The sequence below is a fragment of the Chelon labrosus genome, assembly GCF_963514085.1.
Source record: "Chelon labrosus genome assembly, chromosome: 18".
Lineage (NCBI taxonomy): Eukaryota > Metazoa > Chordata > Actinopteri > Mugiliformes > Mugilidae > Chelon > Chelon labrosus.
In genome coordinates, this window is record NC_140351.1 from 20405493 (window position 1) to 20681720 (window position 276228).

General features: G+C 42.6%; 13 protein-coding genes across 15 annotated transcripts in view; 7 read left to right on the plus strand and 6 right to left on the minus strand.

The window, feature by feature from the left end:
• Positions 1-5768: 5768 nt before the first annotated feature.
• On the minus strand, positions 5769-21899 carry LOC311503899 (cysteine-rich secretory protein LCCL domain-containing 1-like; the record flags this gene model as incomplete). The annotated part of the gene is made up of 14 exons (XM_084566809.1): positions 5769-6716; positions 9907-10040; positions 10143-10218; positions 10299-10371; positions 10461-10504; positions 10643-10773; positions 12018-12084; positions 12179-12239; positions 12943-13137; positions 13223-13323; positions 13461-13576; positions 13679-13811; positions 15901-16019; positions 21636-21899. The coding sequence occupies 14 exons, from the start codon at positions 21897-21899 to the stop codon at positions 6665-6667; spliced, it is 1566 nt and encodes a 521-aa protein (XP_084422935.1). The 3' UTR covers positions 5769-6664.
• Positions 21900-31298: 9399 nt separating this feature from the next.
• pi15a (peptidase inhibitor 15a) lies at positions 31299-35998 on the minus strand (the record flags this gene model as incomplete). Its single annotated transcript, XM_084565914.1, has 5 exons — positions 31299-32321; positions 33353-33468; positions 33571-33703; positions 34838-34956; positions 35729-35998. 5 exons carry the CDS (start codon positions 35996-35998, stop codon positions 32186-32188), a joined length of 774 nt encoding a protein of 257 aa, XP_084422040.1. The 3' UTR covers positions 31299-32185.
• A 30518-nt stretch (positions 35999-66516) lies between these two features.
• gdap1 (ganglioside induced differentiation associated protein 1) lies at positions 66517-70448 on the minus strand. The gene is made up of 5 exons (XM_084566445.1): positions 70262-70448; positions 69643-69816; positions 69085-69179; positions 67884-67998; positions 66517-67713 (listed from the first exon to the last, which is right to left on the minus strand). Exons 1-5 carry the CDS (start codon positions 70365-70367, stop codon positions 67361-67363), a joined length of 843 nt encoding a protein of 280 aa, XP_084422571.1. The 5' UTR covers positions 70368-70448; the 3' UTR covers positions 66517-67360.
• A 2575-nt stretch (positions 70449-73023) lies between these two features.
• Positions 73024-103270, plus strand: jph1a (junctophilin 1a). The gene is made up of 7 exons (XM_084566016.1): positions 73024-73069; positions 73190-73689; positions 75984-76752; positions 92362-92480; positions 99416-100146; positions 100636-100732; positions 100886-103270. The coding sequence occupies exons 2-6, from the start codon at positions 73311-73313 to the stop codon at positions 100714-100716; spliced, it is 2079 nt and encodes a 692-aa protein (XP_084422142.1). The 5' UTR covers positions 73024-73069; positions 73190-73310; the 3' UTR covers positions 100717-100732; positions 100886-103270.
• Positions 103271-108180: 4910 nt separating this feature from the next.
• eloca (elongin C paralog a) lies at positions 108181-110388 on the plus strand. Its single transcript, XM_084565666.1, has 4 exons — positions 108181-108292; positions 108809-108836; positions 109027-109170; positions 109962-110388. The coding sequence occupies exons 2-4, from the start codon at positions 108833-108835 to the stop codon at positions 110150-110152; spliced, it is 339 nt and encodes a 112-aa protein (XP_084421792.1). The 5' UTR covers positions 108181-108292; positions 108809-108832; the 3' UTR covers positions 110153-110388.
• A 1526-nt stretch (positions 110389-111914) lies between these two features.
• On the plus strand, positions 111915-120717 carry ube2wb (ubiquitin conjugating enzyme E2 Wb). Its single transcript, XM_084566383.1, has 6 exons — positions 111915-111933; positions 112731-112822; positions 115718-115820; positions 118055-118210; positions 118298-118373; positions 118466-120717. Exons 1-6 carry the CDS (start codon positions 111919-111921, stop codon positions 118477-118479), a joined length of 456 nt encoding a protein of 151 aa, XP_084422509.1. The 5' UTR covers positions 111915-111918; the 3' UTR covers positions 118480-120717.
• A 1213-nt stretch (positions 120718-121930) lies between these two features.
• On the plus strand, positions 121931-213279 carry stau2 (staufen double-stranded RNA binding protein 2). 2 transcript variants are annotated; one of them, XM_084566477.1, is made up of 15 exons: positions 121931-122225; positions 123882-124089; positions 125145-125275; positions 125769-125928; positions 128002-128137; positions 144200-144359; positions 150351-150458; positions 159059-159271; positions 159656-159793; positions 163460-163588; positions 166558-166615; positions 174591-174946; positions 187065-187178; positions 210658-210728; positions 211771-213279. In XM_084566477.1, the coding sequence occupies exons 2-15, from the start codon at positions 123891-123893 to the stop codon at positions 211907-211909; spliced, it is 2112 nt and encodes a 703-aa protein (XP_084422603.1). In that variant the 5' UTR covers positions 121931-122225; positions 123882-123890; the 3' UTR covers positions 211910-213279. The 2 variants fall into 2 exon arrangements, with proteins under 2 accessions (XP_084422603.1, XP_084422604.1); XM_084566478.1 differs by having other exon boundaries at positions 121933-122225; positions 210658-210723.
• Positions 213280-218208: 4929 nt separating this feature from the next.
• rdh10a (retinol dehydrogenase 10a) lies at positions 218209-228931 on the minus strand. The gene is made up of 6 exons (XM_084566768.1): positions 228337-228931; positions 227794-228029; positions 221767-221865; positions 220550-220695; positions 219893-220024; positions 218209-219772 (listed from the first exon to the last, which is right to left on the minus strand). Exons 1-6 carry the CDS (start codon positions 228620-228622, stop codon positions 219649-219651), a joined length of 1023 nt encoding a protein of 340 aa, XP_084422894.1. The 5' UTR covers positions 228623-228931; the 3' UTR covers positions 218209-219648.
• A 1764-nt stretch (positions 228932-230695) lies between these two features.
• On the plus strand, positions 230696-234897 carry rpl7 (ribosomal protein L7). The gene is made up of 7 exons (XM_084566271.1): positions 230696-230740; positions 231252-231351; positions 231455-231621; positions 232149-232286; positions 233363-233472; positions 234301-234516; positions 234849-234897. Exons 1-6 carry the CDS (start codon positions 230727-230729, stop codon positions 234507-234509), a joined length of 738 nt encoding a protein of 245 aa, XP_084422397.1. The 5' UTR covers positions 230696-230726; the 3' UTR covers positions 234510-234516; positions 234849-234897.
• Positions 234898-235775: 878 nt separating this feature from the next.
• Positions 235776-240039, plus strand: cUnh8orf89 (chromosome Un C8orf89 homolog). 2 transcript variants are annotated; one of them, XR_014699578.1, is made up of 8 exons: positions 235776-236288; positions 236368-236413; positions 236645-236727; positions 237008-237146; positions 237600-237707; positions 237811-237866; positions 238512-239067; positions 239909-240039. XR_014699578.1 is itself a non-coding variant. In XM_084565915.1 (7 exons), exons 1-7 carry the CDS (start codon positions 236015-236017, stop codon positions 238649-238651), a joined length of 846 nt encoding a protein of 281 aa, XP_084422041.1. In that variant the 5' UTR covers positions 235776-236014; the 3' UTR covers positions 238652-239150. The 2 variants fall into 2 exon arrangements, 1 of the variants encoding a protein (XP_084422041.1); XM_084565915.1 differs by lacking the exon at positions 239909-240039 and having other exon boundaries at positions 238512-239150.
• Positions 240040-247603: 7564 nt separating this feature from the next.
• sbspon (somatomedin B and thrombospondin type 1 domain containing) lies at positions 247604-250313 on the plus strand (the record flags this gene model as incomplete). The annotated part of the gene is made up of 5 exons (XM_084566274.1): positions 247604-248043; positions 248894-249088; positions 249200-249278; positions 249788-249964; positions 250196-250313. The coding sequence occupies exons 1-5, from the start codon at positions 247821-247823 to the stop codon at positions 250311-250313; spliced, it is 792 nt and encodes a 263-aa protein (XP_084422400.1). The 5' UTR covers positions 247604-247820.
• Positions 250314-250367: 54 nt separating this feature from the next.
• On the minus strand, positions 250368-255553 carry terf1 (telomeric repeat binding factor (NIMA-interacting) 1). The gene is made up of 9 exons (XM_084566273.1): positions 255054-255553; positions 254412-254507; positions 253689-253816; positions 253470-253556; positions 253213-253362; positions 252474-252583; positions 251433-251527; positions 251206-251285; positions 250368-251121 (listed from the first exon to the last, which is right to left on the minus strand). The coding sequence occupies exons 1-9, from the start codon at positions 255235-255237 to the stop codon at positions 250960-250962; spliced, it is 1092 nt and encodes a 363-aa protein (XP_084422399.1). The 5' UTR covers positions 255238-255553; the 3' UTR covers positions 250368-250959.
• A 4118-nt stretch (positions 255554-259671) lies between these two features.
• Positions 259672-276228, minus strand: part of kcnb2b (potassium voltage-gated channel subfamily B member 2b) — a gene marked incomplete at its 3' end in the record, with an annotated part of 80286 nt that continues 63729 nt past the window's right edge. Inside the window, exon 2 of the mRNA XM_084566689.1 lies at positions 259672-261648. Coding sequence (XP_084422815.1) covers positions 259672-261648 — 1977 coding nt within the window. The remainder of the gene's footprint in view (positions 261649-276228) is intronic.

The following is a 276228-nucleotide window of genomic DNA, read 5'->3' on the forward strand; positions in this document are numbered from 1 at the left end:
ACTCTGCAGGTACACTAACGATCATTATGTTAATGGCAAGGGATGAACAAAAAACACACCGGGTGATCAAAGTGAAGTGAAGAAAGGGACGCGAGGATGAAGCAGAGGGGAGAATACGAAAATAGGAAGAAGAGAGGCAAGGGCATGGATGCATGAATAGAAAAAAGGAATGGCTCACTCTAGAGGAAAGAAAGGCTATACCTCCCGCTGGTTTGACCCAGTCTTTGTGTCCTAAATTGGGGTCCATCTTGTGTCGCGGTGAGCCTGATCCCCAGGCTGGATCTCTGGAGAATTTCTCTCGCCGTGGCTTTTCTCAAAGAAAACATCCGGGGGAGGATGAATCCACAGTTCATCACACTCAGCTCCCCACGGAAAGCAGAAGAGTCGAATAGGTGCTGCAGTCCACTCCCGCAAGAGTGATTAGATGTCAGTTTTGCCTTCTTCGCTTCTCTTTCTTCTTTTTTTTTTTTTTTTTAGTTGGACAGCTAATTTGGAGGCCAGAATCAGAATTCATCAGCTTTCTGTGTGAAGGAGTGGCCAGTCTCGGATCACTGATCAGGTCCTTCATGCGACCACCTCATTCATTTTAATTGTCTTCCACACTAAGAGGCTCCTGATGAATTACAGCACATCACGTTCCTGGACTATATATGTATATTAATATATATCTACATATATAGATAGATATATATTAGTTGTTAGTTGTTATTCTGATCAGCCTTGACTGTTTTTCATCCTTTAATTAAAAGTTATACTACAACAGCATCTCACTCTTTGTCACCTCTTTTAACTTCCATTTGGGATCTGTTAATCCAATCACTGTCTTCATTAGCCGTACCCTTCACGGTAAGGTCAAAGGTCATCTGCAAAGCACCACACCACACGTTATTTTTATTTTTTTCCCCGCTGCTGGAGGACACTCAAGCAGGACAGATGCTTGTGTCAGAGAGATTCAGGGCCTTCAGGTCGGATCGCCTTCGCCATCATCCTCGCCGCGCCGCCCCGGTCCACGAGCTTTGTAAACACTGAGTAATTATACATTCATCACCTCAAGCGGAGTCTTTTTAAATCATCACAACCTCCCTTACTAAAAAAAATAATAATAATAGTAATGAATGAGACAGGCAAGCGTGACTAATGTGTATGACCTGTAGAGGGCAATATTGTCTGCAGAGCGAGGAGTCCTTTGAAAGGGCTGTTTAGATGTCTTCATGTTTCTTGTGCATGATAATGAGCTCTCTCTACTTGTGCTATAATTTTATTAGGTGATGGGTAAACAACATAAGGTGCATTGCAGATTCAGTTTATATTGCTGCACAGTGACAAATCTGCACAAAAACTTATTTGCAAGCTGCTTTGTGGTTTATTGTTCTTTGCTCTTTATTATGATGCATCTTATTTGTGCTCCATCCATGTCCAAGTGCAGATTTATGTATTTCTTTGCAAAAGTTGTTTTGTCCTGCTCCACATAGCGACCATCGTAGTAGCCAAGGGGCAGATCTGGCTAAAGGTGCACCTTGAGCGGTGCAGGTTATTGACTTCCGTATTTAATCTGACAGATTTAATATAAAACAGGCGATCCCTGTGCTTTCCTCAATGGCCGCGGCTTGTGGGCCCTTCTTCGGGACTGGCAGAAGCACACGACTCCGCCGCTCGCTGTCCAGCTCGACACAAAGCCACTCTTTTACCTCCACGGCCCGCTTCACAACAGCTCGTGTGTGAGCATGGAAAAAGAGTGGAAATCAGACCTCCTCCATAAATACATGAAAGGTCAGCGATGACGTCCGGGGACAGCCGTGTCCAAGATTTTGTGGCCCATCGTCGCTGGCTGATTCGTTGCAGGTCTTTATATTCGCACTCTGTGCACCTTGACCATGATCCCAGTATAAATATGGGACTGCGCTACTGCTCATAAGTCTGTCTACTGTTCTCTGTGTTGCAGGCAGCTACTAATAGAACCGTTTTTGCTGACTTGTGCAAAAAACTTGAAAACAAACTTATTATAGGATTCCTTTTGATGTAGTTTAAGTGAATTTTTTTCAGGAGTTTTCTCAGTTTTCATGCTGCGCTCTTATTCCACTACCCCTAGGCCCTCTGGGTCTTGGCACACGATTCTCCCACTTCCTTTTTCTTATATTATGACTGACTGCAAAGTCGTGCGTTTGCCCATCTGCCATGGCCTTATTGTTTGGCCTTGACCCTCAACTGCAACACATGTACCCTTCCAGACTGGTTCTTGTTGCACTAGCAGGCTTCTTTTACTCTGTTCCAGCACATTTATTTTCCTTCCCTTTGCAGACAAGTGTTTGTTTTGCGCGGAGGTCGTCTGATTGTGCCTCGGATAGGCACGGTTCTTTGAGTCCACTTCCTCTATTATCCACGGCTTCGTGTGTGAGGATTGATGCCACATTCCTGGGCTGAAGTATTGATATTGTTGTTGTGATGAATGCAATTTCAACTGGACCACATCTGTAGGATAAACAGGATGCTCATTTAGCTGCTGACATGTAGCAACATCCCCTGGAAAAGTAAAAACCGCCACGCACCATTGATCCTCTGAAGCACAGCACAATCGCACATATAAAAATAGTCCACAAAATAAGACAATCCTCAAAGGGAGACACATTCAGAAGTATTTTATTATGGCCAGATTTGATGCAGACTATTTATTTGTAGGAGCAGATCTAACAGCAGTGCAGTCTGGGAGGCAGCCAGCCCCTCCTGGAGAGGCACTGTCAGAACAACTTTTCCTATTCCGCAGTGCTTGTTTTAGGAAGACTCCTACATGTGGCCCACATCTGTATGCGGAGTAGAAAACTCTCTGACGCTTATTCATACAGGAACAAATGTCAGTGTTGGTGTCTTATGTGTGCAAATTGTTGACAATACATCACCTGATGTGTCATTTTTTCCCCCCTTGGCAATGTAGCATTTAAAAATATAGCCGTGGCCTTGTCGTGACAGAAGTGAGAAGAATGTGCGTTAATCATCGTACAGCGACGTCAGCGCACAAGAGAGAGGAAACCCATGAGAGACAGCGCAGCAGCTAACGGGTAAACATGTAGATGTCTTGCATCATGCGTATAGAACACCTTCACCAGATGTTCTCGACTGGGTTTACTCACCTGAGCGTACATGGCCAATACAGTCTCACTGCGGCAAAAGCTCTGATTTCGTTACTGTCAAACAAAGGAAGCTTTTCTTGTGGAAAACCTCTTTTATTTGCGTTGGATTGGAAGACGGAGGGAGTGTTTGATCTGTTCAAGTGCCCTGCAATTAACCCGGTACCACACCATTGGCCCAGTCTGAGCTGTTGACATTGTGTAGCTGCTGAATTCATTCCTCAGCACCTTGCATGATGCTCTAGCTTGAAGACAACAACCAGCCGTCCATTTTCACCCAGCTGACGCACTGAAAGCATCAATTTGAATATCTGGTATCACAGAAGAATTTGCAAACATCAAGTTGAACGCGTGCCATACAATCTGCAATTTAAGTCAAGTAGTCGTGTGGGTTGGTCACACGAGAGCCGCTTCATAATGAATGGTTATTATAAATCAAGCGTCTACGATTTGTCAGAGGGTTGTTGTAAAAGCACGAAGGCTTAAAATAACTCAATAATTACATGAGTCACCTCGCCACTCAGGAAAAGCTTATTTTTTCTGCACTCCATCTTTTGCAAAAACTCACTCACAGCGTGGCCATGTGCATGTAATATTTTTGGACCGTGAGGGTAAAAAAGCCCACTCCCTGTCAAATACTATGTTTTGTTCATCTGCCAAAGAAAAGGTTTGACGAGAGGGAACACAGTCATTACCACTGGCAACCATAACTTTTCACCTGGGCTCTGACGGCTCCTCTGACTGCGCTGCCCGCTATCTGAGTCTCATCCAACTATAGTGGGGCGCACGCAAGAACACACTGAGTAAACAAACAGGCGGGTAAGTAAAAAATACAATTAAGCAAACATGTATACGCCGCGTACAAATGCGCGAGCACATTCGAGCTGTCTGCCTCCTCAGGTGTATACGCTCCCTTTGACACAGTCTGCCAGTCTGCTGCCATGCGGTGCCACATTTAGCTCTGCAAGAAGCGCCAGACTGCAGCAGAGCAGAGCACAGTGAGGAGGTTATTAATGGCCTTCCTTATTTTAAACGACAGTCTGAAAACACTGGTGGCACCATGCAGGCCCTGCTAGCTGCAAGCTTGTCTTTCATCCCATCTGTCTTCACGGCACTCAGTCTCCTTGGTCCTAATGGGCCCGTGGCTGTCGCTCTGTCACCGTGCTCCTAATGCATCCTCGTCTGTCTGGTGGGTCCAACGGACGGTCTCGGATGGAAAGCACCCGATAATCTATCACGATCAGCTATTGTGTTGCACCGCGTCTTTAATTATTTGAAGGCACACCACGCTGTGTCCCAACCCTCCTCCTGCAAAACTTTATTTTGCGAAACTTAAATCTTATGTCGTTTTCACAAAGTAGAAAAAGATGAGGGCGCGCTAATGTCACGCTCATAAAGGTGTCAGGAAAATCTAAATCTTCAGGTTATCTCCCTGCCCTTTCCACTGTCTCCAATTTTCTCCCGTCCACCCCTCGGTCTTCAGAGCCCCCGAACGCCGCCTATCACCGCACCCCGCTGTGAGTTTTGACACCTGTCTGATATATGCCTCTCTTTTCTCTCACAGGATCTGGCCCGCCTATCAATCTCTCCGCCCGCGGCCCATTCTCCCGCAGAGCTCCGCCACTCATAAGTGTTCAAGTTAAATCCAAACACTGAGCGTGCAAGAGAGAGCAAGCACAGATGGGAGTAAATGCAAGTAATATGGTAATAAGTGATTGTGCACTCTGCAATACAATATACACTCACTTGCCAGTTCATTAGGTACACTAGTTAAGGTTGATGCATTCTAATGTAGGGGCCTTGCAAAGTCTTACCTTTAAAAATAATGGAGAGCGATACAGCATGTATTGGATGTTTGAAACACATGTCTATTATTTTGACTGCCCCCTTTTAGAAGAGCTAGGCCAAATAACAGAAACACTTTTGGGTTTAATTCAAACCAGTTTTACAGCACCGCAAACTACATCCTAAATCCTCCAGAATGATCATCCAGTTGAATTACCACCTTTCTGACGCAGTCAAGGTCCTCTACACACACACATCTGCACATCCCGTACATCCCTCTGTGTGCGCTAACATTTGCCAATGCAGATAAGTACGTAATTACTATTCCCACAGCTTACAATTCATTTAACAAGACTGCATTAACCAGATTGCATTTACATTGTGTCACACAGGCCACTAGCTGTACATTCAGCCCATCTTGTAAAGTTCCGTGGCATTTGTCAGGGGAACAACAAAGAGGCAGGGGCAGCTTGAGTCACGACCCGCCGCAGCCCTGCGGACATCATAACGCTGTCGGACATGGATACGCTGCAGCCCATTATTGACCGGCCCTTTTGCTCCGTTGTTGCAAATGAGGAGTGACAACTTTGCTCCCCGGTGACGGGCACTAAGAGGAGAACACTCTCAGAAGGAAAATCCAATGCCAACATTACTCTGAAAGAGATTTTATTTTATTTTAATAGAATTAAAACAAATGTAGTGCCAGTGGATGCTAAGCAGATACTTAAAGGTCTTGCAAACATTCTGGATGAGTCACACTTTTGAATGTCACAAGCACATTTCTGATAAAAAATAAAAAAAAAACTGTGGTCATTCTGTTGTTTTATTGCAGAACAAACTTTCAACCTGAAGTGGGAACAACCGTGTAAAGCCAACAGAGACAGACAACAGTACAATTAACTGCGATGACTGCAGCTTGAAAGAGAGCTGGTAAAACTATCAAGAACCTACACATGGTATGAAAGGAAACTGCTGCATATTATCGTTTCTGCCAATCAAAGTCACGTGAGGAATATCTTGACGACATCCAGTAAAGCAAAACGTGTGCTGGAGCCACACTGGTGTTGTTTGGAGGGATGGGTGTACTTCCCGACCTGCAGGGAGTTTCAACTAAAGTAACTTATCTGGAGGAATACACACAAAACACACTGGATTGGCAATTACAGTTAAAGTAATAATAATAATATTACATAAAACATATAGCAGCATTCTTAACAGGTCTTACTGATATAAAGCAGAATCATATAAAAATAAATGCATAACACTTTTCCCCAAATCATTTAAAAAGTCCAAAACATGGCAAGATACTTCTCCAAAGCACCAATAAAAATGTGCCAGACGTAATACAATACAAAGGATATTCATTCTTAAGTGCCTTTAAAATGTTATATTGTAGGATTTCTATAATCAGTATTCATACACATATGTTTGTTTGATAAAGGCAAGACAATGGCACCAAATGTGACACTATTAACAAATATGTACAACAAAATACTCAATATTTACAGTTTATAAAAATTCCCGGTAAAGCTGAGAAAGTGAGAATTCCACGAGAGCGAGCACAGACAGGTTCTCGTTGTGTACGTGTCAAGTTTTTGTTGCCGGGTTTGCGCTGTCATAGTGACGACCTCTGGCCCCTGAAGTGTAGCAAAGCCAGAAACATTACGGTCGCCGAGTCTGACAACATGGCTTCATTACCGCCTATTCAACCGCCCAAGTGCGCTTCTTTGTGTGGTGACGCCGCCCTCCGGGGGCACTCAAATCACGGCGAACACCCGGAACGCCTTCCCTCCAGGAGGGTTTTGAAGGCTGCGGGGAAGAAGAGAGAAACAAGAGGGAAAGTCATGGGTGCGGCATGTGTCAGATGCAGAACATGTCCCGGCCTTTTTGCGGAAAGAGGCGCGGATGACAGACACGCACAAACAGATAGACTGTGAAAACGTCCACGTCGGTGTGTTGTTTGACACTCCGATGACAGACAGGACACAAACAGATAGTGGCTGAGGCTCCCTGAGAAAACAGATAAACCACCCATTTTTACACAAACGCGGCGGGCTTCGTGTGTTCCAACAAAGACGGACACGTAGCAAAGTTACAGGGGCCGGAAAAATGACAGGCAGATGTCGGGCAGCTCTCAGCAGAGTGACAAAGACAAATGAAGTGCAGACAGACAATGTGAGACGCAGGTCTTCGAATTAATGAGGCTGTGCATGTGACACAGGTCACATTAGTAACAGGCATTCTGCAGAAAACAACAAGCTGCAGTTGAATATCTCTAAAGAACTGGAGCAGACTACGCAGTATGTGGGTCACTTTTAACTTTGGAGAGAGGCTGGTATGGACCTGGGACTTTAATGCTCTTGGAAGGTGGTACAGCATGTATTCAGCACATTCTCGCTTTATTAGCATCAACAATGTCCCAACTGAGGAGAGATTATATTAAAAATAGCTCCTTCTTTGATACCAGAGACAGGCATCAAAGTTCTAATGGCTCAGTGATTAAATCCGCTTCTTCATAACAGCTCTGCAGAAAAAGGCGTTTTTACACTGAATGGAATTGAACTGGGTGAGTACTTTATTGCTGTAAGCTCCTTAACATTCCAACAGCCACCGTACAAACCACTGATGTCTCTTGTTTCCTACTCTGTGTGGGCACGTGGGTCCACACAGGGCAGTCTACTCTCAACCCTCCTCTTCAGAGTAGACGTACAAAGGAAAAAATATCTCCATGTATGTCGACGATGAAACGCTCTATTTGCAAACTGGCTATTCCCCAGCTGAGGTGATATATTTGTGAGTGGTGCTTGAGTACACTAGCCCTCCACTGGCTCATGTATGGCTTCAGATTGAGGAGGTTCTCCACTACTCCTGACCAACTTTCACAATATTTGAACAATTGAACAAGCTTCAGATCAGTTCAGTTATTTGAACGTGGTAAGGATCAGTTATATTTCAGATAATCACGTTTCTGAAAAGCAAATTAAATACACACAGGAATCCATTCATACTCTGTATTGCTTTTCCCTAGCCTTATTCAGCTCGTGCACATGCACCATATTGTTGGGCTCAGGATATGATTAGACTTTTCTCTGCTTTATATCCTAGCTGTTGTTTTTCCTCTATCTGAGCCTCTATATTAAGCTCATGTGCACACCCAGAAATATATAAAGATCCACTCTTCTCCTTCTCTACACTGACTGCCAAGCAATTAATTACTTTAAACTAGAAGCATACTAATCACCCTCCCATGAGCAGTGGATGAGAGACATAATGAACTGCCTTCATTTTGAAAAAAATGAGGTCCTCGAGGAGGGAAGAGCGGATAAATTTCGCTCTACCTGAGAGTCATTGATTTCTTACTCTTCCTCTCAGGTCCCAGCGAGTTAACCCCTGCAGTTTCCTCCCACCTTTAGAGACAGATTGCTGAAATCTCCTCTCAGTATATGATGTTTTATTTATTTATTTTTCTTTCCTTGTATTAAAATTTAATCATGTTGTGATCTATATACAGTATATATACACTGCCTGGCCCAAAAAAAAAGTCGCCACCAAAAAAAAAGGTCACCCACTCCAAAATTGTGTTGGACCGCCTTTAGCTTTGATCACACACACATACGCTGTGGCATTGTTTCGATAACAATGCCACAGGATTTATTTCCATCAAGTGTTGCATTCATTTTTCACCAATATCTTGTATTGATGATGGGAGAGTCTGACCACTGCGCAAAGCCTTCTCCAGCACATCCCAAAGATTCTCAGTGGGGTTAAGGTCTGGACTCTGTGGCCAATCCATGTGTGAAAATGATGTCTCATGCTCCCTGAAGCACTCTTTCACAATTTGAGCCCCATGAATCCTGGCATTGTCATCTTGGAATATGCCCGTGAACATCAGGGAAGAAAAAATCAATTGATAGAATAACCTGGTCATTCAGTATATTCAGATAGTCAGCTGACCTCATTCTTTAGGCACATAATGTTGCTGAACCTAGACCTGAGCAACTGCAGCAACCCCAGATCATAGCACTGCCCCCACAGGCTTGTACAGTAGGCACTCGGCATGATGGGAACATCACTTCATCTACCTCCCTTTTTACCCTGATGCCCCCATCACTCTGGAACAGGGTAAATCTGGACTCATCAGACCACATGACCTTCTTCCATTGCTCCAGAGTCCAATCTTTATGCTTCAATTGAAGCCTTTTTTCCTGGTTAGCCTCAGTGATTAGTGGTTTTCTTAAGGCTACACAGCTGTTCAGTCCCAATCCCTTGAGTTTCCTTCACATTGTACTCGTAGAAATGCTCTTACTTTCACTATTAAACATACACCTGTTGTGTTTCTTCAATTTGATTTCACCAAACGTTTAAGTGACCGCAGATCATGATCAATCAGGATTTTTTTCCGACCACATTTCTTCCTTGAAGACGATGGCTCCCCACTATCCTTCCAGTTTTTAATAATGCATTGGACAGTTCTTACCCCAAATTCAGTAGTTTCTGCAATCTCCTTAAATGTTTTCTCTGCTTGATGCATGACAATGATTTGACCCTTCTTAAACAGACTAACATCTTTTCCACAACCACGGGATGTGTCTTTAGACATGGTTGTTTAAGAAATGAGAATATCCAAAAAAGGTTCAAAAAAGGCAACTGGACTTGTAGATTTTTAGAGAAGACGTTTCACCACTCAAAAATCTACAAGTCCAGTTGCCTTTTTTGGATATACCATGACCTGGATGACTGAGAACCTTCACAGACAAGAAATGAGAAGCTACTCATTGCATCAGTTGGGGTTAAATAACTTGTTGCCAGCTGAAAGATAATCACCCATGCAGTAATTATCCAATAGGAGGCTCATACCTATTTGTTTAGTTGAATCCAGGTGGCGACTTTTTTTTTTGGCCAGACATTATATATATTTTTTTTCCAGGGGCTGTTGTTTCTGCCATCAATTTAAGGTGTGTACATTGCTGTCATAAGTGTGAGATTAGACATCCCATACCTCTCGGAGGAAACGCCATTTTGGTATGAGCCAATGTAGTTTTTCCTCTTGTCCACTGGCATCACATCGATGTAACCACCCACGTCGTTGCTGATTATGCCGGCGTGGACTGCTGCTCGACATACACTGGACTTCTACAGGATCATGCGCGAGGAGAAGTAATATGCCACAGATTAATTTTTCAAACACTGACCATTGTTAATTGTGAACATTCGGCTTTAAAACCAGTGACTTACGTCAGAGTATATCCTGGTACCGATTACTCTGGATATGTGAGGATTCTCTTCTAAACAGTTTCTTGGACAGTACAACCTAAAAACAGTTGAAATTTGACGTGAACTTATCAAAGAGACTGGTTTGTGAACAGACATTTAGTTCAGGTAAGTTCTTACCTTGGACAATGTCTTGCGGGCTTTTCATACGGACACAGTTGCGCAACTGTGGCGTCGCATGTGATGGCTTTAACTGTACGAAATAAAACACAGTGAGCGCTGACAAACATAACTGCATAGAGCAATTAAGATATCATTAAAAAGTCTCATTGTCAGACTGACCTGCCACTCTGGTGACCATAAAGGAATTCGCACTTTGATATTTTCTGCCAAGAGAAAATGCACACATGGCAACATCAGATATCATTATTTCCATTTACTTCCATTAAATCCTGCCAATATCACTATCAAACATCACCAGTAGAAATGCATGGCCATGTTTTTTTCTAATATTACTGTCTCACCCCAGTGACTGGACTCCGTTCTTGTTGGATTTGATGAAAAAATCCTTTCTGCCTTGTCTTGTTACATCCATCCATCCTCCATCATTATCTATGACACCAGCGTGTAGACCAGCCCTGCACACACTCGATTGCTGCAAAACGGGAGGCATTTTATTGACCATTTATTCGGTTGACACAGTAGTTAGGATATTAGTTTGACAGATGTCTTTTCTAAAGAACATTTGATTAAACTTGGTACATTAACGGCGGCTGGAGGAATGTAGTCAGACTGTGTTATTTGGGTAGTGTTCAGCATGAAAATAGCCTGAACCAAAATACATGTGGAGTTGGGAGGTGGATTGATATTGATCACTTTATTCCACGTCGTTTGTCATTGTGGACAACAACCAAGGCATCACTCCATTTTATGCTAATGCGAAATATGCTAATATGTGTTAAATGATATCTGTTTGTATGAAGCCAGTATCATACACACCACTTTAGATGCCATTGTTTTTTTTTTTTTTTTTTTTTTACATTTGTCTCTCCAGTAGATGGTGTCATGGAGTTGTTTGTGTGTCTTTGCAATTGGTCATTTGTTATTTCCTGTTTTATTTTGAAAGTTACTTCTGTGGGGTTTCATGTTTTACTATACTTCCTGTGCTTCCTGGGCTGAGTGGTTAACGAGACACAGGTGAGACTAATTAGTCTCACCTGTGTCTCGTTAACCACTCAGCCCTGCATGTTCAGCCACCTGTTGACTTTCCCATCACCTTGGTATAAAGCCTCTTGGATTTATCTGTTTTTCTCTTGTTGGATTACCTTATGTTGGATATATGGTTGGATTTACCCTGCTGGAACCCACGAGCACCTTTTGTTACCCCTGTCAGTAAGTTTTATCCAATTAAACTTTTCTGTTTTCTTTTTCTTCCCCCTTCCCTGTCTTTACTGCATTTAGGTCTTCTTTTAAAGAGAAGTTATTAGGGATGGCCCATGGTGACTGTCTCCTCAGACAAAAAATACTTGCCGCCTTCAAATTAAACTAATAAACTTCTTAGAAGTCGTAACACCCGCTGCAAGTCACAAGAACGCGGCTGCTAGGCAACCGTTGGCGTCTAAAGGCTAGTTTAGCTAGCTCATAACTGGGTGACATAATGTAGGAAACGCAAAGGCCTAATTTAAAGGTATAGCCATTGGGAATATCAGCATCTTTCTCTGACATATTCTAAAACTTACAACATAAAACTACAATTTCCAGGTTGTGACTACCATAAGGCGTTAATGACGTCACACTGCGCTTGAGAGACACTCTGACCACAACCCTGAGTCGTAGCTTTTGCCCCTTGTAATGTCAATGCACCATTAGCCCGAGTAGTTCATCAACATGTGTACTCACCATTTCATAGTATACTGTCCCAACTACTTTTCCAGTAGCATCTAGGCATCCAGCTGGACACTCGTATCTGTAGGATTAATGCAAAATTAACCATGTGAAAATAGACTGTTTATGTTTCAATGTGTTCTGTATGGTGTTTTTGACATTCATCTTCACTATACCTGTTACATGTCGTTCCTTTACACTGATCTCGAAGCTTCGTGTCGCAGGTCACTAGCTGAGCTGAAACACACACACACACACACCCACAGTCCCTTGAGTGCTCATGTAGGAAGCGGCACGTATGAACTAGCAGCTCCGATGCGCATGACTAGTTTTCTAAAAGCGTGAATTGAGTGAAGCCCAAAATTGTTGCGATGTCTCAAGAACCAAAGACAAGAATTCCTGCCACAAGGTTCAGGGTGGTCAGCAGCGCTAGAGGAAGCGTCTCGTCTTACACGCACAGGCCCCTCGCGCTGCAGAGAGGAAGCCATTTAAAAACCACAGCGAGCCCTCCTCACCCCTCAACACTCCTCAGGCAGCCAAAAACAAACACGCACACAGGGGATCATGCTAAAATAGACCACCCCTCCCTGCACAGAGTGACTTACAATATTAAGTACACTTTAGAATCTGTCAGGGTTAATCATGGCGATGACAGATAAAGGCCACAGAACATCAAGGCAATTTAAGATAAATTGCAAGAAAAATATTTCCGGTCAAGGTCTAACTTTTTTTTTTCTTGTTGTCCTTTCATTGCTTGCTCAACATTAAGCGAGCACCTCTTCTCAATTTCTCCTTTTTTGACCCAATTTTGAAAAGTTCTTTCCTGTGCATATTGTCCTGTTCTCCCACTCTGGGCCCCTCCCATCCTTAAAACCATATGCTACACCCCCCATTTTGAAAAGAAACTAGACCCAGAATAAACAGTTAAATGGCAGCTTACACATCTGCTGTGTGTTGACCACTTCATTCTTCTGCAGGTCCTCTGTGGGGGGCTTGGTAGGGGCCGGGGCGGGGAGACTGGCAGGCTCGGGCTTGGAGGCCCGGGACCGGGGCTTGGTAGTACGGGGGGCCTCTGGCTCTATGAAGTTGTTTTCTTCTGTTTCCTCTTGCGGCTGGTTGGAACTGTCATCTCCAACTAAAGTAACAAAAACATGGTATGATGAGCGGTTCCTTCCTCAGGCTTTTCTGCTCCTGATTTTCTCTGTGTGGCTCATGCATACCTTTGTAGCAGAGGTTGTCCTTGCATCCTCCTCCGTAGCTGGGGGGGCAGGCAGAGCATGGGGTCCCATGTTTGTAAGGTGCATGGCCCCACCAGTTTCCCCTGTTCGGATGGTATAACAAGGATTACTAAACTGTATACATACTGGTTCTACTTCAAATTCAGCTGTAAATGATAGTGAGTCCCATCAAGGCTATATTTAAGGTTACTCTTTGTTGATGCACAACATATGTACTTACTTTGGTGAGTAGTTGCAGACAAGATAGACAGCTTTGGCCCAGATCTGTCCCCACACATTCATGTTGTAACACATGTTGACGGCACAGCCAATGCGGCTGCTGGTAGCCCAGACCAGCTACAAAAGGATGAAAGAAGGCAATGAAATACGCAAATGACTGACACAAATATGCTTAAAATATCTCAATACTTCAAAAGCTACCATCCAGGGTCTAGCTACCTGTGTGTAATGTGTACAAACTGGGCCAGAGCATCTGAAGGGACAGTAGGGATTACACTCCTGAGGGTAAGGGAAGGAGTAGTCTTTCACTTCATCATACCAGGCCTGCACATGGAACGTGGGTGGGCGATACCTGGAGAGATCAGTAAGCAGACCTATGGTAATGTTCCAAATAACATTTTTTGTCTCGTCTCTGCTGGTGTGTGTGGGTTGGCATTAAGCTCTAACGTTTCAAGAGCCTCGCGAATAGTCTACATGATTTTGTGCATGCACGTAATATGTGACCCCAAGTATTTGTTATAACAGTGAATCACTTGTCTTCTTACTGAGTGTTCATTAAGATGTGACGTAATTTATTCTTTAAGCGTTATGTGTAAAAATTTAATTCAATTTTATTTACATAGCGTCAACAACAATACAAATTGTCTCAAGACGTTTTATAAAAACCGAAAACACGTCCTGAGACCCCCAGTTGGAGGGCAGCAAGGAAAAACTCCCTTTTAACAGGAAGAAACCTTGAGCAGAACCCAGTTCATATGGATCTGCCTAGGGCTGGCTGGGTAGAGTTAGAAAAAGAAAGGGAAGAGAGCAGCAGGAGGAATGACATAAACATACATCTGATTAAAGCGTACATGTAGAATATAATCGTGATATAAGCAAGAGTATATGACATAGCTGATGTATGCTACATAATAGACTGATAATGAATGTCAACCAGAGCATAGGGGCATGAAACTGTTAGTGACAATAGAAGTTCTATTACAGGGGAGTTAGCTCCTATAATGATTTAATATTCAGGTTGAAGAATGATGCATTCAAGTAGGAGTGGATAACTGCAGGCCATGAAGACTGGGCAGGTTGGTAGGACCAGGACCATAAAGCTCCACAGGTCAGAAATGCACAACTCTGGGCACACACTCACAAGAAGATGGGGGAGGAGGGGAGGAGGGGAGGAGAAAGGGAAAGGGAGATGGATCGAGGGACACACAGCTATTGAGACGCTATACACTAGTAGCACACAGTGCATTAGTAGGAGTGATCTACACTACACTCAGTCACACAAAGCTGCGATCTGTAATTAGCATCCATGGATAAAACGCCAATGGAACACATCAGTCAAGACTGCCTCAGCTGGAGATCAAGCGTTTGTGCTCCGTAACTAAGGATACTGATCTGGCACCAGGTGTTACTAGCTCATCTGATTAGAATCAAACAGACATCTTGACTGTGGACTGATATGATTGGATGTGGAACAAGAGTCTCTGATGTGAAGCAGTTTTCAGGAGCTCTATGGGGAACTGAGTGAACAAAAAACGTGTAAGAGTATGTACTGGTTGTGATTCCACTTGGGTCTATAAGGTACAGTACAATGCTTGTGAATGCTTGTTTAACAAACCTTCTGGACAAAACACCATGAGTGGATGTAATTCATTTTACAGAGATAAGTTGATCATGTCATAGACTGTATTTTTCCTACTCTCACGGCCCTATGGGACTGCTTCACGGAGTGGTTGGCATGGCGACTTGTAGTGATCATGATGTCACATCCTGTTTCTATAGCGTCAAATAACTAAAAGCAAACTTCTCAGAACAATGGACACTTGAATATGCATCAGTGTTATATTAACTACCTAAAATTACTGAAATCATCCTTAAAAAAAAAATTATCTGACGTGTGTTTTAGTTCGACACAAGTCCCATCCACTAACCTGAATGTGTTGGCTGATTGTGTGAGAAATGGCAGATGCAGATGGTGGGTTAGTATATTGTAATTTAGGGTAAGTTTTTAGGGTAATTTTATTATGTCTGAAGATGTTGATATTTCCAGTGGCCTTATCTATTCAATGTGCTTTTGCATTTCCTACATTACTTCATCTACTCCCGCCTCTGTGTCTTCAAGGCGCTGACAATTGCCTCACAGTGGTTTTCTCATGACCTGAACACCGAGCATTTCATTTTGTGTACACAACTTGCCATTTTGTTATTGCAAGCTTACACATTCCATTTATGTAGCTTGCAAACAAGCCAGCTATAGCAGGCTGGCATTGGTGCCAAATTAAAGCTCTGTATAATGATTACACTTTGTGCATTTTTACAAAGATTACTTAGTTGTTTAAAGTAAAACAAAAGACACTTGACTTCTTATGACCTAAATACTTTATCATGAAAACCTTAAACCTTACAGTGCATGCGTAGCCAGTTTGTATTGACCAATTGTTTACCTTCCCCAGTGAGCCCCCAGATTCTGCCCAATCTGTGGCAGCAGGCCGGCCGGACCATGCTCCCACAGACAGGTCTCTGCCCACTCCTCTGCTGTACGCTCCAACTCCGTGTCCCACACCTGGACAGAAGGTGAGATTGGAAAAATGTGTTAGTGGATTATTTTTGATACATAGTGGTAATAGAGCAATACAATGAAATGTATGTGTGCACTAGTACTTCTACCTATATGTTATCTGCAAAAACTAAAACACTATATGATGAATACCTATGTACGTAATGACTGCTTTGTCAATGTTGGGCCAGATATTGGTGTATATGTGTCCTATAGAGCACATCATATAAACACTATGTTGCTGTTGAGATTTTGACAGCTGACTTTTCCCGGATGGGCTTTCCTGTGAGGTTGGGTGTTATTCAAAAGTGCAAAAGCTGTTTTTCCTTAAGTAATACCTTCCATATGTCTCTGGTGAGATGACTGGTTGCACGCTTTTGTTTCACTTTACCTCTCTCTGAATTGCCCTCTCAGTCAAGTTTGCCTCTGGTTGGATACTAAAGGATCATATTCCCATTCTGGGGTTTTCTGAGAATGCAAAGAGTGTCCTTCCTCTCTGCTGACCTACATTCTACTCTAAAAAAAATGTTAGAATAACACCAGCTGTAGTTCCTCTGAAGGACACTGTACTGTATGTACCTTTAATTGCACACCTTTACTTTCACCTTCAGTGTGGCATGACTAATGTAACAGCTTTCTACTGGAAGTCAATTAGTTTGTATGTGTGTGTGTGTGTATATGTATACGAGCAAAGGTGTCAGAATTTTTTTGCACACACACCGAGACCTGGAATTCAGCTTACACTCAGTGAAATCTCATCCAATAACAGACACTAAAATACCCCCCACCCCCATCCCCACTTCCACCTTCTACTCTATCGTTTGTCACCCACTTCTAGTCCCACCAGAAACAACTGCTGTTCTCTGCATTACTCCCAAAACACACACACATACCAAACAACAGGATGTCTGGCAATACTGCAAATGATTTCTTAACTCTGAGCTGTTTCCAGAGCTGTTTCTGGCTGTTGAGTGGACATACTTGTTTTAATCTGCAACACCGATGTGAAATTGTCTGACAGTAAGATGTTAAGTTAATATTACATAACTGGTATACAAAACAAATAAAAATTCATCTCTACACCTGCAAAGAGGGAGCGTATTTGTGTTACGGCAACCTCATCTGCAGCTGATGCCTACCGGTGACTGACAGAGCCAGGGCTAAAACAGGTCTGAGAATTTGTTAACCTGAAACTCTATCTCTTCCCAGACTTGACTTCTGTTGGCAGTGAGCTGCAAATAAACGTCGGTATTTTTGCAGTTGTCATGTTTGTTTTGTATCCTCTTTTGCCACCATGATAGTGAACAAAGAAACTCTGAAGAGATTTAAGCATGGTCTATATCAGTAATGGATCAATGCTAAAGGAAGACAGGCTTACAAAATGTTCCCCTATGAATGCTTCTTGAAGCTGCACATGACAGTAAGCATGACATTCTCCAAACATGTCTTAAAAAATAATAAATATAAGCTGCACCTTCCAGCTGAGGAACTCATTCCACCTTCCTGAAAAGCTGCAGTGAAAGCAGGCTCACAAAGTGTCGACAGAGACACATATTTTGCAGCTGTTGAGTCTGTGCAGAGTACGGCCGGCTTGTCAAGCTGCTGTTCTTTGCACAGCTAGCCCAGCAGGGGAGGCCTTGTAACCACACGCCCCCTCGCCACCCTACCACCCCCTCCAACTACACCCGCTCCGACCGCACTTCTGCAAGGCCTGTAAAGAAAAACACCTCTTCTGCTAAAGTCTTTCAGCGCTGTGCACACTGCATTGTTTATTTCACTAAACACCTCATTTGCGGTTGTGTTTTTCTTTTCTTTTTTTTCCGGTCATCTGGTTGCATTCCAAAGGCACACAGGGCTACTTCCTTTGCAGTATGGGTTTCCTGCTCATAATCGATGGTGCATGCAGAGAAAAGGAAAAGTCTCTATGCCACTTGTAGGCTTTTATTCCCACATCACTATACTGTATGTAGCATATTAAATGTGCACATTGTTGTAGGATCACAAAATAGCATTTGCAAACTTGCAGAAGTTTGTTTGGTTAATTGGATATTAAATATTAGCTTGTCAGAATCATCAGCTACCCACTACTGATGCTAGATGGATGCATTCAGGAACTGAAGAAAGGATTCCAGACCGTGGTAGCCACGGGTGGTTTCAGAATCAAAAGCAATTATCAATATAATGTAACTACAGCAATGAAAACTTGTTTGTCAGGAGAGGAGAGGCTACTAAGAATGACTTTTGAACAAGGCTGCAACAGACGATTATTTTATTCAGTCTATCAGCCAATTAATCCAATTAATAAATTCTACAATAAAACTTTAAAACATTCATTTAAGTTTTGTTTTAAAACACAAAGGACTTAAAACTTTAACCTTTACTTAATGATAGTATTCATCACAAAAGTTAGGCTGTATGCAGCGTCTGTATGATGTATGTTGTCTGTTGATATGCTTGTGCATAACCTTTGTGCTCTTGTGGTAGGCTGTTTCATTATGTATTTATTTATTTACAAAGCATGCATCTTCCAGTGGGTTTGATTTCCAAACTTCTGCTGATCAGTTTCGTATCACGTCTCCTTTTCAGCAGGACTAACTGGAGATGAATGTAAACATTGAGACACATTATTGCAGCCCTGCTTTTGAGAGGCCTTAGAAAAGGCTGAGTCAGGGATGGTAGGAAAGCCTTTGACCTGACTGTTCTGACTAGGGAACTGGAAATTTCTTTTAGACAGGTGGCAAAGCTACAGTACAAGATGCTGTGCCAAAAGTGGTAAAGTCCTAATTTTCAAATGGGGGAACCAGAATGTGTTTGAAATAAGTAATGACAATCTGGATAACTAATAAGCATCGGGTGAGGGAGAGGGGGTCTCTGTGTCTAAGGGCATGAAGATGTCTGTTGTATCATAGATAACTGAGGAGTTGTTGATGTTTTTTTATGTCTGTGCAGTTTTATGATGATTTCTCTTAAGTATTTATGGAAGGTGCTGCTGCAAGGCATTCATGAGGCATTTAGAGGAAGAGCAGTGTTTACAATCTTGGCTTTAAATTAAGCAGGGTCAGTGAAGGCTTTTAACTTCCATAACGCTACTCCTAGTTGACTCACCAGTTTGCAGACAGGACAGTCGGTGCAGGTGTGCAGCTTTTTGACTTGGTGACATTTTTGTCCTTTATACCTTTACGGGAGGTTAATCTAGTGTGGACTGAAGCTACTTTCAGTGATTTGAATTTTTTTTTTATTCCTCCTCATCTCCAGCTGTTGCTATATAGAAGCCAGTGAATGTGTCTTTGGGACCTGTTTCAGACACTCTTGCACTGGAAATAGTCCATGTCCCAGCTGAGTTTGGAGTAATCTTGCAAGAGAAGCTGCAAAAAGTTGGCTGGATTAAAAAAATAATAATAAAAAAATGCTAGCTAGTCATGAATTTAATATTTTTAGCAGCTATAAACCAGTTTGTCCTCCCACTGAAGCAGTCAAAATACTGTTTCAGATGCTTGTCCATATTGCCATAATTAAACCTTATGGGTGAAGTTAATTGAATTCTAATTTATTAGCCTAGACTTTAATTATTGCCTGATGGGACTTCCCAGGTTGTGAATCACATCAGCCACATTATCCAGCTATAAATTAAAATGGTGGACGCTTGCAGCACAGCTTTGATTCATCGTGGACAGGCGCATATCAATAGAGCACAATCATCAATCACTAACACCACGGCCACATCAAACCCGAGGGCAGGCCAGCAAAGCCAAGTTAAACATCGAGGCAGGTGGGGCCCTTTTTCCCAAGATGCCATGTGTTTGTCTTATAAGGCTTCAAACGCTGACACCTCTCTGTTTATACCTGTGGGTCAACATTTCACTGAGAGACAGAACCGCTGTCCCCCCTACTGAAGCTGCACTGAAACTTTGCGGATCGCTACAGAGTGCGAAAGCTTATCCAGGGAATTTTTTGGGCCTCTGTGTTGGATAATGACAGAATGGGAACAGAGCCACAGGGATAAGAGGGGGGGAGAGAGAGAGAGAGAGAGAGAGAGAGAGGAAAGGACCAAAAACAGAAGCCTATGAAGGAGGAGGAAAGAAGGGGCTTTGAATTGATGTTATCTCTGAGTCTCTGTGATAACTGCCACAGAGGGTCACTGGGGTTATGGTTTAATACAATGGCAGACAATAACAGAGCTGATGGGCAAATGGTTATGTATGTGTGAAGGGATTTGTGTGTGCGACTCTGAATGTGTGGGTGTGTAGGGAGGGCAGGGAAGCATGTCTATGAAGTCTTCCAGTACAGTGAAGCTGTGAGGTTTCTGAAGGGTGACAGCAGTTCAACACAGACAGAGGGAAAATCTGAGAAATATGGAGCCCCTTTCAAAATAAAGTGGAGAGAAAAAAAAGTCTACTTTACATGTGACCTGCACAGTTATGCCCGAAAGACACTGCACACAGTTTTAGTCTCGCAAGTCATCCTCTTCTTACTTTGCCCCGTGTAAACATTTTCTCCTCATTTCCTGTAGCCACTCCTCTTCATCTTAACATCAATTATTTTGACACCTGTTTTGCTGTCTCTCCCTCCATCTGTCTCGCACCACCTCCTCTCCCCTTTCATAGTTTTACACCTATATTTCTACTTATCCTGCAAGCTTTCACTCTCCTCCTCTCACCTCACGTCCTCTTGTTGCATGCCTCTCCATATTTCACCCCTGGGTGCCCCTGCAGCTAAAAAAAAGAGCCAACTGTAACAGGAGACAGTAGAAAAGAGCTGTGCAGTGCTGGCTCAGCACTTCTCCACTAGTGTGTGCCTCAACCAGAAGGCTGCCAGGCTCAGCTTCACACACACACTTACATACAGTACAAACACATGGGGTCCTCAAGTCAAACCTCTCAATTATACAATTACACAGTCCAGCAATTGCCCCCAGCAGGAACTGTTTATTTGCCTTTTCCACAGAATAATACTGGCTTTTGTTCTGTAGCTCTTAACGTCGGGATGAAAGGATGATAAAATCTCATTACCCTCTGCACATTCTATTGATTCTTAACCTCTGAGGTACAGTTGGTGGCCATGTACTGCAGTGGTCAAGCTGTGCCTACACATGTAACATATTTGGAAAAGTTCCAGATCTGTGGATCTTGTAAAAGGTGTGGTATGCCTGTGCGTCTAGTGGGGGGTGGGACAGCTGGTAAAACAAGCCCTGGTGCCGTGCTCTGATTCTAATTGCACTGTGAAAATCGATCTGGCGCTGTACATACACGTGACGGCCAAAGGATAAAGTCAAACAAATCTCTTAGTTAAGAAAAAAAGATGTAGAAATGTGTTCATTGGCAAGTTGGAGGCATTCTTGTCTCCTGGAGAAACAACCAAAGTCACATGGGTACAAAGGTATGTGAGTGTGTGTGTGTGAGTCCATGTGTAAAGGCACTTAGATGCTGGCATGCTGTATGTGTGAGCCAAGTGGGACAAGTGCCAGGCGGTCTGGTGACTGGGTCACTTCACTAAGCTATATGGCCTACAAGACTCTTGAGGAGTTCAGAGTAGGGTCAGAATCTTTTAACACACATAATCTGCACAGGATTTAATCAAAGATGAACATATGACATCTCTGCATCCTCTGTCCACCTCACCTACCATGTACTCCATGTTGGAAGCTGGAGGGTAAACCTGGCCTCTGAGCTTGTTGTGAAGGTCAAGGATGAGCTGAGCGTCGCTGTCGGTTATGGCCCTCTTCCCCCTCTGCTTGGCCTCCCACCAGTCCCCATCCTCATCCAGATACTTGTCCAAAATCTGCTCCCAGCCGGTGGAGTTCAGAGGCATCACCATGGACGTGGTTGTCTGCAGCAGCAGGAGCAGGGACACACCTCTCAGCCAGTGTGGGGATGCATGCCTCATCATTGTGATCCTCACAAACACAAACCGGGATGGACGGGGTTGAAGAAGTTGTACCAGCAGCTGGTAAAGGACCTGAGAGGAAAGAGAAAGTCTGGATTACTGGAAAGATTAAAAAAAATAGTGTTTATCAAATTTGCTGAATAACACGAGTCAATATTGAACTTGGTGAGGATACTGCATTGGCTCAGGCACTGTTTGCCACAGGTAAACTAATGGAGTTCACTGAGGGTAAACTGGCAGCCTGGGAATGACTTGTTAGGATTAAAGAAGGATTAAAGAAATCTATACAAGTACTTCTTCCTTAAATCCAAGTAAATGGAAAAAACAGAGTAAAGCTCTGAAAGTAAGTAAAGCAACTAAAAAGAAATGATGCATTTCAAATAAGAGCAAGCAATACAGCTGCAATAAAAGTGGTTACGGGCACAAAATGATGCATAATGTAGATGCACAAAGCTGTAGGTAAACACGCACTTACGTTTAACTTGTTGGTATGCAAGCTGCAATGCTGACAGAGGCTGGTCCAAGGAGCCAATATCTAATGGAAAATGTGAAGAGTAATGCATATTGAAACAGAAATGGATTTGTGTGATTTAACGCAGACTTTGGAAATAATTTACCTTTAATGAATTGGAATGGAGCCCACTTCTAGAGATCCGGACAGAGATCTGGCTGAGAGAAAACTTCTGCAGCAAGGAGGAGAAGGTGTGGACGAAAGTGGGGAAAAAACTCTCCTTCAAAGTAAGTAGCAGAGCTCAGGTGGAGCGGTGATGACTGCCACTGGCTGCCATGTCACATAAATCAGACATGCGATGTGGCCGCTGCTCTCGGTTTTCATCGGGTCGAAAGAGAAGCTCGGTCTTTCCTCTTTCGGGATTTTTGCACCAAAGCCGCGAAAGCATCACTTATCCACATTTTATCCTCAACTTGGCTGCGCTTCGGGAGAGCCGCCCCTGACCACGCCTCTGCAAAGGTTGGAATCGACTCACTGCTCATGGCAGGACCTCAGCTCGTGTATACAGTATAGAAGCACAATCTCTAGTTTTGCTCCACTTACGTGCTTTGAAAATTAAACTTGAGGCTTTATGGCTCTCAAATGCAATGCACGTCTTCTGCTAAAATCTTTCTCTTAACATCCCCTCAGGGACTTTTATTGTTCCCTGTAATCAAAGTCATCCAGATGCGCATATTTATTAGTTATTCCACATTAAGTATGACTCTATAATCTAGTTTTAGCAAGACTAATTATAGACTCCTTATTTTACTATATTTCTATCATACAATTCGTCCTCTTGACACATAACATGCACCAACTTGTTGTGTGACAAAAATACATTAACTTAAACCAGATCTGCTTCCTCAGTGGGGCCTGCCAGCTAAAGTGGCCCCATTCTCTCAGTCTAACTGTTCACAGGTGACTCTGTGGGGGGATTAAAACACAAACCAACTCTCTGTTCATTCTAAGACCTGAACCTGTCGTCACCGTTTCCCCTCTCCTCCGCAACACAGAGCAAATTCCATAATGGAAACAGGCAGGTTTTGTCTTTTGTCATCTGGTCACTTTAACAGGTAGCGGTGGCACATGTGGAAACGGTAGCTAATCACCGGGCCTCGACGCACCCCCTACACAGACTTATTTTCCACCTGGGGAGACTCAGTCGTCTTGAGCTTTTTACCTGACAAACACAATAAACCAAACATTGGCCAAGCCGAACATGTGCCAGAGCTTGACTCTGATATTTGTCAGTAAATCTGCCTGTTTCCATGACTCCTTGATGTTTTGCTCTGTTTACATCAGATTTATAAATGACTACTTCTATACACAATGAACTTTGTATGATTTCTAATCTCTGTCATTTTATATTTAACATGGTTACTGGAAACTGGGCAGGATGTGGATTGATAAATTGTGTGTTGAGGATATTGCGTGCACTTAAAACTCAATACAGTGCACAGTTTAAGAACCTCCACTCTCTAGCATACCACATACTTATTATACTGTATTATTAGGGAGTTAGATTTACTATTGTAGTTAGTCATGGTAATTCTCTAATCTTCACTAACATACTGGAAGCCTAAAACACAAGTAACTGGACTAGTTGCAGATTTCTTATTGACATTTCATTATTTCAAGTAGAAGCCACTTGGGTGAGTTGTTAAACGTCTTCAAGAAACCTCAGACAAGTCCGGCTGCTTTTGTTTTAGCTTTATGACCTTTATAATCTTCCCATTCTTACTTTAAACTGTTGATTGTATTGAAAAACCTGAGCAAATTAGAGAGAAAGTTATACTTTTATAGAACAGCTACTGAAACAATCCAGACGTCTCGAAGGGTCAAAAGTAAAAAAAAAATTCCATGCATTGGTGTGTGTCAGATAAATAGCGCCGCAAAATGAAATGTTTCGAGTCAAAATATATATAAAGAAGCAATTAAGTAGTTCAGCTTTTACACACATGTATGTAAAGATTTGGTTTTCACCATTGCTCCTAGATTCTCGCCGGTAATCACTACAAGTCCTTATGTTTACGTGAACCGGATATAAAGCCCTGTCTTCCAGGGTACCTCTGCTTTGTGACCTATTTCTGTAAATGCGATCGAAGAGGACCCACCGCATTCTGAACTTCCATTAAACCCAGGGTTTACTGTCTGCTCCCTGGGTCAGTAGCAGGGGCCTCGGCCACAGCCCCAGCAGCAGTCCTCCCTCTGCGGTCAGACCCAGCAGGTCTCCCCCCTCCTCTTTCACCGCAGCTGAAATAGCAACACTCTCCCTCTGCTCACAACTCCCAGGAGAGAAGCAACGCCGAACACACTCCTTCATCTGCTATTGAATTAATGCTGCACTTCGATAAAGTGTGTGTGTGTCTGTTTGACAGAAAGCGAGAGAGAGAGAGAGGTGAGGCAGCAGAGGAGTGACAGGGTGGACGTATGAGTGTGTGTTGGCTTGGCACACATGCCTTCATAACATAAATACACGAGTCAATACATAAAACATGCAATTATTTTGAACACTCAAAGTAAGTTTTATGGGCTTGGCATATGGAGGGCGCTACATTATATTAAGGTTATTGCCGGAACACACAAAGCCTGACTGTGAGAGGATGCCTCTGACCTCGACTATGAAAATGAAATTGTGTGGATAAAGGAAATATTTACCAACTGCTCAAGGGTTTCTATGATTTACAGTGTGGTAATTTAGGTCAAGCCATCTGTAACAAACAAGACAGTCTCTGATGAATGTTTATCACAATGCCTGCCAGTAAATACACTATTTGTGCCAGCAGCAGAGCCATATAAATGATTTCATGCCCAGACTTCTCGTGTTAGAAGCCTTTCATTAGACTTCTATCATCCTTTTCTCCTTACATCTATTGTAACGTATTTCCTTTGCTGTGTCACCATCAGTCTTCCTCTATTTGTTTATGAGTAGCATTTGCACAGACACTTTCCCATTTTTGTGTCACTTCCCACTCCCTTGCTTGTTCTCTTCTCGCTCCACTTTGCTGCGTCCCCCTTTGCTAGCTCTATCTTGCCCGCACAGTCACTGTTAAGCCACGGGCCCAGATGCTCCGTCCTGTTCCTCCTCTATTCAGCATGTGGTCTTGTGAGAAACCCCGTGAACCCGGCAGAATGCGCCGACCATGCCAGGCCCCACATCCACACATCAGTAGCCTCTGGACACAACAGCAAACCACGCAAACACTCTCGAAGAACACTCTCTGTGTTATCTGGCACATTGCTCCCTAATGGTTCTGGTTGAGCTGAATTGAGGTCAGAGTGTTGGAACGGCGTCGGGGTGAGAATGGGAGTAAAGAGCATCACGGTCATTTGGCAGATGTTCTTCATCATTGCTTTTGTGACTTTATCAGCAGTTTTTTGCAGAAGGCTGCCTCAGATAGCCACTTCACACCAGACTGGACTTAATTTGTCTGCGTCTACCCCCTTGTGGTCAAGAGGTGCCAGTGCAACTGTGAGAAATTGACACACAATATATTACCATGTCTCTGCAGTGTTGTGATCAGGGATTTTTCTTGGATGTTTCTAACTGAAAGACAAGACTTAAAGCAGATAAGTAAATAACCAGACATCTGCAAACTGTGATCTGTAAAAGTTGGCGGATTAACTGCACTAAATGGAGGCATGTACTGCAGGTTTTCAGAAGTTAACCCTGACTGCAACATCCTAACATCATCATATGACACAGAGCACTTGGAACAAAGAAATCAGTCAGAAAACATCTGGCTGTTGTGGTGGTAAAATGGATGACAAACGTCAGCCTTGACCACTAGATGTCAGTGTTCTTTAACTTTCCGTCATCAGGATTAAAACGTAAACGTGCATCTCTCAGATCAGCTCAGAAATATAAATATTTAAATATTTCCTTGTGTCCTCCACTTTTTTTTTCTACCACAAAAGTAGCTCTGGGTAGACTGAGGCACTTATCACTATGTCAGTCTATTAGGGAGAGATCCTGAACAGACAAGGTTTTGGTGAAGTGATAATGTACAGGCACTGTTAACTCGGGGAATTGTGAGTATTGAAATACCCCCTTGTCTTATGTCAGATTTCATGAAGCTACCAATTAAATAATCCTAGCAGAAGCTCCTGTTACACTGTTCCATGGAGTGTTTTTGCTTCCCTAAGCTGAATGTTGCTTGTGGTTTAAACCAGTTGAAACAAAGAAACATCACAATGATGCCAAATGCATTCTGTCACCTCTCCTGGAGAGAGTTGTGTATTTTCTTGGATGTGATACAGAGGCTTAGCTTGCCACATTGGATGTTGAAACTAGACTTAAGAAACATGACAAATTGATGATAGAAAAGAATTGTTTTTATGAATTGACGCATAGTAAAGTAAAAAGTAAGTAAAAGAATGCACTTTGGTGACTTTGCACAAGATGTCCTATTAGCAGGAACTACTGCACCACATTCTGGGAGCAAAGAGGTCAGCAAATATCAGCATCAAAGTCTCACTGAGCTTGTTGAGAGTGAAGGGGGATGCCCATCTGATTAAGCAGCTTTCCCAGCGCTGTGCTTCTGAGAGGACATTGATTTTGGCCCGTGTCTTGGAGCTGCAGAATGTCGCTCGTCTGAAGTCCCCGCTAGGCCCCGCGAGGAGGCTAATGTGGCGCCGTCCAAGACAAAGACTACAGTAGGATATGGAAGGCAAACACTGAACATGTTCCACCTCTGCCTCGGCTTGTGTTCTTGGATGAAACCAGAAGGGTCAAGTGTAGTCAGACATACAGTAGATTGATTCTTACATCCACCGTGGCTCTGTCATGTGATTCATTTTATATGAGGTGAATGTAGACTATACAGTTTAATGACATAACACTAGCTTGTGTCCTTACTCAGAAAAGAAAATATCTATACTCAAGTATGCCAGATATGCTTTATTTATATTTTACTAGACCATGTTAGAAACTTACTTTGCCAAGGAAAAGTCACTAGACAAGAAAAGTGAGCATAACACAAGCCATCCAGCTCAAACTATGGTGAATGAATGCAGTGAATGGTGTCTTATTTCACTGTGGCAGATTGCAAGAAAAGTGCTTGCTTGCGAGTTTCTAGCATAGGAGTGCATGCAAATCCAGCCATGAAAACCTCTGAGAAATAAGACATTTCTCCGCATGTTATGGAAAGACCGTCCTAAACAAACAGGAATATAGACTGAAATAGACACCTGCAGACACCGCAAATGATTTGTGTAACCGAAAGACTTTATTTTTTACTCCTTGTTTGAAGTAAGGGCATCCAGCTTAAAAGAAGAAGAAGAAAAAAAAATGTGCCCTGCAGTTAACTCCATTGCCCCGAGAGATTTATGGCAGCAAATGGGTTTTAACACACACATGCCAACATTTGAAGAGATCCCAAAACATGCTTCAAGTAGCTGACATCAGTCTCTGGGAAATATATATTTCAACTGACAATGAACGCATGTCGGAGGTATGAATACGGTCATTTTGCTTTAAATATGTAGAGGGTGAAAATGTGTCCAAGTGGCAATTACCGTAATCATAACTATTAGTATGCAAGTCACATACTGCCATATGATGGATGCAGTTTTCCGAAACTATACGTGAATAACACAGTATTAACTTTGTCTTTTGCATAATTAAATATTGAGGTTCGTTCTTTATGTTGCAAACAAGCAGGTGAATAAACCCCAACTATTAAAGTCAACCTATCACTTTTCGAGGGAGAATTTTGAGCCTTAACTCATGGTCTTCATCAGCAAATGGCGTGTGCTTCGTTGTCATAGAACCGTAGTTGTAGAGCTGGAAATAATATTGAGCGCTTTCAGCACTTCTCGTCCATGTGTGATTCAATCAAAGCTACCACCTAGTACAGTAAGTGAAGCTACAGTAAGTGAACGCTGGTCCCAGGGTCAGGAACGAACTGTCAAGCTCAAGTTTAAAGTCAACATGGATGAAAAGTCCTACAAGTTCTCAGAGCAATGCAAAGTTTGAACATCTACAGTGTCATGACAACTGGCAGTGTACATCATACAGCCAAAAGGTCCACCCAATAAAAAAAAAAAAAATAAGCTGATGTTGCGATGTAGTTGTTTTGTCAAGATGTTGCTTATGTTTCTGGCCTTAGACCTCCATAAGGTAACTTGGTGAAAACTAGCTCTAGCTTTTTCTGTCCCGATAGCAGCTCGATGTCCTCAAGCTGCAGTGCTGCTATGCCAGTGAAGGATTTTTAGGAAGACTGAAGACAGAGCGAGGCTTGGTCAGGGCACAGGGTGCATTTCCGATCTTTGAGCTGTAAGGGGAGCAAAATAAACATAGTTGTTGTGCTTCCAAGGGGGAACTGAAGAACGAGAAAAAAAAATCAGTGTTTTAGAAAGAAGTCTCTCCCAGTATCCCCCTCGAGGCACAGAGAAGCCAAGTATTTAAGCATTCTGTGAAGTCAGGGAGGGCAGAGAGGTTATGGAGTACAGAGACGATAAAGCAGAGGGAGTCTTTCTGCAGCTGTGCAACATAACATCAAAAAATCTATGAACCATTAATGAGTCGAATGCACACAAAAGATTTATCCCTCCGTTTCTGTATTATACTCACTCTTTCTCAGCATTATTGGACTTGGATGGCTGCTTGCACGTTTGGAAACCGACTCCCTCAGCCTCACCACTCCCTGTTAATAATCTATCAACCTGCCACGGTTCCTGTGAAGCCTCCATCGTCTTTGTAAATAAATGTTTCACCACCTTCACACGTGAGCGAGAATCAACTGTCTTAGCAGGAACAGCTGATCTGGCAGGTCAGTTATTCACATGTGTTACTACGCCTAGTGGTGCACCTTCAGATGAGTTTACAGATGCGTCATCGTTGCCTCGGTAGATGTTGGCACTGGCTGTTACTATAAACCAGTCGATGTGGATTTATTGCTGCAGCAACTGGAGACTGAAAATCTGTTTCATGTCTCCATCGCTCTGATTGTGATTAAATTGCTTCTCTTGATCTTCAAGTGGTCTCTTCTGAAATGTTTTTCTTCTTGTTCAACAATGTGTTTGGTGAGGCATGAATTAAGATTAAATTAAGACAAACACGAACACTGACATGTGCATGCTGCAGAATTTGTGGACGTTTTTGTTTTATATGTAAATACTGACAAAGGTTAAAATAGCGGGTAAAATAGTCAGTGTCATGCACTGAGTGAAGTTGAAGCGTCTGTTTAAATGAGCGCTTAAAGTAGCTAGAGATTCAGCTGAAGTAGAGGCACAACAAGATGGTTACTGAAGGACAAATTCAGCTGAAAGTGGATGTCCTGTGAGAAGCTGACATGGTCAAACTGATGTGTATGTGGGGAAAGCCATTGATCTGTCATTTGAAGAGTAAAAGCAGATCAATTGTCGTTTGTAGAGTAAGAGGTGAAAAGTGTTCTTTACTTTAAGTGTAAGCCTTGAAATTTTATAAGATCAGTTGAAGCATCAGAGAAAATTGCACTTAATATATATGTTTATATGCAAAGCTGAGGAGCTACATGCTAGAGTGAACATGATAACGTCACCCTGTCCGATTTAGGACTGAATCAAAGTTGGAACTAAGTTTCTAAATGAAAGTATAATGCAGTAAGAAGAGGTTGAAGAGACGCTGAAAAGGTCCAAAGATGGTGAAAAGTTTTTCCATCCATTCCTTCAAGCAAGGAATTGAAAAACTGATTTAGAAAAGCTGATAAGAAGCACACCGGACATGCAGAAGAGCATTCCACTGAGTTTGAGCACACTAATAATGGAATTATGGTGTGATGTTTTTCATCTCCAATTTACACTCCGTCTGCAGGTGTTTTTCTGTTTGTATCCGGGAGCCATCAGTGGCTGCTTTCATCCTAACCCAAAACCATTTCCTTAACCTTTGCTTGGGCTCTTGATGGATAAGCCAGGTAAATGTCGACAGCAGACCGTCTAACTCATCACTGCGTCCTGCTCTGCATCCTGATGGTGTGCTTTTTAAGCGTCCACCAATCATCTCGATGGCTCTGGGTCTGGCATTTACACGAACAGAAGGATTTTTCCCATGCATGCTAATGTGTTCCTCGAAAACCGTGTGCTGGCGAGTTCCAGGGAATGTGCTGGTCTATCAGGGCTGTCTGGCTGCATACTAGATGAAGCTTTTTAACAATGCGCAGGAAGCGGTTTGAAGCCCTCACGCTATGCAAGCTTTAGCATGAAAACTTGAGGTATTATACTCCACCCTGCCAAAATTGATTCCAGTGCAGCATCTGTAAAGATGTTTACCCCAGCCCATTTTCTTCTAATGCACAAGTTTATCTAACAAAGAGAAAACGTTTTAAAGTTGCATATTGGCTTATTAATCTCATACTCATGGCAATAATTCAGACTGGGCAGTGGTAATATTATGTTGGAGCAAACACAAAAGCACTGCAGCATCCATTGAGCACATCAGTTCATTTACTGTATGTCTGTACCTCCTACCTATTTCCTACAAGGTTTTCAGTCATTTATACAAAAGAGATGTTCGATAATCTTAATTCTAATCAATATCTGACACCCCAGCCGGTTATGGCCGGAGGCAAGACTTAAGCAAACTAAAAACAAACTGTCAAAATAGACCATTTTATTACAAGTACAAAACACAACAGGAAAAACACAGTTCACCGCTTAAATAGCTTGTTGTGATTTAAATACAGTCAGTGCTGAAAATGTTCTTTTTCTACTTTCCTTCCTTCTTGAATATGTGGAGTACCTTTTCGTTACACTGCAATCCTTTTACAAAACAATAAAAAAAAGAAATGAATATCACTTAAATATTTTTTTTTCCAATATAAAAATGAATAACTTACAGTATATGTGTTTAAAGATAGTCAAGATATAATGATTTTCTACAAAAAAATATATAATCATTTCCTGGTATTTTAGAAATTTACAAACAATTAAGGTGACCTTGAGTGCCCGACTAAAACTACATCAATCATCATAATAACACATGAACAATGTCAGTATATTGGTATATAATTTACCAACACGACAAATATGATTACAGAACAGATATGTGGGTCAGGTCTATCTTATGTGCTCTGTCTAACATAAATGATATTAGATGAGATGTGAATGAAACCAGTGAAATGCCCCAAAGGATGAAGTGTCTGCAACGAAACACAAACTAATTAGTGCAGATTAAAACTGAAAATGACCAGTGTTATTGTTTCAACTAGCTTTTGACAAAAGAGGTGTTATCTGTGCTGACCCCAGGCGCTTGAATGAATGGAGGCCTTTTTTTTCAACATACTGACAGACACAACTGGTCCTTAAGGCAGCTGCAAAGCTAACACTGCCAGTGTAGGCTTCCCCCCTCTGAGGTCAAAGGCTTTGATCCTCATATCACAACATTCCTGTGGAGGCAGAGCACACAGCATGAAGGTGTGATGCCCATAGCACCAACGTGAGCAGATATGAGGAGGCTGTGATGGTTGTAATGTCCTTAATTACCACATTGTCAACGGTAAACCAGTATAGTAAAAACTGTTTGCAGCACCACATAAACTATGCATGGTTTAAGGACCCATTTTACATATAAATTATTTTAATCAGTTAAAATAACCATAGCAGTTCTGGTAACAATGAAACAAATTAATTTACAGATTATTTACAAGTCATCAACGGTAAATCGCCTGCTGCCTTCAAATGTATGTTTTTGTCTTTAAATAAGATCATATATACAAAAATAGTGTGGTCCACGACTGTTGTGCAAATCCTCACTGAATTAGAATAATGTCTCTGTGGTACTGTAGGTTGTCAGCTTATGTCGAGAGGAAACCTGTGTTTATTTGAACCAGTGCAGGTAGTTTGTCTTGAGAGCGGGGAAGCACATGTTGTTGCTGCACGAGCCCCCGTAGCTGGGAGGGCAGGCGGAGCAGGGCACGCCTACTTTGTAGGGGGCTTCTCCGATCCAGTTGCCCCTGAAAGACAGCAACGCTTAGTGTAAATGAGCATGGTGGTGACTGTTTCAAAAAGTAAAACTTGAACTCCAAACTGGACATCTTCTTGTTTAAAATGTAAAAGTTTTCCACACTTCTAAATAAGAAATCTGTCAAAAAGTATAGATTTGAAGTTCACTGTTGTGAACAATTAAGAAACCAGTCATTTAAAAGTTCATTTTTTGGAGCTTTCATTAAGATCTGATATGATTGAAGAAAAGAACCTGTACTAAATTGACCTTGTTTTGTAAAGGGGAAAAGAAAAAGTCACTCCAACCCATCCTTTTTATACATTATCAGTTGGCCATGTATAATTTAACACTTGATATTATGTACCCTTGTTTGTATCATATGCTGCATGTATACATGCAGCTCTATCCTCCACCCTTCTATTCTCAATCTCCCTCCTTTTTCTGATATGTCTCTCTACCTCAAGCAGATAGGCCCCCCCTTTTTTTCTTTGTCACTGTTGCTATTGACACTACTGAAAGAAATCGAATTGAACTGAGCTGAATTATTTTGATACCATTCAAATTCAATATATTATTACCAGCTGGCATTGTGCATCGAGCTGTGACAGTTTAAGGAAGGACTGTGTCGTACAGCTATGTGCCTCAAAGTGCCACATTTCCAGTTGAAATTAGAAAAATAGGTCATGAGTGTCCTGATCTTGTTACTCTTACAGACCAGTGGGATTAAAGAACGTAGGTCACAAGTCAGTCACAAGGACAGGCAAGCTTTGATTCTGAAAAGTATTTCATGCCTTTTTCTTCAGGTGCTTTGGCAATGCAGTACCGGTTCACAGGCTTGTATTGGGGTTAGCTGAATCTCCCAGCAACATGGGTGGCATTTCACAACTCGGCACAGAACAGAGTGGACTGTGTCGGGATTAAGTCTGTCGTCATCACATCGTCACCCGGTGAACGGGTTCGTTAGAATTAACAGGATTCCTTACAGTGTGAAATTAATATGGGATAACGCAAACCACACAGTTAACTGCCAAGTGTACTTACTTGGGTGAGTAGTTGCAAACTAAATACGTCGCCCTTTTCCACACTGAGCCCCAAACGTTCATATTGTGGCAGGTGTGTACAGCACAGCCAACTTTGTTGGACGTTGCCCACACCATCTGCGAAAAAAGAGAGATCAGCTGTTGGTTGGTGTTCCTGCTGCAGTGGTTCAACTGCATATTAGACTAACATGCAGAATAACATGAGAGTAACTGATCTACCTGTGTGTAATGGGTGCACATGGGTCCATAGCATCTGAGTGGGCATCGAGGGTTGCAGTCACGGGGGTATGGAAAGGAGTAATCTTTAACCTCATCGTACCAGGGTTTCACCAACTGAAGAATGGATCGGTAGCTGTGAACAAATATTACACAAAATATTATTCACAATCATCATTTTTACTCATACAAACTCACTCTGTCCACTGCTACATTTTCTGTATCTTTGTACAACAAAATAAAAACGATTAGCTCAGAAGGAAACAAAGTGTGACTGTGTTTCATACAGTCTTGAACTGTTTTAGTTTTGTCTAGGTTTGTTTATAGGTGCTTCAGTTTCCTTCACCACATCTCATACATGGTCCCATATTTTATTTGTTTTATTTCTTCTTAGCTTAAGTTTAGTTTTTGACATTCTTCTTTTATTATATCTCAGTGTGAGGTAATTTCTTGGACACATTTGTCTAAATTTAGTCACAGTGTCAGCTAACATGAATGGCTTTGTTTTTGGTGCCTGTGCCAATCTCTATGAGTAAAGTTCCCTGGCCAAATTTCAGGATGTCGTCATGGTAATTTCGAAGATTCTCTAGAGTCAGAGAGCTTGTTGTCAAACGACAATGATTTTAATACTTGGAGATGATCATATTCTTCAGGTCCAGATTTATTTAATTTTTGTAGCTCATCATGCTTTGGACTATGAAATCCTGACTTGAGTTTTAATCATTTTTGCTCCAGAAGACTCATCTGGCTGCAGCCCGCCAGGGATTAATGTTTACAGAAAATGTATGCTGTGTTTTCTGCTGCTGCTTTTTAAAATTCACCATCAAAAACAGGTTGTGTTGACCTTCTGTACAGAAATGAAAAAAGAAATGGACAGAATAGTATTATTACAGCCTGTAGAACTCCCTCTGTGTGTGCACAAGGAGCAGTGAGACTGAGCTATATTTACTAGAGTCTAATGTTGCTGTTCCTCAATAAAATCTAAAACAGCAGGAGCACATGAAGGTGTCCAATGTTTCCAAATGGAAAGTCAAGACCCTCTAAAGGGATAAGCCTTTGTCCTCATGGGTCATGGTTGAAAGCACAGCTTTCGTTTATTTGAAGGGTCACAGGAGCATTCCTCAAACAGTCACCGGGTCACAGTGCAGAAACTTTCAGGAGAAAGAAGAAGGGGGCTACGAGGCAACGACCATGACTGCTGAGGGATAGTCACCCCTGAGAGTGGCAGCACATGTTGATTGGGGGGAGAGAGAAGTCAAAGGTCACTCACCGTCCTGTTCTGACTGAGAGGTTTTGACCCAAGAACCTGAGGAGGTGAGGTGGCCCATGCTCCCACAGGCAGGCATGAGCCCAGTCCTCTGCGGTCTTTGCAAGTGTGTCGTCCCACACCTAAACACACAGAGATGAGATGGAAACCAGGAAACCATTACATAACTGATGGAAAAATATCAAGGCTATCTGCATTTAGCAGCGACATGTGAGATAAGAGTCTGCGTTTTCTGAGATCACAACACTATCACAGGTGGGCATCCATCAAATCAGTTATATAAAAGGGGAAAGGTAGTTCCAGGGTGTCCCGTAGCGGAACTGCTCAATGACCACACTATGTTTGTGATAAAAGAAGGTTGAATTAATTATATTCAAACATGTCAACAGTCAAGGATCATGACTGGAGCCCTTCCTACAGAAGAGCCCTTTTAGCCCTCTTTTTATTGTTACCACAATGACAGAGAAGAGATTTTATGCCAGTTTTAAGTGGAATTGTCATGTTTCAGAACAACATTTACCATATATATATTCAAAATCCAGTCTGTCTACGCAGCTTTGGGACCATTTTCAGCCATCATGTCTTCAAGTCAGCAACTGACCACCACTGTTTTCGCCATACTCCCATGCCAGCAGGCTACTGGTATCATACATGACCCCTCTTCCTCTGGAAGTGTCTACTTTGGTGGTCTGCAGCAGTTCAATCTGCTGAACAGCTGAAAATGCCATTTAATGCAAATTCCCCATTGCATTCATTGCCAAATTATTTATGTACCTATTCTATTGATGCAGACCAGTATAACAACACACTTATGGAATGAAATAGTTAAGGGAGGTGTGGCTGCAGTAAAACCATGCAATGATTTGGAAAGTTTGAATGAAAGCTTTCACTTACCATGTATTCCATATTGGAGGCTGGAGGAAACACTTTCCCTCTCACTTTGTTATGGTAATCAAGAATGGCAAGCATGTCGTTCTGGCTAATGTAACGCTTCCTCCTGGTTTTAGAAAGAGTTGTGCTGTCTGTTCCAGAGATGTGCGCAAGATTGGTGATATTGGCGGCTGGGAAGGACGCGGACGCAGCAGGAATACTCGTCTCCAGTGCACTTGCCCCGCATGATATGCACAAAAGTATTAAGTCTATGGCTAATAACTGAGGTTTCATGATTATTTTTTAGGAAACTGCCGACAGAATATCCCGCGTCCCGGATGATTCTGAAAATAGAGAAAGGAGATGAGGCTTAAAGTATTGTCGTGGCGCGCAGAAATGAGATCAATTACAGTTACACAGTCCAGAAACACCAGCGACATTCATTCACTCAAAGTCTGACCTTACCTTTTCTTGCTCAGCGGTTCCTTGTGCCTGCTTTGCCAAGGTGGTATCCCCCTCTAAAGCCCCTGCAACTGATCGGAGAGAGGAGGGCTGCAAGTGAGGCGTTTTTGCGCTTTGCAAACTTTGTGAGTGCTTCAGGAGAAGTCCGTTTTTGCGGGTTTATATATCGTAGTGGACAATGCAGGAAGTGCGCCTGCCTCAGAGGTAGACGCACAGCCCCTCCTTGTCACCTGAAACACAACATCATTTAGAAGCGCTGTGTTTGGTTACTCAAAACTCGTGCGCTGCAAATCGTGCCCAATTCAAAACATCATCTACGTTTGCGCAAGAAATGAAAACACATTTGATTCATAAAGTAGGTCATGTCTACCAGCAACAGGGTGGGGTTCTCGGTTCTTCACAGAAAACGGCTATGACACAAGTCTTACTCATGTATTAATAGTAATATTTTGTTATTTTATATGTTTTTAAAGTGGTCATTATGAAGCTGATTCACTCAATTTAAACTGGCACATCAGCTCCATACACAGGTGACAAGTTTGTATTTCCCACATGCTCCACTCGTCACAGATCACTGCATCAACACTAAACTGATGGCTGAAATCTCTGTGAGAGCTGAGTCCATGTGTCCTATCAGTCTTCTTTGTCGTATTCATTACACTATAAAGATTACACTTGTTCAGAGCGTGGCTCCAGCTGTGTGGTTTGCCAGATCAAATGCAGAGCCAAAAGAGGGGGGGAAAAAAATCCCTCTGCAGCTCATCATTTTCATTGGCAGCTGGTGAACAAATTAAAGCAACGTGACGCAGGAGCACTTTTTCTTCACTCTCCTTCTCTTTCTCTCCTCCTTTCCTGTTGCAGACAACTGGTGCTTTCCCAAATCTTCTTGGAAGTGATGGACTTTTCAGGTGCTGGAACTGGTGGAGGGGATATATCACTCAAGCATGGTGCACAGCAAAGATTTTCTCCTCCGTTTCACACCGTCCATACATTTCAGCTCCTAATCTCCACTGCTGCACTTCCTCAGTATACTGAAGGTTTCACTTGGATGGAAAGTTGTCAAAGCAAGAGGATAAATCATGACATATTAGTTGAATATTTCTAGGCCACTTCCTGGCTTGTATTTTGTTTTAAACTGGGGTTGAAATATCTTTTTTCCTGCTGTGACAGAAAAAAAAATTGTTTTAGAGGTAGGGTTTATGGAAGATGTGAAGTTGGCTCTATTAGTTTTTTTTTTTCAAAAATAGCATAAATGCATTCAATTTAAACTCAAACAGACCTCTTATTACATTTCAGTAAACTATATCAGAGAGTCAGCAACAAGTCTCAGTAGTGGTTCCTACTCTATGGACATGTACTTTTCTATCAGTTTTCTCAGAATTGTAGCTAATAAATAATGTTATTATACTAATTCACCACCTTTTGATGTATAAAGTAATTGTATTTCCTTTTTCCCTGTTATGGCTATGCACCATCACATCTGCTCAGTATTTTGACTCATCCTCCCATATGGTATCAATAATCAGGCCACTCTCCAGCCAGCTCGGCCCACCAGCCAAAGATTCAGATCGACACAGAGCTGCGATCGCCAGGTTTAGCCCCGTTATAGTCCATTTTATCAGATTATCTTTACATACACCTGTTTCACAGCACTTCACACTATGTTCAGATTTAATCAGCTTCTGATACAAGACTAAACAATGGAGTCAAAAGTTCAGGTTTACAATGGAAAAGCTGTGATGAGGACTTAATAGAATACTGTATTCTACAATAAGTCTCCCTCTTTCTCACTCTTTCCCACATGCACACAAACACACACTTCTTCACGTGCTGTCTCCTCAAGGCCCCAGATGATATTCCCTCAGTCTCAGAGTGCTGGTCCATGTTTGTGGAGTGAACCCATTGACTTCAAAAGAGGTCGAAGCACTATTATCATATTATCAGAGGAGTAATTAAGACATTATTTGGGGCACATGTTTCTCTGAAGGGGATTGGGTATGTTTTGAAAGGGCATTCTTTTTCAGACAGAGCATTTATTTACCTACAATATATTGTTCCAAGTTTCCCCCATGGTTTCCCCCCTCTCCAGAGGCCTCCTGAAACCTAGTGTTGATGCCAGTACAGCAGAGAGAAAGAGGTGCAGTTGTGAGGAAAAGGGAAAGCAAGAAAGAGGAATTGCCTACAGACCACAGAGCGACTTAACAAGTGTTTTATTGTGTTTTTAGATGGCCGAAGGATTTAAAACTCAAGTGCAGGTGCTGGGTAAACAGACTTTGCATGGTTTTAGTGGAGCAGAGCATAATGTACTGTGCAATTAATGCTCAAATCTTTAAACAAATAAGCTTAATAACTGAACTTTTTTTGTCTGGAGCACAGCGTACTGAACTGGACAATTCAATAAGTAACAAAATCTCCTATGGATGGCTTTCCTCTGCGCATGATTCCAGCAATCAAAGCACATGCTGCAGACTCCAGCTCAGCTGTGCACTCCACCCAAGGCTATTGTTACCGCGCTGGCAGAATCCACGGTGCATGGGAAAGTCACTAAGAGCTCTGCATCATGTGAATGGATGGATAGAAAATAGAACTAATGACTTGAAAGACCAAAACTTTTAGGAGAAGTAGTCGGCAGTGGATATAGTTTGAAAAACAGGTATGCCCTAATTGTTTGCATTAAATCTGTGACGTTCTGCATCTTATTTAAAGGATAACTTAAATAAATACACCTATTCACTTTCCCTCCAAGATAAGAATATTGATTCTGACCAACACACATACTGGTTGGTAAATATGAAGCTAGTTATTTTAAGATGCTTGGCTTCACTTAGCAAACTATAGGCAGAGACATGACTTTCCTATGGTTAAAAAAGTTTGCATTGAATAGTATTATTCACCTCCCTAAGTGGGTCAGAATCATTGTAAACACACATTTATCATTATTATTATCATTATTACTATTACTATATATTTAAGTATGGCCCATTTACACAGCTAACAAAACTGCCAGCTAGCTAGCAAGCAGCCCAGCTAACTCAGTTTGCTTAGCCAGGGTGTTTGTTAGCCAGCTAGCTAATGTTAACGCTCGTTACGTCTGATAACATGAATTTAGCATTAACATTAAGCCAGAATATGTTTTAACATTTCTAAATACAAATGGAATAAAATGTGCCTGTCATTTTGGCAGACATGGGCTAGCTCTTTCTGCCATTCCCTGTTTGTTATGCTAAGCTATAATAATAGTGGTACCATCGTTAATATTTACCAAACTGATTCTGATAAGTGTCTTGCCAATCTTAATATCTAACTTTTAGCAATAAATCAAATTGTATCTGATATTATTCCTTCAATCAGTTATAAATTGATTGAATTATACTGATTACATATTATTTTATTATTATATATTTTTCAACTAGTTGCCCAGGACAAACAAAAGGATATATTGACTTTTTGAAAGGCAATTGGAGCTGTGATGTCACGAGTTGTTTTTTTTTGGCAGAGGGGCAAAAAGAAATAGTGACATTTCAAGAGTGGTTTACATTGGTAAGAAGCCCAGTCTCTAACTTCAAGCTGTCCAGGCTGCTTTCTTCCACACGCAGCTGTTAAACATTGTATCACTGCAATATACGGTTACATAGCAAATACTGTATGTTTCACACAGTCTGCTACCTTTACAGCAGGGTTTGTTGACAGTGAAAAACCTGCGGGTGAGAAAACTTCAACCCCGTGTCCCCGTCAGAACTTTCAGGCGTGGATTATTACTCCTCCCTTGTCCAAAGAGTAACAAGCAAACTAATTGAGTCAATAAATATCAGGGTCTCCTGATCAAAGAGTGCCCTTGTGGAGTTTCAGTTTGATTCAAAATTAAATTCCTGCTCTGTTTAGACACGAAGGTACTAATATAACACAGATAAAGTGACTTTTCATGGATTCTAATTGGGAAAAAAGTGACAACGATACAAGTTGGTTATTGCCACAAAGCCACAGCCCTTTAACTGACTTTAACAAACATGACCACAGAGAATCTGATCCAGACTGCATGTTTGTCCCTCTTGTTGTCTAGGTACAAGTCTGGCTGTTGTTTGGCTGCTCAGCGGAATCTAAGGTGAATTTGTCCTCAACCTCGGTCACAGGAAGGAAACAGACCGTAAAGAAGCACAAGGCAAGTAAAAGAGTAAGCATCAAATGACAGCAAGAGCAAGTGAGATTCATATTCAGCAGCATTTGAAGAACAATTTGATGGTTAGTCAAAAGACGTAAGCGACAATAAGTAAATGGCAAGTTGCTGCACCATCAGCTTTATGCAAGGGCCTGTAAAGCTCTTCAGACGATCTTAACAAACATGTCGGCAGAACATACACAATTAAACACCAACCTTTCCCGTAACTCTGTTTAAAGTGTGGGAAAAACCTGAGGGATTACTTAACGGTGGGTGGGGGGGCCTTTTTCTCCAGGAATAAGTCACTCAGCTTCTGTATCTATTTTTGACATGTTACATTCCTTTGCCCCTAGATATTCTCACCCATCTATAAGACATTTACAGCCATCTTTGATGCCTAGGCCCTGTTAGACTGGACAGAGACGTGGCTGTGGTCACACACAGACATTTCTCAAGAGGTTCAGATGTCAGCTGAGAGAGAGACAGGCAAACATGAAAAATCCAGCAGGACCTAAAGTTAGAGCTAAGACCTTTTATGATGTATCTTTATGACAGCAGGCAACAAAAACTATCACCTGGGACTCAGGAGTGAGCTGCCAAACCAAAACAGCCTATACAGAGTACTCTGTATGGCTGCTATGGTTTATGTTAGGAGATTATGTATCATTACCTGACTGCAGTTATTATAGAAATGTGGCAGATGTGTTTTAGCTTTTACATTTCGACAACACAGGCTTCTTCTCGAATACTTGAAGGGAAACATTTGGCCGCTGGATGCAAAAATGCACAGCACTGAAATGTGTGGGGTAAACTTGAAGCAAGACGGCTACCAGCACCAATATTTAGTTTGTTTTCTCTGAATGAATCAGATGAGTAGAACGATGTTGCTTATTTGGCCAAGCTAGGTTCTAGCAATAAATACAAGGCTAGCTCTCTCTCCTGGTTGTAGCTTTTGATTTAGAACACCCATACAGGAGTATTTTCTCTACAAATGCAAAACGATTCCTTTAAATTGTCCTTTAGTTTGATCTAGTGCAGTGCAGGCAATGCTCACTGAAACTAATAATGAATTGATTGGAAGTACTGGATGCATCTGATAAAGGTAGTTTTTGTGATCACCTAGCAGCAAAAGGGAGAGTTTGATGCTCACTGGTTGGCTGGAGCAGGCTGTGGCTGGGAAGGCCTAGAGGCAGTCTAGACAGCAGATGAGCTATGAGCTGGGCCCTGGCTTGGACTCTCTTGGGCAGGGCAGGGCCTCTGGGACTCCTGTCCCCGACAGAAATAATATATCCTCTTGATACTTCTAAGGCAGACACATCCCGGCCTTTGTAAACCAGTGTTACATTTATGAGGTTCTGTTGGGAAAAAAAGTACAAGTAGATCATATCGTAGTTTTAATTACTGATCCATGTTCTAGTTGCAAAGTCTGGTTTTCCTATAATCATAATGTTGCTCAGAATTTATGATTTGACTAAAATGTTCAATAATAGTCCTGAAGAAATGCTTATTATTAAAAAAGTGGAGAAAAGGACCTCAGAACCTTTGTGGGTGGTTTAAGACTTGATCCTTGCCTATTTGGCACCTGGTAAGAGCTTTTGTGTGGCTGGGAAGCACCGGCGAGGCCCGCAGCTTGCAGAATTTGTGTCCAGAGTGCAGCGGTGACATCTGGTGAACTGTACCATTCATTGTTAAAGAATATGCAAATTGTTATATTGGATTATTTTTTATGTCAGATTTCCTTCCTTGATCCTATTAGAGTCCGTTCAAGTAGCTACCTGCCAGTAAAGCCGTGCAACAAAGTACAATAACGCAAGTGATACCATTGTTACACTCTTGGTTGCTCCTTTTATGATCTAAGTAGACAAATGGTTATGTAAACTTACAACTTACATTAGTTAGGTTTAAAAGAGGATTGCTGCGCTATATATTTCAGGGGACTGATTCAACAAGATTTTCCCAAAGCTTATACTTTATAGCGTTAAGTTTTATTCTGATCTTTTGTGCGTTTTTATTCTTTTTCCATCTCTGAGTTTTGGCCTTGAGGAGAAAAACAAAAGTACAAATCAAGCCAAAATGTCGAAGCGGACTTCAGATGACTGTATACGAAAGGAGTTACAACACTAGTAGTGCTCATACAGTCTCTCTGATTTGACTTGTGAGTAATGTGATATCATAAAAGAAATGTAAGATGTTCAGTATCAGACAGACTCCCTGCGTTTTTATCTCATTTGTGTTTGGGTCAGTGACGTTGAATGAATAATCATCGATCCATCATTAGCGCTCTCTAGCCAAGGCCATATTTTTGATGACATCAGTGTTTGTGTTGGACCTAGCTTATCAGTAATGCTCGAGCTCTCTCTTGCTCTGGGTTCCATGAAAATGATGGATTTTATGCTAAGATGAAGCAAAGTCTCTGTGGATTGCTGGGAGTCCCCTCTGTTGCCCCCTTGTTTTCGTCATCCCAGTCGTAAGCTGTGAGTTGTTCCTAGGTTTTTCTCAAGTTCCCCTGAGTGCAGTTCACACTGGTCAAAGTACTTTACTGAGTATTTCCCAAAAACTTAGCCAAGACCCACTCTTTTGAACGGGTTTGAAAAATACCCATGTAGATTGTTAGTGGTGACTCAAGACTGGACACTCTTGCACTTGATTTTTCTCAGACTGCTTTACTCCAAACAAGGTGACCTCAGATGTTTTGCACTGCACCCCCTTTTGTGAGGTCTGAACCCGCTGCGGCAGGTGGCATCCCTCGTAAGAATTTACTGCTTGGTTCCTGGTTCAGTGCAAACAAGCCGAGTTTTATGGAGCAAATACTAAGAGGTCATGGTCTCCACAGTTTGATTGTACCATGACAGAGAAACATGCCTTCATTTATTCCATGGTAAGATGTTTCCGAGTGTTTTCCAGGTGTGTCAATGACATAATGGAAAACAATCAGGCCTAACAGCATATTTGTCCCCCAATCAATGATTATTACCTCTCGGCTGCATTATGGCAGATTTGCGTGCTGCAATATCACAAAGTGACGCAACCAGTAGGTGTAAAAAATGAATTAAACTGCCATTTCATTTGCCAGTTCTGCCCAGCTGGCCATTGTGAAATGGGTCCTAATCGTTGGTTTTCAAGAGAGTTTCAAGAGAGTTTCAAGAGTTACGGAAAGGGTCAAACATGAAGACCCCAACCCTCTGATGATACCATGAGGTTGATATTCATTGTTCCGAGTGAAAGGTCACGTAATGACCTAACTTTCAATCTACGCTCAGCATCATGTTGGAATTTTAATCTGTCCAATACTGGTGATATTCCCATTGTATTTTTTGTTTAGTGCCAATCATCAAATATCAGCAAGTACCCTTTGACCTTAGAACCTTGACTCTGATAAAGAAACACTCCACAAAGGAAAAAAAAGGGGAAGATGTTTGAATGGGAATGTTGTGTGCACAAAAGAGCAGCATGGCAGAGTAACACAACAGACACAGCAGATGACTAAATTACTGGAGGTAACATATGAAGAATATGATCTGCGAAGTTGTCAAGCAAATTCTAGGTGTCCACTTCACTAATCTGAACACCTGGAAAAAATGCGCAGATCCAAACTAAGATCGGCAAACACGCTAAACAGCATGTTAACATTGTCATTTTAAGCATCTTTCTTCTTTTTTTTCATTTTTTTTGTAACATGTCTACAATACATAGACTTGTGGTAAATATTTTTTTGACTTTTAACAATTGTCAAACCCAGAGAAATCTGTCAGGGGCCACATATCTGCTTAACCCACGGTAACGGTACAACATTTTGACAATGTTTAACTGAGCTAACGGTAGCATTATGTTAGCTAACTTACTATTTAATTATAGAAAGGACATGACATGAATATTCTCAACTTCATTTGGAGCGGTGTGGAAAACAACAGCTCCCATAATCCCACTCTAAAATGACATCAAACTACTACTTTTGTTTTTTTTGTTTTGATTGAGATATCAGGTGGTAAAAGGCCTACTGTGCCTTTAACATGCATTTAGCATTCAGCTGAAAACTTGAACCTGTACAGTGCCTGCTCCCTCAAACTATGACAAAATGGAAACTTTCCTAACTGTAGGCCAAAAACCAATGATTCCAACTGTGGGCGTAAATCTCTTTTTTAGCAAAAGTTACACAAACAGAAGTATGTAATAGCTATTTTCGGCTGTAGATGAACAAATATTTGGTGTATTTAGCGCACTACTAGTGGTGTTGGCTCAAAATGATTTCATGGTAACAAAACTAAATATCATCCAGTGCAACAATGTGGCTCTAGATTAATGTTCCACAACAACAGAGGCCTGTGGCACAGAGCACTAAACTACTCCTTTCACTAGAAAGCAAAAATGTTGAAAGTTTGTTAGTGTGAAGGAAAGAGATGAAAGTTTGGTGGGTCATTTATTTTCCTTCTAAATGAAATAATCAATCATCACTCTCATTTGTCATGTTTGTGCAGATAGGTTCTTTCTCCTTTTCCGTCTCTACTGTTTACATGAATATAAACCAGAGCAGACTATAATCAACATCTTTGTGAACCCGGGTTAAAAAACCTGATATTAAAGAGCTCTGTCAAACTTTCATTCAGATCCCGACATCATACCAGGAATGTTTTGTAATTCTATCCTCTTGGATCTTTCCACATAGTAAACTTCATCTTTGTTTCTATAAACCTTTGACCCATGTGCCGTAAATATGCGGGTGTGCGTCTGGCTGTAGTGGACTGTTGTGGTGGTTTTAACCTGAATTGCGTCAGCACGTGTTTTGACTTTACTGTGCAGCTTGGTAGATTTCCCATTTGCTTCACTCCGCTGGCGCTGGTTCTCACGGTGATCCCATCTGCCAAATACTTTCACATACTTGAGCTTAATTTGCTGAGAACATTGGGCCAATTCCAAATCAATCCTATGCATGCGCATGATTATCAGATTATTGGCCATTCTGCTGACATATAGGCTACAGCATGGAATTAGTATGGAAATGATCACTCAGATTCTGGAAAACAACACTTCACTTCCTATCACGCCTTCTCAGTTTTTGTCCTATTTGTTAGACTGGCTGCAAATATTCCCATGTTTCTCTTCACATCCAAAGTTCGTCATATTAGAAGAAAAGCAAAACTAAGAGGACCATCCAAAGGCTGCGATTATTTTTCATGTCACTGTTGTGTAACTGTAATTTAGACCCCTACCTGACCTGAGCAGCATATTCAGTTGTGTGTAATTTAACCCAGTTTTATCTTTGATGTGGTTGGCAATAGTTTCAGACTTTTATGTTATCGCTCTGATTGTCATGTTGTCCATATGGTATTATTAAATGTTGATTTGGAAAGCTTTAAGGTCATTGGCACGTCATGACCAAATCTGTGCAACAACATGTTTTTAAGAGAATTTGAAGGTGGACTTTTCTTTCTAACACTGTTCTGAAAGGTTTAAACAGAGCTCATGGAGGATCCTCCTAAAGTTGTACAACTTGCTGTGACAGAAATTGCTTGTTATCAACCAGGAAATTTGTCTGGGTCTTGGTAGGCCCTGGACTGGTTAGCCGTGGGCCAAAACAAATCCAACCAGCTGCTGGATTTGTGCTTGGGTTTGTTCCGCAGTGAGTGTCCGATGTAGCCCAGCATCCCAAAGCCAATGCACATTTCCTGCCCCTGTTTCCTGTTGAATATCAAAGTGCTATGGAGTCTCATCAAGAGACACTGCTGCACAAGCATCCAATGGTCACACAAACTGCACATGGTTACAGTTAATGCAAGATAATGACTTAATTTTTGTTTTTATTACTTTGAAGAAGATGAGCATCCACCTAATACTGCAATCAAGGCTTCAAAATGAATGAAAATGAGGCAAACCTAAACTGCAGATACTCTCCTTTCTGGGATAGTTGGCAAAAGAAAGCAAAGAATTTGCAGGCCTTGGAACAGCAGTGTGAACGTATTGAAAAACCTACAGCTGTCAGTTCCATGGAAGCAAATCCACAGTGGTCGGATCCAATGAAATGTGAAAAAGCAGAGAACTCAAAGGCATGCTCATTTTTCACTGCACTAAATCAAACCATGTCAGTCATTTTATAAGCTGATATCTGTCCAAAAATGACCCCAAAAAAGAAAGAAATAACCTGATGGTGATTTAGTTGACAGATGTGAAACAGCAGTTTTTTCCCTTACTGCAGGCCAGATTATCCAAGACCTGTCCCTGCAGCTCATCAGGGAGTCTGTTATATCCACCCCTGCCCCACCCTGCCATTAGCACACACAGGCACACTACAACACATTTATATTCTTAATGTTTGTGCGTGTGTCTGAGCTATAAAATATGACACAGTATTACTCCATAATGCCATCCATAATTAACCTCATAAGTTCTTCTCCTGCAGTAAGGAGGCCAGGCCTCCTCCCTATTTTAAGTTACCCTGCCTTTGACTCCATGACAGGTCCCGCCCTGCAGACATCTGACACCTCAGACAGCCTACAAGATTCCCAGTGCACTGACCCTCATCTCTAACCCCCCACCTCATCTACCTGGCACCTTGGACTTGTAAAGCACTTTGACTTTATGGAACTTTTTGGAACACTTAGTTTAAACTAAATAATATAATCTATTATTATGCAAATGCTTAAATTTAAAAGTTTAACTATTGTGCCCAAAAATTTGGCTGACAAATTCACAAACCTTTCTCAATTAATGTACAAAGCAGCCTTCAAGTCAAGTGCCTGCATAAGTCTTGGGTTAGTTGCCAGTTGAACCAGGCTTGGCTCCAAAGTTTGGTGGAAACATGCAATTTTTTAACTTTATTAGTGAGCAACTTTCCACCTTCATCGGAGGAATTTAAAACCAGTCTTCCAATGTCAAACCATGAACATACATCACTCTACACAGTGAAGGTTAAACATCCAAGGGAAGTAATAACAACCGTCGGGAAAATATCTTTCTCTCACCTCCACCACCACCACCACCACCATGTTTTTATTCAAGCACAGTGTTCACAAGTGACTACATTTCCCATCAGTTAGCATTACACCTCCCCCTCTGTGACTATTGTTGTTACTGGATGGACTGTGGTGCAGCAGAGTGTCCTTCCGAGCTATTTCTCAGCAAAGTTTTAATGACAAACCTTTCTCTGCTCTCTGACCCGCAAAGCTGAATCCCCAGACGCACAGTAGTAGAGTGATTCCAGATGGAGGGAGTCTGAGGAAGCAGAGGGAGGCGTCGATGTTGGAGCATCATCATCATCATCACAAAGTCATGTTTCAGTTCCAGTCAAACCAGAGGCTGAGGAAGTATAGATCCTGATTATCTGGTAACATGCCCCAACTATCCTTGAATGGTTTCCATTTATGCGAGACCCCATTTTATCTTGACCCGTTTGATTGATACAAATTTACAGACTATCAAGCCTATTACCCAAACCGGTACCAGGTGTTATATGTTATATGTAAAAGAGCCAATTGCACTTTTCTTCTCTCTGAGTTTTATAGCTTCTGTAAAAGTCATTCCAATCAGTATGCAATCCAGGGTGCATTTAAGGGAACGGAGTCCAACGAGTCCATGCTATCGAATGACTTCTCACCCAGTTACATTCCCCCTGCGCCAATAACACAGTCTGTGAACTTTCCTCAAAATCTGTCCAACAACTGTGGATATGCTAATGGTATAAACACGGCCATCAATAAGAAAAACAGGTGCTCTCTCTCATTCACATGTCAGAATACACGTCAGCTGCCATGGTTTGCGGTCGGTAGGAGAAAGAGGTGGTCCCAACCCCGATGACCTTAGGGAGGAAGAGACACATCCAAAAAACAGTTTAGTCACCATAAAATAACAGTCTCAACAGTGATCATTCAATCCGGAGCAGTCACTTCTTTCTCATTCTGTGTGTGTCCATGTTTGGCTGGAGAAATCACTGGGAAAGGGTTGTCTTTCTTGGACGCTGAACCTGGCGGTGTCAACTGCTGTGAGGATGCATATGCTCAACAAATTATGTAATATTACCTGCTCTTAAAATTCTACAGTGAGCTCAGTTGGCACGATAGTCTTAGCTTTTCAATGACTTTTTTCATTGCACGGTAAGACTCTGAGTAAGAACCGTTTCCATGAATCAGACACCAGCTGGATAACTTTTTGCTGCAGGGTGTGGTGGGCCAGCTTGATTGAGAGTAGATGCATATACTTTACATATTTGTTGTCCTCAAAGAAAAGAATATTGTACGGGAGTATTTTTTAGATTAATTCATTTTCAAAACACATGTGCTAGCCAAAGTCACCAGAGGCACAGTTTGTCAACAGGCACGGCAGGAGACTTGCTTGGGGCACCAGGCCAGTAGGGGGCCCCAGAGGCCTGGCAAACTTCCAGTTTCAGCAGTGGCAATATATGCTTTATGTCACGTGAGTTGATCTTTAATAGTTCAGTAATAGTTTAGTATAACAAGAGAAACCAAAATGAGCAAAGTTTTATCTCCACAGTGAAAAAAAAAGGGGAGAAAAGTAAGCAAAACAGTCGCTACAGGGCTAACGCAGAGAGACTGACAACCATTCACACTCACATGCACACCTACGGCCAGTTTAGAATCACCAATTAACCCAAGGAGCATGTCTTTGGATGGTTTGGAAGAAGACGGAGTACCTGGAGAGAACCCATGCAGACACAGGGAGAACATGCAAACGCCACACAGAAAGGCCCAGTCGGCCTGGAATCAAACCCGGAACCTTCTTGCTGTGAGGTATCAGTGCTAACCACCGTGTTGCTGTGCCGCCCTCCTTTATATAGTTTTATATCCAAATTAAAAGAATTGGCAATGTAACCATGTCCGATAAAACATTTACTTAGCATATTACATGATCTTACCAATGTCTTGCAATATCAGGAAAGTGCAAACACCACAGTGTGTAAACACAGGCCAGCTGTACATAAATATCTCAGTTTAGCATTCAGCTGCATCCAAGTGGCATCTAAGTGGGAATCCACATGCTACTTCTCTCTGTTTTAACTGGAGGATTTTGAGCTTCAGATTTGCCTCAAATCCTTTCCAGCTGGACACAGAGACCGTCTTTACACCAGGAACCACTGGGTGTGAAATGGATTATTTAATAAAGGTTTCTTGACTTTGTGTATGTCCACTACTTCTTCTGGCCCAGAGACAGTGCTGCAGTATGGGAATGAGTCAGGATCTGTCTAATACAGTGATTGGATTTGCTTTAAAGTACACTAAATTGGGGATTTCCAACCTTCCGAAATGTTAGAGTTTCATTTTGTTAGTGTTCCTTATCCTGATAGTTTGAGTAATTTTTACAGTTTGCAGTATTTTCATTATATGGAGTGAAGAAAAACGAGATGTGCAGCCAACAAAAGTAAAGTCAGCACAAAAAGGACCTGACTTTGTCTTCCAATTGGGAAAAAATGAATGGCTAACCCAGGAACTACCAAACTGTTACTTTTAAATGACTACCATTAATCTGTTCAAAAACTGTAAAAATAGTTAGCTCACTGTACCACGAGTTATGTGCTGGGCCGATAGTCTAGTGCAATAAGTCGTATGCAATTAGCTACATAAAATGGTAAGTTAAATATATTCATTAGCATTTGTGAAAGCTAAGTATGACACTAAATGCATGCTATTGATCATTTGGGAAATATTATGCAAGCAATGTAGTCGAGGGGAGGGTGGTGGGTTATCACTCCTATGAGCCTTTAACTGGGAAGGAAAGTTCCCCGAAAGTTATGAACTTAGCAGTGAGTCCCAAAAAGACATGCTAATATTAATGCTAATGTTACTTCTCATCAACTTACATTAAATGATGGCAGATAGCAGATTTCTGGACTAAGACTAAAGGGTCATACACACAGGGGAGGAGACTAGCAGCAGTGTGGTGACAAGAGACCAGTGAGCTATAATGATGACAGAAGGAAAAAATCCTTTGGCGATAGGAAACGGGCTGGAGCCAAACTGAACTACTCTCAACTTTGAGGCTACATGATTGGGGGAACAACCAATGGGAGCGATTAAACAGTTTATTGGCATATGACACAAATGCAAAGTTCCCCAAATGTTTACCATGAGGAAATACAATCCACAACTTTAATACTGATCACTATATTCAAGATACTGATAGGGAGCTTGGAGAGCATGGTGAAACCAGAGCAACCTCTGTCCATACCCTTTGTATCCTCTGCTTTTTTATTCAAAAAACTTTTGGGGAGGAAATGTATAAGATGGTTCCCCAGGCAACCAGAGTCTGGAACATCCACTAGCGGGGTACAGTCATCTACAAAATGATGCATAATGAGCGAATCGATTCATATGACAGGGCTTAGGAGTAAATTCCTTAAGCCTCTGCTGGTTGACTGGCAACCTCACAATGACAACAAAATATATTGTCTTAATTAGTGAAGGCAGGCAGATTTTGTTACCTTTGGACAGAATTAACGTTTTTTTTCTTTTTCCGCAATTTGTACTAAATTAGTCTTAAATGATCCTTTATTCACCAGACACGAGAGTGGTATTGATCTTTTCACAGAACTCTTGGCAAAGAGTGAATTAGCCTGTTTTCTTTCAAAGGCCCTGCCATATTGCTTCAAAACATGTGTCTGGTTTAGACAGGCAGCAAATTTAATGCATTAGCCCTAGTCATGCACATTTTCGGACCCTGCATGTAATAAGGTGTTAGTTTTTTTCTACTACGCCTACCGTTATTACCAATAAAACCAAAACAGTCGTCAGTCAGAAAGGTTATTTCTTACAGCGCCGAAACCAATAGCCATCATTCTCGTGCTCTAAGCCTTGAGTTGTTGGTCCATGTCTTCTCAGCATGTGCAGTGTCAGTGACGTGACCCATGTCATCAAGAACAGGCTAAGGAAACACATTCCTGGAACTCAACCATATGTGGAGGAAAAGCAGTGGGTGGCAGTGACGTAAAACACACTCAAAGAACATACTATGAAGACCCCCAAAACAACATTCCCTTCTTCTCTGCTTTCCCTCTCATCTCTGCCCTGCAGGATAGACATATAAGTCAGCATTTTAAGCATGTAATATTTTCAAGTACCGCTAAATAGCAATAGAAGAAGCTCTGCACATGTTTGGGTGAGATGCCATGTTAAGAATATTAGTGCCTGCCATGTGTATCCCTTGTTCAGTTTGCTGAATGCTCTCCTTCTGCAAAATGACTCAGAGAAACTTTACAGAATGGACGTCACGGGCTGTAAATCTGCCCACATGATCTCCCCGTCATTTCCAGTATACTGCATCACTTGGACATCTAGAAAAATGCTGCACACATTCTGGACCATTAAGGTTTTGGCATTTTCCCAAGAGAAAAATATTTTGAAAACTGACACAGATCTGTTTCTCTGTATGTATGTGAATTATGAAAACGGGTAGACAGTGGCTACTAAAAGGGCATTTATTGGAACCAAATGTGTCCATAACTGGATCTTTGGCTCTGGCAGTGCTATTACAAAGAGTCATTGGAGAGATGATGTAACCTGGCATAAAGACTGGTGGAGTAAAATGCATGCAAGTCACAGAGGAGTTCACGCAGTGCAACACTCTTTCTCTCTCTCACATACACAGACACTGGGGCATATAATGTACTGGTCTGTCCCAGACCAACTACAGAGAGACGAAGTCCGAACGTAGCTCTGTGCTGTTGGCTTCTGTAACCCAGTGCAATCTCTTCAGCATTTCTTTCACAGTTTTTTCTGAAGATAATGAAGCATGTTCATTATTTTTACAAAACTGAAAGATGTTTACTTAACTATTTCCCATAGAAAAACTGTGCCCAATACATCACAATGTTTCTAGAATTCAATGTAACTCTTACAACATTCAGGCCTCTGTCCTGATGTTGTGCAAGACAACAATATCTGAGTGGACCACTAGTGGACTCCAGGGACATACTTGAATCGGTGGTTTGGTCTATGTCCGACACATTGTTGTATGTTATGCTTTTCCATGTTGGTGGGCTTGGTCTCTTTATGCGAGCGGGCTTAGGGGGTAAGCTAGCTGGGTTGTGCTGCTGATGGAGCAGAGCTGTTGTCACTTGCTTGACAGGAATTAAACAACACACATGCTTGAGTTGTCCATTTTCGTCTACTTATCCACGGCAGCAAAAGCTTGTTTTTTTAAACCCCTTGCAACACAATCTAGTTCCTCATGAGGAACTCTAGACATTCTCAGGCCAGTTGAAACTTATTGTTCCTCCGGCTGGCAGACCTCAGAAAACCTCCAAGGGGAGGCATCCTCAACAGATACTCCAACTACCTCAACCAGAGCTGCAGGTGTACTCTGGATATCCAAGCTCCAGCTACTCTACTGAGTAGTACCCTCAACTCAGATGCTTGATTCACTTTTTTCAGTCAAAGTCACAAATTGTCCATCTCTTTTGAGAGCTCTTCACAAAAACAGCGGCGTAGCTTGTCAATAGGAAAGTCAGGCAACTGCTTTAGGCCCTAGGCTAATAGGGGGCACCGGAGGTCTGACAAATGTTAAACCTCATCAGTGGCAATGTTTTCAGTGATGGTGGAGACCTCCCTATGGAGCCCGTATGACACAACTCTGCACACGACTCTGTCATATTCATGACTCTTTAAGGTAGTTAAGTATGACAATTGACCAAATTCAAAACGTAGAAAAATGACCCCTCTGAGACCTGAAACTACCTTTACCATGGGAGAGAGACATTTGAATAAAACAACTTCCACTAGCATCACTTCATGTTGTTTCTTCCTTTGAGTTAACTTAGCTAGTAGAGTAGTGTGTCCAGCCAACAGACCGTTGAATCACCTCTGGACAAACATAACAACTAAACCAGTTATTTCTGGGAGTCTTCTGGGTTAGCTTGGCTTGCCCAGACTGAAGACATTAGCGCTGACGACATGAAATACTATTCGTGCTTCAGCTCCTCCACAACAGGATAATTACCGACACTTAAGGCTCACCTGTTGAAAACTTTTGAACTTTCCAACACCCGTCTCTCTTCCAAGTCTCAGCACAAGCAGGCCTTCTGAACTCACGGAGCAGCAGCTGGATCTCCTGGGAGATCCCAAGCTCTACAACTGGAAGACAAAACTAGAAATGAAACAAGAAAGGAAGCATTCGGTTTTTTTTTCATACGCTTTGCCACATTAGTCATCATTTGGAGTTCAGCAGAAAATCATGTCTTTTCCAAAAAAGAAAAAACATTGTGTTTGAAGAAGTCGTTTTAGTTTTTAAACCAGAGTAATGTTAACAGATAGAATGATTCTGTTTCCAGTCCAAACCAATTTATTGCATATTTATGGTTGTGGAGGAATCCAAAAGTGAGAGTATTCACATTACTTCCTTTGCTGTTCAGGGAAATGTTTGAATTTCTTTGATTAAACAAGATTTCTTACTGCATGAAGCCATGTTGGACAAACTTTTAATAGAAATTTGGCAACCTTTTTTTTTTTAACACTGTGACCTTTTCAAGGGTAAAATGACTGCAGGGTATTGCTGAAAATACGGTTAAATTGGCACAGTAATGATCCACTCCCTTGAGCCAGTATGTTTGACTGGAGTGGAAATACAATTTTCATCCAACCCAAAATCTAAATATTGGTTAACCACATCTTAGGCCAACTAAAGCCAAGCACATATTTGATTGTGTGGCATACAATCCCTCTCTTACCTCATTTCACCGTTTGTATGTTCAGTTTTACTTTCCTCAATAAAATTCAGATTCTCTCGCTCAGACCAAAACATTGTCCAAATGTGTTGGAGTTTACTTTGTTTATGTGAAGCACTGGAGATTAACGTCATTCAGATGACGATGGACTTATGTGAATTTGTCTTTTCCCCTGGACTACTAGTATAGACACTGCCTCTACCTCTGGTTAGCCTGCCACCGCTGTCTGTCAGGTTAGCTGACGAACATAGGTCCTGCTGTCTCTGGCTGGGGGACAGCGGTCAAAGAGAACGCTGGGCTGAGTCCAGTCGGGACTGGCTTTGGTAAGGTTGGAGTAGGGCAGGGCAGGGACAAGCAGTGGTCCAACACAGAATGTGCGTGACTGAACTTAAAAGTGTGAGGTGTGGGTGAGATGGGTGTCACTGTGGACAATCCCTGTTTCTCGGTGTTCCAGTCCCTCAGTGTTTCCCTGTCTGTCTGCCTGCCTGTGGGCTCATGTCGGTTCACTGAAATGCTGTATTTTTTTGCCTCCCTACTTGCAACAGCCAGATGGATTACAGGTTTTCTATCTCATCCATTCCTGTGATATGCCTTTAGGAACAGCAAAAATGTCCACTTGGACTCAGGTATAAACTGATTAGATTTCCTCAGTCAGAGGTCGAGGTCATTGTCCTGCATTGTCTGTATGGGTGGCAGTTTCATTCAGAGTACTCCAGGTACCACATTCAGGTTTCCCAAAATTACGAGTTAGGCTTATCCAGGTTTCCCGTCCAAAAAAACACTATTCTGATCCCCTTAGTTGTGCTCAATGTTTCAGGATTCGGTTACTGATATACACTCTCCTTAGTATTATTTTGAGCAGGAGGCAGTCGTTTTCAGCAAAAAAAAACAAAAAAAAAAACGTAACCACACGCTGCCTGTGAAAACTTAGAGTCAGCATCTAGGAGGTAAGACGAAGTGAAGAGTTAGTGAAGGACAAAGAAAAAGAGCAACTGTTCTGGACTTGACATTCCTACACAGAAAGTGCGGTGAAGCATCAGACTCAACCATAAACAGTTCTGACTAAATACATCAGTGTTTGTTCATGTCCTAAGACTACACCAATCTCTTTTTATCATCCATGACTGGAAGATAAATTGGGTTCCTGATTGATGAGGGCAAACACTGTGGTTCACGTTACTGTATATTTTCCTGCTTGTCTTGTTCATGATAACATCCAGAATCCAGATTTCTGTCATTTCCCTCCGTGTCCTCTCTTCACCTTTCCACTTAGCATGTTTCACTCTGTTTGCCTGTGCATGAGTATCCTGAGTAGTGAGAGAAATGATGGATGGGAAGACTGTTTGTGCTTGGTCCCATCTGACCGCAATCCTATTACTTTAAAAGACAAGGGACCACTGGCACGCACATTCCTACCTGAACACACACACTGCAGCATTACGTATGCTCGAACATGTGTTACTGAAGGACAATGCGAATCACCGCTCTCTCCCATTTACTCTTAACAGCTGTGTTCTTGTAATTAAAAGCAGAAATCCCAGAGCATTACATTTTCTAAGTATCACCTCAGGTCATCCAGCACGCACAATAAGTCACTGTCTACACACCAGCCCAGCAGTGTGGAGGAATCGCTTACATGGCACGATTTTCAGAGCGGTCTGACTCAGAGGCCCGGAACACAGCATTTACAGTTTGCTGGTTCCATATTAGTGTAAATGTTTGTTAGTACAGTACTGCCATCCAGGAACGGAGCCCTCGCACCAAACCTCCAAAAGCATTAAAGCCCACGATGCGGCGTTCCACTTCTCACTTTGAATGCCATGGTAGTACAACAGAGGAAAACATGGATCATTCATTTTACCGACTTTCTGTGAAGCGTTAAAGTGTTGTTTCAACCTTTTAATGTGACCGGAACATATTAAACGTAAGAGAGGAATGACTAGAAAACGCAGCAGCCTTGCTTGTCAAGGTGCAAGTGGTCCGTATCTCATAAATACTGTGTGCTATCAGTTTAAAAGTCATGTGATACAGCTTTCTATTTGTGCGAATTACATAGCCTTCCAAGTCTCCTTCCACATCAGCTTGAAGTATCCCATGCCTCCTTCTGGCAGATAAGGTGGGAAAGGAGGCTCGGCTCAGCTCCTTTCCTCTTGAGGACTACAAAAGAGAACTATAAAAAATAGAAGATCTATAAATGTTTTACAGTGTTAAATATAAACAAATTGGGAACGCTTAAACGTTCTTTGTGGGACTACTGTCCGGCTGGCTCTGCTGGATAAAGTATCTCTCATGTGACCAGTATACCTTATCTCTAGCACGTCGTTCCCCTCTTTGGCTTTCAGCTATTGCCTCTTTCTGTTTTGAAGTATTTTGCTTCAAGTGCTCAACACCAACTGGATATTCAGACACTGAAAGCAGATATCATCATCATCGTATGTGAACACAACCTTAACCCGCCCATTGGATCTGTAGGAAAAATCCAAGAGGCCGCGCACATCTGATTCCAATAAAATAGGAAACAACTAAGGCTGTCGTTTTTACAACACAATTATCATGCCTCGTATAATTCACGATAGCAATAGCGTTGCCATTTCTACAGTCTTCAGCTTTGTTTATTGTGTGCTTTGTCTCCTTTTTTTGACAAGGTCCGCTTTTACTTTTACGTTCAGTCACAGCACATATTGAAAGAAGACAGTGACAACTATGAAAATGCAAAAATGACAGAATCAAGGTAACTAATCATTTACCAAAGTGTACAGCCTCTGTAATATATGTAGAGAGGAGTGCAGCGTAATAGCAGTGTTGTCCCACAGCTGATTTGTCCTTCGCCTTTAGAATCTCCCCATGCAGGATGCTGGGTGGAGCATCAGTGGTATTTAGCGTTATATCACCTTTTCAGACTTTGTTAGGTCGAAAGATATTTGCATTCAATTTGTAGTTCACTGACTCGCCAACATTCAAAATCCTCAACTTCAGTTCTAAACAGCCTTGCCTTTTGGAGCCTCAGTAATGTTGTCGCAACCTTTGAATTATGAATTTAAACATGAAGATGTTGACTTGACAGCTCAAAGATGCATGCTCTCTGGAGGCCACTGCAGTGGTTCCAATCGCAAGTGATCTGTTAGCAGCCATAAATAAACAAATGACAGCTTCTGTGGTCAAAGCAAAAGTCATTTGGTAGTAGTCCAGACCAAACCACCGCGCAGTTTGGCTCCTCCATCTCTCCCCCGGAGTTTGGCCGATAATTACAACAGTTACTAAATACATCCTGGCAGTGTTACGCGGCTTATTGTTCGTGTTTTCTCTCTGATTATAAACTGACAAGGAAACTCTGCCCATAAACCTAAGGAGAATACCAGTACTATCACTTGCTCTTGTAGGGTCACAGTTAGAAATTAATTTTCCAAGCTGTAGTTTCAAGATTGAGACCTCCAAGCAGAGGTAAAAAAAAAAAAAAAGAAAAAAGCCTCTCTCCACTTGGCTGGTGTTAATGGGTTCAGGGTACTCAGAGAAAACAGTCCTCTCTAATCCTCCATGGATACAGCTGTGTCAGTAAAACCCTCTTCCATTTAATACCCTCTTTGTAACAGTGAAATACTGCTGAGATACACAGCCAAATGAGAAACTTTAAAGCCTGTTTTGTCCTCGGTTGAGGCAGCAGTTTTATTTATTTACTTTTACACTGCAGCCCAATCGAAGTTGCTTGTAGATCCCTTTGTTTCTGGTCGAATGGGCATTGCCGGTAATTTTTCCGCATCTCTACCCAACAGATGCACTGAAATCCCGGCGCGGTACTTATATTCACCATGCAGAAGACATTCAGCTTAGAAATATGCAGTTCTGATGATCTAATTTGATTTGTGTTTCTTTTCTTCTTGGACATTACTCAGTTAAATGGAGACATGTTGTTTATTCATCAGAGAGAAAGAGGGATCCAGAAGACAGACGTAAAGAGAAAGTCCAGTTTCTCGAGGAGCAGTTATGATTAGGGGCTTCTATTGCAGACTCCCTCTTTTCATTTCCTTTCAAATGTTTTGTTTTCTCCTCAGAGCAATGTCTGATCCACACCTCTCAGACTTTCATAAAGCTGACAGACCTTACATGTTGATAGGAGATGCTTTATGGGAATATTTCTATGGCTGTGAGCCAAGCGCACCAAACATAATCAGTGTTAGCGTTATACAGTAAAATATAAGCCCCCTTGGTTGCTTTTGAATTCTGTGTGGCTTGGTGGATTGTTCATTTTGAAACAAGTGTTTCTCATTATGTCGAGTATTGTGCTTGGCAAGGAGGCCGCAAAAATCCTGCCAGTGCATAATCTGCTTTCCAATGCCTGCTTAGAATACCATATATAGTTTCACCTGTTATCCTGCTTCAGTTCTCAGAGATAATCCACCCAGTCGGCATGTTTTCATGTTATGGCTGAGATCATGCACATATAGCTAATTTGATTTGCTGATCACAAAGTGTTCTTTTTACTGTTTTTAAAGGCCAGAGCATAATCATCAGAGCGTCTTGGTTTTCCCCCAGTGACCTCCTATGTAGGGCGTTTTGTGACGCCACTTTTAGCACATTTTGCATGTCATGGCAACACAACTTAAGGTTTTTATGTCCTTTTATGGCATTAAAAGACATGCAAAATGATTAGAGCAACGGGCAGGGTAAGACAGACTGGGATTACATAACGAGAAATAAAACGTTAAAAAATACAAACTACACATTGATAGCATGGAATGTGACATGCCATGTTATTAACATGGTGTTTGATGATACCAGGTAGGTGACCCTTAGAAATATATACTATTATGGCCCTGTTCATACTTGAGTGATCCGATCACAAGTGGCCAGTCTAGAATACAGTGTGAACACATCAAAGATGCAGACCACCTTTGGAGGCGGTTTGAGGCACGTGTGGCCACATTCAGTGTGAAGGCACAATGTATCCTGGCCTCACTGACGGACCAGAAAACACACAGCCAATACTATGAATTGCCAGAAATGACAAAAACAGCATATGTGTTTGACATATGCCATTTAATAGATTTTGTATATGTGATTCCGTCATTGTAAAATGTATCAGCATGTGGTCAGTTAGCCATGAGTCCATTTTGAGGCTCACAGTAGCAACAAGTTGTTTGCATACAGAACACAGAACTGGGATCAGAACATAAGTGGTCAATTGAGACAGGAGGGGGTACGAGGGGATGGATTTTAATGCGAGCTTTAAACACATACCCAGAGCCACAACAGGTCTGAACAGAGCCACCTTAATTTACTCTTTGGTAGAGCTTTGCATGGCACACAAATGCCTAAAAGGGCATATGTATATAGCAATATAGATACAGATTTTCAAATCACACCTTGAGCTTGGTTTGAAATACATTCAGCCTCAGTGTGCTCAAAGCAAAGCGCCCTTTCTGGCAGCCATCTTGAAAATAGCATGTTGGTTTGTAACGGAGATGTGGAATTTGTGACACACTGACGAGAGTATTTCTGCTTTGACCCATCTCTGTAAATGGAACGTCTCTCTGAAGATAAGTGGACATTTAAAGAACTATACCACAAGTTCAAAGGTTGCGTGCTCAAAAGTAACCCCAAATCTCAAAGGTGTCCGCACGTACAGGCCACGCACAGGACAGTATGAATCGAGTGTCAGCAGACAAACAATGCACAACAGCTCCTCAAAGAAGATCCGATTTCAGATTTTGACATTGTCACGGAAAATTACCCTCAGGAAAATCTTTTTGCAACTAACAATGGCCGGATTGTATTACTGTGTTCAGTTATTGCGTTTGCAAGTTCGGGGAGGACAAGCTCTTTGTGGAGCACCGCAACTCAGAACATTTTGATTACAAATCCGCAAATTGTCTTGTGTGCATAGTAATTAATATGTGCACTGGATAATGGAAGTCGCATTAATAGGGCAAATGCAGAAAATAAAACTTCATCACAGTCACATAGACATAACAGAAGGAGACAATTACAATCACGTCTTAATGGAGAAAAGCCTCTAATCATATAGTTCTTTCAGGAAGAACCACATCAGAGAATTTAACGAGAGATCAACGGACAACAGAACAGTTTGTGCATGTGTACGGCAAAACTGCTTCGGTTTTAGTTAACTGATTGACAAATCAACCAGGCTTTCTTATTTTTGTTCATTTTGCATGTTCAGCAATGGCGTATCAGATTGGCCTAAATGGATTCAAGCAAGTGCACCGCTTTCCATTACACTAGTCCGTGTTTTTCCATCAGCAAATGGTTACACAGCCTTTTTTCTTATACATGATATCCTCAACACCAGGTAGAACTTCACTGACACTCACTGCTTCACTGAAGGTTTTCCAGTCATAATGAGCCCTGCGTTAGCGCTCCGAGCATGATAATGTTAGGATCATAACTGGACATGGAGAAATTAACAGCTTATTTACAGCGTGTCATATCATTTCCTGTGTCTAGCTTTGGTGCCACAATCAAACTGGGAGCTGAGAGTTCGAGGTAATCTCATGGGAAACTGGATCGTTTTGCTGATGTTTCCTCTGTCTGCAGACACTAAAAGTAAACCTGGGATAATCATTTCTGCTTTGATTTATGTTCCTGCATTGCCATTAGGACTGTGCCAAACGCAGGGGCAAGTTAGACAGTTATACTACTTATACCATTAAGTCTCTCTCCTTCCTGCACTCCTTGTTTGATATGCGTTGAGATGCCTTGAATAAGTATTTCAGAATTTTCCTAGATGCAAGCCAAGTGTCTAATAGCTGGACTAACTGAAGAGGACAAAGTAGGCCTATAAATTTGACATAGATATGTGAGGAGGCCGTGCAGACATTCTGATGTTAACTTATCTTGCACTTGTAGACCCTTGAGAGTATGGGGCATTCCTCCAAACGTGGCCCTCAATCATCCGGTAGGGACAGGAACATGAAGGAACATGATGACCCAACAGCTTCCCATGAAGTACAGCTGGGGATTGATTGAGCCTAGGTCTCTTTCCCTAATATCTTGTTTCAACATAGCTCTGTGTATGTATGTGTGGTGAAGCCCAAACCTGTTTGTTTTCCTTTAATTATTCGAACAGGGGGACATTCTCTTTATTTCCTTCAATCTCAAGGCTCTGGAATTAGTCGTATTATTGTATGTGAGATGGTTCAGAGATGAAGTGAGAAGGGCCAGGTTGAGATGGTTTGGACACATTCAGAGGAGGGATAGAGAACATATTGGTTGAAGAATGGTGAGGTTAGAGCTACCAGGCAGGATGTCTAGAGGAAGACCTCAGAGGAGGTTTATGGATGTAGAGAAGGAGGACATGAAGGTAATTGATGTAAGAGGATATGGCAAGATGGCAGCAGATGATCTGCTGTGGCGACCCCTGAAGGGTACAGGTGAAAGGACAAGAAGAAGAATGTATGTGATAAGCACATTATTTTATTTTTTATATAAATGCATTCTGGAAGGTGCAGAAAATGTGAATGGCACTAAGTTGCCCGGAAACAGTTGTGTGGCAGGTCCTTCCTGGGGGTAGCTTAGGTGGGTACATCGCATGCTATCTTGACAACAGGCTGTCTTCTTTATTGCTGCTGCATTTCCCCCTGTATTCTACAGTGGGACACATTCTTCTTTGTTGCTGTGGTACCATTCCTAGGACCCGTAACATATACAAGACAGAATTTGGGCCAGAATTTGCCTTGAGTGCACTGTAAAATTTGAGAGACAAAAACGTTTACAGTCAGACTCAGTGAAGCAGCTAGTCAGGCTCATAGCTAGGCAGCTACTTAATTCAGTTTAGCAAAGCAGAACAGACAAGCAACACAACATGTCTCTGTTTCTGGTCTTTGTCTGATCTCAGCTGTTGCACTTAGCACTTAGCTACACATGGAGGTATGGGCAGCCTCTCTCTCCCACAGTGAAGGTTACGTCCATAAAGAAATCCATTGCATTGCTTTGAACACTAGTGCATAGTCTGCAAATAATGTAGACTAACAGACAACACAAAGTTGAACAGAGAGGAGATGTACATATCTCCAATCCTGTACCCTGACTATAACAATGAATGTTAAGAGGTGGCATATGTAGGCATATCTTGAGTCTGTAAAGCACAGTTCATATTCATGATCATTTCACTTCTGCTACAGTCTGTCAGTGATTCTGGACATATTTCATGCTTCCCTGTGTGTTAGCAGACGACAGGTGTTATATAACATTTTTGATTCCCTGCATGGAAGGTCAGACCTTTATGCCTAGGGGGTCATGGGAGCAGGAAGTGGTCTCAAAATGAGAGGTAGGCTCGTTATTTACACAAGGATATCCGTCTGTGGGGCCTCTGCGGAGAAACCTAGCGGGGTTTGTTCGCTGTGACATGCACAGCAGGTGGATCGACCTTCGCTGACCTCTGGAGCAAGACAGAAAATACATTAGAGCAACACTGACTCTAACCTGCGTCTAACCGATGCATGGCTCCAAGAATGGCCACTGTTTTAACACTTTAAACGTGAGCGTGAAACTTCTCCACGAAGATGAAATGATCCCTGCTGAGATCACCGGTTCATTCGTAACGACAAAGCCATCACGCGCGAAAAAAAATTCATTAACACAATAAAAACCCGACGGCATGTTTGACTTGGCCACATCTGGCCAATTGAACAGAGATTTATAATGCAGCCGGCCCCGCTGCTCCGGCGTTGGGTATCATCTCTCCTGTGCACCGGTGTTTATGCAGGCCAAGTTTAAATATTTGAGGAGCACATGTGGGGATGAATGGTGGCACAGGGTTTCATCATAAAGCTGTGAAGGGCGAGCCAGCGGGGGGTCATTTTAACAGTAGTGTCAACATCATGAGATCCCACGTCGGCCGACTCAGCAAACAGTATATCGCTCTGAAAGGTGGCTGCTTTCTGGAAAGGGTCGGTGGTTTTCTCAGAACAACTTTGATAGTGCCAGCAGAGTTTGGACGTCTTCCCTCGTCGGTTCTATATAGTGTGTCCAAAGTAACCATAAAAGGAAAAATAACAGTGAAATAGGAGAGATTAGGCTCTGATGCAATAGCGCTGATTGGACAGCAGTGACAGAATTGCTGCCGTACAAAGAGCTGAACAGCTGCTGCTTGCACTGAGGTTCCTGTGTCTACAGTTGCTTTATGTAATGTCACTGTGACACAAGGAACAAACGGAGCTCATTATCCCCTCCAACGTCTTCTCCATTTGTCCCGATCAGGGAAAGAAGAACTTCGCAGCACTGGTTTTGCAGATGTGATGGAGAGGTCGATGATTAGATGATGTATCATGATGACATTGCTCTTCTGGTTTCTATCACCGTTTTCCTTCTGCCCGTGACATTTCCTACAGTGCACCATCTATCCGCAAATGTGCCTCCGCTCCAGCTCACAGCCTCTGATTGTCTGTGGAAGTTTCCATGAGCCCACACAGTTGCCGGGGCAAGAGCCACATCAAGTAGGCTGTCAGCTACTGCTGCGTGGGTTTCTGTTTACCCAGCCTGCCTGTCTGTGGACACCCAGCGTAACTCATCACCCCACCGTCCACCTGCCCCCCTTTCTGCACGTGCATAAGTTCAGTCCAGTATTTTCTTTCCCTTTCAAAAGGCTACTGATTGTATTTTATGGCTGTGAATTATAACAGCTGTCCCACTTGCGTTGCAGCAGGTCATTCTGCTCCTCTTAGCTCGCAGACATGTATTTCAACTTCAAGATCTCTCCCTCCCTTCTCACTTGCATCACCACGCATCTTATTTCCATCCATCACCCGCAGCCTTTCATACGCACGGTACCGCAGGCCTCCATCTCTCCCTCTCTTTCCGTTTGTCTGTCCGCCTGCTGGGGGTTTCCATGCAACTCTCGGTTTCCAAAACAGACACCTGTGCTGCCCCACCCGCCACTTCTGACGTACGGGCTCCCTACTGGGAAAAGCAAAAAGAGAAGATCTGTGTTCAAAGAAAAGTGAGTTCATGGAATAAAGGGGAAGGAAGAAGTAGAGGGAGTAGGTGATTCCTTGGGACGCAGGTGATTTTGTTTATTTGAACGGCGGCAAGGCGACTGCGTAGGGCTCTGTTTTAGTGGTCTGAGTAGATGCCAGTCTCCATTTCTGAGGTACGCCGAAGAGGTTTAAAGATGCTCTAAATGGGAATACAAATAATCTTCTGGCTGGCCTACGTATTGTAGCACAACAGGAGCTTTGGTACAGAGGTGCCACATCATCGAGGACGTCAGCTACAGCATGGCGTCTCATTTTTCATGCAGCAGTGTTCCTCACAGTGACTTTGACACTGCTCTTGGGTAAAGACAGGAAACTTTTGGGGGTCTTTTAAATATCACAAGCTGCCAAAATCCGCTCCACCTCAGAACCCAGACAAATCCCTCTCCTAACATACCCCGCATTAGACAATTAAAGGCGTCAGTGCAATTCAAACAAGACTGTTTGTTTGAAATATAGGGGTCCATAGGAGCCGGGCTCTTTTGTGACTTTGTCTTTGGTTGGCCAGGTTCACAGAGCTTTTTCGCACAGCTTGCTTTACTTTTGTTGTGCACCCAGAGCAAAATGATGGAAGCTGTTGCCATCCTCGCACGGACGTCAGAAAATGTGCATCGATATCCAATGAGATTACCATCCTTCACTGTGATTCACTCCACCCTTCAACTGTGCCCAGTTATAAGCACTTTGGTGTTCAGATAACACTCCTTAAAACATCTGAAGCACTATGAACCCCTTTTCTTCCATTTCCAAATCTTTCAACAGGCACTACACTCCCAAAAGCTGCCTTTTTAGATTTAAGTTGTGGCAGCAGCTTCAGCTCCTATCCCAGCGTAATGTATTGTTAAAGCACAATACAGTGTTTAGTGATACTGCTGAATTACCTCCAAATGTGACCATTTTTTATATATGATTGCCATCACTTTTTGTTGTAATACATGTGGCTGGCCACACGAGAATAATCATTAGGATCTCCTCCAATGCAACTCATTTTATTAATCTGGCCCCAAAAAGACTGAACAGAGCTGTTTTCCAAGTCATTAACTATATTTTGCAATCTGGGGACATCACTATTTCCAACTTTCTTTTAGCAGTTATGTTTAAGTGAATGCTGATTGCTCAGCCTCATTGACGAACACTGATTTATCCTCACGGTTTGACACGAAAGGTTGAGCCTGTGATCCACGCACTCATACAAATCAAGGAAGTAAACAATTCTTATAAACACTGGAAACACGAATCTGCTAATTTATCACACTTAGCTGTTTAGAGCAAATATTTATTTGAATGTGTCTCAGGGCTGATATAGTTACAGACTGACTGCTCCGTCTAACAATGCAAAATACTGACTCTGCAGCAAAGAAAACATTCACCAATCTTTGTTCAGTTGTTGTAAACCACCAGATAGATTTTAAACAGCTGAATAGCAACCTGTCAGGAGCAATAATGAGAACAATGAGCAGTGACAAGTTGATTTAGTCATGTTACCGAATTGCTTTTGGCTGAAAATATGGCCTGAATATACACGCACAAAAAGAAATAATCTATCCAAAGCACTGCGCTGCTTAAGTTGACTTCAAGCTGTAAAAAAAGGTGTCAGCTTTCTGAAAATACAAGTCATTTGGTTCAGGTTCATACAGAAGTTTACTTCTCTGTGAGTGATGCTGTGAACGTTCTACTCCCATAATTCTAACAGATATGAGCGTTGTCTGGGGAAACACTGCCCTCTAGTGGTGAATATGCGTGCTTGCTTCTTTCTCATCAAGATGCAAAATAATGTCTAAATTTTACTTTTATATTACCTTATTAAATGATTATTATTGCTCTTGATTACAGTTTAACACACATAATATCTGTTTGTACTTTGTAGCCCTTATTAGTGAAATAAAATTGTTTTTGTACAGTGATCATGGATCTACCAGCCTTTCTTCAGCACAATAGAATGAATATAATCACATTATGTGCGACTTTTGACATTCAGAGGGAACCCGTGTGATACAACCCTGGAGCATAAACAGTGTCATTGGTTGCCTTTTGTCGGAGTATGAGTTTGAAGAGCTGGCGCACACACTCCCAGTGCGAGCTCACGGTATTTTGACATCTCAACTCTCATGCGGCCTGAACACGTGTGAGGCGTTTCTTTGACAGCAGCACTACGTGGCCTCTTGAATAGTGAAAACAAAGGCCAGATTTTGTTGGAAGGTCCAACATGTGTCTACTTTGTGTGAGGGTGAGCTCACGTGAGGAGGAGTTTAAGTCACAGCTGAGCATATGTTTAATGTCAAGCGCTGGCCTTGAGCTTGCTTTTGACAGGGCAAGCAGATTTCTGTTGATGTTGACTTACATGCAGCGCTCTGAGAAACGTGAGCGGTTCTTTCTTTTAGAGGTTGCCCAAATGTTTATGTATGATATGATATTTTAAGAAATTAAAGCTGAATTTTTAATTCAGTTCTTGAATACATTTAAATGACAGGAGACTCTGGAGAGTGTTTGGGAGCAGTTTAATTTCAGACAGATGGTCTGCATATGTAAATCAGACTGTAAACATATTCATTCAACTATTGTTATTGTAATGTGCGCAGATGTTATGACTTAGGATACCTGCACAGTAAATTAGTTTCTGTTAAATGCAGGAACAGCTTTTCACGTAATGTTACTGCAGGGCAGATCAGAACATTCAAACAGGGTCAGAGGAAGCAGTCTGTGGGCTTCCAGTATGCTAACATGCAAATATTGACGTCAGTGAAACGGCAAATGAAAAGCACACATTAGGCAAACCCTATTTGACATCGTAAGTAGACATAAAGATTTCTTTATTGACCATATAAGCGTTTTTGCACAGTTTAGTCAATTTATCTTTCATGTAAGATTTATGAATGTCTAGTCTTCTCGACGGTGTTGTTTTAATCAATTCCAGTACAGTGTGAGAATGTACTTGTTTATAGTGTTTATAGATTCTTACATTCTGAGGGTTTCCAGAGAGGAATGGTGCACATAAAGACTGTGAAAACAATCTGTCCATTTAAACTTGAAACTTTCACAGCCCTTCCAATTCACAAAGCAATCATATTTTCATTATCTCTTTCAGGCCACCTAGGTTTGTATACATATATGATGGCATACGTGCTGACAAAGCTTGCGAATATGTTCAAACCAGGTAAGTTACATGTGATTGATCACGCAAGAGCATGAGCATGGTCCTTTAAGTGAGTCCTTTGGCGTATAATGCAGCAGAAACTTATTAAAGGTGGATAAAAGTGCATTTTGAGCTACCAGCAACACAGAAATCACCTCAGTTATATCACTGATGTTTATTAATTGGTCATATTATTCTATGTGTAACTTTAGAGTGTTTAAACTTCTTGTTCAGTCCCGAACCACCACCCTGTCCCTCAGCTGAAGGCAGTCAGCCTCTTCTTCATGTAAAGGAAGGCGAGGTACGTAGCTCCTCCCAGAATGCCTATCACCAGCGTGGTGCCAACTATAACTGGTGCATTCTTCCTGGCCACACGAAACGCCACGGGAAGCACGGCAGAGATCAGGATGTTGTTGACGTGACCCAGCACTCTCCTGAAGGCCGGGCGCTCCACCACGCGCTCGTAGTATGTTTCCACATTGACACGGTTACCGTTGCCCCAGTAGCGGCGGGAGAGGCCTAGGAACTTTAATCGGTGTAAGGTGACTGCCAGAGAGACGTCGGCCATGCTGAAGAACTCCCCACAGAGCCAGGACTGGCTGCCTTCCTCTATGAGTGGAAGAAAATATAGAAGGAAGGAGATAACGTGATATTCACGGTGATACTGCCATCACACTTGACTGATTAGAATGAGTCACCAACTAAAAATAGTGTTATTTCTAACACTGTGTGTCTGTTAATAGTACAGTGGTTGCTAAGTGACAAGCAGTAATGGCTACCTGGTGTTTCCTCCACCCTCCTCTGTAGTTCTGTCTCCACTTGGTCCATCACACTATCCAGTTCATCCAGAAGCTTCTTCAGGTACTTCATGTTGTCATGGTCAAACAACTTGGACTACAGAAACATTTGCACAATATAAATGCATAGTAAACCTTAACTTATATTACACATTGTAGAAAAAGAATCAATCAAAGAAGTCTATAAAATGTTCTGGCTGGCCACAAAACTGCATGGAATAGTTGCTGTCAGTAATACTGTCATTGTATGCTTTTTTGGGCCAATTAAGTAGACGCCATGAAACCTATATCACATATCTACTAAAAAATAATGATTAAGAAGCCACAGTTTGCCTGTTGTGCTAGGTGTCCACTTGTCCATCTACGAAATCAATATAAAACATAAATTTAAATATTGTTGCATACAAGTTAACATGTAATGTATTACATTTAAATAAATACAAATATTTAAATGGAATACATAAACCAAATCACAAGAACTCCACTGAATCAAAAGCTCTGTGTAATTCTGGTAGTTACTGCTAAGATAGCCAGCATGGCTGGATTAGCTTCCCTCTCAGTTAGCTACAGTATGCAGAATAACAAAAATACTTTACCAAGGAAATGCTTTTATTACATACAAACCTTCTATTTGCTGGAAGTTACTATGTAAATATGGCTCTCACATAAGCTAGCCATGGCTATAGAATCTAGCTAGCTAGCCGTTGATTGCTCTCTCAATTTAGCTGACTCTTGATTTAGCTTGTGGCTACGTCCAAAAGCCACTCCATATTTTTATATAGCATACTACATTGGCTGTCTGCCATTTTATTTGGGTGTCCATGAGCCATAGACAGTATATAAAGATGGATGACACATCCCCACTTCCTTCTGTTGGCCTAACTGAAGGCCATTGTATGTGGATATGGAGGCCAAAGGCCTCATCTTCATTTGGAGCCTTTATATATAGTCTTTGTTTTGATCAAAGGAGTTAATTAACTGAATGATGCCCTGAATAATCCTACGATGAAAAAGTAGTGTAATGAGATCAGTCAGATGCCAAAATGAGTCAATGTTTGAAATCACAGTTAACTACTGACAGAACGTCAGTAGATTGTCTGTTAGGGAGTGGTAAATGAGTGAATAAGGTGGTGAATTTGGATGCAGCTCAAACTAGTTTACTCTGCTAGCCTGGGCTACTTACTTTCAAGCGCCTCTGTTTTGCCACATAAGCATCTTTAAGCTCTGGGTTCTGCTCTGCCAGTTTCTTCAGCTCGGTTTGTGTGTTTCCAATTTGTGCTGTCACATGGAAACAAACATGGAAGCATATTAGACACGATAAGGCACACAGTGGATTCTGTCATTTTATATAAACGTGTTACTGTAAAAGTACAGTTTAATCCACAGAACAGGTGACCTTTCAATTTCCCAGTCACTAAAGCACTTAAAATGTGACCTTAATTGCCAAAATAAAGTTCCACATCCATGACTGTAAGCAGAATACCACAGACAAATCTGTACATTGTTGACATTCAATACTAGTAGTATGATTTTGTAAGAAGTCGAGTTTAAACTGCTGTGGATTTTTAATTTAACCAGGAAGAGACCCGCTGAGATCAATCTCTTTTTTTTCAAAGGAGAAAATGTGTTAAAAGCAATTAACAGTTCCATGCAGAAATTAGAGCAGAAAGTAATTAGGGAGTTGTTCAACATGTTTCCATTTGATGCAGACATAATAATTTCCTTATACAGCATGTCTTACTTCGTATGCATGTGGCAGCATATGCTGGGATGTGGGAGTCCACAGTGATCTCCGGGTGGAGGATGCAGCCATGGGTGTAGGCGTCCATCTGCAGTGAGTCCAACAGCTCTCTGTAGTGCTGCACTCTGACGTAGTATGGACTGCCTTCTTCAGGAACCAGTTTGGGAGTTCCCTCTGGAGACAAACAAGCCTTTAAAAAGAGAGTCCTCATCTCTCCAAATGAAACAAAAGGTGAAGGTAAAAGGTTTCTAGAGTCCTGGTAATACTACAGGTGATTGTACACTACACACTTGAGGGGGACAAATGCGGAGAAGTTATAGTTTTATGTAAGATTTATGTACGAACACTTTCAGGTATCAGCTTAAGCAGCTCCATGCTTACCAGGTTTTTCCCTCCTTTTAAGTCGATTGGATGCAGACCATTAGAACAAAGCTATTATGGATTGATGCAAACCAAGAGAAAATTACAAACCAAACAAAACCACTGAAAAAAAAAAACAACAAGTCTGAAACATAAAACAAACTAAATGAAGAAATTTGTTCTAAGGAGCTGACCTCCAGCTCTGCTATGATATAGTTTGCTGCTGGGTGTCTGTAAAAGATGGCTTCATTTATCTCACCATCACTGAAGTTCTGCTCCAGGTAGTCCATGATCTGCGTCGGGTCACAGATGACGTTGTCATCGTGGACGAGGACGGGCACCTCACCAGTGGGATTCAGGTGCATGAACCACGGTTCGTTGTGTTCGCTGAGCGGCAGGCTCACATCATACTCCTCACAGCGCAAACCTTTCTCTGCTATGGCCAGGCGCACCTGAAAACACAAATGACTTAGTCCATTAATCTATAAATGTATTTGCTTACACTATAGGACTTTCAAAATATCATAACACAACTATTTAGAAACATTGATTCTTTACTTACTCTCTAGCGGCTTATAGGTTCAATTATATAAGGATTATTGTGTTGCTTTTCATTGAAAATCACAAGAAATAATTTACAGTTAGATCAGTATCATCCATAAATGTGCAGACATTTACAAGTTTTTTTGAGCTGTTCAACAAAACAATATACAAGTTGCTGTTGTATATTGAATATGGGCAAAAGGCCATGGATGATTGTGCATCACAACACCTCCATCGTGTTTTACAGATGAAGCTGTCATTCATGTACAAGTTGATCTGATTTTCATCTTGTTCAAAAATGTGAAGTCTTAATGATAATGATATGCCTACCCCCTGAAGATTGTTTTTCACTTGGTTGGATGATGTCAAGCTTTTTGTAAAAAAATAAGGTGGAAGTGCTCCTTTGGACACATGTGAGTTCACAGCAACAGCTTCCAATTGCAGATATCATTCTTGACTAATGAAGAAATAATAAAGTAATGTCCCATCCATCCATGAAAGAGCTTTTGAGTCAGGTGTTCACTTTGAAGCCCCTGAAAATAGGGACTGAGGCTAAAAATGCTCAGTAATTTTCAAATCCTTCCTCCAATTAGAATGCGAACAAGCTCAAAATTCAAGCCGGGAGTCTGCACTTTAAATCCATATTCATTGCGTAGCTCGGATATGTTTAGGTAAACAGACAAAATGACAAAAAATATATCAGCGTCCAAACAGGTGTGGACCTAACTCTACATACAGTATGCGAGTGTCATGGGAATTAAGTACAAATAAGAAAGACTGGAAGGAATGCCAATGTCTGTAGCAAAGATAAAGCTGCTGAATTCATTTGAACCATTATAAAGTCAAATCTATTATTTAAATTGAGGTGCTGAGCTGAACCGTTAGCATAGCCTAATAAATACTGCTAGGCTAAAAATGTAAACAAACCAGTGTTCCTTAGATGAATACTGTGTCTTATTAGTTGTATCAGTTGGTCATGTAAAGGTTAAAGCGTCCACAGCAGCAGCAGCAGCAGATCCATTTCACTGATCTCTAATTGAACCTGTGATGGGGAGCTGTCCACTGAGCTGTGGTGCTGAAGCAATAACGGGGCTGGACTCACCTTCTGAGAATTGAAAGACTGCGTCCAGTGATACAGCGTTAGTTTGGACCGTTTCGCCACCGTGCCACGATGCACGTCCTGTTCTGGGTCCGCCTCTACGAGAGCTGCTTTCTCATCTTGGGATTCTTGGCTGACTTCGGACGCCATTTTATCTGTTAGTGTTTTAGGGGACAAGGGAGGGCAGAACATCGCGTTCGGCAAAGTACTCCCCCCGCTGGCTCGGAGTGTAACTTATTTTTTTATATACGTGTTGCTATAATTTTTAAATGCAACCTTCTTTTATTTTTAATAAACTCACATTTGCTATTGTTGCATTTTGTGGTGCATTTAAAACAACCCAATTTTTTGCTCTTGTCTTCATGTGTTCATGCTTATTTCTTCTTCTCTTTCCTTTTATCTTGTTGTTTTTGATCCCTCCGTTAGTAGTAGCCTGTAACTGGTAGTAACCGATGTGTATTCAAATATTCTATTAAACCAGCTAACCATCACTATCCTGCATAAAGCTTACATACACACCACTGCTGGGGAGAATAATAATTACGGTTTAAATGGAATTTAAAATGCGTTAAATAGGAATACATTATATATCAAATATATTAAAACGCATTAGGACTGCACAGATCAATATTTACTATTTATTGTAATACTTATTTGCCATGCAATTAACGCCTTCCTCCAGCAGAGGTCGCTGTTTCCTATTTTAAAATGTAGGTTTGCTGTCAAGCTGTACTTTTAGCCTCAGTACAAACGTGGTGATATACATGAACATAGTGTTGCTGTCACGTAATTACCGTGATAATATTTTATTTATTTATTTTAACAGTTAAAGTTGTTTAAACGGATTTATTTCCATTGTGATCATCTAACTGATGCACTGGTCTCATTATTAATGATTAAAATCTTTCTCATACACTGTGAACCTGTAGGCTGTAATTTCAAGAGATGTGCTGGCAGATCAACTAAAGTAGTCAGGAAACACACTGTGAACGTTAACTGTGCGACTGTGAACTCATAAACAGCTGTAATATTAACAAGCCTTTAAAAATAGGCCATATAATATTCTTATATAACACGGACATTAATACCAAATATAAACTTACTACTGGTGTCCACGGACAAACACAATGAGGTGGGTTTTAATAGAAATACTGTGGAAATGTGCACCTGTGTCTTTCAAAGGAAAAGTTTGGCTTTGATATGGAGGTGCCTTATTCTTTGGCGCGGTCGAGGCGGAGGTGTGGAGAGAGGGAGAAAGAGAGGGAGAGAGGGAGAGAGAGTGGGAGGTCCCTGTGGCGTGACGTTGCGATTGGCCCGGTGCCTTTCTTCAGCAGGGTCTCGACGCCTCTCTCTCTCCCTCTGTGATCAGTGGGTGAGAGGGGGGAGACGAGCAACACACAACGGAGAATCCGGCGTGCGCCTCCGGTAAATGACGCCCACCATTCATACCTTTACACTTACCATTACGCATGCCTTTTGTATAACATGTCGGTGTCTGCCGGTGCCCGTCCATTCTCCTCACCCTCCTGTTTTTCGCCCCTTTAGTCATCATCTTGTTGGCTCATCCTTTCATCACACCACCGGTCCTGGATCCCCCAACCTCGGTCCCGGAGACGCCTGAGTCTGCAGCAGCGCACGATCGGCTTTATTTTCAGCCTATATCTGAATGACGGGCGGAAGGTTTGACTTCGACGACGGTGGCACTTACTGCGGGGGGTGGGAGGATGGCAAAGCCCACGGACACGGCATCTGCACCGGACCCAAGGGCCAAGGCGAGTACGCCGGGTCCTGGTCGCACGGTTTTGAGGTAGTAGGGGTGTACACCTGGCCCAGCGGGAATACCTACAAGGGCTACTGGTCCCAGGGGAAGCGCCACGGGCTCGGCGTGGAGAATAAAGGAAAGTGGATCTACCGAGGAGAGTGGAGTCATGGTTTTAAGGGGCGATACGGCATCCGGCAAAGCCACAACACACCTGCCAGATACGACGGCACCTGGAGCAACGGGCTGCAGGATGGATATGGGATCGAAACCTACGGCGATGGAGGTAAGGACCGGGTTGGACGAGTATGCCAAAGTGTTTGTGTGTGTCACTTTAACAGCTGCGACTGGTGATGTGTTATGTAGCTTGTGTGTAGGATGCTCAGACTCAAACTGAGATAGAGGCTAACGTTAATACATCAGTGCGCGAATCTCTGTCTGATATGAACTGATTTGAAGCAGAGATTCCGCACTGCGCATCACTATTTGCCCCCAAATCTCAGTTTTTGCTCGGGTAGCTTTTTGGACACCGTTTAAGAAGGTGGGTGGTTTGTGTTTTATTCCAAAGCACGCCTCATTTGGTAACTACCGGTTGCTCCTCATATGACAGTGGGAGGAGAGTGACTCCTCCTAAGAGGCGCCATACCTCCCGGAGAAGGAGATTGTAAATCTAAGCAACACCTGTCCATTTGAAGCAAATTATAGCCAGGCGATCAACAACTTCTTTATCATTTCCACACCTGAATATTCACACATGTCTTAAAGGGTGCACATGCTGGAGTTTTAAATGAAGTTGAGGTAGTTTAATACAGATGGAGGTGCTAAATTTAGTAGCAGTGTGTGCAAGTGTCTAGAGAACTCACAAAGCAGTTTTGTAGTTTAATATAGTCACTTCTACTCTATGAAGTGATCAATCACCCATGTGTTCAGCCTCAGCTCAGTCTCGCACATGGAACTCTTGGACTTGCTTAAAGTGAGAGGTCAGTTAGACCCCTCTCAGAGCTCTGATCTCACTAATCGCCGGCGTGTTCACAGATTGAGTTTATATAAAGGCCGCTCAGGCAGCTTAAAAAACAAGTGTTCTGTTTGCCCCGTGTGTATTACATCCAACCCTGTCTCTTAATAAAACACCCCAGTCTTTGGGTGATTTGTGGGCATCATCTCCTCTAACCGATTGCCTTATGGTGCAGAATAAATTCCTCACATATGATGGTTACGGATGGGCCGGGCTTGGGGAATCAGCTGATCCCAGAGGATCTACAAAACATCTGGCCGTCTGACCCTGCAGCATCCTGATAACTTGATCTGCAGGGTCACCAAATTGAACCGCAGCGCCCGAGCCAGCCTGTTAATCTCACACTGTTTATCCATCTAAATTCCTCCCACAGGCGAGTGTATCGTTCTCTGATAGAATGTGACCACTATGGCTTCTTTTATTGTGCAAGTGCATGAGATTCAAGAAGTGGATTAACAGGCCCTTCTCATTATTAGGATCAGGTTTGTAATGTGACGCTACGAAGAAGCTACAGTAGGCCGGCACATGCTCATTGGGCTCAGCAGCACCAAATGGGATTAATGAAGTATTCTTCTCATTATGTGACTCATAGCAATTCCCTGCTGTCACGGACAAACGGATGGTGGCGAATGCGCCTACTGTCAGTGGGGGAGTTAGGGGCCGCCTGAAAATAGTCTCCAGGCTAAGTGATTCGCATTCATCCCCGGTGATCCTTTGTATCAGTACCTTAATCAAATCTTTGTGATTGAGTTAGATATGCTCACAGTCCCAGATATGACTGGAAGGAGAGAAAACATTTCATTAGCTTACATAGCCTGCACCCTACTGCATAGCTCCTCAGTGTGCCCGTGCGCAATGCTGGTTCAAGGAATTAATGCTGATATAGAGAATATCTGAGCATAGGTATACAGCAGAGGAAGCCTTCTTGTACTCATAAGTACAAACTCGCTGTAGTTTGGCTTTTGTAAAACAGGATAATCCTTTCAGACATGCATGTAATCTGACATTATCATTAGCGTTGGTCCACATATTCCCCTACAGACCAAATAAAGGAGCACTTTATTTTTTTATTTACATAGTTTGTGGAAACCACTCAACAGACTTTTTGCTGGGCTTTTATGCTCTATCAGCTTATTTGGATTTGAAAAACCGTCCCGTTTTCTTTCTGGAAAGGCTTTTACACACGAGCAGCACTTTCTATATACACTTGCTTCTTAAAATAATTTGGACCACCCTGGACTGTGCCTCATGGCCAATGTTCCTTCCTGGAACTGATGAATAAATGGGAGAATGTTTCCTAGGAAATGAGTGCCAATGTGATGAATAAATGATTTTAGCTTTTTTATTTGGGCTTTTACATCAAAAAATGATTCAAATGGAATGATTTGAGAGGAAATGATGTATCTTAAGTGGAACTGCTCATAGATTATTGACATATGAAACATGTGACAAGAAAAGCAGACTGCCTCATTTAAAGGGGTCATAAGGTGACACGTGAAGGAACCGCTGCTTTATGGGAGCAAACATGGCTCTAATTGACTGATCCATGTCTATCTTTCCCTCAGGTACCTATCAAGGCCAATGGATGGGTGGGATGCGACACGGCTACGGCGTGCGTCAGAGTGTTCCCTATGGCATGGCCACTGTCATCCGCTCTCCTCTCCGTACATCCCTGGCATCCCTGCGCTCCGAGCAGAGCAACGGCACAGTCCTCCAGGACCTCTCCTCCCCTGTAGACACGCCGACAGGCAGCCGCGGCGGCTTCGTCCTCAACTTCCACTCTGACACCGAGGTCGTCACCGGCAAGAAGAAGGGCCTGTTCCGCCGGGGCTCCCTCTTCGGCAGCCTCCGACAGCTGCGCAAGTCTGACTCTCGGACCTCAATCTCCAGCAAGCGCAGCTCCGCGAGAAGCGATGCCACCATGAGCCGCATCAGTTCCAGCGACGCCAACTCTACCATATCCATCGGTGACGGCGAGCTGCCAGATGAGGACCTACCTCTGGAGGACCATGTGGATGCCACCACAACTGAGACCTACATGGGCGAGTGGAAGAATGACAAGCGCAATGGATTTGGTGTTTCAGAGAGATCCAACGGGATGAAGTATGAAGGAGAATGGCTTAACAACAAGCGCCATGGTTACGGGTGCACGATTTTCCCAGATGGCACCAAAGAAGAAGGGAAGTACAAAAATAACGTGCTGGTGCGTGGAATAAGAAAGCAGCTGATCCCTCTTAAGAACCCTAAAACCAAAGAGAAGGTAGATCGAGCTGTGGAGGGGGCTCAGAGGGCTGCAGCCATTGCGAGGAGTAAAGTGGAAATAGCAGCTTCCAGGTAACATGTTCATGTGTGTCCATTCATCCCCCTGTGTGGTGTGTGTGGGTGTATACTGTATAAACACAAAAAAGAAGACAGGGCCAACATCCTCAGGCGCTTATTTCCACCACAGAAGAGTCACAGCAGTGGCCTGTTTGACAAATATTGTCAGATTGAAGGCACGGTCTTGTGTAAGCGGAGTCCCATGACAACAGCGCTGACCTTTATACATCATCAACAGTCAAAGCTTTTGTGTAACCAGTGCGATCATCCCTGGAAAAGGTTCTGTTTCTATTCTCTGCCCGTGTCTTTCATTCCCAGGGAGAGGGGTCAGGCTTCTTGTATGTGTGCATGTGCGTCGTATGTGTGTCTTTGAGTCCATGTGCATGAGCGGTATAGCCATACCTGCGCCCACGCCAAGTGCGTCTCGTGTGCCCAATAACGATACCGGCTCCTCCTGCCAAGTATTGCTCTGATGCGGCATCTGCTCTTTAACAGGTGGATGAGACGTGACCTTTTCATTTAAAGCCTTCCCTCCTACTGGGACACAGTTCAGGGTATGCAGCATCGCGGTGACATCCTCTGGTTTCATTGCATCAGGGAATTATTAGACTCTAGACTAAGTGGATGAGTGCGAGCTGCGAAAAGGTTTCCCAGCAGTCGTGTTTGTTTTGTTTTTTTTCCCCCCGCTCTTTCCTGAAGTGCACATGAACGTACGAAAACATATTAGCGAGCATTCATAAAAACTCAAATCTCTGTAGCTATAAGTCAGACAATCAAATAACTTAACTTTACGTCTCCACAATTTAACGGTGTCATTATTTCAACATCTGTACGGTATAGTTTCACCAATAAAAATAAAATGCATGCAGCCAATATTAAAACTATGAGTATTTTGACTCAAATCTAAACCCAGTCATGAGGAACATGGCTTTATTATTATTATTATACCCAGACATTCTTTTATGACACAATAACTCTTCTCCAACGAGCGGAAAGGGAAAACACTTTATTCCGCTTCATTTGAAGGATATAAGATACAGATTACACAAGGTGGATTTAACATGGCTCCTATTAAAACTCATGCACACTGTTTGCACGGCAGATAAGGCCCCTGATATATCGCGGGTCTTCATCCGTGTCAGCCAAAGCCACCGAGGAAAGAGAAGACGGATCAAAGAAAGAGCCGCCTGACGTCCAGTTTGGTCGGGGTATCGGAGCAACAATTTGCAGGAGGAAACGCGTGACCCGACGCATGGCGCTAAAGCAACGACAGTAAAAGCATTTCGAGCTGATGCAAAGTGTTTATGGCAGCAAACAAGGTCCTCTGTACTGAAGCGAGCGGTCGGATTACTGGATGGTATGTGGCGCTCCATCATGCGCCGTTTGAAGTCTCAAAACTAGCTCTTCTTTTCTCCTCACAAAAACAAAGATAGATTTTTTTTTTTCTTTTCCATTGTGCAGTTTTGTTAGAAACCGCCAGAACTGCACACTGCCACAGTTGTAAGCAGTGTTATGTAAGTCTCATTATACAGTACAGTGCATGGCAAAAGATGCACTCGTATCGATCCGGCTCCAGTCACATGACTCTCTGTCTTTGAATGTGGAGCGTACAGAGTGCATCCACAGGGAATGATGGGATGGAGATAGCAGAGCACTGGCAGAGGAAACGGAGAGTAAAATGGATTGCGGAGAGAAAGCCAGAGGATGAACGCTAATTGAATAAGATTGGAGAAGCTGCGGATGTGCTGAGCAAGAGGTTCCTGAGGAGTCCGGAGTGGACAGAAATGAAAGAAGAGCAGCATAAAAAGGCCATAGAGAGGACACACCCCGCCCCTCCCCTGTGGGTTACTGTAAAGAAGAGCTATCCCATCAGCCTCTGGGGTGGAGCTGATGACCTCATGCTCGTGACCGGCCAGTCGATAGAGAGCTAGTGCGATGGAGCGGGGTGGACTTCTGTGTCCGTCATTCACAGTTGTTGTGCAGCCCTTATCTCTGCTAAATGGCCTTCTGCACACATCTCTTCCAGTTTGTCCATGCACATATGGGTGTGTGTGTGTTTGCGCGGTGTGGTTGTATTTGAGGCCTGTGAGCTGAGATAAGTGACTGAAAAGTTTACCGAGTCATGATGCTTCTCCCATAAATCGTTTTTGTTACAGATCAGCGGTTCTCTCTAAGTCAGCAGTTTGTCAGCGTACTACACGCAGTATAATAAACCGTAATTGTTGCACATCAGCTTGCCATCTGACAAAGGCGAGAGTCTATCGGGGCCGTAGGCAAACATTTCCAGTTGACAGTTAACTAACATTACAGAAAAAAAGACCACATTAGCACATTTCCTCCCTCTGGTGTCCTATAAAACGACAGGTAAAACTCTACAGTAGTACCAAAGGAGACTGGCTGTTAAGTGCTTTAACTTCTAGCTTATTCTCATCCTTTTAGCCTCCTAGCTCAGCTTACTGGTCCAATAGCATGAGGATCCCGACTCCTGCTGGTGGCGCTCTCTCTAGACTTGGTGACAGACAACTGATGTTATCAATCGAAGAACAAAATAATGGGATTCTTGTGGTAGTTGTTTTATTCAAATGTCTTTCTCTCATATTTAAGGCTAAACTAGCAGCATTCAGTTAGATATTTAGTATTATTAATAATCATCATCATCTTATTTTCACTCACAGTAATACCTCCTAGGCCTCCTACTTAAACTTAGCACATTGCCACTGCTGTAGTTTAACGTTAGTCAGCTCTTGGGGGCCCCCTACTGGCCGGGTGGGGGGGGGGGGACCTACTGTATGCGTTTGCCTGCCCTGCCTGTTGACAAGCTGCACCTCTGCTGCCTAAACGTTCACTCCTTGAGTCATTTCACAACAGATGAGTGAAATGACCTTACAAAAGCCTCAGAGTACATGAATAACGCTCGCGGATTAGTTTAATTAGGCGCACAGGCTCTAGGAAGCTAAGAAACGATATAAAATGGCCTGTAGCAAGCCAGTCCATGTGCAGGGTGAGCTGTTTGATTGCTTTGTTTGTTCTAGTGAAAGGTTAACCAACACTTTATGTGCTCCTGCCACTAAGGGAGCTTCGCCACATGTATTGTCACAAGATTTATTGGCGAGATTAGATGAGTTTAGCTAGCATGTCGTGCAGGAGTGAAGTAGATGACAGCAGGAAAATGAATGTGGAAAGTTTCAAGCAAGAATATTTATCGTATATTTACCATTTAACTATATATATAATGGAAAATAATTCATTATTCAGTACATTATGATTATAGGAATAATCTAAATAAATTATGTGTGGTAGTTGTGTGGTTAACTTCACTGTGTTCCTGCTGCTATCTATTTAATTTATTTATTAAATCTATTTAACTATGAGGCTGCAGCGACAGCACAGAGACTCTAGTTTCACATTTAGCCATTCACCAATCCCTTTGCTCAAGTAGAACATAGCCACTGTTCATATTAGCAGAAGAACATTAAGCGCACATTTGCACATATATATATTTACTCCTTGTCTCTCACACACTTCTATCTATATACGTTGACTTAATCGGGACTCAACTATCTCTGTACTTACACACCGGGACTGCCACACAGACACATGCAGTGTGTGCTCCTCTGCTAGTGTGTCAGCAGTGAGTACTGCCTAAATAAGGCAAGGCATCAGTTGGCTTATCAGCACCAGCCAGGAATATATACCCGTCCCAACACTGATATAGCTGCCCGCCATCTCACTCACACTATCATCTCTCCCAAATGTGCGCGTGTGCATGTGTGCGTCCATACGTTGTAAACTGGGTGGGGGTGGATTTCAAGGGAAAGGGAGTACTCGTCTGTGTGTTTGAGTAAGAAGGATAAGACGCGGTGGCTATCATTTGGCAGTTGAACAGAGAAAGTGTGTGCGATGTGTGCGGAGCGTTTGTTTCCAGGGGTGTTTGTTTATCACCTGCTGCGGGGTGACCTCAGCCACTCACCACCTGCCCTTTTTGGAGAGAGTTATAGATCAGCCTGTGTTTCAACATGTGAACAAAATAATCCCGGCGCTCTGCACATCATGTAAGATTCCGTCTTGGGTCCCGCTCGATGGCGGTGGCTTAGGAGCTATCCACGTCTGTGAAAGTCCCACATTGGTTCCCATCTTTTTTTTTTTTTTTTTTTTTTTTTTTTATAAAGTGGCGCCACGCACCTTCCAAAAGTCTGTCTAGCTCGACTCTTTATGAAGTGACAACTTGTACAGTAGCGAAGAGGTACAGTAACTTTAACTGTGGGAACCGCTGCCAGCAATCTGAATCACCAGTGAGAGTAAAGCAAGACACATCATACAGTATAACTATCCCCCAACATGTACCCCTCTCCCTCTCTCATATTTATGGCAACGTGATGGCGGGATGTAGTGCGAAGTCTCCTGCTGACAGAATCAAATCCCTGCTCGGACGTGTATAAAACAAACCGGCCACATGCGCCATATCGCTATCATTAATGCCCAAAGTCACGGCCAGCTCGTACATATGAAAGGGCTATAAATAATGTAGCTGATGCAATGGGACGTGTATCACGAGTTAGTCGAGCAGTTTTCAAATTTCACCGTGTAATGCAATCTTATTCAGTGCTTCACCACATGAGCATTATATGATGTCATACCTGTCAGTCTGGAAGACGTCGATGGATGAAACCGTGGAAGCTGTTAAAGGATGATTCTTTTATTTTTAACCCTGGGCCAAACGTTCACATCTTATTAGGTCTGAGTGATTAATAGGGATACAAATGTTTGGAATCAAACGGGATACTTGTCCACAGTCCTCTCAAAGTGTTTGTTTTTGCCACTAATTTAATGAATTGGTATGTGCTGGCTTAATGGGTGGTTTGCTGTTTTCCTGAGATGCCTCTGTGTGTACGGTCAACAGTTACTTTAGCTAATGGCATTACTTCCACTTTATCTGCTGCTCTAAGTCTCCAACTTAGCATATTTCTTCTGGTCAAAGGACTTTATTGTGGGATTTCTTGGTCTAGAAGGTGGTGTTGTATATAGACAGTTAGTCATCCATTTGTAGCTCCAACAGCCAGATCCGGCCCTCCGAAGGTAGTCTGTGGAAAGGTTTGCCAAGTGTGACGCTTCATTTGGTTGCCACAGTTCAGAAATGCGCAAACCATTATTGTTTCAATCTTTTAAACGACAGTAGGCTTCATTTTCCGAGCTCTGACCCTGTAACTTTCCTTGTGTAACTCACCAGATTTCACCATCAGATCATTATCCTTCCGTCACTTATTATTGTGTCTGAATAGCATGGTGGAAATAATTATTTCAATACTGATGAGGATCTTCATCTAATGTAGCCGTTTGTCCTGAGAAGGGTCGCATGGGTGCTGGAGCCTATCCCAGCTGTCATCGGGTGAGAGGCGGGGTATACCCTGGACAGCTCGCCAGTCTACTAACGAGCATATATCCTGATATTTATAAATTCTAAATTATTTTAAACAAGTAGTAAAAAGGGGAGTTTAAGATTTTTTTATATTAAGTTCAGTTACTCGGCCTGTAAAAGTATGTGTGGTCTTATATCTCTCTGAAGAAAGCTGAAAAATAACTCTGACAATGTCACGAGGGCTGTGTTGAATTGGACTTCAGGTGTCGAGCTTGGAAGATGTAGGCCATTTGAAATTTAAAAAGGTTTTTCAGAGTGAGAGTTGAAAGCTATTTTTCTTCCTTCTTAATATTTTCCCTGCCCGGTGGGAGACGGTGGGAAGGCGAGAAAAGAAAAATTTTGGCAGAAATCGATCCGCAGCCTCCAGGAACAGCAGGTTGTTCCATTTTCCCGGCACGGCGAAGACACATTTTAACAAGAGGAGGAGGTTACCTATTTGGAAGTGAATACAGGGATATACTTAAAGGCACACTGAACCTCTGTTCTGGTGCGGGCGGAGGACTGTGGGAAACGGCTGTGTGTAAATGTGACTGGATCGCAGCGCCTGTGTCGACGGCAGCGGCGATGGGATTGGGTTTCACCTGCGTGCCAAAACTGTGTGGCCGTGGCTTGTAATCTCTCTGAGAATGGCACATATTTCTGCAGCTTCTTGAGAAAGACTGGGATGAGTCAGCCAGGCAGGCAGGGAGGCAGAAGGAGGGGAGTCATGTGGAGCCCGCTGCTGTTGTAAAGAGGTTAATTCATGTAGTGGTGTTACAATCATTAAACATTTAAAAGTACGCCTTGTACAGCTGATTTTTTTACCCACTCCTCCATTTCCTCTGCAGCCTCTGCTTGACGTGATTTCTGATGAATTTTCTACAATATTGTATTCATTTCATTATTTAAAATCAAGCAGATCTACCTTGTGTTGCTTCTTCTTGTCACGTATATAATAGAAGTTAATGAGAGCCAGTGGAGTGTTTCTGTTCAGTGAGCATCCCCAGGGATTTCTGCGCGCACGAGCGAGCCCCCTGAGAATTCCCCCACGACAAGACACAATATTGTGTAAAAAATACCAACTGTCAGCGCCCAGGGGTGAACAATTCCTGCGTCAATAGCCGAGCACGTGTTGAACAAGAGAGGAACAGTGGAGCCAGAAGACCGCAGGTGAGGTCAATCCAGATTTTTTTTTTGCATCTGGAAGACGTCTTAATATCTTTTGTTAGAGTGTGAGTCAGCCATTTGTGGTTGGGTTCTGTGCATGGATTTACAGGCCAGTGTTATCACCTTTTAGGAATAAACCTCCTCAAAATAGCCTCCACAGCATGTAGATGGTGGCAGCGTCTAGAAATAGAAGTGCACCGGAGAGGCAAAGCATACCTTTAACCCTAAAATTAAATGCATTTCAACTGTCAGATTTTGAAGACAAGATGTTCCCCGCGTTCCCCCCATGTTTTTTTAAATAGTAAGTATAAAAACGGGTGGCATGAGGGAGCTCGTATATCTCTGTATTAGTAATTTTCGATTGATTTTGATTTATTTTGATTGGTTTTCAATTGTTTGCTTTATAAAATGTTCCCCAAAGCCCAGAGTAACAACTTCAAAAGGTTAAAGGCCCAAAGGCATCATTGACAGACTAAGGACACCAGCAAATAGCCACATTTGAGCTGCAATGAGCAAATATTTTCCTTGATAAAAGAACAGTTGATCCGCTGATTGCTTCTCACCGGTTGACCAGTTTGTTTGGAAGTGCAGCCGCAGATCAAAATTCTGGAAGCTCAGTTCTGAAAGTGACAGATTTATATCGACATTTAATAAAACAAAGCAAGGCAATTCATCACATGCCTAAAAATTCAGTTATGCATTCAGTGAAGCAGAATGCTATGTAGCTACAGTACACAACTAAATCACTGAATGTGATTAGTAAAATGGACTGATAAAGAATGGTAGCAACACATGGTATAGCCATATAGTAGTTAGCATACTTTTTTTTTTTTTGCAGCACAGAGAACAGTAATTCTTTCCTTTCCCTTATAGTTGCCTGAACGAACTCTCAAATCAGTTTTTATTTTTTTATTTTTTTATTTGGTACCTGCTACCAGAGCCATGTGTCTGTAGCCTCTGGATGCTGATGTGTCCCGCTAAATCTGTCCAGCCACTGTGATTGGCTAGCTAGGCTGCTTTCACTCCAGATGTTGACGGATTGGATTAGGGAATTATCACTTCTGTTGTTGAGAATTGCTTTTTCCTGATCTCCTCACGAAGCATGCACGGGGTCAACGCATGTAGAGGTGACACCGCGTGTGCGGCCAAGGTCATGATGCATTTCCTTTAGGATTTATTAGAATGTGCGGCCGCATAATGAAGACATTCCTTCTAGCATTTCTGCCATTTTATTTTCTTATAATCCACTTCATTATGTCATGTCAGTAATGTAGAACTCGACCCACATAACAGTAATCATTATTATATAAAGTTTTTTTTCCCTACCAGTCTTGTGTTTGCACGTGTCTTAGAAGGGTATCCACAGTTTTCAGTTGTGGGCAGATGTAACCTAATACTAATTCTCCTTTTGGCTTTGCACTGAAAAGGAAATTGATGGTTGAGTGTGTGTGTGTTTGTGTGCGTGTTTGTGTGTGTAGACAGTGGGGTGAATGGTGACAGGAGATTGGAGGAGAGAGAGCACAGACCATAATTAAAACTATTCCTTAAGCTCAAGTGGTTGCCAGGCAATGTGACCTTTACTCACACAGGTTCAGCTTCGGATGTTGAGCCTCGTAGTTAAATGAGACACACCGTGGAGTGGCTGCCTGCGTGTGTGTTCCCCTGTGTCCGTGTTTATTTTCTTCAGCCGCAGTTTTGTTAAAGTGCACGGACTGTATAGTAATCGGATTTGAAAATAGTGATGGTTTGTGTACGACAGTCTATATGTACATATGTATATGCACACCCATACAGTACAGTAGGCTGCAGTGCGCCTTGGTTCATTTGCAAATTCATTAATACGGACCAGATGCCTGGTTGGACAGCTTTCTCAAAGTGTCTCTACCATGGTTACCATGGTTACTGCCTCACCGTCGTCATCATCGTGTCAGCCATTTGTGGATTTTCTTTATAAAGTATCCGAGTGAAGAGGCACCGCTAGTTGAACGCCGTGTGTATTCATCCTTGAGGGCTTGTGCGACGAGTCTGTTTCCAGTCGGAGGTTAACAATAGATTTAAAGACTCTTGTCATACGGAGGATGCTTTAATGTAATAATGCAAGAGCAGTTCGATGTTCTTCCCTGGTACACTGTGGGCCTCATTTTGAACAACTCCATAATTGTCCAGTTAAGTTCTTGTGCAGATGTGATGTGTGTGTGTGTGTGTGAATAGGTGGGAGTTAAACGCCATGCGCATGAGGTAGCTAATTTTATCTGTCTGAAATGTTTTTGCATGTGTGCAAAGTGTTTGTATGGTTGCATGACACCATGTCTTGATTTTTTTATCATAAGAACCCCATGTGTATCTGTGCTTATGTGTGATACATAAAGTATACAGTACATATACATATAGATAGAAAAACATAAATCTATTATACATATACATATACATATTCATATACATACTGTATACTGTTTTTACTTATACATGGATGTGCAATAGAATCCCTGTAAATGGTTTAGATAAACTCAATCAACAGAGGAATTTTGAACAATTTTGTTAATTGATTTAAGTTCAATACAAATACCCTATATATTAATTAAAATAATTTAAATTGAATACCTCTAGGCTGTGTCCTGTTATGTCTTTGTGCTGGTTACAGCTGAGACTTCTTTTGTTTTTATGTTGTTCATCCGTACAGTATGTACAGCTATCCTCTTCTGCTTGTAACGTGTTGAGAAAAACTTGAGGGAATTTCTTCAAATGTGGCACTAAAGTTAATTTGGACTCAAGAAGGAGGTTTTAGTGGTCACAGGTCAGAGGTCAAAGGTCACATTGAGCTCTCAAAATAGGTTCTTGGACTTGTAAACACAATACTGAAAATCCTTGGGGAAACTTCTCCAACACTACATCCGCTTGATGAACTGATTAGAGTTTGGTGGTGTGACCTCACAAACATGTTTTTTTTTTGTTTGTTTGTTTTTTTAACTCTTATTATATTATAATAAGAGTTATAGTCATATATTATATTATATGACTGAGAAGGGTCCTTTATTGAACTTAACTAAACAAATTACAAAAGAATAAATGGTTTTAACCCTACTTTATTTTGTCTTTAAATTGTCCTTTTACCTGTAATTGATTTATTTAGCGATGTTGCGCTACAATTTCACAGCAAACTAGTTTCTAATAGCTATCATCAATGTTTAGGACCATGTAATTGAGCAAGGGCCTAAACACTCACATTTAGGAAAACCGTACTGATTTGTCCATGTGGAGTGAGTCCAATCTGTTTATTTCAATATTAATCCTAAAATGGAGGCCCATGTTGCCTTGTTTGCAGGCATTTTGGCTTTTTTTTGTTGCCGTTTCCTCAATTGTCCGCACCTTTTTCTGCCTAAAGCAACCAACAAAAGTGGAGGCAGCAGTCAAATCAAATACTTTGCAGAACGCAACATCTCTGTGTTTCTGCCGTGAATGATTTAGCCACCGTCGCGCCCTCCCCCTCTGTGTCATTAGCTCTATCAGCTGTGGCCATGTTTCACTAGCAGTGTTGACACAGAGAGCACAGAGCTGAGGTCTGAATCCCTGCCACTGCCCTTCACCAAAACCAGAGGGATCATCTCAGTAAGGGATTCGGTGTCACTCCAACACACCCGAGGACTCATATTAGCGCTCAAAGCGGAGCAGACCTTCAACATAACAGAGCTTCGAACGTGGACCGCAAAGATGCATGCATTTTTTATAAGTCAGCTCATATGCATATTTGCTGTATTGTGGTGAGACACACGGTGCAGAGCTCCTGAGTTTATAGAGCACCAGTGGGAGATTAGGCCTGTTTGTAATCCACGGCCAAAAATGTCCACAGAGTTTGGGGATTTTTCGTGTTTAATCAAAACTGATTCTGCTCATTCTTCTTCCCAGAAATGAAGTCTGTGTTTGGGATTTCAGTCTGTCTCTACCTGCGAGTTTGGCCTCTGTATGAGGGGCAAACATTATGACCAGAAGCAGTAGGCTACCTGGAGAGAAAATAATAATCATGCCAAAATTATGATGATATGGATGACAAAATGTTCAAATATTTATAACTCTGCAGCTTATTTTATGGTTACTGCTTTACTCATAGAAATATACTTTCGAAAATATGCTGATTTGCTTCTTGCTGCAGAAGAGATTGATTACACTCTCCTGTTTGTACCCTGGCTAGAGGAGCTGGAGCAGATTAGCCTAGCTTAGCAAAAAGAAAAAAGAAAGAAAGAGAGAAAGGATGGATGCAAACAGTTTAGTTAGCTATTTCTATAACTTTTTTGTACAAGTTAAGTAACTGAAATAGAACTAGTCAGTTTGGGAGGTAGAAGTTCTGGTACATGTGTATTTTTAGCCCTAGAGCACAGCAAAGCTAGCTGCTTTCAAGCTAGCAGGTAGATGGCTTCATATTTAGCATCACAACAGGGGATGAAATGAGCTCTAAATACAAGAAAGTCAATAATAATGACTTATAGGGGTACTGTAGATGCGATAATTTGTGTTTGCACCATTTTCCTTGGGTCCTTTTCCGATTTTGTAAAATCTATTGATTACGTAGTTGTTGTTTCCCTTCTTTTACCCTGGTATCTCAACCATGCAAATGCTCTTCATATTCATATTCTTCATAAAAATCCAAATAAATTAAATGAATATATACCATGAATATATGAACAAACAAAAGTCTTAAGTGCAGCTGTGGCCATAGTGTGGATGACACAGAACCACACTGTCCCTTTGTCTCAACTGCCTGTGTCATCTGCAGTGCTTTGTATAATTGTGCACACCGTGGCATGTCACAATTAATACATATTTCAGTAGGTACGATCTAAAGAAACCCATGTAACATGCACAACTGATCTGTAATTTGTGCTGCTTCGATGTCTTCGCTTCTCCTTACAAGAGCGGAGAAGAAATTAAGTGACTGCAGAGACCAAACAAACCTGAGACATAAACTGGTTCACGTTCATCAGCCAGACATGACCGTGTACTAGTATTCCCATTATACAGCTCTCCCTTCAGCATAAACTTACCTTATCTCATAATAACAGACACCCCATCTCTCACTTAAAACCTAATTTGCTGTAACTATTGTCCCCCAGCCCTGCAGCCCCTGGTAATGCCAGCCCAGACCTCAGCCCAGGAATAATTCCTGAGTAATTTCAGAGTCGGTTTTAGCCACTAATGGCGTTAGTCATGCTTGAGTAATCCTGAATTAGCACCAACCAGGAATTCAATAGCGAGCACGGATATATGTGCGGGGCAAACTAAGTGCTAATTTGTGCAGACTGTCTGCAGGGATTGTTTGGGCAAGAGATGGTTAGCGATTTGTGTTAATGTATGATATCCTTTCATGAGCAGATATGTGCTGTGTGGAGGTAATTTTCTCTCGGTTGTGAGCAAGTGATGGAAGTTTGAGATTGCTGGGGTGATCTTTACAGCAGACAAGGTCAAGACTCATCTTCTTTCTTATTATATACCGTACCAGTCAGCATTCCAGTTACCAAGCTTGGACTGAGGGGGAAGGGGAATGGTTTTGGCGTGATGGAGACCAGAAAGATGAGGAAAAGAAAAATGGGAGGGGTGCAAATGGTAAGAGGCAAAGGGGAGAGGCTTAGAACTGTGTCAGCATATGTGAGAGAGACTCCTCAAATAGGCCATAGCCTGGGGAGTGATGGACCGAAGCTTCACTCAAGGAAATGTGCCCACACATAACATGAAATCACACACACAACAGGCACATAATACAGATACACACTGTATTCAGCAGGAGACGAGGTATGACAAACTTTAAAGTGGGATGCACCGTGCCACATGGGAACTGTGGTTTGAAATTTAACCCTACAGTAAAATTAGAGAAGCTGAGATGCATACCTCAGCAGTTCAAAATACTCAAGAGTCTTTAGAGGGGCAATCTGTCTCTCTCTCTCTTTTTCGGTCTCAGTCACCTCCCTACTCTGATCCTGTCTATCTCTCTTTTCCACCTTTTCCTGATATGTACCTTTGCCTTCTTTTCTCACCATCATCCTTTCTCTCAAACACGCACAGACACACATTCGACGGAGAGAAAGAGCATCCGCCACACTCTCTGCCAAACTGACTCAACATTTTTCACACAATTCATTTGTCACAGTAATGAAACTGCCATGGATCGTGCCAGGCCTTCATCAATATCATCTCCTAAATGGAGCTTCCGTCCAAAAAGAGTTGCTTTAAACGAATGCACCCTTCTAAACGTTGTCCAAGTTTCTATAAGTTGTTATATTTTCTGAGTGCATCTATTGTTTTATGGCATTTATGCCAGCAGATTCAAATACCTTGATTTGCTTCGGCCTATCCGCAGACTAGAGCGCCTGCAGCGCCTAAAGCTAGACGTGAACAGGTGTTGCTTTATATTCAGAGGCAGACTGGCTCCAAGCAGGGAGGCTGCAGATTGTCTGACAAGTTATAGAAGCTGAAACTTTTGCAAAGGTCATTCGTGACTTTGCATTTTGTTGTTTACTCAGATCTTGCCTTGAATATGGGATCATCAAGGCACTGCATTTTGTAATTTTGTTTGTTTTAGTGCATGCTTTGCCTCTTTGTACAAAGGATTCGCTGTAACTGAAACTTTCACAACAATCAATAGCATCACCTTTTTGCCATATCCAAAAGTTTTTGTTGGTGATATTCCTCTGATAAACCTACAATACGCTCTCTGAATCAACACCTAAATCGAGAGTTGGATATCTCAGCAGCAAAAAGAGAGCAAATAATGGACATTGTTGCTTGTCTGTATTCTCAACTTGTTGCACTGCCCCCAAATGGTCAACAGCAATTCTAATAGTCCATGCACTATAGAAAGAGACCCTTGTAAGTTTAACTAAAAGTGTCTATATGTATTATTTACCCACACTATGACGAAAACTAACCATCCCTTTTATCTCTTCCTTCCACATGCCCATGTTTTCTCACTTTCCACTTGACTCTCCTCTTGTCCCAATGCTCTATCACACCTCTTCTCCCATCATTCTCTGCCTGTCACCTCCCACCACCAGCCATCCTGTCTGGGAACAGTCTGCATCACTTCCTCTGTCTGCCCGTGACTTCACGCTCACTCCACCGTTAAGATCCTTAGGATATGCCATGGGCACGGTGTATACATTCATGACGCATTCATGCCTCCTTTCACTTGGCGACACATTTCACACATTTCAGAAATAGAAGGCTCTATGTCCTCCTAGCATGTGCGGTAAGCCAGCAGCGTGCATATCAGTGATGGGCTGTAAGTGGAATGCTTTAATGTCAGTTTTTAACTTTGAGGTTCGCCTAAAAAAATCATAAGGACACACAGTACCTTCTCTTAGCGGCACCAGTGACATTCCTTTAACTTAGCAACAATCAAATCATTGTGAGTCATGCCCGTTGAAATTTCTTAAATCAATTTTTTTTTTTAATCTGCAGCTGGTTAGTAGTTTCCAAAAGTGGTGCTGAAATAGTGTGTCCTTTGTCTGTGGATGATGCCGAGACTTATTTCTGGGTCCCGTCATGGCTCCTCATGCATTTTAATATCTAACTGTCGCGAAAAACAGGACAAGCCCAGAGTCCAAGGACAGACATGTAGTCTGAAATAGAGACATCTGTCCGTTGGGGTCACTCTGACAGAAAGACAGTAGGAGGGAGGGAGGGGTGCCGGGCAGGGGGATGACGGCATGCGTCAATAGCCAAATGAAGGCAGATTGGAAAAAACAGGAGCATTGATTGAAAAGAGAGAAGGGATGGTGGAAGGAAGAGGAAGATGGATGATTGGGGTTAAGCAGGGCAGCCTGCACAGCTGCCAATTCTTACAGTGATACTTGAACTACCCATCTGGATTCTGTCATTCCTTGTTTTCACAGTCATGCATTGTTTAAGCATTTGCTGTCATGATCTGTTCATACATTTATGACTTATCCACAGGCGGAGGCTTTTTCACATTTGTTGTTTAATTTGGTCTTTTTTGAAGGGACTCTGGTGGCAGCACATTAACACCATCTTCCCCTGCACACAGATGTTTTCTTTAGTCATGGCTTTCAGTATTTGTGCGTTTGCATGTGCACAAGCATGTATAATAACTCTCAGTGGAGTTTTCAAAGGATTTGTTAAGCAGGTCACCCCTGGCCTCTCTCTGTCTCACCATGGTGCGCTCCCGTAATACCTCTCAGTGCTAATGCTAAGCTCACATTGATCCTAAACCATATTACTCTTCTGCCTTTTGGTTTTTAAGCATTGCTGTGGTACAGAAGACGTCAATAAGACATTCTTTGATGCTTACGCACGAACAGCTGGCGACTATTCCGTATTCTAGGCGCTGTTCTGTAATGTAGACATCGCGGGAGGTGTCTTGTGCTTGTTTAGTCTTGTTTTCTGCTTGTTATGATAAAAGATTTACAGGAAGGGATTAAAAACGGCTTCTGTAGAAGAGACCGTCCATGAGTATATAAAGACTGAATAAAATGGATGTAGACAGATGGCTTTGAGCATAGTTTTATTAGCAGTCTGAAAGCCCTCCAACTCTTTGACCTGGGATTTTTTTTCCACCAACAATGCGATGCAATTGCAACGCGATACGATATGAATCTCGGCCTCTATGCATGTGTGTGCACCGTTTGGCCTGGCGCTCCCGAGTGGAGCGACAGTGCAGTGCTCCAGACTGGATTAAGCTCTTGCTTGGATGTGGCTGTGCTCCATTTGGAAAATCGGGATTTAGATTTGAGATGGAAGCACAAGGGGAGGTGTTACGCTAACCCCAAGAGGGACAGGCTGAGTGATACAGCTTAAAGATGAGGGAAGAGAGAGAGAGAGAGGGGGGTGGAAGAGGAACAAGAAAAAGACAATAGCGGGAATCTGGTTTGTCGAGCCTGATGATAGGGGCAGGTCACGGAAGACAGCCAGAATGAGAAGAATCGCATGTCAATAGTATGTTTGACTGAGGGATACGGTGTAAGGGAAAAATGTAAAATGTTTTTCTGTATGCATATTGCCTTCACCGATGGTTTCCATTTTCTAACACTGTTTTTCATTTTTCATTGTGTCTCCAGAACGGCCCATGCCAGGACAAAAAGCGAGGCGGCAGACCAGGCCGCAATCTCTGCTGTGCATGACTCTGAAATTGCCAGGGCAGTTGCTAGGGAGCTCTCCCCCAACTTCTACCAACCAGGTAACCTTTAAGAAAGAGCCCTAATACACAACACATGCCTATATATTGCAAATCATGCTCCCAGTAGCAAAGGGTGCATACCGCACATGTTTAGTGTTTAAGTATAAGAGATGGTAGTTTGCCTTCATACTTTTCTGCCCGAATGAGAAACACTTCCACAGACTGCAGGTGCACTAAAGGGTTGAGGAGGTCAGTCTCTATGGTGAAATACAATACGTTTCAAGTGGCTAAATTTGCTTGAGCATTTGCCTAGCTGTGCATGCATGTATAGATTTAGACCAGGTTTTCAGTCATTTTAGACCTGACCGACCCAGAGATGAAGTTGCAGTCATTGCTTAGACTGTTGCAGGAGTCCGGAGTCAGGGGGCTTTAACACATGAGTGGTTCACACCTGACAGTGGGACATCTGCCCTGCCAAGCTATTCTAAAATCCATCCTTCACATTTTTAGCTATCTTCAAGACACCAGTCTGCCCATCAAAGCCTTTGCTTTGGGTAAGAGGCTGGTTACTGTATGAACAATGATGTTTGCACCGTTTTAGAGTTGTTTACACTGACTGTGTCCGAGTTAGTAATTAGCTTGTTCTGGGGGCACAGAAGCGTAGGGATTGGTGTTCCAAGACTGTAATCGAAGACTAGAGGTACTGAGGATGATTTGTAACACCACAATGGAACACTGTGTTTGTGCTTAAACAAAGCAGACCCTGCTTGAAGCAGACCACTGTATTCTGGATGTAAGCCTTGTCTTCTCTCTCAAAGGCCCGTTGTGATGGAAATACTTGCTAAAGAAAATTGCAGCCGTCGCCTGCCCTGTTCTTTAAATCGGGTTTTTCTCATTTGATCATATCAAACTCATGCTTTAGTGAAGTGTGGAAATGGTTCCATGGAATATGAGTGCTGGAGAAAGAAAGCCACAGGTCTCCCATTCCCAATACCAAGCAGCTCTCATCTTTCTTCTGCCTGAAGGTTTTACAGGCACACTGCCATATTATACGGCACTTCACATCATAGGGTGTCGACTCAACTCTGTTTAGTTCATTTACAAGGTAAGCTGAGTTTTACAAGACATAGCCGGACACATAATACTACATAAATAGTCAGGGGTGGAGATCCTTTTTTTGTTAAAACATTTGTGATGCAGGTGGGGTCAGAGGTGGAACATTTGAGAGTAGAGAGTGCAACGTCCAGAAAGGATGACCTAAAATGTAATTATTGGTGCACCTTAATTGTTCTATTCTTAGGCTATTCTGTATTGCAGGAGTCGCTGTATACCTTTTTTCAGATAATTCGCTTTAAAATTCTAGAATATTCAAAGGTGCAATGTTTTTATTTTTATTTACAGTGTAAGATGTATAGTACCCTTATCTCTTCCACTGCCCGTAATATATTTAGGCCTATGAGCTAGCGACCTTGGGCCCTTGCCAAAAGCCACCACAAAATAGTGGGTGACAAATAGATTGACAATGGGACCCATTCAAGCATGTCCCTTCACTAAGCCGCAGAAATGGCCAGCCCGGGCCAGAGACATCCTGCGGGTTGTTTGTGTTGTGGAAAACCGTGGTCATGCTTGGCGGACTGGGTGGTCTCCAGGTTCACAGGTCTGTGCGGAGAGTGTCCTTGCCTTATAAGTCGGATCATGAATGAGAGAGTGGCCGATGTCATAATAATGTGCAGCGCACGGCGACATCTGAGCCGTGATGTTTAACCGTTCAGTTACGTAAGCGTGTAAGCCAAGCTAAAAGCCAGACAGGCACCTGCAAATAGACAAACCCGTCTTCTGTGTTTTACTTTATTTCTCGTTAATGAAAGTTTAGTATGTTATGAGTCAGATTCTAGGTGTGTGGACGCAGGTCGGCCTTTTGGCAGATCATACTGTGCTTGAGTCAGTCCCTTATTTACACCTTTCTGGCAAATGACCAGAGGTGTTACACTTAAACACAAAAATGTCCTGTGTCCTGTCAACAATGGACAAAGATAGTGTTGAACAATCCTTTGTCATTACCTTGTCTATCTTAATATCACAGTGGAACAAATCTGAGTAAGTAGCATTAGAAGGAGCTTTTATGACTTTACCAAATCCATCTACTTTGCTTTCTTATTATGTACCTCCACAGTGCAAATATGCTCACTCACACCCATCCCTCAGCTTCTAATAAATCCTCTAGGGTAACAACCAGGGGTCTAAACCCCTTGTTGTTTGTAATTGGCATTTCAGACTCATAACAGATTATCACCAAGATTCGGAGTGTGTACTTCAAAAGGAAAGACAGGGTCACAGGGAACAGGACACTGACCTTTATGACTGATTCACAACCAGCACCCTGGAGGGGGAGCAGCGAGGGTTAGCTGGGCGTGGCTTGTGGCGTGACGTTAATTGGGCTATATTTGGTGGCGATGTGTGCTCGCTGGGGTCTAATGGAGACATAGCTGAAATCCTTATGCACTGAGAGGAGCTCTTCCCCACACTCACCCCCTCCCCGGGGCTGACGCAGAGCAGCTGTCCCTTCCTTCAGCCGGTCGCTGAAGGGAGGGGGGTTGGAAGGTGGGGGGTACCAGCAGGGATCCTGCTCCGCCCTGTTTGACCCAGTCAAGGTGCACATGGACCAGGTGGACCCATAAAAGCTTGGACTGTCAGAGCTGAGAACCAGACAAGAGCAGGTGCTGCTGTATATTCATGGCAGCAGGTGTGGTGTAAGTTTAAACACAGAAGTTCAAGGGAAGTTTAAAGTAATGCACAAACTTCTTGGGACTTTCAAGGATACAGAATAGAAACTGTCAATCATATTATTTTGTAGAGTTCAAAATCCCTTTCTGTCTCTCCCACGTGTTGAAATCATAGTCAGAGTAATGAATAAAAGTCTTTGGTGTTTGTTGCCATTCCCTCTGATTTGACTCTTTCCATGGAGCATATCTCCACCAATCACATCTCATGCGAACATGAGGCCGTCCAGGTTCTTCTTTGCATGTGGCCACTCGCAAACAAAGCACCGGAAGACAATGATCATGTTCAACCAGTAGCTGCAGACAATAGAGAATAGCTTATTTCCATATGTGTGTGTGTGTGCGTGCATGCAAATATACATGTGTGAATATAATCTGGCTAAACAATAACAGCTCCCCCTGCCCATCTGCCCATCTCCTACCCAGTGTGAGTAGGAGGAAGAAAGAGAAAATCTAAACGTTGAATCATGAATCTTAAACACAAGAGAACATGGTGGGATCACAAACTAAAGAACAGACTCATACATATACAGTTTGATGAAATATATCAATGTTAGGACGCTAATGAGACATAAAAATACAAACATGTCATTATAATTGACACATAGAGACAATAAAACACTTAAAGCAACAGTTTGCCTGCAGAGAAATATTTTTCTCAGTGCATTTGACAAGGCAGCAGCGAAGACCCGTCATCATTCATATGTAGCGACAACAGCCTTGGGTCAGTGTTTGATTTTCAAAGCTCCAAAAACAAGACTCCAGTGGTAAAAATCTCCTGTTTCCCTTTCAACTTGGGTTCTCTAGCGCTGGATTGTGCTGTACCCCTTTTCCCATGCGCACACTCACAAACACATGGACATCGATGCCCAGGTCTCAGTGAAGATTTCCTCTCATTACTGCTGTTCATCTCATATTAAGGTCAGGAGGGGTGAGGCCGGGTCTTAAACCGCCGATCTGTTGTGTTTGGTGGGGTTCTATGAATGTGTGAGTGCGTGCGTGACAGCGAGAGAGAGCTTGTGTGTTTTCCTAAGTGTGCACTAGAGCAGAAAATGCGCTATGGATTTAACATGAACAGAACTGGCAACCCGCAGCTTAAACGAAAGCTTGTGTATTCTAATAACCTCAAAGAGACAATGATGATGTTAGAGGGTAGAGCACATTTTGCAGTTGAACTTTTCTCAAAAAGAACACAGGCATGTCGCTTAAATATGACAAATCGTGCTCTAACTGCTGAAAGTCATGTCTGTATCTGCGTTTGTCTTTTGTATTTTTTTCATGTACAATACCTCAAGTCGTGTATAATGGCTTGTTTTGATGACCCTCTCAAGAAGGCTGCAGAGTCAGCCCAATTCATCAATGCTCAGATAAAAGAAACGCCAAAGCCATTTGGATAATTGAGTCCCAGTACATGTTCCATCTGACCTGGCAGGATTCCTTCGTAAGGAATCACTTCTAATAAATCTTAAGTCACTTGTCAAGAGGCTCTCCACAAGCTCAGATATCCACAACGCAACCATGTAGTTCTAATTCTAATATTTCTTGTGAGTGCATGTTTCCATAACATGGAATTTTACATGGCTGTAGAAATGGAGTGGGAGTCATTTTTCCTGACTGCCAGCGTTGCAGTCCTATAGCACCGTGAGGCCGGGGGTCATTTGAGTCCCAAGAACCATTCAGAAAATGCCTGGAACCCTTTGCAGGAATGTGTCCCCAAACAGAGTGAAATTGCCCAGGCCCGCCCACGAAGCCCTAACTCTTATTGAGCTATGGTGCGAAATTAAGCTCGGCAGATATATTAAGCCCCGCAGATGTTCAGATGTCCCCCTGTCTCTTTGTAGTGGGTCTTATTGGTTGTGGCAGTTATAAAACAAATTAGGAATGCCACGCAGCTGAAAAATACTTTGGGCTTATGAGTACTGAAGTCTAAAAGATTCCACTGATATGGGACTGGATACACTTGTACCCCTCTGGATTGGATACCTGCATAATTAGTCCTAGAATGAATGTCAAATCAAAACTAATATTGATTCTTAAATTATAGTGTATAAACGTAATCACTGTCATGCATATAGGAGACAGCCAGTAAATCCTTTCAACTGATCTCTCAGATTAACCCGTTTTCCAACCCAATCAGTGAGTCAATGAGTATAGCATCTGGGTGTGGGGGGGATAAAGGATGCGGAGTATAAACGAACTAGCGAAACAGTTCAGCTTTAAAGAGGGAGTGCTTGGGATTTAGTGACATCTACTGGAGAGTTTGCCGACAGCGACCAACTAAAAACCCCTCCCTTGCCAAGCATGTAAGGAAATCTGCGACCCTATGTTTGGTCTGTATGTTCTGAGGTTCTGTAGCAATTTGGCAGCACGACATGGCATGCAAGAGAAACTGCTCCCAGTGTAGTTATGATGGACTCATTCTAAGCTAAAGAAAACACAGCCATTCATAGTTGCAGGTGACTGTACGCATTTCGGCTAATGTTTCTGTGTTGCCACTGTAAATTCTGTGCTACTTCTTTTACATGTTGTCTTTATAATTCCTACATTTCAAATTATACATACAGGCTGCAGTGGATCCTTTTCTGCTCACACCATCTGATGTGCTTCAGACAAAGCAGCATTGTCCCTCTCTTTCTCACTCTGACACCATCTAATTTAGGCAAAGAGAAAAAAAACAAGCAAACAAAGAGCCTGATGTCTCTAATTAATATTAATTTTATATAGAACAAAGGAACAGATAAAGTGTCATTTTTACCACAGAGTGGCAAAACAGTATCTACATTCATTCTCAGGCAATATGGCACACAGATTAGAGAACATTAGAGGAAAATACTGAACATAAATAGTGAAGATGGGAGATTTCATTGGGTCTAGGACCAATAATATCTAGTGGACTATCTGTCCATTAACCCAAGACCTTAGTCCATAAAATGGTGCTGAAGAAAAAGGAAGTCCATAGCTTCCCCAGACATTAAAGTCTTGTTGTTGCTCCTTAGGGACAACTCCTTCATTATCTGTGTTGGTTGGATGCTGAGAACTGATGTGACAAGGGCCTTTCCCGGAAAACAATTAAAGTGAATGACTGATGACGAGGACAAGCCTGCAGGGGAGCCTCCTTTGTGAAATGGTGTTTGTGACCCTGCATTAATCAGTCCATTTCTCCATCTCCCAGTCTGCCTCCTTCCCATCCTGCAGAATGATTGCATATATAATGTTGATTCATGAATATTTTACTTGAAAGTTTGACTATGCTTAAGTGTGGATCTGGTTTCAGTCTGGAGCACAGTGAAATTCTGATCTCCTAGTTTGGGCGTTTGGACAGTAACTGGATCAGAATAAATTTCAGAACAGCATTCAGCATTGGTTTATGGTTTGGTCATTTTTGAGTTATGACTGAACAACGTCTAAACCTCAGATAATGGGGCATTTTCATTTCACTGAACTGTATACATTAAAGCTATCATTATCATTGTCTGTTATTGTTTCTTTTATGTATCATCAAATTCATGTCACAGAGCTAAGAATTTGTACTTCTTAAGTGCCATTAGCAATACTTAATAGTTTGACATTTTGGCAAATACACACTTCATGTCTGTGTGATGAATGCAATGCTGTATCAAGGTGTCTTAATGTAGATGGGAATGAGGGAAACAGCTAGTCTGTCGGTTTCAAAACGTTACATAAACTGCCTACCAGAACTAGCACTAGAAGCTAGCTAACAGGTGGTTAGCCTAATTTGGCAACAGATGTAATTAGCTAACTTGGCCTTTACAAAATGAGTTATAAGTTCTAATTTTATTAATAAAACATATTTATTTTACATTTCAGTTTGTGATAATTAGTTGTCTTTCAATGTGTTGGAGGGCAGATACATTAGCAAGCCTGACAGAGCTCGTTTTTGGTATTTGCGCTAAGCTAAACTAAGCTAACCTGCTCATGGAAATAGCTCCATATTCAGCTTCCACAGACTCAAGAACTGTTTTAATCTTCTTGTCTCTCACTTGGTATATGTGTGTTTCCCAAAATGTCATACTGATTCTTAAAACATCTTAACGCATCATCTTTCAATAAAGAAATATCCCATCAGATGCGCATTTCAATTATTTTAGTTGCTGTCTAATCAAACTAGCGAACAGAAATTACATATTTCCTTGTCCAGGGTTATCTGTGGATGGTCTGTGATGTTAATGTGTGTCACCTCTCTCAACTGTTTAGGACCTGACTACATAAAGCAACAGTCAAAGGAACCTGTGGAGATTAAAGAAGTCCCTGTTGAAAAGAAGGAGGAGTCCCCGAAAGATTCTCCTCACTTTTACCGCAAAGGTACCACTCCTCCCCACTCCCCAGTGACCAGTCCTGCAGCAACACCTCCCCCCTCGCCTCCCTCCGGCAAGAAGAAAGGTCAGCTCGCCAATAGCACTAGCCGGAAAACCAGCAAAGAAGAGAAGCCTTCCCGCAAGACGAGCAAAGAAGAGAAGTTAAGTTATAAGCCCAGTAAGGATGAGAAGTCGAGGAAGCTGAGTAAAGAAGAAAGGCTGTCCATCACTGATGGCCCCAAAAGTTCTCATGTGCATGTTGAGGCTCCACCTAAACCCACTAAAGTTCAGCAGCCTACCCCAGCACCTGCTCCTCCTTCACAGCCTCCGGCAATGCCAGTCAATGGCCAACTCCACTCTGAGTACCACAGTTACTACGTCAAGGCCCCTCCGAGGGGCCCTCCACCCCCAGAACCTGAAGAGGACCCAGAAGAGGAGCCTAATGCCCTGGCCCTGGCACGTATGCCCCCGCAATCCTCTAGGTCTTTTAGTACACCCACCCCCAAGCCAGCCTCCATACGGGAGAGCAAGAGCGACCAGAAACTCAGGAAGCAGGATTCCCTAAAGCCAAAGAGCCTCGCAGACACAAAGAAGGCTAGCATGGAGATTGCAGAGAGCACGGACGAAACAGTAAGTGTCGCTGACAGGAGCGAGGAAAGTGTTTCAAATGAACAGTTTGGAAAAAGCGCTTGCACTTAGTCGCTTTCTTGCTCAGAGTTGGTTATGTTTTGTATGGTAAATACAAAGCTATGTCCAGTAGCTTATTGGCTTAGCTTAGCCTGGCTTAGCTTAGCTTAACCTAGCACAAAGACTGTACAGAGAATTCTTAATGTTACCAAACTGTTTCTTCTTGGTTTCTGTGCTAACAGGTCCCAGTTGTTAGTGTGAAATAACATGCTAATCATGTTATTTTAGGTAGCAGAGCCAGGCTAACTGTTTTCCCTGTTTTCAGTCTTTGTACTATGCTAAGCTAACCACCTCCTGCTTCAATCTTCTCTCACTCTTGATAAGATAATGTATATTCCTGATTCGCCTGATTTGTGATGACCAATCATTTGATGCACTGCTTAACGATTGTTATGTAATGTCTGATTTTAACAATTTTGTTATTTTTTGCAGGGCCCTAACTCAATCCTTGTTGCTATGGTAATGCTGTTGAATATTGGCCTTGCGATTATATTTGTCCATTTTCTGACATGATGATGCAGTTTCTCAGGTAAGTTCATTTATTATCCCACAAAAATCAGTGAGCAGCTAATGTAGTTTAAAGAATGAATATGCCCTTTTATTAATATCTTGTGTGCCACAATGTCTATCTGAAATCTGACAAGGGTCCAATTAAATCTACACAAACTGTTTTATGTTCCAGTGAAACCATGGCAACCGGTACGGTTGCATCGCCAGCCTTGAAAAATGAAAATGGCGCCAGTGAGACACGGGGGCGGCCGTAGGTGTATAGGAATCAGCATGACACCGAAGAGAATCAGGAGGAAGGCATCACTATCACCAACCTGTCAATGGCCTTCTTTAGGGCCAGCCCCGTGAATAAGCACTCCTTTGGCTTCACTAAAAGCTGAGGTGAAATGTCGTGTATAGTGAGATTTAAAAAAATAAAATAAAATTAAAAGTTTAAAAAAAATGCAACCAAACATACACAGTCTGAAAATAATGAAGTAATTGAAACCCACACGTATGCTGATCCAAGCACAGGTCTCTGTAGCCCACTCCCTCTGCCTTGGCAGAGATGGCAGTGGGCTAACGGACCTTGCTGGAAGAGTGTGGAGATGCACTTTTAGATGACGGGAGCAAACAGCTGCCTTTCTATTTTGCCATCTGACGTTTTGATGGGGAGATGTGAGCCCGGCCCAGGGGGAGGGGGGCAGTCGCAGCGGGAGCGTGCTTGGGTGTTCGGAGCGTTTTCTGGGGTTCACACCACTCCTGCTTGAGGAAACTGGGCACGGCCGTTGCCAGCAGTCAGTGCTAGCACGGTCACTAGCCAGTCTTACTCTGTTAACCCAAACATCACTGCAGCTTCCCCAAGCTCCGTCCATTGTAATCCAGGATACACTGCTTTGAAACACTCCCCGTGCATGGTACAGTTTTAACAGTTTGTTTGTTTTTTTTTTGTTCTAATGTAACTTTTTGTCCGTTGTTGTTCTCTGAATGTTGGTTACCTGCAGTCATAGGCTTCTAGAACTCTCAGAATGAGTAAAGAAACTAGTTTTCCCTTTTTATTTGAATTTTACTCATTTCGAAAAATTGAGCTGTAATTTGACATTACACATCCATGTTACAGAAAGTGCAATATGTTTATTTTTTTCAAAAGTTTATAATATATTTTGCCAAATAGGGGCTTGTACCATTATAAAAATCACATTTTCCTTTTTTTTCTTTGGTCAGACTTGCATAATAAAAAGACTGGTTTTGAAAGAAGGTTTTAATGAAGAGCAGAGATTGTGATTAGTGGAAGTGGTTTATGCTATAAAAGATAAAAGCCAGCTAGCTTTTTGGGAGTGAAGTAACATATGTCTTATGCTATTTATGAAATCAGAAGGAAGATTGTTTCATTGTACATGCCTAGACCATTTTGCTTGAATTTCCTCACGCTATTCTTTGCTTTTATTGTTTCAATATACCACTATGATGCAAAAACGCAGCTCACGAAGCTGCTTGTGTAGGCCCGGCAGTGCTTGCATGCTCATGAGACTGGATCGAGACAGTCTTGTGGACAGTGGAAGTTTATTCAGGTTGAGTCCATGGGGAATGTGGCTCCAGGGAGAAGGAGAGATGCCTTTAAAAGTCTTTAACAGTAATACTGTTTACCTCAGAAAAGATGAGGAAGGGGGGGAGGGAAAGAGATGCCATCCTTGTCTTAACTTTGTTGTGTGGGGGTAACTCTGACTGTTGTCATCACCTGAATCATGCTTTTAACTTGCTTCATTGTAGCTGCTTGTAGTCTTTGTTGCAGGTATGGCATGAGTTTCTTTGATTTTCAAAGTGGTTATTTATATGGTGGACATTTACTGTCACCCCTACCAAGATTAATTATTTATTCATTGTACAACTGATGTGTTTGTGAGCATTGGTCATCCTGAAAAGGGCTTTAATATGTTTAGTTTTTCTTTGCTGCAATTCTGTTTTGAGGCTCAACTTGACTGTATTGTCTATTTAAAAAAAAATTAAAAAATGAGCAGCACATTAGATTTAGAGAGTTTTCGACCAGTTTGCAAACTGTCCACATAACTACTGGAAATTGAAATTTATTCAAAAACAAAATATGGTGTAAACAATAAAATGGAGTTTTGAGAGGTTTATCTGAACAGCCTGTTTATGGGATATTTTTTTGAAATGCAACATTGCATGTTGGAGACATTTATATATAGATTATTATATACTATTTGTAAGGATTTTTACAGAGCACAATCCAGAATCTGGTATGAGTTGGTATTTTTCTAACAATTTGCACACCTGTATTTTGACAATGGATATATCTTGTTTGTAATTGGTAATGTAATGCACATATGATAATGTTTGACAGTGGAAAAAAAATACTTTATTTCTAATTGGTTGTACTGTATGTACCATTTGGGGATGTGAAAGGCAGATGTATTTGTTTGAGTATTTTAGGAAATAACAAAGGAACTGTGGGAGACTTTTGATATCTCAAAGTTCGTGTTACCCCACTGATTTGTGCAAAGTCTTTGGAGATGAAGTAATGTGTATAACAATAAAGATGTTATGCCTTGTTAAACAATATTACGCCTTTGTGTTGTATGTTAACACTCTTTCTGCTTTCAGTCCTCCAGGTGTCACGTTTCGTGTGTTGATTTTATTTTTTACAGGTTTAAATTGTGAACTTGAGCTAAAACTAATGCACTCTCTGTATGTTGTATTAAACCTGTTTCATTTAAGTGTACCTAATAATTTGTCACCTGGCTTCATAATTAATCAATACATATAATACAGTACAACATTCTGCCCTACATATACAGGCATGAAATCTGCATACCTACAGATTCAAAGATTTCCACTTGTCTTATACGAATGTCTCGTGTTCACTTCTATGAATCTCCAAGCAGCGATGGCCCCATGATGACCTTCTCATAATGAGATCCGGGGGGAAAAGACCAGGCACGAAATCAAAGTATCTTAGTCGGGGTCTCACATTAGCAGAGCAAGTGCAGGCAGGTGCCCCAGTTTGTCTCAGGTCAGTTCGTACTGTTTCCACTGCCGATCAGCCTTGGATTAGTGTAGTGTTACACTAGCAGTGGCACCTGCCTGGAATCAGCAACACCATGTTGTGCACATATTGTGCCCTCTGCCCTGACCCAGAGAGAAACTGCAAAAACCTGCAGGGAGTATTTTCATTTTACACAGTTTTGTGGTGTAAGTGTTGGTTTTCTGAAAACATCCTCACAACGTCACCTGACTTTCTAAATGTCCCTCAAAGGAATATTCTCAAGAAAGTATATTCCTGGCAATTATAATCCCCATGTGAAGCCCAACTTGTCAGTAATAGTATAGAATATCTCTGTTACTATTCTAACATGGTGCAGCAAGCTGGACAAGATTTGGTTGCACAAGCTGTCTTGGACAAATATAAACCAAAACCTTATAAGTGTGTTCTATCTTCTTAGAAACCATTTAACAAATTCTAGTGACAGATATAATTTTGACCAGGATGTGGATCCTACGGTAATCTAGTTTATATTCAGCAATGGTGGATGCACCGTCAACTGAATGGACTTCAGACTCTTCATGAATTCACTACAAGAGGGATGTGGGCTTCAGCAGCACAGCAGAGTGCTAAGTCTGTGTTTAATGTTTCTTTAGGTTGCACTGGATCTTGATTGGTTAAAAGATTTAGCCATGGCATGTGATGCATTTACCATCCACTCTGTACCGGTTGTCAGGTTTGTACAACTACCAAATTCATCAAAAGTCAGTTTTAGAGATGTGGTACAGAGGGACACAAGTGTCAAAGAAATATTTAGTTGGCAGTCTTGTCATTCACATATTCGTGGACGATAAGAACATTTATGATATTAATTGATTACAAGCAGTGGTTTCACAGTAGAGTAGTGTGGCTAACACTACACCGAATGTTTCATTTCGTCACAAACGATACTGACATATAATAAAAAGAGAAGAGGTCTCAGAATAGATCCTTGGGGAATTCCCTTTTCCTGAAATGGATTCAAAGGGATCAGAGCAACTTTACACCACTTGGCAAACATATGGTTAATAATAATTGGTCACATTTTGCAATTACTGAATTTTATGCTTTTTCAACATACATTTTGAAAAGAAAGAAAGAAAGAAATATAGAAAAATATTTGTAGTTCATTATATTTGTTTTACAAATTTAAGTTTATATACTGTTACATAGACTTGTGCAATAACATAATTAGAATCACAGAATACACTGGGTTGATACATTTTTCCTTGGAATTAAGGATTTAGTGAAAGAATCAGAAACAGTTAAATTATTTTGTCACACATATTTGTGTTTAGTAATTTTGTGATTACAGCTTTGTTGTTCTGAATGTTGTTGTTCCGAATAGTGAATATGTAGGCTTAATAGAAGATATACATTTTATATCTATCGTACATTTGCTGCTAGTTGGCTTTCATTACAAATGAATTTACTTTCACAAACAACATTTTTTATGTGCCGTGTGAAGATTGACATCTTAAGGCTGGCTCATACTCACTAAGATGAAAGACAGAGTTTCTCGTGTGTATATTTAACCTTCCTCCCCGAGACCAAGCCTCCACCTTCTGAGTGAAACGCGACTTGCTTCTAAAATTGGATTAAGGCCTGTAAGCAGTGAGGGGATATCAGTGGCCAGCGTTTTTCAAAACTGTTGCTAAGACATCAGTATTAGGCAGATCCCCTTTCCATGCCTTGCATAGCTAGCCTAGCTTAGCATTACTTCATCTGTTACACAAACAAATCTCAGACATAAAACTGTAAACCTGTCTCTTCATCATCTAAAGTAAACTATTATATCAGTCTTACCATTTAAGCTTTCTTTTTTGTCATATGCTAATGTGTATGTTCCCACATGTCTTTTTTTTGTGAATACTAGAAGGTCTTGTGCGTTACGGTGAAGGTTTTATCACTATAGTGATTATAGTTCAAACAAACAAGGCCTCAACATAATGCATTAGCCTGGAGCCATTCAAAGTAAATGGTTGTCACATCCACTTATCTCTCTGTTGAAGCTTTCATCATGAGTGGAGTAGAATCTATAAACTAACACCGTTTTAGCTGTTTCAGATGATTTGGAAGATGTTATTTTCCCAGTGGGTTCTTCCCTGCCTCTATCCAGGTTATGGGCAAATTGCTTTGTCTTTAATGGTTGCGCAAGTTTTTTTGAATCATCGCTGTGTTACAGGATGCGCTGCAGATGACTGGATCATAACAATGTTGATCCACTGACTCAGAGAGCATTGTGTTAGCCAGCTGCTTTCTCTGTTTGCTGTAAAAAAGAAGAAGAAAAAAAAAAACATTTCTGCAAAATACATAAAAGTCGGCCCCTATTTCTCTGTGACACATTTGTTTGACAAACAGCTCTGAGGTCTGGTAGTCTATTTATCCAAGAAACATATGAAGAGACACTACCTCTGTGCTGAGTGCATAAGGCACATAACAGCAGCTATGATGACCACACTTTTTTGTGATAAATAAATCTCCCAATTAAAATGACTAATTATTAAAAGAAATATATATATGATTACAATTTTTTTATTTGTCATATTTTTAGCACTGTCTGTGACCAGTGCACTGATGCTTCTCCCCAGCAGAGGTTCACGAGATAAAGACCATCATGAGAATCGCAGGGCGCTGTGCGTGGCTGCGGGCTAAAGGAGCAGTACCCTCAAATTCATTGTGACAAGCCATTTTCAGAGAAGAAAGGCCCAAAGATATTCCTCCCCCCATCTTTCCATATCACGACTAAATGTCTGACCTGGTTTTATTCAGGTCTTCTCTACCAGCGCTAATGTATTGTTCATAAATGACCCCATGCGCTGAAACTGGTGGCATTAAGAAATGGAAAATGGGGTGTTTTGGTTAAATGGGGCCACGGCATATAATTGTATTTGCGCTTTTGCTATCCTATAAAAGAAAAAAAAAAGTAAAAGTAAACCATGCTGAACCCATCCCACCATTTTCCAGAACGAAACAAGAAAGCGTGATATGAGAAAGCACCAAAGAGTTGAGTGGCTAAAGGGGGTGGATGATATCACTTGGCATGACAAGAGTGTTTGCATGTATTGTGCGTGAATGTGTGCGTTAAGGAAGCCCTGTTCTAATTCTAAGGGCCCACAGCAGCCTCCCCAAAATAGAGCCGAGAGCAGCTGCAGCCGGGTGGGTCGTATCAGAGAGGCATCAAAGCGGCTGCCGCCACCCGCCCCCTCTGATCATAAGCACTAATGGTGTAATGGGGGACTGGAAGGTCAGTGATTGTTTTTGGTCGTGTGTGTGTGTGTGTGTGTGTGTGTGAAAGTGAGAGAGTCAACAAGCAATAGAGGCAGTCGCAGAGGCTACCAGAACTTTCTGGAACTGACGGCGTGTCTAAACCTGGTATTAATCTAAGACAAATACCGGATCAGATGTCACCTCTGCAGAAGCCTCCACTGAAATCTATAGCAGTAGTGACGACGGACAATTAAACTAAACTAACTTGCGAAGTCTGACAAAAATGGCCTTCTTTGTCCCAACTAGGAGAAAGTTATGGATCCCTAAATATAAAGGATTAAACAAACAATAGGAAGGGGCTGAAAAAAATATACTAATTTTTTAATGTCTTCCATGAAGAACATTATACGCGACACAATTTTTTTTTCAGACAGGCTTGGTATTCTGCCCTTAGTGTCACAGCTCAGATAACTCCGCGTCCATTTGGAAGCCTCGGATTTCAACAGTCATCACTTTTCCTGCATGAAAGAACTCCAGGCAGGATCAGGGCAAAGTCACATTCTGAACCTGACCGTGACTACAGTATGTGCCCACTTCTCAGCTGTCTCTGATCTCTGATGAAACCCCCTTTACCTGTTAGAAAAGACTTTGTGAGCTGTTACCGTTTATTGACTCCCTCTCTCTCTGTCTCTCCCTCTCTCACCCTCTCTCTCCTCTCTCCCTCTCTCTCATTCTTTCTTGAATCCAGATTTATGGCCCTGCAAAATGTCTCTGTCATGTCCAATCAGCACCTGCTCTCACTCATCACAACCACAGGGGACAGCCAGGGAGGTTAACTTTTTAAACACATGCGCCCCCTAAAGGATTGGCAGGTCAATAGCCTGTAAGGCGGTGGACATTTGACTAGTCATCTTAGCTCTTTATTAAAATTTATATTTAAATTTCTGACGCACCTCGCTTAATTAAATGCATTATTTAGAGACACTGACTTATATAGAATAGCGGAGGGACAAACAGTTATTATCCCGATCAAATTATTCTTTTTTTCCCCATGAATTTTTTATTACATCAGATATTATTGTATATCAAGGGAGTTTCGCCTCGGGAACACGAATACGTGAAAACATGTGTTAATTTTTATTTTTTATTTTATTTTTTTTAAATCGACACAAATACGCGAAATAAACAATAAAACGGACCGCTTATCTCCGCAAGAGGACGTCTCCGGAACCAATTTATTGCGGACGGGTGTTCGTGAAAACTGCTTCCGGGTATCAACACTCTGTTGGCTAACGTCTGGGCTAACGTTAGCTGAAACACAATCTCCGCTCCATATTCATCCACACGAAGGTAAGAGACACTGTTTTGTATCGATCGCATGCTATTTTGTGTTATCGTGCCTCGGACTGACCGTCGGATATGACTTTTAAGTAGCGAACACAGGATAATTTTCTTTTCGATCGATCGTACGGAAAGGCGTTAGCTCGCTAGCCAAATCTAGCTAACGCTGACTGCTACGAAATCACATTAAAAAAATTAATAGTGTCATAAATGTTTCACAGTCCATGTGTACATTTGCACAAAGAAGTTACAAATGCAAGTATTCAGATTTACTTTGACAATCGCTACCGTAGTACATAACAGGTTGGCACATTATCTAGTTTAACATTACGCGATGATTGTCAAAAACAAAAGCGAAGGCCGACCTAACTAACATTAACATAGTCACGGTGTAGTTATTTAACATAAACATTGTCTTTGACCACTCAATCTGACATTATTTTATGCTTAGGGGTCTTTGTGTCTTAACTAAGTTGAGAGTGTTTCATACGAGTGATGTTTTTATGTTTCAATGTTCCTTTTCAGGATTAACGGAAATTCCTGGGCAGGATGGGTGAGTGATATACTGACGTAACGCCATACATCAATCTGTCTCTACCCTCAGATCCCTTACAGTCTGTGTCATAACATAATGTCTTAACATCAGAGTAGGCGTAGCTGTTGGCCTGTAGACCTTGTGTGTGAAGTACTCAGGCATTTGACTTGCACCTGTTTAGGATTTGTCTATTTACGCTGCTTCACAGATGGTGAGGAGAGAACCTACGGTGGCTGTGAGGGCCCAGATGCCATGTATGTGAAGCTGATCTCTTCAGATGGCCATGAATTCATTGTGAAGAGAGAACACGCCTTGACATCTGGGACTATCAAAGCCATGTTAAGTGGGCCAGGTGAGGATCGGGGAAAATCACAATCAAAGAGAAACCCGTCTTAGTTTCCTTATTTTAAAATTAGAGCACACTGTATGTTTAACTAGAGTAGTATTGATTCTAATGGTAATCCACAAATTCCGCATAAAGTAGTTTTTGTTTTGTTTTTTCTCAAATGTATTGGGTTAACTGTGGTATATTCAGCAACTACTTCTGCTTTTTGGCAGTGAAGAGCAATAACTATTTACGGTGTTTTCTTCCAGGCTGCTAGACTATTGTGGGATTTTTATGCAGTTAGAATAGTGATCTTGAGCTACATTAAATAAATGTGCACTACATGACACTACTACTACGCGGCTCAGATTTGACTAGATCTGATTTTACTGTAATACAGTAAAAATCAAATATACTCCAGCTGTAACTGAGCAACACAAAGTTGTCTTAAATGTGAATTCAATGTTTGTTTTGTTTTCTGGACGTTTAGAGATTGCACTGTGGCTAGATTAGAAGCCCTCTGCTAACACTTGAACTATTGCAACTTCCCACTTATTAAACAAGTGATCAGTTTTATGACAGTTTTTCTACTGAGTTTCCTTTAAATTTGTGTTGTCTCATTTCACTTTCATTTCTGTTGGTACATGATTTAGTCTGCTATAACACTTGATGTGGATTAAGGTGGTATTGTTAATTCTGCCTGTCCAGTTGGTGGCACTATGCTCCCTCCACTGTATTATTTTTTTTTAATGTATGACTACAAAACTGTATGCAATAAGTTTAAACTGCTTATACATTCTATGACTTTCTGTCTGCAGGACAATTTGCTGAGAATGAAACCAATGAAGTGAACTTCAGGGAGATTCCATCTCATGTCCTTTCCAAGGTCTGCATGTATTTCACCTACAAGGTCCGTTACACCAACAGCTCTACAGAGATACCCGAATTCCCTATTGCTCCGGAGATCGCGCTGGAACTTCTCATGGCGGCAAACTTTTTGGATTGCTAAAGTTACAAAGCTTAAAACATTTTTAGATTTTTTTTTTTTAAATATTTAACTTGTTTTGCCATTGATGTCACATGAAACACAAGTTTTGTTTTTTGTTTTTTGTTTTTTTATTGCCACCTCCTTTCTGTTATAATTACATTAAAAATTGCGTTTTAATATAATAAAGAGAGATGGCAAAACAAGAATGTGATTAAATGTTACCCCCTCCAGTTTCACAATAAAGCTGTTCCATAATGTTTTGTGTATTTTGGTCACGTAACTTAAATACGACTGTACAAAATATTTGGATGACCTTAAATGACAAGTGGCTGAGAAACTGTATGAACTAAGATACATTATTCAGTGTTTTGCACATCTGAAGTGCAACATAACAGTGGGGATATATCGTTATGCTCATCTGATAGAGGTGTTTAGAAGCAAAGATGATTTTGTACCCAGTAATTTGTAAGTGGCTAACCAGTGTTACTGATGTTTGCATTGTAAACACTATTGAAATTGGTTTTCAACTCAAAAGTTGGTGGTATTGGTGGTACTACCTGTGGTACTACCTGTAAGCAAACTACTTTATCTTGGTCCAAACTGCTCCTGTGAGGCACTGATTAGTCAAGTAATTTCTGATTCTCTAAGATGATGTGGTTGCCAATAATGTGGATATACTATAATCCCAACAGCAGCTAAGTATGGGTACAATTTCTTTCAGCTGCATGCTTCTTTTGTTTACACAGAAGAAAATGAAAAATGGCTTTATGTTCAATCAAGTATGGCTAAATTGCAAGTGTAAGCCAAAGGATATGACCTTATAACACTGAATAAATGGTGCTTTGCACATACATGACCTGCAGTGTTTAATGTGGTTACATGCTGGTACATGACAATGTCATCCTTATGTACACATGAGGGTTTCTTTTGAGTTAATATCTGACTTCCTTCTAGTTTGAACCGTGTCAGGTGACGTCTCATTTAGAAGAAGTTTTTCCTTTCTTTTTTTCCAGGAAACCTTAGCAGGCTTGGTCAAGTGGCAACCTGGCTGAATAAAATGTTCTGAACTTTCACGGGGAAATTCATATACTTTCCAGACTGGTTGACATTAACGCCCAAAGGGAAATGAGAATGTCATTCCTTCATTCATTCATTGGAGCCTATCCCAGCTGTCATCAAGCGAGAGGCTGGGTACACCCTGGACAGGTCTCTAGTCTATCGCAGGGCCAACACAGAGAGACAGACAACCATTCACACTGGAAATGAGAATGTGTCAAGTTTAAATGCTTCAGGGAGACAACAGCTGAGAGTTCCTTTAGTTTTAATAAAACAGGGCTTTTACAGCAGATGTTATCATAAAAGGTATGATTATAACAAAATCTGAGAATCATTTCTAATTTTATGACAATATGGATAACCAGTGTGTGTGTGTGGTAATGTTATACGTGAAGGTAAGAGTGAGGTTTTGAGGCTGATACTATTTTAATAACTAAAAGACAAAATGAGAAATTGACCAAATTTGACTTGACTGGATGTGAAGCAGGTCGGCCGTTCTTTAGCCGAGGTCACTGACTTACTTTAATGTCCTGCGTGAACTCAGTGGATTCAAAAATGAGTGCGTAATTTATCCTTTGTAAAATTGTGCTGTAAAGCTGCTAAAAGTGTCCTTTGCAGTGACGGCGGAGAGACAGTGGGGATTGTTTTCTTCTGTCAAAACAACTTCTCCGGTCACGTGACTCCCTGACGTACAGTCCTCCTCCGTGCGCTGATGCAGGGGGGTTTCCATCATGGCGTCGATGCAGGTAAGAATACAAATGACAGCGTTCGCATATTTACAAATTACCCGACCTCCAGCCTGGCCTTTCTCGGCAGTTTGTCTACCACTTCATTCGCGTACGCCTATGTGTTCAAAGTGGCCATGACGTTAACGTAAAAGCGGTGACATTTGTCCCCAAACTGTCCAGGGTTTAGCGGTTGGTCTTTGCTAGCAACACAACTAGCCCATCATCATCAACAGCGAGTCAGGGCTAGCAGAGAAACTAGCTTCCTGGAAGGGAGATGACTCGCCGTGTATTTTCGTCGCAGAAACACACGGATAACAATGCGTGGGCTGTGCTTTTCTGAGCTGAAATTCATTGTAATATTGTTGTGTTAGCTGCGACCTGGCCGTCGTTCACTGTAGGCAGCTAGCGAGACAGTGCGCAGATTGAAGTTGCTGTTTCCTCCTGAGCTGAACAGGTGCATCGCTTTCAGAAAATAGCTGTGGCGAATGTTTTCTCATTCCTTTTCACATTGAAGTAAAATGTCAAAATGTCAAAAAAGTCATTGGCATGTATTAATTAAATCATGAGCTTTTTTTTTTGGTCTACTTATAACTCCTATTTCTAAAATAATTTGTTTGGTTTTGACGTTATTTTTACAGGCTAAACGATACATCCAAAACACAATTTATATTTTACACAATTTTTGACATATTAATTAAATATATATATATTTTTTCCTGTTCATTGTTATTACTATTGTTATTATTATTATGTTAAATATTCTTGTGATGCTGCGTGTTTTTGACTGTGGTACCCAATCACACTGTCTCCAACAGAAAAGGCTACAAAAGGAATTATTAGCCCTGCAAAATGATCCACCCCCAGGCATGACGCTCAACGAAAAAAGTGTACAGAACACCATCACACAGTAAGTGTTTTATTTCACATGATTCGCATATACCTTTTGGTTTCCTGTTATGTTCCGTTACTGAGAGAAGGCCTTGTGCCACGCAGGTTTCTGTTCCTGTGGGATGTAAGACACGAAGTGAGTGTTGAGAAGGAATTGGGGTCATTCCAGTGACTGGCAACACTGGCCCTTCAGTGGAGTGTCTCTAATGTTCAGTGTCGCTATTCATCCTTATAAAATATTTAATGGTTGGCATGCTGGAGTCGGGATAGGGTAGCAAGGAAACGTCGGCTGCTTAGCTGACCTTTCTGTCTGGGGTGTCTTCCCTTAAAGCCTCCAGGAGTGCTGTCGCTGTGTCAGACTGCATCTCATGAGCACTAAGCTTGAGCTGGGTTGTGGTCGCGTAAGTGGAGACGAATCTCTGGCTGTCGCCCAGATATTTTCAGCCGCAACCGTGACTTTGAAAGTAGGTTGTTGTGCTGCTCTTAATGTCTTTCCATCTTCTTAAGCAGTTTAAGAGGGGCAATATGTGTTACAGTGTCTGTCCTGTGTGTATGGCATTTTTGTCATTAGATAACAATCATCTGAGAGTGAATGCATGTTTGACAAGTCTCCCAACCAGTTCAGCTGGCTTCTGTGACTACTATGCATCCCAGGTTTGAGGTGGTATGTATGGGTGTGCCTCATTGTGTTCAACCATGACGTTGTGAAGTCTTTGGAGCCTGGGTTAGCTTTCTGTTTTGGAGATTGACAGTAGTGCCCTTGTTATCATGTGAATCCTGACTGGAATAAGTAAAGTAAATACTCTGTTCCTGCTTGACACCAACTTTAACTTAATCTAAGCTTGAATAAACAAAACTCACTTAGGACACGGCTGTGCATGAAACGGCGATAAGGGAACAATATGTTTTTAGTTTTCTAGCTTTTGTTCATTGAGTACACTGTCTCTGTGCTCCTCAGTAGATTACAATGTGTTTTAGTTGACTGTGATAGTACAGATGGCTTAGCTTGATCACTCAATGACTCAGCCATTGCTAACAAAGAAATTGCTGTTTTGAAACACCTTTCAGTCTCTTGTATATGTACTCAGTTTGTCCTCCCCCCCACACACACTCTTGCTAAATGGCTCCGTGTTATTTTTGTTGACTGGATCATATAATCAGTGGACTATGGGGAATTTGAGTGCATTGAGCATAATGTCCTTGGAGTCCTCCGCTACATTCAGGGTGGGTTGCATCAGATGTAACTCAGACATTATGTGCTTTGCTTTCTGGAGAGAAATAGAGCTCCATTCTGACACTTTCTGAAGTTTTAAGGAAAACTGACCTTGTATGTCGGGCTAAATAATCACTGGCTGTAAGGAAACACAAGGATAAAAACCCAGATAACAGCCACAGCTTCGGTGTTCCATCCTCAGAAATTAGGTCAGAGATTGTGATGCTGCCATTAGTGTCCCTTTTATTTCTCCTCTAGGTTTTCACTGTGAGCAGACAATCCCTGTAAAAGTTCTTCACAGGACTTAAACATTTCATTAGGATGCCAGTGAAGCTGCATTTATCCTCTGTGTTAATGAGAATATCGTGCAGGTGGACTGTCCTTCATCCCAAAGACTCATCATCTGAGCAGGATTGAGTTGCTACCAGATCGGTCAGCAGAGTTCTGTAGCCAGGCTACAGGACCGAAAATAGATTTTGTCCTGTAGATCAATAGAGTATCACATTATTTCTAAACCGCTGTCATAACCCAGCTGAATATTGAATGTCACTGGGATGAGTCATACTAAAAGCTTTTGATTATACACTTACTGTCGAATCGGCAACTCACATTGTGTATGATTCTTTTTCTAATGATAATGAGATGTGCTTCTATGCTTGTCTCCAGCTGAGCTACTCTAAAACATAGAGCTCATTATTAACCATTGGTTTAGAAGTCATAGCCACAACTGTCAATGTTCTCTACCTACTTCATAATCATAAGATAGGGCACAGAGGATATTAGAAACCATAAAGCTTGTATAACATAACCAAATGAGTTCCTCCCAAAGCACAGAGGAGGTTTGTGTCTGAAAGGAAGTGATATCAAGACTTAACAGGAGGAAGTTAGTCACTGTGATGGGATCAGGGAAAGTGTGAATCACCCATATTTTGGTCAGTCTTCTTCCAAGACTGGTGTTACTTCCAAAGTAACACCCCACTTCATACGATTTACTTGTGAATTTAAAGAATACATCAAAGCTTTAAGGTGTACAAACTCTACAAAAAGTGAAAAAACTCTTAAATTATGTGATACGTGGTTTAAAGAAGAATAATGTATATCTTTTTATTTATATTTTTACTTTATTTATTATTATTTCTCATTGTAGTTGATTTGTCCCGAATGACCTCCTACCTCATTTATCTAAATCTGTAATTTTGCATTGCCTTATAACCAGTGGTTGAGCACATCTGCATTATTTGTATATACTTGTTTTTTTTTTCTAATAAAGTTTAAAAAAATAAAATAAAATAAAATCACTGTGATGGGATTTGGGAAAGTGTGAATCACCCATATTTCGGTCAGTCTTCTTAAACTGCTGGATGCATGGGTGATTTAAGGGTGTGAAGAAAGGGTTGCATTAGTAATACAGTTTGAACTGAAACCCTCTTAAATATACAAAATGCTCTGTATCTCTAATGAAACTAGCGGATCAGAAACGATTAAGAACATCTGTGATTTGAAGTGGGAGTGCTCTTTGAGGCCGTGAACAGGAACTTTTTCCAGCATGATCGGTAGTCAAAGATAAACATTTGTTTTAGCTCTTCAGTTACAGCCTGTGGTTTGCTCGCCGGTGTTTATCTTCAGACGAGCCGTGTAATGTCATATTCATTTTGTTTTGTCATTCTAATATTGTGCCTTTTTTATTTATTTTTTTCAAAGGTGGATTGTAGATATGGAAGGAGCACCCGGCACACTGTACGAAGGAGAGAAATTTCAGCTGCTTTTCAAATTTAGTAGTCGATATCCCTTTGATTCACCTCAGGTAAGCTCAGCTGCCATCATCGTATGCGTGTGTGTAGGGTAATGAGTTATTGTGAAGCACTTTTTTTTTTTTTTTATCTTATGTGCTATGCGAGTTCAGGTCATTTACTGTCTTGTCTTTGTAAAGTGTATTTTTCTGCAAGCAAGGTTGTTGGATGCTAATCAATGAAACAGACCTGGAGTATGGTTTGATGTAGTTTCTGCTGTCCTGACTTATCGTCCAGCTTCCAGTCTTTGATCAAAGCATGACATTCATGAGACATAAGCTACTGCTTTAGAGGTACAGAGGTCCCACTTTCCAAACTAAATCAAAAACTGAAAACCTGTGTAAACAATCCTCTACATAATCTGTTCGGATATCTGCCATGATCACATGAAACACTCCAGCTCTGGAGTTATTAGTGGAATGAATCTTGGCTTAGAAACACTGGTGCCTGGAAACACTGGCAAAGACACCGGGACAGAGGTCCCACTGAAGCCATGTTTGATGGGATTAGTTTAACCCAACAGTCTTGTTTTACCCATCAGGAGCCTGACCATCTAAAAATAGATAATGAGTCAGTGTAGAGAAAATTGGATAAACTGAGCTACTTAGCCACTAGACTTTCAACTAGCATGCATGGACGTGTCAGAGTTGTCTGCTGCTGTACTCCTCTTGGGATCTTCAGAGTAAGTTCAACTGCTGTAGCGCTTTACTGCTTGTGTGAGTGATACTGTGTTGAACAAACATATACTCCTCTCACAGTGAAGGCTGTCATTGTCGTGAAAAAAAGAAAACAGTACGACCAGCGGCCTATTCAAACAGTTTCTGTTTGTGCAGTGCCTTGTCATACAGGTCCACTGTTAAATCCAAAACATGCAGATTTACACCCAAAACATGGCGCTATAGGAGTTTGTTTTGTTTGCCATACTGTGCCCAATCAGTGCAACTTATTTTGTTCTAATTTTGTGCAATTCATAAGAACTGAAGAACCAGTTTTATGGCGTTAAGTCCTGCCTGATGTCTGGATAGTTTACCTAGAATGTATAGTGAACACGGTTTAGTCGGCTAAACATTACCAATTAATGAGAAATGCTGCCCACAGTTGCAGCTCTGGCCTCTGACACTCTGGTTGTCTCTGTTATTGATTAATCTGCTGACTATGTTTTGATTAATCTATAATTTATTTAGTCAGTAATATGTCAGAAAAGAAGTGAAATGTGCCAATTTCCGTTTCTTGATACACCACTTAACATTTCCAGATATCTGGTCATAAGATGCTCACTTTGCAGAGATAGAGGAATTAGAAATATTAGCACAAGCAGAAACTCATCACAGTTGAGTAGTTGGAGCATGAAAAATGTTTACATTTTCTGGTAGAAATGACCAAATTAATCAGTTTTAAACGATACAAAGCTGAAATAAATTTGGCAAGGTCTAACTTGCAAAAACAAAGCTATTTGAACTTATGTTTTGCATCTATCAACAAAAGTACTAGAAAGCAGGATATAATGAGAACATACTGAAACAGAAAAACATATAGATTAAGAGTTTACTGCTCGGGCAGCAGAGCTCTGTGAATATCAGGCGCCTCAGGAAATATTTTAAGTTTTTGCAAGCAAAGGGCTTTTGTCTGTCTTTATGTTGTGAGCATAGTGCAAGCTTTGCTTTCTGTTCCTATCTGTAACACTCGTCCTGTCACCCCCTCCAGTCCCCTAATGGGGAGCCTGCACTCTCCTGTGAGGCCCATTCTAGTGACTGCCTCAGCCCATTGTTGGCTCTTTACCCACTCACCCCTTCATCCTGCTTAAGCACGTCAATCTTGAGATCCTTTCTTCTCACACTTCCTGTATCTTCTCATTTAGTCCTCGCTCTTGTGCCATTCTAATGGCTGATATTCCCCAGTTCTTTTTATAGAACTTTTTTTTTCATAAAACATCCCTCTGACTCTATTCTCCCTTCTCCTCTCTCACCCCATCCTGGCCCCCTCTGTCCTAATCCCAGAGCCTCATGTTGCTGTAGAGGACTAAGCCTGAGCTTATACAGCAAGTCTCATTATTTGCTGTCATTAATGACAAAAATCCTAACTTTTTCCAGACATGGGCTTGTGTCTTTTACCACAAAAATTGATTGAAGTTCATCTTGTCTTAGAAGCATTAAATCGCTACCACCTTTGCGGACTTCTTTCATTCTTTCTTGTCGATTGAATTGTCTTAATGAACGCTGATTTATCTGTTGTTGTTTCACCTGTGCAGGTAATGTTCACAGGAGAGAATATACCTGTCCACCCACATGTGTATAGCAACGGTCACATCTGTCTGTCTATTCTAACGGAAGATTGGTCGCCAGCCCTCTCAGTGCAATCAGTTTGTCTTAGCATTATCAGCATGTTGTCCAGCTGCAAAGAAAAGGTAATGCTTGTACATTAGTTCATGTAAATACTGCTTGTTAAATTCAAAGTCTAATAGTTTTTTTTTTATTCTACATTTTTTCTGCAGAGACGACCGCCTGATAACTCCTTTTATGTAAGAACGTGTAACAAAAATCCAAAGAAAACAAAATGGTGGTATCACGGTGAGTATTTTTAACCGTAAACTGTTCTTTGGGACGCAATTAAAGCAGTTGCTTGTGTTGTAATTTCAATGATTTTTGTCTTGCCTCCACAGATGATACATGCTAATGTACAAACTTTGTAATAATCGTAGAAGACAGAAGTCCTACTGACCTACGTAAAGCACTTTTTAATCATTCAGTCTTTGAACTCTGACCTTTGACTGGAACAATGGACACCACGCGCTGGAGGCTCTTGACTGCATTTCCCTCATGGGCGGTTGGCTGCATGTTTTAGTTGGTTGTAATATAGAAAAATTGAAAATGACGGATAGATGCACCCAAGATGGATCGTTTTTTGACGAGAAAAGGTGGTAATGCAGCGAGCAAGAAACGCAGATTTGTAGTGAGATAATTATGATTCCTGTTTTAAGATTATTCTTGTTACTTTTTTGTTTGTGTGTGGGTGCATTTTAAGGTCCTTGTGTTGTGCAATAATAACTGATGGATGCATGCTTGGGCCTGAAAAGAGAAATCCAAATGTTTAATTGTCTTCTGGAAGGGATCTGATCATCAAAACCCCAAGAAAATGCTTCATCCGTTTTTTATTTTATTTTATTTTTTATTACTTTTATTGTTATCATATGCACTGTGAAAGTATCTAGTTTAAAAAAGGCACTATTAGAACGGTATTCCCAACTTGCAGATGTACTGTAAGCAGTCCTCTACTTACTCGTCAGGTTTAAGTTTGTAACCACTGTATCAAGATACACGCGGTTTTCTTCATCTTCCAACTCCCGGTTGCGGTTCTTCCTGCCGTCGAACAGAATGTCGGTACAGATGGGAATAGAACAGATTAGACGATACATCTCGTAGTCATCCAATGACCTCAGTGTACATCTCCTCATAAAGTTGGGCTGAACTCCCGCACTGTTCACTAGTCCAGCCTTTAAGATGTGCAGCAGCCTCTCTTCCATTTAAAGAATGTCTGTGAGAGAACATTGTCACACGATCCATTTTTATTTGTATGATACTTTTATTTTATTTCATGCTTTAATCTAAAATGTTTGACTTTAAATGTCTTTTTTGTACGGTTTTTCAACTAGCTGATACTTTGAAAAGGGGGGCTGGGGTTGTTTCGATGGGTCAGTGTGCTTTTTTTTTTATTCTTTCTTTTTTTTTTGTATTTGTTATTTAATTTAAACCTTCGTTTGATCTCCAGAATGGCAACGAATGACGAAAAAAGACAGTCTTTCTAGAAGTTGTAGAGACGAGGCTTTTGTGATTCCCCCTGGTCAGAGTTTTGGCTCAGGTACTTTTTTCAATGAAGAGATCACCTCTAAAAAGATACCTATCAGATATTTTGAATTTAACTATATTTTCACCAAAAGAGACTGTTATGTTGTAAACTTGTAACATGTCTGAAACTTGTATATAAGTCTTTATTGAAAGAACTTAGCGGATGATGCATTTACTTTATAGCAGAATGGTTATAGGAGTGCTTTATTTCCTTGGAAGAGTAGTCTGCATCTTTTTTGCTAATTAGGATATGTACAGTCTGCAACAAACAGTTAAAAGTAGTAGTTTTACAGTGGGGTTGCATGCAGTTTTAAACCCTACTTTTTGTAATTGGCATCAAACATTGTGGCAACTTTTAGTCTTTCCATAACTTGGTAATGATCTGTTGAATGGATGTTAAAAAGCTCAACCTCCAGATGCTGTAATCACTCCATTCCTAAAGAAACGTTTATTGCCATCCAGTCAGAGATACTTGAATTTTTTCCATTTTGGGTTGTTTGTATTTACTTTTTCCAGGGTCTAGTTTCTTGAATGAACATGAGTGAATGTGATGATGCTCTATACTGTAGAGGAGATTACCACAGCACACCGCTATCTCAAAAACAAAACAAAAACAACCTATATTGTTAACTTAAAAACATCTATTTAACCAATGATTTTTTATTTTTTTTTTTATTTTATTTTAGCTTCATTGTAATGGGTCTTGTCGGCTGTTACCGTGCTGTGAGAAAGACGATAGGACTATTGTGTAAATGCAGTCACGATGGAGACAAAAGGCCTTCAGGCAGTGGGCAGTAGATCAGTGGAGATTTGAAAAACTTGCGCGTGAATATGTCACACAAGTTTGGATGCGACTTTTTTTTTTTCTTTTCTTTCTCCTTAGGTTGCTTTTTTCCCTTTTCGATGTGGTTTGAACTCTTAGCTTGCAGGTTGTTGTGAGTGATCAACACTAATGAGGGTGTGTTATTTATATTTTAAAATTTTTGTTCTGGGATGTGCAAGCTCCATGTAATAGGTGCCTGTTCATTTTCATAATCAATAATAAAAGCAAAGATTCACTTTTATTCAACCTTGGTTTGCAGAGTGTGTGCTTATGTCTGTTTCTGCTTTTCATGCTGCCATAAATACTCACTCTAAGAGGAAGAAGGTGACGGGCTCAAAATGGATGTGTGCTGGTGACTCACTGGATAAACTTGGACTTTATCAAATATTTCCAAAGTGTGGAATGTAGTCTGTCTACAAATAGTGAAGGACAAAAATTTGCGGAATTACATGATGTTTGCCACAGGTATCCACAAATATGCTGAAGCAAAAATAGTGTGAAACAGAAAAATGTGATTAAGACTATGCTCAGCCACACTTGGGTGATCATTTCCTCGAATTTAGTACGCAGTTGCTTGTGTTGCAACTTAAAAAAACACACACACACACACACACAAAAGGCAGATTTCAGAAATATCATTTGTCTACAAGTACACTAGTTCTTTGGTTGGATCAAAAATTCTTTCAAATTCTTTTAATTTTGTGTAGTGAATATGTTCTGCCGGTCAGGTTAGAAAGAAATATTCTTTACTTGGGAAACTTTTGAGAACCTTTTCATTGTTTAATCAAATTTCAGGCAAAGCGGTTTATGTTCTTTATAATTTCCCATGCTTTACTGTACAAAACAAACCATGCAAGTGTTGTGTTAAGTCCTTATGAGCATACATGTGTTTCCTGTGAAAACGCCCACCACAATAGCACATGAAAAAGTGGTGTAATGGCGCCCTCTATTGGCTACAACGCTAGTAGTACCAGTATCTGTCAAATCTTTTGGCTTGTGGTTACCTAAAAAAACCAAATATGTAGGTCCCCAGATTTATCTCCACTTGTCACCACTTCACTTCCACTATATTCTTCCACAGTGAGCTCGACCCTGAGGTTTGGTGGTTTTTGAGATGCTCGTCACTCATCTGCTCTGCACGATTTTTCGTAATCCTCCTACTGATGAGCCCTTGAGCAGAAGCTCCAAAGGGAGTGCCCTTTTATGAATTCTCATATATTTCATGGAGGGAAGAATTGCAGAATTGCTCTTAAGCTTTATAATTAACTTTCTAATTTTGAATGGTGACGGTATTCTATTGCAACTATGTATTCCTTTCACTAATGCATGGTCTTGTAAAATGCGCAGCTCAGTTTTTTTATTAGCAAATAGATGATAAAATAATAGTACTATGTGCAGAAAACTATTTAGAAAAGGTAAGTAAATGGTGCTCAATCAAAGTTACACTGTAGCCTGTGAGGAAGCAAGCCAGGGCTGAACCATTCGTATCGCGGCGGGGGTGTCCGACTCATTCAAGAGTCACTTCACACTCTAATGATGGTGGGTTTTCGATACGCGACATTTGACACTGATAAAAACGATTAAAACACAAACTTTACACACGGCGTATGGAAATACCAAACGGTTTGTCGCTAACAAAACGTGTTTTAATTTTTTTACCCAGACAAATAACGTGGTCTGTTCCCTCTTCCATCCAGTTCTCTTTAGTGTTTGCCAATGTTGGAGGTGTAACTGGGGTCTGGCCCTGGACAAAGGTAAAAAATACCCTAAAATATTTGTCCCTTTGTTGTCGGATAGTCTCTGGGTCATTGGTCACGCTGTCGCCAGCCTGTATGTGATGTTAGGCTAGGCTGAAATCCCCCAGACTTTCGTGGAGGATGGGGCGGTATGGAGATGCTAGCAAGAGGGGTGCTCGGCCGATCAGCCATGATGAGCTTCAACCGGCTAAACTAGCGTAACTGGAGGGGGCTAGATAGTAAATATTCACCGGGGGGAATCTCAGTGACTCGTTCACGCCAGCATGCACGCTTGCCCATTCTGTTGGCGTGTTTTTAGCAGCTGACATTCGGAGGAGACACCGTTTTCTTGCTGGTAGCGTTAGCTTCCTGCTAAGCTGGGCACAGTCGGAGCTGTAGTGTAGGTTCAGGGGGTTGCAGACAGCCCTGTAGCTCTGCCAGCCGACCCTAACGTTACACCACGTCTATATTCAACCTGCTGCCAAGGACAGACATGCACAAATCTTGCTGTTTGACGGTGTTGATGCATGCTACTGTGAGGCAGCGTGAGCGAAGCAAGAGAGACTGTGACCCCGAGAACCTCACGCAGGATGCACCGACGATATAAACAGGAAAACTGGATCCCATTCAGCTGCTTACGTTAAACAGGCATTTGATCTTGTGTATACAGTCGGTGTCATTTGCTTTATGCAAACGGAATCTGCACTGTTGTTTACACTGGTGCAACACCATGCCCCTAACCTCAATGGACACCTGTGATCATGAATCTGAAATCAGCTGCCTCCATAGTCCTGTCCGGATCTGAAACCTGTCTGTGTTTGACATGTTACCAAGAGAAAGACACACTGATCTTGGGCGCCGTTGTCCATCACCTGAATGTTCCAGGTTTGAAGTACAGTATGTTTCTCCGCACTCCAGGGCTTCGGCTCTGGGTCTAACCTTTCGCTCTGACCTCTGAGGGGGAAATCGTTTCTCTCATTTCCCCTCAGTGCTTGCCACATATTAATGTGAACCAGTGATGGGGCTGTTTTTGGCAAGGTGTCGTGATACATTTTGTACCTTCTTAATTGAGTTTTTACAATTATCTACTCAATCTTCATGAAAAACTCATGGCAGCGTATTGTGTTTCCCAAAGCGTAGCGTATTGAATTTCCCCTGTGTTGAATCGGCATCAAGAAAATACTGCATGCATTCCGAAAATGATAAAGGAGATGTGCTTTGCTGCCTTTCTGTTAATGTTAACCTCCGCTGACTGTTCTATAGGCCTGTTTGCCTCTCTTTAGTGTGCGTGTGTGTTAGTGCGATTGAACGCACATTGCCTTGTTCGGCCTGCTATCACAGGATTCCTTCTTTTTCCGGAGAGTTTGGCTGCAGTAACACGAGCAAAGCTCCTTCAAATAAAGGTTCATTGTCTGGGTGTATTAGCTGCCACTGGATCAGAATGTGAGATAGGCCTAGCGCTGCTCCTTTTAAAGTCTGCTCTCGAGGCTTGGCATGCAGAAATCCGTCAAATGACAGTAAAGACCCTTTAAATTGAGCGAAATGTGGTGTGTATCTTAAACATACATGTGTTGATACATGAGCACGTGCTTAATTTTTTTTTTAACTGCCTTTTTGTAAAATGACTTCGCTGTATTACTGTCTTGCAAGGTGTTAACCGCGGTCTCGTTTCAGGAATAGAGCATGGCTCAAGTGAAAGTACAGACCTCAGCACCCTTGGCTGGTCCTGGCCTTTCACCCGGAGTTTCCCCGACGGCCATGGCCAGCCCAGGAGCCCTGGGTCTGCAGCCCTCCGTCAACGGCACAGGCCCGGCCCCCACACCCGCCTGCCCTGCTCCTGCAGTCGGATATGGGGACGCCCCTGTGTCTGCCACATCGCCAGGTAGATCACCGACACAGTAGTTTCTGTTCGCGGGGCAGTATCTGTAATTTGTAATTATCACGTGATTTAAGGGAGAGTTACCAACCATGGTACAGTTATTGTGCGAAAATTGTACAACCACAGTTGACATACTGTAGATTGTATGAAAAAGATATGCTGATATTTATTCAAGCCATAAAAAAAACTCAGGTTTGACTGGAATCAGAGCTGTAGTTAAAGGATAGATTTGCGTTTTTTTTTTTTTTTTTTAACACCTGTCTTTAAACAGCCGCCTGATGCCCATATGAAGACTCAGACAGCTTGCAGTAATCACTCCATCTGTTTTTACTGGTCCCTAATGCACTTTCCGTGTAAGTGATAAGAGACAAATTCTACAACCCTCCGTCTGTTCACCAATGCATTTCACGGTTTGTTTGAATAAATGTCGGCTCCAGCAGTCGGCGTTACACATATGCAAATACAAATCTGTGCCTCTGCATTCCTCACTGTGGTCAGGATGTAAAAAATCACATCAGAACAAACACAGAAGGCTCCAAAAATAGTTTAAACGAATATAAAAACGGACGTCCCCTCTCAAGATCACAGCTGTGCTTGTTTGTGTGGTATTTGCAGTTCTGTAATAAAGAGGCTGATCTCTTCACCCCTTATTGAACTTAACCTAAATTCACAAGCGTTTTTGTGCAGGTGCTTGCTCCACAGTGTTGTGAACCTGTTACACACTTGATATCTCATAACATTCGTTAGTCGTAAATGTCAATTAGTGTGTAAGACCCAGTCGCTTCATTCTGGATGATCAAAACACACCTGAGCCCCTGCACATCTGCTGAAGGGGAAAAGCATACACACTCGCGTCTCTCCTCTCAATCAGCTGCTTTGATTATTAAGTGGTTTGTTTGCTGAATTGTGTCTGTTTTGGAGATGACTCAATTACATATGTTCTCCAATGATGCATATTCATTATGTTAAGACACGGTAATGATCCATGCGTATAGTTCTGTCACTGGTTCTGTTAGCGTGCTGCTCAGTGTGTCCTGTCCTCCTGTGATGTGCTCTAGGCCCGCCCCAGGAGAACATGGCAAACCCTAAAGAGAAAACTCCAATGTGTCTGGTGAATGAGTTAGCCCGTTTCAACAGGATCCAACCACAGTACAAGCTCCTCAATGAGAGAGGTCCTGCACACGCTAAGGTGAGGAGCTGGGACTTGGCATCTTAGGATAGTGTGCTTTTTTGTTGATTTTAAACAGATCAGCCACAACATTATGACCACAGACAGTTGAAGTAAATAACATTGACCATCTTGTGACAGTACAATGTTCTGCTGGGAAACTTTTGGACCTGTCATTCGTGTGGATGTTACGTAGCACCCACCTAGACTAGACCAGGCACCCCCACCCCAAAGGCCCGCACTAACAACATTCTGTTGCCAGACACCACAGGACACCCTCAGAAAGCCCATGTCCATATTCAGATGAGTCACAACTGTTTTGGAGGCACAAGGGAGACCTACACAATATTAGGAGGGTGGTCATAATGTTATGCCTGATCGGTGTATGCTTAGTTATTATCATTTTTTTTTGCGAAATTATTGCTGACTCCCGCCATAAAGGCTCTGGAGGGATGTTGGTAAAGATATAACCACTGCCAGGTAACGTCTCCCACTCTGGGTGTCACTGTTCCAGATCTTTACGGTGCAGCTGACTCTTGGGGAGCAGGTGTGGGAGGCAGAGGGCACCAGCATCAAAAAGGCCCAGCACTCCACAGCTGCCAAAGCACTGGCTGAGAGCGTCCTTCCCAGGCCAGCGCCCCGCTCCCCCAAAGTTGACATCAACAGCAACCCAGGTAATGCAACAACAACATTCATTAAATAAAAAAAAAAGGCTCATTCAAGTGAGGCACAGTGAATTGAGTAGTGTGTTGTTGATTCTTGTTCGTTATTCCCAGTGCAGGGTGGTGTTTAGCCAGCTGGAATAATTCAAGAAAAAAAATATACTAATCTCCGTCAAATTAATGGTTAATACTTTTATTATTGTGCAGCAGGTGCAACAACCAAAAGTAGATACCATGCAGGGTTAATGGGCTCTTTTCACATTTGCTTTAAGGATGTCAGCACGACTTCAATATTTTAGAAAGCAGAACATTTTGGCTCTGGTGTTACTAATGGGATATTCCCTCTCAAGATACACATTTTCTTTGTTCCTGTTTTAGTTCCTACTTTTAAGGTTGGTTGTTTGGGTTAGGTTTTACAGCTGAAAGCACAGACCTCATTCGGTTTGGGACGTGACGCAAAAGCGATGGAGCTCCCCTTGTGTGGTTTATAAACAGTTTTAAAACATATATTTTTGACATAAACTGTTATGAGCTACTCACATGTAGCGCTGTCTGCGTGACAGAAGGAAATCTTCTGCACCGTGAGCCCGGTTAACAAGACTTTTATTTATTTCATTTGTTTTTACACAAAGAATGGCAGAGGTACCAGAAATGAGCTGAATGATGGCTGAGCTACTACAGCTTTAGGTCCTGGAGCTGTACACTCTGTCATTACGCTTGAACAGAACACTGTTAAAGGATAGGTCTTCAGTGTTTGAAGTCGGTGTCCGGGTGTCCAAATGGAGACTCGATCACACGTCTGTCTTTCCTGGTCCCACAAATCAACAGTGCTCCGTCTTTTCACACTTTATCTGAATTAATGTGAAGCCCCAGCTTTCAGTGTTGTGTTGACATATGCAAACACAAATCAGTGCAAAGTCTGCGCGTTTATTAATCTGAGTAGTTAGATGTAAGATTACGTTTTAAACCAAAATACACCGTTCTAAAACCTTTTTAAAGATCCAATTTAAAATATAAGATTTTTAGCTACTGTGTCAAATTCCCCTTTCACTTATACTGAGTGGTACAAGGGGAAAACTAAAACCTTCTAAACTATATCAGTTTAATTCTGTTGCAGCTGATGTAAAAACGATTTAGAAGCAGTTCTCCTGTTCATGTCAGCGTGTTTTTATATGCAGGGCATTTTAGCTTGAGCGTAAAGTCCATGCATATCAGTTGAGTAACTCACCCTGCCCGATGCTGGTATCTTGTAAAATCATATCTTCGTTTTTGGATGAGTGCCTTTTTTCTGTTCATTTATTTATACAGCTAAGCAGTGTTGAAACGCAGTATATGGAATTGGAAGGAGGTGTGAAGGGCTCAAAAGTCACGGAGTGAGTTGTGCAGGATTCTAACCCACTGTGGGATAAATTAAAGGATTATCTTGTCTTTGTTTATAACCGTAAAGCAGAGTGCTGATGCTGCTATCACGACAAAGCACTGTGACGCCTATATCATTAATGGAGTGTTTCTATATTTATTGTTTTAACCTGAAGGAGTCTCACTTCGAGCCGTAACTCTCGATTCATTGGATGTATTTAAATAATCAGTGATCAGACCTTCTGAATAAATCCTCAGGTCAAGCTTATGTTTTATCCTTATCCAATATTATTAATAATGATGATAATTATGATAATACCACTAGCTTTGTCTTTCCATTCCTACCCTCTGTGGTATTGTTGGCGTGAAAGGCCCCATAGCCAGCTCTTAATGAGATTAAAAAAGTCCTGTGATAGGTTATGCAATACCAGTGGGGAGCTGTGGGATTAGTGGTGCATGCATGGCAGGTAAGAATTTTTAGGCAGACTGCAGACGTTTTTTTTTTTTTTTCTTTTCATTTTTATTTTTTTTTAATGTGGTGTAGGTAATTAAAGGGCACACAATAGGGCTTCATGCAGTCTGTCCTGATCTATTTGGAGACCATGTCAGTGATTTTCAGTTGATTTGAATTTTATTTACTGAAAGCAAGATTATGTTAGCGACTCACAATTCATGTTCATTAGCAAGTTTTCTTGAATATTTCTGTTTTATTTCCATAATACACAGGCAGTATAACACCCACAGTGGAGCTGAATGGTCTGGCTATGAAGAGAGGGGAGCCTGCTATCTACAGGCCTTTGGATCCCAAGCCCATGCCCAATTACAGAGCTAATTACAACTTCAGAGGGATGTTTAACCAAAGGTAAGTACATTTAAATGCAACTCATGCAGCTGCGTCAACTGTTTCTGTTTTTCAGCTATGTCATGACACAGGATTATTGTGTTTGGGACAGCCCCTGTCTCGAATTTTGAATTCTGTCAGTACAAAGCTCGATATAACAATTGACTTAACATGTGCAATGACCTGTGCCATTTCAAGCTATGGTGAAGTATGAGCCCTGGTAATCCGGCTAAATTCACACTGCAACACTCGGTGACTTTAGATTTATTGATCAACGTCAGATTTGTTTATTTTTTTGGCTGTTCACATTATTATTATTTTTTTTTTTTTTAAATGTTACCAATGTCAGATTCCACTGCAAAGTTGTATTTGATACCACCCGGATGTCACCAGCTACACAGCAGGGTTTATCACCACAGTCAAACCTCAAAACCAGACCACAAGGTCAGAACCTTACCATTGACATTGCCTGTAAGACTCTTAACTTTTGATGACTGCAGCCGTGTTCTTGCATGGTTTGACAGCTTCCTGTTCCTCCACTGACTACCTCACTCAAGATTCAAGTCATGTTTATTTTTACTTCTACAATACGTTAATAAAAACATTAAGAGGTGTGAAATACAGTTTATCTTAGTCCCACTGTGCTACGTATACACTGCTAAGACACACCTTAACAACTTACTACAACTGCAACAACTGCTGCACTGCTCTATCTACTACTCTACATGTTACGACACAGAATACAAAATGATTTTCTAAACAGAAGATATGCAGAACCTTCTATTTAGATATATACAACTGCACACTCTTATTGATGTTTACAAGTACACGGGATACAGTAAATGAATGAATACTGTTATTGGTAGATACAACTGCTTGCTCTCCTGAGCGCCCTCGGGAAGTAGAGGCGTTGCTGAGCACTCTTGCTGAGCGCTGTGGTTTTTTCAGTCCAATAGAGGTCCTCTGTGATGTGGAACTTGTTGTTGTTGACCCTCTCCACTACAGAGGTAACGATGGTCAGCGGGGGATTGATGAAGTTGATAACAAACATTGTTTTCCCTACATTTAGAGAGACGTTGTTTGACCTGCACCCCCTCTCCAGGTGTTGCACCTCCTCTCTGTGCTGTGTGTCATTGTTGTCACTGATGAGGCCAACTACAGTTACGTCATCAGCAAACATAATGATAATGTGGTTGGAGCTGGACCTTCTAGCACAGTGGTGGTCAGCAGGGTGAACAGCAGTGGGCTGAGCACGCATCCCTGGGGGGCTCCAGTGGTCAGGATGACTGTGGCTGTTGTTAATCTGGACTGGCTGCTGTCTTCATGGAAGAAAGTCCAGAACCCAAGTCTTTGTAGCTTTTAAATGTGATTCAGAACCTACGAATGAATATTAGTATAACTGTCCAGACATTTGAACCTTTATCTGATTTAGAACCACATATTTAAATGGCCTAAATCAGAATCAAAAGTTCAGATTCCATGTGATTTTTAAATATATAAAAACACAGATCTAAGTCATGTATCAGCAAAAAAGGGAAGGCCTGAGCCATGTTGGTGTGCAGTCTAAACAAAGGCTCACTTTAGATTGAAAGGCCAAAAACTGAGAAAGGACTTAAAAGTACATCTTCAGTGGAATACAACAAAACTCTTGACAAGCTAGAAATACAGATTCTTTAAAGCTTCCTTTTTAATAACCGCTGCACAACACATGACAATTGGATGTGTTTGTCTGTTGTTTTGTAACAGTTTTGTTTTCCCCCTCCACGTAAAAAAAAAAAAAAGAGAGAGATTATTGTTTATGAATTTCTCCACTTTGGAAAAGCTTCTCTTTTGGGGAATTGAGAAATGGAGGCTTAGTTTGCAGCCAATTACTTTATTCTCGTAGGACTGGATAATCTTTGAGATTCATCCAGCTTAGAGTGGACTTGGTCTTGATATATTTCGGATGACCTCAAACAGCATTGTTTCTTTGATCCCACTGGCTCAGATGCGTGTCAGACATGGCTCTCCACTCCATATGTTTTCTAAACGGATGAATGTGGTGCCCTCATGGGTTCCCTCTGCACTCAGTCTCTGTCAGCTTTAGTTTTTTTTTTCCTTTGCCGGAGCCATCCAGCCATTTCCGAAAGTCCATAAAAGTGCCACCGAGGTGCAATTAATGATCCCCTCTCCCTCAGAGAAGGAATGTTATGTAGGCCTGTGGATTTGTTGGGCTGAGTGCCACCCAAAACCAGGTAACCTCTCAGTTAGGGAAAAGAAGGATGTCATTTTCAGGCTTGAGTGGATGATCAACAAAGGAATGCAGAAAAACGTAAACTAAGTTCATGTACAGAGAATAAATTGTAGGTTTTGTATATGAATGTTATCCCGCAGGTTTATCAACCCTTATAATTCTACTGAAACGTCAGCTGAATGTAAATAATATTGTATCACTGTATTCTATCATGTTGTTAGCGATATTATTTCAAATACAGAGGCTTACAACTTGGCAAAAGTTGAGTTACACAGCTCTTGAAAGCACACTTTATCTGCAACTTGGCAACTTTGATGAAGACGGTGTTCATCTGGGTTTCCTGGACAAGCTTTGAGTCGTTCAGGACGCGTTGTGATCCCCTCCAGATGGCAGTGTTTCCTCATTTTAAAAGTCCTACACCGCTGCTTTCCAAAGGTGACTTAGCACCCATTTTGTAACCTGTAAGTTGGCAATTTATGTAAGATTTTATTTATGTGGATGCTTGCCTTGTCATCTGAAAGATTGGAATGCGAAGCTGTAATTTTTAAGACACTAAAGTGTAACACAGAAGCGTATGTTTGGTTTTGATGTAAACTTCAGCTCCTTAAGGTCCTATAGTGGTGTATTCTGATTCTAAATGTGTGCGATTAAGTAGCCAGAAGAAGTCAGAGACTGAGTTGCCCCGTTGGGTAACTGATATGTAGTCAGCATCTGGCACACATCTTCTACTATTTGATCCATGCAGGAACAAACATGGGGTGAAAGATAAATGTCTTTGGGGTAGAGGAGAAAATCTGTTTTCCAGCATCTGTCTGTCAATGTCATATGTCACACTGATGAGTTTCTAAGAGACGGGCAGGATCCGTTCCCCACGGTCTGTTTAGTTTTGCCTCTTTTGTGAGGGAGAGGGGGTCGGAGGACGCGTGCGCCTCGAACCGACGTGACATAAGAAAAGACGTAGCTCATCCCAAGGTCACTTATGTTTTCACGAGGTCTCTTTCTTTCAGACCTGGATTAATGAAAGCGAGACCTTCTGAATATGAATTCTCTTAATCAGATGACTGACTCCGTGGCGGAGTGACAGGCCATATCCACAATCGGTCACCTTAATGATGCTGCAGGGAAGCGAAGGTTTTCACATGCCCATGTCCTTACCTATTATGATGAATAAGAGTGATCCAGAGTCATGTTGATGGAAAATCTAACCATTAAAAGGGCAGCCTGGCTCTGATCCATCAGCGCTCTAATCACCACCAAGACCAGTATTGATTCATTCAGAAAGTGCCCTGATGAGAAAATACAGCGATAATATGAAATGTGCATTTATCAGCGTCTTAATGAATCTTATTTATGGCCAAGGACCCGTGCATAATTCTTTACCATCCAAGTCCATGTTTAAATCAGCGATTTTTTTTTCTCCGTTACCGCCCCATTGTTCATTCTCGCTGAACAATGATCACCTTGTTCAGTCAGTTACTCGGCTGCCGTGAAGCGTTTGTGGAAATTCAGCCCAAATGATTAACGAAAACAGTTTGGAAAGTATTTGAGTTATCTAAAAATCTGGTTACATCAACCCGTTTTCATGGACAATCCCTAACTCCTGTGTTATCATTGGAACACCTGATTCCAATGAGTCATACTGAGCTCCTCCAGTTTATCCACGACGCTCCCAGCTTTCCTCCTGCTGCTCTAATCTCAGGGGGGCGGGGGCGCCTGCATCCTGCATTCTGTCAGAGCTGGAATTTGGATAGGACTTTCCCCTGTTGGAGAAAAACTGAGCAGTCTTTAGCCGCCCACCTCCTCCCAGCCCTCATTTGGTTATGACAGTAATGTCAGCTGGAAGAACAGTGGGCTGAATGACTGGGGGTGCTTTGCTTTGTGACATTTCCTCCTGAGATGATGTTCAGATATGGAGCTGGCCGTTGCTGCTTTCTCTGTAGGAAACAGAGGGAGAATGGGTCACCTGCAGTGAATTCAGTACCTGCAATATCTTGCATTGGCCAGTCTAGAGCTTTATCCCAATAGGAGTGTAATTAGTTTTTTTACACCTTCCCGTTATGCATACGGTTTTCGTAATGACGAACCCACATGAAGCATTTTAGCAGCTTCCAGCTCATTGGTAAAGACTTCAACTTTTCAGCTTTGTTTCTGTGTCACTGCTCTTATCGACCCTGTTTCCAGTTGCAGCAGGGGAGCTGTTTTCAGTGGAAAAGCTCTGACGAACCCGCTGCACGCTACCTGCCTGCCCCAAAAAGGCAGATAAAGTGACTAAAGCGAACGCAGCGGAGTGTGTAGCAGACAAAGAGGAGAGCAGATTGCATTCGCTACGTGGTCAGAGACGCGAATGCTGATGTCGTTCAATGTGTATTGGATTATTAAATGGGTAACTTGCTCGGAGATAAGCCATGTCAGTTTTATAATATAAGATAATCCTTTTGTTTATTATTTTGCCCCCCTAGAGCCTTAAAACAATCAGTAACTGTTAAAGATCTAGCATTTAGTTCTGGTTAATATAAAAATAACAAGTCTTTATAATGAAGACGTAATGTTTTCATGTCCCACTCTGTTGTTTTTTCCACTTTCTCTGTGGGATTGGTGTTTATTTAGCGGCTCAATTGTGTCGTATCTCTGATATTTTGACCGTCGTATCGCCTGAAATCTCTTACAAGCTGTTCTCACCACTGAGAGCTTTACATTGGATTCATGACAACATGAAGTCTGTGTGAAAACTGGGATAAACCTCCTTTCATTTGTGGTATGTGTAAACGAAAAATGGCAATAATGATGAAATGATTAAGGATTAAATATCAAATGCTTCAGGCTTATTATTTTATTTGGAGCAGATGTGATCACTAGCATTAGATACCTAAATCCATTGAGCCAGTGACAGTTGATTGTGGCACATAAGGGGTTAATTGCGTTACAGCTGCGTTCTCAACTTGCCTTGTAGCTATATGACAGCGTCGCTGTAAAATCAATGACATCCACGCATGCGCCTTGATGAGGTGTGTGTGCGGGCGCGCACGCTTGGCGTAAGAAATATAAAGACACGATGGAAGGAGACTTCTCCTTGAAAAACGAACACCCTTCTCATGCCTTCAGGAACTCGGTATAACATCAAACGGCGAAGACGGCGGCGCAGACACAAAGAGCGCACACAGACACGCAGGTGTACCTTGTCATCCACATCTCTAATTGGGCCAGCCCGGCCTGCTGAAAAGGCGACTCTGCCCACTAGCGCTTTTCTATATTCAACATTTCCTCTCATCTCTTCCTATGTGAAGCTATCATATATCCTCCGAGGCTTTCTTCGCTCACTCAGCCCTCTTTTTTTTTTTTTTTTTTTTTTGGTCTCTCCTCTCCATCTCGCTCACTTTCTCCCAGGCCTCCGGTTTATTTTTGTTATTTTTTTATAGCGCACCGGCCTGTTGCCGTTTGTATTCTCTTAACGGTCTAATCGGCACACTGTGTACTCTTTTGTCCGTTGGTGCATTCCACAGATATGGTTTTTCTTATCCATCCCATCGTTGCAGCTGCCAAAGCCTACAAGGTAGAGACTTCCCAAGAATAACTTCTTATTGCATTAATTTTTTTGTTTTTGTCAAATGAATACGTCAGTGTGTAGATTCCTAATTCAGATGTTCTTATAGTTGATAAATTACCATGACAGAACAAAGGATAATATGTCCTAATTGTACTAATGGGTGTAAACCCATAAAGAAGTGTTTTATTGAAGGGGGTGGAGGAGTGAAAAACAGGTCCAACATAAACAAATGCTTGGAATGATTTGTGCTCAACAGACTCTGTGACACAGAAGTCTGGTCTCTCCTTTCATCTCCTCTCCTCTGAGTGGAGTTTCGTGTTTGTCTTTCCCCGTGTGTCATCCTCTCCTCTTTTGTCTTAATGTGTGGAATTTAAATCAGGTCACATTCACTAGGAGCACTTTTCGTAAATCTGAGGACCAGGTGTTTCTGTATCCCTTCACAAAAACCCACCGCTTCCCTTGAACCTCACCAGGAAATGAGACACTTCTTTTGCCGCGGCTTTCAAAGCTGTTGGTCCTGCCTCCTGGGTAGCTGTACAGTATCGGTGCTCAGCTGTAAGTGGCTGTCAAGAGAAAGCGTTTGCCGAGGATCTCTTTGGGTTGCCCTCTTTCTTCAGGGCGGCGGACGCCAGCGCCGCATGACACGCATCGCAACATGTGCACCCATTGTTGGCGCGGATCATCACGGTTTGGTGCACATCAAGTCGTCGGGACACACCGCTGGCCTACTTTCCAGTGTTTTTGTCCATTAACTTTGCAGAACTGCGGCAATTTCATTAGATTTATGGTCCGTGTCCGTAATCCCTTTGACCTTCCTCTGTGATGTACCTCCTTGACAGCCCCTGTAGTGGTTTGGGATCTCATTTAGACTACTGGAATGATCATTTATGCATTTCCACTTCAGCAAACATATAGATAAAATGCATCGCTAGGCAATTACAGTAAAGGCTCTTGTATATAGAATAGTCACATTTTGTCTTTTGAGTATGTAGCGTCATCTCCAGCCCACTGTATAATCCCGAAGTAAACTAATATGTTTGTGCTAATCTATGTTCTAACCTCAGTTTCAGTAATGAGAGGACAGCTTCCCCCTTCTGGGAAACATGTTCCTCAAGTTTTAACCACATTCTGAACTCGGTCCACATAACACCCAATCAATCCGCCGTGGTTGCATGCGTCACTGGAAGATGTGACAAGGAATAGAGAAATAATTACAAATATATGTTCCGTTTACTTTGGTGTGAATCAAACCAGCAGTAGACACGCTGCTGCTGCTGGATCATGCGTCTTCCTCTGTTAGGACCCGCCGTCTTGCATCATTCTAATTTTCTTCGCAGCGAAGAAAGTCAAAACAAAGTTTGTTCCGTGAAGTGATGCTCCTTCTTTGGTGGTCCTACCAGTTGAGAGGAAATCAGAGCAACCAGTCTGTGTTTTACATCATGTACAGTAATTGGTGGTTTGTTCCTTTCTCAGCATCAGCAAAACCACACCTCTGCTCAGAAAATGTACATTTTTAAGGACAAGGCGGCGTGGTAGTTTCTAATGTGTACAGCACAGTTGTAACCTGAAAGAATCAAAGAGGAGTGAACTAAGAATGTGCCAGGAAATGTTTTTTCTCAATAAATAATCTTGCTGCTAAGTTACTAACTAGTTGCTAACTTTTATACGCTGATATTGCTGTATTGGTAAGGTTAGCATGAACAGACTGAGGAAAATCATTTGCATGGATAATAACTTACACAAACAATATGACCATAAGAAATTCACAATATTTCTTTTTCCAATAATGGCACAGGAGACTTTTTTTTTTTAACATAGCAATTAGTTTTTCCCTCGTAATGACAATGAACATAAAACAGCAGGTCACAGTTTAGTATTCTTAATGAGGACAGGGGGTTCTGATTTTAGACTGATCCTCAGCCAGCCATTCCTCCCAGTCAGCCAAGTCTTAACAGTTTGGCACTAAAAGGGCACAAGGGTTAAGAAGTTTTTTTTGTTTTGTTTTTCGCTGTGGCGCATAAATGCACACGTTGTAATTGTTTCGCACACATTGGCAAGCCCTTTATTACTCACCGATCTTTTTCTGTGCTTTAGAAGTTGCAGTTGTTCATGCAATGCCTGTTTTGAGTCAAATAATTAAAGAATAGACTATTTTCCAGTGGTTGCTTTTATTACTAGCATAATGAAATCAAGCCTTGGGGTTTTAAGCGAGCCTATTAGTATTTCTTCTGGTTGCATGCTACCTGTCAGTTACAGCACTGTAACCCTGTCATGTCTGGGGTTTGATGCGTCGCTGTGACTCAGCAGTAAAGCTCGACAGGAAAGCGGTCAGGAGACCTGCACAGGGTTGTGACTTGTCATGAGCCAGGCATGGAAGGAGGGCACCGGGACAGCACACTTGATTACAGAGCTTGCACAAAGAGGGCTTTAATCTCTTGTAGGAAATTAAAACCACAACAAACGGTAAAAACAATGTACGCTGTCAGCTTGGACAATTTAATTAAAATAAGTTATGAAACCTTTGTTTTATGCACTGTGTCTGTTCGTTTATTCTTAATTAATACGTGTTGTCTGTAAAAGCAGCAGCGATATGAGTTGTTCGTATGAGAACACCAGCTGTCTGCAGCGCACAGACACGGCAGTACGTTGCACTAGCAGACGACGAGGGAGTTAAGATAGCTCACATAGTGAACTTTAATGAAAGCCTGGAGACCCCAAAGTCTGTTTATGTTAAACTAAAGCTGGGGACACGCTACACAATTTTCACAGTCTTTACAGATTGTGAAAAGCCTAGGAGTACACACTATCAGACAGGCTTTGGAAGATTTTTGCCTGACAACTGAAACACTGAGGATCACATGCTTAACTTCTGCGCCTGATGAGGGATCACAGACGACATGATTTGTCAAACCAACTAAAGCTATCTGAACGCAGCAAACTCTTGCGAGAGCGACAGTTGTGCTTTTTAATTAAACCAACACTGAATAGGCGCTTGTGCTCCTGCCACAGCTCGCTTAATCTCTCCTCCATTTCCGTGGTCCAGGTTCGCTTTTGTCGCCACTCTTGCCATCGTTGTTTTGATTTTCCGACACTTCCCGTCGTCTTCTGGCGCTATTTCCTGCGTCCCACCCTCTCTGTTTCACTGGCTGCAGGGAATACGTGTTTGCAGTTGGGTCGGTAATCAATAACACTACCCGATTACGTCCAGATTCAGCTAAAAAAACAACAAAATTGTTGTTTGATTGACCGCGACTGAGGTCAGGTCGGGTCTGTTTCCCTCACACACTAACACATTTTTGTGCCAACTACCCATGCTGACTGTCTCCAACTGGTGCAGATTGGTGAAGTTTTCCCCCAATTTGGAATCGTGGGTAAAATCTGGCAAAAAAGTCTTGTATTGTGTCCTAAGCTTAAGAAAGCTATTGGGTGATAATTTAAATCATTACTTGACTTTACACTCCAAAGGTTTGACAGGCGTTGGCAGCAGAGTCCATTTTTACACCACAAGATTCATATTTGTATTCTCTAACACTGATGGTTTGACAACAAATGAACCATTTAAATTAGCCTTTGCAGCGAATGAGTGTCTCTCTGTGTTACAGTTGCCGTAGGGGACATCTGATGGTGAATAACGCTGATTGTGGCTTCTCCGAGACCGCTACACATTTCACACACACCAACGGTTTCTCATGATCGCTTTGAGTCTGTGTTTGCGCTTTCAGACACGTCTTTATGCTTTCTGTCTCTTCTGTAAGCAGTCAGAAACCACAGTAATCTGAAGGCTAACACTAGCTTTAAGCTACGTTTTCAAACCCCATAACCAAATACAGTTCAGTTTTTTATCGGTGCACGTGTTGTTCACATTTTTTTTGTCAACGTGCAGGCCTTTGATGTGTCATTTCACATAAGGAGACAGGGAGGAATGTGTCATACTCCTAAAACCTAAAACAGTCTGAATCACAGTGAGGTCTAAAACAGTAATAGTTTGCATGTATCTAGCTAAAAACATTTGACAGTGCCAAATAAAAAAAAGCCATTGTCAAAGGACAAGGAGAGAGGAGCTCCAAGTTTCTCATCATGTTATGTCGTACCTCGTGCATGTGTTGTAACTGTCATGCTGTGTCTGGTGTGGTGCTGTACTAACCATCGAACTTTAGTGTACATTTAGACATATCTGCAAATACTAATTGAAATCACAATAAAGTTTCAAACACATAATTTTGATAAACAGTAAAGACATTTAACATCAACATATGTGGGTTGAAACAACCAAAACTTTTTGTGTTTGCTGCAAAATCAGACTTAATGAGCAATTAGGGCCAAAGTAATAACTTTTCTTGCAACCACTACTCAGACATTACATTGGATCTCCTTTTCCCAAGGGATTAGTGGTTTGTAACCTCAGACTGGGTCCAAGGAACGTTGAAAATACACCCCCCCCCCCCCCCCCCCCCCCCCCCCCATACACACACACACACACAGTTTATGCCATGACAGTTGGTGTTTTGAGCGCTGTGTTTACTTGACTACGTGGGCTCTTTTCTCACACCATTATGTATTTTCTACATGAGCAATTGCGTGAGGCTGAAGGGAAGGATCGCAATCAGTGATGGACACGGGGAATGAAGTATGGAAGTTGGGAGGGAGAGAAAACAAGTAAAGGTCTGGCAGCAGATTGGAAGAAAGTGCAGCTGGTGGAGGACTGAGCCCGTCCAAGTTTTTGCATTTTTTTGTTTCCCAGATCTCTGTCACCCTTTGCAGTCACATCCCCTTTTACGAGCCTTTTTGAGTGTAACGGTGGTTTAGTACATACAGCTATTTATGTTCGCATGTGCGGCCAATAGATTTCTTGGTGGATTAAGCTCTGTGATGCTAGGAGACAAGTTGGCCAGTCCACTCCCTCGTTGCTGTCATTTGTATGCGTATGATTTGTCCGCTTTTCTTTATGCTCGTTGCGTTTTAGCCTCAGCAGAATCCTTATATAAAAGAACGGCCTTCAAGGGTAGAATATAGAATGGTTCTCAGTTACTCAGCTGCATATTTGTGTCCTGTTGGATGTGGATGTGGATCTGGCGACTGGGGATCACTGAAGGCCACTGAACCCATTTCTGTGTTCATGAAAACGGTGTGAGAAAACATTTGTGACAGGGTGTATTATCATGCTGGAAGTATTCATTAGAAAATTGAATTTTGTTGTAACAATGGATGCACATAGCCAACAACAATAGTCGGATGATAGTGAACCATGAATTTGTGGTGTTACGGGGCCCGAATTTGGCTGCACCTTGACGCCACCACCACCACCAATGCCACCACCAGTATGTACCACTGACACAGTGCGGTTTGTCAAGTGTTGCCAACAAATTCTGATCCTTAAATCTGCAGCCTGATTGGAAATCACAATTCAGCCCACCAAACCACATTTTTAAGTCTTCAGTGGTCTACTTGTGGTGAGCATGTGCCAAGTGCAGCCTAATCCTTTTGTCCTTAGCTGACAGTTGTGGAACCCAATGTGCTCTTTTGCTGTTTTAGCCCATCTCTCAGAAGGCTCACTGGGTTTTGGATTTCACCACAGTTGTAAAAAAGCGCTTGTCTCAGAGTCCTGTCTATGAGCTTGAACCATTCTCCTCTGTTTCGGTCTGTAGAACTGCTCCTCGCTGGTATTATTTTTGTTTCCACACCATTCTGAGCAAACTGTTCCCAGTTCCCAGGAGATCAATAGTATCAGAAGTACGAAAACTAGCCTCACTGATCCCATGGTGAAGGTCACAGAGATCACATTTTTCCCCATTCTGATGCTTGAACATTAACTGAACCTCTTGACCTGCGTCTGCCAGATTTGAGTGTTGGCTGCCGCTGATTGCCTCATTGGATAATTTCATAAATAAGCAGGTGTACAGGTATTCCTGATAAAGTATTCAGGGAGTTTATCTTATTTATTTAATGTTGCATTAAATGTGCAATTTTAGGATGTCCTCAAAGAAAGTAGGTGGTTGTCAAAAAAGACGTGGTGATCTTTTTTTGCTTGTCACAAAACTAGCATCTTAATCGTCCATACTTAAAACATGTCACGTCAAAATGTGGGACAATAAACCCCTCAGTATATCTACTACAGGGACTGGGTATAGCTAATGATTTGTGTGATTTTATCAAATGATTTTGGGTCTTCCATATGAAGATTTATTTGGAAGGTTTTCCGATACATGCAAGTCTCATTGGTGAAAGCTTGTTTCTTATTGTGCTACAGTTTTGTTGTGCTAAATGTTTATTTAATTAATTTTTTATTTAAAAGGAAAAAAAGCCGTGTGTCTTAGCAACGGAATCAAGAGAATCTAACGACACAGACCAACCAAAATGACGGCACATTCTCATGACTAATTCATAGTCTGTTGCCACCGCACCGGTTCAAGGCCGTCATGGAGCGTCCGGGAAATTTATGTAAAAATATACGAGGAAATATTGGTGTCTCTGCTTTAAATGTAAGAGCCCATTCATACAACAAGCCTTTTACATTAAATTATACTGCTGTGCTCCAATTTCAGCCGCTTCGGCATGGATGACGCATGTTGGCGAAATGTTCCCTTTTGTTTTACCTCTGTTTACATCCTCTACTAAATCAGGCTTTCTTTGAGCTGTCCAGCCTGCACAATTGATCCTACCAATACTTAATTTGACCCCTTTTGCTCAGGGTTATAATAAATAATGTTTTTAGTGTGCAGTTTGTGGGCAGCTTGACGTACAGCATGACCTGCTGCTCATATTAACAGTCCTGGATACCTTACATCAGGGGTGCCCAATACGTTGATCGCAATCGACTGTTAGATTGCGAAGGTAGCGTGGGTGGAACACGTGCCATTGAAAAAATGTTTTAGATATTAGTCTGTAATTTATCTGTTGCACCTCCAGAACAAAGACAAACGTTCAAGAATATGTAGCTTTTCTGTGTGTGAATATTGATATACCTGAGATTATAGTGTAACACGCGTAACTTTTTCTGCTATGTGAATATGCAAAATATTAAACATGTCATGGTAGTGATTGTGATGGAAGCTGTTCAGTTTAGAAACATGCTTTATTTCTTTTTACCCCGACATCTGGGGGGAAAAAAAAAAATAGTTTCCAGCTGAAATGTCACCTTGTCATTTATAGTAATAACTGCAAAACCAAATCTCTCACTTCCCAGTAGGGCTGTATGTGTGTGGGCTTAAATCACATCTTTGAATGTGACCATCTCTGTGTCTGTTCACGTCTTTGAATGATTAAGATGTAATGCCGACCTTCACTAACAAGACCCACATTAAAGAGCGGAGCAGGAGAGGTTCTGCCTTCAAAGTCAAATACATTACTCACTGCTAATTGTTGATGAGTTATCATTTGATTGAGTTGCAGCATTCCTTTAGCCATGTCAGATACACACACACACACTTGCGTCATCACACAGCCACGGTGGTGTTTTTTTTAATGTTATTTTTCCCTCTGAGCAGTCTCCACACCCTCCCTACAGGTGTCTTGGTCCAGTTCCCTCTCTGCAGTAGTAATGATAACAAAAATAATAATTGATAACACAGAACAGACAGTACGAGCTCACATGTGCAGACTTTTGTGCTGGCCACAGAGCGCTAATGTGATTTTCCTGTGTGTGTTTTTTTTTGGTCTGCGTGATTTTAATGTGTGTATGTGCACTCGCCTGTATTCTTGGCTTGCTTGTGTGTAAGCCACTACTTTCCCACGTTGTGCAGTCGGGTCTCCCACAGGCCTCCCTCCACGTCTCTCTTTCTCTCTCTCTTTTTCTTTCCTTGCCTTTTTCCTCTCTCCTTCAGTCTCCCTCCTCTTTCTTTCTTATCCCTCTCTCTCTCTCTTACGCTCTGCACCTGTACTCAGCGCTCCAGTCCCAGCTGCTCCCATCTCAGCTCAGCGCTGTTGGCTGAAGCCCATGTTGCACTTGGCATGTCCTCTGAGACCCTGGGGCCACACTTGACGTGCGAGGGCCAGGCAGGCCCCCGCCCAGTGAAGGCTCCCATGGCCAGGATTTGAGAGCAGACGGATGAGAGGAGGGCTGTGGGCTGTAGGAAGACCTGCTGATATTCTGGGAGTAATACGCTGACTCATTGTTAGGATTACTGAGCTCAACATTGAGGAAAGACATGAGGATGAGTGGGAAGAAAGGAGGGGATGTTCAGAAAGAATGACAGATGTGCGATAAAGAGTTGTTTGGTAATAGTTACTGTTAGTGAGGAAGTGGTATTTTTGGTATTTCATTAAAAAAAAACAACTAAAAACATTTATCTTGATGAAAACGTCACGGTCATTTCCAGTTTATCATTGGGTCTGCTGAGTTCCTTTTAGTTCAGAAGTTGGAAGTCAGAGCTGGGAATAAGTCAGGCCTGGGTTGACCATGTTCCAGTACAAGTCGGAAAAAATCTAAATACAAAACAGTGGGGTTTGGCCACTAGCCATGTTAGCCATTGTTAGCACTACCAGTTGACAGCATAGCCACAAGAAGAACTTGGACTGTGTTGTGTGTACAACGGATTTAATTGGACACAAATAGGTACAAGTATTGACAAATAGAAAGAAATTTGAACGAGTTTCGATGAATATCCCCAATGAAACGACCAAATCCTAGACGGTTTCTCCAGTCTGTAGTACTGTACTAAGAATACAGAAATTCCAACAATCTTCTGATGGACCGCACCCCAATTACATTTCGTTTGCCAAAGTTTCCATCAATTGTGATATCATTCGGACTCACCTAGGCTGACATCAGGCTTTACACCTGCCACCATTCATTCATTCATAGTGTCCACCACTTTATTAAGAGGTGAAACACAAAGTCAGGAAACTCAAATCACTACAACCTTTGTTAACGTTGCTGCCACTTCTGCAGGAACTCGTCCCCGGGGAGCTTCGCAATAAAGCGACGACATCATTTGGTGAATCCCACACTTTTTCTCTAATTATGTGGTTATCCTGTTTGTTTTTTAGTGAACTTTCTTCACAGATATTGGAGGCATTGATATTGGACCTTTGCTTTAGATACTGGATCTAAGATAAAACCTAGGGACTTAAAAGATCCAAGTATTGCTCCACTACCCATTGAATGGGTTGCCAGACATTTTAATTACTTTGATATATTATATATTTGTTTTCTTTGGGTTTGTCTCTAATTAGCAAATGCTGACATGCTTTACCGGTGGTTCCCAAAGTTTTTCTGCATGGCCCCCCTTTTGTTGATAAGAATATTTTTGCTGGACGTGCTGTCTCCAAGTGGCGTCCTAACGGTTTCGACTGTTCAGTTTCAAACTGTCAGAAGCTTAGACACACACACACACACACACACACACACACACACACGCACGCATATATATGTGTGTGTGTGTGTATGTGTGTGTCTGTGTGTGCAGTAGCTTCTTTTGGGCTTAATGAGCCACTGTTTAGCCCTCACAAGGTTTTCCTGTTCCACAGTTTCAAACTATCTGGGATCCCCAAATTCCCACACACACTCTGTCAAGTATTGGCTCGGCTGCAGTTCTAAGTAGGATTGTAAGGTATGGAAATATACGCAGAGAAAATAAATAGCTGTATATCTGTAAAGTGTCCAAGCTGTGAAATAAACTCCAGCTTATTCACTTACTATATGTTTTCACTCTCCTTAAACGATCTGGGCCAAATATTGAAGTTTGGGAACCAGACCCTAGTCAAGTCCCATTCCCATAAATCTCAGCTGCTGCTATCCATTTGCGTCGACCACATATGGTGGCTGTACGTCCTTGTGAATATAAGTGTATATTGGCAGAGGGCAAAGCGGACAGGGAGACGGATATTAAAAACTTTTTCTCCTCACTTATTAGTTTTCCCACTATTTCTCTTTCCTTGTTCTCGGTCCAGCAGACATTCTCAGCCCTTCTCCTACTGACCCAGGAGGGGGGTATCGCACACGCAGACCTCTAAATCTGCTCAGTGACAGCTCAGTCCCGCTCTGTCAGGACCCAAAGAAAGAGAGTTTAATCTATGTTCGGGGCAAGAAGAAAGAGGAGAGGATATATGTCCCAGTGCTTTGTTTTGCATCCCTGAGCTGAGATTCAATAGCAAGTCATTACTCAAGTGGTTGGCCAACTGGCTATTGTGCAGTAATTGACCCTGATGAAGTGGTGGGCATTTAATTTCGGAACGGTGTAAATGGTGTGAATTGATAACTTGGCTCATAATGTTAGAGCCTCTTCCTTCCCCTTGGTTTTTTATATCACTTTTAGTTTGTGTTCAAAAATCATCTCCTTTCTCTCTTCTGCTGTTTCATTTATTCTAGGTACCATTATCCTGTTCCTAAGATCTTCTATGTGCAGCTGTCTGTGGGGAGTCATGAGTTCATTGGCGAGGGTCGCACCCGCCAGGCTGCCAGACACAACGCTGCCATGAAGGCCCTGCAAGCCCTGCGCAACGAACCTATCCCTGAACGGCCACCGCAGGTAAACACGCACACAAAAACAACTGAGAGGCTAACAATGGCACTGCATACCAGAAGTCGTTTAACTTGCACTGGTTGAATTCCCAGGGATATCTTGATTACACCGTTACTATAAAAAAACGTAACAGCCCTTTTAGACTTGCTTTTGAAAGTTGTTTATTCCTTACTTTCAAAACTGACAGGCATACTGATACTCCTCAGATGGTAAAGTGCTGAATACATTGATGAAGTTTACTGAACACTATGCAGACAGCTGTAACAGTCCTAACTGTTCTTAGGCCTGCCGACAAGAAACATTGTGGGTTTCTCAGTTTTTGTGCTATTGTTGACGAATCCAGTAATGCCTTTGTGAACCCCTCCCTGGATCCCAACCCTTCAAGCTAATTTCGATGTGTCACAAATGTGTTAACATTTCGTGTGAAAAGACATCCGTTCTTAAAGCATCTGGACACCGTAGCTTTTAGCAAACATTACTCAGTCATTCAAAGGACAAATGCAATACTGTGCATCATTTATGTGTTTCACATATAGCAACAGTGGACATCTGTGAGCTAGAATTAAACTACAGTGACAGTACTTGTTAATAGGATCAAGTTGTTGTTCATTTTGTTCGTTTAATAGCATTCGACAATAAGAAAATATGTAATATCACCCTTTTTGTGGGACAGGGATTTCCATGTTCGGTGCACCACCCTTTGAACCCTTTATCCTGATTCTGAAAGTAGCCGCTCCTGTCTGCTGTGGTAAAGTGTCTTGACTTGCATCATGTTTTTAAATTCCCTGTGGCTTATATAGAAAGTGGGTTGCAATTCACCTTTGGCTAAGCCACACCCTAGAATGTAGATTGACCAATCACAGCCAAGAGAGCTCCCACAGGGGTCCGACACTTTTTCCACAGCGCTCCATTGACTTTAACGCAGGCGTCTCATATTTTCGGTCTCGGAATGCTATACTGTCGGTATATATCCAGGGTATGGATAAGCCCAATGATGTGCGCGCAAAACCCTGTGGAGCTAACCAAAACATCACCGTTACAGCTTAAGTTGCATAGCTGTTGATACGCTAGCACACGCTGAAGAAATACAACGTTATACGTGCGTAACGTTAGTCCGTTTGCTTCGTAATAACGATTATAGAAGTGAATAGAGACGTACCCAGCTTTGCATGAACAGTGTTGCTCCTTGATATTGTCAGTCCCAGCCTCCGTCTCGATTAATAGGATATGCGGTGGTTCACTTTTTGACTGTGACCGGCATGCTTTTGCCTCTATTTGGATGCCTTGTTGTTCGTTGCGTTTCACTTGTATGTCCTGAATATAGCCTTCGAACGCATATTGCAGCCCCTTTTGCTTACTTCGATCGGACACTTTCTTTGCTGTTTTAAAAAAGTTTGACAAAAGTTCAGCAGGAAGAGCTGTCACAGCATAAGCCATGTTGATACCAGAGCCTTATAGATAACCAGAAAACCACAGCCCAGAAGAGAATGTCGGACGTAGCAACAGTAACTAAGGGGGGCGGGGCTTAGCCAAAGGCGAATTATAAATTGAAATTGCTCAGTCCCAACAGTTGGAGTAAAAGACTCCACTTTGTGCATCTTAGGTTTATATATCTAAACTTGAAAAACTATTCCAATTACATAAAATTGTAACTACATAATATTTGTAGTTGGCATTGTTTGTATATATATTTTTTTTAGCTTATACAACTGTTTAAAATGCCTGAGTTCCAATAGCTTTACATGATGAATATGTTGTGCTGTCTGCCTTATGCAACATCCACCCACCTTTCACCTCAACTCTGACTGTCTGACTATTATTGCACCCTCATCCCTTCTGCACGTTGGTCACCTTATGACTCTAAAAACTCTTCCCTTAATGAAAAGTCCAAGGATTTTCGCTCCCGATCTGTGTTACATACTGTAGTTTGTCTGCACTTACTATGTGTAGCCAGCTTTCATCAGATTGAATCCAAATCCACTTCAGCTCTAATTACTCTACAGTATAATTTAAGCCCTTTAATCTCCATAGTGTTAGTTTGCACCTGGCAGCGGTGTATTTTCTGTTCCTCGTTTCTTTTTTTTGGCCCTTTTCTTTCTGCCTTCTCCCAATGTCATTGTACCTTCCCAGAGTTTCCCTCAGGCCTAGCTGTTAACTGTTGTTATCATCTCCCACCGGAAATCAAATTACCCCATATCCTCACTGCCTGGCATCGCTGACGGTTATTCAAAACGCTTTGGCTCTTCTCACTTGCCTCCCTTGCTGTCTTGTGGCGTCGGCCTCCATAAATGAACTCTTTGTTTGCTGCTGCTTCTGAGTCTTGATTTACAAATTGGGGCACATTGTGTCTATATGTCTGTCATTCTGTCTGTGCAGTGTGTGTGTTCCTACATGTGTAAGTGTGTGGACACCCTCGGGCTAAAGGTGTTTCTTTTCAGCATGAGCTGTCAAACCTTTATTTCGTGGAAGACCACAGGTAAATATCAGTGACGCTGTAATTAGAATGTTTATACACAGGTAGAGCAACGATATGTAACACAAGTGATCACGAAACACCCGCAGTTTCACAGGGATTCAGGCAATAAAGAGAAGACACCGGAAGTCTTGACTATAATTGAACATGTATTCCCAGAAACCTGTTTCAAGGAACTAAAGGCTTCTGTCAGATGTTTGGTCATTAGCATTTACCAATGATCCAAGATTTGCCAAATTAGTCCACTGAAATGATTTTTTTTTGTGTGACAGTGGCCAGCTTTAAGTACACGTGTTCAGACCTGGCATTAACATGCGCCCACAAATGCGTCTCCAGATCCTATGTCAGTTTTGCGCTTTTTATGCAAATAAACACCGACATCATCTGGGCCACAGTAGAATATTTTAATTAGACTCAAATGGATCACTACCACGACTCCAGAACCAAAAACGGCACTGTTATGTTATGCGTGTACGTCATGACTCTGGCACACATGTTCAGAGATCGGATCTCTTAAATGCGATCTCAATGTGTCCATGGCCGTGTTCACACCTGTCATTTACGTGATCGGTTCACTCAGATCGGATCTTAATGCAAGGTCTGAACGGGCCCTCTGACTACCTCATCCCCCATCAGGCATGCAGTGAGCACTCGAACAATCGGATATGTTCAGCACTGCCAACTGCATCCCCAAGGGTCTTGTACTCTCAAATGGTTCTACCCTGTATCATCTGCCCACAGGCTGGGACTTTTTAGTGGTGTAATAGAATTTCGCTGGAACTTCATTTAGACCCTGGGCTCCACGTTGGAAGTGCACTTCCAAAGTATTTCCAAAGGTTCCTAGTTTTTGGGAAAAGTTGCATGAGAAAAAGGCTAGTCTTGTAAATCCCTGCCTGAGGGTTTAGATCTTATATCACACTGGCAGACCATGATGTATGCCGTGCAACAAGTGCTGTTTCTGTCTCGAAACCCAGACTGTTTATCTCACAATCAGAGTGGTTTGTTTGTCTGGACATTTTTAGGAATATGTTTCATGCTCAGGGCATGGTTGGTGTGAATGAAGATATATTTAGTTCTGGGAGAAAACGTTTTCTTTCAGTTTTACGGAATTTTGTTGTTCCACTGGCAGCCCTTTCTACTTTTCCTTTGATCTGGAGTGTTTTTCCCCTATGAAAGCAGCTTAGCTTCATTGTGGCGTTCCTTTCACCCATAGCCACTTTTTCTAACAGGCCCTTCAGGGTGACTTTTAAGGACTCTATGTCCAGTACATTGAAAAGCAGAAGCAGTACTGGAGTCCGATTTTGCCATCTATTTGTCTTTGTCAAAGGAAGGTTGGTGATCTGCTTGGTCATTCCGGTTTCGCACGAATACACACCCCACTGACACATGCAGACATCCCCGACGGCTTGTTAAGTCAGCCTTGAGAACAGTTTCACTGTATGAATCACACATATCAGGAATACACAGTGATAGAGGGGAATGTAACCATGAAAACCTTGAATGCATGATGGAATTCAAATGAAAACCGTTGGAAGAAGAAATGACTGACCACCTTTGGACTGACTTAGACGCATGTATTTCACCTATCCGTGTAAATTAATAAAATACAAGAGCTGCTTTTTTATTTACTCTTCTAGGTATACTTATACAAGTTTTCAAGGTAGTTGGCAGGTAGCATCTAGGGAGACGTTGCTTCTCTGACTTCTTGTTATCCCAGACTTTAGTTGGGGCCACAACATTTGTTGCAGTACGCCTTGGTGCTTAAGAAAGTTCTTCATAATTCTGTGTTATTGTCATACATCAAAAAGAATTTATGACTCATCAGATGTCACCCTGATTATTGCGCAATGAATATAACGTAAAAGTGCGTAAAACATTTGCATAGGAACCATATGTCTCAGCACAAATATATGTACTACACCTCTTTAGGTCTTTGACTCAATGCGGTAGATGCAGCGTAACTGTTTCCTGTGAAATCCAAGAGATCTCACAGTATCTATCATGTGCCATATCAGGTCACACAATGAGGGAAGAGAATGAGCCTAAAGGGGAAGGACCGCTGCCATTCAGACTTAATCAGACAATGAGCTGGACATAGGAAGATAAAGATCGAGACAGCGCTCGGCATTCCTATAGACAACTGGCAGCGAAAAGCCCCTAGTCGTATGTTGGATGATATTATCTCTATGGTGTGAACTCGGGACTGATTTTCATTCTGAAGTGAAGAGCAACCAGTTTCAGACTCAAACATTTCTTCGAAATAAGTAATTCAAAAGAGTGGAGAATTGTGTAAAGAGGAAACATTTTTAACAGAACTGTTATCAGGCCTGTCTGGGTCCAGAAACATGCAATTATCCCAGTGATCTGCTGGTGCTTTCCTGCTGATCTGTTTTGTTATTTTTCTTGAGCCCGAGCTTCTGATTTGAGGAGAACCCAGATCTTGACGTTCACAAATGATAATTTGATTATGTTAGAACAGAGAAATAATTCTCTAACCTAATAGTTTGTGCTTTTAAGAGTTTCTGTACAGACATGGACCACGAGTCCTTGTAACAGAGTTCTCAAGCCCATATCGGATAAGGATCGGATCCAGAGAATAAACGTGTTTCTCATTGTAACAGGTTGGCCGACTTCCTCGTTCTTGGTGTGTAATTCGGAAATGTCTTTTCTTGATATGTACCACAGTGGAACATTTTCTTTTTGTTTGTTATTAACCTTGTTAGAAACAAACCAAGAAAAACAAAAGAATATCCTTACTATTGTTCCAACCTAATTACAAATATATCCATCATGTTCTTTGTGTTCTCTATGAATGAATATGGTTGTAAATCTGCAGCAACCTCATGGCGCGGACACACAAAACCGCCACCAAAGAACTGCCAGCAGTGAAGGTCACCTCTTGTCGGCTACGTCTGAACCAAAACTTTGCATCTGACCACACCTTAAAGACTGCAGCGTCAGCTTGCAGTATTTGCCTTTCTAAAGGGGAAATTGGAGGAGCTTCTGTTAGCGGAGAGGCTAGGGAGATCCACAAACGGTTGTACGGTCACAAACGATCCCCAATGGCCTTACACCAGTAAACCACCAACCATCGGCTCCAACAGAGTTACCGCCTTTGATACAACCTTTTCCATATAGTAGACATATGCGCTAGTAGCAAAATCGTCAATCCTACGGGGGATGTAAATGATGTAGCATTTATTTCTTATTTTCATTCACTATACCAAGGATGCTTCATAAATCTACCAGACACACTGTAGAAACTGCCAACACTTGTACTCATCTACTCTACTGAACAATTCGTGAGAAACTGCCGTAGCCCTTGACCTTTACTGCATTCTGTGTGTGTGTGTGTGTGTGGAAATTTGGAGAAATATCAAAATTTTAACATCACGGTTCAGCAGGGATTCTGATAATAAAACACAGTAGTTATTATTGTAGCTACTGGATGGAACAACAGACCATTTGTAAACCTGTGCCCAAGTTCAAGTAATCATTTTTTCTTTTTAATCTTTCTTTTCCAGAGCCCGGAGGAAAAGGGGGAGACTGACGAAGGCACGGATGCCAGCAAATCAGAGATCAGCCTGGTGTATGAAATTGCCCTCAAGAGGAACTTGTCCGTTAACTTTGAGGTGGGAGTTATGAGATAATGCACACAAGTATGCACACGAATACAGCCATGTGATTCCATTATTACATGGATGAATTTGTAAGTCCAGTTTCTCTACAGAGTGAATGCAGAATAAGGCCATGTGTAAGTATCAGTAGTCATGATTTCCAAGGTTTTTGATGTGTTTTAAAGCGGGAAACATTTCTAAACCGCATTAGTTGCACGAAAGGATAAGGGGGAGGAAACTGACGGAGACACACTGATAATATTTTAACCTCTAACAATGAGTGTTTGTCAAGTTTCGCTTCATTTGTACGTGCATGCGGTCAGTTATCTGAAAGAGGCGAAGTGAAGCGGAAGTTGTGGATGGATTACTGCCATTTAAGGCTTGTGGGAATTCTTGTGGGAATTCTTGTGATGAGACGTCCTGTGCGTTTCTCGATGTGACAAAGAACAGAACAATGGGTTTGGTGGCGTGGTCCTGTTGTGAATCAGCTTGGTTAATGCCGATCAGTTACCATCATCTGGTTATGCGTGATTAACTCCTTTGGTAATCAGAATGATGCCTCAATATCTTGTGCATGAGGTAAGAATGGAACTGCTGGCTTGAATGGGAATTTTGAAATAAATTCAGCTTGTGGGAATAAAGTTTTTGCTCCGTTATTTGAGCTTTTTGCTCCCTGCCTATTGCTCATCTTTTGTATAGACTTGTGGTATTAACAGTTACAGAGTTACAAGTTTGGCTTGAGTCCCATTTGGTGTGTTCTACTGCAGCCCTTAAATGGGATTTTGTTTACAAGAAAAGTCCATATGCACTGCCCCATCTTATATTATTTACAGCCTCATAAATGGAAATGTTCTGAAAGTTCAGGGTTTACGAGTTGTCTACTGACGTTTTCAGAAATGGCTGAGTGTTTAGTAAATCTATTGTTATTTATAGTTTTCCTTCTAATTTAATAATATGCCTGAAGAAAATGTTGATATTCCCAACAGCCCCATCCTTTCTTTATGCCTTTGAATTTCCTTCATTAAGTTACCGGGTCATGAGCATGCTAACAGTGGGGTTCTCGTGACTTATGGCGGATGGTACCACTTTAACGCCAAGCATTTTTTTGTACACAACTTCACATGTTGTAACCACGGGTTCCATTCGAGGGCAGCATATGTCCCGTGTGAGCTTCGGGATGTTGTGGAGGGGGCAGACAGATGGGCAAAGCCGTGGCCCCGTGCTTCTCTCTCAAACATTTTCTAATGAGAGGCAATCAATACAGAGCTATTCACCTATTATCAAGCTGCTGAATATCAGGCATCAAATTAGCTTCATTTTCAGGACATTACCTCAAAAGTGCTTCCAGCTGAACATTTTGAGACTAACTTAAATTTAGCTGCTTGGCCAGATGTGCTCTAGTATTGGCTTTGACTGAGCAGTGTTACTCCAGACTAACACAGGTTTTCAGTGCGTGAGCCATGCCAGTCAATTATCTGGTAAACCATATCGTGACACAATCTCACAGTTAGCTGAATCATTCTGGTATTTATGTGGGAAACCTTAGAGCGTGTTTAAAAGTGATATTGAGGAAAATACACAAACTTTCTTTGGGATTTTCCTTTTGACGTCATTGCATTCTCCGTCAGTGTAATTTGCAGCATGTGGAGGAAATGAATCTTAAGCCACCTCTGCATTGGCTGGCTGGTTCAGATATGGTGCTTTCTGTTTGATAAGAACATAATTACCTGTGCCTTTGGGAAACGCTTTTTACATCTGAGGGCGGGTCAAATTAGACATTGTAAGCCTAACATTGTAAGATCAGCCACTGGAATGATCGGCTGGATAAGGCGAGGGTTAAGTTCCTTGCTCACAGCTTTAGCTTCGCTTAGCAACATTCCTCAGGACATTGCAGGGAATCCTACCACTGCTTTTCCAACCATTAGAGCTACTGCCCCCAACTTTTCTACATCTACGAATCTCGTGTGTCCTCATATGACCTGCTGGTTTCCTTCTCCTTGGCTTTCGCCATATCTCTGCTGACTCATCCAATATTCTCTCCTTCATCTCCCCCTCTTCTTCTGCTCTCAGCAAGGTGCCAAAAACAAGGGAGGCTCATTTTACCCTGTGGGCCCCCTCCCTTCCTCCACAGAATCCCTCCCTTCCACCTCTCCTACCATCACTCCCAAAAATCACACACAGGGCAGTTGCTTGTGGAGACAAGGGTCATAGGGAGATGGGGAGGGGAGAGGAAATGGAGACAGGGAAGGAAGGAAGGGAGGTAAACTCTTCTCACTGTGTTGACGTTGCTTGTTAATAAGGATTTACACAACATTCGAAAAAAATTATCTGGAGAGCTGTTTAATCCTCCCTTTCCCCTTCTTTGTTCAGAATTGCATTTTGCTCATCAGAGCATGACATGGCTGTCCTTCCTGGAACCGCTATTAATAATTTCTGCCAGCTAAATCTGGATTAATGCGATTCATTATCCATCATGTCTTTGTCACTGTCAGCAATTACGCCGCTTTCATTTTCAGTCCCTCCAAATTGGAAGCGGAGAGCGGCGGTTTTTAAAAGCAGACCACAGCCGCATTCCTGCAAACGGCCTCTCTTCTGCACACTGTCAGCCTGGAGACAGGCTGTTCAGTACTGCCGTCTGATGAGCAGTAAATCAGCACATATTCTCCATGTGCTTTCGCTCACACGTTGTCTTTCTTTCACCATCATCGACGTCTCCGTCAACAGTTAATTCTATTTGTCTATTTCACAAGTTGTGATTTGTGCTCCCTTTCTGACAGCAGTGTTGAGCTTGGTTTGTTTAGTCTGTTCATTGCCGTTTATAGATTTCACTTAATAGAAGGACGTAAGAGTTTGTTTTCTTTACTCTTAAAACTTGGATTCCTGCGCCACGTCAAGCTAAATCGTCTGAAAGGCCAGGCTGCATTGAGCAACAGTCAGCGCTTTATTACTTCTGACATAACACGTGATGGCGTACAGCATCTGGATACAAAGGTCCTTGAAGTTTAGGAAAAAAACAGCGTGACTAACACTGACATAGCCCTGTAATACGAAAGGTATAGGTTTAGGAGATAGAAAAATGAACATGCATCCACATCGTGTCATCAAATTAAATTGAAGTAGTACCCAAAAAAATGAAAACTAAAGAAAAATAAATATCAGCAGTAAGTCATAAGAAACAAATGGAGAAAACGGCAAGTTTGTAATTTTCTAATATGTCTGAGGCCTATTTTGATATACGTAGTGGTCTCATCCTTTCATTGTGCCTTTGTATTTCCGACATAAAGTCACCTTGTCAGCTTGCTATTTGTCTGCAGTTGCCTGGCAGCGGTAACCGCTTAAACGCCTAGTATTTTGAAGTAGCTCTCAAAAATGGGAGTGAATAGTCCAAGAAAATACATACACAGAAAATGCATACCAGCAAGTCATAAGAAACTAATAAAGAAAACCGCAAGGAAAACATATTCCTATCCCAGGCTGAAAGGAAGCCAACATACAAATGAATCCATCGAAACTTCATTACAGAACAGATTTGTGTAGAATTTATATAAAGAGGCTTCCACTGTGTCAACAAGTAATGAAACTGTAATAGGATTATATCATATGTTATACACCGATCAGACATAGCATTATGACCACCTTCCCAGTATTGTGTAGGTCTCCCTTGTGCTTTCAAAACAGTTGTGACTCATCAGAGAATGGACATGGTCATTTTGAGGGTGTCCTGTGGTGTCTGGCAACAGAATGTTGTTAGTGGGGGCCTTTGGGTTCTATGAGTTGAGGGGAGGGGCCTCTGTGGATCATCCCACAGATACTTGATCAGTTTAGGATCTAGTGAATTTGGAGGCCAGGTCAACACCTTGTGCTGTTCTTCATGTTTTTTGAGTTGTTCCTAAACCGTTTTGCGCCCGTGTTAGGCTGCATCCTGCTGGGGATGGCTGCTGCCATCAAGGAGTGTCATTGCTATGGGGTGGGGGTGTCTGGTCTGGTCTAGGTGGGTGGTACATGTCTAAGTAACATCCACATGAATGCCAGGTCCAAAAGTTTCCCAGCAGAACATTGAATTGTCAGAAGATGGTCAATGTTATTTATTTTTCCGTTTAATGTTGTGGCTGATCGGTGCAAGAAGTAGATTGAGAGCACTTGTGGACAGAGCTGGTGTTCATGAAAAATAATTCTTAGGTTGCGTAGGTTGTGTCTGACTGAGGAGCTCTAAGAAAGACATCCATACTGAACCTAACTCAACAGATCCTGGTTTCAAGACCTGTTTATTCTACACCAGATAGTAATATATAACGGATTACAGGGTAGTCTGTAGGAACATGGAAGTCTATAAGCCATCATAGCTGGGATAGCCTTTATAAGAGCCATGAAGATTGAAATAAATCCCCTCTTTTTTGTGTAATATACCTTTCTGTCCCTGTCCTGCCTTGATTTCTCTGCAGCAGAATCACTCCTATCCTCAGTTGGTACAATATCACAATTGTTCCTTTTCTATGACTTTGGGACCATGCATGATAAACTTATTTTTTTGTCCATTAGATCTATTACACTCTAACTTATTAGATAAAGCTTGGCTCCATCTCCTTTCCTGCAATGTCACATCCTCTGTACCATGTCTTCTTTGATGCACTGAGAACAAAGAGTACACTCCCACGTCCCCAGTCTTAACTCTTGAACTGACACACATGCACGCACTGCTCCACATTCGTGCATCCTACACAAAACTGTAATGGTCATCTCGCATGTGAACGCTTCTCACAGCAGCCATGTTTTCACATCATCTCATCCCTGCCCTCGCCGGGGCATGAAATTACCCGTGAGTCACTGCTAGAGAGTGTCTGCTTTCCCATCCCTCCGCAACGATGAGGGTCGCCGCCACCCTGAAAGCCAGTTGGCTCATTTAATCCCCCCGTCAGGCAATATCAAACAGATGTCAGCATCAAAGAGGAACCAATCTATAAATCACAGCTTGTGTGTTGGATCGGAGGCTCCCTTTCCAAGGAGGACACAAGAGAACGGGGTCCGGGCCAAGAACCACCCATCTTACAAGAAGCAGCTTCCCTCAGGGCTTGTCCATCCACCACTCGTCACAAAAGAGCCTTTCTTCCCTCTACCAGTCCTCACCATTGTCCTACCCTGCTCCCATAGCCTCCTCTTCCAGAGTACCTGAGTTCTCGCATGCACAGATCCTCAGACTGCTCAGGGTATTAATGTCTTTATGAGAAGCCCAAGAGAAGGCCTCACATGTTTGAAAAAGAAGAGACAAGAAGAGAATTGAGATTGAGGGGAGGAAAAAAAAAAAATCAACATTGAATTACCAAAGGTTTTCTGCGTACAACCCGATCCTTGTCATTAGGTGGGAGACGGATGTGTTTGTGTGTTTGTTTGCATGTATGTGCGCGCGGCTGTGCGTGCAAATGAATAGAAGCGCTGAAATCCCATCGGCGTGGTGCGGATCCCGTGTCGTCTGCCAGGAGACTGACTGCACTTCGTCTGCCGCCATCCTGGGCCAAGAGTGTGGGACATTGTTCGCGATGTTATACGCTTTGTCTCATGCTCTTTGTTGACTGTATCATAAACCTGTACAGGATACAAGCTTTTCGTTGATAAGTAGATTTTCAGACGCTTTAGACAGATGAATCATATAAAGTGCAAAACTTGTCTAGCATTTATCCTGTGGTAATTGTGCAAGTGTGTCACCTTGAAAAAGGCAAAAACAAAACAGAAAACTCCATCCATAAAGACAAAGGACGTTTGTATGGTTACATCACTCTTTTGCCGCTTGTCTGATTATTTCTAGAAAACAAATAAGCCACAAATGTGAAGTCAGATTGTGACAAAGGTAGTGACGGATTTCTTTAGTGATCAAATAAATCATTTTATTGCAGTTTTGACTTTAAGTGTGGTCTACACAATAAGAATGTGGTCAATCTACACACTAGTTCATTTATAGGGATAGTAGATGTTGTCGTCTGTGTGTTAAATATATAGCTTGAACCTTATATACCAGTTTGGCTCCGTCCTAACATGACAAAATCCCCCCACCAGCACCTGTAAACCTCATTAATTAACATCTAATTTGTTTAAACCGTACGAAACCCAGTGTGTAAAATGGCTAACCTGCTGTTTATGGATGCTCATGTGCCAGGACCGATGACTCCCCGGAGTCTCAGCTCGATGCCTGATGTCTAAACGATGAAATGAAACAGAAGTTGCTGGCCACAGTCAAACAGAGAACAGCACGCCCGTATGATGCGTGTCATAGCCACTTATCCACCAGCATATCGACTTTCCCGTAACAACTTCTATCTTTGCATGTGTTTCTGTTATGTTTTTTGTGGAATACGAGATTTTGTGCGAGCCCTTCCACTGATGCAATAGTGTTTATGTTGTGGTCACCCTCTTGCTCAACCACATAAGCAGAACGCTTACACATGTTCTCTGTGATGGACGAGGAGAGGAAGTTTGAGTGACTGATTGCTTGAGCAGACATCTTATTACTCACCACAACAGCATCTGAGACTTGTGCCTGCCGGCGTGCAACCAAGAGCCGTCTGCAGCTCATATCCATTTCCTCCAAGTGACATAATCTCAGCTGAGCAGTGGCCAGTGATGCGCGCGGTGTCATCATCACCACCACTGACGCGGTTTAGGAAGTTCAGGAATGGGATGCGTCCAGTCCCATTGAATGTTGTAATGTACAAGAAGCTGCCATGTTCCATTTCCCCTTTCTGGTGATGAGCAAGACCAGAGTAGATCCCCTGAGTGGGAGTGAGTTTGGCTTGGACGCCTAGTGCTCCAAGGCTTTCCTGAAACACGCATCCTTACGTATACTGTATACTTGAAAAGTCACAGTGCGGGAATGCTGACAGGTTAACACTGACAGCAAACGCGGGGCCAGTGTCGGCCGCGTTAAGAATTTAAGTTACTTGAGGGATAGTAGCTAGGATGTTGAAACCTGAACATGATCATTCTGAAAAAAAAAAAATGGTATGGAATCAAACTTATGTAAAAGCAAGCAGGAGCAAATTTTTCACTACATTTTAACTACTGCATTTTACACCGATCAGCCATAACATTGCGACCACTGACACGGGGAGTGAATAACATCTCATTATCGTGGCATTTGAGCGACAACTGGGTCAGTGCATCTCCAAAACACCAACTCTTCTGGGGTGTTCCCGATCTGCGGTGGCCAGTGCCGATCACAAGGTGGCTCAGTGAAGGAAACGCAGTGAACGGCTGACAAAGTTGATGCTGGTTGTAATAGAAAGGTATATTTGTGTGTGTACCCTGTGTGTCCACTGCCAGAAGCTCCTGCAATGGGCACATTAGCATCAGAACTCAACCACAGAGCAATGGAAGAAGCTGGCCAGGTCTGATGTGTTACATATTTGTGCATCATATGGATGGACTGATGCCTATGCGTTGCTTGTGTGGCTAACATACGGCAAAGGGATGCAAGGAACAGGCCCTTTGTTGTTGCTATGCATGGACCCAGGTTTCCCAGAAGAGCATAACATCGTACAGAGATAATCAATGTTATTCACTTCACAGGTTGGTGGTTTTAATGTTGTGGCTGATCGATACATCTGACTAATGGGAATGGTTCTGTTTTATCCGTTTCTGAGCATTCGGTAATAAATTGATCTTTCCGTTTAGTTGTTTAGTTTCCGTGCTTTGGACTTGCCGAGCGAGTTCGGTCTGTTAAATGAACTGAAACATTTGTTTGTGTGGGTGTACTTGTGTAACAGCGAAGCGGGTATACGCACACATTATCCTTTGTTTTGCTCGAGGTCTGCTATTAGTCTGCGTTGATGTGTGAGGTATCTGAGGAATGCTCAAGTTTCTGCCTATCGGCGTAATCTGTTTCATCGGTCGCTGGGTTCAAATCAGCTGTGTCTAGATTGCATCTGATTGCTACAATTTGTGCTGTCTGCGCTGCAAATGAATGGCAAATAAAGGCGAGCGGGAGGGGGTGAGAAAATCCTAAGAAACACGCACACAGCAGTTACAACGAGATGGAGGGAAAGCCGCCGAGGTCGGAGCTGAAACGACATCCGCGTTAGCTGAACATGTTCTTGTTGACTCGGTAAGTGTGTGAAACCTAATTCTCCCTCCAGCATGTTTTTATATATAAGGCTGGGGAGGACCCCGCCTGCTGCACACACACACAAACGCACGCACTCGCACACTGTTCTCGGACTTCACAGGAAGTAGATGTGATTGCAGAAGCATGACCTAACGCCAGCCGGTGTTTGTTTTAGGTCTCCCAGGTGACCGGAGGCTGGAGGAAGGAAACTGAGCCTCCATCACTAGAGACTGTCATCTAGGAACATGTTACTCTTCATATGTGTGTTTGTGCGTCAGTGTTGTTCTGCGTGTCTTGTATATGGATAACACACGCATATGGGTGGGTTGCAGTGTGACCATCGAGAGCAGATGTTTTGGACCACCTGGTGTAGCTGCTTGCAGAATGTGCTGCACACACTCCCAGATATCCTGCATAACAAAAACACTCCAGATTTTTCCCCCCTCGTTTGTACTTTATCTTTAATTTATTTTCTTTTTTTTTTTTTTTTGAGCTTACTCCAATTTTCCTATAACATTACCAGGTGTTGAAGGAGAGCGGCCCCCCACACATGAAAAGCTTCCTGACCCGCGTCACCGTGGGGGATTTCTCTGCGGAGGGCGAGGGCAACAGCAAGAAGCTGTCCAAGAAGCGCGCCGCTCTGTCCATTCTGCAGGACCTGAAGAAGCTGCCCTTCATACCCACTGTGGAGAAACCCAAGACGCACTACAAGAAACGTACCAAGACCATCCTCAAGGTACTGCATCTGGACCGGGGGAAGAGTTTTTAATTAAAACTTTCATTTAAGTTTGTGTTTGTCTTGGGTGCACGCGAGGCATACAGAAGACTCGCAAGCATTCGACAACATTTTAATTAGCTGACTGAAAATTGGGTGAAGGTTCACATGGGAATATCACAACATTACCGTGTCCCTGACATTCAAAACATGTGAAACATTGTGAGATTTTTTTTTTTCCTTCTAATTTCCTGTGTTATCCTGAGTATGTCTTCCCTCTAACCGTGTGATCAAACAAACATGCCTCTTATCAGTTGAGCTCCGTAGATTTTCCCATGATTGCATTTTTTTAATAAGTTAATGTGATTATAGGAATGAATCTTGTCTATCTTCTTTTCCTTCCAGACGGGGCCGGACTATGGCCAAGGCATGAACCCCATCAGCCGTCTAGCCCAGATCCAGCAGGCCAAGAAGGAAAAGGAGCCAGAGTACGTGCTGCTCTCTGAGAGAGGGATGCCTCGACGTCGGGAGTTCATTATGCAGGTTACTAGTGGTTTTCCTTCATCTTATCAGAGGTTGAGTCTGGTAGCACGCCAGTTGGATGTCATTATGGGGCGCGTTTCAACCGCTACAGAGAAAAATTACCTCTACACGCAAATGGATGGTCCTTCGACATCAATTTGACAGCCCAGACCCTACACAGACCCTAACGCCGTAGCCTGACGTGCACCTCCGTAGAACTACTACGCATCACAGCGACGCAGTCCGCAAGAGCTGTGATTGGTCCCCTTGGTAGTAGCGTGTTTCCGCGTTAGTGTTTCAATCTCTGTATTTTCGAATTGATTGTTTTGGATCAATAAAGATGGGACACGTCAAGGAAATGTTAACTGAGGAGGTTCGGAGATACAAATATTAGTATGTCTCGGCTTCAGCGAAATTTCAGCGAAAGTTTTAGTCGCCATTGTTGAAAGTGGAGCAGGAAGTAGAAGCAAAAATTAACCCGACTGGCAAAAAAGACCCAGCGCCGACTAGCATTTGGGTGATGTTTTTACAGAGCGAGCCAGACTGACGAGCGCACAAGTATAAACGGCTCGTAGGCTACGTTCTGCACGGGTATAAACTGACGTACGCTTCTCGACAAATGCCTTCCAGCCACCACCACAGTAGGATCTAAACATCTCCCTTCTCCAACGGCAGCCATGTTGTTGTAAATGACAAAACTTCCATGTCACTGTTACTCTTCTGTCCGTCACTGTATAAAGCCTGCCCAAACCATTTAATTAGCCCAGCACAGCTGATTCATTCTGAATGAAGTGACCCCAGACCACATTTTTGTGGCAGGGGAACTCTGGGCTGGCTTGCAGGCCACGTTAAACTGGTTTATAATTAGAAAAGGTCTTCTCCTACACTGTTAGTATCTTGGACCTCCCTCTCATCCCCACCTTATCTTCTTTCTTTCTCACTCTCTTTTCTTCCATATTCCCTCTTGAAGAGTCCTGTTTAATAGTTCGCATCTTTATAGATGCAGTTAAATCTAAGAATAGATGGAGCATCCACCTTTACAGCTAGTGGTTTTATGCTATTAACTTTCAAGTTTTCTGTTGTGGCTTGCGTTGTAGGGAGCCAGTATCCATAACAGAATAAAATGTCATGGTCTTGTGGGATTTTACTGCTTAACTACAGAAGTTACAGATGCTGTTTCTTGTCCTGTAAACAGATCAAGGACTTTGTAAGAAATCTCATCATGTACCTTATTCAGAGCCTATTTGAGGCCATCAGAAAAAAACTGATTGTTACTATCCATCCTTTTCCTGTCAAGGGTTACCCTCCAGAGGGTCACAAGTGGACTGAAGCCTATCCCAGACAAACCACCATTCTCACACACCAGTTTACAATCACCAGTTCACCTAAGGGCATGTTCAGACCTTGCATTATGATCTGATCTGGGCTATCTGATCACAAATGGCCAGCTTTAGGCACGTGTGTTCAGACCTGGCATTAAAATGCGTCTCCAAAATACGTCTTCACATCCAACCTCAGTTTGGCGCTCTGTATGTAAAAAAGAAAAACAGACATCATCTGGGGCTCAGTAGAATATTTTAACAGCTGCTGTCTCTACACGTTATTATTTATTAATCTCCACCCTGACGTTGGTTAGACCTGCACAGAACTCAGGTTGTAACTCCACACGCGGCTCTGTATCAGCATGACCGCATCAATAATTAACACAGAAACACACTCATATACTCGTATTAAATACTTTCATTTGTAAATTCTTACTCCGATTTATTTACTTTGGTAGTTAGTTAACAGCTACATGGACACGATATTTTAAAAGGCTTTCATAACTAATGAACAGGCATCGCTTACGGTGTCTTTTCCTTTTCAGGCGATTATTTATAATATGTTTATTTTCTGAATGAAGGAGGCAAAACTCATTAGCACGCAAGAGTATAGGCAGTCTTTAATGCGACTCGGGACTCATTGCGTTCACACTGCCAAAGGAATACGGACACACGCGGACACCTGCGACCCAGACCACCTCCAAATGTGGTGAGAGATGGGATCTCTCAAATGCGACCTCAGTGCGTCCTGGGTGTGATCGTACCTGTCTTTTACGTGAGCGCATCGCCCAGATTGGATCTTAATGAACAGCCTCCAACTTTCATCTCTTTGGAATGTGGGAGGAAGGTCGAGCACCCGGCCCCAGGTGGGTTTGAACCCTTAACCTTGTTGCTGTGAGGTGACAGTGGTGCCCCACTTCGTTATCGTCTCCAAATGACTGTAGTTTTGTCATTAACACTTGGCACTTACTAGTCATTACTCTCAGCCTTGATGTAGATTTGCCTAGTCATTGATTAATATGGACACTGGATAACGATAAAACAACATCTGTACACACATGTTAATCATTAAATATTAAGCTTTAAGATTAAAGCTTTATTTTGAACAACCATACGTATATTTATTTTAAAATGTAAAGTATTAAAGCTAAACTGCAACTAAAATGTTAAGTCTCAAAAAATGAAAGTTGGTTACTGACAGCGATGCAGCTTAAGTGCCAGGATGAAAAAATAAGCTTTTGTTGAATTGGCAAAATATGCATCAAACGACTTTGTGGATTTTGTAACGTGCTGGTTAGACACAGTGGAGCACAAATGTCCAATATTAATTTTTCTTGTTGTTGCGGCACACCGTGTAAAGAGTCAACCCCTTGACGCAGTTTGTTTCCCAGCTTTGTTGCGCTAGCCTGGCCCATTTTAATTTATGCACAACATTTTAACTGCTGCCTCTCTTTGTCTTTCCCTCTTCCTGTTTGTCTTTTCTCTGTCTGTCTCTCTCAGTCAACCTCTTCCTCTTTGTCTCTCTTTCCGTAATCCTCCTCTTTCATTCGAAGAACAGAGCTTCTCTTAGCGTCGGGCAGTAATTCAGACTCAAACCTATTCTCCATGCCTCTTTGATACACACATTAGGCCCCTGTGAGTGTGTGTGCGCTCTTTTGTGGAGTCCCCTCACTCTTCTAAAATTTCCACATTGTTTCCCCCCGGTAAGCAGCGGGGCTCAAATGAGTCTCTGTTTTCGCATCTTTTGTCCAAACCCATCACTGGTTGCAGCAAAGGCACCATCTTGTTTCAAACATCTTTGAGAAACCGATCAGCTTTTAAAATTTAATAAAAGCGTGTCTGTTTGTTTTAGTTATTTTGCAATTTATTGAGGCTTTCCTACTCATTGTATATTGTGTCCTAGCCAGGCCTCTGTGCACCCACTCACTCACAGTGGCCTGGCTATTCACAGGCTTTGGCTCCCAGAATGTTATTTGTTCAGTGTAATTGTCTGTTTGGATAACATAACGACGTCTGATATTCTCTTGAAAATTTCTGCTTACATTCTGTGTGGACAGATTTAAATGTTTCGGGGATTAGTGAAAAACAAACACTTCACTTGGATTCTTTCTTGTGTGATGTACACTGCATGGCTTCCCCGGCTCCGAAAGGGAGTTGTCTTAGCTGGAAATGGGAAAGGAAATGGACGGTCACGACAAAAGTCCATTTAATGACGCTTTTAGTAGTAACATCAAGTGATTCATTATCACCAGAGCAGGATGTATCTGTGCAACCATAATACTCAATTATATATCTGAAAATACAGCCAGTCTGTCTTCATGTCTTTATCTCATGCATTTTTCTGTGTGCATCCTCGCACATGCAGGTGAAGGTGAATAACGAGGTTGCCACGGGAACAGGACCGAACAAGAAAGTGGCCAAGCGGAACGCGGCCGAGGCGATGCTGCTACAGCTGGGATACAAGGCCTCCACAGTCCCACAGAGCCCCACCGAGGTACTGATTGTACTTCTTTGCTGCTGCTGCTGCTGCTTACGCCAAGTTGTATATTTCATTTCAAGTTTATATATACATGCCTCACACTCTGTTATGATGTGTAGCTGTTCATTTATTTCAATGCCAGATTAGTATAAACATAGGAAGTTACTAATACGTTTGTACGCTTTCCTGCCATTGCCTCTACGGCGCAAAAGGAGCTAAAGGCCTGAGGAGCGTCTTACGATCGTGTTTTCTTATGAATCATCACAAGTTACATTACATGAAGGTGAAAGGGTTTTGGAAATCGGCACGCTGACTCCAAACCACAAATTTATTTTAACAGGCTGTTCATCAGGTCAGATTGTCTTTAAATGGATATATGAAGTGCATGTCAGCATGTGTGGTTAACCATTAACCCCATCTAAAATCATACAAACAGTAAAGACAATTTAAAAAACACACAATATAACACACATCTATTAAATTAAATATCTCAGAATACCCTTGAATGTTGTAAGTTATATAAAAGACAGATTCAGATATTGACCACCTTCCTAATATTGTGTAGATCTCCCTTGTGTCTCCAAAACAGTTGTGACTCATCAGAGAATGGACATGGGTCTTCTGAGGGTGTCCTGTGGTGTCTGGCAACAGAATGTTGTTAGTGGGGGCCTTTGGGTCCTTTGGGTCCTATGGGTTGAGGGGAGGGTCCTCTGTGGATCATCCCACAGATACTTGATCAGTTTGGGATCTAGTGAATTTGAAGGCCAGGTCAACACATGTCTAAGTAACATCCACATGAATGCCAGGTCCAAAAGTTTCCCAGCAGAACAGATTGTCACAAGATGGTCAATGTTATTTACTTCTCCTGTCAGTGGTTATAATGTAATGGCCGATCGGAGTGAGCAGGACTACATCTCTTTTCTTTTGCAGACATTAATTTATGTTTGACTGTATTTCGTATGGTATGGTATGGTTTACATGGACTTCTGTTGGCAAAATGAATACATGTCAAGCAGTTGATACATAACACACGGCTTAATTAACTGTTACATATGTATAAGAGGGATAACACCCTTAAATGTGTCCATTGTAAGGAATTAATTATTTACTACTCCTGTAAATAGGATTATTTTTCAGTCTGCTCAGCTCTCAGAACCCTTTGGTTTGGCTATAAGGCAGACAGCTAGATTAAAAGCCAATAACAAATGAATACATTTGACAGACAGTAAATATAAAGAATATAGAACATGACTGGCTAGCTCTTCAGCCAAATCAATGTCAAGATTTTTTAATGTACAAATGATAAGACATGTACTGCCGGCGGCAACGAATGGGTGATTGCTTATGTGGTTAAAAAAAACTCTCAGCCTCTTTAGGTACGGGCTGAGCCAGCACATTAAGAACTTAACTGAAGGTTACACTGCAACTGCTTTGTTCAGAATTGATTATTCACCCACACCGTATTGTTAATATATAATAACTTCCTATACTGCATATAAATGTATAGTAAGTAGGTCACTCTAGATTATATAATTTTACCCCAACGTGAACTAATGTCATGGTTGTTGGGAAGTGTGTTTTTGATGTACGCAGACGCACGCTCCAATGTATAGAGAACAAGTTGGCCTGGAGGGCTAGTGATGTTGGTGGAGCGGTCTCTGTGTAACTGTACGCTTGAGGACGACTTGAACAAAATCTGTACGCTCATCTCTACGTGCCTGTTCAGAAACACTGATACTAGTCAGTTCTGATCTATCATCATCTCGGCCCGGTGCTGCCGACCTCTTATGTAAGCTGTTCAGCTCCCCTCAACCCAGCGTGTTTTGCAAGCAAACCATTGATCACCGTCATCTTTATTCACCTCGTTGATTTTTAATGTCAAGGGGGCAGACTCAGATAGGGCTGACGTTACGTAACCACGCTCTATGTAGAATGTTAATTGTTCCCCTGACAGCTCATTAGTTAGAAATGCGATGCTGCATATATATTATTCAGGCAAACGGACCGTATTGCTAAAGGATAGCTAAGCACCGCTCTCAACACTTGACGAATATTCTTTAAAGAAACCTTGTCAAACCTTTCTTCAGTCGTAATTCTAATTTCTAAAGCTTCGATAGATCATACACACAAGTGTTTAACAATGAATATCCAATAATTGCCTGTGTTGTCAAGGCAAATGTCAGTATTACACTTGGGTATTGATATAAATATTTGCATCATTGCATTATTATTTGCTAGATCTATAAACCACTATGATTTGTTGTCTAAGATTTCAGTTAAATCAGAGTCTGCTGTCCTGGAAATAAGCAGTGGACTGATTCTCACCGTTATATCTTATATCTGGCAAGGGATGAGACATTTCTGGTCAGTCTTGAGGAAGGATATTTAGACAGAGCAGAGTTAGTGCCTGATACACGACTTGAAAAGCATCTTTATAAGAGCTAGCAGGACAGCCTTCTTTTCTTTAGATCCTCAGACAACCCTGAGCTCTGTAGCTTTTGTAGGATAGCTTGTCTCTCCCGCTTCGTTCTCCCCTGCCTCTCTTCTTTCTCTACTCTGGGGTCTCCCTTTGCTCTGCATTCCTGCTGTGGGATTGTGGGTAATCTGCGTGAGGGTGTGAAGAGGCTTGGGGGTGCGTTTGTTTACAGCCGTGTCATCTCAGCTGTCACACACATCAGAAATGATTTGTTTCTGTTCGTGTTTGTGGGTGCGTGTGTTGGTGCAGGCAGACACGCATACCACAGAAGAAGTAATGCATTCAATAAGAGCTTTTTTAGTTACTGAACACTGACAACCCCCTCTAATTACAGAGCTGGCCCAGAGAGACACTAGGCTCCTTAGGCATCCCCTCCTGTGAGCGCTTGTCTCTTTGTGGAGCAAACAGTAGGAAGGAACTTGTCTGACATGCGTATAGAAGCTGTCTGTTCAACAATCTACATCTCTCTTACACTCCCCCTTTCTCTCCTCTCTCTGCATCACTACAGATGGACAACAAAGGCTGGAACGGACAAAAGGCGTCTTTTACCGAAGCGACAAGTAACAGTGAGTATCGGCACGTCTCCCCGTGCCTCTTCCCATTTCCTTCCCCTCCTCCCCATGAGGCTCTCCATCACTCCCTCCATCCCGCAGGTGGTTTTAGCCACCGAGATGGCCCGCCGTTTAATCTCTGTGACTGGTCAATGGGCTTCTGACTGTCAGCTTAATTGGCCGTGCGTCCTCGTGGGGAGCCTGCGAATTCAGGCTCTTTCACACAGGCTTACAGGGCCGGCACACAGGGGCCCTCCGGGGAGTCCCTCGCGGCCTTCCTCTGCAAAAAACATAGCCTTTCACTCAGGATTAACACACGAGCGCATAGGACTGCAGATGCACACACACACACACACTCTTAATCCTACACGTAGAGAGACACAAAGCATGAGTTGATATGAATTGAGGATTTGTATAAATATAGATCTGCATGTGTCTACAACATTAAAAATGGAACTTTATTTATGTGGTCCATTAGCGGGCTTGTTGTAGCATAATGTACTATGCATAAGTGACGCAGTTAATGGAGTACAGCTTCATCATTTTCCTTTTGGTTAGCATGTTACTGCGGTTCTTTCATAACGCTGTGTGCAGCTCTCCTTCATTCTTTATGGCTGTTTTGAGCCATGCCAGCAGCATGGGTGTACATGTAGTAGCATCAGTTTGTCTACCATTTAAATCCAGGCTTCACAACTAATATTGGATTGCAGTGTTTTATATATATATATATATATATATATATATATATTTAAATACTGTTTAAATTGTGTAAAAGCATTCACCCAGAGGATGTATTCTGTTGACTTTGTCCATTCCATGACTTCCACCTTAAAGACAAAATGAACTTCAGTTTATGACCGAATACCTGCAGAACTATTTATATTCCTCCTAGCTGTGCTTTTCATTTATTGCCACTCAACAAATGCAAGCACGCAAAACAGGCAAAAGTGAGACGGCTACGATGGTTAACATAATATCCATTTTGTGATGTTGGCATTGCTTTTGTGAACATTTCTTCCACCTGATGTTAACTTTTAGCTGAAAGCACTGTGCCCATATACAGCCTTAGAGCTGCAACTGTGGCCATAAACTCTGTCTTGTTTAGTTTCCGAGTGCACTAAAATGTGACATGTTGAAAGGCTGGTCGTTACAACTGTTTTATAATTCACAAATGCTTCCGTAGCTGCAGGCTATAGCACATATAAGAGGCGCAACGCTGGCAGTAATGCGTTCATGTAGCTGCATTTAAACAAATCACCAGATACGAAGAAGAAACGGCAACGTGAAAAAGACATGACTTAGTCACCTTTACCGTAGGCGAATTTTCAACTGTAGGCGAGTACAAAATCATTTCTCAGTAAGATTTATGTAAGAAATTACAAATGCAATAGCCTTAGGGGACATTTTATTTATAGAGGGAGGAGGACTCAAATGTCTCTTAACTGAAAAGCGCAAGGTTGCAATTTGTGTGAAACAGCTGCTCTCTATCAGCTGTATCTGTTAAGTTGGCTGTCTTGTCTGCAGTGAAAAAAAAAAAAACATTCCTTCACTAAAGTCGGAGGCTATTTCGAGTCGTCACGTTCTATTTTCAGTTGTTTTCTTGATCTGATCTCCAGAGTCTGGCGGTGCTGTTATTTTTCCTCAATATTCCACACGGTGTGGGAGTTGAGTAAGTTTAATATTTATTACAGGTGTAGTGAGTTATGCAGGGATTTCATAGTCATCCCACATTGATAAAAGGACGTGCTGTAAATAGCAGCATCTTGGGAAGAAGCAGTTTAGGGGACGAACGGACAGTCTGCGAGGCACTGAGCAGCAGAGTGCAGAACAAACAGACAGAGAGTTATTAGATTCAAATGTGCTTTTGTCATTTGGGTCCAATGGAGGCTGCTGGCAGAGACACAATGCTGTGACAGAGGGTTTCCAGCTTGATTCTGGAAAGGAGAATGGATGTGATGAGCTCTCTCGTGTTGAAGTGTACATAAGTTGGAAAGAGAAATCACTCTTGACTTGTTGTGTTTGCTTGTTGCTGGTTTATACTGTAGTATACAGAATCCAGATGAGAACTGAACCGCACTCATATCTGCGATTTAGTCCCATTTTCTGGAAGATGAATCATCTAAATTATACTTTTAGATAAATGTTGTCTTGGATAAACTATTTTGGTGGTTGTGGTTTCTATGGTAGCCCCAGCGCTAGTCATTGCCCAATACCTCCGGAGTAGAGCCCCTTGGGAAACAAAGTCTTCCTTATTTGGTGATTATTCCTATTGTTGGCTTGGAGTGTGCCTTTGGTCTTGTGCCATTCCCACTTAGTTTATCTCACACTCAGCATGAGGCTTAACTATCTGCTAATTAGCTCTTAAGAGTTGCCCAAACCGCACAACACTCACACGATGCTAATGTCTGAATAATGTTTACTGCATAAACACCACTTACAACTCATTCAAACAGATACAGCTGGTCTCAGTTTTCTCTGTGTGTGTGTGTGTGTGTGTGTGCACGCCTGTGATTGCTGAATGGAAGACGTTTCTGTTCGTCCTTTGTTTTGAGTGACTATGCAGTAGATGTGAGAGTAACTAGAACTAGCTGGGGAAGACTGCTCTAGCAGAGAATGTGTCATCACTGATGACATATTTTAAAGCATTTCTCGTGCAGTCGCTGTTGACAAACCTTATAAATGTTTAATTTGCAGGAGCTGTGTTCACAGTTAAACTCCTCCTCCTTTCAAATTAAATAACAAAAAGTTAACATCATTTAAAAATGATAATACTTTGTACTTTAGTCTTTATTAGAAAGCAATATCAGTTGTGACTGGTTATAATGGGGAGTGTGTTTTAATAATGTGGAGTTCTCTTCCAAATTACACTCCTATTGACCATTGGTGGCAGCAAACAGGCCACAGAACAGTTTTTTTTACAATTTTTTTACAGCACAATTACATGACACCCCAGGGCTAACTTTTTTTTTCCCACAAAGAGCACTGTAGCTATTTCTGTAAATGTATTCAAATGAGGGTGGACTGAGGATACTTACCCTGGCACAACCTGCGCTCAGATGTCTTGTCTTTTTTTTTTGTTGCGTGCATTTTAAGTAAAAGTTGTGTTCAAACATAATTAACTTCAGCATGAGCTGCTCATTCTCACTACAGCTGACAAGCCCCTGACTCGCTCTGGCTTTTGACACGATGACAGCGAGGCACCGGCAAGTGTAGCAGACGTGAGCCGTGCAGCTGACTAATCGCACCCACGTCCTCCCCCTTCCACATACTCATATATTAGTGGACACGCTCCCTAATCATTTTTCAGCAAATCCAAATTTGCAGATTGCAGATTGCACATGTGCGACTAATTGCTCTCATTGTCTCAGAAACTGCAGTAGTTGCCAAATGCGATCGTTTGTTCACAGTCTGGAGCCCTGCACCCAAACAAACCATTGGCTTGAAGGATTTGTTCCGTTTTTTAAAGCAGAAAATAACGTTTTAGCAGAAAATTCTGACTCTCATACTTGTTTGCTTTGCTTTGCTTTGTTTTGCTTTTCTATACTCAGAATTCTGTTTGTCCATCTGTATTTGCAAATCCTAAACTCTAGTTTCTAGCTATTGGTGGTTGCACGAGTTCAGATTTTTTAAAGTTGACTGTTATGTGATGAAAGTCAAGTTGACGTTGACTAGTCACTGATGACGTCACTAATTAAAACACAGTAGAAAGTAATGCTTTGCAACACTGAAATCTATATTCTTTGCTTGAATACACATGCCGAGAACAGCCAGCTCATGCACTACATACTGTGCCCTGCAGATATGTATAGCCTGTATAAAAACAGGCTGCAACTCAGCACCATCAATAGCATTTAATAGTACTCCACAGCACGTTGTAAGATGGGATAGTGTAGCTGTGTTAAACAAAATGCGGTATTTCTCTGAAACCTTCTGTGTGTACTGCAGCTAAAGGTCTGGGTGGGTTCCTAAAGGACCCACTGGGCTCCTCCCCTTTCTTCTCGGACGTGTCCATGTTTCCATGTGTCCATTATCACGTGATCACCCACTAGTCGACATAATGTTTAAAGGATCACGGCTCAGAAGTGAAGTTGACAAACCAACTAGTCGCCTAGTCTGTACAACCCCTACTAGCTATATGCAATTCTGTTATCCATTCTGATTAAATTACTTTTTCCAAAGACCTTGACATCCTCACATTTGTAATCTCACCCAACATTTAGTTTACAAATGCGAGGCTGGCTTTTGTTCCTAATATCGTGTTTGTAACCTCTTATTCAATCGATTGACCAATCGCATTAGAGTTAGAAGTTTTGCACTTCAGTGTTGCATAATTTGTTTTTCTGTTGAAGTAAGCAACTTGATTGCCTATTCTGTGAAACTCTCTTGTGGTCGTGACAAGAGAGGAGTCGATTCAGGCCTTATTCTTTTCTCAATTTACAACACTTTCCTAGCATAATATTTTATTTTTACACAGATGATAAATGGCCCTCTTGTCAGGCCCAGTGATTCATCTAATTTGATTACCTTTGAAGACTGCTTTAATTATATTAATTGCTGGATCTTTTAACTCCATCCATCCAGCCAGACCGACAGTTGAGATGCATTTCAAAAATCAAACCATAATTCATGCCTTTATGTCATAATTGCCCCTATTCAACACAAGAAATAACCCTCTTCTTAGTCCAACATGTAGAACCTTGGTTTTCAACTACAAGAAAACAATACCCCAAATTTAGAATCCTTTCACTGCCTTCTTGTTGCTTCAAGAAAACAGATCAAAATTATATTTATATTTAAGTGTAAGATGGATTAGTAAGAATCTTTATCTGAATAACAGAAGTCCAAACATAAAAGCTTAGATCAACAGAAGCTTTTTGTACAGTTTGTAAATCTATACTTGGGGGGGGCTCATGGATTTGCTGTCATGGCGCCTTAAGTGTGTATGATTTTATATTATTTTGTTTCACGTTTTATTGCGTGATTTTATTACTGTCTCCCATAAATGTGCTCTTAAAGGTCAGCGTTAAATACATTTGAAATTTGGCTCAGTTCGAACGAGTTGCCTCGGTTTCTGGAGGGCCTCGGCATTACAAACATTTCTGCTCAGTTGGACGTATGGAGGCAGGTCACTACGGGTTGACACTTTTGCGCGGACCATAAATCCGGCTTTACAGTAGCGTGTCAATACTTTCAACTCTTCTCGCTGAATCATTAAAGCAAGTCAATCAGTAGCTAGATTGTGTGAAGCTGCGTTACGAATTAATTTCCCCTGAGGCAGCAAAAACCATTATTTGAGCCTTAAGAAAGTCTTGCAAAACTGGACTAATGCAGCTATTAGCGCTGACATTTTATTCAACATTAACTAGTGCTATTTGAACTAGAATTTTAAAAAGATCTATACTCACATCCAGAAAATAGGTTAAATCAGTTTTTGTGATTGGTTACACCATTTGCTAGGCCGAGGTAGAAAAACTACACCTCCTCAATGCTGCCATTGTCATTGCAACATTATATAAGTGGGTGAATGTAGGTAACTGTGTCAAGGGCTGTCCATTTATTGCTCTGTATTTCTGTTTTTTTTTTCCTCTTCCTCACAAGACATCTCATGTGCCTGCAGCCTTCATTGCACTTGTTTGTGTGTACGCACGCACACACACGCACGCACGGGAGTGAGTGTCCTTTGCCCTGTGTGTAAGTTGTGTAAGGCACAACAAACAGGGTGGCTTAGAGACAGGAAGGGAGTGTAAAAAGAAAGAAGAAAAAGAAGTAAGAAGAGAGTGATTTCTCTTCCTTCTATTCCCAGGGGCATTGCAGCAGGGCTTTTCACTTGAGTTGCCACATTTCATTTCCTGCTGTTCATATGTGTGTGTGTGTGTGTGTGTCTGTGCATTGTGTGCATGTGTGAACTATGTGAGGGTCTTGCTCCACAGTGGTGATTTATAGCGGCGGGCTCCGGCCCTATCTGTTTTCGATCAGTCTCATGCTTGGCTCTGGCTTCCCTCCAGTGCTCCCCTGGTCCACCGGACACCGAGTCTGGGTGGGACCCCTGTGAAACAGCCTGGATTCAGCACCACAAACATACTCTGCCTCGCTGTTTTCATTCCCCGCTTCTCAGCCTCACTCCCGCTCTCTCCTTTCTCCTGCTTGCTCTTACTTAATGTACACAATTTCACAATCCAACATCACGCACAAACACACTCCGTCACTCTTACTTATTCACCCTCGCTGTCTCTCCTCCTTTGTTTCACTCTGGCTCTTTCTTGCTCTCACGCTCTTGCTTACCATCTGAGACCAGCTTCAAGTGCTCAATCACATGCAAACGTCCTCACATGTGCACTCTTGCACACTTAGGCAGTCACACATGGATTCCACTGGCTTTCAGTGCTCTTTGTCCACTGCTGATGTCATGTTGGCCTGCACCTTTCATTTTTTATGATGCTACATACAGAATGCACAGGCCTGTAAGTTTTATTTGTGTAAATCCAAATTAAAGTTGTCATCATGTTTGGGAGGAGGGGGGAGAAATCCTCCAAGCAGTTGTGTCATTGCTGGCGAGGGGCAGCTTATTGTAGTATGAGTAATAAGCCTTAGATTTCATTGCTATTTCCTTCGGCTTTTCTACTCTTCTGGAAAGGAACGCAAGCTTCTTTGTTCACAATGAGAAATACTGTCAACAGGTTCCCAGAAACCGTAGACAAGAGTAAGCTACAAGTGTGCCAAACTCTCTCCGTCTGCGTATGTGTGTGTCTATGTGTGATGGTGAATGTTAACTCAAACAGGAAGTGGCCTGTCAGTCTTGCGCTTTCTCCCAGCTGTTGGTCCATGTGCACACACAAACAAGCCCACAGACGTACGCACAGACACACAAGACAGCTGGTCTTCCTCTCTCTGGTGACCTTGGCTGGGCTTGGAGGATCCGCATGGGTTTCACATCCACTCCTCCCCACCTCCTTCTCTATGGTCTCCCGGCTCATCCTCCCCTTTTATCCTCTCTGTCTTTATACATCTGCTTCATCTTCACTTTCACCACTGCCACAAGTTATGCAAGAGCCAAACCATAACCCATAGCTGTTTCCTCCTTCCACCTGTCACAACCATTTCAGGTCAGGACGCCAACATAAACGAATGAAATTTATCCAAATGGTCTGGATGAGGACATAGTCTTGGGAGCGCTGTTGTGCTCAGCTGGCTAGAACTTGTCTGGACTGAGCTGCGTCCTGTTTGGGAAAAGCCGGTCCGACAACAAGCCTCCAAGATCCAAGTTGCTCAGGATGTTTCCTCAAGCCACCGAAATATTCTCGAAAGAACTTCGATCCAAGACTCAAACCGCTTCCAGGTTCTGTCGGGTCTGTGTTTGAAGAGACATCATAAGTGGAGCAGGATGCCGGGTAGCTGACGGTGCCGTTTCCCATCACAGATGAAGTCACAAATGCTGTGTGGAAATTGGTAGATGCTCCATTTGTGTCTCTGTGTTTGTTTTTGAGAGCGAGACAGAAAGAGGCTGTGTGTGTTTCCCAGCAGACACTCTGATAGTGTTCGGACCTGCCAAAACACCAAGGAACTGTCAACTGCGCTTGGTGTTGGAATGCCCAGCTGGGGAACACACTCTTGCACACACACAGATGGATGCAGTTTGGCACACACACACACACACACACACACAAACACACCCTGGCATTATCTCTATAATAATTTGTACACAGTAATTCAGCCTAATTATGAGAGCCATATTAACCATTTTTGTCACATCTCTCTTCCTAATATCGTACCTTTGTCACTTTCTGCTGTATTATAAAATCCTGTTTGTACTTCAACACTATTTCTACCTATCCACTATCTTTCAATTATTCCAACTCCTCTTCAAACCTTTATAAATGTATCCTTTCATCCAACCAACCCTTATTTTTACTGTTTTTCTGTCTTCCTCTCCCCATCATCTTAATCTCCTCCACCCAACCTCCCTCCCTGCCCTCCTTCTCGACCCTTCCAGCTCAAAAGGGTCTGCTCCACCTCAGCCCGGATGTCTATCAGGAGATGGAGGCCAGTAGAAAGCAAGGTGGCACTGCCCCGGGCCCCGGGGGCAGCAGTGGCGGTTCCGTCAACTACATGGCATCCAAAGACATGGGGCCCTGCTCTGCCCCGTTACCCCCAGGACACCCTCCTTATTACAGCGGCTCATCTTCCTCACCCAGCCCAACCGCCACCATGGCCAGAGAGCTGCTGCTTAATGGTCAGTCACCCCCGGCCGATGCAACTCTGCCCATGAAGGGAAAAACCCTGGCCTGTGGCGTCTCGGTGCAGCCAGCACAGCAGCTGGACTACCTGGCTCGGATCCAGGGCTTCCAGGTAAGACGCACAGAAACGAACATCACGTTGTAAACTCTAATATCCTAAAACTCGAGCCCTGCAGTTTTGCTGCTCATCCCTGTTTATAATAATAACATTCCACTCATCAGTGTTGTTGCTAAGATCTGGAAACATCCCAACATGGTTACGACAGTTTTCAGGTTTGGCAGATTGCAGAAATTAAAACAATAACCAAATGGTAAGCCTACCAGATGTCCGTTATAAACTCCCATCCCAGTTCTATGACCTCCTGGTTCAAATATTTGGCCAGCTTTACTTGCCCAGTGTTTCCTATAAGAATTTGGATAGTGAATGGTCAGTCAATAGTCATTTGTCTCACTAAATATGTGGCCTGAGTTGTGTGATAAACTATTTCACATTTCCCTGAAGCCTAATAAGCGAGTAAAACTTTAGATTTATAGCAACATTTTGAGTTGCTAAAGCAAGAAAGTGACTTAGAACAATTCAGAAAGTCTCCTCTCACTCACTGCAGCCCCAGCAGCTGCACACCAGCGCCACATACGTCATATCCAGCAGAAGCATCAGTGTCGACACAATAAAATGACAAGAATATACATAAAAGATGTAAATATCATTCATTTTACTGACCAGAACTTAAGAAACAATTTAGAGTTCTCCACTTATGAGCCTGACAGTCAAGGGTAGCACTCATAGTTGCTGACCTGAAAGTGGCGGACACACCCTTTACCTGGCTGGTTCAGGCTAGCGAGCTGAGGGATTACGTGACCTTTCTTCACAATATCCAGCTTTTCCTTCAAAGTTTGCCGTGAAAATTATTCTCCAAGAAGACCTGCAATAAAATCAACAGCCTCTCCTCCTTCCGCCATTGTGGGTCCAAGAAATCGCTGTCAAAACGTTAACGGGGACAATTTGGTTGTGCATCTCGTAACAGATGAATATGAATCGCTAGCTTGGCTTAAACGGAGCGGCTCTCTGACCCTCCAATCAGAGGACGTGAAAACCCTGACGCTACCGTAGGCCACAGAGAAGGCCTGGGAATACGAACACGAAAAGTGATTGGTTAAAGGAGCAGCGTCATTACAATGCATTTCAAGCTTCAGCCGCCTGCAGTTTTAATTGTGAAGGCCGATTTCATTGACTCTGGCAGCACATGACGGCTGAAATATGATTGGATAAAAGCTCTAATGCAAAGTCACACTGCCAGAAAACACCACAACTGAGAGACAAGCCATAAAATGAAAATAATAGGCTATCGGGAATAATTTAATAGGATTAATGAGAAAATCTTAAAATATAAGTCAGAGTTTAGGCCAGCAGAAGAAGGCTTTGCTGGCCCCGACGGCCCACCATTGGAAAAGCCAATACTAAAAAAAAGTTGCAGACATTGTGCATTTCAGTCATAGAGTGTGTATACATGCTGAAAGGACAGTATATACATTGGTGTGTTTCCATGCATGAGTAACACCCACCACATATTATGCTCAAAACACAGTACAGACATACAGTTGATCAAAGGTGTAAGTAATGTACAGGGATGCTACTTAGAAAATGCTTTCCCAAAACAACTGAATAACACACCTCCTATAGCACAGGTGGACTCGAGTGAGGTGTCTAGGGTTTAGAACTTCTTGATAACAAACTATCCACTTTCTGTTTCTCACTGCGGATGTAGATCTTGCAACCAAACCTCACAGGTGTTTCTGTGTACGTACCAGACTGGACATACACACTCTGAGCACTCTGTGTATTTAAGAGGGAGACAACCTGGTGTCTGTTTTAATCTGCGCAGGCCGATCTGCGGCGCATACCTCACCACTGATACCAGCGCCTGTTCATTTAAGCGGCAGATGCTTTTTATCAGTTTGAGCGAAAACATTTTATCTTAACCTGCTGAGGGTTCCTTTGAAAGCCCTTTGTTATTGCTCTGAGCCTTCCTGTGTGTGTGTAACCTGAGAGAGCTCTGCTGCCTGGCCAAGCCCAAACACACTTGTACATATGCATGCACACACACACACACAGCAGGTTCTGTTTAGCAGAAATTGAAGAGTTGGGCAAAGCTTATCTGTGAAGTTTAAGTCACCGTTGTTCAGACTTTTCAAACGATACACATAGCATTTTTACCTCTGCATCCTTAAATGCATTTTTTCGGTGCATACTTACGCAAACAGGCATCAGGATACTGGCATATTTTTATGTGCTTGTGTGTGTGTGCGCGTCGAATTCAACTTGTAATTGAGACATGCAGACAATATGTGTTCCATTGAGGGATGTTTCATATCATGTGGGCCTGTAATGGGAACCTTTGGTTGCTTACACAGCCACGTTAGGCAGACTTTTTAAGCCTTATGTATTCTTATGAGTTTTTGTGGGCCAAATAACCACAGATTTTCTTCTGTTTTTGCCAAAAACTGCACTTGTCTGCTTTTCCACTGGTCACATAATGTGCTGCTTTGTGCTCAGCCGGCTTTCTCTCGACCACACTCGGCAACAAACAAGCACTTAGATCAACCGTACGATTTTTCTCCGAGTAATTTGATAATAATCTCCTGGTCTGATTAGAAACTTTGTTTTTGTAATGTAATTATGTTATCCAAGTGAGCGGATTACGGTGACTGTCCAACACTGGATTAAAGCAACTAAGCTAGCAGAGAGGACATTCTTGTTGTCTCTGTTTCATCCATCCAGACCTGCAGACAAAGGCCCCGGCCTACCTGCTAAGCCCTTCTTTTGATTTTACTGGAAAATAGCCTCTAGTGGAAGCTCTGACTGGATAAGCAACAGTTTTTTGTGCTCGTGCCAGCTTGGATCAAGGATTCTGGCATTTCGTCCTGTGTGTTTGTGTGTGTGTGTGTATTTGCTATTAATTTGGCTAGCGTGTTGTTGGCACGGCGGGTATGTGAGCTGGAAGTAGGGCAGAAACAAAAAAAGGGAGGTAATAGACAACACATGGGCCAAGGATGAAGTACTGAGTAAGAGCTACATAACAGATTCTTCCTATTTCTTATTGTGCGATACCTCCCTCTTTACTCGCATGGTTTGTTATTATTATTATTATTATATTTTGCTCTTTTTGCATCTCCATCGTATTTAAAACTTAAGTATTTCTGTTGCTTTTTGGGCTGTTCTGGAGGTGACTGCATTCCGGCATTGCAGTCACCAGCTGCCCATTTACTCTGCCATCACATTGCTTAATTCAGTCATCCCAGACTGCCACCGCCCCATATTATTAACTGCTACCTCATTTAGAAATGAGACGGAAAGTTTTATATAGAAGATCAATGATTGATGGAACGTTTTTTTTTCCCCCTCCCCCTAAATGGAAACACGATACACGTTTGGACTAATTTAAAAAAACAAAACAAAAAAAAAAACCTGCTGCTCCAAGCCTGATTTGTTCTGCCTATTTGCATGAACTTTATTTTCAAAAAACAGACAGGCTCTTGAACAACTGGGTTGTTTATTAAAGCAAAATATTCTGCCTGGCATAGTTGGAGAGATTTAAACATCAGATAAATGAAGTGGGGAGTGAAAGAAAACAATAAGTGTGGATAAATGTCATATAATCCTGATGTTTCCATGTGAAATAATATTGATTGTTTCATGCAACAAATAATGCCCTACAAGATGTCAGCTATCGGGAATAAATAGATGATGTGGTTGCCGTTTGGTGAAGACAGGATGGTTCCCTCTAAGAAGGATGAGGCACTCGCTGCAGCAGAAAAAACGACCGTTTTATTGCTTATAAAACACACTTCTCGCTGCTAAATTAGATTTGTTTCCCTTATACTGTATAACCACATTGACCTTGTTCTGCCCAAGGTTCGTAAAAACACTACGACACTGAACAGTGCAGTACTTTAATACCATAAGCCAGTAACTGGCAGGTAGAGTGAATGAGGCACCTTTTCAGCATGAATCAGTAATTACGCCCCTCCTGTAAGATCGTGTTCTGGTGTTGCAATGGAAAATATGACAAAAGCACTTTGTGTATTGCAACATGAATCTTGACCAGGCTGGAGCATTGTGATGACCTGCATGAAAGCAAAACACAGTATCTCATGTGCGTGTGTGTCATGTGCCCTTAGTGGACTTCTCAAATCGTGAGCGTTCCTCTGGTGTAGTCATCACACATGGGTTAGATGATGGTAACATTTGTGTACTGTGTATAAAGATTAGCTTCCACGTACTATAATCCCGTGTTGTGTCTACAGCAGCTGGATAGTATACACTCAGTTTTTCTTTTATCAGTTCTGTCCACCGTCCAAAGCAATAACTCGGGAGAGATATCAATCAGCTGAGTTATTTCATCTTGTCACGGTAGGGAGATGGATTTAGAGAAAATGGAGGGACGTGCTCTTTTCCGTGCTGGAATCAGAACTTTTGTGTTGGAAATCCCATGTTAATGAAAACACTATCCTTGGCGGGTGGCTGGTGTTGATATCCATTCAGTGCAGTTCCCAGGATTTCTCACACTTTCTCGTTGTTTGTTCTTCTCTCTCTCCGCTTCCTCCGTTGGCCGTGTAGAGAAACCACTTCAAATGGTGCCGACGACACCTCGGACCCTGCCTGGCAGTTGCTGCCGCCCTCCACCCTTTTCCTCTCCACCTTCTTCTCTTTCTCCTCCTTCCCCGATCTCCATCGCTCACTCCCATCCCTCTGTATCAACATCAAACGCCTGATCTGGTACGAACGTTCAAAGACTCTAACAGTTTGTTTCCAACCTCCTTGTCATCATCCCATTCCTCTACTCTCTGTTTACTCTGGGATTTGCGTTAGAAAATACATTTTGGGATGGCTAATCCCACCACGTTTGATTTCTGCGGCAGGGTGATGGCTTCCAGCTGCGCTCTGCGGCATATTTGTGTGAAGAGCGATCTTCGAAAACAAGTTTTGTCGGTGGTATAAATCAGACCACTAATGCTGTGCTGGCTCGGCGCGCAGTCTCTCTGCTTACATGGTGGCCCTCTGTATGCGTGTTGGTGCGTATGCCTGTGTCTGTGTGTGTTTGGCAAAACTGAGTGATGATGTTTTTAAACCACAATCAAGCCCATTCGCAAACCTTTAAATCAAATACCCTCAAGTGCCAGCGCAGCATCTTGCAAATTTGAATATGCAGCATAATCGCTTTTTACTTGCCTTTGTTCTTTTGTCATTTGATAGTATTGATCATATTTCACGTGTTTCTCAGCACAAGGCAGTGATAGCTGTTGTGTGCCAGCACAGTCTCAGCATGGGGAGATGGAGGGTGTGTTAACCTGGCACTTTGTTTGGAATCCAAAACTCTCTTTATTATATGCACTCTAGTCACTGTTCTCAGAAATACCCTGGCCTGCATTCTCCCACTAGTTTCAACTCCTTCTCTGCTAAATGAGCTCTTTCGCAAACTGCAGACAAAGACAAAGTGTTTTGATGACAATATAATCATGGAAAATAATATAATAAAATGCCTTTTGGTGCTTTCTCTGAGTATTTGTTTTATGCTAAGACAGCCGTGTCCAAAGAACAATACAATGTTATGATCTTAATGTCTCAAATATTTTCTTTTCCCACTAAAGAAAAAACGTTGCTACGATAGTGGGGTTATTCAGCACTACTACAGCAGGCAGGCAAGCTTAGCTTAGCATCTGCAGCAGAAATGGGGAAAAAACTAACCTGGCTTCGTCTGGAGAGAGACAAATCACCTGTCTCTGCGACAGCCGTGGCCAGAGACGTTGTGTTATACGTGTATCAGGCCCGTTCTCGTGAACGCGGAATCTCAAGAACGCCTTGTGGAACATTTGTTGCCGTGATGCATTGTTCATGTTTCTGATACAGCGGTATTGGTAGCGTTCCATTGTTTTGAGACAGCAGGCCTCGTCTACTGCGACCCAAAGGGACGTGTAGCATATAGAGCACAGAACTGAAATCCATTCCCAAATGGCCACCAAAGACGGATTTTAATGCCAAGTGTGAACACTGGTACTTAGAGCTGCCTCTTTGCGGTCAGATCACCCAGGACACATGTTAATACAAAGTGAAAAAAACAAAAAGAAGGCTTCTGCCCGGTAGCCTGTGATGGATGGTGTAGTCATGCTTCTGATCAGCGGGAGCTCTGCTCGGATCATCTGTTGTGAGCTGACAGGACTCCAGGTGAGAATGAGGGCCTTTACTGGTGCCAGGGGAAACAGGCGTTCTCTTAAACCTTTTCACTGTTAACGTATTTATCAAAATGTTTCATAATCCTCTTATTTGTGAGAGTATTTGTACACGTGTGTAGTTAATGGAAGCTACTAATCACAAACTAAAGCTAGTGTAACCAAAGAAGGTTGTCTTTGGTTGTTATAAAATTCAATATCAATATATAAGATCCTTGGATTTATTACATTAAAAACATCACATCACACATTAAACAATGCGTCTATTATCAATTAGTCATACTGAGGCATCCTTTCATTTAGCTGCAACGCTATTCAAGGACATGGTAACCCTTGTGAATTTCTTCTGGAGAAGACTGGAGCACCTCAACAACTATTGGATGGATTGTCACAAAGTTTGCTACAAACCTTCTTGGTTCTCTGACAAAGACTGAGTAGCTGCATCCCCTGGCTTACAGCTAAAACACATCCACAAACCAATTGAAACGTCACATGAAAATAGCCACACCAATTATTTTCTATGTACGACACCAGTGGAGGCTAAGAGCACGCTGATGATTGTCAACGCACCACCCCACAGCCCTGCTGTAGCTAAGAAAGTTCTTCTTCTCTATTGCGGTGTCAGTTATCTGTCCTTACACTTGTGTGTGTAGAACAATGGATGGTGAGTGACTAGCTCTGAGCAATATCCTGGGAAATGCCACCCACAGTTGCATTATTACAAAGGCAAGGCAACATCCATGTGGAATTTTGTTGTGCCAGAGTTTTCTGTTGATGAGATGCGCAGTGCTTCCTGTTGGTACTGGGGCGACACTTGATGCACCAGTGTGTTGTCAGCTTTAGACTTTTCAGCAGGACGCCTCAGTTTGGTATGGAGTACGTTAAATGGCTATAAACTGTACATACATATGTCAAGATGAGCGTTCAGAGCAGTGTGTAGCCTTATTTGTTTTATTTGAAACTTTTAGTATGAACATTTGACATGGTAACATTATACAGATGACAGAAACTATAGCAAAGCACAACAGATTCCCTTTAAGATTTTATTTTCTCTTTCCTCTTAGTCATCTACATCTGGAAACAAAGCCTGCAATGCCCATTGACAGACTCTATGTGATATTGGACTAAGTAAGTAAACATGATGTACTCCAGCTGTCTGTCAAAATCTGGTTAAAACAGCAAAGCTGGCAGGTCAATAAACATCACCCGGAGGTTTTTCTTTATTGGTGGTATTCTGATAAAACCGTCAAAGTGTCTGATTACTCTGATTTACCAGCGACTCTGACCTGCAGGCAGGGAAGAAAGTTGCCTGATCTGCCAGCATCACAGAAAATTATGGCATCATCCCGTTTGTGATGATTTGGCGGAAACTATAATAAGGAGCATTTCAGAAACAAACAGTCCCTTCTCCCATCCAACCCCGTCTGTTTTGAGTGCATGTTTGCATGCATCTGTGAATGCATGCATTCTAAACAGGCCCAACTAATCATCACTGGTCCCATCACAGAAAAACAGTCTCTAATCCACTTCCTTCAGAGACAAAGACGCCGGAGAGTTACGCAAGGCCTGCGATTGATCGGCGGCACTAATGTGGAACGACCTTTGACATCTGGCTCCTAATGCTGGACGGCTCCTCTGCCAATGCTTCGCTTCATTCAAACAACCAGGAACATGCACAAACTAAAAAGCAATCAGCGTTCAAACAATGCTCAAAATTTATGTTAAGTAATCAAATATGCCCACACCCAAGATATAAATACACAAATGCAAAATATCCATATCAAAAGGACTCGAGGAGTCACACAACCCTGTCATTGGTAATTATTTAAACAAATACTTTGGTGTGTTGACATGTTATTCCAGTTAAACCCACTGACTAAAAGAGATACCCGACTAAGGGCATGATTCCACTTTAAGCTAAGCGAATGGAAAAGCTCTGACTTTACTTGAATAAACCTCTCAGCTGAGGAACGCTGTCATTGTTGGTGAGAAGCAATTAAAGGTACTTCAGCGTGGCCCTGAGGGGTCAAGAGTGTTTGAAGCACAACGTTAATACACTTTTCACTTCTACTAATGGCAGGAGGTTGAGGGCAAACAAAGCTGCTACCTTGAAAACATTAAGTGCACTTTGCCTGAATCCCTGAGAGACGTCCCAAGACAACAAAACAAACTGAGTTCCTAACCTGGAGTATGTTAAAAATAGGCAGAGTGACCAGAAAAACTGAAAACACATCTCATTTACGTGCAAGTTAATAAGAACAAGTAGAATCTTAACAATAGTAAAGTACGTGCATCCAACTGGCTTTTTCACTTTCTAGTCATTAATAAAAACCAACAACACATGTTTTCTTTGTGAAATATGAAGAAATAGCAAAACATACTTATTTTTCTCCTTCTCAAGATATTATACCACTCAGATTTAAACACAACTATCCCCTTGCATTAGGATTTAACAGTGAAGTATACCTTTTGGATATAAAAGGAATTCTTGAGTTATGGTCAAAATTATGATGCTCATCCTTGATTCCAAGAGGACATTTTATTTATTTTATTTTTTTTACCAAATTTGAAGATATTCCTTCAAGACAAGATAGGTATTGTTTATTGATATTGATCTGACCGCAAAGGGGCAGCTCTAAGTGCCTGTGTTCACAATTGGCATTCAAATTCATCTCAGGTGGCCGTTTGGGAATGGATTTCAGTTCTGTGCTCTATATGCTCCGCGTCCCTTTGGGTCGCAGTAGATGAGGCCTGCTGTCTCAAAACAATGGAACGCTATCAATACCGCTGTATCAGAAACATGAACAATGCATCATGGCAACACAACAGGAAATGTGGAACTTACTGAGTTGTTAAGTGTCTCTCACTCACCGTAGCATAAGCCAGTTAGAAGAGCTTTTGATGCACGTACTTTGCTATTGTTAAGATTCTACTTATTCTTATTGTTGACTTGCATGTAAATGAGATGTGTTCTCAGGTTTTCTGGTCACTCTGCCTATTTTTAACAAGTTCCCAGTAATAGACTGCGTTCAATAGAACCAGGAACTCAGTTTGTCTCGTTGTCTTGGGACGTCTCTCAGTGATTCAGACAAAGTGCACTTGAAGTTTTCAGGGTAGCAGCTTTGTTTGCCCTCAACCTCCTGCCATTTAATGTACTCCATACCAAACTGAGGCGTCCTGCTGAAAATCTGCTTTCTAGTGGAGTCCCAAAATAACAAAACATGGAGCTGGAAAGAAGAATAACATAGATGAAGAGCAATTGACCAAGTCTAAAGCTGAAAACACACTGCTGCATCAAGTGTCGCCCCAATAGGAAGCACTGCGCATCTCATCAACAGAAAACCCTGGCACAACAAAATTCCACATGGGAGATGCCTTGCCTTTGTAGTAATGCTCCAGTCTTCTCCAGAAGGAATTCACAAGTTTTACCTTGTCCTTGAGTAGCTTTGCAGTCAAACGAAATGATGCCTCAGTATGACTAACTGACAATAGACGCAAAGTGAACAAACTGTTTAATGTGTGATGTGATGTTTTTCATGTAATAAATCCAAAGATCTAATAATGAATTTTATGACAAACCAAAGACGACCTTCTTTGTTACACTAGCTTTAGTTTGTGATTAGTAGCTTCCATTAACTACACACGTACATATAATCTCACAAATGAAAGGATTATGAAACATTTTGATAAATATGTTAACAGTGAGAAGCTTTAAGAGAACGCCTGTTTCCCCTGGCACCAGTAAAGGCCCTCATTCTCACCTGGAGTCCTGTCAGCTCATAACAGATGAACCGAGCAGAGCTCCCGCTGATCAGAAGATTGACTACACCATCCATCACAGGCTACCGAGCAGAAGCCTTCTTTTTTTTTTCTTTTGAATTTTTCTTTTATTTAAACTGTATTTTCAAAAAAACAGCACGACAGACGCACACAATCATTACTTTAACCCAGTCCTCCGCCTTAGGTACATCAGTCTGGTAATAGCTTTTTACTAGGATCTGACATTATCCTACATCCTGTATGTCTCCAGAGCTCTTATGTTCATAGTCCCAAAGTCGGGGGGCTTCCTAATTCCCTGAATTAACTGTACACAAAAAATCATATATTTGGGTTTCACTTACTGCAACATGCAGTCCATACAAACCCACACAATCTGAATCCTGAAGATTATGAAGAAAGCTGTATTTTTATTTCTAACGGTGCATAACTCTATAACTTTTTTTTTTTTTATCTCTAACCCTAACTCTAATGTTGAAGTCTGGAAAATTTATTGGAGATTAACATGTCAGGGAAGGCTTTTTCCATGGCTCACTTTACTGCATTCATCATTCATACGCATAACAGATAGCATTCCTCAGTTTATCACTGCGGACTCATCTCCTCATCATCAGGTGTGTGCACACGTGTTGTTATGTGTGTTCTCCATGCAACATCACGTGACTGCTCGTACCTTCGTCGGCACATATTCTCGTATCTACGGTGTGTGTGTGTGTGTGTGTGTGTGTGTGTGTGTGTGTGTGTGTGTGTTGTCTGATGGGTCTTTATGGGCAGACTCCATGTGTCTGGCTGGCGGAGCATAACTCATTCACAGAGAGAGACACACACCTCGCTCTGGAAGCTTTCAGTCACAGATCGTATACAGCTGCTTGCGTGTGCGTACACACATGTTCAGCACATATAGCCACTAATTTATGGACTAGATAAGATGAAACTTTGATCCAGTGAAGAAAGTTGGTGCACACAATGGAAAATCCAAATCTGTTGATTGAAACAAGACAAGAATTTAAAAACTGCTCAGTCAACAGAAATGTACAGAGACAAACCGACACACCCATTAGATATAAAATGTTTTCAACACATTTGTGTAGTATTGTCTTATTGTATTTCATTATGGCTCACAAATTTAGAAATGCCTTTGTAGTTATAACATTGACCATCTTGTGACAATTCATTGTCCTGCTAGGAAACTTCTGGATCTGGCATTCATGTGGATGTTACTTAGACATGTACCACCCACCTAGACCAGACCAGCCCCCCGGCAAGATGCAGCCTGACACAGACACACACACAAAAACAGTTTAGGAACAACTTAAAAAACATGAAGAACAGCACAAGGTGTTGACCTGGCCTCCAAATTCACTAGATCCCAAACTGATCAAGTATCTGTGGGATGATCCACAGAGGCCCCTCCCCTCAACCCATAGGATCCAAAGGCCCCCACTAACAAAATTCCGTTGCTAGACACCACAGGACACCCTCAGAAGACCCATGTCCATTCTCTGATGAGTCACAACTGTTTTGGAGGCACAAGGTAGACCTACACAATATTAGCCAGGTGGTCATAATCTTATGCCTGATCACTGTATAATCTCACATGCCTGCTAGCTTCCTTTTTTCCGTTTGCTTATTGAATTATAAAACCACTTTGAATCAGAGGTGTTCTGCTTTAATCAGATATTTCTCTTCTTTCTCTTCTCAGTTATTTATTAAGATTCCTGCAGCTGTCTTGAGCATAAGTAGGCCAGGCAAACACACATACACTTAACACATTCAAATACACATGCGTGCGCAGAGTGAGAGGCAGTGAGAAGTAGGGCAGACAAGCAGGCCGCATTACCAAAAGTCCTTGCATCTCAGGAGCAGACTGTCCCAGAGGAGCATCATGTCATAACAGTCCTGATTGCACAGCATTTAGGAATGCCTGCAGAGTTAACCTCTCAATGATGAGGGGTCGCCAGTGATGTGATCGCTACCCCCTCGGATGCCTTCCCACAAACCGCTCACACACACACACACACCCTTACATTTATTCCCCTCCATTGCCATCTCTGTATGGTGTGGGAAAATTGTCCACAAATGCTCTGTGGTGGCAATTAGACATGCAAGATTTCCTCTCAAGCCGACCACTTCCAAAAGACTGTATCCCAGTGTAAACTTGAGATGCTTCAGTACCCTCTTTATATTTGAGGTAACCCGCTTCTTTGTCTTCCTGTCCCTTCCAGGTGCAGTACAGTGATGCGCAGAGTGGTAAGGATTTTGTGACCTATCTGACCCTCTCCCCTGTGCAAATGACTTTCCACGGCACCGGGAGCACCCTACAAGCCAGCCATGACCAGGTATGTGCAAAAGGATTACACACTAAATGAAAAATGAGGATCTTTAAACGTCAGTCAAACAAAAAACCTCCTTTCCAAGATGGCGGAAGAGCTAACGGACTCCTTGATCGGGCGTTTGATTGGCTGCTGCATGAAATCGGTTTTAAACATACGCACACAACTTTGGGTTAAACACACGCATGATGCATGCGTGTGTTTACTTCTTTTATCTGTATCAGAAATCCATTGCCAAAAAACTTCTAAGGACAGTCAGAGAGAATCTTTCCTGGCGGCTGAGCTGCACTTTTGAATCCAGTACTGATAGTTAGACATCTTATGACGATACACTTGCTTAATTCATTTTCATAATATGACACATTAAATAAACAGACATTTGTTTAACTCCTACGTCTGAAGACATTTGACAGCTGAATTTGTTTTGCAAAGACATTCTCATCAGAGATGGCGGTAAGAAGTGAATTTTAAACTGTAAATATGTTTTTGTTTAATCTTGACTTTCATTGCTGGAAAATTCTGCTTTGCAGTAATCTTATTTATGAGTGCAGTACACACAGCCTGCAACAGCACAACCTGCACGGTAAGAGCCAGTAACAGGCTCTGCTCTTGATGTTCTGCTTATTCTGGTGCAGATAAGTATAGAATATAGTGTATAAGGTGTAGTATGTAGGGAATATTGTGAGGAGACTCTGACAGGGGTCTCATCCTCTAATTAAGCCTCAACTCTGTGGTTTCATTATTTATCACCAGAGCTTCCGAACCACCTGTGATAAAAATCAATCTTTGCGTTTGTTTCTGTCAGCCCTCTGTTCTTCCCACACACGCCACCGGCTCACTATGATTTTCCATCAAATCTGAGGGGGTATCTCCACAACCTCTGGCGGACCGCTCATTCTCTTTCCCTCCCTCTCCAGCTTTCTCACTCACTCTCTCTCGTATTCAGAAGGAGGCTCTTTGTCTTGTGTTGCCCAAGCAGAAAACCAGTTGCTTACATTCTATCATCTAAACATAGGACGCCCCTTTGTCCAGCGGTCTTCAAAGCTTTAATAAAGGGCCCGCTCAGCCCAGAATGGGACAGCTGACAGGGGGCTAGTGTCGCCACCGCTAACTGAGAGCCAAGCCAATATAGGCCAGGCAGGTCTGCGTCTTTGGGACCTGTTGTTGCCAGGAGCACTGGGGCATGACCGACTGTTAGAGAAGGCCTTTCTTTTCCTCTTCTCAGTACAGTGAGGAGTATGACCACAAAGGGAGCACCTAACAATAAGGGGTCACCCTCAGCAGCCCCCCAAACCCAAACACTTGAACAGTCCTGAAGGCGTCACACATTTGGTCGGCTTTGCCATGACGGTGCGGAGCGGGCAGCTCTGTTGACATACAAATAAGACCTCAGACGTACCTGTGGGTCACTGTAGTAGCTTCCCTCATCTGGTAGTAAATCTCAGCCGTCTTCAACTCTGATCGACACCAATTAATAGTTAAGTGTGAGATCTGTGTGTTTCCGGTGCCGCATGTTAGCCTCGCCACCCACCCACACAAATTTACACCATGCAATTTAATCTGTGCAATTAGTAATTGTAAGGCTGATGAGATTGAACAGGGGATCTCTTCTCTGACAACTGATAAAACCTTTCCTGGAGCCTTTCTCTGTTGCTGTGCACACACACACACGCACGCACACACACACACACACACACACACACACACACACACACACACACACACACACACACACACACACACACAATCAGCACAATAACGTGCGGTGACTCCAGTCAGATTCATTACACGCCTCTCTGGGAATTTCCTGTCGTGTTATCTGCACCCTCATGAAGGTTTATGTCAGGTACACCAGAGCGACCGATAAAGATCGTCGGCCAAAGGAAATCCTCTCCACACCTCTCTGCCCATGATGTATGATGGGAAGATGTGCTGATACGTTTGGCAGTTATGAATGAGGTTGCAAACACAATAGACATCAGCCGCTCCGCTTCATTGTGTATTTGTGTAGTTATAGCATGTCAGGCTTTACTTCGCCCCTTTAACAAGCTTTTTTTTTTTTTGTAAAAAATGAATAGCCTTGATCGAAGACGGGTATCAGATGCAGCTAGATAAGTGTTAAACATTTTATTCGTCAGAAAAATAGAGCTGACTCATGTGATTTCCAATCTGTTTTGAACAGAGACTGTAGGGCAGATAAACAATAAATTGTAGTAATAGTCAGAATTAGATTTCCTATAAATAATGCTTAAAGGGACCCATGTGTTGTTTCGGTTTAAAATTCAACCAGTGTGCTTCTCCTGTTTCTCCATTTACCCCCGGACGAGTTGTGCTAGTCGATAATAAATCATTAAGTACTGCTGAAGTTAAAGTAATTGCTGGCTGGTCTCGGTCTAGTGATTTATTGATTCACAATTAAGAATTGTTCTATTAAAGTCTGAAGTGTATTAGTTTGTACAAAAGTAGCCCCTCTAATCAAAAGCAATTCATTTTGTGAAGAGATCAGCAGCATCAGTTGTTGCCAGCTTGGTAAATAAATACAATTTCAGGGGCCAGTGGTATGTTAAACCAAGGCTGCCAAGGCTTTGTAAAAGTAATAACTTTGGGTTATGTCTGTATGTACACGTGAAGATGTGTATTTCTTAGAGTTAAAGATGTGCAGGATGCATGCAACAGAGGCATGTGTCTGGGACAGGACATGCAATACACATTCAAAGTATAAAGTTCCCTTTAAATTTAATAAAATTAAAGTTTTTTTAAATTCTGTTTTGACACCTTTATAGTTCTTTTAACTCTGTGCAAGATATGTTTGTTAGAGTCTTGTCACTTCCAAGTAAGCTCTCTTACGTATTACCATGCTTATTTTACAACTAGTTAAAATTCATATCCACTTTGGAAACACCCCCTCATGTTCCTAGCTCAGTCTGTCAGATATTGACATTTGTTGTTTTGTTTAATATCAATGCCAATAACTTTGGACATAATTGGAAGAGCGTTCTTGCGTACGGTACAGCCTGAGATTGAGAGCTTCACGTTGCCTTCTGTTGGACAGTGATAGAGAGCAGCGGCGTTGTCTGTCTAACTTTTACATCGTCTGTGCTTTATCAGCCAGTGCAAACACACACACACACACCCACACACCCACACACACACACACACACACACACAGGAGCACCTACACATGATCACAAACACCACAGTGCTTTGGTGCCATAATGCTTGGCGTTGCGCAGACATTCCTGGAGGGCCTGTATGTATGACAGATATACAGCTGAGTGCTCTTTCTGACCTCATGTGCCATGTACTCTGTGCCATCTGCCGAACACATGTGAGCCCATGGGCTGCTACGCTGGCTGAAACGAGCCAGGAGCCAAAAATATTTGTCAACATGTTCCCTATTTGGAAAGTAACAGATTTCCGATGCTAGCCTCAAGGCTTCAGTTGAAGTATATTTAGTTAACATCTTAAACTGAGTGGATGTAGATGTAACAGAAGGGAAGGGAAAGAACTGACAGCTTTGAGCAAACAGAAGCAGTTAGACTACAATATGTTTAACCCTGCTCACTGTGAAGCCTGTCTTGTGTTCTCAGTTTCCATATTCAGCTGCAGGTTCATTTTTAGACGTGACCTCCTGTTTGAAGCGCAGTCACACTTAGAACCATGAGTCAAGACCTCAGACTTCCAGCCTCGTTGTTTGCTCAAACGTTCTCAAGGTCAAATCAGTTTTGCTTAAATCCCAAACTCACACAAGTCATACGTCTGCTACAAGGCCAAATGAAAGGCCACCGTGCTGTTATCTTTTCAGCTTTTTTTTCCAACATGCTTTTTAGACAGACTGATTTCTGTGTTTGTTCTGCAGAGCTGAAGTAACTCTGGCGGTCCCTCTGTGGCGGCAGTGGGACACCAGGGGGGTCGTGGCCCACTGAGCTGTGTGTGAGGTGTCGCTGGTCCAACATGAGTGGGCCGCAATCGAAGATGACAGGGTGACTGTTGTCTGCCACCGGACTCTTGTGTGTGTCTGTGTATAGAAGGGTGTGTGTTGGGTTGCTTCGCGTGCAGTAATGTCCTCAGCTGAGCCACCCTGCGTCCCAGGGGCCTGTCTCCCAGGTTGTCAGCTGTGGCTGCTTGTGTTTCCTGCAGCAAAGGCACTTTTTGACTGATTCGATATGACACGTTGACCATGGTGTATCAGGATTAAAATGTGTTGCGGACATGCTTTCAGGTAATGAGCGGCTCTTATTTTAGATGATTTTTAATGGATTTATTTAATTAAAAAAGGTGCTTTCTTTCTAGTAAATTGCACCAGGTGTTCCAGGTCTCTGGTGTCCCTCTGTAATTTGTCATCAAGCTGTCTCGAGCTTTTCTCAAGGCCGACGTTACCTTACTAAAATACCATTTGGTCATGTGCTCGACCTCTTGACCGTTTTTGTTGTCTTACACCAGATTCACACGCATGTACAGATAACCATGCCCTCAGGTTACACAAACCTCCCTACAGCAACTAAATGCTGGACAGTTGTGCTGAAATTAATTGGGCATCTGACCTTGTCCTGGTATGTGGATTTCTGCTTCCAGCAGAGTTGCGATGTCGAAGCAAAGGATGAAGGCTGAAGCGAGTGGATAATGAGGACCGGAGTGAGAAGTGCATCTATTTAAATTTTTGCACACATTCCTACATATCTGCTTATCTTTAGTTATTTGGCTGGATACGTGTATAAAGTTGGATTTATGGTTGCCACATTGGCATATGGAGTAGTTTATGTTGTTGCCACCGCAGATGCCGAAGGCACTCACTGAGATTTATACTTTAGTGTTGAATTACAGTATCTTGTTGACTGACTTAGCACCACCCCATTACTAGGGGGCAGTGTCACTCAATCAGCTGTGTTTATTGGACAATTTATGGTTTCTGCATCTTTGAGCGTGGGCCGATGACAGTCATGGCCCTTCACTTTGAACGCAGAAAAACACACCGTGCTCATGTGGACGTTTCTGCAAGGCTGGCTCTGACTGTGCACTACAGGATTTTTCCAATAGGGTGTTGCAGTTGGTTACTGGATTGTTCTCCAAAGGAGTTTAATACCATCTGTGTGTCCTACTCTTTTCATCTTTAATAATATACAGGTGGACAACACAGCCTATCCTCCAAACAAGTTGTTTCCTCCTGCACTTACAGTCTGCACTTTGAGTGTATACATTCCACCAATTGTGGCTTCACGTAGATGTCTTCCAAGGGATCTGTGACTAATACGCGATGAAACAGTGTTTACTGAGTTTAAGTGTGGGAAGAAAGCCTGACAGTAGAGAGGCTTATTGGCGGAAAGAGGAGGATAACTGACGGTGTAGTGACTGCTGGCATGGTCTTCAGAGATCCCCCATGGAGCTCAGGAGAACAGCAGGAGAGTAAGCCCCAGTTGGGCGGAGGTTGTACAAGCCTTGCGTTTGAAGTCTTCCTCCCCGACTGGAGCGCAGACGTTACCCCATTCTGGGCTCCTCTCAGGGGGTCCCGCTGGAGTGTTACCCAACCAGGCAGGCAGCTGTCGGACAGCTTCTTCTCCATGCTTATCTGTCTTGTCTGTCTCCTCTTTATGTGCCAGTGTTGTGTAACCAAACACAGCACCTGGACGTGTCCTAAATCACTGAATGTGGAGAAAACATGGAAGTGAGACCTAATCTGCATCTACACAGCCTTAAAATGTTTCAGGGAGGAAGGTGTGGACTATTAAGGGTTCTAATTACATTCATGGCCTTCTGCTGGTCTTGTTTAAACATACTGATGTGTCATTACTTCACAGAAATACCAATCCGTTAATAAGAACAACCCCAGAAACTTGGAAACTAAGGCTTGTAAAGATCCACATGGTCGCATGATTTGCAAAGTAATGAGTGGATTGGCAGCTGCATGTCTGTAATTGAACGTCATTGTGACACAAAATTAAAATGGAACGTGCCAAAAGCTTGAAAAGACTCAATGAATGGTTGGCTAATAAAAAGTCACAGCTGAGTGTAATGATCCAAAAATTTGACTTGAGAGAGCATTCATCTGTTGCTTCTGTAGCTGAGCCAGTCCAAGGACTCCTCGGTTAGTATGTAATGTTTCCATTACATTGTTGGTAGTAGTGATTGCAGGACTCTTATTTCACATTTCAGCTGGATGTCTTCCTTGGCCATCAGTCCAGCTGTCATACATTCTTTACTTTCATGCTGTTGTGTTTAAGCACAAGGAACACACGCACCATTGCCAACAGCAGCTTTCTAATACCTTGTATCGTAGTGTCAGATGTACCCAAAGTACGTTGAGCCATTATGAAGCTCAGTGCTCAATGTGAATGCTCACTTCACATAGATTGAATGACTGGTTCACATAGATCACAATTATGAATTTCAGCTAAGTTCAAAGGTTTTCTTGTTTCGTTTTGTTTAATGAGGCTGAGTAAAACTCCCCTCCGGCCACCTTTTGCCAACCGCCATTTCTTGCAATTTCCATCGTGGCCATAATTGCAATTAAAAAGAAAATGATAGCCGTATTGTTTAAACGCCACACATGCAGCGCCCTGGATGATGTGCTTCTGGCATGTTTTGCTGTGTGCTAAGTTTGACAGGAGATGGGTAACTTCTTTCTTGTCGGCCACATTGTCACACTTGCTGAGGCGGCATATAGTTTAAATTTATTCTGGCCACGGATGCGCAAAAATGGGCGATACTCTGGAATCGTTTTCCACTCACACACACTCTTATGTCTTTTTAGCACGTTCTTACATTCGTTCTTTAGGCGCATTCATGCGCAGCGCTGCCCACCATCGCCCTGTTCCCGCCCTGGAGAAAGGACAAAGTGAAGCAACCACACAGCCATCCATCACTCCCGCCTGTCTTCCCGCATGGCCTCCTCAGGAAACACCTTTCAGACCAGGAGATTAGAGTGTGACGGGCGAAGAGAAGAGCAGTGAAAGAATGATGGAGGAGGAGAGGGGGTTAACGATGGAGAGAGGGAGAGGGGAGGCTCGAGAAGAACTGGGGAGAAATTGATTAAGTGGGCATACAAAAGATGGATGAGGACAAGGAATGAGAAAATGGGAGATAGAGGTGACTGTCTTTTTTTTCCATTGCGCACCAGAGGAAGCGGTGACCAGTGGGGAGAGAATAAACATGAACTTGCCCATTAGGGGACGTGTTGATGGCCCCAAGTGGCCCCTTGGAACATTAGCATGTCTATCAAGGGCTGACATGGTGCGGAACTGAACACACACACGGTCTCACACATGCAACACTAAGCCTCATTTACTTGAATATTTTACAAAAGATAAATAAGCTAGATTTAGCTGAAATTGTCCAAGATTAAAATTACAAAACCCCTAGTCATCGTAGTGTAGTTAACATTCAGGCTCTAGCCAGTCATTATTTTCATTACTGATTAAACTATTGACTACATAAGTACACTTTTAGAGTCGTCATTCACTGTATAAAATCAATCAGAAGTCCGTCTTCTCTGATCAGTAGATTTTAAATTTTGCCTTTTGAAAGTCTGTAAGAATGAAATGTACTAAACTAAATAGATTTTGAAAGTTATTGAGATTGGTGAATTTTCCAGCAAATTAAACGATCAATTCATGCAAATTACAAAGGAAAAACATCTGTTTGCAGAATACCTAGCTATGTACATTTAGATTATATTTGCTCAAGTTTGGACATCTTTCAACCTTCACACCAGGTCAGTGTTTTGTCTGTTTTGCTCAAACCAATTATAATTATCCTTTAAAGATATTCAACACGTAATCTACAGAACTTGGAATCAGTTTTATTGGACGCAATTGTTTGGATACAAGTCGATATTTGCAGGGAGAAAGGGGGCAGAATTAGTTTGATATACTTTTTAAATCTCACCTTTTATTCCCATGGAACAAATGTCATTCATATCACAGGAGCAGTAAGAAATAATGCTGACTTCTGCAGCAATTTATGCGAGCTAATTAAGCAAAATCTATTAAGGAAAGTAATTTACCACAAGTGCGAGCTAAGTTATTATAGCCTCTGTCCGGCCATATGAAAACAAAATGCCTCCGTCTGTGTTTCAGGATGTAGACATGTGCTTAAAAAGTAAGTTGAGACTTTTTAGATGTCAAAGATGTGTAAAATGGTCACAGTGAAATGTATGGTAAGCATTAGTGGAATTTCACTCCATGTTAGCGTTACTGTGTCTGTTTTAAATTCTGTATGGTTAAGGTTACACTGCTGGGAGTACTGTATCGCTGACAGTTCTGAAACATCCAAGCAGTAACCACGTAACTGTTATGTTTTATGCGTAGTTGCCAGTTTTCTTAAAGTGACGAGAAAAGCTGGCGCAAAGTGTAATTTATATCTGTTTATGTGTCTACAAATTGTTCTCCCTCCTTGTTGGTTACATATTGGCCAGACAAGTGTGATAGCTCGAAGGCCAACAAAGGTGCTAGATTCATTATCACATCCGTGCTAAGAGGAGCAAGATGTTTTGGCAGTGGCCTTGCAGCCTCCAGTGTCGTTATCCTCCGCGTGTGATTTCCCACACACACAAATTTGGTGTGGATAAAGGTCTGTAAACCAATCACACCTTTCTTCACTCATCACCTCTGTGGGAGGCCTGAGCAAGCCAGGGCTGCTACCTCACAGCCTAGCGCTCTTTGTGGCGTCTCGGGGCTCATTAACTTAATGTCATTTGATACTGAGTGATAGATTGCTGAAAAGGTCCCCAAGATAACGGCCCGCGCATTTAATCTTTTTTTTTTTTTTTTTCCCTCTGCAACTCGCTGTGATGATGTGTGAGTTGTGTCGCCTGCGGAGAAAACACCTTTTCTAACACCAACACGATTGGGTTTTCACTCTGCAAAGGTTAACGTTTCAGCTTTGTTTCGTAATCGGCGTTATGCAAACTGTTTTACTGTCTCCTGCTGGGCTTCTCTGTCCTAATATGCAAACCCCGCCGTGGTAATGTTAATGAGATATTTTGAGATGTTCATCCCTTGCTTTGAAGATGCCAAAGTGAGGGGTATTAAATATTCCTCTATTCGAGCCCTTTGGAAATAATCCATTGCACACATTTGTGCGTAAATCTGCCCAATCTCCTGATCCACGGCTCAGTTTCTTATGACTCAGATTAAACAGAACACCACAAACCAACACTGATACTGTCAGTCTTGTCCCGCTCTTGGAGGGTTGCACAAAAGAAGTTTGATGTATTGTACAATTTAAAAAAAAAAAAAAAAAAAAAAAAGGTTCTTTAACTTGATATGTGACACACGTCTTGTGGTTAAAAACTTATAAGAATTAATCATCACAGGAGCGCTCCAAAAGGAAATCACACACTGACAGTAATTATGGCTTCAAATGCTTAAAAACAAGCACATATGTACTTAGACACACACGTACTCACTGCATAATAACCTGTATTGTTGCTTGTAATTATATGCTCTTGTGTTGCTTTCCTGGCTTAATGAAATTATATCTCCCAGACACTATTTGTTTGTGCAAGTTGTTTTTGATTTCTGTCGTACAAGATATGATTTCGTCTTTTTTTTTTTTTTTGTCACTTAAATTACAGGATTTCGCTGACAGATCCATTGCCATGCCAGACGAGGCTCCTCCTGCCCGATACAGAATTACATCCCGATTTGTTTAACCCTGTCCGCGAGCGAAAAAGATGAAATTTTTTCACGGCAGTCATGAATCAGGCCCTAAATGTCGCCGACTGTTCAGCAGCAGACGACTGCGCCTCTGAGTTGTGGGAGTCTGGTTGTTAATGTCCAGGCCTGTGTGTGTGGATCACTGTTCTCTGGCTGTGTACTGAGTTATGGAGATGAGCGTAGCGACTGGGGAATGTTTTTCTGTCTGTCTGAGCCCCACCACCACGACCACCTCCCTCTCATCTGGATGTTAACGCATTCTCGGGCCTCAAACAGCAGACATTTTGAAACACTCAAAACAACGGTCTCATCGGGGGTTAACACCAGTTACGACTAAGGTGTCAAATACCCCTGCAGTTTAAGTTAACACTGAGTGTGTGTGTGTGTGTGTGTGGGTCTGCCTCCCAGTACACAGTATCAGCTCTTCTAAATCTCCTCTGTAAATAAAGTCACAAGTGACAGCTTGTGTTCTGTTTTATATGCAAATCTGGCCCAAGCCTTTGCATTTAAAGGAGATAAGGAAAGATTAAGCAAACCACACTCTCACTACGTAAATGTGAGAGGAAGACCTTGCAGTGGTGCAGAAGGTGTGCAGATCACCTCTCATCTTGCATGTCTTAGCAACAGGCAGGCCTGCTCACTCCTGTTCAACAATCACCGCTATCACTTAGCTTGGCAAATATTTATCCTGAATATGATCCAGTGACGCAGCAAATTAGGAAAACTATACTGTATATTTGTTTTAGATTTTTGGGGGGTGGTATAGACAACCTTCACCAGCGTCGGAAGGACACGGGAGGAGGATGTTTGAAACACTATCTGATGACCATACAAGTAGTTAGGACTGACAATAAGTCGAATTTCAGACTCCAGCCAGCAGCCTGTTAACAAAAACTGGCTAAACACCTAGCCTGGTTCTGTCCCAAGCGAGGTGCAGCAGTACGTGTATTTGCTACAAACCGTTAGGTATGAAACTTCCCTCGGTTTGGTCCACGCCAAGATCAGGGCAATTACCTCCAGAATCACTGATCTCTACTTAACATTGTAACACAAATTTTAATTTGTCCTTACAGCATTGCTAGAACCTACTGCTACCAGGCCAAGATCTTGAAAAAAAACAAGACTTCCGTAACAAACTTATACACCAAACTTTGCGTAACTTGTGCAGTGTTACACCCACACACGATTTATGGGGAATTGAGTGCCGGACTGTTTCGTAGGTGTCCACTAGTTCTAGACACTAAAACAGCTCCCAGGCGAAAAATAGTTTGTCACATAACACCTCATAAAACACTCAGTTGTTGTTTTTCAACCCCCCCCCCCCCCCTTTTTTTTTTTACAGTTTAAACAAACAAGATATAACATCTTAATGAATGAGCTTTAGATGTGCTGATTTGATTTGATTTGGAAAGAGCCAAGCTTGCTTCTTCACACTGCTTGTGCTGAACTAACTGCTCGCTCCAGCTAAATAGACAGACCGATGCGATCTTGACAAGAACGGTATTTCCCAAAACTGCTGGTTTGCCATCGTAATATTTTTTCGGGCATGCAATCACTTTAAGTTCCGTGCAGTTCCTTTTTTATGCTGATTACATAGACTTGCGCTTGTTTTGTTTCCGCTTTATACGCCTCACGAGTGTACTTACGTGTCTCTGGTTTTGATAATGTGCCCTCAGCGCCATAGGAAGACTGTATATGTAACAACACTTTAGGAAAACATTATTTTTAAATCCATATGTAACTCATTTGGCATTGGTTAAAAAAAAAAAATAATGCATCCACTAAAGGAAACCACAGAATGTCATTATCTCAGCGATGGCTTATGCTTCTGCAGAGTGCACACCTCAGTTTACAGTGAAGGGAGGAAAATTATGTTTTGATTGCACGTATAGAGAGGCATTTTATCTGCACTACCTTTACAAATACTCACATTGCTTGAGTGATGCTGTAATGACTTTCCCAAAACGGCGTGATTTATTGTAGGTGCTTTCACGTAAGAGGTTTAATGCAGCATAGTTGCTAAATAAACATTTGTTTTAGAGGCCCCCCTTTTCCCTCGGGGACATCTCTTTTCTTAATTCGCTTCTACTTCCCTCTGAACTCATTCTCTTTCTTCCACCCTCTGTGTCTGTGTCTGTCTTTCCCTCTTTGAGTCTCGCACTCGCTCCCACGTACACCTCTCCCTTGTGCCCAGCGAGTAAACGTGGAACCGTGTGAGCCTTCAGAAGGACTTTGAAATGAGACATGGCTGGGACATCAGAGGACTCTGACAATCTCAATGAAGCCTGCTTGATTTATAAGAGAGCGGGGAGCGGTGGCGGTGGTGGGGTGTTTCCAGAGGCACACAAGGCCACAAGGTCCTCCATTAGTACCTTGACCCCTGTTTCATGGGACCAGCCACTACATAAGAGCAGAGGGAGAAGAAGAATAGAGGGATGGATGGATGGTGGACATGGGGGGGCCTTGCGGGTGAGGGGATCTTTTCTCTTTTACCTCGCGGAGTCTGTTATTTACATTTTCACCACAGAGGAGGCTGCAGAAATGAGAAACTCTACCTCGATCATTTGTCAGCGGCCTGCTGTGTCCTGACTCGAACGTCTGTTGGTTGTACCTGATCCCTCACTCAGACTTGTCTCTGCTCCCTCTTTTACGATTCTCCTCACTGTTTTACTGTCCGCTATCTAATTAGCTGTGTCTTAATCACGTGGTAAAGCCCAGCGCCCGTCCTGGTGTTTACTGTCTGTTTGCCATGTTGTAAAAAATGTGTGAGGTGGCTCGTAAAGACTCGCCCGCAGATAATGAAGTTCTCACTTTCCTTTAGTGGATAAAATCACAGCATCACTGACAAATAATGGACCGCGGCCTCTGTTCTACTGGTACTGCGGAAAGTCTGTTTTTAGCGTGGAAATGGTTGACTTTGCTCAAAGTTCCTTCAAGCTGGTAACTCAGTGAATTTAATTTGAATCTAAATTCATTTTCCCCCTATCCACAAAATGTTTTAAACATTTATACATAAATATAATTGTGGGATACGAGATTTATATAATTACCTTTGCTAACCATCCCCTCCCTTCAGAGAAGACCACGTCATGCTGCTTTCATTCTGCCGGGTGAGGCCCACCATGACGATGTCAGTCTATGTTTGCACATCCCATCAGCCGCTCTCTATCTGGCCTGGCCTCACGTTGGTGTTTGCAGACGTAATTCATAACATGGCTTTGTTCCTGTAGAGATCGGTCTGCTGGCTTTAAGCTAACCTGATAATGGCATTATGCAAGCATTTTAAAAGACATGTGTTTTCAGTGCCTGTGTGTTTTCCTCATCACGCTCCATCTTTGGCTGGTTAGTGTGGTCCGGCAACCTATTGTTCAGAAAACTAGCCTAGATGGAGCACCCAACAAGCCTTGCCTCTTGATATAAGCATCCTGGAATTTATTGTTTTCAGTAAACATGCTTTATACATAATCTGTCTCTGCAGTACACACTGCTAGTTGCCATAGGAACATAGTAGTAGTTTTCATAACACTTCAAGGGCAGAGGCATGGTGGGTCACATTTGCTCCTGTCACACAGTCATTTCCAAGCCCCCCTCAGTATTTCTTGGGATGAAATGTCTCTTCTCATCCTATAGGCCCTGTGAACATGCCGGACGGATAATGAGAAACACTCACAGGCTTTTTGGGGATCCATTGCAAATTTTAAACACAGTGCAACAGGTTTTACAGGCGTTTCCCTTGTGTCTACTAGGTGATTAAAATGCTAAGAGCAGCTTAGGGAGTTGCAAGGAGGAACAGACAAGAGGAAGAAGGTGTAAAACGCTGTCTGACTGCGCGTCCTCTCTTGTTACCGGATGTCCTTTTCCACCAGACATCCACTCTCGTACACACTCCCGTCTCCAGCATAGAAATATAAAAGGCTCATGATGGAGTGTTTTGGATTATTGCATGCAGCTGGTGGCTGTCACTGTAAGCCTAGCCCCTCTTCCGTACCCTTTCTCTTAACCCTTTCATATACTACATTTACAAGTTCCTCCTATTTGCCTCCCCACACCTGAAAGCCTGTGTTGTAATTTTTGTCACCTTCTTTTGTTGGTCTAAACGGGGCAGAATGCTTCACAGGAGTAATTATCAGATTGTCGACAACCCCCATCCCCCAAGCTGAGAAGGTGTGCAAAGGCCTCGTTTAGTCTCACTCTGAAGTTTTTTTTTTCTTTCTTAATTCTAATGAAGAAATTCTGGGCAAGACAACCAGCAGCTGTTGTCATTTCCAGTTTAGGTTTTATAGCTTATGTAAAGTGAGGTTCAGCTCTCATGACTCATATGACCTGTCTCTGCAGTTGTTGGATTTTGGATCATTTTTAGTACAAACAGTATTTTAGCTTCCATCCCTTGCCCAGCAATGATGAAATAACTGGATTGCAATTTAAATGGAAGGGCTCTTTGACATCAAGCTGATATCCTCATTAGAGATTGATTTGGTCCACTGCACAACTACTGGCATTATTGTCTTTGAAAACCGGGCATGCGATTAAGACCTTGGATTCCAGCTCTGGTGTCAGCTACCCATGCCTCCATGCTGGGCACAGAAGAGGACTTTTCCTTTGGTTGTGTAGCAACAACCACAGTCATCACATTTGCATCCCCACCCAACCAATCCTTGTACCACTGCCTACTTTCACAAGACTCTGCCCTTTATCACCAACCAAACAGTGTGAGTTTGTCATTTTTGAAACCCGGACAATGAAAATTGGCTTGTAAATCAAAATTGGCAGAAGAAGAGCTGTCAAAAGGGTTGCAAGGTCAATATTTGACCCGAACAGAAAAATGGAAAGGAAAGGGAGATTAGCAAGCAGAAAAGAGAGAAATAGGACGCCCCTCGGGGCCGATCACAATCTCTCAGCTGATAAGACAGCGAGTGCCTGAAGGCCGTCTTTTCTTCCCACCGCTTTCTGTACCTCCCCCAGGGCAATTTGAGTCCAATTGTTCAGGATTATAGAACCCTCTCCCTCTGGCATAGAAAGGTGGATGTCTGCAGGTGGACATGGGGTGATGTAACACTGCTTTGGAGTCACTGGGGAAACCCACAGAGGACAGTCGGATCCCTTTTTCCAATTCTTCAACCATGACCTTACTACCAGCACAGGAAATTAAACTTCCCATTATTTATGACGCATCTTCAACCCTTTAGATAACAGAGTAATGTTGGTGGAGCCTCACAGGTTTCTGTTCGTGTCATCTATACAAGCATATCAGATGAGATCAGATGAGTGTGTCTTTATACAATGTGAAGCGTTTGTCAATGGAAATTCAAGGGCTATACTTTATGGGAGGTAATTTCAGCTTTGTCAGTGGTCATGCTGGTGAGTCAGTGGCCTTCAGGCTGTTCTTCTCTTCGTAACCAATATCTTCACAGGAAGTAGTCCCATCACTAATGCATTCCTCATGCTCCATATCTCACCCCAAGCTGGATGTAGACACTGATTCATCAGCAGTCTTGGAATAAGTTGGCAATATTGAGCAAAGACCAACATCGATTCCCCTTTGTGTCACTCCCTGCGAATGAGGGGTTCCTTTCTCAGTGGGAATGTGTCATTGTCTCCGTTCTTGATGGAAAGTGTAAGTGCTGTGCTTTCTCTTCTTGGTCATACCATGTGTCACAGTGATCAGTTACTCTTACATTTTATTTATGGTGTGAAGGCTGTTGCATGTTGAAGTACTGATGCAACCCAGATACAGCAGCAAAACGATCCGTCTCTAAATCATTATAAATCCATGTCCAGATTGTATTTTATAAATTATTGAATGAATTAAATTGACTTTTATAGTAACTCTAATGTTATGAACTCTTACTCCTATTTCTGTTTACAGCCACATAACAGTGCTTAATAAGGTTTAATAAACTCTTATTCCTTGCTGTGTCCTACTTATAAACACTGAATAGTGATAGCAGTTAGAGTTGGTCCATAATTCATTTCTCTTATCCTGTTTTTAGCCCAACCTCATTGATTAGGTTTCTTGAAGTTATATCATCGCAGCATAGCACAGTGTTATCATAGAGGCCGTCTGTATCTGCTTATCCTCTGAGATGCTTTGCTGACAAGGCAGAAGTGTGGTATGCTGAGGTACTTCTGCCCCTCGCCCTCTGCCCATATGTTTTGTATTACGCCCTAGGAGGTGCCATGCTCAGCAGCTCAGGGGTGGGAGGGGATAAAGCAGGCCTCTCCGACCCAAATGACGCATGACATGGCGCTGCGCCCCGGGCCCTTATTTATGGCTTCCCATGTCAGCGAAGGCTTGCTCCCCTGGGGAGCCCCACAGCCGTTACCCGCTAACTTAACTCAGCCAGCCTTCAGCACTCATATCATGCCTGGGAGACACACAAAAGAAAACACTATCCACTGTAGGAATTCTGATCTCCGTAATGTGGAAGTATGCGCACATGACTGATGCAGACATAAATCAGGTTGAATTCCTCATAGAGAAGTTTATTTAGCTGTTAACATTCACAGTTGCTCCACTGTTGCACAAGAAGAGCACCGGCACATATGAAGTGCTACTTCAGAGAAATTAACGTCATGTCAGGCTACAGCTAGACCACTGCCAGGCACACACTGCCTCTTTTATCCACGTCTCTGATGTGGAAGAGGATGTGAAATCTGGAGAGTGAGGAAGAGATTTGGTGAGAGGATCTGAATACATTTTCTCTGTAGTTCCTGAAGAATTCATGTACACATCACACCATATTAACAAATAGACGCATACGCTGGCAGCACCCGAGCACACACAGGTGTTCTCCACGAACTGACGGGAATATTCCAGTGATCCCTGTCCAGGGTTTTGATGTGGGTAGAGGGAAAAGAAAATAATTTAGAGGAAATGAAAGCCAAGGGATGAGAAGAATTATAGAGAAGATGATAAAGGTAAAAAAAAAAAAGAGAGAGAGATAGAGAGAAAATGTGCAATACATTTAATAGCATTTAATGAATGTCAAGATTTGAGCACTGATGTGATAACATGGTTGTAACAGCGGGGTTTACACAAGACAAAAAGATGGCTGGGATTTTCTCCTCCCTGGTATCTCATATTTCTTTCTGCTTTGAGGAGTGAGCGCAAAAGAGGGAGCACTGTCAAGGTTTTATGTGGCCTTTTGAAAACAGAACAAGCCCTCTGCAGAACAATATATCCACCCTCAGAACTTCTCCCACAACAGGGCACTCATTTTTCCAACTTCCCAGGTCCTGCCTGTAAAACACCCTGTTTGAAATCCACTCTGCTCATTGTTTAGTCTAGTGGAAGTCCCTTAGATCATCCTCATCAGCAGCTGTCCTGCGTCCCCTTCATGTTCTTGGGCGTCCCCGCCTCGTGGCAGCTCAGAGCCACCCACTTGACATTAATCAGACTCTTTCTATTAGGATTATTAAGATGTCATAGTGAACATGTTTTTGTGGAAAAGGAGGATGAATGGTTATTGTAGAGCAAAAGCGAGCGATTTGGGTTAAGATGTATCCACCCAGATCTCATGTTCTTAGAAGAAACTGGAAGTGTTTGTGAAACAATTGTGTGGTTAGTAGTTTGTTATAGTACTCGGTAGAAGTGGGGAAGTGGGAAACATTGTTCTTGTAAATGATGCAGTGTTTTATAGATTGTATAAACTATTCCTGTCCACAGCAAAAGATTTCAGTTTCCAAGGCTGTGCCATCCTTCTAAAAATCCAACAGCAGTGTCTTATGACTGTAGGCATGACACCACGTAACATGCCATTGAGCCTTTTTATATCAGTTCTTGTAATACATTGCACGTTTGTATACATTTTAGCGCACCTGCTGGAAAAGACTTGTAGTCCAGCCAAAGACCACAAACAGAATTTGAATGATCCAAGGATTCCCTCTCCCCTGCCTCTTGCTTCCTTGGATGACGTGCATGTCCAAACACATGACTTAGACAGTGATGCAAGATCAAAGCCAGGGTGGGAGACTGCCACTGATACTCTTGGCCTGTATTTAAGATTAGAGAAGGGTTTGATTATTCCATCTGGTCTGCACAGAGCCAGAGAAAAGGCCCTGGAAATCTAGGTCTGCTTTCTTTAGAGGGAAATACCATGCTGTACTCCTTAGATTGGGTCATTGGGTTTAACCTTAAGGTGATGTCTGTACTTTCATCTAGACTCCAGCAGAGCAGGAGTAAGATCTGATCTGATAAAACCAAGGGAATGAGCAAACTAGGCAGATGTTTATTTTTTCTACTATTCTGAAGCTTCAAGGACAAGGAAACGGAGAGCAAGTACACAAAACTGAATGATTTGCTGGTGGTCTTCACCATATTGGGACCTCCCTGGTGTCTTTGATGGCAGCTAAGGGCCAGAGGATGAAGTGATGAAGGTCGAAGAACTTAAGGCTGCCATCCCTTCTTCTGTTTTCTTCCTTCCCAGCCTTACTTTCTTGTGTTTCTTGTCTGTTTCCCAACATGTCCCATCATTTCTTCTTTAGAACCCAGCAGTCCAGCAGTGAGAGCTGATACCAGGTTCTGATTTGTCAGGGTCAATGTGATCCAATGATCCATCAGATCCGTCAGGCTGATGCAGCAGTCTCCTGGGGGACTGGGACTTTGTTTGGCCAAGCCGCTGATGGAAGCGAAGCCTCTGTCGGGAAAGCCATTAAGAGCGCAGCAGGCCCAGAAAAATGAGCCGCCCTTGTCACTCCACATCAGGAGCTCGGCCACGGTTGCGGATCCTCCTCAGACCCGTCACATACGACCACTGTTTGCCCAAGCCTTTGAACTAGGGACAGCTAGATAGATAGATAAATGAGATCATGTGTGAGGTGACTGTGGGGCGCTTCAGGTTGGCTACCAGTCTTGGATTGATGGAGAGTGCTGGATTGTTATCTAAAGTTGGGGTGAAGAAAGAGGATAGGTGAAGAGGGAGTAATTACAGTGACTTCGGTGTAAGAGATTCAGTGGACTAGGCTAGTGTAGACGTGTTCAATTCAATTTTATTTATATAGCGTCAGTAACAATACAAATCGTCTCAAGACGCTTTACAAAAACCCGGCCTGAAATCCCCAGAGCAAGCCTGAAGGCAACGGTGGCAAGGAAAAACTCCCTTTTAACAGGAAGAAACCTTGAGTGTTGCCACAGGTACAAGCAAAAAGATGATATAAAGTCCAGCTAGTTGAGTTTGAGGGATACATTGCTGTTGACTTATAGTACAGTACCTAGAATTTCTACATGGTTGGTTGCAAGATGTTTTTTTTTTTTTTTTTTTGCTGTTGCAGGACTCTGCTGTGCTAAAGCCTTAAGACAGAACATAGTTTTAAGCTTTCACTACACATCATGAGACATGTTTTGCGGATGATCAACTAGCTTCAGAAAACCGCACTGTCCAACACCTTTTCCATTGTTGCCACTGTGACTTTCTGAAATGGACTACCCTACATTCTCACGCACTTCATGCATGAAATTGGCCAGGGGTGTGGGAATGAGATAGTTTGAACTTCTAACTCAGCCGCCTTTATTAATTCATTACACAACTATCTTTGTCATTTATAAGGTGTGTAAACAAGTGCAACACTGAAACTTTTTATGATATCCAGCGTTGCCTACCAAACAAGTCCGCTGACACGTTTTCCTTCTCATGTTGTAAGGCAGTGACTTGCCTTAAGACATAAGAAGGCAACATCCCTTATAGGCTGATAAATGTATTGGTGGCCCAGTTATTTCTTCTATTTTAAGCCTCAAATTCAAAAGATATTCCAGTCCTCTCCTAATTGTCTCTTAACCCACCTCTTACTCTCTCTTTGTCCCATGACAAAGATGGAACACCTCCACCTTGCATTTCCCGGCCTCAGACTAAACATGCTCTTCTAGTGCTGACGCATCAGTGTAGCGGCTGCCTCTAACGATGCCCAACTTATCACATTAGAAAAATAATGATTTCACTAGCTGCCATTCCCACAGATAGGCCCAGTATTTGTCTTAGGCCCTTCGCTGAGCTGCTGGGCCCTTATGCCTGCCTGTCGTATATCAGCAGCGCTGCCACTGTCGAGGCACTGATTTATGGCTGTTTATCTCTAGCCCCTACCCCACCACCACTCCCCCCTCCTACTCCAACAGATGGTCTTTGGCTATTTACTCAGGGAGAGAAACGTCCCAAACCGATTGAATAAATACAACAAACAAGAAGTTTATGGGGAAGTTGGTTGTGATTACAATTTATTGGTCAGAGGAGAAGGTGGGGGGTCCGTCCCTGCTTATCAGGTGTGATTCTGATCATGTGTCTTCAATTAATCTGCCTGCTGTAGGTTTCCTTCTTATCTTAATTACTTTTTCCACCTCTGTATGTGGACAACCCTGGCCCCTGTGAGATGATATGTTTCGCCATACGTGAAGAAAAATCATCTAACTGATACATCAAGAGTTCCCTGATATGATTTATGATTATTAACAGTGTAATTGTGAAAACATTCCTTCCTCATGTTCTGCGGGGTTGTCACCTTAAATCTCTTCAAGTATATTCAACCCCTAAATCTCACTGGCTGTCAAATCTTCACAGAGAAAAAAAAACACATTGCTCCATAAATTGTCTGCTACAGACTTAGCAAGTCTTCAGTTGATTTCTGGGTCTCTGGAGAAAGGCTCTAATAACTCCACAGTATCAATTTTTCAAGTAGGTCCTGCTATTCTTGTAGATGTTTTAGTACCAGTAGGCGTCACAGATTGCTTCTTTTTTCTTCTTCTTCTTCTCAATTTGATGGATACAAACCAGATTTTGACCCTTGCACCTGTCAGGCATAAATTACAATTCCTGGTTAATGTTTCTCATAGTCTGAAGTTAAAAGCTTTGAAAATGATTTTAGACACAAGCACATTTAATTATAGTTTGTAACATCCTTCTGTGTGTGACGCATTCCATAGAAGCATAGTGATATGGGACATGCCGTATTTTCTCAGGATTAAAGTTTGATAAACGTGCATGTGGCTTGAATACAGATCTGCATTCTCGTGGAGACGTCTCTGGCTATGTGTCCAGCTGAATGTCTTCCTGATATTCATGTGAGGAGAATGATAGATTTGTCTGCATATGTAGCTGATATAGCTAATAAGAGCGGAGTGTTGGGTGGGCTTCATAATGAGCTAGACTCAGCCAGTCGTTGCATCTCACTCATCTGCTGAGCAGGACCACTTACTCCTTATCTCCACACTGATTAACCAGTGAAGGAGTGTAACAGATCCAGGTTTTGGTTGCTGTTGTACCAGATGTTTGCTGGATGATAAAGTGGAACTGTCTTTTTTTAAGAGTTTCTTAACATAATGGTCACTTAAGCATGAATGTGATTAAATAACCTAAGTTTAATTTATAGTACCGCAGCACGCCGAGTGCGTAGCTACGGCGTAGGGGGTTACGCTGTCGAAAGCATTTATACCTATACCTGTGCGCTGGTGTGTCCGTGTTGTTCTGTAATTGCGCCACTTAAACACTAGGCGGTGACTGACCAGCTGTGTTGAGTTAAACTGCACTATACACACAGTAATGAGTGGAACTGAGCTGCTCATGTTGGAGTTGAAGTTAATATATGTGGATCAGCGGTTACAGAACATGGAGAAGATGTCTGAGAACTTTATGCGCTTGTCCGGCCGCTGAGTCAAGAGAACAAGGAAATGTATTTTGGACCAATCACAGCCTTTATGATCCGCGTGGCTCCGATGCATAGTTACATTTCTGTGGAGGGGCACGTCAGGTTACGGCATAGGGTCCAGTAAATGTGCCGCGGTGCTATCAATTGCGCATAAGTCTGTCACATCAAAAACAACAATGTATTCAGTCCTTCAAAGTTAAAGATGACACATAGACTCAACATTTCTGGGACATGAAATCCACAACAAGCCATTTTTAGACTCAGACATTACAGTAGATAATAGACCATTTTTTGGTTGTAATTTTGGTAAAATTGTCTACCCTTTAAAAATAACAATGCCTCCCACAAACAAACCAGTTTAAGCACACAAATGAAACATTTAGACAACATGACAGCTGGGATATCCCTCCCTGTGTGACCACTCTATATAACATGATGCCAGTCACTCAATCCTTTACTCTGGGCTCATTCCCACCCTGTTTTGTTGTTTTTAGTTTGCCTTTATGTTAGTTCCCCTAAAATTTAAGCTTCGGTTACAGCTCATTTTGTGGGATCCACTTCTTTGACCCCGCACCATTACTCATTACGCTCAGAAACTGAACAGGCCTGTCACAATTATTACCTAACAGGCTGATTGCAGCTATTTGAACTGATTATTTTGCGTCATCTTTAAAATCTGTGTCAGCCATCTGTCTAAAAACAGCTGGATGAAACTAACAGTGGGCATGTATCCAACTTCTGTCACTATTTCCGCATCATTCTACATCTTTTCATTGCATCCCCCTTTTTATTCCACAGTCTTTAGCCGCCTTAGTATAGTAGCAGGGCCACCAACTCTTATATCGAGGCGCTAACAATTACTCAACTAATCCGGTGGTAGTCAAAGAACTTTAAAAATGTTATCATTGAAAGACAGTCTGACAATCATTTGTATCATTTGTAAATACAATATCATTATTGTGACGACCCTAATACTGAATGAGTATAAACTGCAGGGGACAGATTAGTCTCTCAATTAGATTCCATGTGCAGTCGTGTAACTGGTGGCATCTGCATTATATCTGAACGGCGGTCAGTCATGCATTCAGACTCAGATTCACACCACGTTCCCCGCAGCGATGGTTGGTATGGAAGGAAGAGGGGGCGCGCAAGAAATGTTAAGTATGTTGCTTTATGCATAGCTGGACGCATAGTGGGAGCACTGCTGGGAGGTGATAGCACAGTTCCACGGCTACCCTTCCTGCTCCCACTCCGTCCACACCGAGAGAAACGGAAAGATGGCGAACACATCTGGAGTCGGGACGTTCGGATGGAGGATATATCTGTGCTGTAATTAAACCTGCAAGATCAGACAAAGGAGTTTGACTGGTGTTATCTAACAAGAGTTTGAAGTTTTAATGCCGCAGTGCACGAATTCAACTAAAACACCTCTGCCTGTCGATTTCTTTTTGTTGTTATCGTCTTCCAGGCCACGCTATGCATGGCGTGCGCGTCCGCACTACACCTCCCTGACTCCCGCACATATTGTATATATTATGATAGCGGGCAGGACCCCTCTCACATCACCAGCAGCCCCTCTAGCTGGCACAGACAGGCAGGCAGGCAATGAGCAGGAAGGAAATGACATCATGGCATTCTTGATTCAAGCTTGAAAATATAGATAGCATATAGTTTTTTAATGACATGGCATCGGATTGCTACACATGGCTGGTTGTGATTACGAACTGAACGCGGCAGACACGCTAAATCCCCAAGCCGAATATTCTCTTGAACATTTCAGTGTAATTTCGCCCTGAATGTTTACCACAAATTGAGCGTAATTAACGAGAAAAGCGTGCCACGCACACTTGTCTATCTTCTCTTGCAGTTGTTTAGTGTGTTGTGTTCCTGAACCTTTTTCAGACGTGTGTGACATGAATACAGATGTCACTCGGATTGACGTAGGAAAATGCGGAGCGGCCAAAACATAAAGTGGAAATGTTAACCCAATAACGCTAGATAAACAGTGAGAGGAGGGAAGCCAAAGACAACAGAGAGGGAAGGGAAAGTGTCCTGCTGGCATCAGGTTTCCCAGAGTAAGTGTTATTTGAAAAGCAGCTGAAGGGTGACACTCACTCTCTTCCCACCCAGTCTCCCACTCTCCCTCACTCCCTCCCACCTCACTCACTCACTCGACCATCTGTTGTTCCCTCTCTTCTCAGGCTGCTCTAAGTGCCTTGAAACAGCTGTCGGAGCAGGGACTGGACCCGGTGGACGGCCCCATCAAGGTACGGTAAGGCATGGATCACGCCGAACTCGGAGGCCTCCGAGCTCACCGGCCTCTGCTTGTAAATTAAGAGCTAAGACGTGTCTGCCTGTCTGGCTTCTTTCAAATCCTCAGCTGCATGCTAGCCCATCGCCAGCTCCCTCTCCTCCCACACACACGTCCACGGTTCCGTTCGACATTTTTCTTCCATAGGAAAGCAATGGTAGGCGTATGTATTTACATGCTCAACGCCGCTGACAATGCCCGGCACTTTGCATGATGGCTATCGCCAAATTGAGGGTGAGCCATGACAGACACGAGGGCTTTCTCCACGTACCTCCTCTCCCTATCTCCTCCACGACACGGAAGGGAGGGAAGGAAGGAGGAAGGATGACAGTGGAGAAAATCAAGTGGGAAAGCAGGAACGCCGTGGGGGGTTTTTGGAAACCAAGGAGGAAATCACAGTCAAGCGGTTTCTGGAGTATTTTCATAGTAGGTGTGCCCCGGAAAAAAAAAATAAAAGTTTTGTCGGGATTGTTTTCACGTGGCCCTGTGTCTCCTTCAGAGCAAAAGAATAAAGGAACAAAGAGAAGAAAAACTACCACAGCGTTCATTTACGTCACCAACGGAGATGAGGGGCAAATATGACAGCGATTACACTTTCACCTGAGCAGTTAATCACTCACCCCTCAAACCTCATTAATGCACCCGTGGCTGTTTGGTTTCAGCTGATTCCACTTGTCAAACTGAAAATACAGCACAATGCAAATAGAAACTTGTTTTCCCATTCTTTCCTACGCCATCTGCGGGCGTAGGGAATCTTGCGCTCTTCCCCAATAAAGCAACACAGAACATGAGCTGCAGGTGTTAAGTGTCTTGCACCACTTTCGGTTTCTCTTGAAGTTTTCTTTTACAGGAATCACACTCATAAGAGTCTGAGTGAGCCCTGGTATCTTTCCAAGGGACAAAGAGGAGGACAAATTGCCCAGAGCAGGAGTGATTATTAGCAACATTGCTTGAGTCCTTGGACAGAGTCCCCGCCCTAACACAGTTTCATTTATCTTTTCAGACCAGTGAACCATGTGGGAGGGAGGACGGACATTAAACAGACTAACTCAGGCACCACCACTCAGGTCTGCAAGGATTCAAAGGCTGTCGTCAAGGAGCTGACAACCCCAAACCCCTCCTTCGGCATACACCAACCCTGATCCCGAAAACCCCACAACCCACGTTGTCCCCACCCCACCCCCCCTCCCTACTCTCTCTCTCTCTCAACCTCCTCCCCCCTCCCCCACCCCCAACCCCACGATCGCCACTGTATCCTGTAAAACCTGTCAACATGCAATAGGGTGGATGTGCACCGAGAAATGACCGACTAAAACACAATTACCTGAGTCTATGTGAAGACAACGCTATCTTAACACGTTTATCGATGATTTCAAAATTTAGAAGACGAAACAAATGAATAAAATACGAACTAACGCGACAAATGCATGGTACTGTAACAAATCAAGTCCAAAGCGATACACTGCATAGACAATTTTCCCTTTGGATAACTTGTTGGTATGGTTAAAACAAATATGTACGTCATGCCATTGAAATACAAAAGAAACATTTTAGGGGAGAAACCAACTTGCGTACAGTAGCTTTTTTTTTTTTTTCGGGGGTATTACGTTTCCCTTTCGTTTTGGTTTTTTTTTTGTTTTTTTTTCATTTGTTATTTTATTAATCTAACAATGCTTGAGTACTGTATTTAAAATTAACCAATGCCAGTGCTGTGAAAGTTGTAGTTGTTGTCTTCATATATAGTCACCCAGCTTACCTTGTATGCTGAAATAAAAAAAAAAAAAGAGTTCATCTATCTATATGGATGTGTATGACTTTGCAAGAGTATCATATTCCGAAAAATAACACAAAAGTTTTTTCATGTGGACGACAAAGGACAAAACTGGTGTTAGCAGTAATCCGTAGAAGCGTGGCCCACCCGGCAAGGACGGTTGTGCTGACCTGTCCTTCCCGAGTGGTCCACCTGTCCTGTTTTAACATGTCCCCACACTGGCATAGCATCACTGGAGCAGCACCTGAGCAGCAGCGGAGGGAAAGGAGCCACCGCCGTTGTACTTTTTATCTAGAATAAAAGAGGCCAGTTTTAATCGACTGTGGCTTTTTGTGCACATCCTCTAATGCCAGTAAAGTTTTAACACAGAGTCCAGAGAGTTTTGTACAGGGCTGCGTGTCCTCCAGCGAACGAAAAGTCCTCTCCATTCCAGTGATTTTGTGTCAGTGGAACGCTCCCCCCCCCCTTTTCCCCGCCCACAGTTTTGTCGATCACATCTACACCCATTGTGTGTGTTGTATTGACCCGCCAAGGCATCAACTGGGTGCTTTTAATGCCTGCATTCTGGAGCGCGTCTTTTGAGCGGAGAGAGCCTGCGGCCGACCCGCCGGCTCCCTCTCCCTAAAGGCCGCTTCGGAACCACTTTGTCCACTGACATTGAGGATGTGTCTCCTTCTTCGCTGTGAGTGCAATGTGTAATAAGGTTGTTTCTGTTACTGAAATGCAGTAAAAACACCTCAGTTCATGTGGAAAAAAAAAAAAAGTCTTTGTCTCTTTTTTTTTTTTTTTTTGCTTCTTCTAACAGGTGTAAGAGCAGTATCTCACCGGAATAATTGCCGACTGCGGTTAACAGTTTAATCTGTGAACAGCTGTGGCCCCCAGTGTTGGAGAAAGAAAGCCGTAAGGATCTTACCACCAACAACAGTTCATTATCACTGCAAGGCCCAGTTCAGACCTGTTATTAGTGTGAATCATGAGTGATGTGATCACAAGGGAGGGAAGCTTTAAATACAGGTGTAAATACAACCACAGATGCATTTTCAATCAGGTTGCTGAGACCATATTTAGCAGCAGCCATCCCCAGCAGCATGCAGCCTGACACACACACACACACACACACACACACACACACACACAAAGGTTTACGAACAACTCAAAAAACATGAACAGCACAAGGTGTTGACCTGGCCTCCAAGTTCACTAGGTCCCAAACTGATCAAGGATCTGTGGGATGATCCACAGAGCCCCCTCCCCTCAACCAATAGGACCCACCTACACAATATTAGGCAGTTGGTCATAACGTTATGCCTGATCGGTGTATTTATATACATATACATATGGTTGTAGCTCAGTAGCAGGTGGTCCCCAAACCAGAGGATATACGTAACAGAAATCTGCTGATGGTCCTCGCATTCAGTATCTCGTCTGCTTTATGTCTACGTCTTTAGTGCCACATATTAGTCGTGATGAGGCCAGTTGTGCTCCTAAAGAACCAACAAAAGTGCACTGGAGACGTTGTGTTATTGCTCCAAATGGGTTCATGGCATTATTATATGCTGCTTTATCTCTAGTTGTAGCATGTGGTCTATGCGTCTTATGACTCCCTGAGCACAGACTTTATCTGCAGCTATAGCTCACCGTGTTTTCCCTCGGCCGTGTCCGACAGTAACCCTTAACCTGAAAAGTCAAACTGTGTTCTTAATCTTAATCTTACTGTCAAAAAGAGCAACAGGAACATTGCATTGCTCACAATACTTTTTGGCTTTCCTCTTGTTGTTTGTGGCCCTCAAACCCAGAGGCCACTGACTCTTGCATAAAAACCTACATCTGAAGTGGTCTTGGGAGCAGACTGTGAAATTAGTCAAGGACTATTCTCAGCCGCAGATCACTATGTGTGAGTGAGTGATTTTGACAGCAGGACAGTTTATCATAGTAATGCATATTGTGCGCCTTACTGACGTGTTTTTGATAGTTTCCGAGGCTGTTGCTTCACAGGCGAGGGTTAAATTGTTGCTTTGGGTCTTTGCATGTTTTCAGAATAAAAAAAAAAAAAAAAAACTCCCTCTGCAGCATTTGCAGGATGACATGCTTGTTTGCCAAACGTTTCCCAGCTTGATATGTGGCTGTGCAAGCCAAAATCATTTTCTGTGGGCTTCCAGATGTCCTTCACATGGGCTATTTGAAGATGTAGCTTCACAAATGAATAACTGCGCGAAGTGCCGTGACATGCTGTTAATTTCTTCTGCAAACAAGCAAGTATTCTGTTCTCCCCTCTTAGTGAAGGACGCCGTTTGGAGGCATGTAATGTTTAACTTTACGACTCTCAGCTGAACTGTCAGCACAGAGCTAGATAGTGTGCATCTTATCTATCACATACCACCATGCCATTCCTTCACCTTTGGTTCGTACTGTACATGCAACTCCGCCACCTGTGCAGCCCAGCGTGCCGACCATCTCCGGGTCACCAAACCCGCTCTGCTCTCCCCCATTAGCGAGATGAATGAGTGAGCAGGACGGCGGCAGCGGCGGCCTAATTCAGCTCCACTGACTAATGGACTCAGCTGGCAGCTACATCTGCTAGCCATTGAGGAGCGCCAAGGCTGCTCACGTACATTAGCAGCGGATCTCTATTCCAGGAGCTTGTTCAGGTGGTGGCAGCCCAGCTTGAGGCCATGTAGACCCAAGATGAATAGCCTCGCTCCGACCAGCCAATATGGGAAGTGAGCCTTCCTTCCCAAAATAGAACAAAATCAATGGGATTGTGGAGCTTGTCTGTGCGACGCAAAAGCAAATGCCAGAGTCATTGATTTTTCCATCTGAATTATGTGCCATCGACCCCCTCAAAGTCCTCTTAATTACAGCTGTATTAACAGGAGGATAAAGGAGTGAGGAGAATCCTATAGATGCCCGAGTAATGAATCAAGCCAAAATCCTAATAGTTTTCTCGCTCGGATGAGTCAGAGACGTTTTTGGGTGTACTTTACGAAAACCGCATAGAGGCCCATTTCACACAGTAGCCCATTTTACACAACACCGAGTCCTAACAGCGGGCGGAAGTGGCCGCACTCGGTGCTGATTGCTTCTGTACACAGAGGGATCGAACCTGTCAGCGGAACTCTCCCTCATATTAGAACTAATCTGCCACTGAGCAACTTTATCCAGGCCCGATTAGTCACGGCAGAGCAGCGCCGCGTGCTCCAGACCCAGGCTCTGACATCTCCTCCTCCTGTAATGCGCCGATGAGCTTTGAGGGGAATCAGAGCGTCTGGAGGACGTGTGTACTCGCCGCCGGCGGCGGGGGAAATCGATTTGCTCTGCGGAGAGGTGTGCGTCCGCTGGCGCTTGCGAGGAGGATCACTGAACTCCCTGGCACCTTGAATGTACTGAAACACGTGATAGATTAGTTGAGTGGATGCAAAGGGAACGTTCAAGTTCTGTCAGTCCATGTTTTGCTGGCTCTTACAAAGGGTACAAGACAAAGACTTGGATTGGTTTTTAAACAAAGAAAGCTGTGTTGTCTGCTTCAACAGTGTTTTGCTCGAGGTTTAGTCAGATTTCAAGCCCTCAGGCTTGGGCATGGTTTCGACTTTGGTATTCCTAAAATGTTTCTGTAGGTGGGAAAAGCCAGACACCCAAACAATGATCTTGTAACAATTAATTTATTCTGTTTATCGATACAGTCTTTAGTTTTAAGAATTGATTTAAGTGTTTCTCCACAGGTAAAAGCATTTCTGGAATATACAAAAACATTTTTTATTCAGCTTAAAAAGTCATTTCCTCCCTAAAAACTCTTCAGTTGTAGGATCTATCAGCTGCGTCACTCGAATCCTCACATTTGCAGACACATGCGAGCAGATGACCGGAGAGCCGGCTCCAGCCCTATACAGAAAACAACTCAGCAGTTTGAGCATGTGAGTCCAAACTGAGCTCATGACATGTTAATGTAATATTTAGCTGACACCAATTAGGAGTTTCTTTTTTTTCTTGTTTTCCTCTGGGGAAGTAAAAGGTCAGGGTCAGCTGCATAACAGCAGAAATGGCAGGAATGCCAGTGTTACGCTCTCAGACGTCTCAGCAAGGCAGACAGTGGCAGTTTTTTACCAGAAGAAGTACCACTGATGAGTGTTCACTACCATTAATGTTCTTATTCTCTGCAGTTATTCTCTGTGAAGTTATTTATTGTGACCCACTGCTAACCTTTCTATAAGGCACTATGTGACTTTTGCATCCTCTTTCCCTTTCAGTGTGACCAGCCTGACTTTCAGTGAGCTTGTATGACTACGTCCAACTCTTGGGTAATCCTTTCTTTTTAAAAAGAAGTCTCGTAACCGCTTGTTCGGTGCATACACTACTTACAAAAGGCAAATGGCTCTAACGCTCTTTAGCCAACACCCATATCTGAAGGCTGCCTGACTCACTGTGTGGCACAATGTGGGAGGACAGTGATACTGATACTAGTCAAAAGAGCAGTCCTAAGGAGGAGAACAGGGCTGGGTGGGTGTCATCTTCACAATGGAAAACTGCGGCCAAGACGGTCATCGGCGTTGCAGCAGATCCTGTTTCCTGTCACTCACTGTAGTGAGTCACAGAATTTCAGAATAACTACATCCATTGTTGTTTTCTGACGAATGATTGTTTCTGTTTAGGATTTAAAAATAGTACAGTGTCGAGCATACTTGTGCTTTAGTGCGGGTCAGGGTCATGCTTTCTTTACCACTGAAGGCTCCCCTTCACTCTTTAGCCTTTCAGTTCAGGTTGAGATTTAATGTTTTGGAGGCAGTGATGTAAATGTACTGTTGTTTAAGAGTTTTTATTTTATACTTCTCACTATATTAAATTTCTAGTATTACATTGCAGATTAAGAAAAACCCTGTCATGATATAATGAATGACATACACTGATCAACCATAACATTATGACTACCTTCCTAGTATTGTGTAGGTCTCCCTTGTGCCTCATCAGAGAATGGTCATGGGCCTTCTGAGGGTGTCCTGTGGTGTCTGGACACAGATTGTTGTTAGTGGGGGCCTATGGGTCCTATGGGTTGAGGGGAGGGGCCTCTGTGGATCATCCCACAGATACTTGATCAGTTTGGGATCTAGTGAATTTGGAGGCCAGGTCAACACCTTGTGCTGTTCTTCATGTTTTTTTTTTTTAGTTGCTCCAAAAGCGTTTTTGTATGTGTGTCTGTGTCAGGCTGCATCCTGCTGGGGATGGCTGCTGCCATCAAGGAGTGTCATTGCTATAGGGTGGGGGTGCCTGGTCTGGTCTAGGTGGGTGGTACATGTCTAAGTAACATCCACATGAATGCCAGGTCCAAAAGTTTCCCAGCAGAACATTGAATTGTCACAAGATCAAGGTCAGTGTTATTTACTTCTCCTGTCAGTGGTCATTATGATGTGGCTCATTGGTGTACAATTAATTGGACAGTGTATTAAATAAGAAAAACCGGTGCTATCTCTAATATTTAAACGCTGCTTGCATCCTATTGTGTCAGTAATCTAACAGTTGAGCCCATTTTGGTGCGTAATCAATACTTTTATATTATTAATTCTTTTAATTAAGTGAGGTTAGTAAAGTACATTTTAATTACTTTAATGACCCAAGTAAGAAATCTGAGCAGGGAATAACTACAAACCATATAATAATCTAAATCACTTTATTAATTTAAGTTAGGTAGAGACACTAAACATTGGAACCACATTTGCTCTGCCATGGAGCAGTCTTCAGAATATTACAAAAAAAAATAATAAAGAGGCTTATGTCATACTGTCAAAAAATAAAATTGGCAAAAATTAAGAGGTAGAGACTTTAGGCTCATCACTGTGACTGGAGGAATGACGCCTGTTGGAATGTAGTTGAAATTCAAAAAAAAAAAAAAAAAAAAAAGCAAAAACAACTCTTGTCATATAAAATATTCATACATCAAATGCGGTGGAGACTTTGGGACACTGGGGTATTCACAACATTTAAACATATACATTTCACTTTTATCTGGACGAGGTGGACACTGGACAGTATTCGCTCTGGGGGGAAAAGAAATGATGGAAAGCTTGAACACAGCTCCCTCAAACACAGATCAGTGCTGGGACTGCAGTTTCACCTGGAGATGCCCTAACCCCCCCAAACAGGATTGGCATTGGTTTAATTTACAAATATGAACACCACAAATGTTGGAGAAATAAAAATGAATTTACTCTGGATTTCTCCCCAAGCATACAGTCTGAATGTGTGACAGGTGCTGATTCCACGCAGGACACGGACTCTCTCGTACACTTTTCATCTGAGAGGTTAGTCAAAAGCAGACCTGAAATGAAAGGACCACTGAGGGACACTGGAGTCTCATTACACTGGAGACAGAGTCGGCCACAATCTGTCCCATTTGGAACGCGTCGACCACATTATTAACATATGCTACATGTCCGTAACTTAAGTATTCAACACAAACTAAATGCGGTAGACTTTAATTGTGAAATGATTTCCTCTTATTTTGAACGGCTACAATCAAAGCTAAGCTGCAAACCGATTTCCTGACTGGGGAAAAAAAACGAGCCTCTGCGCGGGGGGAGACCTTGGGTAGTTTGAAATGCTGCGTTGAAATTGTTTCTACACAGAGAGCGCTGGCAGTGTGGGAAAAAAAAAAAAATAATAATAATCTGAATTTACATCAGAAAAAAATAAAAATCAGAAATTACAGTGCATGTCTACAAAAATAAAATAGTGAAAAAAGATTATTACTGTTTGTACAGTAACATACTGTATAGTTCCACAATGACACTAGATAAGGCTGGTGACTACATTACGTACATAGTTAATTACTGGATACCTTTTTTTTGTATGATTTCAAAACTAGTGACACAGTATATAGATGCTGGTTTCTTTAAACAAACTTAAAAATCAGACAAAAACAAGTCAAAATAAATCCTTTGTGTAGTACACAGCTTTCTTTGTTCCAGAGGAACAATATGGTAAACCTTTGCATTTGCTCAATGCAAGTGCACCAGTCTAGATTCAGTCTTTTCTTCTTCCATCTTCCCCATTTTTCCTCAGTGGTTGTTTCCTCGTGCTTGCAGGTGTGTGTGTGTGCCCCCCAGTTGCAAACAGCGCCCCCTAGATGCCGTTCTTGGCCTCGTTGTTGTTCATGGCCTCCTTTCTCTGGGCCAGGAAGGGGTACATGCACTTGTCGGCGCCCAGGAACCGGTACATGCACACGATGGCCTCGAAGGGCAGGATGCTGCGGAGAAGGGAGGGAGACGAGGTTAGCGACACGGTCAGAGGAGCGCGGCTTAATGTGAGCTGACGGAGCGGTGCGGTGCGGTGGGGGGGGGGGACTGCAGGAGAGGAGGCAGCTCACCTTTTCATGAAGTTAACCATGTAGACGATGCGAGGCGTGCAGATCATGGGCTGGTCGGTGAGGATGGCCCTCATGGCCTGTTTCACGCAGAACTCTGGCTTCAGGGGAGGCAGAAAAGGCTCGATCTCCTTCCTAAAAGAAAAACAAGAGAAACTTGCAATCAAATTTAGAACAGCTGGTTAAATGTAATCTAATTGTATTTAAGTGGAAGTCTAATCAATTTAATTTAGCCAGAGTGCGTTTTGTTCAAAGACGTATGAGGACAGCAGCGCTAGAGGTTGTTCCACACTGGCGGGACACCTGCTGACTGTAACCGTCGAACAAAGTGAGGACTATTACGGCAGACCGGGGAGGAGGGGTGGAAGGTTTAGCCCAGGCGCACCTGTTGGTGAGGTTTTTCCCCTGGGAAAGCAAAGTAGGCCTCTTTGTTTAAGCAAAGTGTCGCCCTGTGGAATACTACTATAATAACTGTAACACAACACAAACCATCGGCTGCTGCTTTGAAGTTCACATGGTGTTTCAGAGGCACTTTTATATGGTGATGATTACAAGTGACAAACTCATTCCAGGTGCAGGGTTTTTTTTTTTTTTTTTTTTATAACTGTACTATAAACTATTACTACAAACGGTTTGTGGCGGGTATGTGTCGAGGCTAACCTTATCCTGCAGCCTTTGAACATCCCCGTGTCGACCAGGTAAGGGCACACCAGCGTCATGTTGATGCCGTCCTTCTCCGAGGCCTTCAGCTCGTGGCTCAGCGACTCGTGGAACCCAATGGCACCGAACTTACTGGCGCAGTAATCCTAAAAAGGGAAACGAACAGAGAACAGGTTCAGCCCTGTGAAATCCCCCCCCCTGCTGCCTGCGCCCAGGGACCACAGAGAACATTATCAAACATGCCCCGCGGGCACACAGGTCTCTCCTTGCCGTTAATGATACGGCCACAAAAAAAAAAAAAACTCTGAGCGAGCCCGTCCACCGTTCTACAGTTTCATTAGCATTCTTCTATAGTGCATCAGGAGACCGCTCTGCTTGGCGGGGCAGGTTTTGATGTGGCTCACCATGGAAATTATCTTTTAAAGAAATAAAAATAAAAAAGAGCTTGGGCAAACACAGATGCATGTCGATAAACACAGGGAGGATAAAGGGATTTGACTGTGCCCACATGACAGACGAGAGCTTTGGTTCCCTGAGACTGACGCACATGTCTGAAATCGCATTCGAGGTATATCCACAAACCGGAATAGCTCGACAAAAATGTACTACCGCTTTGTAAGGGAAGTCATTATGGGTGAATCCTTAAAAAGGCAAATGTATTGAGTTAAAAACAAACGACCCTAAAAGGCTGCCAGAAATTAATACCATTCTCAGCTAAGTGGATAATTGTGAACCTTAAAAAAAAAAAAAAAAAAAAAAAAATATGGTTTCCTCCTTTTGTGGTTATGGAGCTAAATGACCCCCCACTAAATGTTTTACTACACATTACAATAACAAAAAAACTATAGGAAGGAAAACTAAAACCATATCCATTGAAAGCTGCTGTGAGCTGAATACTGAGTGAGCACCAAGTTGTTCACAAAGCAGTGATGAAGATGTCTCTGTCCCTTGGGGAGCTGTCAGCTTATTCTGGCCCCGGGGCCAGAGCCCAATAGGGGCCCCACCCCCCCACTGCTGCAAATAGAAGAATCTATAAGAGGCTCCCAATGCTCATCTGTGTTTCTCAATTTAACGGGTGGAGGGACGACTAGAGAGAGGGGGCCGAGCCTCCCCCGTCTCAGTGTGCTAGCTGGCACGCTGGCGGCTTCGGAGAAAAGCGCCGGCTTCGGATGGTGGGAACGATGGGATGTGTGCGCGTTGTTGTGTATGATACTAACCTCCACTCCAGCTGTGCTGAATAAACCCAGGGAGCTGGCAACCGTCACAATGTGTCCATGATTCAGCTCCAGCATCTTGGGGAGAAACGCCTTGGTGGTCTGGGGGAAGGACAGAAGAGACAGAAGGGCAAAGGGAAAAAAGAGGAAGGTTAGTTCACTTGTGCAGTTTGTCTGTGCCAAAGCCCTTTGATCCTCTCTGCCTTCCCTCTCATCCCCCCCTCTCTGTTTCTCTCTTCTCCATGGTGATGCAGAGAGAAGCGTCTGAATGAGAATTCATAACAGGCAAGGGGGAAAAAAATAAATAAAAATCACACCGAGTACTGGAGGTACAGCACTGAAACATAAAGATGTTGCAGAGGAGTGGGGTTTTCATTCGTTTGTGTGCTCGCTGAAAAAGCAAGTATGTGCGATGCTGTACAATCTGTCCCTTTCCCACACAGATCTGGTGCCCGCCGTCGAGCCGCGCACTAAAGAGCTGGTGACAACACCAATCGCAGGCCTCCGTTCACTCAACACTCCCAACAATACAATTCAGCCTCTCATCTACCTGCGCGGCCTTGCGCCCTGCCCGAGCAGCAGTCAGCGGGGACAATGCGCGAGACCTAACTCCCGAGATGAAAGCGCTCGGCCCCAGTGCCACGTGAGAGCCCGAGCGGCTCCACCGGCCGGCTAACGAGGCGGCGAGAAGTGCTAGACGGGAGAGTTCCAGCTGATTGACCTGTGGATCCATTCCTCACCGCGCCTGTCTGCCGACTTTAGAGCTTCCCCACGGACTCAGCATGAGCCGATCAGCAGGTGTGACATGTGACGGTAATGATAGGAACTGACCAATCACTCTCCCACCGGGAGGTCTGCAAACAAGCAGCAGGCCTTTTGTTGGTAGCAGGGCTCAATCTATTCAAGTCAGATGTGTGCTGCCATAGTGAAGAAGAATACACGCAGCCTGCAACACTCTTCCCGAGGTTACTGAGGTGACCAGCAAAACACTGAGGGCGCCTTGATGTCACAACTGCATTACACATGCTCCAAAACTTTAACTGTAATCAAAACCAGATATTATAAAGGAATAAATGCATTTTCTGCTGCAGTAGGGAATGTAAACCGTGTGAAATTTTTCATAGTTGCTCCGACCAAATAAGACATCACTCTAGGTTCTGGAAAATTAGCGAGTATTTGTTTTTTTGACAGTTTAATACCCACTTTCCAATGATTCTGTGCTCCTATAAATGAAAGGGAACGGTTTCATTGGTTTGTCCAGTACGTTTGAGCCTGGCCAGAGAAATGATTCAGCCTCTTCTGTAAACATTTGCTGTAGAGGAGCACAGAGCCAGCGAGAGCATGGTACCTGGTAGTACAGCCATGAAACCGCTGCTAGGGGAGGAAGAGCCTCATTAAAAGTGCGCCCAGAGATTAACTGCGCCGGCCCCGCTGACTTCTAGTGTAATCTCTTGCTCGGCTCGACGCCTGCAATTTGATGTCCTCCCTTGTTTAGTGGGGAAAATAAAACTGGAAGCAGCAGATCAGATCTACACAGAGAAAGGCCGGCGCGGGGAAGATGACTTCATCGTTCTGGAGTTTCTTCCGCGGCCAGGTATTACTGATCTGACTCGGCTCCAAACATCTGCACTTATCCAGGACATAAATTTTCAGGTTTCTGCAATATTCAGCTCATCGAGTGATGGGGCCCAAAGAGAGGGAGCCGGGGGGAAACATGAGGCCTGGGCAAAAGCTGAGGAAGGCCTCTGCGAGCCAGAATGGCAGTGGATGATGGAGGGAGGGAGTTGCGTGCAAATGAAGCATTAACTTAAGATATGCCCGTACCTGACTTGAGCCAAAGTTTTCCCACTCCCACAGCAACTTTCAGAGCGCAGGGAATGACTTGATCTGGCACAGCGCGCTACGAGGAAAGCCAACACGCAGATATGACTGGACAATTTTGCTGAGTGGTGTGAAAATTACTGGAAACGACAGCGGAAAAAGACGATCCCCCCTCATATCGAGGCCGGGCCTGAACGTTGCCGATCGTCCCGTCTCTCTCCCACCCTCCCGTGATGTCCTGCCTCTCATGGCAACTCTGGCATGTTGGTATGACCCGCACTGACCTCTCAGACACAAAATGTGTGAAGGCAACCAGGGGCTCGTGTCTTACATCAGAGCCGCCGTAATTGGGTCTCAACGCTCCCTTGTTCCGCTAAATTACCCGCTGACACAGCCGGGCCTCCTTGGCCTATGTGAGGGTGCCCTGCCCGCTGCACCCCCTAATTGGTGTGTGCCCCCAGGAGCATTTAAGCCACACAAAGCTCCGTGCAGCTGGGGTGTCAGGATGTATTAGTGCTAACGCCTGACCAACAGGAATATGAACAAAATATTGGCCTTTGCGGAGGACCAGATGGCCATTTAATTGGGCTGACTTCTCCCTGGATGAGAGGAATGAAGGAGAGAGGGAAAAAAAAAAAAAAAAAAACACACAACAACTCCATAGCTCGTCTGATCTTGCAGCAGATCGTGGAATTCGAGTGGGTCGGTTTGATTTTAGCGGACATCAGGGATGATTGATGGAGATTCTTCTTGTTGCAGTGGCCATGCTAATGAGCCGGCGTCAGCTACAGTTGACCACAGCTCAACCCCCCCAACGGTTTCCACAACACGAATGTAATCTATTTAGGAAGCAACCACATCAATAATCCTGAGGGGAAGTGGTGTCAATATAGACGCCAAGAATCCCCAAGATCTGAAACGCGAGTGGAGTGGAACCAGTTTTTAAACAAAACTCACCAACTGAGGAAATCATTCATCAGCCAGTTTAACCAGACTGTAAATGTTTCACCTGGGGAGTTCCTTCTGATGGCAAAGGCATGCACTATAAATTTGCAACATCTTGAATCTCGATTTTGTCAATTTTACTCTAGGTTTTAATCTGCTTTCATCTAAAGTGTTTTATTACTAATAGCTCTGTAGCTATAAACGCTGTAATGATACATAAATTAGTCCATGGTTAAAAAGGAAATTATTTTTTGATATCATCTTTGATCTTCTCATAGATTTAGATTCTGGACAAGGCATCTGAACGCACATGGGAGTTATTTTTCCATGAACGAAGCGGTTAAATGGATTGTGAAACTTCACATAGTTGCATCCTTGATCCTAAGCTTCGAGATGTGAGCAGGTACAAGGAGGGAACCAACGTGGGAGTAGTCACGGCTAGCTTCACTTAAGGGGTACAGGTGCACCGGGCCTGAGGAGGGGCCCATATAAAACCAGTCAAGTAGGACCCTTCTGCCTGGCTGCCTCCTTTCTCTGGCTACAGCAGGAATGCGGCCTGCGGAACTTGGCTCCTGTCGCCTGGCATCTTGTCAAGCTGATCCACAGACAAGAAACCAATTGTCAGATAAAGTGGGTCAGCAGCAGCTTACCATTACCCTCTCGCCTCGCCTGTGGATGGGATGGCACTGCCTTCCTTCCCCTTTACTTTCCTCTGCTCTTTTCCCGCCATGTCGCCCTCGAGCGCTCGGCACGTTCACGTCTTTGCACAAGAGGATTTCCACGAGAGGGGGAATAACTGTTTATTTTTCGTAAGCCACCTGTTGGATAACCGGCTCAAGATGCTGTGGGTGATTTCCTTTCATTTCCTTCCACTAGACGCACACTAATCCTCAAACACAAACTGGTGACACTAGTCATCCCCCGCTGTCCCCGTCCCGACATGGCACAAGTCGCCAGCTAGATTAATCAAGGCATCAGATAAATTCAATGTGATGACCTCCTGCATCATAAATTTAAAAAAAAAAAAAAAAAAAACTAAGCGGAGCAAGGGACTGAATCATAACCGTTGTGTGTGGCAGAGCCGGATGAACAGAGCTGGCCTCCCTGACTCCGATGCAGCTGCACCCGCTGCCTCCAAATCAGGTTGGGAGGAGTCAGAGGGGCCTGTGGAAGGAGGAGAGGCGAAGAAAAAGGAGTGTGGGGTCTGAGCTGGGCTGGTCTGGCAGACACCCACACACGCACTAAGATTACCATCCGTTTCCTGCTCACGTCTACATCCCTGCCTTATTCCCAATCCAACAAATGTGAACTTCCACAAAGCACAAATCTTTCAGCATCTGGACTCTTGCCTTCCCTTTGCTTATTTTACACCAAGTTGTGTTATTTAGATTTAAGGAAAGCTTTGAACTTTGAGCCCAGTGTTTCAAGAGCAAATGGCTTAAGGCGAGGAAGAAGCACAGTTTTGCGGGGGTTGACGCTGGTTCTCTGAGTGGCCTACAATGTTTTGCCAAATAGTGACACAGGACAAGCCGAGTAAGATACACACACCTCAAGAAACTGCACCCCAGGCTATTAGTGTCCACTGCTGGAGCATCAAAATGTAATAAAAGGCTTAACAGCTACATAAAAAGGGCAGGAACACCTGTAAACCTGCTCCTATAAACTGAAACGCTCTGAATGAGTCTCTTCAGTTTTCAAATACTAATCCTCTCTTTTAGAATATCCCCTTAGTGATAGTATATAAAAAAAAAAAAGCCTCAATAAATAGGATTTAAATCCCACAACTTTTCATGACTGCTCCCTAAACTGAAGCCGTTTGTTGAGTCATAAACCACAAGTAAGCCATTTTACAAACCTGTTGTTCCAAAAGGAAAATACAAAAATCAAAGGTTTGTGTAAAGCACCACCTGCATGCAGTGAGTAACTGTGTTTGTAAGAGAGGAAAGTGGACAGGTCCGTGTTAGTCTAAGCTCTATTCATCTAGCTTGTGTCGTTAATGAACCACATCCTCCATTCTGGCTGTCGCCATTCATTAAGTCCTTCTTTCATCTGCCCGCCCCCCCACCCCCCACTCCTAAAGAAACCACGCTCTCCATAGAGTGCGAGAGAACACAAACACAGACCTCTATTAAGGATCCCAAATCTGCCACCCAACCGCTGGATCCTGACTCCGAAATCGTGGATGTAAAAGAACACGGGGATAGCCAGCAGAGAGGCACATGAATGGTTGAATGGAGCGTCCATTAAGCAGGAAATACACAAACCCGTCTGACTGACAACACAAGAGATTTTCATGCTCAATTACAGAGCTTAAAATCAGTGTGGTTTCATGGCATCGCTGAGAAAACAATTCTCAGCGATGCCATGAGATCTATATTCCTATATTGGAATCTATATTCCAATATAGGCTCTTAAACCTCACCATGCACCACCACGGCACCTGTCCCTCTGAGGTGGCCATAGTTAAGCAATACAATCAATTTCCATTACAGATGTATTTAAGGTCAGACTAAACATCAGTGTTTAAAAATCAATCTCTAATTACTGTGGCAGGCTGCAACCACAGACTTCCCCCATCCTGAAAAACACACAGGAAAAAAAAAAAAGCTAGATGCAGCTTATGCTTATCTCAAGTGCAACATATTCACCCCATCAAGCCCACATAGGCTTTCAGATAAGTAGTTGCACTGAAAAGACCCAAGGAGCGGAGCCAAGGTAAAATCTGATACATAACAAATCTCCACCTGCCAACAAAATGTGGTGAGATTGTCGGAGACAGGTCCAACAACCCACGTACAGCACAGAACCCTGTTTCCATCAGGTTTGTGCAGATCTGAGCCGCGAAAGGAGGCGAGAAGGAAGGTTTCGCATACCTCTGGGATCATCCCTGACTGGGGCTGCCAAAGCAAAAGCAAGGTTCAAAAACCCGTGACTTTCCTCTGGCAGAGTGAAACTAAGTGGCGCTGAAATCTGAACATGCGAGACAACTATTTATGGTCATAGTTTCTCAGTCCTGGAGGCAAACACACACACACACACCTTTGATTCTTGAGTTTGGCACACAGGAGGATAAGATTATACACAGGCATGCGAGTCAGAGTGGAAACATTCCTGTGAACATGGCATCACAGTAAACACATTAGAGAACACTGTGCTTTTGGAAACTGAGGAGGACATGTCACAAGCATCACATTTTAAGTCCTAACACATGGTGTCTCTCGAATGATTTCGCTGAGACGGCCTTATTAGGAGAGTGCAGCTCACCCAGAAGTGTGCGTGACAGTTGACCACCATGGTGCGCTCGATCAGCTCGTCGGGGCACTCCAGAAGGTGATGGCCAGAGACCACGCCGGCATTGTTGATCAGTATGTCCACATTTCCCACCTCTCGTCGCACCTTCTCGGCTGTAGAATACACACTCTCACGCTTTCCCACATCACACACATAGGTGTAGACTTGTGGCTGGAAAGGGGGCACTTCCTCTACACCTCCAACAGGTCCTGCAGGGGGAAGGAGACGGAGAAGGGATGAATGAAAGTTTGTTTGGATCAGATTAATCCAGCTTGCGTGACTAATAAATCGAATTATTATATTAATTTTTTTGACTTTTTAAACGTTTGTGTCCAACAAACTGACTGCAAAGATTGTGTGAGGCGATGCAAACATGGCCACAAACGTATCGCGGATGTGTCAGTTATTGGAACTCCTCTCAAACATAATTAGCCACTTCAGAACCACAACAATCAGTCGCGTTTCGCTCACCATGCGTAAAAGCTGAGTGCACCCGAATCAATGAGGCAGTCTTACCGTCTTTAGTTATGGGAGTGTCCAGTTCATGGTAAATCTGCCGCACCATCTCCGCCGTCTCCTCGTTGCTTTGGCTGTTTATGTCCCATAGCACCAGTATCGCTCGTCTCCGGGCGAACTCCTTGGCGAACAGCCGCCCGAGGCCGCTTCCAGCCCCGGTGATCACGCACACCTGTCCCGCCACGCTCTTCTCCTTGGGTCGCACAACCCACTTAGCCCCGGCTGTTAAAAAAGCCCAGAGCACCTTCAGAATGACCACGAAGAACTCCGCAATGATGATCATCATCTTGGCAAAGCTTTCTATCAATTCAAATAAGCGGCGGAAAAACGCGCAGGGAATGTTTCCTTCTTGCAACCTGTTTGCAGCGGATAGGTAGGGTTGCCCCGATCAACTTGGATCACAGCGCAGGCAGGAAGCGCCACTAACTCTTAACACAGAAAAAAAAAAAAACTACTGGAAATGCGCTTCTAAGACCAACAAATTAAGAGTGGAGTGAGAGTTTCAGCTGCAGCTCAGTCAGAGTCCAGTTGCCACTGTAACGCACGGTTGCTGTGAGTTATGAGCAGCTACTATGAACTGTTCCTCCCACTTCCTCTGGTGCTCCTCCACTCATCTCGTTGTGAACCGCATCCTACACGCTATTTATTCAGTCCACCCATCAGCGCTGGACCCAATAGGAGCGAGACTTGAGCGCCTGTCAGGATTAAATGCCAGGTCCAAATACGCTACACTCAGAGGTGATGTAACCGAAAAGATTTTAACACTAATCTGTTGGATTTTCCCCAGTGCATTAGTTTCCCAAAGGAAGACTGGAGATTTCCTTCCAGTTGGAAGCGTCTTTGATCATTTTAAAACACACTTATTTGAAATAACAATACAAAAATTGCCAGGCTGCATGTAAATATCCCGATTTTGAATCACTTCCAGAGTGATCTTATCGGTGTCCTAACTTTTGACCAGATATAAAATTATAAGTTGGAATATTAAATCTTGCCAATTAAGGTTCTCAACTCAGACATCAAATCAGGCCAGAAGTCCAGGTCAATGTCCGTCCATATGTGGAGCAAGTAAACATCAGCTTTATTCCTTGAAAGAACGAGTCCAACTTTATGTCATTTGCACATGTTTCTGTTTAAACACAACAGTAAACTTGAATCCCTGATAAAATCGTCCAATACCTACTTCATTATTTAACGTAACGTGAGTGAGCCAAGCTGCGTCTGCTCATGGCGGAAAGTGAAAGTGGGTGATAAATTAGGGCGCACCCAGACAGACGCAGAAAGGGCTGGACAATAGCAGTTAATCTATAGTCTTCCATGAGGAAATTCATGGTGTTTTTCCTAATTAAGGTGATTAATGTCCTACACACAGCGAGGCAGGCCCTGTTCATTGACAACAGGCGCGCCCGGGCTGCAAACCTTTTTTTTTTTATTATTATTAGTATTATTATTATTTCAGCATTTAATGTATAGCTTTAGCCTGTATATCTTTCGATGTTGTGTAACCTCCGCCAGCTGCAGCTTCCCATAGGTGTTGCATGTGTTTTGTGGGCGGAGGGAACAACTGATGGAAATATCTTCAAGAATCTAGTTTTTTAAAACAAAACGCACTCAGTGAAAATCCAGTTCAAAATGTTGCTTACAAAAAAGAAAAAGGAAAAAATAGTTAATTGCCTACTCATTATAACGCTCTTAGGTATAGAAAAACAATATATATTGATGAAATAGGCTACTTAAATGAAGAATGGCGAAGCTTTTAAGGTCACTTATGAATCAACAGTGTGCAAACGTAATAGATGCTCATGCCCTTTAAATTAAAGTCTATATTATATAATTTCCTGTTTTCATAACTTCGCTGGGCATCACATAACCTGGCTGGGCCCAGTGGCTGGGGAAAAGGAATCATTCCCCTGCAGTCTCTTTCTGATCACGGTCTGCAAAATGATGAAGTGTGTGCTCCCTCTGCCGGCTCAGCGGGGGCATAACACAACCTGTGGGATGGAGATAGAAAAGGGAAAAGAAGCGTTTCAAATGTGCATTACATATTTTTTATAGCAATAAATAAAAGCCACAAATTTGGAAATGTAGGTAGAATACATATTATTAGAGTTATCTTACCTGTACACAGCAATATCCGCATAACACCAAATAAAAATACTGAAATGTCACAGAAAATTATAACAAATTTACCTTAGATAGGTTGTTAGTTATTTATTTAACTTTGTTCAAAAATACTTGGCTTGAGATATAGCCTAGATGTATATTAGTATACAGCCAATGCTTGAGGTGGACATTTATGAGTCAGGCAGCTGGGCGGACACTCTGTAGAGGTCCTAAATCCTTTAACTCGCACATGCGCAAAAGAAAATTTCTCTTTCTCGGTGATCGCAATGGCGGACGCAGAGTGAGTTTTTAGCTCTGTATTAAAATCTAAGCACATCCGTTACTATAATAGTCATCTTTCAAAATTTTTCATCATGGATAAGTTGTTTAGTTACTATACACTAATATAACTTAAGTATTGTTAAATATTGCAGTTCTTTATTGTTGTTATGCTCACTTTAGAGAGACAACCTATTTAGCCGAGTACAACATGGCAAGTCTCTACAGGCGCTTTGCACGTAAGGAGTATAGCATTACTTTATATTGAATTGAGAGCAACGATAGAAAGCCACTTTTCGAATATGGCGTTGGTTTTATGCTCTTGCAAATACTTTCCAGTCATGTAGACTATGTTCCAATGAGCACTAGAATGAGAGGAAGCCGGCAAATGCCATGTTAGCAAGTTAGCCTCTAGCTAGCAGCGATGGGGAAACGTTTCCTTTTGCTAACGTGGCTGTGTTGCCAAAGAAGCTATAGGCAGCGTACTAACGGTTCGGTCTGGTTTTCTTTTTTCCTTTTAAACGTTTCGACAGAAAAAAAGTTCCGGCGGTCCCTGAGAGCCTTTTGAAAAGGCGAAAGGCCTACGCCGCCATGAAGGCCAATCGTATCAAGAAGCTGGTGGCTGAGAAGAAGGTTGGTGTATTGCTTGCTTGTATACTGAAAACGTTTTTTAAGTGTATGGGAGAACATGTTAGCAGGTACTTGAACTGTCTGTACCCTCAATGTTTTTATCCAGGCCCGCAAGGTGACCAGGAGACTGATCTTCAAGAGGGCTGAGAAGTACCACAAGGAGTACAGGCAGATGTACAGGCGTGAAGTCCGCATGTCTCGTATGGCTCGCAAAGTGGGAAACTACTATGTACCAGCTGAGCCAAAACTGGCCTTTGTCATCAGAATCAGAGGGTGAGTTATACCTATTATGTTGGAGATATTACCCTTCCTAATGCATTTACATGGATTGCTAGATTTCATGCAAGACATGATGCTCAAGCTGTTTGACGGAACAACTGTGGCTCCGTTGTCATCTTACTGATTAATACATCTTACGATTATCTTGTAATTCAAATGTGAAAATGTGTTTATATACACATACATAATGTTTAAAAGAAGTGGCACATGCAAAGGACCATGGTCTCTTCTGTTAGTTTGGATATTGTGCAGTGCAATAAGTTGTATGTCACTGAAACAGCTTGAGTTTTCAGAGGCTGATGGTTACAAGTCACTTGAATTCAGCCAATCCTTGTTTAATGTATCAGTCCATGTAAATGCTACTAAGTGGTTAATGATGCACACTCTTTCCCCGACTTATCGACTATGCTGATACAGATATCTAATAAGCCAATTATTTTCTGAAACCACTGTGATAACAGAAATTAGAAAGCTGTATCCTGACAGTAATGTAAATACTAATTACAGTCATTGTTTTCCAGTATCAACGGCGTCAGCCCCAAGGTCCGCAAAGTTCTGCAGCTGCTCCGTCTGCGCCAGATCTTCAACGGTGTGTTCGTCAAGCTGAACAAGGCTTCCATCAACATGCTCAGGATTGCCGAGCCTTACATCGCTTGGGGGTAAGGTCGTCGTTGTGTGACAGTTGCAGCATTTTGAGTACATAAACAGGAACTGGGCTGAGACTCGAGTTGTTGGCACTGAGTTTAACTGCTGTTGAGATGTTTTGTCTGGGATGTGGTTAATGATGCTGAACTTTTTTCCCCATCATATCGACCGTGGTGAATACTAACTGAAACTAAGCCAGTTTTGTCTGAAACCACATTCCATGATTTTACTACATTCCTCTCTATGATCACTATTTACACTTACGTGATTTTATGGGGAAAAAACAGTAAACATATTGTTTAACCACTGTGTGGTTGGATTATAGCCTATACTTAAATATGTCATTTAAATATGTTGAAAAGACAGTAACATTAGCCATCTAACTGAAGATGTTTAATCTTTGTCTTTAGAGAAGTATTGTGTCGAACAATCAAGATAATAACCCAGTAATTAATGCACTTTTTCCTTAGCTGACATGTTTCAGGAAGTATTATATAGTATTTCGCAACACGTGGTTGCTTCCTGTATTGCCGTTTTAAATATTCATTGAGCTTAATTGATGTTTGTCCGGCTACATCTTGGTGACTGACACTTCAGTAAATAAGAATCAGGGCTATTGTATTTAAAATGCATGCACTGTCATCTACACATGCTCATATGCAGTAGTTGTTTGTTAACATGTTCAGTCATAGAAAACTGCTGCATTGCCTTCTTTGTCATGAAATGTTCAATAATGTAGCCACTCCCGGTCACTGATGAGGTGTTCTGGCTTTTGACTGTAAATCTTTGACACTGTTAATTGGGAAGTTACTTAAATTGTCACATCTTTAGATGTGATTGGATGCACTCAAGTGTTTAACAGTTTGTAAGTTAATCTAAACCCAAGTTCATTGATTTTTATTGTGTTTAACATTGCGGTCTTTTCAATTTTGGCAGCCTGTTGCACCGTAATTGAAGTAAATGATAACATTTAAGGACTCTTTACTTTTTCGAAATATGCATTCTATCTGCATTGTATTGAGTGTTGTGAATTACGTTGAAGTCTTCTTCATTTGAACTAATTTCACAAACTCTGACGTGTTTCCCCCAGATACCCCAACCTGAAGTCTGTGCGCGAGCTCATCTACAAACGTGGCCATGGCAGGATGAGGAAACAGCGTATTGCCCTCACAGACAACGCTCTGGTGGAGAAGGCCCTCGGTATGGGGACTTTATTTAAATATCACAGTACTGAGGTGTATACATCATGTAAAGATTTGTTTAGCGAAGTCACGTTTTAACAGCCATTAAAAAGAGGTTGCTTCTTGTGGATTGAACATGGTCTGAATTTAAATGTTTAGGTTGTTTACAAAGTGCTCTGTCAAAAATGAGTTTAAAATTCTACTGTTACATTGTGGTCTGGAGCTTCATGTGGTTAATGATGCACACTTTTTTCCCCGTCTTATCGACTCTGGTGAGAAAAAACTGAAACTTAGCCAGTTGTGTCTGAAACCACATTCCAGTCCAACATACCTTACCTTTTGGAGACATTTAGTTAGTAATGGGAGTGTGCCGGAGCATCAAATGCAGAAAACATGGTGACATCTGGTAGAGAGAAATTATGTAATTGCCCTTCAAGAGATACTAATTCCATGTGGGCTCCTGTAATGTGACTGCATGATTTAGTTATAACATTTCCTGCATCTCTATCTGATGTTATTGGACAATGAAACTTGTTAAATGTTCCTATTTAACTACATAATTGCTTGATTATCAGGTAGAAGTATTTGCATAGATTGATTATGTCATCTTTTGTCTTAACCAGTGATGATGCTGTCACAGTTTAGCGGCAAAACCGTGTACTGGCACTCTTTCACAAGAGAAACAAACTTTGAGAACCTGAAATGTTGACGTACAATTAATTCTAAATCCAAGGAAGACCGTTGTCAAACATAATGTTAAAATGTCTGTCTTTTAAAGTAAAAATAGTTGATAGTAAAAGTTGGTATGCTGTAAAATGAGTTAAATGCATTGCTTTTTCATCTTTAGGCAAATACGGCATCATCTGCGTTGAGGATCTCATCCATGAGATTTACACAGTTGGAAAGAACTTTAAGCCCGCCAACAACTTCCTGTGGCCCTTCAAGCTGTCATCACCCCGCGGTGGCATGAACAAGAAGACCACACACTTCGTGGAGGGAGGAGATGCTGGCAACAGGGAGGATCAGATCAACAGAATGATCAGGAGGATGAACTAAAGTTATGGTGAGTCTCAACATTTTGCAAGTCCTTGAATCAGGCAGAACTCATTAGATGTGGTTGATGATGCACAATCTTTTTTCCCCATCTTATCGACTATGGTGAAAACCAGCTGAAAATAAGCCAAATATGTCTGAAACCACACTAAGTCATTAAGCTGCATTAGGGAGGCTTCACTGTGACATGCATTGCCAAATGTGTTTCCGATACTAAATATAAACTCAGTCATTTATTATATCGATGAGGATTTAGTAACCTAAGATTGAACATGTTTCTTGGTAACCTCATCTATTGAACCGTTTATTTGCAAACTAATGACTTTGTTTTTCTTTCTTCAGGTTTTCCAAGGACTCAAAAAGTACAATAAAAAACATGGAAAAAAACTGTCTTGGTCTTGTCGTGTTTGATTTTTTTTTTTATTGGTGTTCAGCAGAGGTATCTTAACAGCTTAATTGGCAGTTAAAATTACACTGTTGGTTTCATGTAAATACGGATATGTTTTGGAGATTAAAAATATTAGATGTAAAATAAATTTCTTTATGTACTGGGGCCATTTGAGTGTTTCAAAACACTAAGTCTGCAGAAAGCAGATGTTAACATTCTTACTGGTCTCAACAACCAAATGTGTCTAGATGACTCCTTGTTGAACAAAGCAGAATTGCTAGGTTACAGTTGAGCAGCAGCTTTCAGTGTGAACCCTGGTGGAGGGTTTGTGCCTGACCCAACATCCAGAGTTTTATAGATATTGAGGAGGATCATCCCAGCAAGAGATTCATTTAAACATGGAAAATAACATTCATTAAGAGAAAAGGTGATCAGACAAATGGTGCTTTTTTTCCCTCCCAAGCTACTAGTTGAAATGACACTTCTTGGCCAGATGGTGGAGTAAAAGTTGATTAGCCGAAGCTGCTGACTCAAACACTATCACCACCATCTTCTGGATCAAATCTGAGCCTGCAGTTAAGAATTTGCTTTTTTCAGTTCTTAAAATATCAGATCACATTTATAACTAAATTATAATCAAACTACTCACCAGAGCTCAAATGTACAGTAACAAATCTCCACAAGGCAGAAACTACAATACTGGAACATAATGGATGTGTTTATTTCAAGCACTGATTGTGTTGATGACTCAAAGAAAAGCAACCAAGCTTTTAATTAATTTTTTGTAATCCACAACCGCATAACATTTGTCCTCTACAAAAACCGCCGAACTGCGACAATTTTGGCCTACGCGGCTCTCCTTACCACCTGCGTGGGGTACGAGCAAAACATTTCATGAGCGCGCTTTGCCCATAACTGCGTACCAAGAGGGGAACGCGTCCCGACGAGGACACCAATTCAAACACAAGAGCGGCGCTCGGTGAAACCTGTTTCCATGGCGACGCGGTGACTCGCTAGCATTTGGCCACAGCGAGCCGCAGCCTAGCATAGCGCTGCTGCTGCTGCTGCTGCTGCTGCTGCTGCTGCTGCTGCTCAGGGATAACTCACTAGAACCGTCACCATGCTCGCACACCGTACCTACACGGAGTCAGGTGATGTCCAGAGAGAGTGCTGGCCTGTCAGCTCCAACATGATGACCTACCAGGTGAAGGCAGCGATACCTACCGCAAAGGCTTTGATATCAGAGGGCAGCTCGAGTTGCAGCCAGCGCGGCCCTGATGCTGCGGCTGCCTCTCCTGCGTACAGGAGCCTGGGGATGGGAGCGGGCGGAGGAGGGCAGGCAGCTTTCAGGCCAAATCAAATAAGGAGATTTCCTGTTATACAGCCACTGAGCAGTGAGTAAACGAACACTTTAGTAGACCTCAGACGCTGCTAGCTTAACGATATGTCAAATGAATGTTGTTTCTGTTGTAGAGTCCAGGGACGGGAAAGCCGTGCTGAGCGGCTACATAGTTGGAGGGTAAGTTATGTGAATATTTCTGCCATGAACGGTACATAGTGAGATGGTTACATATCCAAAATGTTAGCTTCCATCTTGACGTGCTGCTTTTGTGCAGCAAGTGTTAATACATCCAAATATCCCTATTGTTTTACACTTAAAGTATCCAGGGATGCTAAATAAACAGCTACTGAATATGCCATTCATTTTTTATTTATTTTTTAATCCATGTGTGCTCGTTTTTTCTTGTAGGACACCAAACTCAACCAAAGATGACAAAGTGGAGTCAGAGAGCAGTGATCCAGAGAACAGGCGCTTTCTGTTTGATCACAAATGTAAGAACTGCAGAATATTATCACAGCTGAGAGGAGATCTTTCAGTTTTCACCCTCAGAGACCTGAGTTAGAGGCTGGATTGTAAACTGACTGCCAGTAGATGGAGACGTCATCATTCATAATGAAAACAGGTCCCGCATCACAGACTGTGTGCTTTATTTTTAAGAGAAACTTGTTAATATTAGTTGGAGTTAACAAATGTGAAACTGTGACTGCATTCCCCTTTCTGATTGAGCCTAATGTTTTTCTATGAGGCAGTTCTGTTTCATTTTTGTGTCAGGTGGGAGGTTTGAGAGGACCAGAACTGTTATTCCTCCACTGCCGAGACACTACCCCGTGCACAGACCTGGTGACCTGCTTCCCCTCGGCCTCTCCAAGGAGCTTCCCCACTGCCACGCGGGCCGGCCCTTCACCCTGGGGTAACCAGCGGGATTAACGTCCCTCAGTCCGCTAGCTGTGGCTCTGCCCTTTCGCGGCATATTTCTAGAGACAGCTGCACAGATTACAGTGATTACACCGAGTCACTGTCTCACACATGACAAATTACAAGAATGCGAACAAAGAAAACAGCCGCCAGATGCAATTATTATTTTGACGCGCGCAATTTATCTGTCACAAACAGAAGCTTCTGAGCTCACTGCTTTTCAATTGAATCATTACTTTGCACAACAGTGTCAGTCTTAGTCCTCTACTGGTGGGGGCAGTTTAGTTTGATGACACCTAAACATTGTAAAATGACGGAAATCTGCCTTCTCTGTCACTTATTTTAGAATCTGAGAGATCATACTCATCTTGTCTTTCAAATTAGGAAGGATGTATCCCAGCATGTCTGGGTTTCACGTGTTCTTAATGTTTTGAGTTCTGTTTTCCAGTTACCCCGAAAGATATGAGCTGACCACCAGTCCAGCCATCCTCTTCCCCTCCGCTTTAGTGCTCAATGGCAGGAATACCTTCTCAGCTGAGACCTGCAAGCTCAGCAGGTATTTTTGGCCTTATAAAGTAGTACGTGTGACCAAGCCAATCAATACTTCTCTCAGTTATTCCTCAGACCCGTGCCACTTCTGCTGTCCCTCTGTTCTGCAGGCCTAAGGTGAATTATCCAACCTACCGCCTACCGACTGTTAAAGAAAATCAGAAAAGTGAGTGGCTGCAGCAGCAGTGTCTCTTTCCAGAACTCGTGCAGGAACTGTTTTGTCTCCTCAGCTACACCTGCCAACCTTATCACTGTGGAGTAAGAAGCGTGCATCTGTGACCGGCACATGCTGAATGACCTCTAGTTCCGCTGTAGTTGAGAGAAGGCAGACATCCTTACGCCTGATACTACCCAAAAATATAGGATAAGATGAGATAATCCTTTAATTTATTCCACAGTGGGATTTAACCAAAACAATCTAGATGGATATGTGGCACTACTCGGCAAGTGGAGCAAGATGTGTATCTTTTGGGACCGGCAGGTGTAAGGTTAGAGCACACAGATGTCCGGTCTTCAGGCACATTGATTTATTGGCAGTGTGTCACTTTTATAGATTTGTTCTCTTCTTCAAACAATCCTTCACTTCATTACTGTCAGCTCAGGGTATTAGGTTAGTTATGTGAGTGTTTTTTCTCCAACAGATATTCCCTATCCATCTGCTAATGCTAATATAAGTAAAGAGAAGCAGGACTGGATATGGACTATGTGTAAACAGAGCTACAACCCACCACTGTGGACGTGCTCCCAATACTACGGTTTCCTCTTCTCCTCCTCACTCTGTCTCTTACTCTCTCTCTCTCTTAATGTACAGGCCAGTCCTATCCAGACCCAATGGTCGGAGCCTCCCGCTCTTTCATCCACAGAATATCCGAGCTGTCCTCCTTGGAAGGAGAGACGGTGAGGCAAGAAAAGCTCAAGAAGATGAGAAAACCTCGAAAACCTCCGTCCTGACAATCACCCTCTTCCCAGTCGCACTGGTCGAGGATAAAAACTTCCAAGTCTGTGCCAACGGCAGAAGAAAATAAAACATTTAGGGCGCCGTGTTCCTTTCAGTGTCTCGTGGTAACTGCCTGTTTGTCCTCAGTGATACTAGTTTGCTGCTTGACATGGCTTGTCTTTACATTTTGGGACTCCTGACCTGAGCTCCTCTCTTTCAGCAGCGTAGCATAAAAAAAAGAAATGCTGATAATGAATATGTGATCAATACTTTCAGTAGTTTTCCACTCAACGACTGCATGAAGAGATATTTTCTTGCCATGGCTGTTACATTATACTGCCAAACAGTGTTCCTCTCCGTATCATTAGTGTGTTACAGATACTGTCCACCTTGAGCCTCGGTACAACAAACAACACCGAAGCTTTGTTAAGTAAGTGAAATCTCTCTGTACATAATTAAATAGTTTAGCAAAACCATTATTGTGCCTTGTTAAATGTCTTCCCAAAATTAAATAAATTTATTTTTGTTATTTAAGGACTTTTGCACTTGTGTAAATCATGTTTCTTCCTGTCCTCTGGGAGCAGGCCACATATCGGCCGCCGTAATTATCAGGATGCCTGAAACACAATCTGCATACCATGTCTACAAAACACATACAAACCCGACTGTGCCCCCAGATCCCAGAATGTGGTACTTTCCCACATGATAAATTGTTTTGCCGCCACATGGAGGGCTGCTCATGTCTCTGAATAGTCTTGTTCATTGTGTTGGACAAAGACAGCAGCAATTGTCTCAGTGTTTACAGAGAAATGACGAGAGCGTCTTCATCGTTTGAAGATGGCTGAATTCAGTTTGGATAAGCGCAACCAAGTCATTTTAACAACTTGATCTCGTCTGATAAAAACAGCGACAGCCATGATTTCATTCATGATAATCAAACTCATTCATGAGGATGCTGGGGACTATAAAACCGTTAATTAGAGTGTATTAGAGATGACAGCTGGCCCAAGTACAACCCGTAAAACTATGCCAGGAGAAAGGTTGTGACTCAAAAGCATAAGAAAACGACATAAAATACATTATGCATGACTTAGCTTTTAAATTAAAGTTCATTTGAAACCCAGTGGACATTTAAACACCTCTAAGTTCTGACCCCAGTGTTGATTAAAGCCACCCTTGACACGCTGTCCATAAATATTAAAGGAGAAGGGAAGATGAAGTTTTCATGTTTGCTCCACTAATCTCTGATGTGCGTTATCTCGCCACTACAGCTCTCCTCAGTTTTACCCGGCACTGATCAGAAAGGCACGGAGACGCAGTGAAAATGGCCACATTCCTGTCACAGGAAGGACGACTGTGTCCTGCAGTCTCAGATCATTTGAAGTGGAGGCTGCTCGGGACTGAAATCTGCAGATTAAGGCCTCTTTCAAGTGAGACATCAAGAGTTTTCATTCTGTTTCTGTTTGATTTGACAAAACAAGAGAAAAATACAGCACTTTAAAACTGTCAGCTGTGTTTAATTTCAGGGAGTGTATCCCTAAGCTCCCTATTAAATACAAATGAGATGTTGTCAAACGCCGGGCTCTGTTTGCATCCCTCCCTCCCTCCGGACAGTGAGGTGTGCATTTCAGGGACGCACAGTGACCTAGAAACACAGAGCCATCCCCTTATTCATGCGAAGTGAAGGGGTTGTATTCACGCTAAAACCGAGGCCGGGTCTCCCTCTACTTGGAGGCTTTTTACTGTCCCTTTCAAGTGTAGTGGAACGAAAAGACCTGGAACAAACAGTCAACAATGAGGTCTTTAATAAGAGCTGCTCCGGGGCCAGTCCACAAGTGGTTTATCGTTTCACTGTACTTCCACAAGAATCTTTATCAGCTGTGGCGGACCAAAAGTCCAGCTCTCGTTTAAGGCAACCCTGGTGTGTGTAGAGCAGATAATCCAATATTACAAATTTATCTTTATCAATAAGCACCGTTTTGCTAAAATGTGGTAGTTGTGCTGTAGGATTTTCAGAGTATGTTCCCAGCTCAACCAAGTAAAGCCAGGTCGTTTTACTGTTTCAATAACTTGAGACTGTGCCATTTGACCCTATCAGCATGGATCTGAGAATGCAGCCTGTCTGCCAAATTATAACATTTGCCAACGCCTCAAATCAAAACAATGCCCTAAATATGTTTGGGTCAGCATAAGAGGAAAAGAGTCAGCTCAGGTCTGGGGACAAAGGTCAGATCTTTGTTACCTTTAAGATGTGGAGTCGGAGTCCCTATGAATTGCAGTTAAATATTTCTTTAAATCTAGGATGTTGCTGAGCACAATTTAAACACACTGGAAAACAGCTTCATTTGCTTCCTTGCGAGGAGGAGGCGGAGGTTGAAACGTGCGGCTCCTGGCTCTGTCGCGTCTGCCTACCAGCACCTCTAAAGCTCCCCAATTAACACGTTGTGTCTCTTTTGTAATCACTAATCCGTGCAAAAATCAAAGAGTAAAAACAGCAGCTGCTCTGAGCAGTTGCCAGGGAACCAGCAGAGGTTCCAGGAAGTTGCTAGCCAAGAGCAGTCTGGCTTACAACTCCCCGTAAAACGGCGAATAGTCAATGCTTTACGTCTGGGATTTAGTATGGAATTAGCATGTCATGGTTTGTTTGTTTACTTAGCACAAAAGAAATGTGTATTAGGATTAAAAGGTGAGCATTAGAGAGCAGGTATAGTGGATTCAATACAATACAGTCCAATTCCCCTTGTTTCAGTGCTAAGCAAAGCTAAAAAAAATGCTAGCTATAGCTTTAAGGGTAGCATGCTAGCAATATGTTGAACTATCCCTTTAACACTGATCCACAGCATCTTCTATTTGCGAAGAGACTCCCGCCAGCCAATGAAAAGTCTTTCTTCACAAAGGGCCATAACTCTTTATCTGATACGCTCTGTTGTGAAACTGGAGCGAGCTCCAAATACGCTTGTTAAAAGATCCTAAAACATAGATACACAGCCATCAGAAACAAATGATAGAGCAAACAAGCGGCATGTGTGAACAGGAACTCCCGGCCCGACGCAAATGTGTGCGTCTGTGTGTTCTCTAGGGGCACGCCGAGGTCAAATCTTTGTCTTCGCCGTCACGCCGCAGAGCCCTAGCTATGTCAAATGTACAGCAGCGGAGCTTATTGTGTCACAGATATTCGCTAGTTTCTTTGATTGTGTGCTCTGGCTAAGACGTCCAGATGGTAAAGCAAGATAATTTCAATCATGTTTGACTGCGTTTGCACGCAAGATTTTACAGCTGCCAGGAGGTATTTTGGTTACTCTACCATAAATTCTTAACCTTAAACCTTTTGACATTTAGGCCGACTATATGCAAGAAGAATATTCAAGAAATGATTTTCACTGCCTGTCCTTGGCATATAGCTTTTGTGATATTTATATACCTTGCCCTTGGCCAAGCGACAGGCAAACACACACACACACACTAGTCAAGGGGCCTAACCTTTCCGCCGCTCTTTGACATTTCACAACATGATTTATGAAATCTAGCGTGATGGATGCACCCTGCCTCCTTTCCTCCTAGTCATTATCATTACCTGGAGTTTTCATCTCTCTCCGAGGCAAGGGTCAGTCCCACTCCACACCCACGCATCTCGCCTCATGTGTCTGCCGCTGCTAATGTCCGCATTGATTTACATACATATGGAAGTATATGCCAGGAGAGCTGACTGATGAGGGGACAATTATCAGTGATGATGTCAGGCTAGGGCAGGGGGAAAACTTCCATCAATATCACTGTCTTTGTTGTCATCACGCTGGCGCTGCTCCAAGGCCGGCCTGCCAGCAGAGGAGTTGTCAGGGTGTCGCCGGTCCTCTCTGCAGCAAGGTCCCGGAGAATAGCGTTATCATCCATAAACTATCCAACAGTAATGACCTGTAATGAATGGAGCGTCATTACTAGGATGTACCAGATGTCTTATCATCAAGAGACACTGCTGTGAGAGCAATGTAAAGAGCAAGGCTCATTTAGGGTCACGATGTAAATAGAGCTGGCACTACCCTATTCATATTTTTTTTTAAAGCACAATTCTCCTTCTAAGTGTTTCATCTGGATTCACCTTTCCGGCTTCAGTTTCTCAGATCAGCCTCCTGTAAATTCTCCTTTGGTGACTCAAGCCAAGTCAAACACCCAACTTCCACAACACTGATTAAATAATGACTCATGCACCTCACAGTCTTTGACAGAGTCGGGTACATCATTTACAGGAAGATGAAATCGTAGTGTATGGACAAATCTCAAATCAAAGCTAAAACAAAGGCAACTGGATTTGTTGATGTTTTTTTTTTTTTTTTTCTGTCAAGAACTGAAGAAGAGTGATTAAACATCAAGGACACTCAAACAAGTCCACTTGCCTTAGTTTTGGCTTTGCTTTAGATATACCTTGACCTGGGTAACTGAGCATGTTCACAGACACAAATGCACATTATACACCGATCAGGCATAACATTATGACCACCTTCCTAATATTGTGTAGGTCTCCCTTGGGCCTCCAAAACAGTTGTGACTCATCAGAGAATGGACATGGGTCTTCTGAGGGTGTCCTGTGGTGTCTGGCAACACAATGTTGTTAGTGGAGGCCTTTGGGTCCTATGGGTTGAGGAGAGGGTCCTCTGTGGATCATCTCACAGATACTTGATCAGTTTGGGATCTAGTGAATTTGGAGGCCAGGTCAACACCTTGTGCTGTTCTTCATGTTTTTTTTTTTTTTTTGGTTGTTCCTAAAGCGTTTTTGTGTGTGTGTCTGTGTCAGGCTGCATCTTGCTGGGGATGGCTGCTGCCATCAAGGAGTGTCATTGCTATGGGGTGGGGGTGCCTCGTCTGGAACTACTGGAACTCAGTCAAAAACATTAAAATCTCTCAAATATTCAATTGCACACGTGAAGGAAGGAGCTATATATATTCAGAAAACAATGGACAAAGGTTCACTATTCATGAGTGAGACACTGACTGCACTCATCAGGAGGAAACAGACTAATTAGGCTGACTGACTTTGTAATTAAATAGTTTATAAGGTCAAACATTAACTCTGTGTTGTTTTTGCATTGAAGGTGCTGCCTTTGTCAGAGGCGCTGCCATCAGCGTACCTTTACGACTCGGGGCGAGATGAAAAGGTGAATTCTAGCATTTGTCAACAAGCATTTTGAAACTATGGCAACGCAGGTCAGGCGTCGCCATGGGGACAGCCACAGTTTGCATTCCCCATGTAGACGAGATGGAGCTAGGGTTCACCCTGCCATCTCCATGACACCCAGCGCGAGAAGCAAAGGCACGCACGCTCCCATTCCTGAAAGCCAGTCTCTTTTCGTACCTCTTTATATTTATCATATAATGTGGTGCACGTCCATGTGATTGGCATCTGGTCTCCTTTGACAACTCGTGACAGAGTTTGAAGACCATAAACACACAATTACTGCCCACCATCGTGAGACACATTAACGACACACTTAATCTCTTCTCCTCCCTGCTCACATACACTAAGTAGAGTCTGTACAGGGTGTGTTACTGTGGGAAGGCTGATTGGCTTTGACAAATGCACAGTGAGGGCAGGAGGTCCAGGGTTGGGAGCCTGTCAGATGTACAACACACAAGCTATGTGACGTGGACTGAATCCATTGCAAACTGATGCAGGTGTAAGTCTTCCACCAAAGGACAGGTCATGTCTGCACTACAACTGCACTGTATGTGTGTCTACGTAGTCTAAGCATCATTTATCAGTAGCCATAGTGATCCTTTGATGCACAGCAAAGTATTTTGGGAGGCAGGCATCTTCTCAAAGTGACCTACCAGTGACCATCTTAATGAGAACTTTTTCACAATATTTCATATTTTAATTCGTGGATTAAAAAGACCAAAACACAAGTGAATGCTTTCACTTCTGAGGTTAGCCCGGGTTCAACCCTTTCAGACTTCCATATAAACTAATTCATCACATGCTCCTCGGTGATGCCTCTGCTGATGATTGTGGTGAAGATGAAGGCTATTACTGCCGCTTGACCTGCCCGCTTCATAGCAAGGAGAAGAAGAATCAAAGGACCCAGAGAGACCCCCCCTCGCTGCCTAAAAGTTTATTTCTCGAGACGGAGAAGAAGTATCCGGGTTATCACTAATGTGTGCTCCTCCTGCTGCAGTGAGGAGGCCTTGCTCCCCGCCAGAGTCCCTGCAGAGGCCTCATTTGTTTCCCGTGAGATGGACGAGGAACAAATAAAAGATGACCCTGTTTGGAGACCTTAAAAATGCACGCCTGTGCACACTATTTGTCCAATTTTGCAGTATTTGTTTTTGTGCCATATGAAGTGGACATCCTACAATTGGCATGTGATAGTAATAGCCTGACACCACAGGACTGCTTTTCCCTCAAAGCAGTGGTTGTAATAGTCGTGTTAATCAAACGTCAGCGGCAAGCTATGTCCTACTGAGATAAAACAATTAGAAGGCCGTGGACGTGCCTCAGTTGAATTACGGCTTCTGCAATGAATTTGTCATCCCCCATTCACCTGCGCTGTATGTACGTCAGAGGTTATGAACTAAAGCCACATTCTGGTCTACAAATAATTACATGCACAGTGGAGCTCCCGCTAAAAGGCCCACTGCTTCCATAAAAACAAAAAAGAATTAAAGTCCCTGTAGTAGCAGGCTATGAATCACTGAAGTGTGGCAGTATGTCCTCCAGGAAACGGGGAAAATGTGATTTTTCTCCACTTTCTTGGTCAAAAAACTAACCACTATCATGTCTGTTTACTAAATATGAACCTGCAAGCAGGAGGTGGTCATCTTAGATTTGCACCAAGACTGGAAACAAAGGGGCAACCTCATAATCAGCCATCCTTGAAGCCGATTAAGGTATTATGTGACTTTTTAATCTGATCTGCAGCAAAAATGTCGTGGAACAATGGCACGTTATGATTTTATGAGAGTTATTGTGCCAAGCTAAGCAGATTGACAGCATAGAACTTGTCATTTTTAGACTTTTTTGCTGGAACAAAACAAATAAAATATTAATAAGTGAGGTTTATTGGTTCTGTTAGGTAGAATTTTTTTACTTTTGGACAGAACTTGTCGATATGCTTCCTCTCAGTTATCTAAGCCAAGCTAACTGTCTCTTACTTAACACAGTCATGTCCTGTTAAGGACAAAAGTGTCCTTTGCCAGTTAAATTTTTTGATAATTTAGCGGTGGTTATGCTTTTTGCTATCATATTTGGCAAATATATGTATTTTTTTAACAAATTTTGATATTTCAACCACAAATCCCATCATAATCTATTTTTGCACTGTGTAATTTACATTTTTACATTGTTAACAAAAGTGTCCTCTTCAAAAATGCCATAAAAATAGCACATGTTAATATTTTTCTACTAAATTTTAACATAAATCTTTTAATCAACTTCAGTCCTGATCATAAACTCTTTGATTCATTTCAAAATGTTAACCCTTTATATGCCAGTGTTTGTGATGGCATAAAAACACAAAAACTGAAATATTTTCAATAATCTCAATGGAAAGTGGATTTTTCTTAGATTATTAGAGCACTGGGTATGTCAGTGATGTCAACGTTTCAAAGAGCGAGCGCATACATGCATGTGTGGTACAAACGTGTGTGTGAGTACGGTTCACTCCCATGCACAGGAACAGCAGCAGAGGGATGTGTGAACTTGGAGCCTTCCTCCATTGACCAGTGCACGCACAGTCTAGTCAACCTTTGTCGGATTTGGAGGTCTCTGGGGAGCCACTGACACAGCCACTGTCCTACCCTTGCTGGGGCCCTCGCGCCTCTGCCACCCTGTCTTTGCAGGATTATTTTGGGCTTCTCGTGGGGCTTCATCACTAATGGCCAGCTCCCTGTGTTCAATGCTGAGCAGCAGCGCATTCTTGCCACACTTTGGGATGTAGGAGACGGCTGTGTGGGTCTTGGCAAAATAGAAGAGGGAGCAGTGGATGGTTCCAGGCCATGTGTACTTGTTGCCCTGCTGTGGTTTGCAGCTCCCAAGTTTGTTATGATGCAGAGGTGATGTTATAGTGTCCAAAGTGATCTCTGCATTGACCTCTGCGTGGTTGCGTGCGTGCGTGCGCATGTGCGTGTGTAATTGAGGGTTTCTGAAACAATACCTTTTACCCTCTTACTTCAAATCAGATTTAATGTGAAAAAAGACAAAGTGCAGCTTTTAATTGCAGTTTTTTTTTTTTTTTTTTTTTTTAATGGGAGTTGTTTATTTTAAATCTGACACTAGAAAAATAAAATAAAATCCATCAAAATCATTGTTGCATTTGATATTTATGTTTATTACTGAGGTGGATTAAAAGATGGAAAAAAAAAAACGGTAACAACGTAACTTTTTTAAAACAGGGTTATATTCAATTGAATTCGATTGAATATATTCAATTGAATTCGATGAAAACTCGATTGTAGTAACCTGGAAGACAAAAAGTGAGTGAGGTGAGGACTGAAAGGTGGCTTTCCCTTGCTCAGTGGGCCCCGTTGCACAATTGACTGGAGACCTGCCAAATTCTCACATTCCTCCCTTTTTTTCTGGTACTCAGAGATCTGGGGTGGCAGAGAGCAGCAGGGCCAAGCTGGCATCAGCCTCACAATTGTTCTGAGGGGAGAGGGTAAGAAAAAAAAAAACAGGTACACGAGAACAATCAGGTGAGTGAGAGGCAAGAGGGGAAGAACAGAGGCAGGAGAGAAAGCACAGAGCAAACCTCGCCAGCTCTCCCCTCCCTTATCCTCATTGTCTCCTTCTGAGTGTGCTCGACTGGAGGGAGGTGCTCAGCTGGGAGCAGGGAGAGACAAGCCTGTTCTGAGGAAAAGGCTTGCACACACAACACGGGACACATGGGAGTCTGATCAGAGCTGGAATGGGCTGTTTTGTATCGTAGGCTGCTCTGCAGACCTGTTTCTGGAGGGGAAACAGAAGGGCTGGACACAAGAGACGAACGCAGGAATTCCAGGTCGCAAGGGCTCCTGTGGCAGAGCTCAGTCTTGGCTGGGCTGGTGTTCTAACCTCTCCCTCTCATAGCCGAGGGCATGAAAGAAATGGGACCAGAATAAACATATTTAGAGTGCGTTAAATCATAAATTGGGGCGACTATTAGGCTAAAAATCTTACTTCCTTCAGGGGTTGACTTCTGGCCTGACCCCCCTGTGATGGGGCCCTTTGTTGAGTTTGCATGGTGGTTGCTGGTGGTTTCCACTCTTGGAAAGAACCACTTGGTGGCTGGGGGGTGTTCAGGTAAGTGCTGCCGGGGCAGGGATTTGAGCTGCTCGACCACCGACTGGAGGATGGACCGCGTGCACGGGACCTGCTACTGCGACGAGGGCTGCGTCAGAACCAACGACTGCTGCTTCGACTACTTCACAGAGTGCCCAGGTGAGTGACGGATGGAGCACTCTGTTTATTTTTGTCTACACACCTTAACTTTATGATAGCAGTGTGAGATAACCTAGACCCTTCTACAGATTTATGCTCCGAATCTATCAGACAGAAGATAAAGATAGAGAGGACAGATCATTATCAGTGTCAGGTCTGCTGCTTATCACATGCTGCACCTCTAATGACAGAGCTGTCAAGGGTGGATGCATTCCACACTTTCCCATATATGTCAGATTTATCTTGAGTCGTGTAAAGTGTGGTTTGTTCCGTACTTTTTTTGCCTCTAAACTGTGCAGGATAACACACTGGGTGCAGCAGTCAGTGCACTCAAAAACCCAGGCAGCTCGGTGCCTAGCCTCATTTCAGTGAGTGGACTGGCCCATATAATGGAATTAGTACAAATATTTGAAGAATGTGATTCTGTCAATCAGTTGTAGCAATTACAGTTCCAGTCAAACAAGGCAGGCGCGTTACGGGCCGGTAGTCACCAAATCTGCATTCTTAATACATCAAAGCCTGATCATCAAGCAGACGGAGCGACTAATAAGAAAAATCAAAACACTCAGTCAGTGAATAGAATCAGACCACTTGTATAAACGCAGGAAACACTAATTCTACAAGTCACAACCGATGCTTCATTGATCTGAAGTTATTTCCTGGATATTTATCTCAGTTACAATGTTTCACTTGAATATTACAGTGCAGTGTGGAAGTTGTACTGTTGTTGCTGGAGATTGTAAAAAGTGTGATCTTAAGGGCCGAGTGTTAGGCCCCACGTCTTTTGTTTGCCACAACAGAGGATATCCTGTAATAATATTTCTCCCACATCATGGGTGCCAACCTCCAGCTCAGGACTGTGTTGTGAGCGACTGGAGCTTCTGGAGCGGCTGCGCCAAACCCTGCCAGCCTTCACTGCGAGTCCGCGTCCGTCACACGGAGCAGCAGCCCAGCAACAGCGGCGAGCGCTGTCCCGGCCTGGAGCAACGAGCCGGATGCAGGGAGTACAGAGACCACCGGGGCATCCAGTGCGGGCTCAACTCAGGTATACATGGACGTGGATAGTCTGGTTTTAGCTGAATATCCAGCTGTTGTTTGTTCGATTTGACATGCATGGCTTAGCTTGAGCTTATCAGGAGTTGGTTTCTCTCACGAGGTCCTGCATTCATCACCAGCATGGAGTTTGGCAAGAGAAGGCCCAAGCATGACAGCTATGGAAACCCCCTAGACCCTGGGTAGGTTTCATATCATGCTCCTCAGCGCACTCTGAAACCACACGTGACCCCAGGTATCTCTGAATAAAAGAGTTGAAAAGTTCACAAATGCCAAGAGGAGGGTAAACCTCATTTTTTGCATTATGCTCTGCAACCTAAAACCATTTTGAAAAAAAAAAAGAAAAGATAACAGACCAACTTTTCCTCCATCTGCATTAAGCCACCGGTAGGTGTTTGCCCACCTGGCCGTCTGTCTACAGACCATTAAGCACTGCAATGCTGAGAGACCGCGCACAATCCTTTGAAATGAAATACTCAGCAAAGTAAAATGAAAAGCTTGTGCACAAAGGGTCTGGATGACAGTAGGTGAGGTATCGTAGGCAGCTAATGGGAGGTACTGGGAAGCTTCCAGCACCCAGATGTGTGGATGCTAAATGGAACAAAACAATCACTAGCACTTTTATCTCCTGCTGTATTTGCTTTGGTCCTTAATATTACTTTCATGACTCAATGAGGCCTTCTCCACTCAGGTTCTGTGTGGAATTCACTCTGGAGTCACGGACACCACACTGTACAGTGGAGCAACGGCCACACACACACTGGATGCGCTACATAACAGAGGGCTTTAAAGTGTGTGTGGCATGCGAGCCTCCCGCCATGCGAAACAATAGTGGCAGCTGCCAAGGAGACGGCCAGGAATCAGACAAGTATGAAGTTATCCACCTTTACGTGTGTGTGTGTGTGTGTGTTTTAACTATGTCATGAAATCTGAGCAGATTAATGCCCGACTCTTTGTGCAAACGAGACTTAATGTGCCTCAAGAAAGCAGTGATAAAACAATGCCAAAAAGCTTGCAATGCACACACACACACACAAAAAAAGAATATACCGTATATATTACAGCGGTGTGAGGCCATAATGGTGTAACTGTGTTGCAGAGAAGCCGTGCTCCACTGGCAGGCGATGGGGAACCCCCGGTGCAGCGGGACATGGAAGAAGATCCAGAAAACCCAGCAGTGCAACTGTCCGCCACAACACAGCTTTGTCTTTATTTGACAAAAAATTAAAACATTTGACAGCCAAGACCTCCTCACCAATGGACCGAAAATATTTTGCAGATGCCTGGAGACCACAGCCTTTCAACTCTAAGAGGACATGTCTCTGTGTGGCAGTACAATGTCTCTTATTATGTCTCAGTCACTGCTTTTGCCACGCACGCTTCACAACTGTATTAAGGCACTGTACAGTATTTCACCTCTCTTCTAGCACACATTAAGCACCCATTACAGTTGATTTTTTTTTTTTTGCATACTTTTATTGTAACACAGCACTGTTTCACTCACTGATGAAAATTTTTCCTGTAAAAATATTTAATTAAAAAAACATTTCAAAAGTTCCCTATCATATTAGCAGTGAAAAAACAGCAATATTGTTCAGATTCTATAGATACAGGGCAGAAGCAAAATATCTATGGGTAATATGCTAGTCCCTCATCAAATTGAGGGGCATCTGAAATGACAATGCCGTTTCAGATTATTTATTCCAGGATGCAATGCAAAGGGCCGAATGCATTCCTCCGAGCGCCCTCTAGTGGTGTGTTCTTGGAAGCAACGAGAGCAGGGGACATAAAAGAAGATCTCTAGCAAATACAATATATTTACAGCTTGCTACATTGTTCACGTCGGTGGGGAACTTCTCCTCTTCAGCCGACTACGTGCGTCTTCATTAATACTCTCCAGCGGTCTTTGAGCATGGTGCCAGTGCGTCCTTCAAAGTCATAATCCATTAGGATTTGAGACCACTTCCCCTGGCCGTGACGTTTAACGCCTTCCTCGAGGTATTTGTCCAGCTGACGTGTCCATTTCTGACCGAAGACAAACATGAACTCAGTGATACCGGCATTTCAGGAATTTGACCCAAAGAACGTGAGTAATACTTCAAATCTTACCTGACGTGCTTTCCTTTCCTTTCCATTTGTCGTTACCTCGGGGGTGGCCAGCGACTTTTCAGGCTTGATCTGAGACAACTCTGATGGGAGAAGATTTAAAAAGTCTTTAAGGCTTTTGTTCATGCACAGAAATATGTGTGTGCTGTGTGAGTCCTTTATAGGAAAATCAGAGTATTGTTACAAAAGCAGAGATGGAAATCAAAGGCAGAGGGACAAGTAAAGCGTACCATTTTTGGAGAGCCGTCTGATAGAGACACAAGGCTTCTTGCATGAGCTGGGTGTCCACAGCTCGGTAGTTTTAGGGAGCAGTTTCTGTTTTGTTCTGTGAAAGTTTAATACAGTGCAAATGTGAACATACCGTTAAAAAACACACGTTCTCCATTCATATCCTGACCTCAAACATACAGCACGCTTCTTTTTTGGAAAAGATAATTCAAGTATTTTTAGATCTGAGCCCTAATTTCTGTTCTTTTTGACCACTCAGAGTCACGTCATCTTCTGACAAACTGATTGGCTTTGTCTCTTTGTGTTTGCTCCAAGTGTGGTTCCAGTATTGCTAGCAGTGTATCAAACTTGAGCCACTCAAGAAGCGACACAGTCCTCTTCACTGCTTGATGAGGAGTCACATATTTAAGGGACGAATAGAATAATAAAAAATGTCGAATTCAGAAAAGAGGGGGGCCTACAGAGTTAGAGCACAGAAGGCGTTGCTTCCCATTATCTAAAAGATTTAAAAAAAAACAGTATGGGTTTGCGTGTTTCTGAATTGTGGCAACAAAATGTAACTTCCAGACTACATCTGGGGGACAGGTGCACCTTGTTATTAGAACACTTCTGTCCGTACACTACGCCTTGCAGGCCAGTGACCTCTCTGACTGGGCTGACTAACGCCAGTCAAATTGAAGAAATCCTACACCACAGCACATCTCTCTGAAAAAAGAAAGCTCTGGGGAGGCCCGCTGCAAGGCTGAGTGGAGGTAACGTTATTAGCTCAAATTTATTTTGTTGACTTGGCATCAGTACACACCAGAGCACGGCATATTCCATCATTCAAGTATTAACTAAGTCAGTCAGTGGAGGTTGCCAGTTACAGCGTTCTACTTCAATACTGGACCAATTCCAGAGATCTGTGTCACTATTATTTTATACCCAAAAGGCTGTAGCGACAGGGCCTGTGTGTAAAATACTGAATGTATCCTTTAAAGACAAGAAAGAGTAGAAGTTTAAATTTGAATAAACACTCAGGGTGTTCAAATATTCTTCCTTACTTTCTCTTCTTTGCTGGTTTATTGACTGTGTCTGAAAGAGTGTTTTTCTGTGACACAGCACGCTCCAAGCCTTCAATGTTCTGTGACGACTGGACCGCCTTTGTAGCTGCCTGACAGATGAGAGAGGAAGACATAAACACCGACATTCAAGCACATTAATGTAAGTGTCAATGTTCTTCTGAACGCACCAAGTTTCTGGGTTTAAACTATGGCTATAATTTGAGAAAACTAATGAGGCCTGTCATCACTACACCCTCCCAAGTCTCACCTTCAGGAGGTCATCAGCTTTTGTGTACCGTAAATCATTCAAGGATATTTCCTGAATAAGCGAGTCTGTTAGACCCAGAGGACAGTTCTGCTGAATGTGGCTGTTTGCCCTTCCAACTAATTTGATGACAAATTGTCAATTAACTATGACTGATAATGTCACATCAGCACTTTCAGTTGGTCAGTGTGCCATTACTCAGAAGGACACGGACATAGCCTGTACACAACATCACACTGAATATACTAAAATTTGACCATACTTTCTTTTTTTTTTTTTAAATTAAGAAATATGATGATGGAACACTCAACCTGTTCGAAGACATTCAATTTGTAGTGTGCACAGAGATGTTATAAGCTTCTTGTAGATGCCAATAACTGACCACTATCAAGCTGGTCTATATGATTTACAAACTAGGCTGCACTGGTGCCACATCACAGGCTATGATTTTCTGCAATCACACAGGCCGTGTACCTTGAGAAGGTAGTCTGAGGGATTCTTCTCCAAGTAGGCATCCAGGAAGGACTGGACTGCCTCCAGCAGGCGGCTGAAGCTGAAGCTCATGAGGAACGGGTGATAAGTGTTCCTCTGTTTCACTATTGCCGACAGTTTAACTCCCACGTTCTGTTGGAAGAATTAGGGTTTTAGACCGTTAAAATCCTCATTCCAGGCCACAGACTGATCCACAATTGATCCTGTGGTTTTGAGACGAAAATGATGGACATACAGACCTGTGGGAACTCGTGTTTATTCTCAAACCATTTGAGGGCAGAGGAGGCAGCAGATTTTTGGCCTTTTTCCAAGCAGATAGCCACAGACTAGGTACAGGGCAAATGTATACAAATGAGAAGAAAAGCATCCAACATCAGGACTTTAACTTGCGTATTCCCTGAAGTGGTAATAAGCATTAACTTTAAAGAAACCAATACTCTAATATATTGTAAAATTACCTGGACAAGCAACAGAACGGTGATGTTGTGGAACAAACTTTCGTTTGCAACAGTGCATTCTAAGGTTGACCATATTTTGGCAGCAGACATCAGTGGCATCACAGACTCATCTTCTTCAAACAGGACATCTGGAGAAAAGCAGTACATTATGTGGTAAAAAAAAAAAAAAAAAAAAAGCCACTAAAATACTGCTTGGTCACCTATAAATGATTATTAATTTATATGTACAGCCTTGTGTGTATTACATATATACCAATCTGCCACTAGGATAATATTTTCTAATTACACTGGTACCTGTCAGGGGGTGGGATATACTTGGCAGCAAGATTTACTTGGCATCAACTTCAGTTCTTGAAGTTGTTTAATGTTGTGGGTTGTGGCTTATCGGTGTATCTGCTGCTAATAACTTAGTGACAGCATGGGACATCTTCCATGAGAGAATCTACACAATGTTCGGCAGGTGGTTTTAGTATTGCGGCTTGTCTCTTGTGTATATATGTGTGAAGGAATGATGTTTAATAGCAACATAGAAGCTGTGCCATGTCATAACATGTTCTACGGGAACATATGCTGCAGATCATGCAGTAAATTCTGACCTCCCTCCCTACACTTAACAATTTTCACTTGAAAGCAGCCAAACAGCATCTCTGCACATGTATGATTGTATGATTGTAAACGTAGAAAAACAGAGGCCTGTTTCAACTTCAGCCTGCGACGACTTACCCAGCTGCTTTCCGTGCATGACTCTTGCCAGGAAGGCACAGATAATTTTTTTCTCATTATGGATTTTTCCTTTAAGAGACGCATTCTGAGAAATGCCTGAGAAAAGTAGAAAAAATAAAATAAACAACTTTACAAATATCTATAGTAACATTAATTTAACTGCCTTTCTCGTTGCCACTGATCGTTGTCAACAAATTGAATGAAGCTGTGAGAGGTAAAGAACATGAGGATTAAAGCATTATACAGTCACGTTTTTGCAGCTTCAGGAACTATTTACTGTAGATAATTGTAGCTACCCGGGTCGGTTTGACAGTAGCACCGCAGTGTTTTCAGCGCTAGCATAGCTTATACAGTCAATGCACAGAGACCATCCAGGTGTTGAAAAACAACTGAATTTGAATATTGCCATGGTTACATTAGTCCACTTGAACTTTTTACTGCCCCGTTAGCAAGTTACTTTATTTTTTACAGTGTTGTCTCTTCAGTAGACTTTTTAAAAGTATTCAACACAGCGTAAACGAACTGTAAAAACTTAAGAAGGCCAGTCTACTATTTCCGGACTCGATATAGGTGGTACACGGATGACGTCAAATGGCAATTTAACTAGCTTAAAACAGTTTGTTGACTTGATAAATAACTCACCCTGTAAAATCGTTATCGTTTCGCTGAATTCGTCAAGTTCGCCCTCCTTAAAATGCCGACACAAACTCACAAACATGAAGTCCAACATCCATCCCGTGGCAACAGTGGTAACATGGGGAAAACTGACACTTTGGTCGGTGTTGGTGTCCTCTGGAGCGGCTCCGTTGTTGTTTTCAGGGTCCATTGTTGTATTGTATTTACAGTTCGCTGCTTCTTCTTCTGTTAACCGCCTACGTCTTGAACTCACAGCTTCTTCTTGGTTATTTCTTTGATTTCCGCGCGCTTGATTTTATCTGCTTAGCGCGACTGGCTGCGGGGCCCCCTGGCGGTTGGGAGGTGTTACTGAACATCGCCTATATTAAAATAAACAGGCTATAGCCCCGCCCACAGGTTAAAATCCTTGAAAGTGTAACATATTTTTGAATAACAACCCCGGATTTAATACTGCAAATGTTACCCATGATCTCTTTTTCTTCATTATTTTGCTTTTTTTTTACGTCATATACAGTTTATTTCTAATACCTCACTGTAGTATGTATTTAGTAACTTGTAATGACCCAGTATCCCAGTATGCTGAAGTACCCAGTATAAGTGTATGCTTTCTCTCAGACATGCTATTTGAGGCTTGTTTATGCTTTGTCAGTACTATGCAGCAGAAACATGGACTTCCAATTAATTGCACTGAGTGAAATGGAACACATTTCCCTGCAGTGGTGAATCATTTATCAGTTGGTAACGCCAGATTGCTGGGCTGTTCACACTTTTGGATATGAAAAACAACTTCTTGCAGCAAAGGCAATCTCGGTTTTAACTTGTGCAAGTAGGCAGGATTTTTAAACTCACGCCCTTCTATCATATTATGTAATGATGTGCTTTGATATGTAAAAAAAGAAAAGAAAATGCATCCACAAAATGCAGACGAGGCCTACAAACATCAGACACACAAACACGCGAGTTATATACACATTTATTTGTTATTCTGCATATGCTAATAGACGTAATGGGGAACAATGCTCTACAGAAATGTCGACATACGTGTACCATAACAAAGTGATCTGTGGTCACATAATTATTCAGACTACTACATGCATACAAAGATGTTGCTTTGTACAGAAACAGTCTGTAGCTCAGAATGTGTCTAATGATTATGTTCTCTCAAAGCGGAACTGGATACAGTCAAAAAAAAAAAGTAAGAGGCAGAATATACAGAGACATAACAACAAATAATGTTGCCTGTATGTATTTTAAGGAGCAAGGTTTGGTAAGCACGCATGATTGACACAGACATTACCCATTCTCTCAGAGAAAATAAAGACACAACATTTCCACTCTGTACAGTATCACAGATGAATACGCCATTGTGAGACAGTAAGACAGAGCACGGCCCTTTTTGCTGTCAGCTCGCAGAATTAATTTCAGTATCCACACAAACTTCATCCCGAGGGGGATATACAGTAGCTAATCAATCCAAATCCCTTGTTTCTCTACCCTACCTGTCAAAATGAAGGATTACTCAAGGCTAACACGGAGACATGATTACTACAAACAAGGGATGAAGGAAAAACTGAAAATAGAGAAGAAAAAACAAGCAACCTCCCTTTATAAAGAAAAAAAATAAAAGACAAATGAAAATCCCAAATAACAACAACAACAACAACAACTGCCACTGACCCCGCATTTTACTTCGGAGAGTACCAATGGGGGGATCAGTCATTTCACAAATATGAGGTCTCACATGAATCTCTGAATACTGAGTCAGAATATGCTACTTTGGGCATACAGTATGTACACAGACAAAAAGAAAAAATGGACCACAAGTGATGCACTGTAACCATTTGGAAGGCTAGATCTTTTCTTATCCATGCCTTATTTATTTTTGACCCATTGATCGCTCCCCCTCAGGGCATGCCATGGGGTTAGAGCCTCTGAAGCTGCAGGGTTTGGAGCACTCACTGGTGTCAGCATGGGAAATAATCAGATGGATCAGCTCAGGGGCAGCAGGGATCTCTTCCTGACTCTTCTTGTCCCTTTTTTTGCACCACCTTCCTGCCTCACTGAAGACTGATGGGGGGGGGGGGGGGGGGGGGGGGGTACTGGATGTTGTACACAGATTACCCAGGAGGACGGAGAACTAATGCGGCTCCTTACTCCGGGGAGCCAAGACATCGATGTGGATTTGACAACATCAACCTCTCAAAAAAGTACAGAAGTAGCTAGTTGACGTTAGCTGTTAAAGAAAAAACAGATAATCTATCCAATCAGAACATCAGAGAGTTATAGAAAACCTGAGAACTCAATAGCATTACTTGTATCTATTACATAAAGACCTGATTTTTCCTATAAAATTAGAATTTTCTGTACAGTGCTATATGAACAAAGCAAAATGACTTGCTACCTTCTCATAAACGGCGGTGTTATGAAAAGGCACGCATCATTTCAACCACCATATATGGCAGGAAATTGTGGTCGTGCTCCATTTTGGTTTAGAAAAAATAGAATCATTCTTAATTCACAAAAAACATAAAACCCTTGGTTTGTGGCCAGTGAAATCAAATCGTGTTAATATCTTCCACAGACATTAGTTAGATTTTTTTTTTTTTAAGTAAATCTAACAGCGATATAAAAGGCCTTGGTGGTCAATTTGGGGTCCATAAATGCCTGGCATTAAGGTGCATTTTTTGCCAGGCTTTGAATAAGAAAAAGTAAAAGTCAAATTCTCATTTGCATTGTTTGCGAGACTCTGGTAGTTGTAACACTGTTCCGCCTCATATTAAAGATATAACATTTGAAAAATACAAGTAATTTCTGCCTGTACACTTACAAATTCCCATAGACATAAAATAAAGTGCCACAATTCTTGGCCTGCATAGATTGCAGTATGCGGTATTGCACATTCCACACCTCTCTGTGAAACAAACAAACAAACAAAAAAACATGATAATAATTATAATTATAATAACAAGATAAAAGAAAGACAACACACAAATAATTCACCCCACGTTCTTCCTCTCATTGCCATTCTGGTTTGTGCGGCTTCCACAAACGCCTCGCACGCAGGGTCATGCTGAAACGATACGCGTATAGTCCAGCAGTACATTGGAATCAAAGGGAACATACACACGGATAATTTTCAGTCAGTGTAAAACGAAAAGCGAGAGAGAAGACAAAGAAAGAAACTCCTTTGGGTTTTAAGTTTGACTGAAGATAGTTTTGTTCACGATAAAACACAATAAATTACAGTCCAAGACACCACAGATATACAAAACAAACAAATAAAAACAAACCACTTCTCAGCAGGATTGGATAAAGTTGCAGTAGTATGGAACAACAATGACATCAGGGCGCTGAGGACAGGACAGTGAACACAATGCAGGTAAACCAACCGTAAAGGAAAATAAAAAACTACTGTCGTAATACATGTTATTACCATATATGTTATGATGCAGCTGAGATAGATGAAAGCTTGTCAGTGTGCTTGATTTGGTCCGTTGATAACTGAAGGAATATTCTTTTCTTTTTTGTGGTTTTGGATTATCAAAAAAAAAAAAAAAATAGCATATATCTGTATTAATGACCAGATCTACTGTGCTAAATCTATAAATAGCCTTAACTCTGTTTTATGGAATCTCACTTACCTACTGTAGAATTCTCTACTACCAATCTAGACCTACTTATTTCATAGTTTAACCTTAAAACTAATTTTAAATATCTGATGTTGGAGAGTAAATAAGATTCTTTCCCATGATCCGGATTGAATCGAAAGGCTCCTAACTCCTGCAACGTTGCGTGATAAATATTCTCAGTAACTTTAGTATCTGATAGTTCTTGTTTCTACATATATATTTGGCAACTACAGGCGCTTTAGAGGAAAAAGGTGTTTTCGTCCCTTCTTGCCCACGTTAGTTAATTCGAAGACTGAATATCGGATGCTCAGAGTGAAAGTTCAACAGTTGTTATGGAAACCGAAAGCAATAATAATGTCAACGTTACAGTTTCATACACCATTTTTCACAAGGAAAAAAAGAAAACATTACAGGGTCGTCATGGGAACACTTTGCATCTCCACAAACGGTAATGATATGTTTTTGTTTTTTTTAAATAGGTCGCTACGATGCAACACCCGGTCTGAGGGCTCTGGAGTCAGACACCCATCCCTTTTCACATTGCAAATCAGTGACAGTCTTCCTTTGCATTCCTGTGCATTGTCATTGCCTTAGATGTCCTAGTATTTACAGTGGAGCGCTTTCAGCAAACTAAGCACCGTAAAATATCTGTCTTTTTTAAATGCATGCTTTTTACAGATAAGTCCCTCTGTGCATTTCCTTCTTTTGCTAGAAAAAGGAGACTGTCGTTATGTACATTGGGAGGGCCTGGAAGGACCCCTGTGTTTCACGAGCCCCCCTCTCCGAGCCCACTGTTTTTCCCAAAGTCATCCTCATATCTGCACGGAGCACTGCAGTTTCTACTTCAGCAATACACAACAACACAAGTAAAAGAGACTTGTCATGCCATGCAAAAATATCTTCCACTACAACAGCACCCTTGACTTTCCTTCCCTGCTCTCCCACGCACCAAACTGAGGCTGTAGTAGGTCTGTTGTCCCTCAAAGCTTTCCCATTCACATGCTGGTTTCACAGGTCGGAGAGAGGCTGCCGTCTCCGGGTATCAGGTGGATATCGGATGTAAACATGTGGTTCTCTACTTTGTGTCCGCTTTGGTTGCTGTCAGCCTTAACCTCCTCGCCTGCCCCGACCACACCTTGGGTGCAATTTTGTGCTGCTGTCTTGGGTGACAAGGGCGCGACCGCTGCGCCCGCAACCTCCATCAGATGCTTCTCCTCGTGGTTCTCTGTGGATTGATCTTCATCTCCAGGTGGGGTGTCTACCACTAGCCTCTTCGGGGAAAGGGGGCAGTTGTTTTCTGCTGTGACTGGGTTCAGCTCCTCTGAACTGGGGATGAGGGGTGATGTCTCTCCCTCTGGGGACTCATCCTCCAAGATGCTGGAGCTGATGTCTCCAGGAGAGGTAGTGCTGGGCGGTGTCAGAGGGCCTTCAGCAGAAGTTTTGGTGAAGTTGACCTTCAACCCTTTTATTTTTAGAGGGTTATTTCCTACTGGAGAGCTCTGGATGTTCTCTACAGCGCTGTTAAAGCTCTCCCCTTCCTCTATGTGGAGCTCTGATCCATCACCTGGGTGGAAGGATTCATAGAGGCCGTCTCTGATTGTGAGGCCATGGGAACTCTGGTCATCACGGTCCCTCAGCTGGCTGAGATCCAGAGGCGGTGGGGCTCTGCGGTGCCTGGGCGTCTCTTCACCTGAGTTGGACCCCTGTATTCTGCAGTCTGCTGAGCAGCTGGCAAAGTTATCCGCTGAGGACGGCTGGACTTCTTTCATCTCCAGCTCCACCTCCTCTTTTAATGTAAAGTCAGGGCTGTAAGATTTCTTCGGTGAGGCAGGGGCCGTCATAGTTGTGCTCAGAGTGCTCATGGAGCTTGTTGTATTGAGATTGGTGAAGGACTGTGACTTGGACATCTGGTTGTACATCTCTTCCAGTTTCTGAACGTTAAGGTGCTGTGGGGTCCTGTTTGTCCTCTGTGGACTTCCAGTGGTGGTGATGGTTATACGATGGGGGGAGGTTTGCGGCAGAGATTCTGGGTTTCTTTTATCTGGCGATTTCAGATTGGTTTCTGAGGTGGTGAGCCTGGGTGAGCCACCCCAACGGTTAGGTGACAGGTGGTTGTCAAGGGAGGTTTTGTCCTCTCCTTTCTCAACCACCACGTCCATCAGTTCCATACTGCGAGCAAAGGCATCTTTTAGGTTCATTGACACAATGCTGCCATTCCTCTTGGCTCTCTCCAGGGCCTCCCTCCTTTTGATGGCTTTCTCCTGCCTCTTCTGCTCCTTATAGAACTCAGAGAAGTTGTTGACAATAATTGGGATCGGTAGGGCAATGACCAGCACTCCTGCAATACAGCAGAGTCCACCCACAATCTTTCCAAGTAAAGTCTGTGGGTAAATGTCACCATAGCCCACCGTAGTCATTGTAATAGTGGCCCACCAGAATGAGGCAGGAATACTGGTGAATTTGGTGGCATCTTCATCTTTCTCAGCAAAGAAGACCAAGCTGGAAAATATCATGATGCCCATGGCAAGAAATAAAATAAGCAGACCCAGTTCATTGTAGCTCCTTCTCAAAGTAAATCCTAGAGACTGGAGCCCCGTGGAGTGCCGGGCCAACTTAAGGATTCGCAATATTCTCATGATCCTGAATATTTGCACCACACGGCGCACATTTTGGAACTGTAGCACGCTCCTGTTGGACTCTGTCAGGAAGATGGTGACATAGTAGGGCAGGATGGCCAGCAAGTCAATGACATTCAGTGGGCCTTTGAAGAACTTCCACTTGTTAGGAGAGGAGAGGAAGCGCAGCAGGTACTCCATGGTGAACCAGGCAATACACACGGCCTCCACATGGGCCAGTTGGGGGTTGTCGTTGGCCTGGCCGAAATCGTCTGTGACCTGGAGCTCCGGCAAAGTGTTGAGAGACAGGGCGATGGTGGATAGGACAATAAACAATATTGATATGATGGCAAGGATCTGAAAAGAGAGCACAGAAAAGAATAAAATGTTAGTTTAACACCAAAATAGTTCCATGTTAAGTTCAGGTTAGAAATGTTTTCTGTCATTTGAGTCATTACTGAAAGAAAAGAGGATACATATTCAGAATAAGGACATTGGTGCTAATGCTAATGATATATAATGACGATATAAATAAGTACTCCACTTTGCATATGAAGAACGTAAGACATGGTTTGCACATTAGGATCATTGCGGGGTAGAAAAGTAATGTGAGGAACAGTGATTAAACTTTGGATGAATGCTGCATTGCAAGAGGGATTGCTGAATAAGAAGTACATTTAAAATAACTAGGTCAGAAATCTAGTTTTGAAATAAATGGGTGTGTGTGTGTGTGTGTGTGTGTGTGAGAGAGAGAGAGAGAGAGAGAGAGAGCTCTCATCCAAACTAGATAAAAAGGATAAAAGAATTCTGGCTCCACCTGTTGGCAGCAGTCTAAAATTTCTCATCCCTGCCAGAAAAAATATTTATTGCTTTCCAAGAAAAGTTTGGAAATTTACAAGGAACATATTTTTCCAGTGCCCTCCTTTCGGCAAATGGATCGGTAAGAACATCCTGCGTAATCCCAGCACGGCATGAAGCTGCTTTTCAACTGCATCTGATGCTGTGACCGAGCTCTTTTGGTTTATAAGTGAGTGTGTGAGCAACTCACTATGTTGCACGATGAGCTGAATGTGCATATTTCATCTTTCATGAATTTCACCAAGTGCATATTCATCTATGCCTCTGCCTTGCTCCATAGATAAACCCCTCACTTGTTTTTACGACAGCTCTGCTCAGCTCAGTGTCTCTAGCCACACAGGTGAAACGTCTCAAGTCCTGCACTCAGAGCTGCACTGCATCATAACCTAAACTGAAATCCAGCGCATGGAAAAATTTGCATTCTTTAATGCTAAGTCCTCTATGACCTGAGCAATATAAAACCTATTAAAATCTAATGAACAAAGATTGAAGAGTCTCACTCCAGATAGGAAAACAAGGCATCCTGAATACTAATGAGAAACCACATTAAGTTGCAGAACAGACTGATGATCTTTCATAAATTTGCACTCCGCAGTCTGGAGACACTCACTATATCTCCTTTGAGACTTCATTAATTTAGCAAATATCACATAGTAGCCAATATGTAGCGCTAAAGCTCAAGGATTTTAGTCTATCCATTAGCTGGCAGCCAGCACAGACACAGTGGCTCAACATGGTGACATTTCCTGAAGTACACAAATACATGTGCACACATTTTGGAATATGCTTTCTGTTAAGTAAGAAATGCAGAGATAAAATCAGCCAGAGAGCAAAAAGCGAAGTGGCATGGCTCAGCAGAGGAAGTGTTATAACTAAATGAATGCTGGTGCTGATTAGGTTGAACCTATTAGCAGCTAAGTGCGGCAACCTGGGCAGGCCTGGCACTGCGCTGAAAGACTGTAGAGTCATAGTGAGGACGCAGATTGCTTCCATACCCCTGAACCTCTTGGCAAGCTCATTTGAGCCTAAACCCCTGCTGCCAAGCTACTCAATCAGAGGACCTTTGCAAGGTATAAGAATAGACGAGAGCATAAGATGATGGTTTCACTTAATTTGTAAGCTTACTGGTGGTAAACCGCATAGCTTACAAAGCAGAATCTTTAGATGGTGTACATAGTATACCTGTGCTTTATTGAAATACAAGCAAAGGGTAACTCATTCTTCAGAGGTCAACTATTCTTTATTTAGAAGAGAGACAGTTGATCTTGTACTGTTTCACACTTTAAAACTACACTATGAACAGCTGAATGAATTTACGTGTGGGCATGCACGCAAACACACGCACAGTGATGTATGCTGTCACTGACCCACACCCCTGCGGTTTCACTTTCACACACCAGATCTGCAGCCCCTGCTCGCGGACGCCACCAGCGGCATTTGAGCGCAGGGATGAGCGGCCCGGAGGTGGCTTGCATTAACCTAGAGTAATTGAGTGGGAGTAGTTAAGAGGATCAATTACTTGGGACTCACTCCTCTTTCCCCCCTGATATGCATGTGTGGCGGCATTAAGTATAGCATCACAGCAAATGCTGTGACCGTCACATTAAAAAGGAACGAGCTCAGTAAGGCCAGGTGACCTGGAAGTAACTGAGAGGGCGAATGCAAATGGAGACAGGAAACGAAACAAGATATTTCACTGAACTGGACACTTTCTAATCTGCTCTGGCTAGGGGTTCAAAATGTAAAAACGGCGGAGATTAAAATGTCACCAGAGGCCTGATCATTTTACGGAAATAATTGTTGTCTGCTGACCTGGTTGAATGCAGACATACCTGGACTAGAGTGCAGCATTTTACTGTGAAAAGATTGTGGCCTTTGTCTTTATGGAACACAGTTTTAAATGAGTCCTTTCCATCAAAATGAAATTTGAAGATAGACAACTAAATTAGATGCTTTCTCGCATTTAAGAATTCAATTCAATTTCATTTATATAGCGTCAGTAACAATACAAATTTTCTCAAGGTGCTTTACAAAACCCGGTCTGAAACATGTCCTGAGAGCCCCACAGTAAGCACTAAGTTGGAGGGTAGCAAGGAAAAACTCCATTTTAACAGGAAGAAACCTTGAGCACAACCCTGTTCATATGGATCTGCCTAAGGCTGACTGGATGGAGTTAGAAAAACAGAGAGAAGAGAGCAGCAGGAGGAATGAGATGAACATACATCTGACTAAAAGGTACATATAGAATGTAATTGTGATACAAGTACAACATATAAAGAGCATATGGGCATGAAACTGTTAGTGACAATAGAAGTTCTATTACAGAGGGTTAGCTGCTATAATGATTTAATATACGAGGTATCATATTCAGGTTGAAGAATGATGCATTTAGGTAGGAGTGGATAACTGCAGGCCATGAAGACTGGGCAGGTTGATCCGACCAGGACCATTTGAATTGCCTCAAATAAACTGTATGTAACTTCCTTTCCCTCTCTCTCCTCTGAAGGCTTAGACTTCAGGGCAAAGTCTTCAGATGTGTTGGTGAGGCGTAACATGCTCCAGTTGCCCGTTGCTGTCCTGGGTGCCGTGCAGTCTCCACACCAACTTTTTTTATAGCAGCACAGAAAACTTAGAAATATGGACAGATGGATGAAGATAGAGAATATTTGAATGTCACATGACTTATATTTATGCAATACTCTGATGACTTTCCTTAATACTTTTCAATCCTGAGCACATTATGAAACACGCAGCTCAGTTCATGTAGGGGCACAGCCTAAAAACATGTTTTAGGCAGCAAAAATGAAAGAAGTGGGTGTGCTTTAACCAGTGACACCCACCCTTATGATATAAATCCACACCTCCTTTAAGGTAATATTAGATGCACAAACTCAGCAGGAAGTTGATCCAGAGGAGAAAAGAGTCATGGCTTTAATAGCCATCCTGAGTCTCTCTCTTCTGAGCCTCTCTTAAGATCCATCTTCAGCCGCCTGTCATCTCAACCACAACTCTTGAAGTTGTGAAAATCACCTTTCCCCGTCCTCTTTTAGTTCCCACAAGAAGCAGTCAATAGGGGCTCTAAGTCCTCTCTAAATGTCCTGTCAGGAGTGACAGCGCTGTGGTCGCGCAGTTTTATACCACGCCTTGCATCATCTTGTCGGCCTGCATTCGTTTGCTTACTCTGATGGAGGAACGATGTTGTGGGGAAGAAAAACAACCTGCACCACACTTGCGGCCAATCTGCCAGCTAGAGGGAGCGTATTGATTGTGTATACATCACATTATGGACACCGAGCCAAGCCCAGTGAGCCCCTATTGATATCTCTGCCCGGAGCTCTTATGGACCATGATCCACCTCGGCAACCCACACTGACCCTCCCTTCGCCCACACTGCGCTGGACAAATTAGGCCATTCCTCAGGTATGATAATTTTCAGCAGTGAAATCAATCCAGGTGATTATGGCTATGGTAATGTGGATTGATTCCAGGACTTGTGTGGTATTTCATCTTCTGGGATCTCTGTATTTCTTCCAGTGTGATGACCCCATCAAGGCATGCACTGGTATTAAGTTGCGCTTTATAACACTGCTTTATTCAACATAACATTCTAATTTCAAATCCTACCTCACTATTCAGATCAATGACCACAGTTGCTGAAATTGGTTTAGGTGGACACAAATGGTAAGGTACGGCTCCTACATGTGCACAAATTATGTTAGGGAGCCATTAGCAACAATTAATGGCGGCACTGAGCAAATATGACGTTATTAAGGAACCTGGCTCGGATCCTGCAGGCAAGATTTATAAGGCATGGATAGTTAGAGTATGACTTGAGAGAGGCCAAACATTAATCCATAACAAAGGAGGGGTGAACCCATCCACCCTTCCCACACCACTGAATGCCTTTACTATGGCCAGTTTCCAAAGGCTTCAGAGAGAGAGAGAGAGAGAGAGAGAGAGAGAGAGAGAGAGAAACAAAAAGGGATTGTGATATTTGATGGTCACTGGTTGTTGTTTTTTTTCCTGTGATCCTCCAAGGTTCAGAGAGGTTTGGAAGAATGCCATGGCTATACAATTCGGGCTTCAATTCTAAAGCCATTAGTCTACAGACAAGGTAATTGAGTTCATAAAGCACTGCTCAAAAAAAAAAAAAAAAAAAGAAGGAAGCTGTGGCTCAGTAGGTAGAGCAGGTTGTCTAGGAACTGGAGCTTTAGCGGTTTGACCCCTGGAAGCTGCCACATGCCGAAGACACTGAACCCCCAGTTGCTCCCAGTGTTTGGCACTGGTGTGTGAATGTGTGTGTTCTTGTGTGAGCGAATGGATAGATGTGTCGCTGTGACTGTAAAGTGCTATATATATATATATATATATATAAAGACTATTTACAAAACTGATCCAATATGAATTCTTTGAAATCCTTGCAGTATCTGCACAACACAAATCCCTCCAGCTCGGCAACAAAATCGGATAAAGAGAAATCTCTCTGGTGTCCATCTGGCGAGCCATCTTAGGAGACTCCAGGGGGAGTGTTTTGTGCATAACACTGAGAACATATTATTTCAAGAAAAAAAATCGAGCTGCTCATCTACCAGCTCCTCAACACAGTCAATAATTGCAGTGGATATAACCCATCTGTCTTGGGATAATGCAGCATTGCCATACTTTGTCACTTACAATTTAATTTGTCCTCCGTCAGCCAGACTGTATTACTTGCCTCCTCTGCGCTCGGCAGTCTTTGTCAGGAGTATTGTCACGATGTGATTAAAGGCACAGTTCCAGGGTCAGTGTCTGTGAGGTGCCGTCAGTCAGTGAGAGGAGAGCAACTCTGCATGCCAATTATTTTACCTGATTGTTTCGTAAAGCTTCAACTCTCTGTCCCTTTCATGCTTCCGTTGCTGGAGGTGTGCGACAGCATAAAAGCCGAGGATTTCAGCCAGCGTCGCTGTACATGATGAGGGTAAAGGGTTCACACAGTAGTGCAAGAAATGGATGAGTGGGTTGACAGGCTGACAGAGGAACCCTAATCAATGGCCAGTTCTCATCTACTTGCAGGCCACGGACGTCTTTCGTTGCAGCAGAGTTCATTTTAGGCACTGAAAATATAAATAAATAATAAAATGAACATTTTAATGAGGCTTTGTCATTGCTGACAGAGTCTATTCCCTGCATAGCTGCAATGTTTTCTTTATCTCTTCACTACACTTCATTGTGCCCCCTGTTTCTTCTCATTCTTGTAAAACACAGTGTTCTCATGCTTGTCAGCCTCCCCCTCAAAAGGGCTTTCACTTCTCTTCAAGGCCTTATTTATATCGGAGTCACATTTGTTTGTGTGTTACTTTCTTTCGTTTATTTTTTGAGGAGCCACGGAGGGAAGTGGGCTAGTGTGAAATATTTATGGAGCGCGTTGGTCCGTCGGGCCGGCAGTCGCGGAAAACACGCCTATACGTGTACATGTTATGTATAGTGTGTCAGCGTGCGGTGTTCCCTTACAGCCTGAAGGAGTCTGGGCTGAGTGACGTGCCCATGATTAGCAGACTGAAATAACACACATAGAAAATGACATATTAGCCGACACAATGCACTGACAATTCCTCCTTTGGTGTTTGTTCAAATGACACATTACCCAAATCCCATTAAGTCTGTTTCTAAATCATTGTAATAACACTGGGAGGAGGAAGTGCGCCAGTGTATGAATCCCTGTGAGGCCCAAGAGCTGGCAGACAGCACAGAGATAAGTCTGGCTTCTTTTGCGATGCTGCAGTGTGGTGGTATGAAGAAGACGTCAAACATCTACTTTATAGTTAGTGCACAAAAGATGACTTTTGCAAACTTTTGCTAAAAGGATTAGGACTAAATATTTAAATATAAAAGTTGCTGCTAACAAGCTTGGCTGCCAAATTCAGAGCAGTGACTGAGTTTGAATGTACTGCATAACGATAAAACCATATTAAACTATATTTAATTTGTTTCCATTAAAGTGGATGTCCTCGGCCATAAAATGGAGATTTCAAAGTAACTTGCTAATAATAATCTACTACAAGGACTGTTAAGTATTGCTAAGTTACAACTGTATCCAGTGAGATAATAAGGTAGTTATAAGTCTGAATATATTTTACAACGAATGAGTAAATAGACAGGCTGATTAGTGACAGCCAGCTATGCTGACCTATTTTTAGGTCACAATGCAGCACAACAGCACTCAGGTAAACTTAAACATTTATGAGCAACCCCTGCAAGACAAATACGTAATCACATTTGCAACATCGGCGCTTCGAATGCTAAACGTCACCTCAGACATCGCTGGATTGTTTCAAGTTTCAACCTTCACCAAATCTCCTTCTCAATCAAGTTTATTGATTCATTTATTTAAAGCTCTGATAGGATCCTTGAGCCATCCGCCGGCTGAAATAGATACCCAATTCCTGCTCCGTCGTACTCTGCATCCTGTAACATAGCCCTCGATGCATGTTATCAGATTTCCACGCACGGTCTTCAGGAGAGATATGATTGTAGCTGAACAATGCTTCATGTGTGTATTAAAAAGAAAAAAAAAATTATCTGTGGTGTGTGGCGGTGCTATTTCTGTCGACTACTCAGCAGTTTTGTGAATTAATCGTTGGCTGTAAAAGTGGTTCCCTCTGAGTCCAGGCATCCCAGGAAGGGCAGAGAGGAAAGTCATGCATAATTTGCCACAAAGAATTTCAATGCAAAGAACAAACTGAATTTTTGGTCGGCGTCTTGATTAGCCTCCGTGAGATCAACGCTTTGAGCTCTTTCACTCGTGGCAAACTTCAAATCGCACCAATCTCTGCTGCACTTTTCTCCGGGCTCGCTCTGTCCTTCCCCTGTAATCTGTCCGACGCCATTGCCCTTTTGGCCACTTTGCAGCCAATCATGGCCCATGACTTTCACAACATAAATGTCAGGAAGAAAAACAGATAGAGAGAGAATAGGCAGGCGAACCTGGCAGTGAAACAGCAGGCTGTACTGACTGGGAGGCAAAGCACTCCTGAGCCTTTTACACACTCAAAATTACAAAGGTATGGGAGCTGAACTCATTCTGAAAATAACACCAATTCAGTTTAAAACCTGCAGTAATAAACAACTGGAGGAACCTCTAGTGGTGAAAAATCCAAGAAAATGAATTTCACTAGTGGTAAAATATGTAAGAACTTGCCGTGAGCGATGAGACAGACGGAGCTGGAAGTCTGCTTGTTCCTATGCAATTGTCTTCTCTTATCATTAAGATGAATGTATTGCATATGTTTACATTAGACAGCAACTGAAACAATGCCCTTTCTCTGCTGTTTGGAGATGGAAAAAAGTGTATGTACATGTGTTGTATGCACTTCATGCTGTGTGCATGTTTTTTTTTTTTTTTGCACGTGTGTGCATTTCAGTGGAAAACAAGCCCTGGATCCTTATGGCGTGACACCATTATTAACCTATGAACCTCTGACACCCAATCCCCCAAGAGAACAGAAGGCTGACGAGGGATTCAGCCGTACCTTCCGCAGCGTTCCCACACAGACACGCACGGATGCACAGGTGTTTGAGCATGAGGGCCTTTCCACTACACACACACACACACACGCTCCTTTTTCTGCATGTTCATAAGATACATTTTTCAAGAAGAACCTGCAACAGATAACTTTCTGCTGAGTAGTTGTGAATCCCCTGCAGGGGTTTGTGTCTTCATGTGTGATGAAGAAAGAGCCACAGAGAGCAGCCAGCTGGGCTAAGTAATTACTGCTAAGTGTGCTAGCCCCTGCACCTGAGCGGTGATCGCTGTGTTAATCTCACCGGCCAAGGCTCCATAATCGACACTTCCTTGAGCCACAGAAGCAAGGAGAAACAAACACGCAGCGTGGGCCACGCAACAGTAATATTAAAGATGTGCTGAGTGCTGCAAACGCCTTGCAGGGAGCTCGGCTGTTCCAGAGACTGCCTGGATGTAAGCAGACAGCAACAGGGGAAGGATCTCCTGGAAACCCCCTGACGAAATATTTAAATATAACGCACTCTGGTAACAAGCTTGGCTGCAGTTGCAGGAGTGTAACATCCAGAAACTAAACACAGAGCAGAACAGCCTCATGTATTTACTCTAATGATAAACTCTGCTATAGTAACATTTTAGTTCCCACACAGTGGATGTCCCGGCCAATAAATATGAGATATTTTCCAATATTACGAGCAGCTAAAGACTGGTATTATTGTGAAGTATTGAATTGCTGATGCTACTTCAGCTAATAGGCTAATCAGCTGGTTTGCTAACAATGGGCTTATGTTATGTTACTTTTTGTTATAGGTCTAAAAAATTATGACAAAACGCAATTATACTATTGATTTAATGTGGTTTTTCTGTTCCATTCCACTTGATCAATTTAATAAACATTATATTCTTAGATACAGCACTCAGGTAAACTTAAAGATTTATGAACGAGCTGATGCAATCCAAATATGCAATTACACTTGCAGCAGCAGCAGCGGCGATTTAAATGCTAAAGGGGCAGCAGGGCCACTTCTGGGCTCAACCTTGAGGGAAATTTGGCAACTCCCGCTCTCAATCAAGTTTATTGATTCATTTATTTAAAGCTCTGATCGGATCCTTGAGCCATCTGCCCGCTGAAACAGATACCCAATTCCTGCTCCGTCGTACTCTGCATCCTGTAACATAGCCCTCGATGCATGTTATCAGATTTCTACACCTTCTGGAGAGATATGATTGCAGCTGAACAAGACTTCATGAGTGTATTTAAAAAAAAAAAAAAAAAAAAAAAAAAAGATATCCCACAGTGTGCTATTTCTGTCGACGACTCAGCAGTTTTGTGAATTAATTGTTGGCGGTAAAAGAGGTTCCCGCTGAGACTAGGCCTCCCAGGAAGGACAGAGAGGAAAGTCACGCACAATGCGCTGCAAAGAATTTAGTGAAAATAAAAACTTGGTCTTGATTGGCCTCCATGAGATCAACACTTTGAGCTCTTTCACTCATGGCAAACTTCAAATTGCACCGATCTCTGCTGCACTTTTCTCCAGGCTCGCTCTGTCCTTCCTCTGTAATCTGTCCAAACACCATTGCCCTTTTAGCCACTTTGCAGCCAATCACGGCCCATGACTTTCACAACACAAATGTCAGGAAGAAAAACAGATAGAGAGAGAATAGGCAGGCGAACCTGGCAGTGAAACAGCAGGCTGTACTGACTGGGAGGGAACGCACTGCTGAGCCTTTTACATGGGAGCAAGATTCATTTAGGAAATAACGCAAATTCAGTTTAAAACCTGCAGTAATAAGCAATAGATGCTACTTCTAGTGGGGGGAAAATCCAATAAAATTAATTTCACTAGTGGTAAAATATGTAAGAACTCGCCGTGAGCGATGAGACAGACGGAGCTGGAAGTCTGCTTGTTTCTGTGCGGTTGTCTTCTTTCATTACTTTGTTGCTGCATAACTGCTTTGGCAATGTCTTTCCTTGACAACAAATCCCTCTGAAGATGGTGTAGAGTATCCTCTGTATACTTACATTAGAAACCAATTGAAACAATGGCTTCCCTGCTGACTGGACGTTGAAAACAGTGTGTGCGTTGCTTGCACTTTCTGGTGTGTGCATGCTTTCTGCATTTGTGTGCAGTTCAGAGGACAACAAGCCTTCGAACCCTCATGGCGTGACACCCTTATTAATCTATGTATCTCTGATAACCCCTCTGCCACCCCATCCTGGACGGAAGAAAAGAGAAAGCCGACCAGTGATGCAGCCAGGACACTTCACAACAATTGCACTCAAGGTGATGCACATGTGCATTAAGGATGTGCCAGTGCACAAAAACTGCATATATGCTCTTTTCACTGCATCTGCATGAGCAAAATCTATTTTTTTTTTTTAAGAAGAGCCAAGCGGCAAAATTGGTACATCAGAGGAAAACAGCATAATTAAAATAGATCACTTCCTTACATAGCTGAATAGTTCTGGCTTTCTTGCAGGGGTTTGTGTCTTCATGTGTGACGGAGAAAGAGCCACAGAGAGCAGCCAGCTGGGCTAAGTAATTACTGCTAAGTGTGCTAGCCCCTGCGCCTGAGCGGTGATCGCTGTGTTAATCACACCGGCCAAGGCTCCATAATCAACACTTCCTTGAGCCACAGACCGGAGGAAGGAAGGGGAAACAAATACGCAGCGCGGGCCGTGTAACAGTTAATATTCATGAGTGCTTCCAATACCTCGCTGGGAGCTCGGCTGTTCCAGAGCCCGCCTGTATGCATGCAGATAACAACACGGGAAGGATTTCTTACAATATCCCCCCTCCCCTCTACCCCCGAGTCTCCTGATAACATCATCCATCTGAGGTTGGAGTCTGGGGGAGGATGGGAAGGTGGGGTTCTTCTAGCGGTGAGGACGCATAGGCCCTAAGTGCGTTCGTTGCTTTTCAGAAATGTACTCAGATGAAGAATTCTCTCCTGTCACCTCTTCTGGGCGCTCTTCCTGCGCAGATAAGCCTGGGAAAACCTCACAGGAAAAAACTCACTCTTCTCCACACCTCCCACACACATTATGCACACGGGGCAGCTGCACAGGCAACACCACACAGACACACCAATGCATACAGCACAAATGCTTGAAAAATAGCCCTTTCTAATTCCTGCTCTCACGATCTCTCTTTGCAAAACACAAACCGTCACATATTCTGCCCTCAGCAGGCTCCTATAGTTCTCAGCACTACACCCTCACATGAAAAAGAGAATTCCCCCTCGTCTCTCCCTTTCTCTCTCCATCCCCTCGCCTCTCGTACCTCTATCTGTTATCCTCAATGACTACGCGTCACCTTGCTGTCTGAGTCAAACTGTGTAACCATGGAGATGTCTCCCAGCACAGCCTAACGCATGTTGAGTAGCGAGCAGCTCTGTGACTGAAAACATTGTTTTTTTTTTCTATGACACAGAGCTTTTTACCATTCTGAGCGATCCACAAAGGCCTTTGAGCCACGGAGACAGATTTCAGGGTATAGTGAGGTTATTTGGAGCATTGGAATTCAAAGGAAAGACTGTCAGCCAACATCACAAACGCTAACACTTGTAGTTCAGAGGAAACTTTAGCGCGGCCGTGTTGCTGCAATTGGGAACCTTTTAGGATGTGGCAAGCTGAAGAGAACCCCGACTCTTGGGAGTAATACTCCAGTGGCCACTCTCTGAACCGTAAATGACCTCAAATATCCTAGAGGGATTGCTGTTGGGATGTAATTTAGCTGACTAAGAGGATTTCTACACGCAAGAGGGAGCTACTTCTTCCTCGGCTGGTGAATTTCTTGTGTGACTTGGTGGTCACACTTTGTTGCGAGATCGTTTTTGGGGGAAGTTTCAATGTTCAAAGGAAGAGTTGCAATAATAATAATAATCCCTCCTCTATTTCCTCCATCTTTTATGCAAAGAATGAAAAGCAAAGTATCTGTCTCTCTCTGTCTCCTCTGTCTCTCACAGTCTGGGACTGCAGGAGGACTAATGGTCATTGAGGAGTCGGCTGATCCTAAAGAATCAACAAGAAAGCACTCGCTTTTAATTCACATTCCATCTGCATCCAACTTTTATCTTGACACCATCAATCCAAAAGGCACACTACTGGCTTCAGATGTGCACACTGTGTCAGTCTCAACTGAAAATTCCCTTTCAAGTGATGTGCAGGTGGTGAGAAACTCTCGGCTGATTTATTGTTATTCAGCTTCACTTCCAAGGACAGACCCGAGCCACCATCACCGGCTTGTCTTTACCACTTATCCAACTTAACTGCACTAATTGTGCATTCGCGTGGTGTTCTTGGGATAGTTCAAAAATTAGTTCCAGCGTGGGAAAATACAAGTGCCGCCTCAAGTCGGAACAGCAATTTTGCAAACTGTTGATCACTCAGTATGATTGAAAATGAAGCATCATAAGTCGTATCCTTTTGCTCTTTGTTGCTGAAAACAGACATCAATGTGCTGATTAAAACACATCTTGTCTGTGGCATCTGTGTTGGTTCGGCTTAAAAGAACACTAACATACGAAAGTTGGTAAAGCAACTATGATATACAAGGAAAACGCAAAAATCAAGGACCCAAAAGATGCACACACCCTTCCCTTTCTTTCACATTGCCTCATCTTTTTCTGTCTTTCCTCCGGGAACCTGGGGTGAGCACGAACCAAACTGTTTACCACAAGTTCCACAACTAACAACACTTTTTTTTTTAAATGAGATTCACCCTGATGATGTTGGCATGAATATATTCATGAGAGAGACTGACACGGGAGGAGAGACGAGACAGGCACAAGAGCAGCCAAGTGAGTAAATAAACAGTGAGAAAACAGACGGTTTAAAACCGACAGGCACAAAACAAGGCTGAGAAAAACTAATTAAAAAACCCCAAAATAACTAAAAGATGAAATTGCATTGTCCTGTTCCAGTGCTTCCCTTCAGCTCTAATTTGTACTGTAATTTCAGTTTGGTCCTCTTCATCCCAATTACCGCACACATTGACATTGCTGTCTTGTCCTGGGGAAAGAGAGAAGCTCAACAAACATGGTGTCAATAACACATTGACGCTTGTCTCCGTAACCATGGAAACCAGTGAGTGGAATCCCCCCTCCTTATGTCTGAAAAGTGGCATCCATCGCACAAAAAAAAACTGAAGCGCTAGATTTTTTGCAACCAAACATCTGCAACACACACTTACATCTGTGCACATGTGGGGACACACACCGCAGAGTGATTTCAGCAATTATCTTAGCCGGGGCAACCCCTTACGCAGAGCAACACATGCTGCTCTCTCCCTCGCAATGTGCCGTGATGTTTACTTTAGTAATGACTCATGCTGGATCATACTCAGCGGTTGTCAGCAACAAAAGAACAGCCAACAGACCACAATAGAAATGTGACATAGAAAAAAAAAAAAAAAAAGGTGGTATGAATGACTGAGCAATTGAGCTCAGTGCTGCTTCGTGGCAGAGGCAAGCAGGGAGCGCTGATAAGGGAGCTGTGATATCAGACAGAGTTTTACGGCCTTTGTTCAACTGCAAATGAGTTTGATGATCACCAGGCTTGGGAACGGCACTGGGGTGACCGTTTCCATGATGTTAGAGAGAGGTATGCCTATGTGTGGGTATGTATATATATATATATATATATATATGTACACACAGTATAAGTGTGTGTGTGTGTGCATCTGAGTGGGTGGTGGCGGTGTGGGTTGGGGTGGAGCCTGGGGAATTATTGATAGGTTGCCTGTCCTTGAGAAGGCCAGATTGGGACGCCCCCACTCTTCACGGGAGATTTCCTTTAATTAATCCAAATGAGAGCCCGCTAGCAATTTGCACACATGCAAACACGGATGACTGCAGCAATCATCCCCTCTGCGGTGAGGGAGACGATGATAGGACAGTGAGTACGAATTAAAAAAATAAAAATAAAGTCACAAGTTTAAAGCCATGTTTAGACACAGCAGTGATTTGAGTTACATATCAAAGTCCAGTTAATACAATCAAAACAGAATTGCTAAAAAGTAGGTAGAGCAGATTGTCACGTGGTTCAATCTCCAGGCCAAGCCACATGCCAAAGTGTCCTCAAGCTAGACACTGAACCCCCAGTTGCTCCCAGTGGTCTATGAATGTACGAGTGGATGTGTTTAATGTTTTAGCATCCAATTTAGCTCATGGGAATGACATTTACGCAGGAACTGGACAAATACATTTTTGAACCGGTGCCACTAAAGGACAAATTTAACAGTCGCTGCAAGCATGGCCAAGACATCCCAAACATGTCAAAACAATTGCCGTTTTTATCAGTGTCAAACATTTTACACGTGATATGAGTCACTGTGAGCATCCGGCTTATGGACCAGTCAGATCAGGTAATCAGCCCAGCAGCATCGGAGCAGGTATTGGATTATCAAATATGTGTGTATAAGAAGATAAGCCCCCACAACATTTCCGCAAACACCAACTGCGTCTGGGGGGGGGGGGGGGGGGGGGGGGTAGGCTGAAAAAAATGTAGGTGCGAATCAGATTATTTGTCCATTACCCCTCATGTGGGGGAAAGAGTGAGTAGCTGCTTACGACCTCTT

Coding starts and splice junctions, on each gene's coding strand:
- gdap1 (XM_084566445.1), bottom strand. CDS start 70,367: ATGCACCTGAATCCCACTGGTGAGGTGCCCGTCCTCGTCCACGATGAC. Junction 69,180..69,642: donor TGCTGCCACATGCATACGAA/GTAAGACATGCT, acceptor TCCATGTGACAG/CACAAATTGGAAACACACAA. Junction 67,999..69,084: donor CAAAACAGAGGCGCTTGAAA/GTAAGTAGCCCA, acceptor ATGTTTCTGTAG/TCCAAGTTGTTTGACCATGA.
- jph1a (XM_084566016.1), top strand. CDS start 73,311: ATGACGGGCGGAAGGTTTGACTTCGACGACGGTGGCACTTACTGCGGG. Junction 76,753..92,361: donor GTGGAAATAGCAGCTTCCAG/GTAACATGTTCA, acceptor TTGTGTCTCCAG/AACGGCCCATGCCAGGACAA. Junction 100,147..100,635: donor CAGAGAGCACGGACGAAACA/GTAAGTGTCGCT, acceptor TATTTTTTGCAG/GGCCCTAACTCAATCCTTGT.
- terf1 (XM_084566273.1), bottom strand. CDS start 255,237: ATGGACCCTGAAAACAACAACGGAGCCGCTCCAGAGGACACCAACACC. Junction 253,817..254,411: donor CATGCACGGAAAGCAGCTGG/GTAAGTCGTCGC, acceptor GCTTTTCTCCAG/ATGTCCTGTTTGAAGAAGAT. Junction 252,584..253,212: donor CCTCAGACTACCTTCTCAAG/GTACACGGCCTG, acceptor CTCATCTGTCAG/GCAGCTACAAAGGCGGTCCA.
- cUnh8orf89 (XM_084565915.1), top strand. CDS start 236,015: ATGCTCGCACACCGTACCTACACGGAGTCAGGTGATGTCCAGAGAGAG. Junction 236,414..236,644: donor AGCGGCTACATAGTTGGAGG/GTAAGTTATGTG, acceptor TTTTTCTTGTAG/GACACCAAACTCAACCAAAG. Junction 236,728..237,007: donor CTTTCTGTTTGATCACAAAT/GTAAGAACTGCA, acceptor TTTTTGTGTCAG/GTGGGAGGTTTGAGAGGACC.
- eloca (XM_084565666.1), top strand. Junction 109,171..109,961: donor AGCCATGTTAAGTGGGCCAG/GTGAGGATCGGG, acceptor TTCTGTCTGCAG/GACAATTTGCTGAGAATGAA.
- ube2wb (XM_084566383.1), top strand. Junction 112,823..115,717: donor GTACAGAACACCATCACACA/GTAAGTGTTTTA, acceptor TTTTTTTCAAAG/GTGGATTGTAGATATGGAAG. Junction 118,211..118,297: donor TGTCCAGCTGCAAAGAAAAG/GTAATGCTTGTA, acceptor TTTTTTCTGCAG/AGACGACCGCCTGATAACTC.
- stau2 (XM_084566477.1), top strand. CDS start 123,891: ATGGCTCAAGTGAAAGTACAGACCTCAGCACCCTTGGCTGGTCCTGGC. Junction 144,360..150,350: donor TCCCTGAACGGCCACCGCAG/GTAAACACGCAC, acceptor TTTCTTTTCCAG/AGCCCGGAGGAAAAGGGGGA. Junction 163,589..166,557: donor TCCCACAGAGCCCCACCGAG/GTACTGATTGTA, acceptor GCATCACTACAG/ATGGACAACAAAGGCTGGAA.
- rdh10a (XM_084566768.1), bottom strand. CDS start 228,622: ATGATGATCATCATTGCGGAGTTCTTCGTGGTCATTCTGAAGGTGCTC. Junction 220,696..221,766: donor TCAGCACAGCTGGAGTGGAG/GTTAGTATCATA, acceptor TTCCCTTTTTAG/GATTACTGCGCCAGTAAGTT. Junction 219,773..219,892: donor ATGGTTAACTTCATGAAAAG/GTGAGCTGCCTC, acceptor CCTTCTCCGCAG/CATCCTGCCCTTCGAGGCCA.
- rpl7 (XM_084566271.1), top strand. Junction 231,352..231,454: donor AGCTGGTGGCTGAGAAGAAG/GTTGGTGTATTG, acceptor GTTTTTATCCAG/GCCCGCAAGGTGACCAGGAG. Junction 232,287..233,362: donor GAGCCTTACATCGCTTGGGG/GTAAGGTCGTCG, acceptor TGTTTCCCCCAG/ATACCCCAACCTGAAGTCTG.